General features: G+C 40.6%; 3 protein-coding genes, 1 long non-coding RNA gene and 1 other non-coding gene across 13 annotated transcripts in view; 3 read left to right on the top strand and 2 right to left on the bottom strand.

Annotated features, from left to right (window-relative positions):
- The window catches only part of Nedd4 (NEDD4 E3 ubiquitin protein ligase), a 96,111-nt gene extending 19,751 nt beyond the window's left edge, over positions 1-76,360 (bottom strand). The window contains exons 1-15 of one of the 3 annotated variants that reach the window (XM_085689356.2): positions 76,228-76,360; positions 68,858-69,023; positions 67,863-67,936; positions 61,676-61,754; positions 61,541-61,579; positions 50,672-50,725; positions 22,002-22,052; positions 20,691-20,752; positions 18,693-18,795; positions 12,151-12,317; positions 9,629-9,746; positions 9,372-9,536; positions 6,190-6,255; positions 3,695-3,814; positions 1,896-2,096 (exon numbers count right to left, since the gene is read on the bottom strand). In XM_085689356.2, coding sequence (XP_085545482.1) covers positions 1,896-2,096; positions 3,695-3,814; positions 6,190-6,255; positions 9,372-9,536; positions 9,629-9,746; positions 12,151-12,317; positions 18,693-18,795; positions 20,691-20,752; positions 22,002-22,052; positions 50,672-50,725; positions 61,541-61,579; positions 61,676-61,754; positions 67,863-67,936; positions 68,858-69,023; positions 76,228-76,271 — 1,509 coding nt within the window. In that variant the 5' untranslated portion in view covers positions 76,272-76,360. The remainder of the gene's footprint in view (positions 1-1,895; positions 2,097-3,694; positions 3,815-6,189; positions 6,256-9,371; positions 9,537-9,628; positions 9,747-12,150; positions 12,318-18,692; positions 18,796-20,690; positions 20,753-22,001; positions 22,053-50,671; positions 50,726-61,540; positions 61,580-61,675; positions 61,755-67,862; positions 67,937-68,857; positions 69,024-76,227) is intronic. The other 2 variants (XM_085689353.2, XM_085689352.2) reach the window with 2 other exon arrangements.
- Positions 76,361-76,460: 100 nt separating this feature from the next.
- On the top strand, positions 76,461-85,994 carry LOC125393355 (uncharacterized). 4 transcript variants are annotated; one of them, XR_015737674.1, is made up of 5 exons: positions 76,461-76,556; positions 77,970-78,094; positions 78,816-78,942; positions 84,237-84,313; positions 85,422-85,994. It is a non-coding gene; the product is annotated as an uncharacterized LOC125393355 (long non-coding RNA). The 4 variants fall into 4 exon arrangements; XR_015737675.1 differs by lacking the exon at positions 76,461-76,556 and adding an exon at positions 76,914-77,384; XR_015737677.1 differs by lacking the exon at positions 77,970-78,094.
- Positions 85,995-118,477: 32,483 nt separating this feature from the next.
- On the bottom strand, positions 118,478-224,713 carry Rfx7 (regulatory factor X7). 4 transcript variants are annotated; one of them, XM_087905367.1, is made up of 10 exons: positions 210,754-210,954; positions 210,446-210,611; positions 165,414-165,447; positions 150,954-151,036; positions 149,471-149,593; positions 137,787-137,903; positions 131,063-131,147; positions 130,052-130,259; positions 125,926-126,221; positions 118,478-124,668 (listed from the first exon to the last, which is right to left on the bottom strand). In XM_087905367.1, exons 2-10 carry the CDS (start codon positions 210,604-210,606, stop codon positions 121,399-121,401), a joined length of 4,377 nt encoding a protein of 1,458 aa, XP_087761493.1. In that variant the 5' UTR covers positions 210,607-210,611; positions 210,754-210,954; the 3' UTR covers positions 118,478-121,398. The 4 variants fall into 4 exon arrangements, with proteins under 4 accessions (XP_087761493.1, XP_087761492.1, XP_048279689.2 ...); XM_087905366.1 differs by having other exon boundaries at positions 210,446-210,608; XM_048423732.3 differs by lacking the exons at positions 210,446-210,611; positions 210,754-210,954 and adding an exon at positions 224,646-224,713.
- On the top strand, positions 175,317-175,423 carry LOC125393794 (U6 spliceosomal RNA). Its single transcript, XR_007229952.1, has one exon. It is a non-coding gene; the product is annotated as a U6 spliceosomal RNA (small nuclear RNA).
- A 19,720-nt stretch (positions 224,714-244,433) lies between the features above and the next one.
- On the top strand, positions 244,434-286,934 carry Tex9 (testis expressed 9). Its single transcript, XM_048423734.3, has 12 exons — positions 244,434-244,544; positions 244,648-244,727; positions 248,494-248,557; positions 250,125-250,204; positions 259,322-259,370; positions 260,914-260,996; positions 262,675-262,853; positions 265,416-265,498; positions 266,812-266,985; positions 272,747-272,881; positions 285,843-285,977; positions 286,727-286,934. Exons 1-12 carry the CDS (start codon positions 244,518-244,520, stop codon positions 286,802-286,804), a joined length of 1,167 nt encoding a protein of 388 aa, XP_048279691.1. The 5' UTR covers positions 244,434-244,517; the 3' UTR covers positions 286,805-286,934.
- Positions 286,935-288,358: the final 1,424 nt, after the last annotated feature.

Below are 288,358 nucleotides of genomic sequence, written 5' to 3'. Positions count from 1 at the left end.
ACAGCAGCATGGCCTGTTGTAATTCTAGCCTTGGATGGAGGAGTCGGGATCCCCATGGCAAGCTTGCTGGGCAGACCAGTGGCACAGACGAGCTGTGGGCTTGAGTGAGAGAGCCTGCCTCACCTAATTATAGAAGAACAACGAAGGACGATTTCTGGCATCAGCCTCAGGCCTCCACATGCACATGCAAACACACACATGCAGACACACACATACAGACACACACACACACATTCTTTCTCACACACACATGCACACAGGCAGCAAGTACATGTGTGGACGCAAACACACACACACACAAAAAATGCACGCACACACACATATACGTGAAAATGGAAAAATAATGAAGTATTATGTTATATGTTTTTGGCTTTTTGAGACAGAACTCAAACAGCCCAGACCGGCACTGGAGTTTCCCGAGTGCTAGGATTACAGGCACGTGCCACCTCACCCACTTAGCCTTAACTCCTCTTCCTCCTAGCAGAGAACGCGGTGAGGTCGTCCTATTGAGAGGTAGATAGGTCACTTCCCAGCGGATCAGCACTGATGTCTTGCACTGAGACCACTTCACCCCAACCGAGAACCCACCATTCAGTCTGTTGAAACCTGAACTCCATCAAGTTTTTCTCATATAGAAACCGGTGTAACTGAACCACATCTGGCTGGTGAGAGGGTTCAGTGGGCCTGACTACTGTGTTCAATACTCTACAAGTCACCCTCTGACCTCCACACACATACATGTACACATACAGGATAGAGAAATGTATGGGTGTAATCAAACAAAGGAATGAATAAGTAAATAGGACCATATGTTGTCTTATTTGTTTGGGTACTGGTTGTTTTTTTTTTTTTTTGAAAGATCAGAGGGTAGCCTAAAAAAAAGTAACTAAGATCAACTCACATCTTAAAGAAGAGAACAAAATTCAATTTACTAGGATTAACTAATTAATATATCAATGTTATTATATTAATCAAGCTCTTTTAAATTCATTTAAGCTTTGTTGACCTTTTGAAATATTTACTAAGTCTCAAGTATTATGTTTGGAGAATTTTGTGTTAGTGATGAGCTAAATACCAAACAATTTTAAGGCTTAAACTAAACTGAGCAGGGCTCCGAATTAAAAGCACTGGCTGTTCCTTCAGAGGACCACGGTTTGGCTCCCAGTACCCATGTGGTGGCCCACAACCATCTGTAACTCTGATTCCAAGGAATCTGACACTCTTTTCTGGCTTCCATGGGAACACAAGCATATATGTAGGCAGTCATACATAAAATAATGTAACTAAATTCTAACACCAACGACAACAACAAATATCTGTCCTTCATAGAGTCTTTCTGAAAATATTAATAAATGAGATAGAAACTTGAAAGTGCTTTGAAAATAGAAAATATAAAGGTAAAAAACTATTACTAAAAAAATTTTTCTAAGCCTTTATGACTAGTGAGCCAGAAACTAGAAACAGAAAATTAATATGAACACCTTCATAAAATCTAATATAATCTCAAAAAGAAGCATAAGTGTACTTGAGCACAAATAATATTATTAAGGCTGCCCGGAGCTGTGGGTATGGCTCAGTTGGAGAGCACTCACCTATGTACACAAAGCCCTGGCTTCTATTCCCAGCAGAATGGAATTCCCAAAGAGACTCATGTGTGGGACTTCGAGGTGGAGGCAGGAAGATCAGGAATGCAAGTTCAGGGTCAGTAACACAGCAAGTTCAACTTCTAGGGCAGCCTTGACTACATAAGGCCCTACCTCAAACAAAAATACAAACCCAACCAAGACTTTTACACGTAACTCATGGACTATTAGGAAAGCAGACTACACTAACACAAGTGATAGATGCAGAAGCAACTCTTACTATAAATGTAATCTGAGGCACGCGGAAGTTACCCAGGTGGTGGTTTTGGTGTTGTGGTCAATAAAGAAAGGCCTCCCATTTGGTGCATGCCAGACTTCCCAACCTTTAGGAAGGAATCCTTGCCCAGTGTCAGACGGTGAACTCGCCTGCTGAGCTGGGTCACTGGGGGGGAGCTGTGGCAGAAAGCCTGCGGAACTCTGGCTCCATGGCAGCTGACTGGTCTCCACTGTGGCCTGCCACATTAATTAAGTCATACTGTAAAACTATAGAGAACTCACAAATAAAGAATATAATTAAAATAGCTAGTTTAACCTGTGAAGAGAAGGCACACTTGCAAACCAGTCCTAAACATATGAGACTAACTCTTAAAGACATTTCTATTATGCGGAGGGTGTGTGTGTATGAGTGCAGAGAGGCTAGAGGTGTCGGATTCCCTCGCTGGAGTTACCGACGGTGGCGAGGTCCTGATGCGGGTGCTGGAAGTGAACTTGAGTCCTCTGAAGAGCAGCAAGTGCTCTGAAATCACCAAGCCATCTCTCCAGGCCCAAATCACCGACATTTTAATTTTTTCCCCTGAATTTTAAATAAACTTTTCTAGAAAACTGTTTCTTATAATAATTTAGCCAACTAATTTATAATAATTTTCTCAGCTAATTAACACACAGTAAAATGACTGCCCCAGGAGCTACAGCTGCTAGCCTGTGCAGCAGAGCCGCAGGAGGGCACAGAGCAGACAGTGAGCATCGCCCGCGAAGACTCGCAGTGGGAACACCCCAGCACAGAAGCGGCCCTTCTGCGTGGGCAAAGCTGCTTGCTGCCAAGCCTGAGGACCTGAGTTTGATTTCTGAGAACCCACATGGCAGAAGGAGATGGTCAAGTCCTTTAAGTAGTTCTCTCTCTCTCTCTCTCTCTCTCTCTCTCTCTCTCTCTCTCTCTCTCTCACACACACACACACACACACACACCCTGTGGTGTCCACCTTCCATAAAAAAGAAAAAAATTCAGTGAAAGAAACGGTAATAAGATAGAATAAACGTATTATCAGTCTGCTACATGGAAGAGGTCACAATTATAAACTTTTTTAAAAAGTTTATTTTTTTTTATGTGTGTTTTGCTTGCATTAATGGCTATGCACCAAGTGCAGGTAGTGTCCATGGAGGTGGGAAAAAGGCATCAAGTCCCTAGAACTAGAGTTACGGATGGTTGTGAGCCACCATGTAGGTGCTGGGTACTGAACCTGTGCTCTGAACCACTGAGTCAATTCCCCAGTCCATAATTACAAATTTCACAGACACCCATCAGCAAGAGCACCCATTAACAAACTGTCTGAACGAGGGCTCAGGGAGACGGCTCCGTGGATAAGGTGTTTGCCATGGCTGTGAAGACAGAGTTCAGATCCACAGCACACAAAGGTGGCCAGCTTATGGTCCCTGAGATGTCTGAGAGATGGAGGCCAGATCCCAGAAAAAACTCCAAATTCAGCAAAAGAGCCTGACTCAGTAAATAAAATGGAGCAACTGAGGAGCAGACATGGTGTCCTTTATGCTTCCACACACACGTGCACTCTCAAACAAATTCACACACACACGCACGCACGCACACACATGCACGCACACACATGCGCACGCGCCAAAATGAAACAGCACAGTCAATGAAAGTAATAATCATCCAATGTAGATCATGATTTTGTTCTCCTAGCCCTGATTAGATTTGCTTCATGTAATAACACACACTGGAGTCCACAGGAGACGGCAGAACAAACAGCAAACACCACGTGTGCAGCCCAGCTCACCCGGAAGCTGTAGGAAGACAAGCTATCAGTGCAGAGTACCTGCATGGTGGGCTTGGCCCACGTGGTTGTTCTAGAATTGTGGTCTACATAGTATGACCGTCCTCTTTCATCTTGTTTTTCTTCCCAACCTGGCGGCAATCCAGATGAAGTAGGCAAAAGCTAACGCATAACAGAAAAACTCCATGTTAACCGGGGAGAGCTCCTGACGGAAGCTCGGGGCCTTTCTTCACAGCCAGTGCTCTAAAATGACCCATAATTTATTTTGAACTAAAACCACTCATCACAACAGAAAATGGGCAGATGATACATTGTAAATTTAGAACAAAGAACTTCATTTTAAGTCATCTTTTAAAATATATACAGAGCAGTAATTCATTTGGAAAGAAAGAAAACAGACAATGAGCATGATAAGACATGTCAGCACCAGAAGCCGTATACTTAGGGACACACGCATGCGTGCACACACACACACACACACTGAGGAGATTATTGCTAACACTGGTCACTCTGCAGATGGTAAAGTGAGACTTTGGAAATGACTCCTAGGTCACTGCTTCTAAGAGAAGCAGCTGATGTCTGAACTGAATCACACTACCCCAGAAACCACATTTAAGTACAGAGGCAGGGATCTCAATGAGTCTGAGGCCAGTCCAACCTACCAAGTGAGTTCCAGGCAAGCCAGGGGCTCCACAACGAGACCTCGTCTCTGCTTACATATGCTCTGGCATAATCAGATAAGAGAGGACGTGGATCCCAAAACAGGATAACAGGCTAGTCCCCTGTGCCCTCTATCATTTGGTGTCATGTACCAGGCTTCAAAGTGGTGGGCCCTTATCCTCAGCATAGGATGGAAGGACTCTATCATAAAGATATGTCTCTGCCTAAGGCGTCTTTTGATTGGTTTAAAAAGGAGCTAAATAGGGCTGGAGAGTTGGCTCAGTGGTTAAGAGCACTGACTGCTCTTCCAGAGGTTCTGAGTTCAATTCCCAGCAACCACATGGTGGCTCACAGCCATCTGTAATGAGATCTGGTGCCCTCTTCTGGTCAGCAAGGAGACAGACAGAATACTGTATACATAATAAATAAATAAATCTTAAAAGAAAAACTATGTGGGAGGGGCTAGGAGGCCCTTTCAATTTAAAAAAATAAAAAGAGTTAAATAGCCAATAGCTAGGCAGGAGAGAAGAGGTGGAACTTCTGGGGAGAGAGAGGAACTTAGGAAGTATCCAAGCACGCGGGAGATGCCAGTGAGGCATGGAATAAGTTGGATATACAGAATGGGAGAAAGGTAAAAGCCATGTGGCAGAACACAAATTAAGAGAAACAGGTTACATAGATTAACAGAAATGGGTTATATTTATGTTATAAAAGATAGCTGGGAACAAACCCAAGGTAAAGGCCAAGCTTTCATAATTAATACTAAATCTTCATGTCATCTGTGTGCTGGTGGTCCCAAAAGTAGTCTGATACAGGAATCCTTTTCAGCAGGGAGCCATCTTTTAAAGATAGACGAGCCAGTTCCCACAGCAACTCTGGAGTTGATGATGCTGGAGCCTCAGCATCCCCAGGATGTCAGCCTCCCACGAAGGCAAAAGCCCTTTTCTCCTAACTGATACACAGACTCAGCATCTCCACGCTGTCATCCCGTGAACGCACTAACCTTGTTTCTCAGAACTGACACATAGACTGCCATTCGAAGGCGGGATGGTGGTGGGAACGTGAGGTCCTCCCAGGGGGAGAAATGGAATGCGCACACAGATGAGAGAGGAAGAGAATCAGGGTTCTGAGAATAGCCAGGCGTTTGGAAGAGGGCAGACAGGTGCCAACGCAGCAGGTGGCAGGCAAGGGGAAGGGAGGGCTGAAAAGGCAGGCGCCTCAGAGTTTAATTCTATCTGAAAAGACAGGTGAGGCTGGGATACAGCTCACTGGTCGGGTGCTGCTCTACAAACACTCTGTGCCTGGAGTTTTAGCACGTGGGAGATGGAGGCGGAGACACATGAGATCCTGTCACAAACAAAACAAAAGTGACTGCACAAGGCAGTGAGAACTTGGCACAGTGAGAGGGGAGCCAGGAAGAAGACAGAGTGAGAGCGCACTGTTCATCAATATGGGTCTCTGCTGAGTGTGGACTGAGACCAGAGGGAAAGGAGGCGCCAGGAGATGAACCTCTAACCTCGCCACTGGTACACACACTGGACTGAGGGATGAGGTTCCTGATGGGACAACACACAGGGCAGGTCTGGCTGTTGGGTACCAGGTTGGGACACAGCTGTGCTGTGGATCACATGTGCGGTAGCAGTGGCCCAGCACCTCCCAGCAGCACAGAAGCCAAATTCCCCCCACCATCATCAGCAGGGGCCTGCTTTCCATGAGAGAAACAGTTCTCTCAGGTTGGACTTCTCAGGTTGTACCCTGCGTCTCCTCAGTCCCCTGCTGGGCAGTCACTCACACTCAGGGTTGTGATATGCAACAATTAAAAAACAACTGAGCTTTCTATCTTTTGTTCTTGGCTAAGGGGAGAGGAGAAAACTCACCACAGGAAGCGCAGGCTGTTCCTCAAAGATACAGGCTTGCGAGCTGCCTCTCCGGTTGGAATGGTTCTTGAGGGGAGGAAACAGTAAGGCTTTTAGGTCTCCCCTTAGGGTGCAGACAAGGAGCAGGGTGAGGGTGATGCTGGGGAGGGTGTGGCTGCTCAGAAACAAGGGAAGACCCATGGGGATGCCTCCTCTCTCCTCCCTCCACCCCCAAAAGGGCCAGTACTGTGTGCACTTTCTCTGATCCCTGGCTGTCCACACATGGGCTTGGATTCTCCCTGCGTACACCCGTGCTAACTCATCCTTCATCCTAGTCGGTTTTTCTAACTAGTGCTCAATACATTCACCTTTCCTGATGGTTAGAGTGTGGCTCTTGTTCTACCTAAAACAAATTCTCACCATTTGCCACCTTAATTACTCCAGCAGTGACAAGGGCTTCCTACTGCAGCCAGAGGGCTAGATGGAGTCCCCTGGTTCTCTGGCTGAAGCCTTCAACAGAACTTCAGCTACCACTCTGATGTACAGCACCAAACATAGTGCTTCCGCCCTGGGCCCGCCTCTTCCTCAGCTCCAGTCACTTCCGGCCTCACAGCCCACCACGAGGCATTCCACTTCAATGACTTATTTCCTGGAAATCCTATATTCTCTCTTCCCTTTTCTCTTGATATACAAGCTCCTACCACTAACTGAAATATCTTGTTTTTGTTATGAAATGACATCAAAACTTATAAACACACATACACAAAATCAGAATATCCCAAATTGTATTGTTTATGGTAACAATGATGGTTAAACAATCTAAGTTCATCACAACAGGAAAACGGTGGATACTTTCAGGACAACTTGTACGTTAAGTCATGCCAAAATCTGAAGATTGGCTTTGGTGACTTGAAAAGTACATTGGTATTCATGGAAACAATCCGCATGGTTCTTGCTGGCGAGACGATAACATGGGACAAATTAGCAAGTGAAAAAAAGTTACCAAAAGGAATATATAAGACGATCACAAAGGGACAAGGATGTGGCTCAGAGTAAGACACATGCATTGTATGCATAAGACTGAGTCTGACTTTTACACCCCAAGCAACCAACACATCAACACAAAAGAGAAACACAAATAAAACATTTAGTTACGTCCAGAGGACCAGATTTTGGAATTCAGCACCCATCTGGCGGTTCACAACGATCTGTAATTACAGTTTCAAGGGATCTGATGCTCTCTTCTGGCCTCCATGGGTATCACACTCATGTGCAAAAACTCATATACTGACACATACAGACGTATACACATATACATTATTAAAAATAAAACTTCTATAAAAATCTTAAAAGTATATATGTGTATATATTTATGTTTATGAATATTTTAAAAATGTTTAGGACACTATATCCTGAGCCAGTAATAGTCACTGAGGAAACATAATTTATTGTTCTGTAGGCCTCAGTATTGTCTCAGGTTTAAACACAAGATGAGAATACTCTTAACTGGTAACACCTATACATGGTCTAAGCATGTATAGGTTCTGAGCAACATACTCAGGGACTCCTATTTGCATGGCAAACACTTCACTGACTCATCTCCCCATACCTAGTCTGTAAATCTGATGAATCCTTGACTAGTTAATTAATTAAATGAACAGGAAACAGAACAGGCTGCTGGAAGAAAGGGAAGGAGGAGGCAGGTGAACTGATTGATATTCATATATGTAGGTACATTTAACTGTAGAGTGAAGCGTCTAGAAAAAGGTGCTGGAAGTCTGCAAACATTGTCCACTGAGGTCCAAACTGAAGCCAGTCCCTCTAACCACTCGACTCTGAGATGTGGTGTGAACGTGGCTATGGACAAGTAGGAATGGCTGCATTCCAATGACACCTTATTTATGGCAACAGGCAGCTGCAGATTTGGCGCGCAGGGCGCAGCGATGACCCCTGCACTAGAACGGAAGTCTTGTGAAAGCAAGGGGTTCTGTCTGCTTTATTACAGAGACTCCCAGTGAGTGATTAGTTATGGCGCCTTGCTTTTGGTCAGCCCACAGGAAACAGTCACTTACTGAATAAAGCAGAGAGTGACTAGAGCAGCCACGGAGAGTAAACTCTGCCTTCTATTGAACCTGCCTCATGGTACAGATTAGAAAAAGCCAGGCAGAGTTTCTCACAAGGGTGGTGTATACTGGGATGCTTTGCTCTTGAACCTTGCTGCAAACAGCAAGAGAAACCATCACCTCTCTTTTAACATGGCTCTTATTGACAAATGTACTGCAACAGCTGTGATGTAATGGGAAAACCTCATAGAGGGGATGGAGAGATGGCTCAGGGGCTAAAAGCTCTTTTTGCTCTTCCAAAGGACCTAAGCTCAGTTCCCAGCACCCGTATGGTATTTCTCAACTGTATCTAACTCCAGTTCTTGGGGATCTGTTACTTCTGGTTTCTGAGGATGCCAGGAACATACGTGGTACACATGCATGCAGTCAAAACACTCATACACATAAAAATAAATTAAATAACAAACAAAACAAAATTCCTCATATAATCAAGAAAGACAAGTAGCCTCTCTCACCCAGGAACCAACCTGGCATACATAGGTAGGGTCATGGCAAACTCAAGGTGCCTTCTAATTTGTATCTAAACCAGGCAAAATAAAGTAACACCAGCTAAGCTACAACATGACAAGCAGCTGCCACATCCTGGCAGTAAAGTAACTAACTGCTCTTCCCCGCTACTCACTGAGTTAGTGTCACGCCAGATGAGACCTGACATACCCAGCCACACAGATCTCTCCACTTCCTGACAGCATCCAGACTGAAGTACTGTCTCACACCCTCCTTAACAATTACCCAACAAGGAGCCCAAATCCACTGTCCTCCTGACACCCTTTCATCGACCATGTGTGTTTTCTCTTGCTGAAATGTGCAAGAAACTCGGCTTCTGGCTCCCACGTTTCTGGTGGGTTTGCCAGGATAGTAAGGGACCCTGTGACTACAGCAAACACTTGGGTTATCCATACCCTGCTCCATACTGTTAGTGGGATGTTAAATTAAAAAAAAAAACAAAAAACAAAAAAAACCCAGCCACATGATAAAGACCCAACATGTCGTCATTTCATGTGACTTAAGACAAAGGTTTACATAAAGCATATTTATGATCTGAAATCACAAAGTATGACAAAATCTAAGACATCTTACTGAGCTGGTGACTGGCTGGCCGGTGGCCGGATTTCCATACACAGCAAGTCTGGTATCTAACTCTTCTGCGAGGTGAGCCTGCGAATCGACATGACCCGACGAAGGTGACTGGAAGGCCTGAACGCTATACACAGCGTTTTCATCATCTCGTATAATTTCCCAATTCTAAAAAGAACAGAATCCACGTGAGCCACATGTACACACTCATCCACTGCTTTAAGATGTGCAGGAAACAGGAAGAAAAGAAGGGTTCATACCTCGGGGGACTCCCGGTTCTCAGCACTATCCACCTCCTCTGATATCTGCCGCCTGGTGGTGAATGCTCGCTGTGCCTGCAGCTGAATATTACCGTTCTCAGCATCTGAAAGGTCATCCCTAGGGAGAAGTATAAGAAGGTATCACTCCTATCTCATCACAGTTAGAATCATAATCAAAGAGTCTGTGGTTAGTAAATACTTCGATTGAATTTACTGGCTTTGGTCAAAAGCTATTTCAATATGCTGACCATATTGTTAGGAACTGGGCAGGGGGAGAGAAAGTACCCTGGAAGCGGACAGTCTCCTGCGAATGTGTAACTACCAGCTGTGTCACTGTGCCAAGGGTGGTGTCCTAGTAAGCTTCCTGTTGCTGTGACCAAAGGTAACTCAGGGAGGAAAGGGGGAAAGCCTTTCTCAAAAAACCAAAATAAGTAAATAAATAAAATTAGTATATTATTATTGTTATTGGGTTTTTTTTTTTTGAGACACCTGGCTGTCCTGGAACTCACTGTGGGCTCAAATTCAGAGATCCACCTGTGTCTGCCTCTCAAGTGCTGCGACTAAAGGCCTGTGCCGCTATGCCCGACTCCTAAATACAATCACTTTTTAGTTGATACATAAAAAACGCATATCCTGGGGCTGGAGAGACAATTCAGTGGTTAAGAGCACTGGCTTCTCTTTCAGAGGGTCTAGGTTCAGTCCCCAGCACCCAGAGTGCTCATAGCTGTCTGTAATGCCAGGCGCAGGAAATCTCGTAGTCTCATGCACAGACGCACATGTAGGCAAAACAGTCACATGCACAAAGTAAGATAAAAATTACGAAGAAAACGACACTGGGCAGTTTGGGGTACTGTGTGATTCAGGGGTGCACACAGTGCATGACCGCGTAATGGGCAGAGCAGAGCAGAGTGCTGGGCGTGTCACCAATTCATTCTGGGTGGCCTGAACATGGGGAAGCTTCAATATTCAATACAGTAATATCAACCACAGCCACCTTACTGGTCCACAGAGCACAGTCACTGTGTCTAACTGTCCCTCTGCCCACAGTCATTGCCTCCCCAACCTGCTCAGCCCCTAGAAGATATTTCTTACTCTGCTGTGGCTGGTAAAGACGTAACTGGGAATGTTTAAGACATTTTTTCCCCACCTAAATATTGCCACCTGATTTTGATACTAGCCACAGTGAAAGACAATTCTGCTTGGCAGGTCTGTCTGTCAAAGATAAGAGGGTGGTTTTGCAGAATCTCCTACTTAGTAGTCGGAATGAGATCGCGCAGATCCTGATGCCTCTATGCCGGACAGTGTGACCACTGGTCTACTTTGGAGGGACTTGAGACTAGACAGGACCAAAGTTCTCAGGAAATATCAGATGTACAGTATCAGGAACTTAATGGACTGGTAAGAGAAACTATAAGTGTGTGTCAAACATCCAAAGACCGAAAACAGCTAGGGGAAGCCACATGAAAAGAAAGAAGGACATTCGATATTGAAAAGTCTAGAAATATATGCACAGTTTTTGTTGGTTTGCTCATTTGTTTTGGTGCTGGGGATTGAACCTAGGACCCTGAGCTTACTAGTCAAGCACTTTATTAGTGAGCTAAACCTTTAACCCCAAATGAAATCTTTGCACGATTTTATACCAAAAAAAAAAAAAAAAAAAGAAAAAAAAAAGGTCATTAAGGAGATATGAACTCGCACATATCAGGGGTCATTCCATCCTTGTTCTCTGCATGACCAAATCAGAGTAGGGTCTTTAACATAGGATCCTTATTAGTGGTTTCTCTAGGACTTAAACATAATTTATAATTTATATTTTAAAAATGAAGTACTGGGGTTATAGTTCAGTGGTAGAAAGCTTGCTTAGCACGAACGAGGTACTTGCTCAATCTCTAGCAGCACAAAAACATTGCAGAGAATACAAACCGTATATTTTAATAGCCCACCCAAAAATTTCTATGATATGTGCATAAACTTGCTGCACAGACATACATGCAGGCAAAACACTCATACACATAAAATACCTAAGCCTAGGCTGGTCTCAACCTTGCTATAGTTAAGAATTTCTAATCCTCCTGCCTCCACCCCTCAAGTGCTGAGGGTACAGGTGTGCACTACCATACTCCATTTTCTGTGGAGCTGGGGATGGAACACAGGCCTCCTGGATGGCAGGCAAGTGTTCTATCAACTGAGCCACAGCTGAACCCTCAAGTAACCTTTGTGTGTGTCTACAGGCGAGAGCCTGGCATGGTAGATGCGCGGCGGTCAGAAGACAGCTTTTGGAATTTGGTTCCCTCTTTCCACTATGTGGGACCTGGGGGTCAAGTGTGGGCTGTCAGGCTTACTTGCCCTCAGATAATTTTAAATAGTATCATTTTTTTTTTTAAAAAAATAAAAAATCTCAGCCAAGCTAGCAGTTTGTCAGTTATCTTACAGCTTAGGGATCCCTGTGCCAATATGAACCTGCTCGAGACATGGCATCAACACGCAAAGTAGCGACAAAATATATGCAGATGGGCACATACTCAGGGCTTGGTCTCTTCCACTGTGTTCTTCTAGAGTCATGGTTTACATAGTAGGTCCTTCCAAGGATATCCTGCCTCTCTTCCCACCCCGGAGGGAGGGGAGAAGGTTCTGGTGGACGCTGCAAGTGGCTAGCAGCATCTGGTTGGTCCAAAACAACCCAGCCAGGCTGAAAACAGAACGGAAGCAATTAAGTTACACTTGACATTTTTTTTAAAGCTTTATAAATTATAAGTAAAGAAAAAAAAGAAGAATTTCTAATTCCAGAAATTATGCATAAACAGAAGTAGTACACACTCAACCCTCTGCCAGAATGTGAGTATTTTGTAACCAAGGCTTTCCTGCAAAATGATAAGCATTTCAATTTTGAGGAAGCTTTAAAACTTTTCAAAAGGCTTAAAATACAAAACAGAAATAAAAAGAACAAAACAACAACTCCCTATCCTGCAAAAAATGAACCAACAACAAAAAACAAACCCCAAACCCTTTAAATCACTGAACAAGGATGGTGACGTTGGAAAGTACTGAGGAAATGAGAAACAACTGAAACCAGCTTGACCCTGGCTGCTCTCTAAGGTGCAAGCAACTGAACAAGGCAGAGAAGGGGCCTTGCTGGCCGTCATTCTCCCACAGAGAAGGGGCCTTGCTCATGGTGGAAATCAGCAAACACCACAGACATGAAAAGAGCTGTCAACTGAGGTCAGATCCTGAGAGGCCCAACAGAGACGAGACAGTCGCTGAGAAACACTCACCACACAGGGGTGTGTGCTGACAGACACAGCGCTCTGATACTCATGTCTGCATTTTCTATTTCTCCCCTGGGCCCAGTACAGACGTTGTGGTCAGGTTGTAAAATAGTCAAATAAGGGATTTTAAAAAAGAAATGCACAGAGACTTGGTTCTTTAAGACTAAAAAGAGACAAAATGCATATATCCCTAGGGTAATTAAAGTAAGGAATTAAGGGAAAAAGACATTAAATATTAATGACAAACTTTGTAATAAAAACCTGATAACAGAGCCTAGAGAGATTGCTCAGTGATTAGGAACACACTGTTCTTGAAGAGGGCCTGAATTTGTTTCCCAGAATCCCCAGCAGGTGGTTAACAACCGTCTATAACTCCAGTTCTAATACCTTGGGGCTCCATATGCATGTGTACACAAGTACTTACGACGACACACTGACACACACACCTAATGATAAAAATAAAATTGCAAAATTTCTCTTGCTAGCTGGTGGTGGTGCACACCTTTAATCCCAGCATTCAAGAGGCAGAGGCAGGTGGATCTCTGTGAGTTTGAGGCCAGCCTGGTCTACAAGAGCTAGTTCCAGGATAGGTTCCAAAGCTACAGAGAAACCCTGTCTCAAAAAAAATCAAATAAAAACAAAACAAAATCAAAACCAACCAACCAAACAAAAAACTTAATCCTCAACAGGAGCTGAGGCATATAGCTCAGTTAGCAAAACATGTGTCTATCACACATGAGGCCCTGGATTCCATCCCTAACACCACATATATCAGGTATGATGGAACATCTCCCCTGGCCAAATTTTTCAAAATTCTGATAAAAAATTATTATATGTTTTAGCTTTTTAAAAATAGTGAGAGTCAATTCTCAAGTTCAAACAGAAATACATATAAGACATAACCAGTACCAGTCTAAGGAAGGAGAGAGGCGTGGAGACGAGCCTGTAAGAGAAAACATTCTAGGCTGCGTCCGCTAGTGCCGAGAGAGGAGGTACAGACAGCTCAGAGCAACAGACTGGGAAACCCAGAAAGAACAAAGTTCAGAGGAATTCAGCACATAACAAACACATTTTCAATCGCTGGGGAAATAGGAAGGTTATTTAGATAATGGGTACCTGTTGGGGAAAAAAAATTAATTTGGATCCCTATCTTCTGCCAGGATACACTACAGACCGAGTAATATTCAAATGCTAAAAAAGTAAACCCAAAGGGTAGCTGAACAAAACTGGAGAAATTTAAAGCAATATATTCCAGGAACAGAAAATATGATAGCACAAAAAGAGAGCACAAAAGAGAAGAATTATACATTTGACTGAAAAACCATAAACATAACAATAAACATATATGTGCCCATGCCCTGCTAAACCAAAACAAAGCAAGAGACACTGGAAAAGTCTTTGGTACTATGACAGATAAAAAAGACCCTGGGGGCAGTGCATGTGCAGGCAGATGCAGGCTGGGAAGGGGACATGGCACCGGTGGAAGACTGCACTGGAAGAAAGGGGGTCAAGAAAAGATGTGGGGGGTCGGGGCTGAGGGTGGGGAGGGGGAAGGAGACAGGATTACTTGGTGGAGGACTTTCCCTGGAAAGCTAAAGCAAGTCCCTTCTAGCTTACTCCTCTCTGTTTTTCTTTTTACTTCTATGGAAGCTAATGTCTCATTTTTTCCCTGTTGCTCAAATTCCATTCTCTTCTTTTCCTCTCTCACTTCATCTTCATTTTTCCTGTTTCCTTTCTGTATATGAGCATAACACTGAGACTTATAAGGAAAATCTTGGGGCTGGAGAGATGGCTCAGAGGTTAAGAGCACATGATGGCTTACAACCACCTATAATGCGATCTGGTGCCCTCTTCTGACCTGCAGGAATATATACAAGCAGACCATAATAAAAATAAGTAAATATTCTTTTTTTAAAAAAAAGAAAAGAAAGAAAATCTCATCTTGTATACACACAGTCAAACTGCATCTCCCGAGCCTTGGTCTCAGAAGCGGTGATCTGAACTTCTGTTACGTTCTTCTGGTAGACAGATCAACTTGAGATTTCCCTTTTCAATTATTCACTCATTTACTTATTTTTATGCGTTTGGGCATTCTGCCTGTATATATGCCTGTGCATAAAATGTACGGAGCGCCACGAACACCAGAAAAGGGCATTGCGTCTCCAGGACCTGTAGTTACAGGTGGTTGAGTCACCCAGTGGGTGCTGGGAATTAAACCTGAGTACTCTTGAAAAGGAGTCAGTGTTCTTAAGCATGGGGCCAACTCTCTAGTCCTGAGAAAGCTTTAATGAATGTGATCAATGACTACTTTGATCTCGGATTAATAAAATTTATCAATAAAAAAAATTACTAGGGGGATATAAGAAAAAAAGACACTAAGGAGGACTATAGGAAAAAAGGAGGTGGTGGGGAGGGAGAGAGCTGAAGTAAGGCGATGGGGGAAGAGGTGGGTCTTGGAGGAAGACAGACAGTGACTCTGATCAAGACACATTATGTGCAGGCAGGTCTATGTCCCAGTGAAAGCAGCCTTCTGTGACTAAGGCACACCAACAAGAAAGGGTATTTTAAAAGGGATCAACCCCCTCCTTCGCCATACACCACTGAAAGTGACTATCAGAAGCTGGAGAGATGGCTCACTGGTTAAGACAGCTTGTTGTTCTTTGATTTCCAGCACCCATATTGGGTGACTCAAAGTGTCCCTCAGTCCAGTTCCAGGAGATCTGGTGCCCTCTGGCCTGCACAGGCACCTGCACGTACACAGTGCACGTAACTCAAGCAGGGACATACAACATACATATACACACGAATAAAAATCTTTGAAAAAAGATTATAAAACTATTAGAGGTAGGAAATAGTACCATTTTTTTCCCTTTATTTCATGAGTGTGTGTGTGTGTGTGTGTGTATGGGTAGGCACTTGCATTCCATGCATGCGGAGATCAGAAGACGCGGTTTTGGAATTGGTTCTCTCCTTCTACCTTGCTGTACAGGGTCTTTCTTGCTAGTTCTGCCACTGAGGTGCACACACTGGCTGGCTGGCCCTGGGGCTTCCAGGCAAGTCTCCGTTTTTCCCATCTTGCTGTAGAAACACTATCACGTGTATTCTGAGGATGGAGCTTCAATTCGGGTCGCTAAGCTTCACAGTCAGCATCTTCTACCCACTGAGTCATCTCTCTGGCCCCAGAATATTTCCTTGAAAATGTTTATTTCTCTCTTAAAGATCTGCTTTAGTGTTGTCCACATAAATTCAATAAGAATAATAAAAAAAAAGTAACTTAATTTAGGGCTTTAAAAAATGAAATGGTTTCAAATTTGATAAAGTACAATTGTACCCCAAATACTACTGGGAAAGATAATGTTTTCAGTCTTTGGGTAGAATTCCTAAGAAACATGGATTATCTATTTTTCTCATAAAATAATTTTCTACAAGCTAAGGAATCCTAATTACTAGTCTGAAAGCCAATATGCAAATACCTACAATTTAATGCAGTCAGAGGGGCCAGAAAGCAAGTACAGAGTGCTGAGACAAACATTTTATCCTAATCTTGTAAAACCCGTACAGCTAGCTCTCCCTAAGGCGCAAAGAGCACAAAGGAAATGCATTACATAACTGCTCCTCAGAGCCACTCTGGTCAGAAACGCAAGTTGCCCAGAAAGCATCTTCCTTCAGCATTGCAATTGTTTTCTTCAAATGCAGAATTTTAAATATTTAGTCACAAACTAGATGTCAAAGAAGCAGGCAAGACTTCTCTGGTCTTTGGCTGCCCAGAAGATAAACAAGCACATTTGTGTGTCTGAATTCCTTGGCCTTTCCGTAAACAAACGACACGCTCCCATCTCCTGAAATTACAAGGTGGACTCTGAAGGAATTCAAACACTGCGATGGGAGGCCACAGCATGAAGCAAAGCCACTCTGCACCACAGAAGTGAACCATGAATGAGCTGCCTGTGATCCGTGTGCAGGTTCCTCAGGAATGAGACGCTGCAAAATGTTTCAAGTCTCTAGGAAAGTCTTTTCTTTCTTCACAGCAGACACCCTTCTTTTCAAACAGAATTATACCATGCAAGGTACCCTCTGCACTACTATGCCACATACAGACTTTGATACCCCACCCCCAAATCTCTTGAAAGCTTAAAATCTGGGCCAGTGAGGTGACTGCAGAGGTAAAGAATCTAGCTGTCAAGTTCATGTCTAAATTCAGCCGCCAAGACCTTCACAGGGGAAGGAGAGAGAACGGACTCCGGTCAGCTGTCCTGACTTCTACTAGTATACCATGGAACGCGAACACACACACACACACACACACACACACACACACACACACGTGCGCGCACATGCACGTGCAAGGGAGAAAGGGAGGGAATGAATGAACAGGGACTCAAAAAATGGCTCAGCAGTTAAGTGCACTGGCTACTCTTCCAGAGAACCTGGGTTCAATTCCCAGCACCCACATGGCAGCTCACAGTTACCTGTAGCTCCAGTCCCAAGGGATCTAAAATACCTCTGACCTCATGAGCACCAGGCATACACATATAGCATGTGTACATTCATGCAAGCCAAACAATCACACATAATAAACACAACAAACAAAATATTAAAAAAGTGTACATCTAAAAAATTATTATAAGCAAAAAAGAGACAAACAGATCAGAAGCAAGGTTAATCAAACAGGTGGATGCATATTTAAGAGAGGATATGTAAGAAACTTCAGCTACCAACTTAGGGGTCACCTTTATTTTGTGACTTGAAAAAACAGCTTTTTTTCTATTTTCAGACATCCCCCCACAAAACAAAATTTCATTATTGCATTTGGTATTTATTATACCAAAAGCTTTGCTAATTCACTCCCTGCTCCAGAACGTTCTTCATCAAGGCATACAGGCACATGAGCTGGAGTCCAGGCCTCAGGCAGGTCCTGGTTTCATAGCTCTTACGGCGTTCAGAGCAGACTCTCAGCCAAACAAAGACACGACACAACAAAGAACCTTCTAGAACAGTTGGGCAACACACACACACACACACACACACACACACACACACTACGTGTGGCTGAATAGATGGTGCTCCCTTCAGATGAACTCTGCCTCCAAGGAGACCCCAGGAAGGCGGTACTTTGTCTTTTCAAACCTAGGGAAGAAATCCTATGGCTGAGGCAGTGCAGCCCTGCTTCCCCACAGGAGAGCTTCCCCACAGAAGAGCAATGTAACATATCCAGTGGTCAGTGCCTCAGGTCACAGGACACAGCTCATTTCTGGGGCTCAGTGGTCAAAGCCCACTTTACTCCAATACTCTCTTCCTCCACACACCCAAGGGTGTGAGCTCTACCCAGGCTTGGGCTTCTGTTATTGCTGCCATCCATGAAAGTCATGAGCTTATACTTATTTCAAATAAACACAAGAAAAGCAACAAGAATTACACATCCCAAGAGTTTCTTTTATGACAATTCAATAATAACATATTATAGCAATTTTAATATAGTAATATGTCTACATATTTAGCTTTACAAATACTAAATTATTTTCTTATTCTTAAGGAGACTAGGATATGGTTTTGAAAAACTAAAAACAGTTAATGATATAATTATAATGAACACTTGCACTGGTAACTATTGCATTTCCTATTTTCTAACCTTTAAGGCCAACAACAGCCACTCTACAGAAACATCTCCAGCGGGAAAACTGTTTAAGGAACATTTGATCAAATCAACATCCCGGTGATTCTTACTGCATGTGTTAGTTTCTCTGAACAACATTATTTTTCTACTTGGCAGCGTACGCAAACATCTCTGGGGCTCTCACCTCTAGTTCCTCAGCCTGATCTGCATTTTCATCGTCTGAGCCGTTGGATTTAGGTAAATAAGTCATTTTCAGTCTCAGATACCCTTTAACTCTTGATTTGTGGCTGTGGAAAAGAAATAATTATTCATGAAACTTGAATACCAAGAAGAAAGTATTTGGGGATCTACTAGTGGGGGCTCACGGTCAAGTTTCTGTGAAGAGGATATTCATCAAAGAGAGAAAGGAAAGGGGTGGGGTGGGAAGGAGGGGAAGAGGAAACAAGAAGAAAGGGAGGCCACCACACTACAGGTAAGGGGCTCGGGATGGTTAGGGGTAGGATTGAGACAATGCAGGCCCTTCAGTTGGGCTCCACGCTGCGGAGGGTTAGGGGGAAGATGACATGATCCATGATCAGAGACAGAGTGGAAGCCCAGGAGGCTTTGCAGCACAGTCAATGCAGACAGGAGACAGAATTTTTTGTTGTTGTTGTTTTGTTTTCTAAGAAGAAGGTAGTATACAAAGTTTCTAGCAGTTGAAAGGCCAGCTATCAGGGCAAGCAAACAAGGAGGAAAATATCTCCTTAGCTATTCCCGGTATGCATACATTGCAATCAGTCCAAAATTAAAGGAAGAAAAGAAATTGAACCCCAAGACTTCTACAGGAATTACATACAGGACTGTTCTCAAAGAGAATAAACAGTAACACAACCATAAAGCTAGGGCTCCTTTATTTTGCTTTAATATTTGTATTATAAATAGTAAGTTTAAGCAGTCATTTTAAATGAAAAAAAATTTCAAGTGCCCATAACACAATGCTCAAATGCATTTCTTATTTTGAAACAAAAATAAAGCAAATGCTATGGTTTTCCCAGATGTCCTCGATCTGCTATTTGGACTCATGATGGTAAATCACACATTCTAAATCGATTTTATTTGAGCTATGTGGCACAAAAGACCAAAAAGAATTTCATTTACAACATAAAATTTAAATTTTGGAAGACCAGAGGGACAGCTCAGTGGTTAAGAGCACTTTCTGTTCTTGTAGAAAAACCAGGCTCAGTTCCCAGCACCCGCACGGCAGCTCACAGCTGGCTGTGACTCTAGTCTCGGGATCTGACGCCCTCTTCTGGCCTGCCTGTGCATTGTATGGATGTGGGGCATACACACATTCAGGCAAAACACCCCTAAACATAAAATAAAAAAATAAATCTTTTAAAAATATTACACTTGACCAGTTGGGGGTGGTGGTGTACCCCTTTAATCCCAGCACTTGGGAGGCAGAGGTGGGTGGATCTTTGTGAGTTTGAGGCCAGCCTGGTCTACAGAGTGAGTTCCAGGACAGACTCCAAAAAAACCCTGTCTTGAAAACCAACAACAAAAAGATTAAATTTTTTGCTAAAAAAATAAACAAAGGAACCATGTAACCATGTAATCCAGTTCAGAAAAATGAAATTGTAATTATGTTATTTGGATTTTAAAATCTAAGCTCTCTTCATGCTATTTTCTCTCAATATATGAGTCTTTTAAAATAATTTTAATCACAATGTAGTTAGATTTTCCCTTAATTTGCTTTTGTGCATATTAAGCTAGACGTCTGTTTTACAGGAACTGCAGTTATCCGTGATAAGATGGATTTTCTTTCCTACTTTCTGTATCTATTTTAGAATTTTATTTGCCATGTGAACCAAGTACTTTACATTTTTTAAAGACTTACTTTCTTTTTTGTTTAGATGCACATATCTGTGTATGTGTGTATTTTGTATGTATGTGTGTGTGTATGTGTGACCATGAACACCAGAGGAGGGATTCAGATCCCGAGACTCAGTTCAATTCCCAGCAGCCACATGGACGCTCACAATAGTCTGTAATTCCAGCCCCAAGGGATACAACACCCTGTTCTGCCCTCAAGCACTGCACATATGTAGTACACATTCAGGTAGACACGCATATACAAAAAATAAAAATAAATAAAATCTCAAAAATATTATGCTTAATATGCTGTAATTATATATTTACTGACCTTCTTGGATGAAGAACAAAATCCTTAAATGTATATGGTCTCTCCATTCTTGGGTTCTCTGTCTAAAATGAGAAAAGGCAGTCAGGTACTTTTCAAGAATATTTATGAACCATAATGAAAGACTAACTGAAGAATGAGAAAAGGCAGTTTGAACTTGTTAGGAGGGTTAGCTGGTAACCACATGGTTTTGCTTCCTGCACAAGAACTGCAGCAACACCAGAACTAAGTGGGGACCCAGCAGAGCAGGTGGATGTGGGGTCAGGGCAGTGTGGGCGGAGCCCTGGCATCAGAGAAACATGTGATATGGAGAATGCCGGCCCGGAAAGTCAGAGTAGGTCAAATGTAGTCATGAACGCTTATGAGCACTAAACATTGCACGGAGCTACGAGTCTCCCTTCTCTTACTTTAAGGTTTATCAGTCCTTTGTTTTTTATTACGTCTCTGCTTCTTTGCATTCACTCTCTATGCCTTGAAACTTTATCTACTTATTTATAGGAAAGTTCTCATTATGAAGTCAAGCTGGCCTCAGAGTTGTCGTCCTCCTGCCTTAGCCTCTCAAATGTCACAATTACAAGAATGGGCTACCACACACACTGTGAAACTATTTCTCTTCTTTGGTTCTGTCCCCTCTACCTTCTGACTGACTTTTGATCCACCCATGCTGAGGTTTTCCATCTGGCTCTTTATTTTGCTTATTTGGACGGTGAGAACAGAACCCTGCCTGTTTCTTTCCCTATACAATTTACTTGTGCACTGCTACCAACTGCCTCTTTAAATGTTCATTCCTCCAAGTTTAAACATGCACCATCCATGTGCAGGATCCATCAGAAGCCAGATGAGGGCACTGGATCCTGTGGACCTGTGGTTTCTGGTTGTGCCAGAGGTGTGCTAGGAACTGAACTCAGGTCCTCTGTAATAGTCCTCTTAACTACTCAGCCACTTCTCCAGCGCCCCAGAGATGTTTGATTCTAAAAGGTTTCCTAAGCCCTTCCTCTGGCTGTACTTCCAACTCGGCTCTTAAGGTTCCACGTTTGCACTGTGGCGCAGTCTCTTGCTTCCCTTCCATGAGCCTAGGCTCCTGTTGCTCCATTTAGTAAGGTAATTCCAATCCCCCCCAGCCCTGTTTCCATCTTGCTAACCAATCCCAGCAGTTCTGTTTCTTGTTGGAGCTCAATTAAGGAAATCTTATAGACAAGTAAACAGAAAATTGAGATGAATTTCTGGAAGGAGCTCAGATATTTAGACTCATGTTGGCCATTATAATTAAAAATCATAAACACAAAACCCAAAATTATGAATACCTATACTAACCGGTAAGGGATAGAGTGGGACATCCACTTGACCTAGGAAATCATCTCTTGTCTGTAAAAGGAAGGAGAAACAGCATTACAGATACATTCAATTTCATTACTATGCTTTGAAGAGAAACTCATCATCCCCCCTAAACAAAAGAAAGATGTTGTTTAATCCACTGCAGCATTGAGAGAAAGTCAATGAAAAAATTCACGTAATGTGGCACAGAGTCTGGTGATGATGGGGCAGCAGCAACAAGGCAGCCCTCTGCAGAGAAGAACTGCGTTCTTAGACAAAGCACAACACACGCAAATGCAGAACAGAATGGCAGCGGCAGCAGAGGGGCCACAGTCACACAGCTACACAGACCACGTGGAAGTGTTTGGTCCTAAAACGCACATCTGCAATGTTCTGGCATGAGGGCTGGGAAACCCAAGTGTAGAGCTAGCAATGTTACTGCAAAGTGAGTGAGGATGTCTCAGAAAGTCTCAGAAAGACAATGACTCTCAAAATCTCTACAGAAAGTCGACCTGACCCTCACTGATCCCTGGACAGCTGCAGTTAAAGGACTGAGCAATGCTAGAGCGAGAGTGAGCGCACTTCAAAGAGAGAGAGCACAATGCACTCTCTCCATTAAGTATCATAAGCAGTGAAATTTACCAGGCATGAAACAAAGGGGAGGAATAAGGCAGGGAATCATTTGAAAAACTAAAAGAAGGCAAAGTTTCTCCATGTTTGGGAAAACAGAAGCGTAAGTTTCAATAAACTCAGCAAACCTACACCTGATAAATATGAAGACGGGATGAAAATGCACATCTCTATTAAATGTCGGAGATATGGGGAAAATCTTGAAAGTTGTTAAAATAAAGCAAACAAAAAACACTGTACACAGGGAACAAAAACACACATGGCGGTGCTGAAGAGGTGCTTGCTACTTCTCCAGAGGACCCAAGTTTGGTTCCCAGCTCCTATACTGGGTGGCTTACAATTGCCTATAATTCTAGTTCCACGATATCTGATGCCTTCTTCTGGTCTGCAAGGCCACCTGCACTTACAGTATATACTTTCCTACACACACACACACACACACACACACACACACACACAATTTAAAAAAATTATTTCATTTTATTTTTAAACATATGACTGTTTAACTAGCATGTATGTAGTGTACTATGTGTATGCAGTGCCTGGGGAGACCGAAAGAGGGTGTCTACCCTCTTGGAACTGGAGTTGCAGACAGTTGTTAGTTGCCATGAGGGCAATGGGAACCAAATCTGAATCCTCAGGAGGAGCAGACAGTGCTCTTAACCATTTGAACCATCTCTCCAGCCCCCATATACGTAACTTAAAAAATATAAAATATAGAGAAATATGATGGCAGGCTACCCACTAAAAATACTGGAAATCAAGGAGACAAAAGAATGCTGCCAATCAAGGGTTCAAAGTACTTAGAATTTTTATCTAGAGAAAAATATCCCTCAAAACTAAAAGGAAGACAAAAAGGCTTGTGGCAGATAAAGGGAGAGAAGCTTGCCCTCAGCAGGCTGGCAGGGTAAGCGGAAGGCAGCACTCACATGGTGAAAGACCCTGGAGAGACATCGGGTGCAAAGAGAGGAAGGAAGGACATCGGAAACACTAGCTGTGGAGCTGGGTGCTGGCTGAGTGGGTCAAAGCATTTGCTCTGTAAGTTCAAATCCCAGAACTAACACAAAAAATGGAGCGATAAGCTGGGAGGTGGTGGAGGCAGAGGTGAGGCCAGTGTCATTCCAGGACAGTCAAGGCTCTTACACAGTGAAGCCACGTCTTGGAGAGGAGGAGGGGGAGAGAAGGGGAGGGGAGGGGAGGGGAGGGAAGGGGAGGGGAGGGCACAGGAGGGGAGGAGAGGAGAGAGGAGAGGAGAGGAGAGGGCAGGAGAGGAGAGGAGAGGAGAGGGGAGGGGAGGGGAGGGGAGGGGAGGGGAGGGGAGGGGAGGGGAGGAGAGGGGAGAGAGGAGAGGATAGAAGAGAAAAAAGAAAAGAGAGATGACCCAGCAGTTAAGAGAACCTGAGGCTTGATTCCCAGCACCTACAATATATCTGAAACTCGAGTTCCAGATGATCCTATGCTTCTTCTGACCTCCTTGGGCACCAGATAAACATGTGGGGGCACAGAAATATGTGCAAACAAAACACTCTTACATATAAGCTAAATATTAAAAAAAAAAAGAGTGCTGCTTTTACAGAGGCCCCGAATCAGGCTCCCAGCACCCAGTGGGTCCACTAACAGTCACTGGGAAGCCCAGTTCTGGGGAATCTGACACTCCCCACCCCTGCCCCTACATATGAATGATTGAGAACTATAAAAATAATTTTTAAAAAAGCTTTGACATACAACCCACACAGTTTATCCACTTGGAGTGTGCTGGGCGTGCACTTGTATGAGTGAGGGCATGTGGAGGTGGGGGCTTGTGTCTCTATACTTTACTCTATACCTTGTATTTTGAGATAGGGTTTCTCACTGAACCTGGGGCTGACTCGGCTAGGCAAGCCGGGCAACTCGCTCTGGGGCTCTTCCTGTCTCTGACCCCTCAGTGCAGAGATGACAGGTGCATGCGGACACACCCAGCTTTTTATGTGGGTTCCAGGTTTCCAGCTCAGGCCCTCCTGCTAGTCCGCCAGGCAGGCACTTTACTGACTGAGCCATCTCCACAGCCCATGATCCTCCTTCTTTAAAACCAATAATCTGGACTGAGTTCCGTTTGTGTGCGCGTGCGTGCGTGCGTATGTACTCAAGTTTCTCCAGAGCTGTCTGCCTCCTTTTTCGGTCAGCCTTTCATTGGTAGGTCTGGAGATCCCTGGCTCACACAACTCCCCTGTGCTAGGACTCTAAGCCTGTGCTACCAGACCCAGTTTTTCACTGGAGTTCTGAGGACCAAACTCAGAACTCCATGCTTTCATAGCAAGTGCTCTCACGACTGAGCCATTTGCCCAGCCTGAATTGAGGTCTTAAGTTTTTAAAACTATTATTGTACGTATGTATATGTATGTATACGACTGGAATGGAGTGAGCACATGCGGGTACATGCACACCACCGCACAGAGCGTGGAGAACAACTCTGTGGAGCGGGTTCTAGAGACTGAACCGGGGTTTCCCAGCTCAGGCCGCAAGCGTCTTTAACCCGAGCCATCTCTCTGGACTCTGAACAGTTTCTGAACTTCTATATAAAATAAAATAGTTGCAAAGAACTGGACTCCCAATACCAGAAGAATGAACAATTTCCCAAAACTAACGATCTGTTTGGTGGTCTGAGAAGGAGGATATGAACCAGAGGCCTCCCCTGGAAAGTCCAGGCACATGGCTGCTATAAATACAGGGCAATCCGAGGTGTTTTTTCCACTTACAAAGGAAAAATAACTGTCTTAAACTCGTTCCTATGAGGGCCAATGCATCTGTGATCTTCATTACCGCGTCCCTGGCCAAGCAATTGTTCCACACCCTGCGTATCAAGTATGTCTCTGTGGCAGTCATTTCCGACATCTGAGGGGCAAGCAGCTTGCTTCAGGAGCAAGCCCACACTCGGACAAATGTATGTTATTTGGGAAGACCTGAAAATATGAGCAAGAATCTAGGATGCAGGTGACCCTGAAGAGTGTCATTGGTAGTGGGCACAGTCTGGTCACCAAATAACACTCAAAGATGATTCCAATTTCATGTTCCCAAAAATACTTTTTAGGACATCAAAAGGGGAGAAATCCAAATTCATTTTTAAAAACAAATTTCTATTATAATTGAAAATGCGTTTTTCTCTTTCTGTGTAACTGTGGTATATGTGTACATAATTTATGTATGTCTGTGGCATTTTGCTATATGTATAAAACACTCTCCACCTTATTTCTTTGAGAAGGTTTCTTGCTGGACCTAGGCTAACTGTGGTAAAATGAACAAAAGGTGAATGCTCTTGTTTCAAGAGTATCCAGTATAATTTTTTAAAAAAGTCAGAATTTAAAAGTTGTTAAGTTGAAGTGTCACAGTTTTGAGGAAAATTTCACTTGAAGAAATTGTAGGCAGGATTAAGGGTATCATGCCTGGTTTAAATAGTTTTTAAAAACTGAAAGGGCGTGACATTGAATAAAATCTTGCCATCTGTATCAAGGTAGCCCCTCCTTTTTAAAACTAGCTACGTTGTCCCAAATGAGGCATTTTTCATTATGGACAGAAGGTACCAACAAGGAACCAGTGATCTGAGATTGTAAAGTCCAATCAGCAATTACGACAGCAAGTGAGACCAGGCAGACAGGTGGTACTGGGTCTCCCTGACGTCTTAGGTGCTTTCTGCCTAAGCCCTACTTGCCCAGTCCAGTATGTTCAGTAGGGCTGGATCATTGAGCCTCACACGGCCTGCTCCGTTCTGGACATGAACGAGAACCTAAGATGACCAGAGTAGCTTACCAAGCCTGGCCATGCTCCCCACACTGCCTGACAATGGGTTATGCTTTGGGATCGTTTTCTGGTTTTCCCACTTCAGGGTCTGAACTGGGTTGCATCTTTATAAAGAGTGGTCCATGTGTTTCCTAGGCATAACCATCTGTTTCTGCCCTGCCTTCTAGTGACCAGGAGTCACACTTCTACACTTAACACATAGAATCCACCGTACAGAATCTGCGTATTGTTGGTAAAGCTGGACAGATTAGAAGGTTATACGTGAAATTATACATAAAGTTGATATATAATACACTGAATATCAAGTATGCTGAAATTATAACCCTGACTTCCTATTGATAAGACCTCTAACCAAAAAGTACAACATGAATAGGTAAAATCTACAGCTCAAGAGGTCTTACACTGAGACAAAACATTTAACAGTTAAATGTCATCTAAGAAAACTTAAATCATATTTTTCAAAAAGGTTGAAAAAATTATTTAGACCTGAGAGATAGCTTAGTTGGTAGAGTGTTTGCTGTGTAAGAATGAAACTCTGACTTTGGATCCCCGGAGCCGACATAACTCACAACTGCCTGTAACTCAAGATCCAGGGTTGTGGTGCCTTCTTCCAGTCTCTGTAGGCACTGAACACACACGGTACACAGACATGCAAGCCAAGCACCCATACATATAAAAAAAAATAAATAAATCTTAAAAGGAAAAGAGCTGGATGTGAACCCATAATCTTAGTGTTAGAAACTTAGAGAAAGGAGGGTCGCTGAAGGTCACTGGCCATTCAGTCTAGCCCGACAGGTGAGCCCCAGGTCCAGTGGGGGCAACAGAAGACACTCGACATCGCCCCGTGGCCTCCAAAAGCATCTGCACCCTACAAACAGGAGCTCACTCGTGAACACTGTACATACAAAAAGTAAAATAAAGAAACAATCTGTAAGCCTCTCTGCACTGCACATGGTATGAACTCATTGTGTAACTGTGAAGCTAACTACACTTTCAACCACAGTTTACAGGGAAACAAATTTGAAATCTATAAACCACTGAGCTACAGTTCGCACTAGCAGTCTACACAATGCTGGGAATTTAAGAGCTTGCTATGTGGCCTGCTTCAGCCTTCTGGGAGCTGAGGTTTCAGGCACAAGTGACCATGTCCAGCCAATCTACAGTTTCATGAAGGAATTCTCTTCAACTCAACCTTCCTTGGTTTGCTAACACATTCGATGTTTAATATTTAATACTACATGTCAGCAAACTAAGAATGAATACACACACAGAGACACACACAACTAAGCAACCATACATTTAAAATAATAAATCTTAAAAAAAAAACAAGATGCATTTTTTGAAAGTGCAGGTTGTCCTATCAAAGTATTCTAAAACAAATACATTAAAAAGCACAATTTGTTTGTTTGGATTTGGTAAGGTTTTCCCAAACCACCAACAAATAGAAGAAAGATATTGGGGAGCTGTAAGCAAAATTAATAAAATTAAGAAAGGAAGACATGAGACGGGACAGAAATGACTGGAGATGCTAACAGTGTCTGAGACCGAGAGGCAGCCGCTCACTGCACTGTCCCTTCTGCTTTTTTGTGTATGTCTGAAAATTACCAAAACAAAAGGTTTTACATAATGGTGGAAAATGATTTTTAATGACACAGGCAGCTTTTATGAGGCATTAAGGGGCATGAGGATGAAATTAATAACTGGTGTTATAGGAGGTGAATCACGCTGGGTGGATTACAAGGCCAATAAGGTAATTGGAGGGCTGGGAAGGTGGCTCGGTGGCTGGAACGGTTGCCTGCAAATGTGAGCCCATAGTTCCAATCTCCAGATACCAAATACCAGGTTGGTGTAGCCACCCACCTGGAGTTCCAGCCTTGAGAAAGAGGCAGAGGCCTCCTCCAACACTTCCCCTACCCAAAATGGCTTGTAAAGCTAGCCATATCAGCAAACTCCAGGCTTGACTGAGGAACCCCCATCTCCAAGAGTAGAGTGGGGAACCACTGAGGATGACCCCCCAACACCAACCTCAGGCCCCCACAAGCATGTGCACAGGTATGTACCCACAGATGATCCCTGATACCAACCTCAGGCCCCCACAAGCATGTGCACAGGTATGTACCCACAGATGATCCCTGACACCAACCTCAGGTCCCCACAAGCATGTGCACAGGTATGTACCCACAGATGATCCCTGATACCAACCTCAGGCCCCCACAAGCATGTGCACAGGTATGTACCCACAGATGATCCCTGACACCAACCTCAGGTCCCCACAAGCAGGTGCACATGCGTGTACCCACAGATGATTTCTAACACCAACCTCAGGCTCCCACAAGCATGTACACATGTGTGTAATCACAGATGATTCCTGACACCGACCTCAGGCCCCCACAAGCATGTGCAAGTATGTGCATCCACAGAAAAAGTAATCAGAGAAAACAAAAAAAATTCCACACCTTTGACCACAAGTTGGGGAAAGAGAGACGGGTAAAAGGGAAACCCATTCTCCAGGAATGCCAGGTAATACTCTCAAGCCTTAGCTGTCACTCAACAATGGCAGCACAAATGGACGCTACTCGGCCGGGAACATCATCCATCAGGCTGTAGTCACCCTGATGGAATTTTCCCTCCAGACACTTGTTTTTTCCTTCTGGTGTGATTTTTACCAAAATAACCTTTTCTAAGCAGCTTTCCCCAGTTGAGTTTTCCTACTGCAGGGTGAAAGTCCTGTCACAGTCTGTGGTAGAGCAAGGGCACGCTAGAACACACGGCGCTGAGCTTCAGTCCTTCATTTCCCATGCAGAAGCATCTGGCCGGTTTTTATGGCATATGAAATCTATTCACTGATTAACTCTCTGTGGAAGCACACACTAAGCTTTCCTTCAAGTTAAAAGTCCTAGTTAAGGCTTTTTTAGACATAACAATGAGCATCCCACACCAGATTCCACCAGGAGGCCATTGTGGTATCTTCTCCACCTAGCCCTATGCTTAAACATATTTTGGAGGATGCACATGTATGCACAAGCGTGTGGTGCATGGTGCATGTGTGCAACTCTGTAGAGACCATAGGACAGCCGTCAGTGTCATTCCTCGGGCACTACCCATCTTCGGTTTTTCTTTTCTCTTCAGACAGTATCTCTCACGGCAGTCGGGACCACCATTCGACTAGGGTAGCTGACCTGTCTGTCTCTGCTTCCCATCCATCATGTGCCACCATGGCCAGCATATTACATGGGTGCTGGGAGTCGAACTCGGGTCCTCATGCCTGCTCAACAAGTATTTTACTGACTGAGCCATGTTGCTCCTCTTAAACGCATACCCCTTCCCCCTGAGACAGGGTTTCTCTGTGTAGTCCTGGCTGTCCTGGAACTCTCTGCAGACCAGGCTGGCTTGGAACGCAGAGACCTACCTGCCTCTGCCTCCCAAGTGCTAGAATTAAAGGTGTGTGCCACCACTGCCCGGCTCTAATGCATTTTGGATAGGATGGTTCTATGTCTGTGAGAGACAGGAATGCGTGCTTAGAGTTAGTGTATTGTCAAGAATGTGCACACTTAAGTACCAAAACTCTAATCTCAAAAAACCCAAAACCCAACCCCCTCCCCCCCCAAAATCAAATCAAATCAAAACAAAACAAAAAAACCCAAAAAGAATGTAAAAGGTCACTGCATGTGTTAAGGAAATAACATTCTATATTATGACATATGTTTGAATTAGTTGCTTCAGGAGCAGACATGCTTCCAGAATGTAACTAGGTATATCAGACAATAAATGTGAAGACCAGGCAATCTTATTTATTGCAAATTAATCCCACCAACACCTCGAGAATCAGATTAAGCAAATATCACTTTTAAGATTCTGTTTACCCTGAGTTAATAGTTATAAAATCTCTCAGAAAGAAAGCACCTCTCTGTGTCTATCACTGTGTGTATAACACGGGATAAGAATACGAGGTGTCTTCTCTGAAGAAAGAAAGTGACCAGAGTGACAAGAGGCAGATCTGCACAGATTACTTCCTGAAGAAGCGCCCCCCTCCCCCAATTTGAAAAACACATTACAGAACCTACAAGCAACTTCACACTGATTCTCTTTCAAAAAATAAGTAACAGCCGGTCCTGGTGGCACAAGTTTTTCATCCAGCACTCAAGAGCCATAGGCAGGCAGAGCTCTGTTAGTTCGAGTCCAGCCCGGTCTACACATAGTGTGTTCCAGAACAGCCAGGGCTAAAGAAAGCAACCCTGTCTCAAACAAGCAACAAACACATAAACAAACAACAACGGCACGTGGAGAACAGTGCCCAATAAAGAACTAACTGCAATGACAGTAAAGAAACAATGTAGCACCCCAAACAAAACCAAACAAAGATTCTTGAATTGAAAGATTCTCAGGGATAGAAGCGACTGTACAAACAGTAAGTCAAGTATCAGAAAATAAGAAAGACAAACATGGTGCCTCACACCTGTACGCCCAGCCTTGAGAGGCAGAGGCAAGAGCAGCTAGCCTTGTGTACATAGTGAATTCTAAGCCAGCCTGGGCTAGAGAGTGAGGCTCTGTTTCTGAAAGTAGCTCTGCTGGTACGCTGTCTGACTAGTGAGCAGGGAGCCTAAGTTTGACCAGCAGCACAGCAGAAACAGGTGTGCTGGTGCACATCTGGTTAAAACCAACACTCAAGAGGTGGAGGCAGCAGAATCCAGCTCAAGGTCATTCCTGACTACACAAGTCGTCCAGGCCAGCTTTGAGTATGAGGCCCTGTCTCAAAAGCAAACAAGAAAGAAACACCAACCCCCTCTGAAACTTTAATAATTAAAAATAATAATAATAATGAAACCATAAAAATTTTGGAATTAAAAGGAAAACTTGGGAAATTTTCCGGAAAATAGAATAACAAATAAATAAATATTTTTTTAAAAAAAGAGAGGAAAGTCAATTACATGATCAATCTAAAAAGTGCCAATTTCAGTCAGAAGAAATTCTAGAAACACAACAGATGGAAAATTCTTAAAGAAGTAACATTTAATTTTTCAATTAAGCATGTTGTAATGTGATAAATTAAAGTCTATGGACCATCACACGGTCAGCTGTTTGAATTAGGCATTTGGAGTTTATTCTATATTATACCATTTACCCCTTTCTGGTGGTTTTCTGTAAATTTTGTTGTCCTCTCAACTCCCAATTAAAAGCTCTTCAAACCCTAGAATCATTTTTGCTACTTACGCCAGGCTCATTTTCTGTTTCTGTAAATATCTTAGTTAAATTCATTTGCCATGGACTCGAGTGTCCACTAAGCTCCATGACCCTGTAAGAGGGCTGAGCCTTGGTCATGAGGAAAGGGTCATTCTTAGCTAAAACAGTCACTCGAAACTCCAGTCACAATTAGGAGGATCCCAACTTCAGGCTCAGGAGGAACTCATGTTATTACAATGCTAAGTGTAAGCTAGCACAGTGGTCTTTGGCAATGCCCTTTAAAGTCTTTCTCCATTCAATTTTCCTTGCAGAGAACTTGATCTGTGCCTCCACCTCAGACATGGAGCTCTAGGGTACCAGTTAGTGGAGTGTGTAGGCTATGAATCACAGTCTACTGCGGAAACTAATCCTTGAGTCAGGATCACAATATTCCACTGGCACTCACCCCGGGGACGAGATACTCATTTAGGAGGACCGTTCAGTCATCACAAATAGCCTAGTTTGGTTATCTGTCCCTGCCAGGCTGTCAGGTCACCCTCAGTCAGCAAGCTCCTCTCTACCTCATCCCAAAGGAGCCCCGACTTTATTCATTAAAGTCAATTGCGAACTACCTGTTGTGAGCTGCCCTGATGTTGGTGCTGGACACCAAATGTATTCTCTGCAAGGGCAATGAGCACTCTTAACCCATGAGCCACCTCTCCAAGCCATGGACAAAGTTACTTAAGCTGCACAAATTAAGAGCAATTGTAATTTTTTTTTAAATGTCGATTTATACTTGAAAAGTAATATACGGCTTCCGGAAGCACTATGAAAGTATGATGTGGGACAATGGTCTGTATTCTGTTAATTATACTTTAAATAAATGCTGATTGGCCAGTAGCCAGGCAGGAAGTATAAGGCAGGACAACTAGGCGGGAAGTAGAGGCAGGGAGACAAGAACAGGAGAATTCTGGGAAGAGGATTCTGCTTTCTGCAGTCCTGACCCAGCCACAGAGCAAGCAAGATGTAACTGCCTCACGGAAAAAGGTAACAAGCCACATGGCTAACATAGACAAGAATAATGGGCTAATCTAAGTTATAAGAGTTAATAAGCCTGAGCTAATGGGCCAGTTTATAGTTAATATAGTTAACACCTCTGTGTGATTTCTTTGGGACTTAACAACTGTGGGAACTGGGCAGAACAGAAAACTTAGTCAACAAAGGTATAGAAAAATGACTTTCAAACTTTCTCCTTTAAAGTAGCAAAAGAAGGCACAGAGTATAATGTCTCAATTAATTACACTGTGCAGGTGAAGAGTCAAACAGTCTCAATAGTATAACTGGAATGCCAGAAGGAAGTATGTTCCAAGGATTCGAGAGTGGGTTGAAGCAGCCAGAAGAAGTAAGGACAACAGAACACGACAGCTGTGTACTTCTCAGTCCTTAAGGTGAGAGGTGGTTCAGTGGACACCAGGCATGGACATGGTGCACTTATATACACACAGGCAAATCACTCATACATACAAAATAAAAACAAATATATTAAAAATAAAATAACACAAATGTTTCTGAATGGCAGATTTTGGTTAATGACCAATTATTTCCATGAACAAAAGATGTGTATATAATACTGTTCAACACCATTTGGTAAGAACTCACATCACCATCTAGGAATGTATAAAGTTTGAATGCCATTACTTCCATTAAGATAGACAGCATACTAAACACAAAGGCAGCCTCTCTGTTGTGTTCACTGTTCATGGCTGAACTCAGGGTCTAAACATCTAGAAATAAACTGGGTGTCAATTATTTTACACATAGTATCAGAAAACTAATCTAAACCATGTCTTATTTCCCATGGGAAATAATAAAATTCACAAAGTTACAAAGGTTCCATTTCTTTTCAAATTCCAGCTCTGGATTCACCATTGACTCCTATGTCTTAACAGATTTGAATAGTAATAATCCATTCTTTAAATCTATTTTCTCTCTTCTGTGAAACTGTTTTGTGTTTGATAATGAATTCCAGCCTCCCACATCCTAAAATCTGTTATGTAGACAGTACTATGTGTTGACAGAAACAGTAGATTCACTCCATCCTGGTGCACCAAAGCAGAACTTAAGCGCTAAGGGATATCTTTTAGTTTTGTTTTTTTGAGATGGGATCTCCCTCTATAGCCCTAGCTGTCCTGGATTGATCCACCAGCTTCTGACTCAAGTGTGATGATTAAAAAGTATATCTCATCTATTCTTCGGTAAAGAGGCATTTAGGTTGTTCAGAACCTGGAAACAACCTAAATGCTCCTCGGCTGAAGAATGGATAAGGAAAATGTGGTACATTTACACAATGGAGTACTACACAGCGGGGGAGGGGGATATAATGACATCTTGAAATCTGTGGGTAAATGGATGGGTTTAGAAAACATCATATTGAGTGATGTAACCCAGACCTAGAAAGACAAATACAATACGTACTCACTCGTAAGTAGCTTTTAGACATAAAGCAAAGAAAACCAGTCTACAATCCACAAATCCCAGAGACCCTCGACAACAAAGAGCTCCCTAAGAGAGACATACATGGAAAGTAGAAAAAGACAAGATCTCCGGAGTAAATTGAGAGCATGGGATCATGGGAGAGGGTAGAAGGGGAGGGGAGAAAAATATATAGTTCAATAAAAACAACAAAAATAAAACTCATCTCTATTTTTTTTTTAAAAAAAGGTATGTCTCATCACACCTGGCCTTGAGGAACATCTTTTTCATACTAAGAGATGTGCGAGGTACCATCTGCCAAGCCTGGCTCCTCCCAGTTCTTCCCACCTCACCCCTACTCTAAGCCTCTCCAGACCAGGGGCCGGGCTTCCCTTCCCTCAGCTTCCGATTCCCTATGACTTACACATTCTGAGTTTGGCTCTTTGAGGCCCAGTTCAGTCTGGACCTTCCATCTGCCTGTGGCTGCACTCTCCTCATGTTTACAACACGGCCCTTCTCCTCAATATAGGTAGGGCCATGTCCTCATTTTCACTTCCCACTAATATTCTTTGCTTGGCAAGATTTTTTTTTTCTAGAAAGCACCATGGCTCATGGCTTTGCAGTATCTTTAAGTCCCAAAAAGGCCTGATCTTTCTTCCTCCCACCAACATCCAACACCCTACGTAGAAATGCCGTGGATTCACTTGGTCAAGGTGTTCTCTGTAGCTGGTGAGCTGAGCTACAGGGGTCAATACCACACAGGCACCTTTCTTTTCACATTCAGACCTGTTGCTGGGGTTATGTCTCAGCGAGTTTTTACATCTTAGCAACAGTGAGACTGCTGTCAACAACCACCTCTGCACTGACAGAACCCCCTCCCCAACCAGATCTGCTCCTCTGCCGTTCTGGACATTTTTCTTTGATCTCTAAGCCCCATCATCTTCTGACTCCAGTCTTCCAGGCTCCCACAAGGGCCGACGCCAGAGCCTGAAGTAGACACCAGCAATGCTTCGGATACTCTGGGGATATGCTAACAGACACCTGCTTCCCCTTCCGCTAATCACCTTTCCAACTTCAGCACGTGGTCTGGCCACGCCCAGCAACTCTGCCAAGCCTCTGTTTGGCCATGCTCCCAGGTCTGGCCTCTCCAGATCTAATCTTGTCTTGTCACCCCTCCTGATCCAGAAGGGTTTACAACAGCTAGCTCAAGCAGGCTACCTATCTTACAAGAAACTGACGCAGCTGTCTATTCCCCAGTTTTTAGGAATCAGCCTTAAAAACCTTGGCTCACTTTCTACATGGAGGCTCTACTTTGTTCTATTTTCCACAAATATTGTATTATATTTATCTATGTGCATGACTGTGCACACGTGTGTGTGCCACAGTCTGTATGTGGAGGTCAGAGGACACTTGTGGGAGTTGGTTCTCTTCTATCATGTGGGTTCCAGGGATTAACTTCAGGTTATCAGGCTTAGCAACAAGTGACTTTACCTACTGAGCCATCTGGTCAGGCAAGAGACTGAGAACGGCGGGACAATGCTGTCGGCCCACGCTCTGTGGAAGGCCCACACCCAGGAGCATATGGGCAGCATAAATTGCCATCAGTGGGTTATTAAAAAATAAAAAAGACACAAAGTTATGAGGGGGAGGGGTAAGGCTAGGTCCGTGAGGATTTAGAGGAAGCAGCAAGGGATGAATATGATCAAAGTATATTGTATGAACACATGAAATTTTCAAAATAGCAATAAAATACTATATTCTTAAAGATTAATTGTGGCTATGCGCAGCAGCCCTGAGCTCCCACCTGAAGTTTTCTGTTCCCTCACACAACATTGCTACAGCATCAGTCTGGATTTTACCAGCCATACTCTCTTATCTAATTCCAAGGTGAAAGAACAGAGAGCCCTCCTATTCCTGGAAGAGAGCGCGCACTTTCTTTGTAGAGATGGCGCTGTCTTATTTAATTTTAAAATCACCCCAAACTGAGTCTTCCACGTAACGAACAGTGAACCATACCCTGCCAACAGTATATCACCCTCAGCCTACAGCATTTAGTCAGCTCCTACGCTTGCTCTTCTTAGTTCTTTTACTATTTCAACCTGGGCTTCAACCCTGGGGTTTTCCTCGCTGACTCTTGCTCCTAACTACTCCTTGGAATGGACAATTGATTTCTCTGTTTGAAATGTGTTCCATCTTCTGACCCTTCCCTTGATTCTATGTCACCAACTTCTCCTGGCCTGTCTACTGGCTCACCGAGTCTCCCCTTTACCTTCTTCCACCCTCTCCTCAAGATCCCATCTTGTCTCACGTGATGCACGGCCTAGCTGAGCTGATCCTTACCTGAGGCTCTCTGAGCATGCTCCTACCTATTAGTCTAGATTGCCGGCTCCTCTCCAGGATCAGCTCCTGTTACTCCAGGAGTCCTTCCTACCTGACAGCAGGACTGTCTGTCTCTGTGTACCGGCAACACTTCCTCTCAGGTCCAGTCTGGTCCCCCACCTCCTGAACTCCCTATCACGTGACAGTTCACACCAGTGTTTACCCAAACACACAAGGTAAGAAAAGTTAAGATTCACTTAAAGTCCATGGTGCCACAAATAATAATCTTTTAAAAACACAAGAGTGAACACTTTTGAATAAAGATGCCTATTGATGGGGCTGGAGAGATGGCTCAGTAGTCAAGAACACAAACTGAGTTGGGTTCCCAGCACCCACATCAGGTGGCTCTCATTCACCTCTAACTCTAACTCCAGGGGATTTGAGATCACTGGTCTCTCAGGACACCGGTACCCACATACACATATCCACACAGACACACACATACACACTTACTTAAAATTATTTAAATAAAACAAAGATGTCTACTGACAATGCTCTGTTAACAGGATACAAAGAACTCTCAACTCCTACACCAACCCAAGCATCACCTCCTTCATGCCCTCTGTGCCTCCCATTTAAGTCCCACTGAGCAACATGCACATCTCTGGTCTTCATGCACCGAGGCTTCTGCCTAAAGCACCATTTCTTACTAGAAGGCATTTCTGCCCTGAAGAACCTGTGACAATGCATGAGACATTTTCAGCTGGTACTCTGACATCTAGTGTGTGATAGGCCCACTACAGTACACAAGACAGCCTCACCCCCGACAAGAAACAGTACTGAGATGAGAATCCCTGCCCTGGAATATCGGTCTGGACTTTCCTGGTAAACTTCACTCACTTGCCAAGACCCAGCTCTTGTGTTACCCACCTCCTCTGTGCAGACTCCTAACAGGTGCCTTCAATGCCATGCTTCTTTGTCACACAACCCTCATCTATCTCAGCATGTTACACATTCATTAGTGACACAGTTCCATTTTACTGTTTGTCTGTTACTATAATGTTGCTGTCCCCTTAAACAAAGATCATACTTTATTCACCTTTTATTGTCAGTGCCCACTATTTAAATGTGTAACAAATGAATGTGAAATGGTGTATCTGCAGAGAATACATAGTATCTCCAAGCAAATACTCCAGGCCCAAATACCTCTGAAGTCATTATTATAACTCTTCAGTTTTAAGAAACATTCTTTTGACCAAATTCCTATGTTGCATCATAGTTCCAGCATTGATTATTTATTCATATACCCCACCCCCCACCAGAGTTTCTCTGTAGCTTTGGAGCCTGTCCTGGAAACTAGCTCTTGTAGACTGGGCTGGCCTTGAACTCACAGAGATCTGCCTGCCTCCACCTCCTGAGTGCTGGGATTAAAGGTGTGCGCCACCAACTCCAGGCTACGTCATTTTATAGGAAAGATTAAGTGTTTTTTTAAGCTAAACTTAATGTCCATGAAATTATGTAAAATATAAAATACTGCAAAAAATAATGGATGGTAAAATATACAAATCTTTAAAACTTGATCTTAAGAGTAACTGTTAAAGAAATTACTGAATTGTATCATCTTGAGATTAATAATGATGAAAATTAAGACATAAATTTAAGATCTACTCCTTTAGGCTTAAGCGATATATTTATCTAGGGTACTTAAGTACTAGACAACAAGCAGAAAACTTTTTTTTTTTAAAAAAAAGGAAAACAATAAAGTTTCTAACAGAAACATGAACACAGACGGACAACGGAAGGCACATCCAAGCCAGGATTGAGTTCGAGGTTCACTAAACAGCGGAGCCTTTGGGCATCCTAACAACACAACAACAGAGATTCAGAACATAACACACAGTGAAAGGTAACTAAAAACAAGCAAACTAACTCCAGATTTTAGAATCACAATTAAGTTCAGAACTGTACTTTAGCTCCTCAATCTATTTCTTGACTGAGCTGACAGACTACTATACTCATCAGTGAAACACCAAACCTCTCTTGGTGGGTCATGGGCCATCATTATTGCCTTTACCTACCTAAGATTGCATTTCAGATGCTTTCAGAAAACACAAGAGACATCATGATGAGGTTTCAAGAGCCCATCGCTAGTCTTAGCTAGAAGGACAAAGGATAGCCTGTGTCTTAGACACAGGTTACACGTCTTCTCTGGGCATTAAACATTAGTCATTTACGAGATGGAATTCTAAGAGACCTATAAACTCGACACTAGGCTGCTGGAAACTGGTAGCTGAACACACGAGAAGAGAAACTGGAGGCCTCTCTACCTCAGCCACCAGGGTCTCTGACCAAAGCAGTTATTTGATTTCACTGCTGCTCAGGACAGAGAGCTGACATTACCAAGAGCGACTCCAGTATCAACTTGTTAAATGTGAATGCAGACTCAGCATCTCTGAACATGAACCCAGACTAAGTGGAGACATGAGAAATATTTTGGGAGCTGTTTATTTATAAGCGAGTTACAATAAACCACTATAATTAGATTAATATATCATTATTGATAAACACAGTATTACTTCCATGTTTAGAAAAATTAGTATAAGCCCTCAATTTGTCATTTATCAGTGAGATCAAATTAGACACAGTAGACAATAAGTATAACTGTTATATTGCTTTTAGGATTTTTATGAGGAAATTGTTCAATGCATATTGAAGAACAATTTAAAGTTCTCAGACACATGATACTTTCTGGACTCTCACAACCAACAGAGTTTGGCAAAGCTACGCATAAGGTTGTCACAAAGCAGTATTTGTTAGTTTGCTAGACAGTTTAAAGGTCCATGAAAACATACACTCTTAGCAATGCCGACAGCACTTAGTTTACATTTCAATGGCTATATTTAAAGTGCCCCTTTGGAAAGTGTCCTTATTAAACGGTAACGTTTCCATAATGACAACTGTCTTAGGGTTAGTTCTATAATTTTTTTCCAGGTTCATGACTTCTTCAGGTTGCTTTTAAATAAGTTTGTAACACTGATTGAGTCAACAAATTATTAATGTTGCTTCAAGCCTCCAGTTCTCCTCCTCTTTTTGGTGTGGTGGTGGTGGGGAATTAAACTGATTATAATGCCCTAAAAACTGCTTTAGAAGAATCTGTAACACAGATCAGAATTTGGAATCTAACCTCTCTTTATCACAATAAAATAGCTGCAGAGATTAACCTTGGGAACAATGATTGTACTTAACAGATTTCCAAAGAGAAAAACCAATTACCTAATTCTCTACCTCCATTTGTCTAGTAGTTATCTGAATTTCCCCCCTAACATTTAATACAGATACTTGGTATTAGGAAAACAGATAAGGTGTTGTCCCCCATCTTCAAAATAAAAAAATAATAAAAAAGAATAAAAAAAACCTCTATGTGCTGCCTGTCAATCTAGAGCTAATGTAGTCAGAAAAAATAATTAAATTTCCTGGAATTTAGCAAGACCTTCCAAATACAGAAATTTTAAAGGCAACTTTAGTTCAAAACACTTTAAATGCTTTGGAAAGGTCAAGTTACATAGAGAGCCAACCTGGCTCCGATCTGTTAAATTACTAATAAAATAAAGCAACACTGTCAAAACAACAAACTAGTGTAGTAAATAGGAAATTATAGGAATGACCTAGTAAGTTTAAACCAATTCAAACTCATAAAACTTAGGAATCAATAGTGTTGAAAAAGTGAGTTACATTTGGGAGGCGGCACTAACCGGGAACTCGGAAAAAAAAAAAAAACCAGGGTGGAACAACGTTCCTGTGGTTAGGGTATATATAAACGCAAAACCCATTTATTTTTCCTCTTCTTAAAACATGCAGTATAACAGACTTTTTATCATCGATCTTACAAATACATGTATTTTAAAGGCATTTATTTCTTCTGCGTTCATGTATAAGGAGGCAGTCACATTTTTTGTGTTTGGGGCTTACATTTTTTTGAAGGAACTCTATCATGGCTTTATTTCACAATGATTATGGAGGAGAGAGAAGGAAATGGCCATTTCTTAAGGTGGGAAGAGCACATGGGGCCGTGCATGAAAAAAAAAAAAAACACACCAGAATCGAGTGTTATAAGACCAGTTCTAGAAGAATTTTATGATTTAAATCACCAAGGAAAGGTTATTTTTTCAATAGTTTATCCACTGGTTTAAAAAAAAAAAAGTGGAAAACGACAGAGAGTTCTTCAGATTTACAAATAGAAAGTTAACACTTTCCACGCTAAGGGCCAGAAGGTAAGAAACAGATACCGTTATTACCAGTTATAACCAACAGTTTCAGTAATTCACTCGAACGAAATCAGTGTTTAGCAAGACCAAAAGACTTACCTTGCCAGACAGCTCATTTGTCAAGTGTCTCTCTCTCCACAAACTATCAACTTTACCGTCATTCCCAGACGCAAACTTTATGAGTAACTGAGATGGTCCCCCCTTGGAACAATTGTGCTTCAGGCTGGACAGACAGGAAATATTCGGGTATGTCCCCCCCAGTGAAACACTTCTTTGTAAAGCAGCATGGCTTTTGCTTATCTGTGAATTTGGTCTTTCCAACTCTCCACGGATATTTCTATGGTAATCCATGTCTGGTGTGGCTGGTGAGCAAGGGGATGCCCTCTGTGTGAGTGTGGCATGGTCCGAATCAGGCTGGGGCTGGAGCTCTGACCTCTCAGATATGCAACCACCACGTGAGTTTTCACAGCCTGACACGGTTGGTTTTTGTTGGGTCCAGTGCACCGACACACAGGAAAAGCCCTCGGGCAGCTTCTCACACACAGTCTGTTTGGGCCTATTGTTTGAAATGACAATTTTATTTTGCAGTGAGCTCTTGATGTGGAGCGGCCGTACATCTCTGGCTTCTCCAGGAGTACAGACCATTTTAGATAATCGAACCCCATTGACAGCTGTCGACAGGAAGCCTTTGGTGCCAGTGCCATCTTCATGGTGTGCAGTTTCAGTAGGAGATACCACCAGCTGGTGTGAGGTCTGGTAGGCACCCCTGCTTGTCGGGGATGCTGGCGGGGTGTTTGAAGGACTCCTGGGGAAAATGACCAAGGACGTGCAGCGTTTCAGTGGGACTTTCGGATTCCTGCTCACCGGCAGTTTCATAATCTCTGCTCCATGATCCAGGTCCTCCTGGGTGCAGGGCAGCCCACCGGGACTTCTGCACAGAACTTCACGGGGAGTAGAGCTGACGGGCACACCGCTGTTGGAGGTGCTGTCGGAAGGTAAATTTCCACTAAAAAAGGTCTCATAACCGCTACTGTCGCTGACAACACTGCTGGTGTAGGAGCCTCCACTTGTGATGCTTGCACACGACCCATAGTCACTGCCACTGCTGCTGTAAGACCCACTGTCGCTGGCTGAGAAGTTACTGATGCTGCTGCTGCACACAGCAGATGCACCTAAGAGGCTGCCATCACTGACACTGGGCAGTTCACAGTCAACCCCGGTGCTGCTGCAAATACCATCCTTCAAACCACAGGTAAAGGAAGCGTCATCCCTGTCAGCCACGGCAGTGGTGGATGGAAGATCCCCTCCATACCTGGGCTGCAACGAGATCTGCAGGCAGCTGCTTTTCTTGCCACCACTTTCAGAGGATCTTTGCTCTATCCACGGAGCCAGTGGTGTCTGTCTGGGGGTCAGCCTCATTTGAACGACGCTGGCCACTGAGATTCGGGGCGGTCTCTTGCCATGTGTGCGACCGTGGCTTTCCAGGTCATCTCCGGAGGGCTCCGACAGAGGGTAAGTCTTGCTTCTCCTGGCTGCGAAGTGCAATCGTAAACTCTGTGCCATTTGTTCTCATTTCCAAGCATGTTCAGGGCTGAGAGTCAAAACAAAGATCTCTGTCTGTAGACGGGTTAGCAGCAGCTGTGCTGCACCCAGAGGAAAAACCATCGGTAAGTGAGAAAAGCTGGTCAGGAGGCGTCTTGAACCTTAGGACGTGAGATACCAGATTTCATAGAAAAGGACGACCCATGCCGGAGACTGACATTTCCCAAGCGTCTAGAATCGCCCGTAGTCAGAACGCCTTCACTGACAAAGCACTTGATTTCCAGCGACCTTTAAGCTGAGCTCAGCTGCAGCCCTGACTCAAACACAGCCAACCTTGTTTCAATTATACCTTCGCCAATTTGCATGAATGAGTAACGCAAGAACAACAAGCTTCTTGCATTTCAAGTTGAAACCGTGTTTTTCACCCCAGCCCTACAAAACGAACATTTAACTCCAGAAATCTCAGTGCCTGTACTTTCCCCAGCGATCCTGACCACTAATATTTTCACCCAAAGGTATAGGATTACAGGAAGTGGGTAGGAATAAAGCCTGTGTGATTGAGTATCAAATTGAAGATTGAATTTCCAAATAGTAGCCATACTGAGGGATTTAGTCAGGTTAGTTAATGCTGGGAATATGGACTGTAATTTTTTTTAAAGAGTAAGTGCAAACAGTTAAATACATTTGGAAATATGAAAACTTTGGGGGGAGGAACCTTAGCATTAAATTAAACAGATAAATATTTTAGGAAAACACAATTATGAAAGTGAAAGTTGACAGGCTAAACTACAAAATGAGCCTCGTAACACTGCCGTAAACACTGAACAACCTCCTCAAGGGGAAATTTTAAAAAAAGGCCAAAGAGAAGCTGTCACCAACCATTTTGTCCTGTAATTTTTAAGGCTTTTTGCAGCCAAGTAGTACAGTCTTTAAATGATGCCGTTTATATTTTGACTATTAAAATCCTGCCAAGAAAGGGCCTAGGCAAACATTCCATTAAAAATATATGCAGATTAGACAGAAAAGCTATACCCCAATATAGTTTGAACACATTGGATATTTTATTCCACTGTGTGCAATTCATTCACTTAAAGAGAGAGTGTTGTGGTAAGTAAAGAAGTCTAAAGAGGATTTAACACATCAAATAAACATATCTCAATGCCAATTCTGTTCTGAAGGAGTTCTCTGCTGGCCCCTACCGGTGCTTTGAAACAAGTCATGCAGCTGTTAGATACCTATAAAGAAATACAAACCACGCCACATATTTCATTACATAAACAAAGCGGGCACTTGTTTACATTTCTGCCTGCTAGCACTGCCTCTGAGGTAGAATTACAAGGGCTGATAAAACTCCCACAGCAGTGAACAGTAGATGGCCTGTCCTCCAGAGGTTGTGATTCTGTGTATATATAAATATATATTTCTGATTTGTGTTTACATAACCTTTACTGTATTTTCAGCTTACTCGGCAATAAAAGCTGAATATTTTAATCTCTCTCCCAAATGTCAGAGACCAAGGTTGGTATTCTATTTGAAAGAAACAAATTTTATTTTTAAATAATACTCTAGGGTATATTTAATCCCCTTACCTGAATTTTATAGCAAGAACTCCAGCAATAAATATATACTGGCTCATTCATAGGAAAAGTAAAAAGAAAATGGTTCAGTTGTTTACACCACATGGTACTACACCCAAGTTGTATTTTTCTAAGTAAGTTTTTTTCCTAAGTAAAAGCAAATATGTAAAACATATACTCATACTTTGTTTGAAAAAGAAAACTGCTTAAGTTAGATCTGTTTTTAATCCAAATTTTCTAAGAGTATTTTTAACCAGTTAAGACATAACAAACTAGAATTTGTTAAATTTTATTTGACTGTAATAACACATCACATTTTAGAAGGTGCATAATAGTTTAATAATACGATAATTATGCTCTAGTTTAACACAAGCCATTACGCCTTTACAGACTTCAGTAAATATTCCTTTATTATTACTCTTTCTGTAACAAAGGAAAAGTCCTATCCTTGCTTCTTCCTTCTAACTTTCTTTATGGATTAAATTAGGAGTTTGCCATCTTAAATGGGTCACTTGTAATTGGATAATCAGTAAGATCGAAGTACACAGGCCTCGGGACAGTCATCGAGAAAAAAAGTCTGATTATTAATATAAAACAATTCCAGATGTTTTCTCCTTGACAAACAGCTTAGCAATAAGATCTTGAGCTTCCAGACTGTGAGGACCATAAACAGGCTCCCCCTGCCCCTTCTGATCCTATTGAGCATAAAACAGGCCCCAAGTTACTCCAGCTGGGGGGTGGGGGTGATGGGTAGATACTGTCACGGTAGCTACCTTGAGTATCCAATTTTTTTTTCTTTTAGTTTGGTGGGTTTTTATTTGTTTATGTTGATCCAAGCCTCAGTTGGCAGAGTGCTTGTCTAACATACGTGAAGCCCTAGATGTGATTCCTAGTTCCCTATAAACCTGGTATGGTAGCAAACAAAGTAATCCCAGCATTCAGAAAGTGGAGACAGAAGGATGAGAAATTCAAGATCATCCTCCAGTACATGGTTGGTTTGAGGACAACCTGGGCTATACGAGATGTTGTCTCAACAACAACAAAAAGACAACCCAGTTGCAACTTCTAAAGTACTATTTAAAAGACCTACAGGCAGATGAGAAGCAGTGAATGAATGACACGTGACAAGTTCAGAGAGAAGTTAGCCAAAGAAGAGTCGGGGAGACAATCATGTGTTGAAATCCCAAAATGCTGAATAGCCTGCATCGTGAGCTCAGGTCTAAAGCAGAGGGAGCCACACAGCACAGTTAGCAGGGCCAGTGTCAACTCTGACCTCAAGCCAGGGAACAGGATGTGCTGGCAGCCTCATCTGGGAGGACACTGAGCTTGTCCTGTCGAAATTCAGAGTCTGGAAAGAAATGGACGGTGCCTGAGGACTGGAGCTTGGATCCTCACTTGGAGCTGTTTGGTCACTGACTGGTGGGCAGTGCTGTTTGGTCACTGATTATTTCCACACAGAATAAAGTTATCATGTACGCTGTGTGGACGGGCACTAGCGAGGTGATGCTAACTGTAGATGAACCTTGAGAACTGGGATCTACTGTGGCAAGTAGCTGTACCTATCAATTTGACCACATTTTGACACTTGGCTGTTTGGTTAAATTCCAATCTACACATTGCTGAAGATGTGAAGTTGAAGACCAGTAGTCTTTTAGTAAAGCAGATGGCCTTCCAGTGTGAGCGAGCCTTATCCGTCAGCTGAAGGCCGCAACAGAGAAGACAGGTTTCTCAAAGAGGCAATTTTGTTTGTTTGTTTTTAATCTTTTTTTATTTTTTTGTTTTTGTTTATGAAGACAGGGTTTCTCTGTGTAGCCTTGTCTGTCCTGGAATTCACTCTCTAGACCAGGCCGACCTCGAACTCACAGAGATCCACCAGCCTCTGCCTTCCGAGTGCTGAATTAAAGGCTTGTGCCAGCACTAGCTGGTTTGTTTGGGTTTTTAAAGACTTATTTTAAATATTTTAAATTCTACATGTGTGTGGGCGTGCTTGTGCATATGCATGCAAATGTAGTATCCTCAGAGGCCTAAGAGACCCCTGGAGCTGGAGGTACAGGCAGTTGTGTGTTGCCTGACATGGGTGCTAAGAGCTGAACTCAGATCCCCTGCATCTGCTCCTAATCATTAAGTCATTTCTCCAGGCTCCAAAAGGATCTACTTCTGCCTCCAATAGAAAAATTCTACCTACATTCAGCTTCCCTAAGATCTGTCAGTTTGTACAAGCCTGTAAACCAGTCCCTCAAATTCTCCCCCTCTCTCAGACCTCAGTGAGAATAACCACTAAGGTGCGCAGGTGTGCTTCTAAGACTGTTGTTGACACACAGGTTCCTGCGCACTGTCTTATTTTTGTTTCTTTAGTTGTCTTCAGGTACATCATCCTGAAGGCATATTGCCCCTCCAGGTATCACTAAGAACACGAACTGTCACGACCACCATCACCTCAAGCCTTAAAGCCAGCTATCTATCTATCTATCTATCTATCTATCTATCTATCTATCTATCTATCTATCTATCTATCTATCTATCTATCATCTATCTATCTGAAGGAATGTAGCCCTGTTTTTTTCTCAAAAGCAAGTATCATGTATGATTTAGGAAAGATTTTCCAGACGACTGGAAATTATTTCTACTTAAGATTACACTTGTGCTCTCCACCCTACTTTTCCAAAGAGATCTGCTGAGCCAGTCAGTTTCAAGGACTGACGTTTACAGTGGTGAAGGTCTGTTGCCGGATGCCCAGCCTGGTGGCTATGGCTCCCACGGTACTGTAGGTGATGTCTGAGCTTCAGTTGTGTGCTGAGGAGTGGGTGATGCTCAGCACAACACACTAGTTTTTTTTTTTTTCTGGCCCTGAGAGATGCTCACATTCACTTCTCGAGAAATATCTATTTTCAGCACACATGAGGATCGACACCACAGATACACAACACAAAAGCAAGGCATCATGCTAAATGTTAAGTGACATTTTAAATCTGTACCATCATGAAGAAATTTCTGAGGCTGGAGATGTGACTTAGCTGGTGGATTCCTTGTGTAACATGCAAGAAGCCCAGAATTTGATCTGCAACTCCACAAATGCCACCTATAATCCCAGCGCTGGGAAGGTGGAGACAGGAGGAGCAGAAGTTTAAGATCATCCTCAGATACCAAAGGAGTTTGAAGTCAGCCTGGGATAGATACACGAAACCCTGCCTCAGTAAGTAAGTTAAATTAAACTGCAACAGCTGGGACTATTAATACATGTCTTTAATCCCAACACTTGTTGGGGAGGCAGAGACAGGCAGATGTTTGTGAGTTCGAGGCTAGTCTGATTTACATAATGAGTTCCAGGATACTGAGAGGTACATAGTGAGATCTTGTCTAGGGGGAAAAAGAGATTTTTTTGAGTATTTTTAGAGCCATTATCTTATGTGAGACAGGCAGGGCAAATACTGACTTCTACATTTTTATTTTAAATGATTCTGAAATTTTGGTTTTTTTGAAGGCAGGATCTCCTATGGGCCCAAGCTCATTCCATGGTTCCCTATGTAGCTGAGGATAATCTTGAAATTTATATCCTCCTGCCTATGCTTCCCAAAAGTTGGGATGACGGGCATGCACTTCCATATCCTGTTTCTGGATCTTAATTTTCCAAAGGGAACACTTTCTGATTTGTCTGGGGTTACCACTAATGTCTCAATCAGAGTCAAGACTAATGGTACTCCAGAGTTCTTGGAGTGGGATCCATTACATCCTTATTAATACATGGCTTTGGTTTCACCTTAATTTTTTTAAAAGATTTATTTATTATATATACAGTATATTTATTGTGTATATTATGTATGTATTATGTATATAGCGTTCAGCCCACAAGAGGGCACCAGAACTCATTACAGATGGTTGTTAGCCACCATATGGCTGCTGGGAATTGAACTCAGGACCTCTGGAAGAACAGCCTGTGTTCTTAACCTCTGAGCCATCTCTCCAGCCCCTTACCTTAAATTTCTTAATTATTTGGAGCTGGCTGGGGAGATAATGCAGCATTTAAGACTGTACACTGCTTTTGCAGAGAACCAGGGTTCAGTTCCCAGCATCAACGCTGGGCAGCTCACAACTGACTGTAACTCCTGCCTCAGGGGGATCTAATGCCCTCTTCTGCCCTCTGAGGACACTGCACACAGCTGTACAAACACACATAATTAAAAGAATAAAAACATTTTTCAAATTAAGTGCCACATTTATCACCTAGAAGTGCTTAATCACTAATATTAAAGGTGTTTTCTCCTCCCAGCTCTGCACGGCACACAGTACAGCACCACACAGAAAGTGTTTGACAAACAGTGATGTTGGGAGTGAAGAAACAGTCACACCCCATGACAGTCCCTGGAAGGAAGGACTAGACAACCAGGCAAATGGGAAAGCGGGATCTGTCCTTCCTTATGGATGACATCCAAATAACTTAAATAATGTAGTACATACCCAAGGATCAGGCAGAGAGTCACTTCAGCATGAACCAGCAGGGAAAGGAACAGTGATGTCAAAGTAACCAGAAATTCAGCTCCCAAATCCCCAACCTAGAGACTCACTCAGATCTGAGCACAAGAAGACACCAAGGACGCCTATCAATCAGTAACAAGGAAAGCGATTCGAAACAAGATTCAATTATAATTTCTTGAAAAGAAAAAAAATGTTACGCCATATAATAGCTTATTTTTTAAAAAGCAGTTTCACTTAAAAATTATTTATTTGTATACGTGTGTCTACGTGCGTTAATGATACATGTATGTGCAGATACACACAGAAGAGTGGGTGTCCTCTATCATCCTCCACTTATTCCTGTAAGGAGAGTCTCCTCCCTAGTCCAGGTCTCATGGCTTCGCTGGCAGACTTGAAGTCAGCCATCAGCAGCAATCCTCCTGTCTCCACTCCCCTCTGAGTAGGGTACTGGCCTCCGCACGGCATCTGCAGGACCCTGGTCTGCTATCCTGGTACTGAGATCCACACTCTGGCTCTCACGACTACAGCCGGCTTTTTAAACACTATTCCATTTCTCACGTCCTTTGTTAGTTAAAAAAAAGTGAGTCAGATTATTTAATTCCTCTTTTGGTGTTTATATAATAACCAAAACAGACTGACTACTTGACCCTACTTTTATGTGTGTTAAGGTTCACATCTGAAGTGTGTCGAAAGTTCATGTGCAAAAGATGGATCTTCTGCACCAGTGCTGTGAGCCGGGATGTGACCGGAGCATGCGCACCAGTGCTGTGAGCCGGGATGTGACCGGAGCATCACAAGAGCACTGATCTCATCAATGGATTCATTTACACATTCACAGTTGGGTTTGGAGGTAGGGACTCCATTAGGAAAGTGACCCTGCCCCCATCCCTCATCTCACCCCCAAGAAAGCGAGCCATTCTGTTCTAGCAGACATTTCTCCCATGATGCTCCCTCTCATCCCAGGCCCCCAAGCAGTCCTAAGGGCCCATGGACTAAAACCCCTAAAAGCATGAGCCGAATAAGCCTGTGCTCCTTTCGGTAGATTTTCTCAGATATTTTGTCAATGAGCTGGAAAGCTAACTAACACAATCCACATGTTCAGACCTTACAGGTATAAAATATAAATGTAAGTCACCCGGGGGAAGGTCTGAAAAGGCGTCCTAAAGAGGGAAAAGCAGGAAAGTTACAGAGCTTCCAGATGTTTTCTCGGGAAGGCAGGAGGCAGAGTGATCATTTTACAAAACTGAAACCAGGCTAAGCACGGAGATTCAGGCCTATAATCCAGCACTTAGAAGGCACAAATAGGAGAGTCATTGCAAATTCATGGCTAGCCTAATCTACAGAGTGAGTTCCAGGACAGCCAGGGACACTTAGGGAGACTCTGTCTCAAAAACAAAAGAACAAGGGCAGTAAGGTCTGGCTCTGCTTTGGCTTTGGGAATGGAGCCCATCCTCTCAGTGTGCACAGGCTTGCAGAAAAGTGGGATGAGAGAGGGATAGAGTCTCCTCTGCATGCTGTGATTACCATTAATGAATAAAGAAACTGCTCTGGACCTATAGCAGGGCAGAGTTTAGCCAGGCGGGGAAAACTAAACTGGACGCTGGGAGGAAGAAGGGCGGAGTCAGGGTGAAGATATGTAGTCCCCATGGACACAGAAGCCAATAAGCCAGACACCTGGTGATACACAGATTACTAGAAATGAGTTAAATTAAGATGTAAGAGTTAGCTAATAAGAAGTTAGAGCTAATCGTATAAATAATATAGTTTCTGTGTGGTTACTTCAGGACTGAGCTGCTGAGCAGCCGGGAACCAACAAGTGGCCTTCTTACAACAGGTAAACTCCAGAAAAATTACCATCGGAGCTGCATTTTAGTCCCAGTGCCTGTATAAAAGGATGGGTGCAGTGGTGCACACTTGTAAATCTAGCACTGGAAGATAGGAGGTGGAACTGGGCAAGTTTCAGGACACTCAGAAGTATAGCTAGCCTTGTCTACCTAGCAAAGCTCCAAGCCTATAGGACCCTGTCTCATAATAAAAAAGTTGTGTGGCTCCTAAGGACTGACAGCGGAGGTTGTTCTATGACCTCCACTGAAACTGGAGGGGACACACACTCACTCACACACAGGGGGGTGGGGGGAACAGGGCACTGTAACACTGTGCACGTATATACAACTGCGGAGAGTGTAGGAAACAGCAGACGTGGCATGGAAAACAGAAGAGGGGCTTCCCCTCCTCCGTCTTCTGCCACACAGGCTGTGAGAGAAACTTTACAGTCTAGACAGCCAAGAGAGCAGCTTAGGAACAGAGTGGAATGGAAGGATCAACTCCAGGAAAGAGGAAAGAAAAACACTGCATCTCCATAAGCAGCCCTTCCACCTCTCGGTTCCCAGGCTCCTGAACCCTCCTCTCCCACCACTCTCCTGCATCCTTCACACTCATGCAGCATGACTCGACTTACCAACCGATTTTCATCAAACACTTCGAAAAGAAGCCGGTGCTGCTGTGGAAGGACCTAAGTGAAAGAAACAGTCTTTCTTTAGCACCACGGATATCGAGCCACAGAAGCCAAGAAACATCTTCAAAATGTGGCAGCTTGGTAACCCAGTTATGCAGTTAAATTACACAGATAGGCCGGACTCACGTCACCCATGGTCTCCTGAGTTCAAACACTTTTGTTGTTGCAACAATATGTAGAATTTTTCAAAGCTAATGTCTTCCATTTTTGCTGAAATATTCCAATAGTTAAAATCTACTTAATATCAAACATAAACAAAACTATTTTTTTTAATAAACCAGAGGTGATGTTATATAAAAATACATTTAGGCAGGGCATGATGGTGCATACCTTTAACCCCAACACTCTGGAGCAGAGGCACACAAATCTTTGTGAGTTCTTGGCTGGCCTGGTATACAAGATAAGTCCCAGGCCAACCGGGGCTACACAGTGAGACTCTGTCTCAAAAAGCAAACAAAAAATGTATTTAAAGGAGTTCAGTGGATACAGTACTCGCTATGCAAGCATGACGTCCTGGACACTATACTTACACAGACTAGGATCCCTTTATAGGACACGATGACACTCACAGTGGGATGAATCTTCCTGAATCAATCAATCATCAAGACAATCTCCCACAAACATGCCCACAAGCCAGCCCAATCTAGATAATCTCTCATTGAGACCCCTTCCCAAGTGACTTTAGATTGTATGGGGGTGGGTGCTTAGAGACAGAGTTTCTCTGTGAATCCTTGGCTATTCTAGAACTCACTCCATAGGCCAGTCTGGCCTCAAACTCAGTGGTCCTCCTGATTCTGCCCCCAAGTGCTGGGATGAAAGAAAGGTGTGTGTCACCACTGTGTGGCAGACTTTACGTTGTATTAAGTTGGCAAAAATAACCATCACATCAGTCAAAGAACAAAGTATTAAAAATGAAGGGGGCCCCTTCTACAAATAAGAGCGTGTTTCATGTAATATCCTTACCTCTGGATGGTCACACAGCTACACATACACAAACACACACACACACACACACACACACACGACTTGAGCTCTCTTTGTATCTGATTTCAGAAAGGTAGTCAGCTCACAAAATATAAACAGCAACCAAAACCATAAAATGTAATCTCTGAATGTATATGCATTTTATATACAAAAGCAATGTGAAGTTTTTCATTTTATAACTGCTAAGTATGATGAGGTCATCAGAAATCATAGCTGTTAGGGGCTGGAAAGTGCTTCAGTGGTTGAGAGCACTCGATGCTCTGCCAGGACTCCAGTTCAGTTTCCGGCAACACGTGGCAACTTACAACTGCCGTAACTCCAGTTCCATGGATACAGCACCCTCTTCTGGCCTTGCAGGCTACTGCGTGGTATACACAAACGTACACAGGCTCACCCACATCCACGTAAGTAAAATAATAAAAGTAGAAATAAATCATAGATGCTTCCCAAAGGGAAGGAAGTAGATGAGGTAACAAAAGAAAACTAGAAGCAGCATCCTTAGAGATGTGTAGGACACTTACAAGCATAAAACAAATGCAAACCAGTACACTAGAGAATGAGAGTTTCCAGAGAGCAAGGGCTGTTGGACTCAAATAGAAATGTTTTAAGGTGAACTTGTGGTGGTCTCCCAAAATACAGAAGAAAATGAAAAGCTGAAGAAGAAAAATAATAATAAAGAAGAGGAGTTGGGGGGCTGGTGAGATGGCTCAGTGGTTAAGAGCACTGACTGCTCCTCCAGAGGACCTGGGTTCAATTCCCAGCACCCACATGGCAGCTCGCAGCTGTCTGTAAATCCAGTTCAAGAGAATCTGACATCATTATACCAACGTGCATGAAATAAAGTTAAATAAAGTTTTTTTTAAAAAAAAAAAAAGAAGAAGAAGAGGAGTTGGGGATTTAGCTTGAGCAAGGCCCTGGGTTTTGTCCTAAACTGGGGCTATGGGGCGGGGGAGAATAACAAAAGCCTGGCCATGGTGGTGCAAACCTTTAATCACAACACTCGGGAAGAAGAAGGCAGATCTCTGAGTTTGAAGCCAGCTTGGTCTACAGAGCAAGTTCCGGGACAGTCAAGGCTATAGAGAGAAACTCTGTCTTAAAAAAAAAAAAAAAAAGGAAAGAAAAAGAGAAAAGAGAAAAAGGAAGAGAAAGAAAGACTTTCTGAATAGAATAGATTCTAATCAAAGAATTAAGTCTTACTAATCTAAAACAAGGACTAGGCAAAATATAATATGTGCACCTGTGCTGTATGCACGTGTGCATATGTGTATGCAAATGTGCTTACCTATTCCATGTCTGTGGAGGTCAGAAGTGGATGTCAGGTACCTTCTTCAACCACTTATTTTTTGAGAAAGGATCTCTCGCCGAATCTGCAACTCCCCATTTTAGTCAGGCTGATCAGCTATCAGGCTGTTTATGCCCCTAGCACTGGGGTTCCAGGGATATGTCATTGTACGTGGCAATAATTATATTTATAAATGGTCTTATTGTGTCTATTTACATGTTTGAACTGTGGCTCTGCTATGTTGGACCGACTAATCTCAATATCCTAGGTTCATGTGATCTTGCTGCCTCAGCTCCTGAATAGTTGATTGCAGCCCAAGCTGGCCTTGAACTTCTGATCCTCTGATCCTCCTGGCTCCACCTTATACCTCATCCTCTACCTGACACCATCAAACCAGGTTTACCTTACATTGTACATGTATATATAAGTAACTACACTAGAGCCTTGACTTTCTCTCCCAGCCCCAAGCACCTACATTTTTATACCCTGGACTTCTAGGAAAAGTTTTCTGGGTTACAGAAAGAACTCAGTCAGTAAAATGCTTGGATGCATGCATGAGGACCTAGACTCACTCCCTAGAAGCCATGCCAAAGAGCCAGTCTGGTAAGGTGTGCTTCCAATTCCAGCACAGGGCAAAGGAAACAGGCAGATCCCTGGGACTCAGTGACCAGCCAACCTAGCCTAACTGTACACTGTAAGCCAGGGACAGATCCTTTCCCAATGAAAAAGGGATGCCTAAGAAACAATACCCGAGATTGTCCTTTGGTCTCTAGACACATGTTGTGCACATGTACTAACACACAAAGTGGTGGGGGAAAGCAAAATCTGTTGACCCACCAAGGGACATTAGCTTCAGGAATCTCTTAAATTCTCTCCTACCAACCTAGGTGGTACTGGTATCTATAAGAGATATGAGAAGTCACATTTAAGTGACATTTTCTGATTTTGTGGATTCATGAAGATGTCAGACTAAAGACTTGAAATCATTTGGGACAGATTGGCAACTAGAACTGGACATAAACTCAGTGGTACAGTGCTTGCCTAGCATTTTCAAAACTGAAGATTCAATCCCCAGCAACACACACCTCCACCAGAACGACCATCAGTCCACTGTGGGCAGTACCATTCCCTAGGCTGGGTACCTGAACTAAAGAAAGCAGTACAAAGTCAGATGAGAAGAGACAGCACGGCTACTTCATTTCTCTCAGCTCCTGAACATGGATTTTATGTGAACAGCTATTCGAGGTGGAAGCCAAATTACTCCCCCCACCCAAGCTACTTTTGGTCAGGGTGGTTGATCGCAGCAATGGAAATGAAACTAGAACACTAACAATACTCAGTTCTATTCTGTCATCGTCCACATCTGGTTTTGGTAACACAGCACTGCTGGCCCCGTGTATGCTGAAACTGTGGGATGTTCCTTCCTCTTCAATTTTTCACCAGACACTGGTTGAATGTGTGACAGAAGTTAACAGTGGAACTACTGGGATCGAACTCTTCGCTGAATGCTTTTAACTTAAAGCTCAATTTCTTTAAGAGATACAGGACTATCTGGACAACTAATTTCTCTCTAAGTTTTGATAGTTTGTATCTTAAAGTAACTGGCCCACTTCACCTAAATTAACAAATGTATGGGTGGAGAACCGCCAGCTGGCATCCCATGTCATCTATGTTTACACTGGTGAAGAAATAAGGACATTTCCGTACAAGCAATTCACAATCATCAAGACAGTGTTACAGAAGATGCTTCAAGGAACACCTTACATAAGAGGTGGAAAGAGAGTCACTCATAAGAGCATAGGAAAAGCTGGGAGGGGGTGGTACATGCCTATAATCCCAGCACTTGGGAGTCTGAGGCAGCGAGATCTCTGTAAATTTGAGGCCAGCTTGGTATACAGAGCTAGTTCCAGGTAGCTAGGGCTATTAGACAGAGAAACCCTGTCTCAAGAGCACAGGAAAGAATATTGTCAAGAGAGAACTAGATGAACAAAGGAGAGCTAGGAAGGAATCCATCATGTCCAACATGGTAACTAGGGAGATCCTGATACGAACAGGAAAAGAAAAGAACAAACAGCAATCCAACCAACCACAAAAACAACCTTAAAATTACAGGACTCAGTTACAGGTCACTCTATTACGACCTTAAATATAACTGGCTTCAATTCAACAATAATGAGACACAGACTGGCTTAGTGGTTTTAAAAACTAGATCTAGGGCTGGAAAGATGGCTCAAAGGTTAAGAGCATTGACTGGTCTTCCAGAGGGCCTGAGTTCAATTCCCAGTGACCACATGGTGACTCACAACCAACTATAATAAAATCTGATGCCCTCTTCTGGCGTGCAGGCAAACATGCAAACAGAACACTCAACACTATACATAATAAATAAATAAATCTTCAAAAAAAAAAACCAAACATAATAAATAAATAAATCTTAAAAAAAAACAACCTAAATCTAATGGTCTGTTTCTTAAACAAACAAACAAACGCCCACGTCCTTCATGAAACCAAGGATGGGGCACAGTCTACTGAGTGAGATGAAACAGTCCGGAAGCTGACAGTTCTTCCAGTGTCTGACAAGGTAAACTTTGCACCAAAATTAGTCAGCATTTTTCAAAGATGACTACATATTAAAAAAGGGAATAATTCATCAAGGAGATGTAATACTTGTAAATATATTTACAGCAAAGACCGAAGTTCTCGATTCTACAAAACAAACACAAAGGACATAAACTGTCAGACAGTAATAGTGGGCGATTTGGTCACTATTGAACCCTCACCTCTGGAAACATTGTCCAAACTAAAAATCAACACAGATAGCTCAGAGTTAAACTCTACCACTGATCAAATTGACTTAGCTGATATCTACCGGATATTCTGTCCAAAAGATACAGGATACACATTTTTTCTCAGCAGCCCATGGAATCATATCTAAAATAAAGCACATTCTAGGCCATGAATCCAGACTTACCAAATACAAAAGAATCAATATAACCTCTTGCATCTTATCAGCCATAGTGCAATTAAACTAGAAATCAGCAGCAAAAACACACAGAGCGATTACACAAACACTCGGAGAGACTCTAGAATAACCACTGTATCACTGAAGAAATCAGAAAGCATCTGGAGTCAAGTGAAAATGAAAGTACACTTTATTAGAACCTTTGGGGTGCAACTAGGGCAAGTCTAAGAGGAAAGTTTACAGGTAGGAGTGCTTACATTAAAGAGTGGGGTCTCATTTGGCTCAGTGGCTAAGAGCACTTGCTGCTCTTTCAGGACCCAAGCTCAGTTCCTAGCACCCACATCAGGTGGCTCACATGTGGTTGTAACTCCAGCTCCAGGGAATCCTCTGGCCCATTCAATTTCCCATAGATACCTACTCATAATTTAAAATAATAAAAATAAATCTTTTCTTGAAACTCATAAAGAGCCTGCTGAGATGGGCAGCGCAGCAGACAGAAGGGTAGGTCTGACAATCTGGCTTTGATCTCAGGTGGCAGGAGAGCACTAACTCCCGAGTTGTCCTCTGACTGTCACAGCACACCTACAGTGTGGAAGGCACATGCTCATGCTCTCACACGCGCACACACACACACACACACACAAATAAGTAAATAAACATTTTTTAAATCAGAAAGATCTGAAACAAACTCATAATTCAACAAAAATTTGGTACAAAATGGATAAATTTCTAGGCATATCTGATCTGCTATTATTAAATCATAAAGATTTAATAATACTCAAAGTCATGTAATCAAGAGTGAAGGGCGATAAACAGTCACCCACAAAGACAGTCCAGAACAAGACAGACCCACTGATGGATTCAGACAAACCTTTAAGGAAAGTCAACATCAGTGTTTCTCAGTCTGTTCTATAAAGTAGGCAGGGAGGGAACACCACCAAACTCATTCTACAAGGGCCAGTGCTATCCCAACACCAAATCCAGAAAAGGATGAAACAAAGGAAGTTATAGATCAATTCTGCAATGAATATAGACAGATAGGCAGACACACACAGCACACATACACCTCTAAAATTTCTATAAACCAAATTCAAGAATACGACAAAAAGGTGCACCATGGCCAGGCTGATTTCATTCTAGGGATACATGCTTAGTTCAAAATGTGCAAATCAATGTGCTTCATCAGAACATACACGCAGACCTAAGGGTAGAAATCATATACAATCAATGAACATACACAGGGCTAATGGCAGAAATCATGTGATCATTTCAACCAATGCAGAAAGGCCTCTGGCAAGGTTCCCTGAAGAAATGGCTAGGAGAAAGAAGATACCCTAACATAATAAAGGCTGTCACAACAAAACTACAGCCAACATTACGCTAAACTGATAGCATAGTCTCTAAAATCCTGAGTGAGACACAGGTGCCCACTTTCTACTCTTAACTCTGTTTAGAGCTAGAAGTCTCAGCTCCATCAGTAAGAGGAAGAAAGAAAAGGTGAACGGTGAAGAAGTCAAACTGTGGCTCCTTGCAGGTTGACTGTCCATTATCTAAAAGGCCCTGAAAAGTTCATCAGAAAATTCTTAAAGCTGGTTAACACTTCATCAAAGCAGCAGCTACAAAAATCAACATGCAAAAACCAGTAGATTTGCTAGATGCCAGCAGAAAATGTTTTTTTTAAAAAAAAAATGAATAAAAAGAAAAAAAAACCCCTGTGGAGCTAGAGAGAGCTGGCTCAGCAGTTAAGAGCATGTGTTGCTCTTGCAGAACCTGGGTCCAGTTCCCAGTACCTCCATGGTAGATCAAAATGAGTTTCAGAGGATTCCAGTGCCTTCTTTTGACCTGGGGCACCAGGCACACATGTCCTTTACATGCATACATGCAAGGAAAACACTCAAACACATAAATTGAAATAAATAGATCTAACCAAAACAATTTAAATACCCATGAGGTAAAAGTCCTCTACAATGAAAAGTTCAAGACACTGAAGACACTAGAAAATGGAAAAAAAATTGCCATGTTCAAAGACCAGAGACGTAATGTTGTGAAAAATGGCTGTTACTAAAAGCAATCTTCAAAAATCAATCCCAGCCCCATCAAATGAAATTCTTCACAGAACTAGAAAAAAAAAATCCACGTGGAAATAAAAAGACTTCAAACAGCTAAATCAATCCTACACCGAAGGAATAATGTTACATAAGAGATCATCATGGTGCTGGCACCTAAGCAGGTATGCAGGCAAGGGAATGGATCAGACGACTACACCCACACAAAGAGCCACCCAATGTCTGACTAGACGGTTGAAAACATCCTCTGGAGAGAGCAGTTGCGTTAATCCTGGGTGGACTCTCAAAGCAGAACAATGAAACCAGGCCCTTATCTCCTGTCTCGTGCAAAAATCAATTCAAAAATCCATTACAGACCTAACACAAAGTGCAAAAACTGCCCAGGGAATATACTTCAAGGTACAGGCATAGGCCAGGATCTTCTGGTGCTGATAAAGATGCTAAGTATGTAAGAAATAATCAAAACTTTTGACAAATGGGATTCTATGATGTTAAAAAGCTTCTGCACAGGAAAGAACACCATTGCCAGAGTGAAGAGATCTGTAGAGTGGGTAAAATGTGTGTCAGCCACATGTCAGATGACACTGAAAACTCACACATGGAGCCCCAGAAAATTAAACTCCAAAAGAATCAACTCGTCCAGCCAGAAAGTAGGAAGAGATCTTAAGGGGAGTGGGACACAGAAAAGGCACTAGAAACCCTGCATTCAGAAAGCAGAAAGGGAAAAGGGAGAGTAACTGGGAAAAGGAAGGGTACCAGCTGGGCAGGGGCAGGGAGTGCCAAGGAAGGCCGTGGAGGATAAAAGAAAACACGGAACGATGACACATGTTTGAACACACCACTATGGAATGATTTATTTTGTATGCTAACCTAAAAAATTAATTTAAAAAAAGATTGTCCTATATTCTGAAGTCATCAAGGATATTTTTATAGTCAATTTTCACATTTTCTTGTGGTTAAAAAGCAAGAATAACAAATAATCTCAAGACAAGTAGAGATGAAGACGAAAAGAAGAATTTTAGTTTTTAGTTCATTCCTTTCTGTAACATCTTTATGTTAGTGCTTTCATGGAAGTAAATGAATCAAAAATAAAAAAATTGCTTTTAATCTACACAGAGAAGCGCTGTATCTAAAAACCAAAATACACAAATTAATAAAACTACAAAAAAGACAAATCAGCATTCATCAAAACCATGACTGCCATTATGACGCCAATGAGAAGTGAATACTACAGAAGGGCGGAGTAAGGCATGGTGACACACACCTCTAATCCCAGCACTCAGGAGCCTGAGTGACATCCTCTCTCAAAAAAAGAGAGAGAGAAGCAATGTACAAAGGAAATTTTTGTACATTGGAAAATGCACAAACTTCTGAGCAAAATACAGTAAGGAAAGTAATAATAAATTTTAAATAAGTAACTGAGCCACTTGGGAGGACTCTGAACATTCCTGAGCCATACACATGCCAAGGAAACCATCCAAGGCAGCCTCTGGCTGAAAGAGTAAAACCAAGTTAGTTTCACTTTTCTCCAAATGGCTCTAACCAAGTCTGTGCCATTTCTTCAAGAATCCAAAGTCTAAGACCAGTTTTAAATGCTGGTCCTGCAATGCTGAGTGGGGGAGGAGAGCTGTCTCTCACCATGGACACCAGAAGCACTCTGCTGGTGCTGGACCTTCAGAGAGGCTCCTGCGTCCATCCTCAGCAAGTGCTTCCCTTCGGTCTCCCTGCATGAGAACTGAAGAAACCGCATAAACCTTGGCCTGTCCAATGCAGACAGGAGGCTTCTTGTCCCTGACTGAAACCGTGTGTCCCACAGCTGCAGCCACACACATTTTTTTCCTCGTTTCAATAAAACAAAACAAATATTTACCCAGAAGAGCATTGCACCAAGGGGAGGAGATCAGAGGAGCCTGGCAGAGGAGTCATGGTGACCTTGGGTGTGAGCTAGGTCAGACAGGTGAAGAGCACATTGGAGAAGCAGAGATAAAATGGGAAAATGTTTTTTTAAGAACACTGGTCAGGCGGTGGTGGCACACGGCTTTAATCCCAGCATTTGGGAGGCAGAGTTTAAGGCCAGCCTGGTCTACAGAGTGAGTTCCAGGAGAGCCTGGGGTGTTATACAGAGAAACCGTCTTGAAAAGCCATTTAAAAAACAAATAAACAAAAGAACATAGGCCACATGTGAGTTCACAGGCAATGGGGAAACTGAGGCAGGAAAATTATTTTAATTAAAATACAAGCAGGAAGGATTCCGCCAAGAGATTACAAGAATGCACCTCCAACCTGCATGGAATGGTAAGGACTTGAGAAACAGGTCCCTCAGAGTCTCCTGAGAGCTAGGGTAAAGGGGCTGCAATCTGAGGTGGAGCGAGAAGGCTGGCAGGTCACGAAAGGGCGTGCAAGAGCAGCGTCTACCGAGCCACAGTCCCCACAGCAGTCTCCACGCCCACGGCTCTGTGAAGTGGAGGAAGAGCACTGAATCTGCTTCACTTGAGTTGATGAGGACGAGGCGGTCCCAGCCTCACGATCATCTCTCACCACTATCACCTCACAATTATTTCTCACAGTAAGATTAGCAGTCGTACCTCTTCAGAGGGTTCCTAATTTTAACTCTCTTTTAAAAGATATGTTCAGTTTTACTTTAGGTGTATAAGTACATGTGTGCCTGGCACACTCAGAGCTGAGAACAGAGCACTGGATCCCCTGGAACTGGAGTGACAGCTGGCTCTGAGCCACCACACGGGTGCTGGGAATTGAACAGCACCCTTCTGCAAAACCAACAAGTGCTCTTGACCTCTGAGACATCTCTCCAACCCCTAATTTTAACTCTCCTTAAAATTTTTGCTGGGGCTAGGCAGTGGTGGTGCACGCCTTTAATCCCAGCACTTGGGAGGCAGAGGCAGAACTCACAGAACTCTCTGTGAGTTCGAGGCCAGCCTGGTCTACAAGAGCTAGTGACAGGACAGGCTCTAAAAGCTACACTGAGAAACCCTGTCTCAAAAAAAACAAAAGAAAAAAAAATATTTTTGCTGGGTATCTGGGCATGGCCGCACAAACCTTTAACCCCAGCACTCAGAGAGCAGAGGTAGATAGAACTCTGTGAGTTCAAAGCCAGTCTGGTCAGATAGCTAGTCCCAGGCCAGCCACAGTTCACAGGGAGACCTTGTTTCAGAAAAAAAAAACCTTAAAATTTTCTTTTAAAAATTTTGGGCCCAGTGAAATGTCTTGGCAGGTTAAAAAAAATTTTATGCAAGCATTGGAGCTTGAGTTTGGGGACCCACAAAAAGGGGGAAGGACAGAGCCAAGTTCAGGATTGTTTTCTGACCTCCACGTGTGTACTACGTCAAGTGCATGTCCTCACTCACACGTACATTACACGCACACATGAATAATAAACAAAATTCAAAACTCTAGGCAAATTCCAAGACGTATTTTAGAATATTGTAAACAAGTATTTAATATAACCTATGGAGAAAAAAATATTTTTTCTTTTATAATAAAATAAAATGCATACTTACTCTGAACAGTATTTCTTCGTTCCATTTTGGATTCAAAGACTAAAAGACAATAAACATAGTATAATTTATTCTTTAATAATTTGTCATATAAAAACAAAGTTTATTAAAAACTTTCGGAAGCTGGCTAAATCTAACCTTTTTGATAGTTTTCGTCTGAACGCTGGTGAGGACTCCACTCATCGGGTCGTACAATGTCACTCTCACGTACGGGTCACTGTTAAAAACAAAGGCGTTAGCAGTAGCTCGGTCCAACTGTCCACATGATCAGATTTCCAGAGCTTTCCTTGTTAACAGTTGCTACTATTTTATTATTTCTATTACTTCGTATCCTTAAAATTCAGGGATCTGTACACAGGCTAAGTATTTGCAGAAACTTACATTTTGTTAAAAAGCTTATGTACCAAGTCAGTAAAACAGGCAAGGATTTAGAATGCAGATCTCTTACCCACGGTTCTGGTGTTCTACAAACTTTTTAGATATTTTAAAAATGTCTTTGATCCTTACTGTCCCTTTTGAACGCAGGTGGCTAATTGAGGGGTTGTAAAACTAGCTTTTCAAGACCACAACTGTTTCCAAACCATCTCACAGCATAAACCTTGTTTCATAGGAAAGGCCTGCACACACGTGGTACACATCAACTCACACAAAACATGCACAAATACACATAACTGAAAATGAATAAATCTTAAAATTTTAAGTCTTCAAACTAAGTTAAATCTTTAATTACATTAAAATAAGATGAACTGCAGTTAAAAATGATTACACCTTTCCAAGCACGGTGGGGCACACGTGTGTGTGTGTGTGTGTGTGATGTATGTAGGTTCCCTGGAGCTAGAGTTACAAAGCTCCCTGACAAGGTAGTGGGAACCAAACTCAGGTTCTCTGCAAGAAAAGCAAGTGCTCTTTACTGCTGAGCCATCTCTCCAGTCCGGGAACCCTACTAAAGGAAGACATGGAAGAGGACATCTTGTGACACATGGGCTTTGAAGAGCAAAGACCGAATGAGGACATCTTAGTCAAGCCACAGTCAAATCTCCCTTTCTCTCTGAGTATCACAGAGCTAGTGCTGACCCTTCCCACTACTTACTCTCCACCACTCCCCTTGTTTCCTCATAAACCTTCTCATTTTGATTTACAAAGCCCACTCCCAACACTGACACTAATTAGAACCCACCTCCTTCTGGTCCTGTGTGGGGCGGATTCACTTGTTCAGCGCCCTCCACCTCAGAAGCCCAAATCAGGGCACTTCACCAACTCCTTTATCCTCCGGTTTTCCCTTTGATCTAGTTTTTTGAGGTTTATCAATGCATTTTGACACTCCTCCGTTGCTGACTCCCCCTCCATCCTCTAGCAAAGTGGAACATGTTTTTTCTTCCTTTCTCAGCTAAACTTTACAAGAGAATGTTTGGTAATAACACTTAGACAGCAATTACTCCACATCAAACACTGTTCAAAACAGCTTTTGTGGATCACGGTCAGCTATTATTCTTTTCTCCAAGTTGTACAGGGGGATACTGGGGCTGAGCTACAGCACCTGCTCCACAGAAAACAGGTCTCAACCAACACAGTGACCCCCCTTCCTCCCTTCATGTCCATGGCTCTCTAGAACCACGAGGTCTAGTTCTGTCTCTGTCCTCAGATCTATTCTGAAAATGCTTTGAAACACTCATCTCTCAGTTCTTACACCATTCTAAATTCCTTTTTTCTTCTTCTCTTCCTGATGTGTTATTCGTAGCCCTGATGGCCTTAACCTCTCTGTGTAAGTGAGAAGGACCCTGACTCTCCTGCCTCATCTCAAGTGCTGGGATTACAGGCGTACAGCACCTCATCCAGTTCACTTGGTGCTGGATGGGACCAAACCCAGGACTTGGTGCATTCCAGGCAAGCTGACCTATGTCCTCAGCCCCTCTCTGTCTTTTCTATCATCTGCTAGTTTCATGGTGATATTCCCTGGCCTCCTGTTTTCTACATTTCCCTTCTAATTTTATCTATAGCTTTTACAACTAACTATATAATGTCAAATAAAAACTATAAAAATTGCTGGGCATGGTGACACTCACCTTTAATCCCAGCACTTAGGCACATCTCTGTGAGTTCAAGGCCAGCCTGATCTACATAGGAGCTCTAGGTCAGCCAGGGCTACACAGTGAGACCATATCAAAAGAGAAAAAGAAATCTAACTCTAACCTACCACACAAAGATTGTCATTTAGATATTTTATACTGTCTGTCCCATTCAGTGATTCTGCTCATTTTTAATTCAATATTTTATTTTATTACTATTGAGTTATATGACATAAAAGATAGTTAAAATTAAAGGTCTTGTCAGATGTGTGACTGCGTCTTGACTGGTATGAACATTTCCTCTGAGCTATCTCTTAGGTCTTTATGTATACAATTCATTGGTGATAGTCTGGGGTCAGCGAGAGGGCTCAGGGGGTAAAGGCCCTTGCCAAGAATGAAAACTTGAGCTCAATTCCCCCAGAATCCACATGGTGAAAGAGAGAACTGATTCATATGAACTGTCCTCTGGCCTTCATCTACATGCCATGGCATGGCATGTGCATATTTACACATACACAGAATAAATACAACAAGGCAGTCTTCTATTTCCTTCTTTTTCCTCAGTGTGGCTGATTTACATATTTACTTCCTGGGGACCACACAACGCAGTTAGTCAATAAATGAGCTCCCACTGAACCCACACTCAGTATGGAATGTGCAGACACGTCACAGCGACCATGGCTCAGGGACAGAACAACACCATGATACTCACGGCGGCTTGCTCTAAACTCCATCAGTTAGAACTCCGTGATAGAAATTAACGTGGGCTATATGTGCCCTGAACCCCAAAGTCCTCAGCCTGCAATGCCCTCACCTATATACACTAACACATACCTATACTCCGAGGGCCTCCCCTGTCCACTTCATTCTTCCCTCTGAGATCTATTAAGCTATAAACTGTTTCTGTGATTTTGGTTTTGAATGTATCTGGTTTAACAACTTTGACAGGCATGAGTGTTGTTATCGATTACTATAAAACTTTCTATCTTCCCTTTTATTCTGTCCAATTTTGAGCACTACATCTCCAACTTCTATTGACAGGCATATACCTATTTCCAACTATTACAGATTTCTGATGTTTTTATTATTATTGGCAAATATTTGGAAACAGTTTCATGTTGAACCCTTATTTCATCAGATTTCAATGTATTCACTTTAATTTTTATCCCAGTTTTGAATCCATTTTTCCCAACTTAGGTGTGTCACTGTATTTTAAGTATATCTTTCTTTAAAGAGTTGCTTCATTGTTTCTATGTACAGGCATGCAGTGCCTGCAGAAGCCAGAGAGGGCAGTGGATCTCCTGGAGCTGGAGTTATAGACAGTAGAGTCAGCTGATAGAAGTGCTGGAAACCAAACTCCAGTCTTCTAGAACTTTTAACCCTGAGCCGTCTCTTCAGCCCCTTAAGTTTTGCCAACACACCCTCTACTTCATGGCAGGCCCCTTCTGCACTTCCTGCCCCCATACATCCCTCACTACCAGGGATTCAATACAGACCACGCCAGCCCTGGATTTTTGAAGTTGTTACTATACAGCACAGGCTGGCCTAGAACTCACAATCCTACTGAAGGCTGGAATTACAGGAATGGGACACCATGTCTAAAGAATCTTACTTCCTAATTTATTGTAATAACCTCTACTTTGTGTTTCTTTCCGCTACTGTTTCTGGATACAAGTCAGCAACTCCTTATGTTTTCCTTTCCTTGTCCTGCCTCCTTTATTTAAAAAAATAATAATTTGTTTTGTACTGGCTTTTTAATTTTTTCAAGAACTTTATTTTTAAATTTTTGCTTTTACAGACAGGCACAGTAGAGCACACCTTTAACACCAACACTCAGGAAGCAGAGGCAGGGAGATCTCTGAGTTTGAGGACAGCCTGGTCTACAGAGCAAGTTCCAGGACATCCACGACTACAAAGAGAGACCCTGTCTTGAAACAAACAGACAAACAAATAAAGACCCAGAAACAAAATTTCTGCTTTTGCAAAACCTTTAATTCTTTGCATTACTGTGGATGATTTATTTATGTCTTCTACTACATACCCTTAATGACTCCCTTTACCTATGCATTCTATTACACCATTCTTCCATACAGGTTCACAGCAGACACACGGACAAGGTACAGCCCAGTCCTATAAGCTGTAACTGCCATGGGCATTCCTTTTATCTATAGTACAAATCCGTAAGACAAGGTTGTAAACCATGATTCCAATGAGCCCACTATATGGTCTTACAAGGAACCCAGGTTTGATTCCAGCACAAACACGGCAGCTCAAAACCATCTGTAACTGCAGTTACAGGAGATTCAACACCCTTGCTGACCTCTGCGGACATCAGGCACATACACATACATACACAAAGACAAAACACCCACACATATAAATCAAAATCTTAATTAAAAAAAAGTGTGGTTCTAAATATTTATTGTTTCTGATGCTCTTTTCCTTTCTGAGGATTTGAGTTTCCCTCTGGCATCAATTCTCTCCCACCAGGAGCAAGTTGCTTTAACATTTCTTCCTTAGAAAGACTTAAGTTATGCGGATGCATGTGGGTGCTGTGCCTGTGGAGGCCAGATGAGGGCGTCAGATCTCCTGGAGTTGGTCACAGGCAGTACACCGGAAACGGTCTTCTGTAGGATCAGTACAGGCTCCTAATTGCTGAGCCATCTCTCCAGCCCGATATTTTCGATAATAAAAAATTATATGTATCACTGATTTCACTTATTCTCTTTGTTTGTTTGTTTGTTTTTCCAGACAGTGTTTCACTGAGTATCCCTGGCTGTCCTGGAACTCACTCTGTAGACTAGAACTCAGAGACCCACCTGCCTCTGCCTCCCAAGAGCTGGGTTTAAGGCATGCACCGCCACTGCCTGGCTTGAACACTTACTCTTCAAAAATGTTTTATTTCATTATTTAGCTCTCCATCCTTTCTGCATCTTAGTTATGACAGATTGTTCCTTCATATCTATCATCTTCTAATTGCCACGAGACTCCTCTTGATGTAGGTTCAGTTCATCTTTGCTCTGCTTTGCTTTGCTCTGCTACCACAACCACCCAAGCATTTTAATTTCAAATACTGTACTTTAGCTGCAGAATTTTCCTTTTATTTTATTATTTATTTATTTTGGCCTCTACTTCATTCATGAGACTTGTAATGTTTTGACTAACAATGAGCATACAATTAACATACATTCTTTCTTTTCCTTTTTTTTTTTTTTTTTTCTTTTTTTCCCCTGAGACAGTGTCTCTCTATGTAGCCCTGGCTGTCCTGGAACTCATTCTGTAGACCAGGCAGGTTTCAAAATCAGAGATCTGCCGGCCTCTGCCTCCCGAGTACTGGGAACAAAGGCGTGCGCCAACACCTCCTGCTCACATATTCTTTATCGACTCAGTGTGTTCCACTTCCCTGGCTCTTTACAGAGCAGGTGATTCCATGCTGTACCATGGACACTGTAAGCTGAGCTACAGAGACTCTGGGTTCTGTGATTTTCCTCTGTTTATCTATCTTATTTGGACAAGGGTCACAAACTCTGTTGGGCAATGACTCTCTGCTCAGATCTTTTGACATCAGCTGAGAGTCCAGCTTCTTTTCTTGCAGAATCCTCACCACTGCCACTCTTACTTCAGATTCATTCCTGCCGTTTCTCCACCACAGGCCCCACCGCGCCAGATTTTCCGGCCTGAAGACAACCACTGCTCCAGTTTGTGATTCCATGCAGCTTCAGAGTTACTCTCCCCCTCCCCGCCAGACAGGGTTTCTCTGTGTAAATCTGGCTGTCCTGGAACTCCCTCTGCAGATCAGGCTGGCCTCGAACTCACAGAGCTCCACCTGCCTCTGCCTCCCAGGTGCTGGGACTGAAGGCACGCACCACCACCGCCCGGCTCAGACTAATTTCCGCAATGGGAAGGACTCTCCACTTCTTTTCTGCAGGTATGGATCTCTACTAGTATTGCCCTGCTCTGTTGAGCCTACGCTCAGAGAACCACTTTTTATATTGTATCCAGAGATGATGGTTGTTATCGGCTAAAGGATTTGGAGAAACAGAATCTTATAAATTTCTGGGAGTAGAACTCAATAATAAATTCATATTTATCTCTGTTTTTAATTTGACAAATTCAGAAATTCAGATACAAAAAATATAATCTTCACTGTGCATCAATATTTGCTAATATTATCATTCCAATTTTTATTTAATCAAAGTTCAAGAAAAAAAAATAAGAAATGCCAAATTTTAAAATCTCAACTCATATACTATACTTACCTGGCTCCCAAGATGTCCTTCTTGGCCAGGCCTATGCCAGCAATAACCTTCACTCTCACAACTCGCGTGTTATCCTAAAATACACAATGTTCTGTTTTAGTTTTAGATAATTGTAAGTTATCAAATACAAAAATACTAAAATTATAGAAATCTTTTAAAATAATATGATTAAAACTACATAAAAGAAAATAAAAACAGAAATTGCTATTTTTAGCTATAGTTGATCACATACAAAAGAGCTAGTTATTACAATCATTAAGAATTTGACATTTTTAAAAGAAAATCTAATGACAAACTGTAAATAATGAAGTTACCACTGTTGCTGTGTTCATAACATAAAATCAAAAGCTCACAGTCATTTATAATAACTACCAAGAAAAGGTAATTATTCTTAAAGTCTCATCAAATATGTATAAATAATAGCATAGTTAATACAGTATACTATGTCAAATACCAGTTACTTTGAATATCATAGTGGAATGAGATCTTATAGGATAATGTCTTCATCTTAAGAAGGACGTATCATCTGAGGGAAGCTAGGGGGAGGAGTCAGTGGGGAAAATGTGATCCAAATATAATACAAATATACGGCTGGGTGTGGTGGTATACCACTTTAATCCCTGGGAGGGAGCAATAGGCAGATCTCTTTGAAATTTGAGACCAGCTTGGTCTAGATAGTGAGTCTCAGGCTAGGCAGGATTATACAGTGAGATCATATCCCCAAAATTATAAATAAGGGAAGAAAGAAAAAGAAAACTATGGGGTTGGAGAAATGACTGAGCAGTTAAGCTCAGAAGTGAAGAGCATTAACTGCTCTTCCAGAGGACCTGAATTCAATTCTCAGCACCTACATGGTGGCTCACAACCATCTATAACTTCAATTCCAGAATCTGAAGTCTTCTTCTGGTCTCTAAGGACACTAGGAACACACACGGTATACAGACATACATACACACAAAACACCCATACACATAAATAAAAATTTAAAAACATACATTGTGGGGCTGGAGATACGGCTCGTCGGATAAGAGCAAGTGATCCTCTTCCAGAGAACCTGGATTCAACTCCCAGCACCCACATGGTGGCTCACAACCGTCTGTAGCTTCACTTCCAGGGGATCCGACACCGTCTTCTGTCTTATCCAGGCAAAACTCCCATACCCATAAAAATAAAAAAAGAGATTGCATGAAATTATCAATCAATTAATAAAAATGTTATACTTTCTAAAGAGATACATATCAAAATATTTCGGAAGAAACAACACAAATTCTTTAACTTACTCTCAAATGGCTTAGCAAATAAAAAGTTGGGTGTGAGTCTGTCTGTCCATGTGTAAATAAAAAGGAATGAACACAATGTTATCATGCTGTGGCCTGAGTTCATGGCTATAGAAGCATGTGTCACACCCCTCATAACTCATTCTGTAGGTTAGAAATAGTTCAAATCTAAAGAGGGTAGATATGGATTCATTTTGGCTACTGGGGGGAAAATACCCCAACCAAAAGCAACTTAGGGAATTTACTTGGCTTACAAATTCCTCAGTCCACTGTGGAGGGGAAATCAAGGCAGAGTTCAAGCAGCTACTCAACATGTCACATCCACAGTCAAGATCAGAGACTGGGTAAACACAGCCTTGCAGCCCTGAGCCACCTTTCCCACTGTCACACTGTCGGGGACCCCTGCCTAAGGAATCTGCAGGACAGTTTGTATAAGAAATATTTCCATAAACGGCGCACAGCCTGGTAACGCTGTGTCCATTCTCTTTTATTTATACACGCACAGACATATTCACGTCTAACTTTTTATTTTATGTATGCTGGCTAGTTTTATGTCTACTTGACACAAGATAGAGTCATCTGAGAGAGGGAACCTCAATAGAGAAAATGCCTCCTTAAGATCAGGCTGTAGGGCCAGGCAGTAATGGCAGCTGGGTGGGGCAGTGGTGACGCACACCTTTAATCCCAGCACTTGGGAGGCAGAGGCAAGTGAATCTCTGTGAGTTCGAGGCCAGCCTGGTCTACAGAGTGAGTTAGTTACAGGACAGCCAGAGCTGTAACACAGAAACCCTGTCTTGGGGAGGGAGGGGTAGTCAGGCTGTAGAGAAACCTTTAAGACATTTTCTTAATTAGTGATTGATGTGGGAGGGTCCAGCCCATTGAGCGTGGGGCCAACCCACGGCTGCTATAAGAAGCTGGTCCTGGGTCTGTAAGAAGGCAGGCTGAGGAAGCCATGAAGAACAAAGGCATTAAGTGGCCTCTACAGATCAGCTCCTCCAGGTCCCTACCCTGTTTATGTTCCTGCCCTGGGTCCTTCACTGATGGACTGGGATGTGGAACTGTAAGCCACATAAACACTTTTCTTCCCCAACTTGCTTTTGGTCATGGTGTCTCTTTACAGCAATAAGACAGTAACTAAGACACTAAGCTGTTTGAGAGTAAGTTACTGGAGATGTGAGCCACCAACAATGGACTGGGTCTTCTTACAATAACTAACAGTCAAGACAACCCCCACAGACCTGCCCACAGGCCAACCTGATCTAGATCATTCCCCATGAACAGCCTTCCCCCTTATTAGTACATGGCTTTAACACCAGCACTCAAGGGATAGAAGCAGGCAGATCTGTTTGAGGCAAGCCGGGGATACCCAGTAAAATCTAGCCCCCCACCCCACCCCAAGAGTATTTAAATTGTACAAGAAACAGAAATAAAAATAATAAAAATGCACAAACTTCAATAAGGTTAAACATACTGTTGAAGGACACAAGGGATATAACAGAGATATTTCCTCTGCTTGTGGGTACAAGTATTTAATAATCTAGAAATCCAACACAATTTCAATCCCCAACACTTTGAATTTTTTGTGGTCTTAACAAATGATTTGAGCGAAAACAAGAAGTTAAAGATGGCACCTCTTCACCATCTCACACAACATGCATAAGAAACAAAATTCTCTGGTCAATGGTGGCACGTTCTTTTAATCCCAGCAGAGACAGAAACAGGAGAATCTCTGAGTTCTGAGTTCAAAGTAGCCTGGTCTACAGAGTGTGTGCCAAGACAGTCAGGACTGTTATACTGAGAAACCCTGTCTTGAAAAGAAAAAGAAAAGAAAAAAAGAGAGAGAGGGAGAGGGTGGGGGAAAGGAAAAGAGGGAGGGAAGGAGAGAAGAAGGGAGATGAGGAAGGAGAGAGGGAGGGAGGGAGGCAGGGAGGGAGGAAAGAAGGAAAAGAAAAAACAAAATTCGCTGGTCAGTGATGGCACACCTTTGATCCCAGCACTCAGGAGGCAGAGGCAGGAGGATCTCTGAGTTCGAAGTGAGCATGATCTACAGAGTGAGTTTCAAGACAGCCAGGGCTACACAGAGAAACCCTGTCTCAAAAAACCAAAAAAGAAAATTAAACAAAAATTCAGTTAAGACTAAAGTGAAAAAGAAAACGTTAGAAGTTCACAACAGTTGGCAAAATGGCTCCATGGTACTGCTGCCAAGCCTCCTGACTTGAGTTCATATCCTGGGTGGGACCCACACTATGGGAGAAGAGAACTGACTCCCATAAATTGTCTTCGACCTTCCATGCGTGCACTATGACACTCAAGCACTCATGACACACGCGCTCACACACACACACACACACACACACACGTTAAGTTTAATTTTTAAAATTTCAGAAAAAAAATCACAAGAGTTTTATCATATTTCTATGAAGTTGAGTGGGAAAGAAGCAGGGCTGGAGACACAGCTACACTGGTGGAGTGGTGCATGCGGACACGTGGAGTGCAGCCTGACACATCCTGAGCTTTAATCACCCTGCCTCCAACTCCCAGACTACAGGTGTGCACCAACACCCCCATAAACCAGGCAGGCACATGACCAATAAACCAATAAACCTGTATCTCCAGTCTTAGACACTGGCATTCTTTTGCTATGGTTTACTTTCATTATTTTTAATTATATGTGTGTATGTCTGTATGTGGGTCCCTGTGAGGGCCAAAAGAGGGTAGTTCCTCTGGAGCTCAAGTTACAGGCAATTGTGAGCTGCCCTATGAGAGTGCTGGGAACTGAACCCACGTCTTCTACAAGAGCAGTAAGGATCTTACTGCTAAGCCTTCTCCCCAGCCCTCAATATTGAAATTCTTTTGTAGGAAAATTCAATACTCACATATGGATGCCTGTCAGCAGAAAAAGCCAAGAAACAAAGTAGTGACCTTTTTGACTCTATCCCCATATCTACAGTAAGTACATATAAAAAGCCTACTGCTGTGGAATAATTCTTTTGTACACTGTAAAGATTTGTCATTCAAATTTAATAAAAAGCTGATTGGCCAATAGGATTTTTGGGGTAGAGGGAATGCTGGGAGGAAGAAGGGTGGAGTCAGAGGAGTCACCAGCAATCACAGAGAGAAGATGGACATGTCATACTGAAAAAAGGTAACAAGCCATATGGCAAAGCATAGATAAGAAATATGGGTTAATTAAAAATGTAAGAGTTAGCTAGAAATAAGCCTGAGCTATTGGCCGAGCATTTTTAATTAATATTAAGCCTCTGAGTGGTTATTTGGGAGCTGCTCAGGTACAGAAACTTCCACCTACAACCTACTTCTCACAAACACTAATGAGGAAACAGTTACCAACTTCATAAGACCTGGCAGTGCCCCTTTGGAAGAAGGCTGGAAGGACATCAGGTAACAATCCCCAGGACCTCTTCCTTTCCTACCAAAGACTGGTGAGAACTGCCTGGCACCTTTAATCCCAGCATTCTCATGGGAAGCAGAGACAGGCAGATCTCTAAGTTCAAGGCCAGCCTGGTCTACAAAGAGTTCCAGGTTACATAGTGAGACCCTGTTCAAAAATGAAAAGGGTGATGAGAATTGTTTTCCACTGCTGTTAATCCTGAGTGACCATCGTAGCAAGCTGTGCAAATTACATTACACTTCTTCATGTAGGCTAATGCTCTAATGGTAAAATGTCTGCAAATAGGACCTCTTTCCACAGGATATACATAGAAGACCTAAAACTCATCATAAAGTAGAAGAGGAATTAGATCCAACTTCAACATGCTTTAATAACATTGGCCAGTGAGTCAGTGCCTAATCCCTGTGGAAGATTAAACTACAATTCTCTACATTCCATGCCATTTCTATTCATTTTTCTCCTTGTTTCAAATTTGTTCAAACCTATTTCTTTTTTTTTTAAGATTTATTTATTTATTATGCATACAATGTCCTGATTGCATGTGTATGCATGCAGGCCAGAAGAGGGTATCAGGTTTCATCACAGATAGTTGTGAGCCACCCATGTGGTTGCTGGGAATTGAACTCAGGACCTCTGGAAGAGCCATCTGGAGACAGCTCCTAGAATAGCTCGGGTCGGTCTTACAGTCAGGTGATTGGCTCTCAGCTTCCCAAGTGCTACAGTTATAGACGTGAGCTATGATGACCCACTAGATGACCTTAGACCTCCCCCCCTCCCCCCGACAAGGTCTCTCTATGAAGCCCAGGCTGTCCTGGGCCTTGCTATGTAGACCATACTGGCCTCAAAATTCACAGAATTCCTCGTGCCTCTATCTCCCTGGTACTGGGATTAAAAGCACGGGCTACCACATCTAGTATATGCAGTATATCCATGGCTTCAGGCACATGAAGCAAACACTCCACCAATTAAGCCACACCCTCAGCCCAACCACTTTTAATCAACAGCAGAGGGCTGCCTACCCCCCAGACTTGCCTATGAGTTCAAAAGGTAACATAGCTACCATGTTTCCATCTTTAAATAAAGGGGAGGGGGTATGGTATGTGTTCCAAGCCCCCATTTAGTTTTGTGATAAACCAGAAAACCAAAACCAAATGGCATCAACGAGCTGCCAATTACAACCAGAAAGCAAGTACTTCTTCTGTCTTTTCCACCAGACAGTAAACTCCTTGGAGGTTGGCAGTCTTTTATTCCCTCAGACTCCCTGGTGCTTGGCACAATGCACACAGAACACTTAATGAACGTCTGCTGAGTAAATATTAATAACCCAATTACCACCGCAAAGGAGGATGCTCACCACCATGTCTGTCTCTATCCTGCTCCCTCACTCTCTTCCTTAATGTGCACAAAGCAGACACAAAAAGATGGAAGGAAATCTGAGTCATGAGATGCACATCTAGACCTTCATCGTGGGGCTATCAGAGTCCTTACTAACAAAGTGGAGTTCTTAGCCCCAGTTGCTGCTAAGCAACTACTATGGCTGCCGCACAGACCATGAGTTCAGCTGGGCAGATGAAAGCGATAATTAGGAATCCAGATCCTGGGCCAAGAGGGAGAAAAGAGATGGCGAAGATAACTTAAGCAATATTTAGTCTGTGAGCAGCTGGCTTTGCTGGAAGGAGGTGAGAAGAGCAATCTGGGAGAGCCAGCCCTCAGGAAGCAACAGAAAGCCCAAGGATAGGGTGGGATGCCAGCTTGAGGTCCTCCACACTGGATGATTAGGCAGCAATGGATGATCTTCTAACTCCTTCGACACAACAATAATGGGGACTAGTCAGACTGTCACACCTAGCTAGAGCAGGCTGAGCACTGAGTTAGTAGAGTCATCCGCCTGCCCGCCACCACTGTCTCAGCATCACCTGAGAATTCAACTCTCTTCTAAAGGTTTACTTATTTGAGTGCATCAGTGTCTTGCCTACATGTATTCAAATGCATCTTGTCCATGCCTGACTTCCACAGAGGTCAGAAGAGCATCATTTCAGATGGCTGGAAACCACCATGTGGCTGCTGGGAACCAAACCTAGGTCCTCTGCAAGAGTAGCAACTGCTCCTAACGGCTGAGCCACCTCTACAGCCTTTCCTGCAACATTCTGAAGTATACAGACATTCAACCCACCATGCATTTAACAGTCCAGGAGGACTAACTGCTCCCAACTATGACTCAATACCCACTATTTTGCCTTTGTCTGCCTCTCTCCCCCACTGCTCTTCTGGGTCTCTGGTAATCACCAATCTACTCTCAACTTTTTAAATAAAGAACTATTCTTGTGTGTGTGTGTGTGTGTGTGTGTGTGTGTGTCCGCGCTCTTGCACAGGTGCCACAGAGACTGGAAGAAGGTATCAGATCTCCCGGGGCTGGAATTACTGAGTAGCCCCATGAAAGTGCTGAGTACTGAACTCTGGTCCTTTGTAAGCGCTCTTAACCACTGAGCCATGTCTCCAGCCCCTCTACTCACAATTCTATGACAGAAACTTTTTAGATTTCACGTGAGTAAAATCTTAAAGTACCCATCTCTCTAAGATGGCTTATTTCACTTAATATGGCTTCCATTCCACCCATGTTTTTTTTTTTAAAAAAAAAAATACAATCATCGTCTAAGAAATCAAATTCTAACTGCAGCACAAAAAAAAGGTTCTCAAAATACCCTGCAATAATTATTAGACATTAATAAAGTGTTCTCTGTTTATAAACAAAAAGCTTTCGGAGAAGTGGGGGGAATTGGAGGGCGCCGACTATTACAATAGTGTTTGGAGGTACCTGAGAAAGAAACAGAAATTGGGGGTTGGGGATTTCCAGCTAATTGGGTCCAATCTTGATAAAAAGCTACATGTGATCGCTAGATTAAGTAACAGGAATTCGCAGATTTGATTCGCATACACCACACACACACACGCACACACACGCACACATACGCACGCACGCACGATCTGAAAGGGTCACTGTTAAACACTACGAAGCCTTTAATGCCCCACCCATTCGAGACAACCGCCAGCTCCATCGAAGCACTCCTCAAGAGGGCCTCACTTTTAGTAAGCGCGAGGCAAAGTCGCGATTAAGTTGTTCGACTGTTAACAGACTGCTTTGCCTGCTTCAAATCCTGGGGCTGCAGTTTTCGAAGCCAACAGCTGTGCGTGGGGGGGGTTCTTTCAAGTATTTCTACTTCTTTTGCCTTCATTTTTTGAAAAAACCCTAACAAAGGCCTTGAAACAAAGTGTGAACTCCCCACATCTGACACTTGCCGCGGAGTCGAAGGAATCCCACCTCCCCGCGTTCCCACCCGGGCCTCTGGGAAGCCATGGTAGGAAAGTCGCTAAGTTCTGTCGGCTCTCGCTGCGGCAGGAGCGGGATGCTGGGCCCCGGGATGTCGCCCCACCCAAGCCATCGCCCTCCCCGAGAGGCTGCGCGCGCCCAGGCCGCAGCCAGGGCCCCCGGAGGCCGCCAGGGAGGGCGATGGCCCTGATCAGCGGGGACCTGCTCCCCGCAGCCGCCTCGTGCGCGCCTCTCCCAACCTCTCCCTCCCCGCGTGTCCCGCTCCAGAGCGCGCGGTCGAGCCCGGGCCCGGATCACCGGCCTCCCCCGCCTCGATGGGGCCCCCCGAGCGGCCCGCAGTCGCCCCGCACCTCGTCCTCCGGGAGCCCCGGCGCCTCCGCCTCTTCGGCTGCCATGTCCGAGCTCACGCTGGACGCACTGCCCCGCCCAGGCTGCAGCGGCGGGAGAGAAGGGGAGGAGGCGGCCTTGCGGCTGAGGCCCACCCCGGGAACGCGCGGGGGTGCAGGGGCGCGCGGCGGGAAGGGGCGGGGCGCGCTCCGCGGCTGCGCGCGTGGCTGGGCTCGGGCGCGGGGGGCTGGGTTGGAGCAGGCGTGGCGGGACTCCAGACACAAGGAGCTCGGCTGGCGCGCGCGGGCGTGCGCGTGGCAGGGCTGCGGCGGGGGCGCGCGCGGGCTGGAATGGTTAGTGGCTGAAACCCGCAGCCCCCGCCTCTGCAGGCGGGGGGGCTGGTAGGAGGCCGGGGATGGGGGGGACTGGGGACTTCGCTCTTCCGCAGAGAAACTACCTTGCGGTTTTGCTCAACAACAGGTCTCCCTGGGAGCCCGCTGCGACTCGGGCCTGTGTTTAGAGCCTGGAGATTAAGCGCCTTTAGTCCCATCCTAAATCCACATCTGGAAGCGTGCTCTTGCGGATCAAAAGCCACTTTAGGACCCGGGAGAGAATGCGCAGGCCTAAATGTGGGGGTGGGGGTGGGGGTGGGGCGGGGGAAGTCTGCTTCAAGTCCAGCCGCCAGGCTTAGTTAGCCATCCAAACGTGCTTAGCTGAGCCTCAGCACCGCTGAAAGGCCCTGAAGAAAGAAAGGGTGGGGGTGGGAAAGGAGCCGCTATGTTTTGAGACTGGCCTTGGTGTGTCTTCCAGGCGAGCCTCCAACTCAGTTTCCTTCTGACTCACCCTCTTGATCCTAGATTACAGGCCCAAATGATATCTTGTATTTCTATAGTTGCAAAACGTTGCGGAAATATAGACTCTCAAATCTGATTTCAGGGACCGCGAGATAGCTCAGGAGGTAAAAGTCCTTCGTCACCAAGCTTGACAACAGGGAGCCCGAGGCCCCACACCCGCATGGAGGAAGGAGAGAACTGATTCCAGCCAGCAAGTTGTTTTCTAACCAACACGCGTACCCACAAAATAAATAAAATAAATGCTGTTTTGCAGGTCCTCCTTCAGTTTTCCCAAAGAGAATTAAACTAATCCTGAATTACTAGTCGCCTTTTAAAATGTTGACAGGGGTGAGCAATTGATTGTTTATATAATATTTCATTGAACTTTGACAGAATCCATTTCATTCATATTAGCTCTCAGAATTCTGTTAATATCACTTGTGTATGGACAGATGTGACAGGTAACTATGGGCGCAGTATTCCTGAATACTCAAATTGTTGGCTTGCTTAAATCTAAACGCTATCATGGGGCTAGCAATGTACATTCCTGGGAGAATGATGCCGAACGTGTGCAGGCCTACGGTGGAGCCCCAAATAAGTAAACAAATAGGCACTTGTAGAATCAATTCCTTCCCTTTGTCAACTCACCAATCTGTGTCCTTAGGTGTTAGGAAGAAAATAAGCAATAAATAACAAATAAATAAGAATAAAATAATCATAGTGGCCCATGAACTCAAGAGGAAGAGGTTGGAGGATCTCTAGTTGGAGGCCAACTTGGTCTACATAGTGAGTTCCAGAACACCCAGAGCTACATCGCGTGACCTGTCTCAAAAGAAGGAGGGAGATCTAAATATATTCTATATGTCTGTTATTTTGAGAGTAATAATTCCTCCTAATATCTCATTGTCTTGTTTTGTTTTTTAAATTAAGCAGGGTCTCACTGTGTAACACTGGCCTGGAATTCAGTACGCAGACTGAGAACCCCCTCAAACTCATAGAGATCCGCCTGCCACTGCTCCGAGTGCTGGCATTAAAGACATGCACCATCATGTGTACATGTACGTGGCATTGTGTACATTTTTATATTTAATGTTAAGCACGTCATGCATGTTATTTCAAACAAGATCAGAAATAATTCCATTACTGGTGTTAATATTTAATGATGGAAGAACCGACAGCTTGAAATTGGCAATAGGATCATTGAGAAATCCACATGAGATTAGGAGCGGCGGCATTTGATAAAGATAATTCCAAATCCCACTTTTTGAATCATGGTTCTTTTCTTTCCATCCAATGAAAACCACAAGGAAGTTAACCTGGCAGGTGCTTCCATATGGTGAACAGCAGTGATGACTGTCGCCCCAGAAAACAGGCAGGGTCCCTGTGAAGCTGGCTCCTGAAAGAGAGAAGCTCTTACCTGGTGGTCCAATAACTAACCTCAAGTTGAGGAAGCTTTCTACACTGGAGAACCCTTTTTCTTTATGTATTCTTCCTCAGCTCTATGGGCTCTTCATGGAAGTGGTGGAAGGGTGTCTATGTTCATGCTTGGGTGCTACAGCGAGAATGTGGATGTCAGGAGTTGGTTCCCTCCTGCCATCTATGTAGGTTCTAGGGATTGAATCTGGGCCTCCAGAGTCTTCATAATAGTCCCTTTTACAAATCCATATACTCTGAAGAATCCTAATGTATGTGGTAATTGGTTATGGTAATTGTTAATAGAATGATGTAGATACTCTAGACTCGGGTTTTTAACACAAATCATTCTTTTTATTCTCTTAGAAGTGCATGAAATCAGAACTTGAAAAGTCCCAGCACACCGCCTTTCTAGGAAGCAAACTGCAGCCCACTGCAACCTGAGGGGTAGAACCTCAACTCATCTGATTGGAAATGAAGAATCTCCACTTAGGTATGTCCCATGTAATCATTCCTGTCTGTTGTGGCAGGGATGGATTCCCAGCTTCACACTGTCACCTGCAGCAGCTTGAGGTCTTTTCAGAGACCTGGCCTCAGGCAAAACCAGATCCTCGGCCAGACCACAGAAATAGTTTCAGGATTAACCTGTATGAAGCAGAATTGGCGTTTATTAAAAATAGAGAGAAGAGAGAGTAAAACGTTCTCGTGAGCATGCGTGTGGGCTTCCCAAGGAAAGGACTGCCTAAGTGTCTGAGCTGTAGACTCAAGTTACATCTCCCAGGGTCAGTAAGAATTTTTTTCCCTCTCTTTTTGTTAAGTGAGGTTCTAGGGTGGTTCCAGAGGTGCCCTGGATGGGATTCCAGTCAGGTGAGATAAAATCAGGAGGCACTAGGGTTGCACAAGGAGTCAGGTCACGTCCTTCCACTGTCTGTCACTGGGGTTTCTGGTGAGAATCAGAACAAACAGCAGGGAGGTATGGGAAGGCCTCAAACAAGTGTTAGTTGTGTTGGATTCCTTTGTGTGTGTGTGTGTGTGTGTGTGTGTGTGTGTGCGTGCGTGTGTGTGCGTGCGTGCACACGCGCGCAGTATGAGTACTGGTGTACATGGTGTTTGGAGACCATATCTTCACCTTCAATGTGCAATCCAACAGCTTGTTCTTCTCCTATGCCCACCCCACTTCTTATCTTATTTTTTATTCTCACTGACCTGGAACTTGCTGGGTAGGTTAAGGCTGATCAGCCAGCAACCACCAGAATTCATCTGACTTCTTCCCAGTGCTCAGGATTATCAGCATATGCTGCCACACCCAACTTTTTTACATGGTTTATGCAAATCAGATTGAGGTCCTCATGCTTGCAAAGGAAGCACTTTAGCCACTGAGTCCATGCTCTTGAACTAGAATTCTCCATTCTTGGCTGGTAAGTGGCTTCACTATTCCTGTGTCCATAATCTTCTGTACTTCTGTCCTGTCTCGGTTCTCACATAATGCAGACACCTAGCTGAAGTCAACTAAGTCGTTTCTTTTGCCATGGATTGATTGATTGAGCAGATGTGTGAGTGTGCACAGGCGTGTAGCTGTAGCAATCAGAGGACACGTGTGCACAGGTGTGTAGCAGTAGTGGTCAGAGGACAAGTGTGCACAGGCAAGTAGCAGTAGCGATCAGAGGACACGTGTGCACAGGCGTGTAGTGGTAGCAGTCAGAGGACAACTCACAGCGTCAGTTCTCTCCTTCCACAGTGTGGGCCCAGGGATCAAATTTGGAACGTCAGGCTAGGTAGCAAGAGCTTCCTGTGGAACCATCTTACCAGCCTTCTTTCCTTTTTTTTTTTTTTTTTTTCTGAGACAGGGTTTCTCTGCGTAGCCCTGACTGGCCTGGAACTAGCTGTGTAGACCAGGTTTGCCCTCAACTAATTTCTTTACTTCCCTATTCAGTTTATAAAAGCTCACTGTCTACGCTGGAGTTCTCTGAACCTTTTCCGATTCGTCACCTGACTTGTGAACCATACTTTGCTCAAATGAACCTCGAAATGTTAACGTGCCTGTGTCCATCTTTTGAAGGTTCAAATCTCAGCACAGGCAGCTTGGGTATGGCCATGGAGGGGAGAGCCTGACATTTTACTCTATTGTATTGCATAGCCGTTGTTGGCTTCCACATCATCCTTTAGCTGGCGTACCATCTCTAAGGGCTGCTGGTTCACGGGCTGTCAGCCTTCCCCTCCACCTTTGGGACTGTGGAAGCTCCTCCTGACTTCCCTGGAGACAGAATAGTGAGCACCACACTCACCTGTGGGCAGCTACAGTGTAAAGCTCACACAGGAAGTGAGAGACCTCCTCTCTCCTGTGTCTCCGACAGCTATCAGGGAGCACAGTTGTCCCACACTGACACTCACCAGTGAGAGCATGAGCGGGGAAGAGGGCCCTCCTCAGGAGCATCCATCTATCCAGCTTCTTTCTCATGGGGTGAAACACTGGGTCTTCCATTGTCCCCACCCAGATCTGCCTCCTGATGGGATTATCTTTGAATCTTAGTTCTCAAAATCCAGGCTATTAAATAAAAAAATAAAAATAAATAAATAAATAAAAGGAAGAAAGAAGAAGAAGAGGAGGAAGAGGAGGAGGAAGAAGAACTTTCTCCTGAACTTACTTTTCTTTACCAGGAACTTCAAAGGTTCTTATTGAAACTGACAAAGGGAGCCACCTTTCTCTTCTCTGCCCAGAGGGCAGTAATTCAGGAAGCCCTGCTGCTGCCTGGTGGGAGTGAAAAGGTGGCAGGATGTTCCCAGAATACTAAATCATTGTCCAAAAACTTTTACCATGCTTGATGGCGCTTGCCTTCAATCCCAGCCCTGGAAGGCAGAGACAGGCAGATCTCTGTGTGTTCAAGACCAGCCTGGTCTACATAGTGAGTTCCAGGACAGCCTGGGCTACGTAGAGAGACTCTGTCTCAAAAGATTAAAAATAAATAAAATAAATAAACAAATAAATAAGTAAATGAAATTTCACAGCAGGACTGAGGAGATGGCTTGCTGCTGAAGCACCGGGACCTGAGTTCATACATACACTCTGCCTAACACAAGTTAGGGATTGTATCTAGTGCTGGAGAGGTGGAGATGGCAGATCCCTGGGCTTTTTCGCAGGCTACCACAGTCTGTCTACTCGGGCAAATGAGAGACCTTGTCTCAGAAAACAAGATTGATCACTCCTGAGGAACAACACCTGGGGCTGTCTTCTGGCCTCCATACATGCACCTATATACACAAATGCACTTGCACGCGTGCACGTGCACACACACACACACACACACACACACACACATTTTCGCATTAATATCTTGCCTCCCCATTTTTTAATTTCTTAAGCGTCAGGGCTGTTTCATACATAGATCTGATAGCTAGCTAGCTCTATCAGAATCCCACGAAGAACCCTCAAACCCAGTGCATCTGAAAACTCCATGAGCCTTCTCCCTCTCTCTGGAGAGGGTGTTCTTTTCGTTTGTTTGTTTTGTTTTTGTTTTTCAAGACAGGGTTTCTCTATGTAACAGCCCTAGCTGTCCTGGGACAAGCTCATATAGACCAGGCTGGCCTTGAATTCACAGAGATTTACCTGCCTCTGCCTCCCAAATGCTGGGATTAAAGGCATGTGCTTTTAACCGACTGGAGATGGTGTTCTTACCTATTACATTCCCAAGAATACAGTGAGTATCCTTCAATTCATGTTCCCTGCCCTCCCTCCCTTAAGCCCTCCACCAGTTTACTGTAAAATAGAAACTGAATCAGAGCATCTCTCTCTAGCTCTATCCCTCTCCTTCTACCTCCATCTTGCTGAGTTCCATAGCTGATGTCAGTTTGTTACTGGTTCTTTTGTTTTTATTTTTTTAAGTATCTGTATGTGTGTGCCCGTGCCCATGTACATGCATACCTGTATACCTGTGCTCGTAGAGGCCAGAAGAGGCCATCAGATCCCCTACAGCTTGAGTTACAGGCTGTTTTAGACACCTGTATGACTTGTAGAAACTAAACGTGAGTACTCAGCAAGAGGAGCAAGGACTCTTAGCCCCGGAGCCATCACCCCAGACTGCCAATGCTTTGTTTGTTTGTTGTTTGTTGAAATAGGGCTTCTCTGTGTGGCCCTGGCTGTCCTGAAACTCACCCTGTAGACCAGGCTGACCTCAAATTTACAGATATCCAATTGCCTCTTCCTCCCAAATGTTGGGATTAAGGGCGTGCACCACCATTGCCTGGCTTTTGCTCTCATCAGCTAACACAAAAGTAACAATGTCTCAGTTTTCTGAGACACTGGATCTCCTTGCACTGACTTCCAAGGTCAAGGGCCAGCGGTACATATTTGCTCTCCAAGTTGCAGATGTGGTGTAAGCCTGTAAGCTAAAATTCATGCCGCGAGTGTGTTTGCAGTAATAGGTAAACCCTGCAAACCATGGCAATGTCCCCGCAGAATATCAGTAACTAAACGATTATCAGCATGTTTTGGTGCAAGCTCCAGTAGAGGACTGGGAAAGATAAAGCAGGGCAGAGAGCCACCCTGGTGCGAAGGTTCTGTGATATGGAGCTTGTATTCTTCAGCAGAGCTGGGTTTTTCAATTAGGTCTACAGCGTATCTCGGAACCGACCTTTCCAGGGAGAACGTTTGCTGGTTACGTTCCCTCTCTGCTGGACTAGGGTGTGAACTCCCTAACATTTCCAGTTTTGCTTGTGTGTAGAACGGCTGAGCAGGCAACTGCAGGCATCTTGAATAGCAGAGGCAAAGAGGCCCAAAGGTAAAGAGGAAGAGCTGGGCTGGGCAGTGCAAGTGAGTGGCTTTCAGATTCATCCTCCACATAGCGGATGTCCTCAACAAGGGCCGCAGGAAGATTACTGAGAGGACACAGCAGAGTGACAGAGGAATCTGATACATCCAGTTCTGCCCCGACTTAGTCCAGCTGATCACATAGCCTGTGTCCTAATGGACTCAATAGGCTACGGTTCAGGGGATGAGCTGCCGTATCCTCCATATAAACTGGTCTCAGGGCAACACTGATACGCCTCATCTCCCTTCTATTTCACCCATTCCGAGCGTCCCCACCCTTGGCCAGCATTCAGCAGATCTGGGCTGCTGCCTATTGGTGACTCAGGTTTTCATCCCCAGGGGGTATGAATCATTAATTGTGCTTGCTGCCATCGTGTTCATTTACAGTTAGCACTGGACATGCAGGTACTGAGATATGCCCGCAGAGCACATCCTTCCCCCACCCCCTCCACTCCCACCCCCCAAACACACACCTCCACTGTTGGTCTTCTTTAATGGCCCAGCCATTACTCATCACTGTAGCCAGCACCAGCTCTTTATCTATATACAAATGCCTGCAATAAATGTAAAGGGAAAAGCCGCACTTTGTTTCACAGTGTTGATGGTTCCGTCCAGGACTGGATGGCACTATGGTTGGGGCCTGTGTTACAGAAGCACATGCGGTGGGAAAGCATGGTGGAGCTAATCTGCTCAACTCATGGTCAGAAAGGGAAAAGAGAGAAAGGGGTGGGTGCCCCACAGTCCCCCCCAGGAGCTCATCCCTAGAGCTCTATAGACCCCCCACTAGACCCTACCTCCCCAAAGCTCCTCCACATCCCAGTAATCATATGCTGGGGACAAAGCCTACAATGGCACAAGCCTGAGGTAGAGACCCAGCCTGACCACATAGTCCTGTGGGAGATGCTTAAGACCCAAAGTACAGTATAACACTGGCAACATGGTAATGTTTGTGTTTCCCTGAGATAAGGTCTCATGTTTCCCAGACTGGCCCACAGCTCCCTGTATGGCTGAAGACAGCTTTGCATCCCCCTGTCTCCACCACTGAGGGCTAAGATTACAGGTATGTACCATTACACCCAGTTTATACTGAGGAATGGAACCCAAGGCTTCATGCATGTCAGACAAGCTTCCTACCAATTGAGCTATGTCCCTTTGATCCAGTAATTCTTTGTGTGCTAACACACAATATGGGAAAACGTTTGGGTAAATGATCATAGCTTTTTTAAAAAAAATTATTTATTTATTTATTTATTATGTATACAATATTCTTCCTGTGTGTATGCCTGCAGACCAGACCTCATGACAGATGGTTGTGAGCCACCATGTGGTTGCTGGGAATTGAACTCAGGACCTTTGGAAGAGCAAGCAATGCTCTTACCTACTAAGCCATCTCTCCAGCCCATGATCATAGCTTTAGCACAACAGAACCCTCATGCATCTCCCGGAAGACACACCTTCTCTATTCCACACCAGGAGCCAAGATTTCTAACCCAGCAGTATCTGACAGTGTGAGAACAGGAAACCCAGTCTATGGGGGAGTCTATCACTAACTTATCATGCCAAGTCTCCCAAGTCTCTGCTCCTCCAGAATCCACCATTTTCTTAATCTTTTTGGGGGATGGGGGTTCAAGATAGGGTCTCTCTGTGTAGCCCAAGCTGTCCTGTAACTCGCTCTGTCGACCAGGCTGGCCTTTAACTCAGAGATTTGCCTACCTCTGCCTCCCAGAGTGCTGGGATTAAAGTTGTATGTGACTACCACCTGGCATTTTTTTTAATCTTTGAAAAAGTGTATTTGCTTATTATGGGGAGTACACACTTGCCATGGCACACCTGTGAGGACCAGAGGCTAACTTAGCCAGTTCTTCCCTGTTTGATGTAAATCAAGAGCTTTTTATCAGATGAACCATCTCAATGGCCAGAATTCTATCATTTTTAATAAATATGACTTCATGAAAATATTCACTATTGCTTTCTTGCCCTACAGAGGACAGTCAAGGAGCTGCTCTGAATGCTGTCTTCCTGCCCGCCCCCCTCCCGCCATGCTTTTCCTATTGCCTTTGTGAAGTATCATCTGTCTCTCTTTAGGGAATATAATTGGGGGGGGGGTTAGTTCTCTGTCCCATGTGACAAATCAATTCTAATACCCCAGTCCTGTTTTTTTTCTTTAGTGACTATTGGTACAATTCGGATACCTCTGTCTCATTTGGTTTATGCCGTGCTTCTGCCCAAAGAACTTCTCAGCAGAGTGTTAAAACTGGATCCAGGCCTTGCCTGATGTTCCTTCCCCATCACTACCAAAAACAAAGACCAGAGCTAAGCATCCTTACCAGGATATTAAACCAACTCAGAGAGAATTGCCGCTCACTCATTGCATTTCCTGATTTAACATTGCTGGTTAATTTGACAATTTGACACAAACTTAGAGGTATCTGAGAAGATGGATCTAAACCAAGAAAATGCCTTCATAAAACTGGCCAGTAGGCAAGGCTGTGGGACATTTTCTTGATTAATGACTGATGTGGGAGAGCCTAAGTCAATGCGGGCAATACCAGCCTGATCCGGAGTGGTGTAAGAAAGCATCCTGCACAAGCCACCGAGGGCAAGCCAGTAAACACTCCTCCATGACTTGTGATTCCGCTCCTGCCTCAGGATTTCTGCCCTGCTTGATTCCTGCCCTACTTTCCTCGGAGAAGCAGTGGGACCTCAGAGCTGTGAGCTAAAATAAACCCTTTCTTCCCTAAGTTACTTCTGGTCATGTTGTTTATCACAGAAATAGACTCCTTAACAAGCAGGCTGGGCCCAGACCCTTGAGATCTCTATATGACCACGTAACATAAATTTGGTTTCTGTTGGAGTGATTCTGGGGTGCTTACAGTATCCCTCCCAAAACCAGAACTAAATTTGTGAGACCAGGCTGGTCTTAAACTCACAGACATCTGCCTGTCTCTGCCCCAGAGTACTGGGATTAACGGCTGTGTCAGCATGCACAGCAGCTTTCATTCTTAAGAACAAAAATTTAGGGTTGGCAAGATGGCTCAGCAGGTAAAGTTGCTCACTGCACAAGCCTGGAGACCAAAATTCATTCCTGGAACCCACATAAAGGTTGAAGGAGAGAACCAACTCCGCAGTTCACTTTGACCTCCACACACTCCTTAATATGGATTCCTGCAACACACATAGCAATAATACAAATTTTCTAAAATTATCTGTACAAGGATGTGAATATGACTCAGTGATAGAGCATCAGCCTAACATGCATGAAGCCCTGGGTTCAATCCCCAGCACTGCATGAAGTGCACATGGTAGTGCACACCTGTAGATGGAGTTTCTCTGTGTCCTGGAAGCTACTCCCAAATAAACACTCAGAGACTTATTATTAAATATAAATTTTGGTCAATAGCTTAGGCTTGTCTCTAATCAGCTCTTAACACCTTAGATTCACATATTTCTATTAATCTATGTGCTGCCCTGAGGCTCATTTACTTCATCAATGAACTTCCCATGTTACTTCTTCTAAAGTTGGCTCAAGACAACTCAGACTCCACCCTTTTTCTTCCCAGCATCCTCTCTGCTCCCCAAATCCTGCCTAGCTATTGGCCAATCTGCTTTTTATTAACAATGAGAGCAACACATTTGCACAATGTACAGAAAGATTATTCCATAACATTTCTCCCTTTTTTGTCTAATTAAAAAAGAAGGTTTTAACTTTAACATAGTAAAACTATGTACAACAAAAACAGTTATCAAGTAAGAATTACAGTTATAATACCCAGTCCATTTGTATTTGGCAAAATTAGAGAAAATACTTTATTATCTATCTTATCTTTCTAAGTCTAAAGTTTTATGCCTAATTTACTTTTTATCATACTAAGGAAAACTATAAGCTTAATTATTTAGTCTTTAACTCCATTAAAAACCCCAGAAGGGTGAAATGTTACCTAATGACAGGGATATCTGACTGCCTGGACAGTCATCCATAGTTACTTTGCAGCTTTGGGGCATCCAACTTTAGCCTGCAGGTCTAGTATCTTTGACAGACATTTTGTTTTACCTTCTCTTGCCAAAGTCTGGCCATTGCTTTTAGTTTTTGTGTATGTGCGTGTCCTGCTGATCCAGTTTGGACAGCAATTTAGGTAAGGGAAGTTTCTTGCCCAAATGACTAGTTTTTGCCATAAAAAAGCAAATTCCATACAGAGGTTCTTGGATGCCCATCATCTTCTTTTGAAGTAAACTGGTACTGTTAGGAGCAGATGTGTCTCACTGCCATGAAAAAAACCTTAGATTATTAAACATATTAAATGCCATATTCTGTAGGTCTTTCAAGTGTTTGAAGATCAGCTATCTAAACGTATCTGTATATGACCTTGAAAACATATACCTAACATGACTATAGCATTGATTATTATAGATGACTTACTGCTAACCTGTATTTTTAATTTTACATTACATTTTAAAATGAGTTTCATAAGCACAATACCCCAGAGTAGAAACATACATATAGTATAGCAAAAATAACTTTAAATTTATATCAATAAATCAAAATCCATACCGATGTAAAATATTTTGAGATTAATAGTTGTTATTGGATTAAAATAGATTTAATAATCTACACTTTTTCTTATCGTTCCTATATCATATCCCCCTTTTTCCTTTGGAAAGAGATCTTTGAATTTAACTCTTTTGCTTAGCTTTTTTTCTAACTTTGACCAATAACAACTTATATCCAACCCCCCTAAATAACGTCAAACATTTGCAGTCCATTGAGTAACTCAAACCCACCCAAACCCTATCTCTTGGGAATGTGGGCTTTGTTCTCTAGACTACTTCCTGCAGTCTTTGGGGGAAACTTGAGAAAATCAGGATAATTGTTAGGTCTTGGCTGGAGTAGTTTGTGAGGCTGGACCTCCTCAGCCAGCAGCCTTGAAACTGTTCTGGATACAGAAGTCTGTGGAGAGAGTAGCAGAGGCATTCTGAGAGGCTGGATTACCTGGGCCATCCATTTTCATTGGTGGCTGGTCTTCTTGTTCTGAAAATACATAACTTTTTAAAAAGTAACATATATTTCTGTACTAATTCAAATATAGAATGTGTGTTGTACACAGGCTAGCCAGATGATATTTTTTGTTTTATGTTTGAGCAGGTAAAATATATGTTACATGGTTTGTAGTTTTTCTAGGTTTATTTCTTTATGTATGTAGCCAGGATTTTTCAGAATTTTCTTCCCTGATCAAACCTGATTCATATCAACCTGAAATGAAATCCACAGCCTTTCCTGTGAAAATAAAAGCATAACTTTCCCCCAAAGTAACATATCTTTTGACTTCCACTTTGGAGTCAAGACACATAAAGCTTGGTTTAATCCAGCAGTTTCCATAGTCCAGTGTGTCTTAGCAGCTGTCATTCCTTCATCAGCAATCAGAAGGTTCAAGGACAACACAGTAACATACAGAATCCAGACTCCCGTGTATTTTCCATCTTTGCATGGTGTTTTTCCTTTATAGTCCTTTATATTACTTTATTTTTTTCTTTAAAGACTTCATTATTTTTAAACTATTTTTTCTATGACAATCTACACCATTTCTCTTTTCTCTCCCGAGCCTGTGTGTGTGTGTGTGTGCGTGTGTGTGTGTGTATTTGTTGTTGTTGTTATTGTTGTTTTTTGAGACAGTGTTTCTCTGTATAGCTTTGGTGCCTGTCCTGGAACTCGCTCTGTAGACCAGGCTGGCCTCGAACTCACAGAGATCCTCCTGCCTCTGCCTCCTAAGGGCTGGGATTAAAGGCATGTGCCACCACTGCCCAGCTGCCTATGTATATTTTTAAATACACTGTAATCCGTTTAGAGGATTTTCTCAATCTAGATCTGTCTTTACTACATATCTGTAATCTTTTCTGTCTGTATGAGCAAAACTTACACCTGCCATGTGGCTTAGTTCATGGTGTGGTGGTGGGGCATGCTCTGGTGGTGCTTGCACTGGTGATTCAAGTCTGCAGGCAGAGGCTGGGAAACACGTCTCTGTTAAACTGTGGTCAGTATAAGAGGCATGAGACTAGGATGCTGCGTTTGCCTCTGTTTTCGTGTGTTGAGAACCTTTGTTAAGCTTCCTCAGGTCTTACGTGGTTGTAGGTGCCGGACATTTGGACACCATTTGTAGGTAGAGCTTTTCTGCTTCCCAACAGTTATTCCCAAATAATCACTCAGAGCCTTATTATTAAGTATAAATTCTCCACCAATAGCTTAGCCTTGTTTCCAGACAGTTCTTACAGTTTAAATTAACCCATTTCTATCCATCTGTGTGCTGCCCTGGGCTCCTTCACCTCATGTATGAACTTCTTGTGTTCCTTCTTCTGGGGTGACTCCTCAGACTCTGCCCCTCTTCCCAGCATTCTCTCTACCCCCCAAATTCTGCCTAACTATCAGCCAATCAACTTTTTCTTAACAATGAGAGCAACACATTTTCACAGCGTGCAGAAAGATTATTCAACAACACACACCTATAGTCTCAGCACCAGGGAAGCGGAGACGAGAGTCTCAGGAGTTCAGAGTTCAGAGTCATCTTCAGCTCCATAGTAAATGCAAGACCAGCCTAGGATACATGAGACCCTGTCTGAAACATGCTATCCAGTCCTGTGGTGGCGATGTACACCTCTAATTTCAGCACTTGGGAGGCCAAGGCAGGTGGATCGCTGTGAGTCCAAGACTAGCCTGGTCTATGGAGCTAGTTCAGGACAGTCAGGGCTACACAGAGAAACCTTGTCTCAAAAAACCAAAACCAACCAACCAAACAAACAAACAAACAAAAAAACAAACAAAAAAACAAAAAACAAAACAAAACAAAAACAGCAACAACAAACCCCACCATACTATCCAAGCCAAAACATTACCCATACCACTGTCACACCGCCTAATCTACTGTCTTATGAATTTTTTGTATTCCCGGAATTAATCTGGAAATTCTTTGAAAGTGGGAATTTCTGTATCTTGATCAAGTGGATATGTAACCAGTTAACCAGTAACATGAAAACTGAATGGAAGATGACCTTTTTCATCGACGGGGAGAACGTTTGCGACAAACTGACATTGCTCCGTGAGTCTTCATTTTGGCGGGCTCTCTGTTTTCTTACCGCCTATGACTTGGTTCTACAATAGGTAACTCTCACGTATAGCAACCCCCTAAAATTCAGAACTTGCTTTTGTTATTACTCCGTGAGTGTGTGTGTGGGGGGGGGGGGGGTGCGCGCATATGTGTGTGTTTGTGGATGTGTACATTTCACCATGCACATAGATGTCAGAGCTTCTTTCACCATGTGGTTCTGGAAGATCAAACTTGAGTCTTTGGGCTTGGCAGCAATCTGCTTAGCTTGCTGCATCTTTCTAGTCCTGACATTAATAACTGTGTGCCGGGGCTGGAGAGATGGCTCAGAGACTAAGAGCACTGACTGCTCTTCCAGAGGACTTAGGTTCGATTCCCAGCACCCACATGGTGGCTCACATACTTCTGTAACTCTACTTCAGGAGATCTGATGCCCTCTTCTGGTTTCTGTGGGCTAAGTACACAGACAGACATGCACTTAAAAAACAAAAAAACCCCATCAACCTTGTAACCTGTTGGTGGTAACCATCAATGGTGCATGCCTTTAGTCCCAGCACTTGGGAAACAAAGGCAGATGAATCTCCAAGTTTGAGGGCAATCTGGTTTACATAGCAAGTTCCAGGACAGCCAGGGCTACACAGAGAAACCCTGTCTTGAAAACCCAAAATGAAAAAAAAAAAAAAACTTGTGAGCAAATGCTGTCGTTTTCATTGCCAAGCATAAAGTAAAGAACCACAAATTTCAGCTACTAACAAATTCATAAAATGAAAGAGCAGAGAAAGCATATAAATTACTACAAAAGCACATAAACATAAATTACACATGAATATAAATGACATATACTTTTATTACAAAAGCATTATCTTTCTACAATGACTGCAAGCATTTACTTAAAAAAAATTTTTTTTGAGCCTTGACTATCCTGGAACTCACTCTGTAGACCAGGCTGACCTCGAACAGACAGAGATCCACCTGCCTCTGCCTCCCAGGTGCTGGGATTAAATGCCTGAGCCACCATACCTGGCATACTTTTTAACTTTTTCTTTATTTTTATTTTATGTGTGTGAGGGTGTACCAGGATGCATGTTTGTGTACCATGTACATGCAGTGACCAGAGAGGCCAGAAGAGGCATCAGACCCCCTGGAAGTGGAGATACAGATGGGTAGGATCCAAACCTTTGCAAGAGCAGCCAGTGCTCTCAACCACGGAGGCAACTCTCCAGGCCCAGTTGATGAGCTTTTAGTTAAAATGAGCAGCAACTAGAAACAGAGCTGCCTTATGACTCAGCGCTACCACTCCTGGGCACACACCCAAAGGACTCTATATCTTACCCCGGAGACACATGCTCATCCATGTTCATTGCTCCTCTATTCCCAATAGGAGAAAACTGAATCAACCTAGATGCCCATCAACAGATGAATGGATAAGAAAAACATGGTTCACCAAGCATGGTGGTGCACGCCTTTGATCCCAGCACTCAGGAGGCAGATCTCAGTGAGTCTGAAGACAACCTGGCCTACAAAGTGAGTTCCAGGACAGCCAGGACTGTTACACAGAGAAACTCTATCTCTAAAATCACACACACACACACCACACGAAATAAAAAGAAAAAAAATGTGGTAGATGATAGAATATTATTCAGCCGTAAAGAAAAATGAAATAATAAATTTGCAGATACGTAGGTGGAACTGGAAGAATTACGCTAAGTGAGGAAGACAAACGCCACACGTCCTCTCTCTCCTGCAGATCCTACCTTCACGTCTTTTGTCTGTTTAATTTGGAGCATAATTGACATCCAAGAAACCAGAAAGGGGCCATTGGCAGAGGGATATGCTAAAGGAGGGGAAGCAGATTATACAAAAGTACTGGTAGTGAAAAGGCTTAAGTGTGGGGGGGGGTTATGGAGGAAATTGGGATGGGGAGGGCTAACTCAGTGGGTTGTGAAAAAGCCATCCTGAAGCCTGCCATCTCAAACCCAATGAGAAAGATAACTGGTAGTAGGATATATTCGATATGAGAGAAGAAAGAATACTGGAAACTAAAAGGCTAAGTGGGGCTGGGGTCTCGGGGAGAGAAAAGAGGGTGGGCTGACCTACTTGATCTAAAGATGTATGAGAAAAGCCATATGGACGCCCACGAGTTAGGAAATTAATTTTCAAAGAGTTCCAACAGGAGAGCCTCTATGGATGGACAGTGCTGCTCCCAGACAGCATCGGTGGTTAAACAGAAGTCATGGGAAGAAGCATGGGCCACTTGCCCATAATAATGTTGAGTTATTACTCAGGAGCCCCAGAAGCACCCAAACTGCACATACATAGCCTCTGCTCTGGCTGCCCACCATAACTACTTGGTAAGACTCCTTTGCTCAAATACCATTCACTTTGGCTGCAGAACATAGAAAAATCAATCCCAAACTGACCAGGAAGCTTCCTCCTTGCTGGCTAGATTTTACCCTGCCAGAGGGTGCTATGAAGGCTGCTGGGGGGGGGGGGGGAAGCATCAATGGTTTTAGCCAGCAATGGGCCTACATGCCACAATACTGACCTGAGAGGCAAGATGTGTAACAGTGGCATGACCCGACACAGGACAGTAACTAACCGCTTTCTAATTGAGTTTGAAGTCCACAGAAGGAAATTTGATGCCTAGTACTATACTTCTGATCCAAAGCCCAAGACTGGGAAAGTCTTAGGCCCTAGAGTAGAGTCTTCTATTGCTATTTTGCTAACTGGTCACATTGCTAAACTGCCTTGTAAACATTTGTATTTGCACTCACGGGCCTGGGCTGCGCTCAGCCTTAGTCAGAGAAACCTCTTTTTTAATATTTTATTTATTTATTATATATACAGTATTCTGTCTGTCTGTATGCTTGCATGCCAGAAGGGGGCAGAAGATTTCATTATAGATGGTTGTGAGCCACCATGTGGTTGCTGGGAATTGAACTCAGGATCTCTGGAAAGGCGGTCAGTGCTCTTAGACTCTGAGAAACCTCTTTATGCAGCAGACAGTGATAAGGCAGAGATGCGTGACAGGACAAAGTGCAGGGAAGATGTGCAGTGCCCAGCTTGAATGAGACATCTTTGTCAACTCCCTGCCAAGGCTCAGGCACCATCACAGAAGAGGAGGCCGAAAGAATGTGAGATCTGGAAGGCCGGGAGGGACACTGTGAAATGCTGTCTCCTAGATGTGACGTGGCTATTGAACTCATGAACTCAGAGCAGCTGTGGTTACCTGTCCCAGACCTAGGAAAGATCAAGCCAGCCCAAAGTCCTAGTAGATGGAGGAGATGCTCTCCAGCCCCATGCCTTACTGAGGAGCACAGGCATCTGATAGTAGCAGAGGGAGGGAGAATCATTTTTCTTTGAGAGTGTGGCCGCTGGTAGCTCTTCCCTGCTCCAGTGGACGGCCTCACACCATGAGCACATGAGCAGCACTGACTGGACTTGGTGATCTATTAAAAGTAAGGCATAAAGTCAGGAGAGGGTGGTAGGTGTTGCTGAGGGCAACGGGGAAGTTGAAGAGGGGAAATGGGAAGAGTATGTGATCATCTTTCATTGCATACATGGATGAAATTATCAAAGAGTAAAATATAAAAATAAAACGAGCAGCAGTTAGGTCTGGTCTGTGGGCTAGCTCTTGAAATACTAAGAAGTTAGAAACGAAACATTGGCAAGAGGGTGAAATCTGAGGCAGGAGGGTTATTATAACTTTGAGACTATATACAGAGCTCCAGACCAGCCTGAACTATAAAGAACCTGTCTTCATAAAAGAAATGAAGGAAAGAAGGAAGGAAGGAAGGAAGGAAGAAAGGAAGGAAGGAAGAGAAAGGGAAGCAACAATTCGAGAGACAAAATCCCTCATATTGTTCCCTAAAAGGGTAAAAGCTGCTGTGAGTGAGTTCCTTTACCCTGGCCGTTATTTTTATTATTCTCCTTAATATGGTATTACAAGCCCATCTGTTTTACTAATTTAAAATTAAGCATTTAAGATCCTTGCTTTTGCTGCATTATAACATAGAACAAACACATTATAAAATGATTCCTCCTAATGTTCTTGCGTTTCCACATTGTTATTTGAAGTAATTTAAAAGTGTCAATAAAAACAACATTATCTCCAGATAAGGCTTTTGCCATTATTCTATAGGAAATGTCCTACGGGGTGTGCACGTGTGGTTCTCTCTTTCTCGGTGGGGAAAGGTTGAGACAGGGTCTCATTCTGTAGCCCTGGGTAGCCTAGAACTTACTAGGTAGAGCAGGCTGTCTTTGAACTGGTGGTGATCCTCCTGCCTCAGCCTCTTGAGTGCTGGAATGGCAGGTATACACCAGTATCAATGGCTTCTTTCTGTGTATTGTAGCCTTTCGTTAAGGTGAAGAGGACATTTTATTTTATTCTTTTAAATATATTTTTTAAATGAACTTTTCTTATTTTATATACCTATCCCAGTTCCACTCCCTCCTCTCCTCCTGCTCCCCCCACCTTCCCCACCCCAGCCCCCATCCACTCCTCAGAGAGGGTGAGGCTTCCCATGGGAAGTTAACAAAGTCTGGCACATCACTTTGAGGCAGGATCAAGGCCCGTCCCCCTGTATCTAGACTGAGCACAGTATCCCTCCAAAAAGAATGGGCTCCAAAAAGGCAGTTCAAGTACTAGGGATAAATCCAGGTTCCACTGCTAGTGGCCCCACAGACTGTGAAAGCCACACAACTGTTACCCACATATAGAGGATCTAGTTTGGTCCTATGCAGGTTCCCCCACTATCAGTCTGGAGTCAGAGAGCTCCCACTAGCTCAGGTCAGCTGTTTCTGTGGGTATCCCCATGGTCCTGACCCCTTTGTTCATTTATTGCTCCTCCCTCTCTTGGACTGGTCTCCTGAAGCTTGGCCCAGTGCTTAGCTTTGGATCTCTGTATCTGTTTCCATAAGTTGCTGAATGAAGGTTCTAAAATGACAATTAAGGTAGCCATCAGTCTGATTACAGGGGAAGGCCTATGGTTTAGGGTCTTAGCTGGGAATCCTTGTGGATTCCTGGGAATTTCCCTGGTGCCAGGTTTTACACTAGCCCCATAATTACTCCTTCTATCAAGATATCTTTTCCTTGCTCTCCCTCTCTGTCCTTCTCCCATCCCAACCATCCTGTTCCCTCAAGTTCTCCTTCTCCCCCTCCTCCTCTCCCTTTAGCCCTGCCTTCTCCCACCCCACCCCCACACTCCCAATTTTCTCAGGAGATCTTGTTTATTTCTCCTTCCCAGGAATCCTTGTATGCCTCTCTTAGGGTTCTCCTTGTTAGAAGAGGACATTTTAAAGTTACATAACCTTCAAACGTCTAAAAAACATTAGAAAACTGCCTTTGAGTTTTCTTACCAAACATAGATTAAATTCCAGTTTGTTTTTTGAGAGGTGTTTTGTGATCAAACTGCGTTAGGGTTTTACAGGAAATCACAAACTCAGCTGAACACCCTACCTAGATGCTCAGACTTGTCTGACGCTTGGTGGGAGAGACGGGAATAGATAAACACTTCACAAGCCGCTTGTTAAATTTGTTGTACGTGAATTCTTATTCCTCTTGACTCATTTCTGAGACCCAAAATAAGGTTACTTCTAAGTAGAAGCAGTTACTACCTCGTACCTGCCTTGCATGCATGGAGAAATTACAGAATATTAGACGGGAAAGACGCCCCTTGTAGTCTGTGTCTATGTGGTCAGAAGAGGAGCACAGTTGCCTTCAGTCTTCTCTCTGAAAACCATCCTAAAAAATCACACGTTTATTTATTTTGTACGCATGTATGCACATATGTGTGCCTGTGTACGCCACGGTGCATTTGTGAAGGTCACGTCAAGACTTGTGAGAACATGTTCTCTCCTTTCACCACGTGGATCATCAGGCTTGCCAGTAAGCACCTTTACCTGCTGAGCCACCTCACTGACCTTTCTTACCGAAATTTCATTATCAAGGAAAGACCAAAATATATCATTAAGAAGGACAACTCAGGCCAGGCATGAGGACACACGCTGTTAATTCCAGCACTCAGGAAGCAGAGGCAGGCAGATCTCTGAGTTCAAGGCCATAATGAGTTCCGTGGCAACAGAGCTACATCAGGGCCTGTCTCTAAATAAATAGACAGAAAAATAAATAAATGGATGAATAAATAAATAAATAAATAAACAAAAAGAGAGGTGGGGAGGGAGAGGAGGAGGAAAAGTCTGGGGGCTGGAGAATAGCTCGGCTGTTAAGCACACTTGCTGCTCTTCCAAAGGACCTGGACTCAGTTCTCAGCACCCACAGGACTCAAACTGCCTGTAACTCCAGCTCCGAGGGATCCAGTGCCCTCTTGGGCTTCCAGGGACACCGCAGGCACACAGTACACGCACACATTAAATAAATACAGAAGAGGAAGAGAAGGCAGGGCAGAAAGAGAGACAAGCCTGTCAATGCCCACCACACTCTTTCCTTTTCCACTTCGGTTTCGTTACGTATTCCAAAGAAGATTATTTATAAAACCACTCTCTGTTCCATGAGCTAAACAGATCTTTTAGATGGATGCTCTCCAAAGTGCTCGCATTCCTCTGAAAAATAGTCATTCCCTAGCCCCCTAAAAACTGCTTATGCTGGGGATGAAAAGGGGTAAAGAAGATAGAAAATGTAGCCACCCATTCTAAACGAGCACATATATTTTACTTTTTCATTCTCTCTGTCAAAAACATCCATGCCTGTTTATATAGAAATATATATAATTGTTTCATAATTTAAAAGGCTACTACTTTCCCAGTGAATGTGGTTTTGCAGGACTCGGCAGTAGGGACAAGGTCCATTAAACATCTCTGAAATCCAGTCTGCACTCTTGAAGGAAAATAAAGAGGAAAAAGAAAGCTAGAATATTGGCAATAATTTCAAAGCAAAGCCATAGTCCAGCTTGTCTCTAAAGATCCTCTGGGATAGTGTTTGGAGATGTCAGAATTTTACATTTTTAAATGTGTTACTATAATGTGTGCGTGACCGTTCAAGCACACAGCGTGCACGTGAGGCAGGGGACTCACTGGCGGAGGCGGTTCTCTCCTCCTACCTTTATGTGGGTTTCAGGACTGAATTCAACTGAATTCAACCCGTCAGGCTTGCTTGGCAAGTGCTCTCTATCATCTGAGCCATCTCATGGGGCCCCTTAGAGAGGAATTTTTTTTTTGTCTCCTATAATCATTGTGCATATTTCCATCTACTCAACAATGGTACTCATTGTTTGGTGAGAGCAGACGCTGTCTACAAAGAAATCATTTAATGGAAAGAAGGTCTGAGTGGATTTTTGTATTCACACCTGCCAAAGGAATCTCAAATCACAGCACTTTGGATTTGTATGAGTCAAGCCTTTGAAAGAAAAGGAAAAAAAAAGATCTTATTTATAATTCAAAAAAGGCTTGGTTGCAAAGCTTAAATCATATTAGAGGATCGAAGTTTTCGACCTTAGGAAAATTTACCACAGAGTAAGGACAATGAAATGACTCACAGACAGCTCCCCTGCCTTCTTCTCGGGCAGGAAAACCACAGAAACATTTCCTGGGTTGGAAGGGAGAAATCAGGAAGTCAAGGGCGCTGAAGCACCTAAGAGGGACTGTTCCCAAGGCCTCCCTGGTCAAACCTGCGGTGACTGAGAGGGTTGATGGTTCAGCCATCATTTGCCTGCTCTCTACACTCCTAGGGGCAGCTCAGAGGGTTAGGAATGGCATCTAGTGGGTCTTAGATTCAGAGGCTCTGGGTGAGTGGCCCTTGGTCTGTGTGACCCAGATGGATGAGACCTGTGAGTTCCTGGAGCAGCCCGGGGCGGGACAGAGCAGAGGAAATGCACAACAGCGGAGAATGTGGGACAGACACCAGAAATTTTGCAGAAGAAGAACTTGGATTCTGAACAGTTGGAAGAGCTGAATCTTTCCAGAGAAAGTGATAAAGTGCCAGGGAAAGTCAGAGAGTAACCTGGACCACACAGGTGGAGGCTGTGGGGAGACTAGAAGGCTGGGTTCAGAGACAGACAGATGCTACAGCGAGGTTTGAAGGAGCAGCCTTCATCGTTGAAGAGGGCAGCTTGGGAGATTTGGCCATGGAGGAAAGAGGGCCATATGAATCTTGGAGAAATGGGCTTAGTTGCTCATATCCTTTTTCTAGCCAGCTAAGGAGTCTGTCTTTAGCAGAGAGGAGATTCAAGCTGAAGAGTCAGCCTTGAAGGGCTTCTTGTTGCTGTTAGAACAGGAAAGACAGGGGCTGGGCAGATGGTACACAGAGTAAAGTTTGCTGTGCTAGCATGAGGACCTGACTTCGAATCCCCAGCACCCACCTAGAAATCCAAGCGTGAGTAGTGTGAGCCTCTAATTCTATCATGAAAAGGCAGGGACTGGATTTCAGGAGTTAGCTAGCCAACTAGCCAAGCACAATGGCTGAGCTCCAGTCACAGTGAGAGACACTGCCTCAGAATAATACGGTGGAAAGCAGTTGAGGACACCAGTGTCTACCTCTGACCTTTAAATACATGTACAGGTATGTGCGACTACACACACATGCATTTACACACAACTACACAAAGGGAAAGACAGCCAGCCTCTGCTTACTGCTGTTGATGTAAAGGTGAGGGCCATGTTCACCAGGGAGGCCTCTGAAGGAACATTTCATAAATGGAGCAAGAAACAAATGAAGGTCCTGCTACCATAGGTAAGGGTCCAGCATGCACCTGCCTGAGGTCCTCCGAAAGCTGCATGGAGGCTGTCCCCACCAACGGAGGCTTTCTGTTCTGTGGTTGAGCTTCCTAAGGGCTGGTGGCAGCTGGAGCAGGAAAGTGAGCCACCAATGTGGCAATAGGAGAATTTTACCGAATTCTAAGACCTCTTCAGTGAATCTGCAGGGCTTGGGAAAAGAGACATAAAGCATTCCATACAGAGGCCTCCTGGGAAGTGATCTAGATCAAATGTCTTTGTGAGGCTCACGCAATATACTAGGAGAAATGAATTTGTAGTTTGGGATGACACTTGGAAATTTTAAGCCAAGATTTGTTTTTCTTCCCAAAATGATATTGCTGCCTGATGATGTTGACCCATCAGAACGACACGCATCGCCTAAGGAAAAGATTGATCTAAGAACAAAGGAGATTGAAAGGCTGAAAGTGTGTGTGTGTGTGTGTGTGTGTGTGTGTGTGCGCGCGCGCTCACATGTGTGAAGTTCTCTGTGTGTGCTTATTATGTGGACACGTGTATGTTCACTGGGATTTTTATTTCAGATGTTGAACAGGTTGGCTTTAAGTGAACCTCACAAATATCTGGGACTAGACGTGTGCACATTGACACAGCTGTGTGTGTTTAAATTTAGACCTTGCTGGGTGGTGGTGGTGGTGCACATTTTAATCCCAGGACTCAGGAGGCAGAGGCAGGTGAATCTCTGAGTTCAAGAGTTTGAGGCCAGCCTGGTCTACAGAGAGAGTTCCAGGACAGCCAGGGCTATACAGAGAAACCCTGTCTGAAAGAAAGAGAGAAAGAGAGAAAGAAAGAAAGAAAGAAAGAAAGAGAGAGAGAGAGAGAAGAGGGGGGAGGGAAGGAGGAAGAAAAAAGAAAGGAAGGAAGGAAGGAAGGAAGGAAGGAAGGAAGGAAGGAAGAAACAAAGAAAGAGTAGTGCTGGCACACTTGCCCAATGTGTACACATGCATCAGGTTTGAAGTTTATGGTTACAATGACCCCTGTGCAAAGGATACTTCACTTGGGTTTGTATGTCAGTAAAAACAGAGAGTCCCCCAATTCTATTTTAGGGAAAGTTTCACCTTGTCCTTTTTAGGAAACATAGACACCTCTAGTTTAGACATTTTCTCTTAGAAAAGCAGCCAGGACTCCTATTTAGGCCGTTCAGATTTGTCTATCTTCAGGCACTCCTCGGTTGCTCTTTCTCCTTACACCTCAGACTGGGTGCAGGGGGCAGGCAGGGGGCACATGCCATCACCTAGTTCTGCACCGTAGAGAGGAAGGTCTGTTTCACCTTTTGCCCTCTGCCCCTTGCAGGCAGAGGTGTTTTCTCTACTGTGGGCACCATTTGCTGTGAGGCTGCTACGTCCTGCTGTGGGTGCCTCCTGTGCTGGCCTCGGCTTCTTGCTTGGGGTGTGGGTCCTCCTGGACTGAATCCAGTCCCTTGGGTCCCACAGGTCCTCACAGTCCTTGAGAATCCCTCTCAAAGACACCAGACCGGTTGTAACCAGCCTAGCAGGGATGATTGACATTCTAAAGAGACACTGTGTCTTTCATTCTGGCCATCAGACTATTGGAAGAATGGGCCCCAATAAACTGGAATTCCCCCAGGAACCTCATGTTGGGAGAAGAGAAAAATCTAAAGCCTGGGCCAGGCAGAAGGAAGATTTCAGGAAAAAGATTAGCAATTTGTCAGACAGGCAATAACAGGACCAAGCCTGCCCAGGACTGTTTGGCTTGGCTTCTGCTTAAAACTCGGCCTAACTTCAAGACCCCAGCGTAAACTTGAGTGGGTCACTAGATCCCTTTGTCTCTTTTTGCAATGTGGCCACGTTGAATACAAATCTTTTCTCTCTGCTTTCATCATAATTTGGCTGTTTTAACTGGCTTACTGAGGATAGGCGGCAAAGTCTGGTTTGCTGAGGCACAGGCTGGGACCTCAAACCCAGTAACACTGCGGGTCTTATCTAGGATACTCAGGACCCTTAAAAGCCCCAGCCACACTCCTTTCTGCTCACCCAGCCCACTCTAGCCCTGCGGTTCTGTTTGCAACAACTCCACTTTGGTGTGGGGTGTTTCTTCCGAGTCCCCAAACAGAAAGAATGCCTGAGCTGCCTTTCTTCGAAGATTCCCTTTCACCCAACTGGAGAATTCCACGCTGCTGGCCTTCTCTCTAGACTCCTCCTCCCTAACCAGGAAGGGCTTTTATTGCCTTTTTTTGTGTGACAGGAAATTACCATGACCTCATGTCTTATGGTTTATATTAAAAACTATACTTCCCCATGCCTCAGATCTCCAGATATTTGAAAATATTTTGTACGTTTCAAACAGGACAAGTTGGCCCTTCTAATCAGCAAGCACGTTCCCAGCCTGTGCGCTGCAGGCCGTTCCTGCCCTTGCCCTATCCAGCTCTCTGCTCTGGGGCTTGATGTTTGCAAGTCACATGATCCGTAAGCTCTAACCCAGCCCTTGGAGACACCAGCGTGAGCGGGGCTGGGAGAGGTCTGGGTATTCCCTGGAGCTGGAGCGGTACTTGTTGGACCCTGCTGTGGTCCGCCGGGGATCCAGATTCCTCCCAGGATTATCTCCCTGCCTCTCTGATCTTGCCGCTGTGACCAGTTTCTAATGGAACTTCAGCACCCACTCTGCTTTCTCCCAGCCTCCATTTCTCGTGTATCTAATTATCTGTTCACTAATGCCCTCCCCTGTAAGGTTTCTGTTGCTGTTTTGAGACAGAGTCTTCGGTATCCAAGGCTGTTCTCCAACTCATCAAGGAGCTGAGGGGGACTGATCTCCTGGTCTCCTGAGATTACAGGTATGCACCACCGCTGGTTTATACGGTGCTGGTACTGAGGAATGAACTTTGTATGTTCATTTAATGCTTTAAATGTATGTTCATATAATGCTTTGTACATACCGGGCAAACATTCTACGAATTGAGCTACATTCCCCAAAGTGTTTTCTTGGTTAGAATCTAATGGGGAGATCTGGCTTTGAAGATCATTACTTTTGAAATGAGGTTCTAGAGGAAAAGAGTAAATCTTTGCATTCCTGTTGTAAAAATACTAAACTTTTGAAGGCAGTGATGTTTAAAGTAGGGGGAAAGTCACGAGCAAGATGTACAAAAACAAAAAGCACATCAACGTATTTCAAAACTGCTATCAAAGCCCCCAAGGGTACTGTGTTCATCATGTTGCTTCATGAGCAGCCATTTTGCTGGCCTATCTGCTCATGTGCAGTGTTCTTAGCTATTATCATGTGACTTTAGGTCTTGTACACCTACAACAGATCCCAAGTAATCAGTTTTTAACCCATGTCCTAACCAGGACACTTTATATTGGAGCAATATACATTAGATGCTCAAGTAATGCCATCTTTTCTTTTTTCTTTCTTTCTTTTGATTTTTTTGAGACAGGGCTCTGTGTAACAGCCCTGACCATCCTGGAACTCACTTTGTAGACCAGGCTTGCCTCGAACTCACAGAGATCTGCCTGCCTCTGCCTCCCAAGTGCTGGGATTAAAGATGTGAGCCACCACACCCAGCAGTATTTTTTAAGCATCTCCAATTAATAGTATGAATACCTTTTATAATGAGGAAAAGGTAGGGAAAATCAGTTTGGGATTGGATTTTCTCTCACTTTACCATCTTCTATCTGTTTATTTCGACACATCTGAGCCTGCCCTTCACATGTCTCTACTTCATCTCCATTGCAGCCTCCTAGTTCAACCAGTCATTACGTGTTACCCTCTACTAAACCGATCCAATGCCTTCTCGCTTCTCTGACCTCCCAGGCTCTGCACCTTCCTGCAGAGCAGCCACTATAACAGGCCTTCAGACCCTAGCAGGACTGACTCCATGATGGGCAAAGTACCATTCAGGCCATAGAATTCAGCATGTAGACAGCACCACCAGCCAAAACAAAAACAAAGACCTAATCCACCAAAATTCATAGTTCTGGAAAAGTCTCTACATGAACTAAGCTTGCTTGTTGGCTTCTGTAGTTCTGTTCTGGGTAACCGTTATTGCTAACTGAAGTGTGTCAACTCAGGATATGGCCTTTGTGTTTAAAACTCACCCTGAGAAAGGCTCAGGGCTACACTGGGATCCTGAACATCCAGTGTAGTCACGAGCTGGCTGTCTCCTGCCCGAGACCAATGCTGGTTGACTCATGCCGGTAAGTCACAGTCAAGAGGCGATACACATGAATAGAAATGGGTTAATCAAGATGTGAGAGTTAGCCAGTAAGAGGCTAGAGCTAACGGGCCAGGCAGTAATTTAATTAATACAATTTCCGTGTGATTATTTCGGGTATAAGCTAACCGGGCAGCAGCGGGATGCAGCCCGCTGCTCCTCCATACTACAAAATGGCACCTAACGTGGTTAACTAAAGCCACGTAAAACCTGAGAGGACTTGAAAAGGAATTCTAGACACACAGAAAAAAAAATCAACAGAGTTTAACACAGCCTTTTGCTGTTTGCTGGTGGCGTGCTGCAGAGAGAATTTCCTGACTCAGCAGCCATACCAAAAAAAAAAAAAAGCCATGTCATTTTATTTATTTTTTTTTATAACAATAACTGATTTCTCACGTTTGAAACTCAGAAAGTTTTTTTTAATATTTATTTATTATGTATACAATATTCTGTCTGTGTGTGTGCCTGCAAGCCAGAAGAGGGCACCAGACCCCATTACAGATGGTTGTGAGCCACCATGTGGTTGCTGGGAATTGAACTCAGGACCTTTGGAAGAGCAGGCAGTGCTCTTAACCGCTGAGCCATCTCTCCAGCCCCGCCATGTCATTTTAAAACGAGGCTTTCTGGGCCCTGCCGCTGGTGCAAACTCCAGCTATGGAGCATTTGTGGGCTCAGATGTTTGTGTGTCCACTCGGGGTTGGGAGTAAAGTAGCTGAGACCATGCCTGTGGCTCAGCTCTTCCTGCCTGGGTAGGCAGCGGGATCAGGTCTACTAGAAAGTGGTGGTTTTGAAATACCAGTTTCTGGGCTATGCTGCAATCTTTGTCTGTCTCCTGCAGAAGACGGAGCTTTTGAATGGGGTTTTGTGAGTAAAGTGCTATGGCTTGCTTGCTTGATGAAAACTAGACTCACTGTGTGCCTGGGAACTGTGCATGGCTCAGGGTCACCAAATGGCTCGGAGGCAGGAGTGGTTCCTGTCATGCTGAACTGTGCTGACCTCAGGCAGGAACTATCATAATTATCATAATAAGAGCGCAGTAAGGTTTAGACTGGCAGGAAACAGGCGGTACTGTATTACCTCTACATGGCACAAGCTAAAGTTTTTAAGAAGCACTTAGCATTTTAAGAAGTGCTCCTGGATAGTAAAGAATTACAGATTCACAATAGGACAGATTCAGACATAAAAGACCTCTAAATGGGTCACAGTGTTGGATGGGTGTACGTAGGCTTGGGAGAGAGAAGAAAAAGAATATAGAGAATAAAGTTAATGCCTTTAAAAAAAAAGGGTAGGGGGCTGGAGGGATGGCTCAGAGGTTAAGAGCATTGCCTGCTGTTCTAAAGGTCCTGAGTTCAATTTCCAGCAACCACATGGTGGCTCACAACCATCTGTAATGGGGTCTGGTGCCCTCTTCTGGCCTGCAGGCATACAGAGAGAATATTGTATACATAATAAATAAATAAATATTTTTTAAAAAAAAGGTAAAGTCTTTAAAGAGACAGAGTACAGATAGTCATAGATTTAAAAAATAAAGAAAAATAAACCACGTAAAAATAAAAAATTCACAGAGTCTGGATTATTTGTATTATTGTGCTTTCTTTAAAGTTTTTGACTGTGAAGGAGCTAAGTACAGAGAGACATTTCATTATATGGGCTACCAAGCTAAACCAGAATGGATATTATAAAGGTATTATGACTTCAGAATTTGGGTCTAAGGATATGATGCTTTGGAAAAGAGGTTCTTCTTTTGTTTTCACAGAAGATGAGAACCTGTGGATTGCTTCTAGACCAATAATATGGTTTCATGGACCTCGCCCTCCTGAAAGGTTGCCATAAATACCCTCAAAAAATTACTTCACTCAACTGCTGACTGAGATGAATCTAGCAGACAGGTTATACAATGAAAGACCTGAATAACAGTGCCCCCATACAGCAGGAAGCAGTTTGGAGAGAGAAAAAAACTGTGGCCATATTCCCAAATACTATAAATGTTCTTTTACATTTAAAGGGGGATATGATATAGATATGGATAATTTGCATTGGTATGGATTTTGCTTTAGTGATATAAATTTAAGGTCAATTTTGTTATATGTATATGTATTTCTGATTTTGATTGTGTAATTTAAAATGTAATGTATAATTAGGAAATATAGGTTGTTAATGGATAATCATCAATAGTCAAGCTTGTAGTCATGTTAGTTAGATTTTCTAGATATATAGAGATATATTTCAGTTAGATAGGCATTCTTCATATCTTTCAAAGACTACAGAATATGGCATTTAATGTTTTAATAACTTAGAGCTTTTCATGACAATGAGACACATCTGCTCCTGGAAGCACCAATCTACTTCAAGAGGAAGATGGGCATCAAAGAGGCTCCTTATGGAGTTTGATAGCCATTTGGGCAAGAAACTGCTCTTGCCTGAACTGTTGCACAAACTGGACACAGAGAACCCACAGAGAGAGGACTGCTGAACTTGCCTAAAGGTGAGATGATCCTTTGGGGTTCCTGTTTCATAAAAGAATCTGCAAGACATTCTGCAGGATACAAAAGAAAGTGACTGAACTGTCTTTGAAATTTCCTGCTGGGCTGGAGAGATGGCTCAGTGGTTAAGAGCACAGGCTGTTTTCTCAGAGGTCCTAAGTTCAATTCCCAGCAACCACATGGTGCCTCATATCCATCTGAAATGAGATCTGGCACCCTCTTCTGGTGCATGGGCATACATGGAGGCAGAATGCTGTATACATAATAAAAATAAATAAATCTTTTTTTTTTTTTTTTTTTTTTTTTACAAAAAGAAATTTCCTGCGTCATGAAAATGTCTTTGGATACTATGGGCTTGTAGGCTGAAGATGGATGCCACAATGGTACAGAAGAACTTTGGGTGACTGTCCAGGCAGCAAGGTGTTTCTGTCATTTCTAGAGTTTTGGAAGTTGCTTACTTTTTGTTTACTTAGGTAATTTTATATCCTTCTGGAGTCTTTGATGGAGTTGAAGAATGGATAGTCATAGTTATAGTTTTCCATTATTATGATAAAGATATAGTTATAAATATTGTAACTGTAATTCTTTCTTGATAACTGTTTTGTTATATGTAATTTTACTATGTTAAAACAAAAGCCTTTCTTTTTTGTTTAAACAGAAAAAGGAGAAATGGTGTAGGAAGTCCTTCTTTCTATGTGTTGCTTTCATTGGTTGAATAAAGAAAACTGCCTTGGCCTTTTGATAGGGCAGCCCTTAGATAGGCAGAGTATAAAGAACTGAATTCTGGGAGGAAGAAAGCAGGGTCAGAGACTGCTGCCATGGAGCCATCTACCAGATCAGCCATGCTGAATCTTTCCTCATAAGCCATGACCTCATGGTGAACACAGATTATTAGAAATGGATTAAATCAAGATGTGAGAGTTAGCCAATAAAGGCTAGAAATAATGGGCCAGGCAGTGTTTAAATGAATACAATTTGGGTGTTGTTGTTTCGGGGTATAAGTTAGCGAGGCAGTGGGACACAGCTCACTCCTTCTACTACACAGGATATGGCCTTTGTGCTTAAAACTCACTCTGAGAAAGGCTCAGGGCTACATTGGGATCCTGAACATCCAGTGTAGTCACCACTGGCTAACAAAGACTTGCTATTGGCTAAAACCCATGTCTAATTGGTCTTCTCCAGTTGATACCCCATAATACCACCATGCAGCAAGCATAATGCTATGGACTCTCTTCCCGCAAGACATCCACATTCTCGTCACTCCAGTGGGGAGTGTTTGATGCTATGTGGAAAAGGCAGCTCCTAGTCATCCCAAGGATGGAACATGGAAGAGTGGGGCCCGATCATGCACTGGTACCTCACAGAAGCCTTCAGTAGCAGTTCCATTGCTCACTAAATTAATTACCGTCTATGCACCTCCAAATATGTACTATTTGTCAAATCCCACCCCTACCCTGAAAATGTATGCTCATGCTCTCTTTGATGGCTAATCTTGGTCGTCAATTTTACTACATCTAGAGTCAACTAAAACGTAAGTAGCAAAGCACTCCTATTAGGGATTTTCTTGACTGGACCATTTGAGGTGGGAAGACCCACCCTAAATCTGGGTCATACCTTCTGATGGCAGCCTACATAAAAGGATATGGAAAAAAGAAGCTTTGGCTTTTTGCCTACTTGCCTTCACACTGGCTGGCAAGTTCATCTGCCTTGCTGCTGAGGGTTCCCTACTTCTTTGGGATCCCAACCAGACTGAAGAGCAGCTGAGACATCCAGCCTCACAGACTGAACAGTTACCAGGTTCTTGGCCTATTTGTCAGGAGAAAGCCATTGTTGTTCTACTCAGACCACAGATGTAAGTCACTTTAACGAAACTCTAACAATTCCCTTATGCTCATTCTACCAGGTCTGATACTTGACTAATACACTCTCTGCTTCTGTATTTTATGTGACAATCTTCACCTCACCCTACAGAAATACTACTCGACATTCAAAACCAGGTATGATGTCATCCAAAAGTCTGCTAACATTTTGGAATTGTTCTTTTTTCCATTGTATGTCTTGTTTACATTTTGCATTCATAGTACACACTGAAGCTGAGTGTGTCGGCACATATACCTGTCCATCTCAGCTATCCAGGAAGCTAAAGAAGGAGGATTGTTTGAGCCATTCAGTTTCAAATCTGCCTGGATAGTATAGGAAGAAAAGTATCAATGTCTTAAATTTAGAAATAGATTGATGGAAGCCAGGAGTAGTGGCACATGACTTTAATCCGAGTACTCAGGAGGCAGAGGCAAGTGGATTTTATGAGCCTGGTATAGTGAATTCCAGGACAACCAGAGATACATATCAAGACCCTGTCTCAAAAAAAAAAAAACCCAGGAAGAAAAGAAATAAAAAAGAAATAGACTAATATAAATAGAAATATAAAATTTGCAAATTTAGAAGCATAAAATGAGAATTTTAAAACTCCATGCTGTTCTGAGATACAGATTCTTGAGCTCCTGTCTTTCTCTACTAGACTAGAATGTCACTGTCGCGTTGTCTGCATTGTGTAGTTGGTCACGAGCAGCCTCTAGTACTGCACTAGACAGACACAATTCAAGATTTGTCTTGAGCTGATAGAGAAGATAGATTCTCCATCTAGTGGTCAAACTGAAAAACAGCGTGCAGCTCTGTACTTACCTAACACAACTGTGAAGCAAGGCGAATAGCAGCAAGGCCGCAGAAAAAGTAAAGCAGCACCTACCCGACGCCACAGGTCCCTTCAGCCGTGGCCTGTTTTGGAGAACTCAAACAGATACAAATCCTTCTTGATGCATTTTCCACATAAATTTCCTACATGATAAAAGACAACCTTACAATTATTTTCAATGGCTTTTTCTTCCCCATTTCTTTTTCTTCTTTCCCCCGGCCCCTCTAAGAAAAGGACCCAAGTATCTCAGGCTAGACTGTCACTCCACATATAGCTGACAATGACCTTGAACTTCTGATCTTGGTGCTTCTTGCCTCCCAGTTGGTGCAGAGACTGAACCTAGGGCTTTGTCAATGTTAGGCAAGCAGTCTGCCAACTGAATAGCACCCTCAGCCCCTAGGTTTACTTTAAAAAAAATCAAGTGTAGACTAGTTTCTGATCCATGACTAGAGGCATGATCTCAGACTCCTCTAATTCAGCAACTTTTGTGCAATTTGTGAACTAAAGGTTTGTCTACAACATCTGATTTTCCACACTACTCTATGAAGCATTCAAGGGCAAATCTAGGAAATCAAGGCTAACACTATGACACGCACAGACAACACAAAGCAGGCCTGTGAATAGCATGGGGCCTGACCATTGGCCTAAAAAGGGGCCTCACCTAGCAGGGCTTCCGTCCTCTGCTGCTTTCTCTCCTGTTCAGTCCTCACTCTCTAGTCCTGACCCTTACCAGGATTTCAGGTGAAAGCCGCTCTTGCCCGCAATGGCTTCCACTCTGCTCAGAGAGACACAAGGCTGAAGGCCAGAGCTGAGGAAGGCGCAGCACAGCATGACATACTTCGCAGATTCTGTTACCCTGCTTGGTGTTCTTTTTAAATTGGCTTCAAAAGATGTGGGGGTGGGAGGGATGAAAGAAGAAAGGAAAGCAGAAATCAGGATGGGCTGGAGGAGGGAGGAAGGAAGAGAGAGGGGAATTGAAGGAGGGAGAAAATTGAAGGTAGTTTGACATAAAATAAACAATAGTATAATGCTCCTGGGAGAGGGATCTGTTTCCAGTGCTTGGGAATGAAGTCAGGCCTCACATATGCCAGGCAAACACTCAATCACTGAGCTATATTTCCTATCCATAAGGAGACTTAATTTTTTTTGTGAGACAGGGTTTCTCTGTGCAACAGTCCTGGCTGTTCTGGGAGTCACTTTGTAGACCAGGTTGACCTCAAACTTATAGAGATTCATCTGCTTCTGCCTCCTAAGTGCTCAGATTAAAGGTATGTGCCATCACTGCCTGGCAAGGCTAATTTTTATTTATCTATTTTTATGTGCATTGGCATTTTGTGTGTGTATGTCTGTGAGAGAGTGTTGTGGAGTCAGTCTTTTTCATCGGGATCTACGGCTCCCTAGTAACAACATGGAGACTTATAGTATTAAAGCTCAGCCATAGCTTAGACTTCTTACTAACTAGCTCTTACAACTTAACCCATGTCTATTAATTTACCTATTGCTGCATGGCTAGTGGCTTTACCTGTCTTCAGCATATCTTGCTCCCTCTGTGTCTCCTGGCAACCCTGTCCTTCTTACTAGTGCTCTCTCTGCCCTGAAAATCCGCTAGCTATTGGCCATTCACTTTTTTATTAAACCAAACAGAGTGACACATATTTACAGTGGACAAAAAGATTATTCCACAACAGTGTCAAAACCCTTGGAGGTAGAGTTACAGGCAGTTGAGAGCTGCCCTGTGAGTGCTGGGAATTGAACCAGGGTCCTCTGAAAGAGCAGTCAGAACTCTTAACTACTGAGTCATCTCTCCATGATGGAGGAGGGTTATCTGTCTATTGTGTTATTTTCATTGGTCAATAAAGAGACTGCCTTGGCCCTTTAATAGGACAGAAAATTAGGAATTAGGTAGGTGGAGTAAACAGAACAGAATGCTGGGATGAGAGCAATGGGGCAGACGCCATGGAGCCAGCTACCAGGTCAGACATGCTGAATCTTTTCCGGTAAGCCACTACCTCGTGGTGCTACACAGATTATTAGAAATGGGTTAATATCAATATATGAGAGTTAGTCAGTAACTAACTCTCTAGATAATGGGCCAGGCAGTGCTTAAATGAATACAATTTGTATGTTGTTATTTCTGGGACTAAGCTAGCCATGCGGGAGTCTGGTGAGGCGAAAAGCAGGCCTGCCCGCAGCCCCTCACTACATCTCCAGTTCAAGACTAACTTTTCAAGTTATCTCTATTATTTTAATCAATTCTGCCCTATTTAGCACTTACATTACTTTCTCTTTCTTTTTTAGCAAATGGAAGAATTAGGTTTATGGTACCTGGGGATTAGAGTCCATGACAAAGGCATAGCAGCAGGAGCAGCTCAGAGTTCACATTTGGACCCACAAGCAGTGGGGAGAGCATGCTAGGAATGGCAGGAGTCTTTAGAAACCTCTACCCCTGCCCTGTGACACACTTCCTCCAGCATCTTCCAGTAAAGCCACAACTCACAATCCTTCCCAAGCAGTTCCACCAACCGGGGACAAAGCATTCAAATACATGAGCCTATGGGGGCCATTCTCATTCAAACCACCACAGGCCAGTTGGTTTTGTAGCTTGACAAACTAAAGAGCATCTGCTTTGCTGGGTAGAACTTCTGGATGTTAATTCCAGCTGTCAAGTTTTGTTTTTCTACTTTTGAAGTTTTATCTAGAATATCTACCTGTGCCAATACCCTGAAATGTTTTCCTTTATCTCCAGTATGGTTTTGCTGAGGTTTCATTGATTACTTGATGTCTTTGTGCTCTTACATGAATTTCCAGACATTTTCTCGAGTTATACAAAATCATTCTTGATATTGAAGTCACCTACTGTTTCATTGTAACCTAAACTTACTTTTTATGTCCATTAGTATTTTGTTTTTATAACATTAGGTGCTGTTCCAACATTTGGCATATACATTTACATCTCATGATATTCTTCATGTAGATTTGAATATATTTTGCTTATTTCTTCCTATCTATCTTGTAAATCTGATGGTTCACTGTATTAGTAATATTTCTTTCTTATTTCTCATTGGTATATCTCTTTCCTAGTGGGATTTATTCATATTTTTAATGATACTGATTACTAAATTCTTTCTCTTTTGGGAATAGGATTCCCTTAAGGATCTGCTGCACTTCTGGTCTAGTGGTCATGCATTCCCTTAATTTATTCCTAAAATGGAAAGCCTTTACTTCTCCTTCAACTGAAGTACAGCCTTGCTGGGTGGTGCGGGAGAATTATCTGTATTCTGTCAATCATATTTTAATAAAACGCTGATTGGCCAGGCAGGCAGTACAGGCGGGAAAGCCAGACAGGAAGTAGGGGTGGAGCAAAGAGACTGGGAGTATTCTGGAAGCAGAAGCTCTCTCTCAGGCACTCCTGGGCAGACCACCGAAGAGGCAACATGTAAGCTGTCACATTGAGAAAGGTACTGAGCCCGTGTGGCTAACATAGATAAGAATAATGGGTTAAGATAAGTCATAAGAATTAATAAGTAGCCTGACCTAATGGGCCAATCAGTTTATAACCTTATGGAGTCTTGTGTGTGATTTTCTTTGTTGCTTGCCGGCTGTTGGGGTACTGGGAGGGACAGAAACCCCAACAAGCCAGCCCTCATACTACAGCTGAGTATGATAATCTTGGTTGGTAGTTATTATCTTCTGGGACCCAAAATACATCATTTCATGCCCTCTTTGTACATAAGAGTTCTTTCTGAGAAATCTGCTGTTAATCTGATATATTTGCCTTTATTACTTGACATTTCCCTCTTGTAGATTATGCTTTCTTTTTCCTGTATTTTTTAAAACAATTTAACTACAATATGTCATAGTGATGTACTTTTATGTTAATGTGTGTTTGAGGGTCTAAATGCCTCTTTTACCTGGATGGTCATGCCTTGCCAAAAACTTGGGGAGTTTTCTACTGTTATTTTACTGAAAAGGTTTTCTATGCCCCTGATCTTCTTCTCCCTCAAGTATGCCAATGACCTTAAATATTTTAATTTTTAAAGGGTATCCCAAAGCTCCTGCATTTTCTCATCATACTTTTTTTAAAAATCTCTTTTGTTCTTTCTGTCAGACACTAACAACTCAAAAATATCTGTCTTCAGGCTGTTATTTTTTGTAGGAGGTTGTAGGTCCTTGTGCTCACAGATATGCACTAGGGAAACCAGGAATGTTAAACACACAGGGCTGTTTCTTCAAAGAGAGATGTACAACCCGTTTTCTGCCCAGAGGACTGGAAACATGTCGTTAAGTTGGGTAACCTTTGCATTATCTGTATAGCCAGGCCATACCAGCTCCCCCAGACCCTTATCTTGAGGTTGTCTCAACCAATCTACGGTACTATCCTTCCCAAGACCCTTATCACAAGTTTGTTTATCTTGAGCCTGTTTCCTCTGTTAATCTATAGAACCTATCATTGCAGAAGATGTCACTTGTACTTTACAAGTTTCAATGTAATCATGGTTTAAGCTTTGTTGTGCATATGGAACTGAATTATCAGTAGGAAACTTTTTTTCCAAATTGTGGTGTGCTTAAATATGCCTAAAATAATTGAGCTGGTGTCAGGCTCTCAGAATTTAAACCACTGCTGTCTACTGAGTCATGCTGAGCTGGACTTCCTTCTTCTAATCAACACTCTGCTGGCTGTGGTGTCTGCAGAGACCCCCACATTTTTTTCCCTCTGCCCGATATAATTTGTTATTGAGGCTGCCAACTAACTTCCCATCTGACCTTTACAGTCTCTCATTTTCTTTGTGATTCCTGTTCTGTCCTCATTCAGATTCTGTGTGGCCTTTTAAAATTCATTTATCTGTTTTGGTTATGTGGAGAATTGTTCATTCTTAGGCTGGGCATGTTATAGTATATTATGTTGTAGAATATTATTTTAAGATATGTTACATTTGTTTAAGCTATGGAGCATTTGTTTAATGATGTAAAGATGTGTTGCTTTTGTTTGTGTTGCATTTGCTTAACTATGTGAAGCTGTTGATTCTTTGCCTGTCTATAACACCTGATGGTCTAATAAAGAGTTGAATGGCCAATAGTGAGGTAAGGGAAAGGATAGGTGGGGCTGGCAAGCAGAGAGGATAAATAGAAGGAGAAATCTGGAAAGAAAAAAAGAACAAGAGACAAGGAAAGGAAGATGCTAGGGGCCGGCCAGCCAGCCAGCCAGCCAGCCAGCCAGAGTTAAGAGTGAAAGTAAGATATACAGGAGAAAGAAAAGGAAAAAGCCCAGAGACAAAAGGTAGTTGGGATACTTTAAGAAAAGCTGGCAAAAAACAAGCCAAGCTAAGGCTGGGCATTCATAAGAAAGAAGTGTCCATGTGAGTGATTTATTTGGATGCTGGGTGGTGGGCCCCCAAAGAGCCAAGAATAAAAGAGTAAAAAACAACCAACTACAATATTATGGGAAGGCCTCCTTAGTGATGTTCACTTGATAAAGTCTTGTGAGGTATCCATTCTGGGTTTAACTCACAGAGATTCTCTTATTCTTGCCATAATCTCCAAGGCTAAGCATTTTTCTCCACAGAGAGTATCTCTTTATGTAGCCCTGGATGGCCTGGACTATGTAGTCCATGCTTGCCTCACAGAGATTCACTTGCTTCCTTCTCTAAGTGCTAGGAGTAAAGGTGAGTACCACCCACACCCGGCCTAGCACTTACATTCATAAAAAAACAAAACAAAAAATAGTTTGACAAGCTGGGAAATGACAAAGCAACTGAAGTAGGTTTTTACATGGAAGTAGATAACTAAAACTAAATTATTACCTGAGGTGGGGTATAATATTACTATAACTATGACTATATATATATATAATTCCTACTTTTCCTAGTCCTTTTAGAGTAGTGGTTCTTAACTTGTGGGTTGTAACCTGTGGGTTCTCTGAAGAACCTGGGCTCCCTGAGGTGGGTAACTAAATAACGGGTTACTAAGAAGCAGGAGGAAATAGTTTCTTACTTTGAGAGCCCATTCAAAGCCTCAAACTTGGTAGTCTGTACTAAGTTAATGGAAGATTCTGCACAGTGCTCAAGAAATGTTAGTTAATTTTCCTCTCCTAATGTGTTCATCTTCTATCAATAAGACCACCATATCCAGAGGAGAGAGAGGACAGGAGTTTATCTGATTGTTAAAGTCAAACACAGACCTACATTGAATCTTCTTGGAAAAACCAAAGCACTTATAAAAAAAAATTAACAATATATTTTGATAGCACAAATTCACAATTGTGACTGAATGCTGTGGACTCAGTCATCAAATTAAAAACACAAAATACTTTCACTTAATTGTCTTTCAGTTTGAAAATGTTCTTAGACTTACACAGCAAAATGGTGGCTTAATCAAAGATGAGTTTAATGCAAATATTTAGCCTCCTCCCAGAACGACCATATGGCTATTGTCACATCAGTTAAAAATTCTGCTAAAAGCAGTAAGGGTGACCATCTGTTGGGGCTGGCAAAGAAAGTAATATATTTCAAAACACATCCAAATCTCCCCCTGCATGTCTGTAAGCAGGCATCTTGGCTATAGATGATTTGGATTGAATATCTAGTCTGGGAATCTCAGACAATGCCCATTCTATCTACTTAAAATTACAGAGAACAATTTCTTAGTGTAATACTTTTCCCTCCCCACTTCTGAGTCTTAGTTACTTTTCTACTGCTGTGACAAGATACTATGACCAAGGCACTTACAAAAGAAAGCATTTAATTTGGGGTTCACTGTTCCAGAGGGTTAACATCCATGACCATCATGACAACGAGCATGGCAGCAGGTAGCATGGTGCTGGAGTAGTAGTGAGAACTTATGACTGATCCACAAGCACAAGGCAGAGAGAGGGAGGGAGAGAGGGAGGGAGGAGAGGGGGAGAGTTAACTAGGAATGGCAAAGACTGCTGTAGAGTATTAAAGATGTGTTACATTTATTTATGCTGCGGAATATTTAATGATGCAAAAATGTGTCACATTCTTTTATGTCGCATTTATTTAACTTTGTGAAGCTGAGTTACTTTGCCTGTCTAAAACACCTGCTTGTCTAATATAGAGAAGAATGGTCAATGGCAAAGCCCAAGAAAGGAAAGGTGGGAACGGCAGTCAGAGAGAATTAATAGGAGAAATCTGGGAGATGAAGGAGCAAGAAAAGAAAGAGCCAGTCACCCAGTCACACAGTCAGACACAGAATAAGAAGAAAACAAAAGATATACAGAAATAGAGAAAGGTAAAAGCCCAGAGGCAAAAGGTAGACAGGGTAATGTTAAGAAAAGCAGGCAAGAAACACGATAAGTTACGGTCAGGCATTTATAAGTAATAATAAGCCTTCATGTGATTTATTTGAGAGCTAGGTGGTGGGCCCACCAAGAAAGCCTGAATAAAAAACAATGAACTAAAATAGACTTTTAAAACCTCAAAGCTTACTTCCCATGACACACCTCATCCAGCAAGGCCATACATCCTAATCCTTCCAAACAGTTCTAACAACTATGGATCATGCACTAAAATACATGAGCTTATGGGGAACATATTCAAACTGCCCACCTTTCTTTCTCTCCCTCCCTCTCTCTTCCCCTCGCTTTTTCCCCTCTGACTTTGTGAGTTTATGTGCATCACATACATTCAGGAGTTCATAGAATCCTATGCTGGATTCCCTGGAAATGGAGGTGTTTGTGAGCCATCATGTGGGTGCTGGGACCTAAACCAGGTCCTCTGTAAAAGCAGCAACCACTCTTACACACTGAGTCATCTCTCCAGCCTCCTTTGTACCCTTGCTACACGAGTTAATAGGCCTGTTTTATGTATACCAGGGAAGGAGATTTTAAGACACTTCTTGTTGCCAGGCAGTGGTGTGCACACCTTTAATCCCAGCACTTAGGAGGTATAAGCAGGCAGATCTCTGTGGGTTCAAGGCCAGGCTGGTCAGAGTGAGTTCCAGGACAGCCAGGGCTGATAACACACATAAACCCAGTCTCAATAAAACAAGGAACAAAACCTCCAAACAATAACTCCTCCCCACACAAAAAAAGCTTCTAGTTCAGTAAGCATAGGGATCCAACAATATAAGCCCATGCAGGGCAAAATATAAACACCTAAATCTGATATTGTTAAGAGTCTTTTTAATGCCAGGGGCAGAGACTGGCAAAGGCTTTCTCCTCAGATGGCAGTTGATATGATTTTAAAAACAATTTTTTTTTAGACATGGTTTCTCTGTGTAGTCCTGGCTGTCCTGGAACTCACTCTGCAAACCAGGCTGGCCTCAAACTCAGAGATCCGTGATGGGATTAAAGGTATGTGCACCAACGCCCAGCTAGAAAAAAAGTGTATTTTCATTTCTTGAGACAGGGTCTTACACACCCACAGGCACTCCCCCCCCCCCACAAAATATTTAAAACTGATCTTACTCAGCTGTTGTTTTCCTTTTGACCACTAATGGTCCCCTCCCAGAGATGAAATCATTGATATTTTTAGGTTATGAAACTTAGAATCACAGTATTTTTACTTGTGTGTGCACATGTCCATCACAGAGGACAACTTGTGGAAATCATTCTCTTGTCACCACATGGGTCCTGGTGACTGAACGCAAGACTTGGGGGTAGGTACCTTTACCTGCTGAGCCATCTCAATGGCCCTCAAGATGACCACATGCAGAAACCATAAATAATGAACCAATAATCTAACAAACTGACTTTTTAGGTTTTTGCTTGTTCAAGGAAACTGGGAGGATGTGTACAATGAGTGACTGGGAGATTCTGGAAAAGCTTTTTCTCTGATAAAGGCAGTAAGAACTGCCCTTCCTATCCTTGGGATGAAGGAGGACATACTTATGCTAAGGGAACCACAGTGATATGATGTAACACAAACCAAAGCTGGTGATGAAACAACTCAAGAACAGAAGGCAGGACTTGTCCGTGCAAATAAACCATTGAATGAACTCCCTGAACCTTCTGTCTCCAGTTTTATTTCCCAGGGGTGAAGTTTCAATCTATTGGTCAAACTTGTCTCATGCTCCTAGGCTGAGGAAATCTTCCTGCATCTCAGTAGCTGGGACCAGAGGCACATGCTACTACTTTTGACACTAAAATTAAGACAACAGCTAAATTTCCTTAGACTGTCATACTTAAAGCAACACCCAGGAGGCTCATTGCTTTTATCTTGAGAGATTTATGGTTTTCAGGGCTACTTTCATTTTCAGGTACTTTGGAGTTTTGGTTTGTAGGTTCAATCTATGTGGGGGCCTTCCTGGACAGTTCACCCACCTACTTTCTCAATCTTTCTCTTTTGTGACTACCTGTCTAATGTGGGAGTCTTCCTGTATTTTACCCACTTTCCTTTCTCAATTTTCATTCACTTTGTGATTGCTTCCACCTGTCTGAACACATCGAGGTCAGAGGTAATAGTTGGGTTGTCAGATATATCAAGATCTGTATATACAGGTAAGTAGGCTGTTTCATTTAGAACATGTATATGATATGTTATATTTCCAGATATTGATTCTTCCAGATTCTATATCAAAGTAACCAAATTCCACCATGGACCCTGGTTCCATGGCTTTGTAGAAGCTGAAGTTTCTGTTATTTTCTGCCTTTTTGTAGACCTATGACCTGGCTTATAATTTCTGTACATTTTAACACATCTTGGACTTGAAAATCTTCATCTTTGTGTTTAATGTTCCTGAAACACAGCAACCTAGATAGTCCTCAACCTAACACCTGAAACAAACACCATGTGAAAGAACAAAAGAGAAGATGGTCTTCTACAAAACATACACTCTATGCCATATACCAATGGCAATAAATTTCAAGTGAACAACAATTCCAGAGAAGGGAGGGAGGCAGGGAGACGGGGAGAGCACAGCATGAGAACAAGCTGTCAGCTCTTTCGGAGCAGCACAGAAGTGGCACACTATGCCTTGTACCATGTTTTCCACCCCCCTGCTCCCCACCATTTCACCAGTTTGAGGGAAATATAGCATTAGGTACATATTTATAAAATGGCATTGTCTATAAAAATACATCCCATAAATCATCTTAACATCCAGTCAGTATAATATAAAATGTTTTTAATTGTTTTTGAAAACATTTAAAAAACAATTTGAGCACTTTGAATAAAAAAGAGAACTGAAATGCTACTGCGATGTTCAACTACTGTGATCTCAGCAGGTACAACAGACAACAAAGCACCGGGATCCGACTCTGCACTAAATGAGACACACAACAACCTCTGGTGTAGTAAGCACACTGTAGTACAAGACTGTTATCTGAACCTCAGATGCACTGCACAAATACGCTCCTTCTTGCTCAGTTCAAAAGTCAGTGCTTATTGCAATTATATGCAAAAGTATTTACTTCATAAAGTCTTATCATGATAAAACAGTATGCAAAATGTTTTAAACATCAAAACAATGAAAAAAATCCCAAGAAAAGAACATATTCAACAACTAAGCAGAATTAGTAAACATTAAAGAAGCAAAATAACCTGTGAATAACTATGCTCACCTGGTTAACACAGAGCCAGTTTCAATACAGCCAACAGGGGAAAAAAAGTGGTTACAGGATTACCTAGTACTGTACAAGATAAGTCAAGAACACTCATGCACATTTTGTGATCATGTATTAACATGGTGAAGCAAACTAAACTTAATTCTTCCTGCTGGAATATTCTCGTGTAAGAGAATAAGAAATAGAAATATCTCATTGAGATCAGTGCACATTGCTACATAAGACAATTTCATCTGTCACTTTGATGATATTTTGTCTTTTCATAATGAAACACATTTAAAAATTTTAATCTGTGGACTGTACTGGTTGCATTTATCCTAAGAGATGTGCCTACCACAGGTTCAACAAATTTAGTGCAATATATGAACCCCAAAAAGTTTGCTGGACGAATTCAGCCAAATTTAAAGAGTTTGCTGCAATACTGTACATGGGGGGGGGGGGGTAAAAATCCTCCAGTCTCTATACTTTTTATCAAAAAAGATTCCATTATTTTTTTATTATTAGGAAGCTAACAATGTAAACAGGGATTAGAATGGCCTCAAAGTCTCCTTTTCAGAGTATCTCACTGAGAAAGGCTCCCATCATTTGTTAGAAGAAATCACACAGTTTCCTTTGGGTATTACATACTTTGGTGTGCAGTAGTGCTGTATCTCAATGTACAGTGAAGAAATAACTAGTATCAAAAAAAATCTAACAAATCATTAAATCAAATTAACACACACATATGCCAGTAACTACAACACATCCATAGATAAACCTCTGAGCCAACTCTAGCACCATTGATTTATTAGAATATGTTAATACCCTACTTTTCAAATCTGTTGAACAATGGACCCTTATTAAATTAACCCTTCCATCATATTTGTTAAATATTTGGATTGAGGTCTTCTGATTTATTTTTGAATTAAGATAAAGAAAAGCTTGGCTAGGTTCAGGAGAGTATAGTGAATGGTTTCATGTTAGCTTTTAAGAACTTAAGGTTAACTTTAATATCTCTCTGAAAATTACCTTGAAACTCACTTAAATGAAGCTGCCCACTAGTTTTGTTAACATGAAATTCATAAATACTATTCATAAACCAAAACGGGAGCCATAGAGAAACACTTTAAAACAAATCCTGAGTGCTTTGCTTCTTTTGCAACTGTGTCCATCACAATAAATAAGTTAAACAAGTAATAAAACGCTCCTCCTCTTCAAGTACTATTATCACCCCTTTGTTTTATCAGAGAACAAAGATCTGAGGCTTCACACCTCACATGAGGAAATGCTTTTTCGCTGGGCTCTTAATATTATCTTTCCTGCTTGGTGTTTTGCAAAGGATCCATGATCAAATTGCGTCACTACATTCAGAGAAGCAAAGGAACGAGCAAACTGAGGAAAAAAAGCTGATTACTAAAGGATACCATGGCGAAAAGCATTAAAAAGAATTCTTTAGTAGCTTCAGTATGTACACAGAGCTATGGTGAAGAAACTAAGAAAAAGCCTCTATTTCCCTTCTAACACTCCAATCTCAACAAGCAAATAATAAAACACAAGACATTTTTTTAACATGCTTGTATTTCTGCTATTAAATTTCAATGTCTAGTGTATGTCTCTCTCTCTTTTTCTCTCTGTGTATGTGTGTGTGTGTGTGTGTGTGTGTGTGTGTGTGTGTGTAAGAGATGGGGAGGGGAGGGAAGAAAAAGGGAGGGGAGAGATTGGAGTAGGAAGGAGAGGGGGGTTCAAGAGGGACAGGAAGAGAAGGAGAAGCAAAGTGTGTGAGCTAAAGAGCTCCATTTTAAAAGTCACCTTTTAAAACTGGACTAATGCAATGTCACAAATAAATGGCTACTAGTTTTCCTCTTAAAATTTTTAGTGCAGCTTTTACTTTCCTTAAATTAACATTTGCTTTCCATTATTTTCTCCTACATAAGCCCTTCATTGTGGGAGTAAATGGAACAAAGCCCCAGAAAGTCCTAGAGATTTCTCATCCTACAGTAGCTTCATGTTTCAAGCTTAAATATTTATAATAACCTGAATATTATCCCTGTTTTAAGGAAGACTCTCTTGCCTACAGTATACCTTAGCTATGATTTCATACCTAAAAGATAATGCCAACAATAAAACAGCCTATGACTAAAAATGGATGGTTTCTATGTAGATCAACTGATGAATTAAAATAAACTTATACAAAACAAAGACCCAGACTGCTCTTGTAAAAAGCTGGATTCTTTACTAGCAAATTAAATGGGGGAACATTATAAAATTTAAAACCTAATACTTGCTCTACAGCCTACTGTCTTCAGAAACCTGTCCAGAACTGAGGCAAGTCTAACCATTTCCTATTGAAGAAGAAACCACTTCTGCAGCAAACGCTTTTAAAATGTCACAATTAATAGTGTTTCTGCTGCGGGAGGCACTTCCATTAAGACAAATACAATACATATGTCTTTAGATACAGTGTGCTACATATTATAAAACACAATTTATCCCAACATTTCAACAGTAGGATGGTCCTTGCTTTCTATCCATTCAAAACCTGATGAAGTCATAGAGTTCATTGACTCACTGCAAATCTGTTGAAACAGTGGGTCATTCTTTAATTCTTCCAGTGTGGCTTCATCATCCTGTCCCTGCTGACGACCTGGATCAAACAGTAGATTTGGGTCTAAGGTGTTCAAATCATTGATGCTGCCTGAGAGGTCAGAAGACAACCTGATGTCACTAGGGAAATCAGATGCGGTGTTGGTGAGATCAGATGCGACCTGACCTCCCAGGGGCTGGCTGGTTTGCAGGTTGTCTCCACTCAACAGGTCTTTAACAGTGCTATTAAAATCTAATTGCTGTTCTCCAATTTCAGATTGTGCTTGATTATCTTCAGGAGAAAAACTGATCTGATCGGTGCTATTACTTTTGGTGAGGTAAGATGGTGTTTGGAACTCATAAACTGAAGTGCTGGAATCGATCATATTTTGTGAATTGGCACTAGGAAAAACAGGGGAAGTTTCCAAAATCTGAGTGAGATTCATCCGGGCTGTGTAATTGGAGGGCATGTTGTTCATTCCCAAACCTCTCACTGCATCATCATTGTCAGAATCGAGTTTGCTCAACAAAACATTAGTGATTTTTTTACTGTTTGTTTGCTTTTGCAGAGCATTTGGGAAAGCTGTCTGCATCATGACTGTCAAGGGGACTGACTGACTTCTTTGAGCTATGTTGTTGGCACATGCATCTGTGTGAACATTTGTGAAAACATGAACTTCTGGGGTTACTGGACTTCCAAAGGGGGTTACATTAGACCGTGGGATATTAGACACAGGATAGAGGGTGCTTCCGCTAAGATTCCGTTGGCGATGGACAGCAGGGCTCACACTCCGGCACCTGAAGTTGTTGCTGGCAGATGAATTAGTCCCTTTATTATCAAGAGGAGCGGGGACTGCAAACCCTTCTTGCTTGTTGGTGTTTACAGTGGCACCTTGATGCTGCACAGGAGAGACGGGAGTCAAACGACCAAAATGAGTGTCATGGTGTCTGGACTGAGACTGGTATGACTGTCCGGGCACAGCAAAGGCATGGGGTTTCCTGAAACGATCTTCTACTAGCTCCTGATAGCTTGGGAGAATGCCATGGCCAGAAACTGATGAACTACCAACCCCGCTATAACCATTATTCATCCATTCAAGCTTGGTTTTATCAGGGTGCGTGGCCATGGGTCTCTGCATTGGTTTCACAGGACTGCTCGAGACAATGCTGGCATCGTGATAAGCCATACTGGAGCTTATTGGGGTGAATGCAAAAGGATTCCTGCATTCAACAGGGCTTGGAGGGACACTACTACTGCAATTAGAATGAGGAGTACCAATGGGTGTGTGTCGGCTACTTCCTAAAGCACTATCCACAGGTGTTGTCTGGGCAAGCCTGGAGCAAGGGCTCTCCCGTGATAGACTCTGAGACCCGGCAATCATTTCAGATGTCGGAGTTGGCGTTGGCGTTGGGGTTGGTGTAGGAGTGGGTGTGGGTGTAGGAGTGTGAATTGGAGTGCCATTGCTATGGATTGGATGATAGAAGTGGGCGCTGGAAGCATGAGATGACATTGGAGCTCCTGGAGTTACTGACTGACTCTGAAGGGTCATTCCCAAGCAGTTACCATAAGAATGTGAATTATTCATTGACATCTGCTGCTCCATAAGCACCAGCTCTTCCACAATGCTATCTTGTGTAAGTTCATCATCAAAAGGAAAGTAGCTTTCATTTGTCTGGGAAACAGAAGACTCAAACTCTTTCAGTTCGGGCTGCAATGGTAACTGATCTGAAGACTGTGCTTGTATTTGATTCAAAGAAGATTCTGGAATCCGGCTATGTAACTGCTGGCTGTATGTGTCCTGTGGTATCCCTTCTAATTCCCAAACAGATTTCTCTAGATCATGGATATCAGAATGTTCGGGAATTGTCATAACACTAATATCTTGTTGTTCACAGTTGGCAGCTATGAAGTCAGAATCCTTAGTAACTTGCTGCCATTCGTTAGGATTAAAACTGTCATCTGATTTTGCCTCATGGTCCAAGAGAAAGACAGTCCCTTCAAGTTTTACTTTTACATCTGGAGACGATGATGGCGTAGTTTGCTGCTCCGGAACTGATTCACTGGCTACAAGAGTAGGGTTCAAGGGCTGATCCTCTACAATGTGTGAATTGACACTGATTGACACCTTGTTAGGAATCTGAGCACCTGCTGTTGAGCTTTCTGTTTTCCCTGAATGTAGAACCTTTTGGTCCTTCTTAATAGTGCCTGGTTTCTGACCTTCCATGGTAACTGCAGAAAGCTGTTCCACAATTGGTTTCTTTACAGGAGGCACCTGAGACTCTTGCAGTGTAGCAGACAGTCTTTTTCTTGGACTTTTAGTGCATAATTTAGGGTCTTTATTTACTGAGTCACCATTTGATGGTGAGCTGGTGCTGGTGAAAGGTAAGTTCTGAGTAGCAACCGAGAGAGTAACAGTGCTTTGATTATTGCCTGCTGAGATGCCTGGCAGAATTTCATTACAGCGACTTTTACATTTGGTCCTCTGGTCACAGACCTTAGTTGCTTTTACTTCAACGACACCTTCATTGGAAGGTTTTGATACTGCTCCATCTGTATTACTTTTCTGCCCCCAAAGGGCACTAGGTGTTGTTAGGGGAGCTTTAGTCCCCTCAGAGTTCTCTTGGCACTGTAGAGGATGCTCATCTGATGAACCTTCTGGTTCCATTTTGACTTCCACAGCAGAAGTTCCCCCAGTGCTGCTGGCCCTAGACCCAGAAGACTGAAGGGAAACAACAGAACCATTCTTGATCTGAGGAATGCTCCTTGATTCCTCTGTTGTTCCAGTAGCACTGCTGACTGAGGCAGAATGTTTAGGAGGGGCATTATTGTTACTGGGCGTGAGGGATATTGTTGTCATTTTCACCACGTTCAGAGAACTCATGTGTGATGCAGGTACAACGGCAGTTTTGATGGGACTGCTGGTAAAGAGCACAGTTGTAGGAGAGCGGATGGTGAGTGCACTGGTGTTTGCTGGCTTGGGTAAGATCTGAGGATAGCGGTGCCGGGCAGAACGGTCCCCACCAGGACTGGCTGGAACGTTCTGAGGAGTCTTTGGTGTCTGTTTCACAGACTGCATGTGCTGAGTAACCACCTGCACATTGAGGGGAAGAACCTTGCCATCAGGAGAACTCATTGGACTTGGTGAAGTTACTAACTGCCTGGTCCGCTGGACCTGCAAAAACAGAAAACAAAAGTCCATTCTAATAAGTTCAGGATACAACAGAATGTAGTACATCTGTATAATATTAAAGTGTTAACTAAAAAGAAATAAGGTAGTTTTAATATTAGAAAAGAGTTCTTTTGGGTATTTCTGTATATAAATAGGCCCTCAAATATACTAACAAATATAACAATAATGCAATAGTTATGAAATATAGTAATACCTGGGGAAAAACTTGGCTACTTCCCAGTTAACAAGACAAAATACTTCATACTTATGACAAATACTTGCCTAACTAATGGGTTAATGAGGTTACAGGGAGAAGAGATACAATCATGAAGAAAGGTAAACTCTAAAGTATCTACTGGAATCTGTTCTAAGAAGACAACTCACTCTTGGGAGACTTTTAAAAACTAACATGGATAAGGAGGTCCTGGACAAAACTAAGATCTCTCGAAGTCTGCTCCTCAGTGGATAATATGGCCATCAGTTATTGGAAGTGGTTTCTTTTCTTTTTCTTTTTTTTTGGAGACAGGGTTTCTTTGTGTTAAGATGCTAGCCTGGAAATCGCTTTGTAGACCAGATCTCCAACTCACAGAGATCCACCTGCCTCTGCCTCCCAAGTGCTTGGATTAAAGGCATGCACTACCACTGCCTGACAGCATATATTGGAAGTTTTAATGAAATAGCAATGATGAAGATACTTAAAAGAACAAGAAAAACAAGAGAAAGTATCCCCTTAGTAATAATACCAATAATAGTGTAAGTTTATCATTTTACTTTAGCAAGAAACACTTGCATTTGAAGAGCCCCTTCACTATAATGTTAGTTGTATGACAGTGACCTGAACAATATTCTACTCCTCTATCCATCCAGAAGTAGGCTTCATTAAATTATAAAATCATTAACACTATAATTTGATTTACTTTAATATTCAGAACAACTTTAGGCTCCCAAAAGTTTATGGTTATATTTTCTTGAATTAGCCAGAGATAAAAACAACTTTTAAATAAATTTATTCTTACTAAAGTTGAGTGGTTATATGCACACTTCATCCTTTATATATTCACTTCTGTTAGGTTTAGAGTTCGCTTTTCATTAGCAATACACATTTGAAATGAAAGACAAATGACTGAAGGTGAGTCTGATCACAAAACAAGTTTATGATTATAGCTACACATATGATTGCCTTCTTCTCACCTTTCAGTTTTAATAAAATAAATGACTTTCGACTATCTCAGTAAGGCCAAACTGTAGAATTAACATTACCGGAATGGGACTAGGGACAGCTGCCACCACAATACCAATCGGCTGGGGAGAAAGGATCGCAGGGTTTCCATTGGGTAGATTAGCCACTCCGTTGGCTGCAGTGCCTTCTGTTTTTTTTGCTGAGGATTCTCCTGGCAATGGGGATTGTAGTTTCTGTTCTTGCTGCTTTTTTTGAATTTTCCGTTGCAACTGTTGCTTAGCATCAATTGGAGATGGCAAAGTCTTTACTTGAGGTTGAAAAGAATTACTTTCAGCTGTAGGTATAAAAGCAGAAGGCTGGGAAATTCCTTTAAGTCCTGAAAATAAACACAAAAGAAAGCTAAAATAAAGGCTGTCTTTTGTGGAAGGCTAAATGACTCAGTTTCTTTGAGTATGTAGCCATCTACTGGACAAAACAACTAAGCAGGATATTCTAATCCTCACCTTATTTACAAAGCAAAGCAACAGACCTCTGTTTATAAATCTGTCAGCAAGATTTTGACATCCTAAAATATGATTTGACCAGAACAGTTTCAGGTAAGTAAACAATGGCAGACAATTTTAAAGGATTAACTATATCATAAATGTGGGGACACTAACAAAAATGCATGCCATCAGAGCATTTTTACATTGTATTAAAGGCCAGCAAATTTTCCTATCCCTTTCTGTAATTAGGATGAAATTAATAAATTTTTATAAGTTTAATATTCAGCCCACAATAATAACCTAATAAATATTCACTAAAACCACTCCACAGCCTAAAAAAAATTTATGTGGGGAAAACAAGTTTTTAATCTTACCAGAAATTCACAAAAATATGAACCATTATTTTAATTGTTATTATGATTATTCCAGTGTGACCTAGAGAAATTAAGAAGCAGAATTTCTAATGTTAAGGCATTTTGAAGTGTTACTGAGAAAACTTTTAAAAAGAGTATTAAGACAGCAGAAAAAAAAGCAAGATATAAATTTTAAGAAAACTGAGTATGTAATAAAAGTACTTTTACAAAGCTCATTTCATACTTAGGAAGTGGCACTAAGGTAGTAAGGAAGTCCCAGTGTGCTGAGGAGGAGCAGGATAGCCTGCTCTCGCACCTTGCCTTCTGTCCCCAGCCAGGTTCTGCTCTTCATCACTCTAGTTACAGCCACAACTTGGTGCAGGTGGGGGAGGAAGGCTAGAAGAAGAGAAAGACACAGGAATTCTCTTCTGCAAACTCTGGTCGGTAATCCTTCATTTTTGATCCTCTCCTTTTCTTTTAAATAATGTAATTATTGTTTTATTCTCTTTGAACTCAGCCTTACTGCTTTCTCTGGCTCTGTCTCAGCTTTCTTCCCAGCACCTGCACCCAGGAAAGCCTCTGCCAATGGCTCACATCTTCCTGCCTTGTCCTCTTGCCAGCGTCTCTGGACAGGAATTAAGTTCCAAGCAGATGACTCACAAAAAGGACATTTGTAACAACTTGTCCTTAAGACAAACACTATATTTATATATAAAAAAGTTTACCTTCAAAGGGTGAAAATATTTACCATAAATACTCTTTTAAAAATTTTCTAAGAGTTAAGAACAAAATTTCAAGAGATTTAAAGTTTTCAGTAAATACAATTGGCAAAAAGTTTAGTGTCCTTAAAAAATTTTTTAAAATATGGAAATTACCTGTTTGCTGTGTACGTTTTACTACATTTTAAAGATTTATTTATTATTTTATGTGTATGAATGTTCTGCCTTCTTGTATGTGTGCTATGTGCATGCCTGGTTCCTGAAAAGGTCAGAAGAGGGCTTCAGATCCCCTGGGACAGGAGCTACAGATGGCTGTGAGCTGCATCATGGTCCTGGGAACAGAACCTAGGTCATCTGCAAGAGCAACATGTGCTCTTAACTGCTGAGCCACTTCTCCGCTTTACACTCAAAAATTCCTTCATTCTCTTTTGGTCAGTCTTGCAAATAATGGAAAACAGATGGAGCTGCTTCCTCCAGTTCTGAAGGCTCCACACTCTTCAAAGTCTTAGTTTTCCAGAAGGTAAGAATGCAGTATGAAATAACTCAGGGTACCTGGGCTTTACAGACAGGTAAGCAGTATTTAAATCCTAGCTTCATTACTTATCTGGCCAAGGATAAGAGATTTCACTTCCCAGAGTCTGTTTCCTAGAATGAAACAATCTATCTCACAGGCCTATTAAAGTAATTAAGGGAGGTAACATATATGTGAGCTACCTAGCTACAAACATTGGACATATTAAGCACCACCAAGCTTCTGCCTAATTTTTGAGTGCAAAGTCAGGTTTGTTCACATACAGTTTATACTCATGAAGTTATGAAAAGTTGTGACTAGCTACTGTGAGTGTGGGAGGTTGTTTTGCTGATACCGGTTCTCAACTGGTGATAAAGTGAGTAGGAGACATTATATATAGACACACACCACAAACAGTAATTCTCTTCAGGATAAATGTACTGCAGATTTTAAAATATTTAGATTCAACTTAAAAGAATTAGCTTGGAAAAAAAGTTTTGTTCTCTGTTCACAGAAATAATTTTCTAAAGTAATGTAATTTATTTACTCTACAGTGTCAGGTATAACTGAAATAAAGCATAAAATTTTCCATCAGAATTGAAACTTTAACACAGCTATTAATTTAGGAATGCATTAGATATTTCAATAATAATATTAACTGCTAATGTTGTCAGTTCTAAAAATTTCTCTTTGAATTAAAATTCTCACTTAAACTGCCATTTAAAAACTTTTTCTCAGGTTGGAGTGATGGCTCAGCAGTTAAGAGAACTGGCTGCTCTTCCAAAGGATTTCAGTTCAATTCCCAGCACCCACACAGTAGCTCACACCTGTTTGTTAACTCCAGATCCAGAAAATCTAACACCCTCACACAGAAATACATGAGGGCAAAACACCAAAAACACATAAAATAAAAATAAATTAAAATTTTTTTTTCTTTTGCAGCCACAAGTAGTGAACACCTTGGAGACAGAGGTAGGAGGATTTCTATGAGTTCAAGGTCAGCCTGCTTTACATTACAAGTCCCATAACAGCCTGGACTCAATGTAGTAGAGACCCTGTCTAAAAACAAATAAACAACAAAAAACAAAACTCTTGCTATTTTATAGTACCACTTCACAAAGTTTATTATTTATGAAACCAGGTAACCAGCCATAATGCTCAAGACTGTTTTATTTACAAGCTTAATTTCTAGGATAGGAACCTAGCACATAATTTTAAAATTTAATCTTACTTTACTTTTAACATCTAACTAGATACATAGAATATTCTTTATATTTAAAAACAGTCATTTTTTATTATTTTTAAAAAAAAGTCTTAGCTGGGCGGTGGTGGCACACGCCTTTAATCCCAGCACTCGGGAGGCAGAGGCAGGTGGATCTTTGTGAGTTCAAGACCAGCCTGGTCTTCAAGAGCTAGTTCCAGGACAGGCTCCAAAGCTACAGAGAAACCCGGTCTCAAAAACCAAAAAACCAAAAACCAAAAACCAAACCAAAACAAAACAAAAAAGCTGGGCAGTGGTGGCACACACCTTTAATCTCAGCACTACTGGGGAGGCAGAAATAGAAGTGAGTTTGAGGTCAGCCTGGTCTACAAAGAAAGTTCCAGGACAGCCAGAACTGTTACACAGAGAAATCCTGTCTCAAAACCCTCACCCCAAAACAAAACAAAACATAACACACACACACACACACACACACACAAAAAAAAAAAAAATCCCCTGAAATGTAGGGAAATTCAAATAGTTTACTGTAGCAGAACACCATACAACAGATAGGGTTAAGATCTACAATTTAACAATATAGTTTTTATTTTGTTGGCTTAATAAAACATCTGCATTTAGTGTGAACTGGAGTAAGAATAAACTCATACAGATACTAAAATGATGACACTCTTTGGTCAAATTCTTCATTAATGAATTCTTTAAATTTTATTCATTTATTCATGAGTGCACTTGTGCCATGGAGTGCCTGTGGAGATCCTAGGACAACTTGTAGGAGGAGATTCAGTTCTCTCTCCAACATGCAGGTTCTGGTCAGAGGGCTTGGCAGCAGTGCCCTTACCTACTGTGCCATCTTACTGGCCCCAACCTCTCCTCTTGCTACTAGCTCTAAATATAGCAATGTGGTCAGCTTCCATACCTGCTGGTGCTGCTGCCATCACAGTCAGAGCTGCCATTGACTTGGTGCCTATATAATGACTCTTAACAAGGAAGTGGGCTAATTCCAAGACTGTGTCAAATGGCTGGCTTAATACTTTCTGGGCCCACTCACAGACAAGACGGCAAGCAGAAGAGATAACTTCCTCATCAATATTTTGAAGCTGCCCAGATGGTTCAACTCCTTCCAACTATAGAAAGGAAAGAGGAAAAGTTAACTTTACAATAATAATAATAATAATAATAATATGATATAATTTCAGAGAAATTAAGTTGAAGTACATTGAAGATATGTATTCTTATTGGAAGATACAGCATACATCTCTTGGGTCAAAACAGTATGAGGGAGCTGCTGGGAGACAGGTAACAGCTTTGCATATAAAGAACAATCAAGTGTAGGGTGAATATAGCACTTTAAATGGCAGCTAGAGCCTAGTGTAGTGGTACGCAACTTTAATCACAGCACTTGAGAGGCAGAGGCAAGTGGATCTTTGTGAGTTCATAGCCACTGTAGTTCACATAGTGAGTTCAAGGGCAGACAGGACTATATAGAGAGTCTCTGTCTCAAAACAACAAAAATAAAAACTTTAACAAAGAAATCCAAACAAACAAACAAAAATGGCAGCTAGACTCAAAAAAATGTTTTTGATAGTTCTAAAGCTTTATCTACTATTAAAAAAGACATTGATTAGTAGCCCTAGAGAGGTCATACTATAGCTAACTTATAAATTTTTCTTCCTACGCAAACAGGCATCATCAATATATATTATGGACATATCTACAAATTAGTAATTATAGATCTTTATTATTCTGAATTTCAGTTTATGTAGGTAAGTTTTGCTAGCATCTTTTGGCTATTGTGGGTGATTTTTCTCTCCCTCTCATTTGTAGAAAGAACAGTTCTCAGTTCCTGATTTTAACCAGAATATTGTACAGAAAGCATTCAACTAAAGATATATTTCTCTTTATTAAGAAGAAACGGTAGAATTCTTACCCCATCTCCAGTTTTATGAAAGTCGAGGTTGGGCAGTGTTGGCATATGAACAAAAGCTTTTTTCCTTAGTCCACTGTAGCAATATGTGATAAACAGTTAAGGTTGAAACCATTTTAAATTAAATGGACTGTCTATATAAATAGCATTTGAGAAGGAACTGTACATGAAATGACAATACAATCACCAGGACATAACATCTGCTTTCTGAATTCATCACTAAAAACACAATTTACTAGTAGAAACTTAGAATGCTTTCTTGCATTCAAAACTAAGTGTTTCATGTAGAATGTTCAGTATTACTGTCTTAAATGAATCTAATCTATTAAAACATTATGAATAAACATTCCCATTATGCTGTGCCAGCCACCAGTAACAAGCAGGTCTGAGGGAAGGAACCAACAGATGGAAACTTGGCAAAGGGATGGGAAACTTGAGTACAGGGCACAGGGACAAAAACAACTCTTAAGTGTATCACAAGGGCTTTAACCTTTACATTTCTTTTTCCACTGAAACATAAAGGATTATCACCCGAAACATGCCAAAGACACATCAAGACATTTTCTGTCTGTATTCAGGAAACAAGGGTAGAGTGGTTCAAATGCACCTGTCACTCCTTTAGAACAGCAGCCTTCTTCCTTGTCCCTTTCTCTAATTGCTACAGTAGCTAATTTAAGGCCTTAAAAATACCAAGAGCTAAGCAAGGAAGAAATGAATGCATTTCTAATAAAAGATGGTCTATTTTACACTCTGCTAGGAGCAGAAAGACCTTTAATAAATTCTTATTTTTCACCCCTTTACTTCTGTTTGCTTATACATATTTCTCTGTCACAAGAAGGGTCATTCTTATGCCCTGCTTTAATGGCTGCCAGAAAAATAGTGAATATTTGTGATATTTTGTTTGAGCTTTAACAAATTAAGCTTGCCTGAAGATCAGAGTGCGGAGCTAGCCACACTAGTTAGTCATAGAGGTCAGGCAGTTAGCACATACACCTTTAATCTTAGCACTCAGAAGACAGAGACAGACAGTTCTGTGAGTTCAAGGCCACTATGGGTTACACAAGATTAAATAAGTCTAAATGAGAAACATACTCAATTCAGTCTTAGGATTTCATAGAGGTAAGAACTAATGTCTGGCTGCTCTGCTTCTCTGATCTTTCAGTTTTCACCTCCTAATATCTGACTCTGTGTTTTTATTATTAAGACCAATTAGAAACTACATTGCAACTACATCTGGAGTCCAACTTTAGGGCACAAATTCATGAAAAGCCACTTACTTGCCTGTGGCTTTGCAGCCACTGGCATACACTGGAGTTGCACTGGGGGCTCTTGCCTGAGTCCCCACCTTGCCAGCAAGGTTCTTCTCTCTTTTTTCCTAAGTGTCTGAGTGAGTTTGGGATTTTTCTGTTACAGTCTCTCTGTAGTAAACTCCACAGGTGTTTGGGCTCCAAATGCTGCAGGAGTTAGCCGCTTTCACATGTTTCTCTGTACAGACAGCTGGCTCAATGGCTTCTTTTCTCCTGGAGAATTGTGGACTTTCTCTGGACCTCCTTCTCCAGTTCTGCCAAACTAAGTAGCTGCCGTGAAACCCACTCAGGCTTCTACTGTTCTATGCATCAGCACTCAGTCTCACATCTTCATCGTCATTGTTGGCAGATTTGGTGAGAAAATTGGGAAATCTCAAAGAGAAATTAGTTTAAAAAGAGTTTTTTCCTACATTAAAAAATGGGAAACACTATTAGGATAGAGTTAGGTCTCTGTATGATTACACAATGCATGATTTAAAATTGGAACGATTAAATCAAGTAAATAGATAATCAAGTTAACTGTGACTGACATGTTAATTACCCTTTTGATAACCTGTTGTCAGTTTGATAATTCTTGGTTTATCTCTAAAAAAGTTGGCTGATATGAGTTCCAAGATATAGGCCTTAGAAAAATTTATTAAAAAAGATTATAGAGATATTCAGATCCAGACAGAGGAGTTTAAAGGAAAAATTTCAGCTATAAGGTTAGAGAAGAACAGTCCAAGGTTTCCAAACAACCAACCTTAATATATCCAGTCACCTTACAGGAACTGACAAATGACTGATATCCTCAAGGCTATTTAAGTCCTCATCGGAATCCTGTAGAAATGTTAGATTTAAGGAGATTCAAGGAAGGAATAGCTTCATGTGGCATACATACACCTTTTGTGAAACAGATATTAAACTTGTGGTCAATTTTTAATGGAATTATTGGTCAGCACTGGAGAGACTTGGTTACAGCAGTCTTGGAGCTTGGTCCTCAATTACGATGAAGGACCTGGTAGAAAGATAAGGATAAGGCCACTGAACAATGAAGCAGGACTAGGGGTATGGAAATCTCCCAAGACCAACTTTGTGGAGAGGAAGATTATGCTAATGTAGAAAGGCAATATCTCTATTTGACAACCACACTTTGGCTTTATGCTATACAGCAACTTTGAATGCTTGGGACAGAATTGAAAACGTAGGAAAGGAAATTGAGTTATTTACTAAATTGTACAAGGATCAAAAGAAGATTTCACTGATTTCTTATAAAGATTGACTTCAGCAGTAAATAGAAGGATACCAAATTCAGAAGCTAGACAAATAATAATCAAATTTCTGGCTTTTAAAAATGCTAATTCATAATGCAAAAGGGTAAATTACACATTTAAAGGCAAGATCAACACCCACAGAGAAATGGATCTGAGATAAAAATCAATATTGAATATCATAATCATGATGATGTTTGGATAGGAGAGGTGATTTCCAGAGGTTTGAAGAAAAATCAAAATGTCAAGTATTTCAATTGCAGTAAACAAGATCACCTAAAAAGGAATTATAAACAGGACATTTCTAGAAGCAATGCTTTTTCTAAGCAAAATCCAAACTAAACGTTCTTCCCTTCTTGATTATGCAGAAGGTGTGGCAATAGCAGGCACTGGACTAATGAATATAGATCAACAAGGGAGAGTCAGGGTAACCCTTTGCCATTGGGAAAACATTTTGAAGAGCCTCTCACAGGCCCCCATGCCAAATCCGGGTCAGTCATTTCCTGTCATCATGAAGGAAACTCCTTCCCAGAACAATTAAAGAACCTAATGCCTATTATAAAGAAATCATACTGCTCTGGATTATAGAGCAGCTTTAGAAAATTTAACAAAAATCTCAAGGGAAACCATAAATCAAAGTTAGTAAGATTAGATTAGGAACCTCCCCAAAGTTAAGGTTGGGGCAGGGTTTCATTTTTGTCATTCCAGGAAAATAAAAGCAATCATCTTGAAGAATTTAAAGATCTATGGACAAATAAGCATCCAAGGAAAAAGAGTGAACTATCAGGAAAAAAATTATCAAGAAAAAGAATAATCTGACCTAATATGAACTCTGAAGCTTCCAAAAAGATGGTGGGGTTCCACAATGACTACTCAACCAGAACTATAATACCACTAAGCTGACAAACATCTAAAGATCGGCTTTGGACTATAAATTGTTCAGGACAATTTTAAGGTGACTAGCTGAGATGATTCAGGCTTACAGACTACTCTAGTCAGGACTTGAGACAAGCCCTGCACTTTCCTATTACACAGAGATGATACAGCTACCTCTCCTTGTACTTGACAATTAACTCAAACTTTTCTTTTCAGAATCCCCATTACCCTCAGAGAGCAGAAAGTAATTTTAAAAACATGATGCTCACATTCTCAAGAGGTAGGGTGGGTGGTTTTTGTTGTTCAATGAATTATGGATACTTGTCATCATTTCGGGGGGTTGGTTACAAGTTGTTATTGATAATGGTCAGGAAAAAAAGCTAAACAAAGGAGATTCTATTCAGGGTTCTTGTTTTGAAAAGAAAAAAGTGAATATAGATATGATAGCTTATAAGGGTAGATTATTGAATCTACTTTGAAAAGAGAAAGAGGGTATTTAGAAATAGAATAAAAACTTAGATTATGGAATCTGCTTTTAAACCAAAAAAGGAACTATTAGTTTTAAATATTTTACATTGATACAAATTTTTCTATACTGATATGAATTTAAGACTATTTGTGGTAGAACATAATATACATATATTTCTAATCTTATTCAAGGTATTGGGCCTATACAGCTCATTTAACAATGTCACACAAATTTTTAGTATTTGAAAGTTATTATTACCAACTATTTAGGATAACAAGGAAATGCAGGTTAGTAATTAGTCACCTATTTCAATCGAACTTGTAGACACATTAGGTATGTTTTCAATGTCAAACATATATTTTAGACAGACATGTCACCTTTAAGCACTTCAGAGATCTGCAGAATAAGGCATTTAAGATGCTTTAATAACATCGGCTCTTTTTTGTTGTTGTTGTTTAATGACAATGAGACATGTTTGCTCCTGACAGCACCAATCTACTTCTGAGAAGACAATGTACATAAAAGAAACTCCACATGGAGTTTACTTTCTCTGTGGCAAAAGTAAACCACTGGGCAAAAATGTACTCTTGCCTCAACTGTTGACAGTACGCTGTCAAAACTGGATAAGGAGGACACAAAAGAAAGTGACTGTCAAACCTTGCTAAGACAAGGCAAGACAGTCCTTTAAAAATGATGCTTCATAGAAAAGTCTGTCAGATATTCTAGGCCCAAAGATAAATGCCTCAATGTTGCAGAATAATCTTAGGTGACTGTCCACACAGTGATCTGTTTTTGTCATTTCTCACATTTTTTTGGAAGTTACTTGCTCACACTTCTGACTCAAATAATATTATTTCCTTCTTGGGTATCTGAGTTGAAGACTTTAAAGTTATAGTTTTTCTTGTTACCATATTCAGAAAAGAAATTTACTAAAGATACCTCTTTAAAGATAATGTGTATTTTAATGTGTATTTTAAAGATAATGTGTACAAGGCTGAAAGACATTAAAAGATAGTTTTGGTAATGCAACTTAGAATAGAAAATAAATTAGGCACAAGACTTTGGACTCATCAAGATTGGATAGATAATGGAGCATTTTCTCCGAAATTATCAAATGCAAATAGACTAGACATTGTTGATGTACTTATTGCCTGTATATATTGCACATAGTTATTGTATTTATTGTATAGTTTTTCTTATATTAGTTATAACCTTCACTTTTTATTTTAGACAAAAAAGGGAAAATGTGGACATATTTTGTTTGTGCTTTAACAAATAAAACTTGCCTGAAGATCAGAGTGTGGAGCTAGTCACACTAGTTAGTCATAGAGGCCAGGCAGTGGTGGCTCAAACCTTTAATCCTAGCACTAGGGAGGTTGAGATTGGAAGTGATATGGCTGGGCAGAGAGAGGAGTATAAGCGGGGAGAAGACAGGAGCTGAGAATTCAGTCTGAGGTTTCAAAGAGATGGCGTTCAGTTTGATTACCTGTAGAGACAGGATACCCAATTCAATTTAAGGATTTTATAGAGGTAAGAACTAGTGGCTGGCTGCTCTGATTCTCTGATCTTTCAGCTTTCACCCAATAATACCTGACTCCAGGATTTTTTTAAAAAAATATTTATTTATTTATTTATTTATTATGTATACAATATTCTGTTTGTGTGTATGCCTGTAGGCCAGAAGAGGGCACCAGACCCCATTACAGATGGTTGTGAGCCACCATGTGGTTGCTGGGAATTGAACTCAGGATCTTTGGAAGAGCAGGTAATGCTCTTAACCTCTGAGCCATCTCTCCAGCCCCTTGACTCCAGGTTTTTAATTATTAAGACCAATTAGAAATCATACTACAAATACTGATCTTTTATTACAAGAACATTTTTGAGTGTATTATTAACATTATTTTTTTTTAAATCAGGAAGATTACCATGTTTCTTAGAGAAGAGAAAAAAGATAAACTAACATCTTCCCCCACTTTTATTGATATAATTTAGTTATTAAATACATCATTTCTTAATTTTTATTGTTAAAGCAAAGGTGATCAGATAAAAAGTGATAAAGGGCTGGAAAGATATCTCAGTGCTTTAAAGCACTTGCAGCTCTTATAGAGAACTTAGATTTGGTTTCCAGAACCCACACATTGAGGCTTACAGCTACCTGTAACTCCAGTTCCAGAGAAAACAACATCTTCTCCTGATCACATACATGTACACACATATACATACAAAAATTTGAATAAAAATAGATAAAAATATAAAATAAAATATAAAATCTATCAGAATCTTAATAAACTCACAAACCATTTTGATGTGTGATTTCCATCTGTATACTGTGAATATGTTTTATTACCATTGGTTAATAAAGAAGCTCCTTTGGCCTACAGCAGTACAGAATATAGCCAGAAAGGAAATCTGAACAGAGATATATAGTAGGCGGAGTAGGAGATGCCATGTAGTTGCCTAAGGAGGACACTGGAATCTTACCAGTAGGTCACAGCCTCGTGGTGAGACAGATTAATAGAAATGACTTAATTTATGATGTAAGAGCTAGCTAGAAATACGCCTAAGTTATTGGCCAAACAGTGTTGTGATTAATGTAGTTTCTGTGTGATTATTCGGGTCTGGGCTGGAGCAGTCTCCGTTTACACCATTTGCTATTTCTCATGTAGTTTGGTAACAGCTGGGGAAATAACATTTGCAGTAATTCTTCTAAGGATTCTGAGCTGTTTATTTGTTGATTTACATTTATTTCTAAATGTAGTTGCCAACTGAGTTACAACAGTAGATGAGCCAAATGAGATTATTGATAGTATTCTGATAAAGGATATTTAGATTTGCCTCTAGTGCCCAAACGGCGTGCCTTCATGTTTGGAAAGACGTTTTTCATGATTTTTCCGAAGTCAGCAGCACTTAATGGATGGTAGCCAAGATTGTCACAATAGCTCCTGCAAAAGAAGGACAGACCAAATAAAAAGCGACAGATTTCAGCATCACAGTATGGTGTTACTTCATTGCACCCTTGTAAAGTGAAGCAATGGACCTTCTAGTAATTCATGACAATTTATGAACACTTATTCTTGGGAGTTGCACATTAAATTCAGCTTGAATTTGCTGGACTCACTCTAAAAGTCTACAGCATTGTTTTCAACACTATCGGGGAAATGTGTACAGAGACACTATGTTGGTAAAAAGTTCCCAGTTCTGAGCAAACTCAGGGTCTTAAATGAGTACATGTAAGTTCATCTAGCAGGGCTATAATTTCTACACACATAGCAGGTTCACATACAGAGATAAATTTCGTCTCGAACACTTGTCAGTCAAGCTGATGGGACAAAAGGGCATACTATGTGACACATCAAAGCCTCCAATGCAACCAGGACAGAAGAAGAAGTGATGAGAGGCAGGAGAGAAGGAGAAACAGGGAACAGGGATTTTTCAGTTCCTGGTATGGGTTTTGTTCTGTTTTGGCTTAGTTTTTTTGTTTCTTTGTTTTTTTTTTTTTTTTTGGTTTTGCATTTCTTTGCTTACCTTGCTTTATTTTCTTTCGTGGGGTGGGGGTGCAGGAGGGATGGAGGGAGATATGGAGGGACTGGGAGGTAAACAGAATTGGGGTGTATGACGTGAAACCCCCAAAGATTCAATAAAGAAGTTTAAAAAATTGGAAGTACCAATTAACTTTTAATATGACTGAAAAAGTCACTCAAAAACATAGAATTAGAAAAAAAAATTAAAAAAAAAACAAACATAGAATTAGGAGGGGCTGGAGAGATGACTCAGATATTCTGAGTTCAATTCCCGGCAACCACAACTCCCAACCATCTGTAATGAGATCTGGTGCCCTCTTCTGGCCTTCAGGGACACATGCAGGCAGAATACTGTATACATACTAAATAAATATACCTTTTAAAAAAAAATACATGGAATTCAGAGTTTAGTACTTTTTCATGTCATTTACAATTTAATTACATATTGTAAAAGTAAATATTATTTAATGCTATAAAAATATTCTAAAGCACAGTGAAGATGGGTGCAAATAGTTAGAGAATAACTGACCAGACCTTACACCATTAGTTCTTTATAAAAAGCAGTATTTCATTTTTCTCAAACCCTTGAGGTGGATGATTTTATTAGAAAATTTATAGACAAGAATTTATTAATTTTTTTCTAACATTTATACAGAATAATTTATTAAGATGATTATTTTTCTAATTAAGTATTACAATTTTTTGTTTTTTCAAGACAGGGTTTCTCTGTGTATCTCTCTCTGGCTGTCCTGGAACTCACTCTGTAGACCAGGCTAGCTTCGAACTCACAGAGATCCTCCTGCCTCTGCCTCCCTGAGTGCTGGGAGTAAAGGTGTGCGCCACCACCGCCTGGCTAAGTATTATCATTTTTAAACCAAGTCCATATTGTTATCTTAGTAGTCTTACCACTCACGTATTACAGATGACAACCAATTCAAAAAGAGGGAAGGTATACAGCATAGTGGCACATGCCTTTAAATCCAGCACTTAGGAGGCAGGGGATGGAGGTGGATCTCTAAGCCAGCAGGGTCTACATAGAGAGCTCCAGGTAACTAAGGCTACATAGTTAAGATTCTTTCTGGGGAAAAAAATGTAGAGAAGTCCAAGAGATATGTTTGGATAATGTTCCCTTTACAGTGTCAATCAAATAATACATCTGAGGTAATACGGAAGATAAATTTGATAAGGATTATTGAAATGCCAACAGTTATTTAATTTAATTATTTTTTTGTTTTTGTTTTTTGAGTCAGACTTTCTCTTTAGCTTTGAAACCTGTCCTGGAACTAGCTCTTGTAGACCAGGCTGGCCTCAAACTCAGAGATCTGCCTGCCTTTGCCTCCCGAATGCTGGAATTAAAAGCATGCACCATTACTGCCTGGCTTGGAATGCCAACATTTTTAGGGTATAATACATTAAAATTGTAGAGAAAACTGAGAAACTGTCCGATATTTACTTATATATAATTTGCTCTTTTTTTCATATTGCTCCCTATTCTGGGGTACAGCAATTACACACAGTTAAGGCATGGCTATGGACACTGGCTCTGGAGTTTGTCACAGACACCAAAGAATGCCAGAATGCATAGTATAGTGAAGGTGATCACAGCTGTCTCCAAATCAATTGGTTCCCAGGCTTGTGTTATAGTGTCTTTTAGGTTTGGTGTTGATGAGGTTAGAACTATTAGTTTCATTAAGCAGAGCTCAAATTAAGATCAAACAATTACACTTGAAATTCAAAAGATTTATTTGAGGCAACTATGCAATGATCAGTATGCTTGGAAGACTGCTCTGTTGGAAGTTAACAAAAGTAATTTAAAGCAGAATTAAATTACTGTGTTTATAAATAATTACCATGTTTGACCACCTAGAAGGCTATCTATATCTAACTTGATCTAGAGCTTAGCCAGTCCTTCTCCTTGAGGAGATGGAATGAGGAGAAGTGGTTAAAAGTAAATATAAGTAAGTATTTTGCTTTGTGGGTTGCCTAAGACTGCAAGCAAACTATAATTGCAATAAACTGTAAACTAACTGGAAAGAGTAAGGAGAAGCTGGGGAATAAGATGGGTGGATGTGTTGCTGTGAAAAATTTGAATGGTCCTAAGTCTCAAGAAGATCACATGCATTTGGAGGGTTCTGTGCATGCTCAAGAGACTTGAAAAAGCTGAGGTTCCCATACTGAGCTAAAGAGAAAGTCTCCCTAAATCAGAAAGTGAGGGCTAAAAACAATTGCATGCCTGATTGTTGATGCTGAACCCCAGTGCACACTCATGGAGACCCCTAGTGAATAAAGACTGGGAGATTTATTGGTTGTAGGTCCTTAGTGAAATCTTTATCTTATTAGCTAACTATTAAGCGAGGTAGCCTTCAGGAGGCAGATATTCAGTATAGTTCAAAACAGTCACTTAAAAAATCATCATTTCTTAGCTGGACGGTGGTGGCACACACCTTTAATCCCAGAACTTGGGAGGTAGAGACAGGTGGATCTCTTGAGTTCGAGGCCAGCATGATCTTAAGAGCGAATTCCAAGTGGCCAGAACTACACAGAGAAACCCTGTTTAAAAAAACCAGCAGAGGGAAAAAAACAAACAAAACAAAACAAACAAGCAAACAAAACATCATTCCCCCAGCAGCCAACAAATACTAACAACTATAAGAAGCAACAGACACAAGACTTGGATAGGAACCAAATCTAATTCCCAGAGTACCATATTACATGTCTAAGTTGCAACAAAGAATTATGAGCTATATAAAGAATCAAAACTTTGCCTTAAAAAAATTGTAGTCATTAGACGCTATACCTGAGGAAGTCTAGATAGCTGATGGACTTGGTATACAAAGTGTATAAACCAGCTACTTAAAATATACTTGGAGTTAAGGGAAACCAAATTTCAACAAACAGAAAATATTAGTAGAAAGACAGAAGGTAATATATTAATAAAAGCTATAGTTCTAGAAAATATGCAACAAAATTTTGCTATGATGAAAATAAGTATTAAAACTTTAGAGTTTAAGATAGTAATAACTGGTGAGAAAAACTCAACAGAGTCTCAAGAGCAGATCAGAGAAGTCCAAGAAATTAGCATTATGAAGTTAAGTTGTAAAAAAGGGAGAGAAGAAAAAAAGACTATTTAAAAAACAGCATCAGGGCTGGAGAGATGGCTCGGTGATTAGGAGCACTGACTGCTCTCCCAGAGGACCTGGGTTGAATTCCCAGCACTCCCATGGCTGTCTGCAATTCCAGTCCCTGAAGACCGAACACTCAAAGCAAAACACCAATACCCATAAAAACAACAGCTACAATACCACCCCCCCCTCAACAGCAGCTGGGCATGGTAGTGCACAAGAGGCAGAAGGATCTTTGTGAGTTCAAGGTCAACCTGGTTTACAAACTGAGTTCAAAGACAGCCAGGACTATTACACAGAGAAACCCTGTCTTGAATAACCAAAAATAGCTAAAGATCACCCAAGTTAAAGAAAAATTAATTTACATATCTCAGAAGTACAATAAGCAAGCACTAAAAGCTTGGAGAAACATGTATTATGGACACCTAAAGGCCAAAGTCAAAGGTAGTATTTTGAAGGAAGCAAGAAGAGGCTCATTATGTGGCTTGAATGCTCATTTCAATACGGCGTACAGATATTTCTCATGAGAAAACATGACACTAGAAGGCAGTGAGATGACATATACACAGTGCTAAAAGAAACTGTCACCTAAGAAGTCTATTTGCAACAAAACAAACCATCCTTTAAAAGTTAAGAATAAATTAAGACATTCCCAGAGAGGTACAAAATTCAAATTCAATACTAGTAAGATTTGCCATACAGGAAATGCTAAAGGCAGTCATTCAGGCTTAAATAGGCATGAGATAGCAGCTCTGAAAAACGTTCACATGAAAAAATAAAGAATACCAGTAAAGACAACTAAATATAAGTACAAATAAATATATCTTCCATGTGTGACTTTTGATATTCTCCTATGTGAACAGATAGGCAACTGCATATAATACCAGTTATAAATCTGTGTTGATGGGCACGTTATAAAAAAATTTAAGGGAAACAGAGATACATGTACAAATATATTTTTGTATTGTTGACTTTTTGGAGTAATAATCTGAATTAGAGTCTAAAATAAATTAAAATGCTAGTTGATATATCTAGGGCAACTATTAGAAAACCTGAAATGGACTGGAGAGATGGCTCAGAGGTTAAGAGCACTGCTTGCTTTTCCAGAGGTCCTCAGTTCAATTCCTAGTGACCACATGGTGGCTCACAACCATCTATGATAAGATCTGGTGCCCCCTTCTGGAGTGCAGGAATACATGCAGGCAGAACACTGTATACATAATAAATAAATCTTCAAAACAAACAAACAAGCAAGTCCCAAAATGTAGAAAGTGAAAAAAAATTACTATAAAATAACTCTTTAATGGAAAAATAGCAATAGAAGAACAGAGGAACAAAATGAGCTATATAGCACACAGAAAATGAGCAGCAAATGTAATTTCTACCTCATCAGAAATCACACTAAATGCAAAGATTGTAACATTCTAATTAAGTTTAGTTCAACATGTTTACTATAAAACATGGTCAAATCAAGTTATCTATAGATCCAAGGACACAGCAGTTCAAAAGTAAAAACAAAACAAAATGAACAACCAGAAAGAGAACATGCTGAGAGCCTGAAAGAGAATAGGAACATCTATGCTAATATCTAAAACAAGAGAAATTCACAAATACATGGAAACTAACCAAAAATATTTTAAAATAATCAACGGGCTAATGAAGAAATAACAAGAGAAATTATAAAATACTTAAGGTAAATAAAAACTAAAACATAACATACTGAAACGTGTGATGTAGTCACAGCAGTGCTCAGAATATATATCCACACATGACCACATTAGAAAAGCACAAATTTAACCCAATCTTCTACATTAAGAAGTTAAGGGGGTGAGGGGAGAGAGAGGGAGAGAGAAGGAGAGAGAGAGAGAGAGAGAGAGAGAGAACTAAAAGCAAGCAAAACGAAGAAAAAATATGAGGATTGGAGTGGGAAGGAAAGAAACATGGAACAGGAAAATATTAGAGGGAAAAAAAAGTGAACCAAAAGTTGATTTTTTGAAAAGATAACAGAGTTGATAAACTTACCAAGGGCATGGGGGAGAAGAGCTAAAAATGTATACCCAAATTACATAAAACAAGGAATGAAAGAAAAACACTCAAATATGTAAAATAAGGGATGAAAGAACAGTCCTACTGGCCTTAATGACATAAAAATTATTATGAGAGAAAACTATGATGTCAACTAAATTAAGCTATGTGAAATGATCAAAATCCTAGAAACACACAACTACCAAAATGAACTCTGAAAGATAATCAGATCTGTAACAAGAGACTGAATTAGTCATTTAAAAGCACCTACAAGGGGCTGGAGAGATTGCTCAGAGGTTAAGAGCATTGCCTGCTCTTCCAAAGGTCCTGAGTTCAATTCCCAGCAACCACATGGCTCACAACTGTAGGTACACAGGTCTTTTTCCCTTTTGTTCTTGGCGATATGCAGGGTTGTTTGACCTCTGGCTCTCTGGCCTCTCTGCTCTGCACTGGCCTGAGGGTATAGCTTAGAAAGAACTTGGCTCTCTTTTGTTATGGTAATTCCACCTGTGAACAAGGTTCCAGCTGCGGGCCCTACACGCCTGCCTCTGCAGCTGATTCTGCCTGAGGTGCCGGGCACCTGTCATCTTCTTCCACTGCTCCTGATGGGAGGGGGCCGTGCCCTTTTGTCCCCTTTGCCCACTAATATAAATACCCGACTTGAGTTTAATAAAGTGGTCATTTGCTCTTTGGTGAATGAGCAGGTCTCTTTGCGTCTGTGTGTTTAAACCCTTAGGACAGTCGTCCATTCTCGTGGACTCGAGTCAGGAAAGCGCGCGCCTGAATCGGGCCTGGGTATCCACAGAAAAGCGGAGGCTAACACACAACCATCTGTAATGGGGTCTGATGCCCTCTTCTGGCCTGCAGGCATACACACAGACACAATATTGTATACATAATAAATAAATATTAAAAAAGCACCTACAAAGAAAATCCCAGTTTCAGGTGGCTTCAATGATACTTCAAAAACTCTCACACTGGGGCTTGAGAGATGGCTTAGCTGTTAAGAGCACTTGTTCTTGCAGACAGCCCAGGTTTGATTCTCAGCACAAACATGGTGGCTAACAATCATCTGTAACTCCAGTTCCAGGGGCTACAACATATTCTTCTGGTCTCCATGGCACCATGCAGCCATATGGCATGCAGAAATACATGCAAGCAAAACACCCATATACATAAAATAAAAAAAAAATAATAATAAAAATGTTGGGTATAGTGATGCACACCTTTAATCCTAGCACTCTGGAGGCAGAGGCAGGCAGCTCTCTGAGTTAAAGTCCAGGCTAGTCTACATGGTGAGTTCCATGACAGCCAGAACTATATAGTAATTTCCTGTCTCAAAGCATAAACAAAAAATAAAAAAAACTCTCAAGTTTAGCTTATACTGCCATCATTACCCAGATACCAAAATCAGACAAAAGGACCATAAAAAACCCTGCAAATTAGTATCTCCTGTGAATAAAGATACAAAAATCTTTAGCATAATACTAATACACTAAATTTAACTATATACATAATGAATTATACAAAATGATCAAATGTGATTAATCCCAGAAATGCAAGATGAATAAAAAATAGTAATATATAATTTTGATTCCACAAAGAAAAAAAATCCAAAATGGTTATCTTACCTCAGATCCCAATAAAACAACAAACAAAGAAACAGAAATCTAACAGACTGCAAGCAAGCTAATAAAAGAATGAAAATCCTTCAAACCAAAGAAGCTCTATTGAGGAAAACCCATAATCAACATCATATTTGATGGCAGAAGAATTCCACCAAAGAGCAGGGCCCTGACAAAGCCTAACATCTCTCCATCATAAATAATCTAAAGAAACGAGGACTAGAAGGAATATATTTCAACAAAATAAAAGCTGTTATGACAAACCTAGAACAAAATTACTAAATGAGGAAAACTAAGCATTTCCCCTAACATCTGGAATAAGACAATGGTGTCTCTTACCCCCTAGATAGACTAAAAACAGTGCTTTAAGTCTTAGCTAAAGCATAAATCAAGAAACAAAAGGGATGCAAATAGCAAAGGAATACATCAAATTATCCCTATTTGCAGGTGTTATGATTGTGCTGTAAGGGACCCTAATGAAGGATTCTACTAGGAAACTCTTAGACCTGATAAACATCTTTAGCAGAGCAGGAGAATACAAAAATTCAATATATAGCTTTCTATATACCAGTAACAAACTTGTCAAGAAAGTACCAGTTAAAAGAAAAACTCCATCCACAATAGATATGTGTACATATGCACACACACATACACACACACACACACACACACACACACACACACACACCAAGAAAAGGGAAGATCTCTAAAATGAAAATTTTTTTAAGAGATTGAAGAAAGAAACTGAAGAAGTTACAAAGAGATGGAAAAACTCCCATGTTAATAAAGTGGAAAAATTAATATTGTGATAGTGAAAGCAACTGAGTTATTGAAAGCTATCTACAGGATTCACTTGTAATGCTAATCAAAATTTCCTATTGACATTTAAATGACATTCTTCATAGAGCCAGAAAAAAATCAAAATTCATATGGAACCACAAAAGGTCTCCAATAGTTAAGGCAATCCTTAGTACAAAAAGCCCCACTGAACATACTACAGAAACAACAGCAACATGACAGCAGCACAAAAACAAGACACGCAGACCAACACAACAGAACAGAGGATACAGAAATAAACCCACATAGACACACTTAACATACATTAGGAAAAAGGTCAAAAAAAATCAATTTCCAAACATAGAAGAATGAAATGAACCTTTATCTTTCACCTAGTATAAAACTCAGCTCAAAATTAAAGACATCATGTAAGACCTGAAACTCTGACAATACTAGAGGAAAACATAATAAGGCATGAAGCACAAATTCTAATTGGTCTTGGTAATAAAACTTGGAGTCAGCTATTAGGGGTAAAAGCTGAAGGATGAGAGAAGCAGAGCTGTCAGCCACTACAGAGTTCTTACCTCTCTACCAAAGCTCAGACCAAAGGGGTGATCCTGATTCTACGAATTCTCAGACTGCATGGCTCAGACTGAATCCCCAGACTGCTGCATTCATTCTCAGACTACATCAGAGATCCTGTCTCCTCCCGCTTTATATTCCTTTTGCTGCCCACTCTTTTCTCCACCTCCCTAGTGCTGGGATTAAAGGTATGAGCTGCCACCACCACCTGTCTTTGCTTCTCTTTGAGGCTGGATTAATCTAGTGTAACCCAGGGTGGCCTTGAATTCACAGAGATCCATCTGTCTCTGGAGGCATGGAATTAAAAGCCTGTGCCATCATTGCCCAGTTTTAAAACAACTCTTGATTGAAGGTAAGACTTTCTAGCTGCAGATATCATACACTTTGGTCATAGGAATTGGAGAAATTAAGCTGGTAATAATCTGGCAGCCTCCTTCCTGATGGCTAGCTCTTATGGTGTTGAAAGGCATTATGTAAGATGCTGGAATAGGAGCTGGAGAGATGGCTCAGAGGTTAAGGTCATTGATTGCTCTTCCAGAGGTCCTAAGTTCAATTTCCAGCAACCACATGGTGGCTCACAACCATTTACAGTGGGATCTGGCATGCAAGCATACGTGCAGGCAGAATACTGTATAATAATAAATCCTACAAACTATAATTACAACAGGCCCATTATTAGTGGCACTAATATCTTGAAGGTAACCAAGATATTAACCTCTATCTGATTATACTTATGGCCAATTCAATAGGAATTAATATTTGCTACAGTAAACTTTGTTAAGAACCTGTGGCTGGAGGTCACAGATTCTAAAAGAAACCTACTACCATTTTTCCAAACTGATACAGAACCCAACTGACTCAGCCCTCATCAAGGAAGCATCTTTTGTAGCAAACAGAGCTTGTTTTTTTAAAATGAATATTTATTTATTATATATACAGTGTTCTGTCTGCATGTTTGCCAACACACCAGAAGAGGACATCAGATCTCATTATAGATGGTTATAAGCTACCATTTGGTTGCTGGGAATTAAACTCAGGACCTCTAGAAGAGCAGTTACTGCTCTTAACCTCTGAGCCATCTCTCCAGCCCCAAACAGAGAATTATAACTGGTCAAAATGTAGAGAAAATGACTATGAAATACCCATTTCCAAATAGGTCATTTTTCTTTTTTCTTTTTTTCAAAAATGTTTATTTATTTATTACGTATACAGTATTCTGTCTACATGTATGCCTGCAGGCCAGCAGAGGGCACCAGACCTCATTACAGATGGTTGTGAGCCACCATGTGGTTGCTGGGAATTGAACTTAGGACCTTTGGAAGAGCAGGAAATGCTCTAACCACTGAGCCATCTCTCCAGCCCCTAGGTCATTTTTCTAATCCCCACACTCGGGAGGCAGAGGCAGGTGGATCTCTGTGAGTTCGAGGCCAGCCTGGTCTAAAGAGTGAGTTCCAGAATTGTGAGGACTGTTTCACAGAGAAACTGTCTTGGAAAAAAATGTAAAAACAAACAAACAAAAAATCATTTGTTAATTTTTCTTTTAGGAAACTAACAAGACATCTTTGGATTATTTCTCAAATTTTCCTACTTCAGACAAGTTTATAATTTTAGAGCTAAAAGAAACTACATGTGTCTTCAATTTTTTTTTTCATTTTATAGAAGTGCCAAACGATAAAAAGAATACTTAAACACTTGCCCAGGTCATAGAAATTGACAACATCTATTTTCTTAACCTTCAACTCATGGTTTCTTCAACATACCATATGAGTATTCTTTTATTGAATTCAGATGTATTTCTTAAAAGTTTCGGAATGTTCTCTTTATTTTAATTACCTTACTATTTGCACTGGATCTATGCTTACCATAAATATATATCTTTTCTCCTCCTTCCTTTCTTGCTGTAGCCCAGGCTGCCTTTATACTTACAATGCTCCTGGATCAGTCCGGGGTCACAGACACATATGACCACCACACCTAACTATTACACGTACACACATCCTGGGGGAGTGTCAGTCCTCAGACAGGCAGAGTTCGGCATACAGCAAATCCTCAATAGACAATTTCAGATAGCAAGAATGACAACTTTCAGCTTCAACTTTTCTTACGAGTAAACACTAAAATTCTTGGTTCAAATTTGTTCTCTTTCTCATTTCAAGTATGCATTCTGCTTTTTCTATACCCCACTATGTTCACTTTCATGAGCTGCTCAGGAGTATGAGTTAAGCTACAAAGTTTTCTTTTTAGACACCAACAATCTTCTCAATAATTATAGCTTCTCTGTGTAACTTTAAACTAATTAACAATAGCATTTATTTGACAGTTTTCTTACAAATTCTATACAACAAATTAATTCTTGCTAGTTTAATGTATCAATAACCACAAAATTTTGGCTTTATTGATTCTACCAGAATAAATTCTTTCAGATAAATTATAAACACACTAAGCAAGACTGAATTTCTCACTTACTAGTCATGTTCTGTCTTAGAAGCCCTCTAATGAAAACACTTTTATTTCCTACATTTAAAGAAATTATTTGCATATCAGTTATTTGTGTGTGTGCATTTTTTTGTGTGTCCCTGATCTCTTTGAACAAATAATTCACAACATTCTTTGTTTGGCAGGGAAATTAAATAGTTTTAAATTAATGAAAGGTGACTATCATCTTACCCTCAGAACCCTAGACAAACCCTTCATTTAATAATCTTGCTCTATATTCATTCTACCACAAAAACTTAGAGCTGGAAGAAAACTTGGAACTTTCTAAAGGTAGTTCCCAACTAACAGCTAGATAGTAAGGAATGACAAAAATCAACCACGGTACCACATAGTACTCATCTGCTTTAATACAATCACTTACTTGTATTCGTCATAGACTTCTTGCTTGGGAAGTGAAGTCTCAGGATGCTCCTCTAAGGTATTCCGAATCCAGGAAAAGGCATGCATCTGCTGTGCCCGACTAGATGACATGGCATTCTGATCACTAATCATAAAATATAGACAAATTTTAGCTGAACTAGATAGCAATTCCATTAATAATTTTTAAAAGCAAGGCCTAAATGTTATGTTAAAAACATATTAATTAATCAAATTGAGCTCAGGACATATGGTGAATATTCAGGAATCTATATACAAACTGCTCATTTGTGATTGTGAGCCAGTTTTTACAATCAGTGTCAGACTGCAATTACGAACCTATCCCATTCCTGGTTTGAATTCTAAAGAATGATAGGTGGTGGGGATATTACAACATTAGGTGAATTATTTCCTAACTTACTTGCCCATTCATTTGCCCATACTTACTAAATCATTAAATGTTTAAAACAAGTATTATGATAAATTCTTTATATTCCGTTTGGTTTGCATACTCAAAGAATATGCCACGTAGAAGTACCTACCATGAAATCATACTAAACACCCCATCTCTAAAATTCACGGGAGAGCTCTCAAGAGGATCAATCTCCCTCTACAACCCTTCTCACAACTAGGCTCTTGCATAGACTACCATGTCTACCCCAAAGCATGAATTTATTATTTGGTAGTACTTTTATAAACTGAGCTCATGAAATTGGCATTACTAACAATACATGGCAAGCTATTCTGACTGACATTCATCTCAGCATCCTAGAAGAGTCATTTGATTCCAAAAAACTGAGCACATTTTAGGTCAGAAAATTATTTACATAGTTCTTATATTTGGGATGAGGCAGGACAGGTAAAAGTATGAAAATTTTTATTGCGTTTCTTTTTAAGAGTAATTTTAAATGAGTAGAATATTGGAAATAACATATGAGGAGAATGAATCCTCAGGAATACTAAAAGGTAATGAAACACTTAAGAATAGAATCTGAAGAACAGTTTTTCTCCACTTAAGTATTTTTAATGATGAAACTAAAGCAATACCTCAAGCACTTAAAGTCAGGTATATCTACCATGAATTATGCTTAACAGTGTACTTCCTTTCCCCTCCTCTTATATTCCATGATGTGCTTACTTATCACTACATTTAAAACAACCCCACAACTTATTCATCAAGAATACTTATTTGGTTATTCTTCGGTTTTCTGTTCTTCTTTTCACAGTTTTGTATAAATATTCCCACTGATCTATACAACAAAATCCAACTTACATTTCATAGTATTTAGCCAGCTCCACAAATGAATTAGTAAAAATTGCAGGTAAATACTTAACCAAATATTATGAAAGACCCAAATGGTCTATTCTTTCACCAGTCAGTGTTCTGAAAAGCTCAGGACTACTAAAACAACAGTCAATCATAATGCACACAGCTTAGCACCATCCTCCAAACACAGTAGCTGTGACAAAGACAAGGACAGAGCTACCTTTTCTCTGCACTGCTGAGACCAGAAGGCAGCTGAAGGTAGAGGTAGAGTTTCTCTAGGTCTGTAAACTTCTCAACTTCTTGCTGAAAACAAAGGGTAAAAAGAAAGACCATTAAAGCATTTCCTCCCAAATAAAGTTATTAATATTTTCCCAAAAGCTACTCATGTTTTTCTAATTTTCAAATACTTAAAACATGACTATTACTAAAGGAAGTTTCAAAAACTGAAATAAAATCAACAAACCCTTCTGAACTGTGCAGGTGACATTATAGCTTGAATTTCAACAGTGGCCTCTATTTGGGTTACACTTATGTTATAACTCTTTTTCAATGAAGATATCCATGGTAACTTATTTCAAGCAAAACTAAAGTAGTGGTAAGTGAACTGAGTAGTGCTATTTCTGATGACAGAATATTTGGGGGGGGGGGTTGTGAAGGTGGAGAAGGTCTTTTCAAGACAGGATCATTCTATTATGCAGCTCTGGCTGCTTGGAAGTCTTGACATAGATCAGGCTGGCCTTGAACTCAAAGAGATCCAACTGCCTCAGCTTCCTGAAAGCTGGTATTACCAGTACCATCATGCTTAGCTCAGAATTTATTCTTTTTGTTTGTTTGTTTGTTTGTCGAGACAGGGTTTCTCTAATAGTCTTAGTTGTCCTGAAACTAGCTCTTGTAGACCATGCTAGCTTCGAACTCATAGAGATCACGTGCCTCTGCCTCCTGATTGCTGAAATTAAAGGCATGTGCCACCATTGCCTGGCTCAGAATTTATTCTTAATAAACACAGTTTAAACACAGATTCAACTTTGAAGGGAAAATAACCCCACAACCCCGAGCAGTCAATTAATTTTATGTGTGTTATTTGCAATTGTACACATGCATGTATGTATGCACAGAGGCCAGAAGAGGATGTTGAATGTCTTCTTATATTGCACTGTTTTATTTTCTTAAGAAATGTCTCTCACTAAACCTGAAGTTGGCTGTTTACTGGCTAGACTGGTGATTGGTAAGCGTTAGTGATACTCCCATCTCTCCCCACCTCCCTCAGCAACACTGGGAGTATAGGTGCAAGTCCATGCCCTGGCTTCTTATGTGGGTGCTGAAGACCCAAATACACTGTTCTTATTATCAAAATTTACCCAAAATTTTAATCTTAGACAATTCACAAAGTGATTTAATCTATTATTTGCATAAAGGTCCTAAATGTACATTTCAAAACTCCCATCACCAAATGGCTTTTGTTGTATCTCTTAAAGAAAAACTAAGCAAAAAATTAGGCATTCTTTCTTCAATTTTTCATTGATGATTACCTTTTTTTCTTAGTTCCTACAATGTGCAGTTTTGGAGCTTGTTTACTTTTATTCTTCACAGTGTATTCCAGATTAATTCTACAGTTGGGCATTAACATTTTGCCCCAAGGTATTTCAGTCTTTTTATTTTCACTGCCACAGTAGTCTAGATCTTTTAGCTCATTCTTTACCAACAAAAGAGAGTTCATTTACTTAGTACATGTTTTGGGTTTGCTATAGTTCACAAATTATGCAAGAGAATCATATAGCTATACCATGTATTGTATATTGTACAAATACTTGAACGCAGTACAATAAAAAGCAACACCACAACATTTTTGCCCTTAAGAACTTAAGACAATACTTACCTAACTAAATTGCTTCCCTGACTCCAATCTCTCCCCTCTTTAATGCATTAATTTGGCTCCTTACAGACCTTTAATAAATACCATCATTCTCATTGAACCTCCAAAGTATCTATCATATTGAACCTAGGGAGGTTACATTGTAATAATAAAACAAATAATATTATAGACAAAGTCTGAGACCTGTAACTAAAATCATGATCTCTGAACATTAAGAACAGAAGTATCTCATACTGATTATGAAACTTGGGGTTCTACGTGGTTTTTAAGACTTCAAAGTAGAGGAGACATTGCAAATGTATTTCAAAGGAGCCTTACAAGATGTCAAAAAATAATTTTGGAAGAAAATTAAACTGTTTTTTCTTATTTCAAGTGACAAAACTTGTAAATGTTATCTATGTTATTTCTTTATTTGCAACTGGTGTTTAACACACAAGAGAAAAACTACAGAATATCACTAAAATCTGGTAGTATCAAAATCTTTAAAGAAAATGGGAACAAAATAACCCAAGTGCATAACAATAGCATTTTAGTCCAGTTTGAGTTCAGCCCAGTTTTCTGGTTTTATTTATTTCAGGTGTCACTTACTGCCAAATGTTGACTTCCGAAACAAAGCTAGTTAAATTTATGTAAAGACTCTAAACCTACTAAGTTATCAAGGTAAGAGTATCATGTGGCAAGCACATTAAACATCAGATTATTTAATACACTTTGTGAAAATTTAAATGTAAAGAATAAGCTTTTTCTATTCTATTTTGAGAAGCACTGGTTGTTACAAAACACATATGGCTGAATTTATGAAGTATAGAATAATGGTGGTCTATTTTCATAGCAGTGAAATATATACACTTAAGAAGTGTGTGTGTGTGTGTGTGTGTGTGTGTGTGTGTGTGTATGTGTTTCTAAGGCAGGGTCTCACGTCGTAGCCCTGGCTAGTCCTGAATGCAGAAATCTGTTCACTTCTGTGTAACACAAATTCTAATTATTCTTTTTTTAAATATTTTTTAAATATTTATTTATTTATTTATTTATTATGTATACAATATTCTTTCTGTGTATATGCCTGCAGGCCAGAAGAGGGCACCAGATCTCCTTACAGATGGTTGTGAGCCACCATGTGGTTGCTGGGAATTGAACTCAGGACCTTTGGAAGAGCAGGCAATGCTCTTAACCTCTGAGCCATCTCTCCAGCCCCCCTAATTATTCTTAATTAAAAACCTGGAGTCAAATATCACGGAGTGAAAGCTGAGAAATTAGAGAAGCAGTACAACCAGCCATCAGAGAGACCTTTTACCTGTACTGCATCCTCAGATCAAATGGGTAATCCTATCCTCAAACTGCCTGCTTCAGACTGCACTGAGCTCCTTTCTCCTCCTGCCTTATATTTCTCTCTCGGCCCAACCATATCACTCCTGTCTCCATCTCCATAGCGCTGGGATCACCTTTGTGTGAGCTTTGTTTCTCTTTTAAATAGATTCAAACTCTTATAGCCCAAGGTGACCTTGAAATAACAGGCCTGATGAGGGATAATGCTTCTGTACACTATAAAGATTTGTCACTCATATTAATTTAGTAAAATGCTGACTGGCCAGTAGTCAGGTAGGAAGTATAGGCGGGGCAACCAGACTAGGAGAATTCTGGGAAGAGGAAAGGCAGAGACTGAGTCACCAGTCAGATGCAGAGGAAGCAAGATGAGACCGACTTACTGAGAAAAGGTACCAAGCCACCTGGCTAAACATAGACAAGAATTGTGGGTTAATTTAAGTTGTAAGAGCAAATTAACAATAAGCCTGAGCTAATAGGCCAGTTTATCATAGAAGTCTCTGTGTGTTTCTTTAGGACTAAATGGCTGCAGGACCAGTTGGGACAGAAACTTCCATCTTCAGTGATCCCTCTTGTCTTTGTCTTCTGAGTCCTGGAATTAAAGGTGTGTGTCACCACTCCCTGACCTCTAGCAGTTTAACTCTGATCTTCAGGCAAACTTTATTTGTTAAAACACAAACAAAATATCATTACACCTCTGCCTTATTATAAGTTAGCTGTTCTCAACCATCCTAATGCTGTGACCCTCTAATATAGTTCCTCATGTGTGGTGTCCCCAACTATAAAATTATTTTGTTGCTATTTCATAACTGATATTTTGCTACTGTTAAGAATTGTAATGTAAATACCTGCTATGTAGGATATCTGATATATGACTTTAAAGGGGTCATGACCCACAGGTTGAAAACTGCTGCTCTAAGTGAAAGAAACCATTCACAAGAGGTCTAAGCATATTAACGACCCCCCCACTCCACCCCAGGCTGTGAGATGGGAAGTGTAATGACTGCTTAATGGGCACAATATTGCCTCTCAGATGCGAACAGTTTAGAATTAGATTGTTTTTTGCACTGTACTGTGAATATATGTATAAATGTGAATAATGGTAAAATTTATGTTATATTATCAGAAAAATTTATAGTTTAGGGGTGGCAGAGATGGCTCAGAAGTTAAATGCACTTGCTGTTTTTACAGAGAAACTGGGTTAAATTCCCAGAGCTCACAACATTCTCTTCTTTTTCTTTCTTTTGTTTTCTGAGACAGAGTTTCTCTGTGTGGCCTTTGCTTTCCTGGAACTCACCTTGTAGACCAGACTGACCTTGAACTTAGAGGTCTGCCTGCCTCTGACTCTCCAGGGCTGGGATTAAAGATGTGTATCACCACACATGGATCCAACATTTTCTTTGTGCTGGGTTTTTTGAGTCAGGGTTTCTCTGTAACTTTGGAGCCTCTCTTAGATCTTGCTCTGTAGATCAGGCTGGCCTCAAACTCACAGGGATCTGCATGCACCACCACTACCCAGCCCCACTGTTCTTTCTAACCTCTATGAGCAATAGGCAGACACATCATACACAAATACACATGTAGGCAAAATACTCAAAACATGAAATAAAATAAAAATCTTAAAAACAAAGTATACCATCTATAGTTTATAACAGAGTTGGGCAGATGTGTCTTCACATCTGAAGATCTCATTTTAAAAACAATGACCTACACCAACACCCCTTTATCACAAGACTTAAGTTTTCACTTTTTAAAAGACATTCCTAAAGTTATAAAAATGGTTCAAAGTTTAAGATGAGCCTCAAGTATTACCTAATTTATTGAATAAACTGGTGATAACTGATAGAAGAAAATATGAGAAGAGGAAAAGGTTTCTGCTTTCATCCATTCATATTGGATAGTAGTTTATCTACTTTAAAATTTCAAATGAGCCAAAAGCACATTTACACTTACCATAGTGGGGCATGGGCAAAAAAGCAAAGCAAAACAAAACAAACAAACAACCAAAACCCCCAAAAAAAACAAAACAAAAAATGGCTGTGAAGCAAGAGTTTAAAAATACACAGCTTTCTTGGTCTCTTCCCCTGAACTTTAAACATATTTACAAAATAAAACAAACAACTGAAATCCTTGTTAATAACTCAACTTGAATTAAAGCTTCTAACATTATCCTGTTTGTTCCTCGATTAGGATCCTAGTATTTATTCAGAAACATGCTCAGCTTATAGATAATTAATTTTCATTTATGGATTCATTTAATAATGCTTTCTAGTATCAGATTATACTTTCCCTAGCATCTAACATGAAGCTTTATCTGTTTTGTTCTAATTAATTCTTTTGTGAGGCAGAATCCTAAAAGATAAGATAAAGTCCAATAGGAAACTTTCAATTTTGTTTTTAAAGATCTAAAATTATAAAATACCACACATAAAGTACAGAGAGAACAGGTAGGCATGCATTACTATGCTACATTTGCTTCTAATCTTTTGACATCCCATCAGTGGCAAATACAATAAAAATAGCTGTATACCCACTGTTTAAAACATTAATTTAATGGAGTCAGTCTAAAATGCTGATCGATAGATAAAAAATAAACAAAATGTGATACAACGGCAATTTTATTCAGCCACAAAGAAAATCGTCTCATTTGTAAGAAAATAAATGGAAACAAATAAGCCAGGCTCATAAATACTGAGTATTTTCTTCTTTATGTGCATTTTGGGGGGCATAAAAAAGTGTGACTATTATGGATGTTTAAAAGGAAAAGAAATATAGGGTTGAGGAAGAGAGGAAGCATGGGGGGATCATCATTGAGATGTCACATGCATTTGCGAACAAGTCATAAGAAAAGCTACTGTTTTACACAATCAGTATATGCCAGTAAAAAGGATAATGAAAAAGCATAATGTTCATTATTCTGAGAGTAAATTATCACAAAGATTCACTATTTTAAATACTAATGATATTATTTGTGTCCCTTGTGTCCTTGTGAGTTTTTACATGTGTCTAAAAGTAGAAATATAGTCAACAATCATACAGTTTCAACTTCATTAATTTCTAATTACTTCCTCCAAACTGTTATGCCAATTTATATTCCCAGCAACAATGTTAGGATTTTTCCATATTTTTATTAAAACTTACATTTTACATTTTAAATAATCTTTTTTGTTCGTTTGTTTGGAGACAAGGTTTCTCTGTGTAACAGCCCTTGGAACTAGCTCTTGTAGACTAGGCTGACCTTGAACTCATAGAAATCCGCCTCTGCCTTTCAAGTGCTGGGATTAAAGGTGTACACCACCATCCCGGCTCTTTTAAATAATCTTATGGTGTGAAATGCTTCTATTTCATCCATCATTTTGTAAGTAGTGATGAGTATGGTCACATTAAGCTTTAATAACTCTGAAGCTATTCTGGGACAGGCAGATCTGAAACAGGGGCCAAAGAACCTGGATTTTTAACAAGTGCTACTGTGGCTGCAGCTCAGCGATTATGCCTCTGAGACCAGTGTTCAAAGGACCTTTCATGCTGAGTACACACTGAACACAAGGGCTCTTCATCACAGACATGGTAAATCCCCAGGAGTCACATGTGCTCAGATGATTTTTCTCTTAGTGGTTCTATTCATTTTCTTTTTGGAGACAAATGACACAAGTTTTCTGATGTTCCAGGTAGTCAAATACATCAGTCTCTTCATTCATAATCCCAAGCCACAGCACTCCATTTCACAGAATTAAACAAGACAGAGGGAAATGTATGAGGACTCCATTTTCCATGTTTGTTGTCTTAATCTTTAATTTCCTAACTTCTATAAAAATCAGGGGGAGTTACAGATGCGTATGATTTCCTTTTATAGGGTGCCTACATAAATGATGTAAAGGGAAATTGTTTTTCTATTCCCAGTCCTAGAAACATCAAGCAACCAGGAAAGCAGACACTTTTTATTATATTATATTTGATTACTGCAAGAATTTGGCCTTCTACTTACAAACCTATTGAACTAGGTATGAAGTGAAAATGGTTTAATTTTTCTGCTTTGCTAGAAGTAATATGATCTAAGTACACTTGAAAGACATTGAGTTTCTAAGGGTCAGGGAAGGAAAAATGAACCAAGTTAAATAAGCAAACTTTAGGAAAACTGTAGTGTTATGGTTTGAGAATGGCCCCCATAGATTCATAGACTTCAATACTTGTCCCTAGTTGGTGAAACTATTTGGGAAGGATTAAGAGGTGTGGCCTGGCTAGAGAAAGTATGTCACCACGGGCAGGCTCTGAGGTTTGAAAAGACTCATTTCATTCCCAGCAAGCCTTCCTCTTTCTCTGTCTTATCATTGTGGATCAAAATGTGAGCTTTCACTTTTTTCTTTGCTGTCAGCATGGACTCTATCTAGAAATCAAAACAAAACAAAGCAAAAACCTCCTTTCAATTTACTTCATCCATAATTATGTGTGGAGAAATTATAGCACTAAGAATCCCAAAGTGCTGCAATGTGAATCCTGGCAAATTCATTTTCTAAGATAGGACTATGATGTGATTCTAAGCAGATTATGTTTATAATACTGTGAAAGTTCTACATCTAACAGTATGAGTAGATTTTAATAAGAAAGAAAAAACTTAAAGAGATTATCAAGAACATTCTCTGTATTTAAGAAAAGTTCACATTTAGGAATGTGGTTTCAACTACACTTTGGGTTTTTATGCTAATTTTATTTATTTATCTGCTTAATTCTTAAAAATTGGATTAATAGTAATACATTAAAAGAAAGCTATAGGAAAGAAACAACATGGATTTTTTTGGACTAAATAAAAATATCATAGATAATTAGAACACCTTTACTAAGCTACTCCAAGGCTATCTCACAAAATAAACCTATCTTCCAACTACAAGCATTTTAAAGCCATGGCGTATTTTAATTAGATACTCCAAAACGTAATTTTAGTTTTAGTCAAGTCTGGGTCAGTATGCTGACCTTGGTTAGCATTTAGCATTCACTGTAGAATGCTTCCTCTAGCAGAGGAAGGAAGGAACTTTTCAAATGGTCCATGCGTTATATAAACCTCTTTAATGATGTACTGTAGTACACACATTGGCAGGGGCAGGAAGTACATAATCTCTCTTAGAAGGCCTCATTTTACTATCAGTCTGGTTCTCAGAAAGCATGGATCCTATATTCTAGTGTTTCCAACCACTTTTAGTCCATCCATCACTTTAGCAGTTAAGAACAATAAGATAATTCTCTCTTCCCACTTAAAATAATCATGAAATACACTTGAAAGTTTCAAAATTAAATGAAATCATTCATTCATGCACAATTAAGTATTTAGTACATTCTAGGTATTATTTATATTTTAGTAACATGAAATTGAACAATAAACAAAATTTATGTACATAATGAAGATAAATGCTGTAAGCAAAAAAAAAAAAAAATGTTGGGAAGCATAGTTTAAACCAAAAGCCTTGCCACAAAGCAAAAAGGCAAATGCCTTGCACAATGGCTGACCTACAGCAGAGATTCCTAAAAGATATTATTATTCTTTGTCATATTCAACTTTGTTATATTTTGCTTTCTTTTTTTTTAAAAAAAGGATTTATTTATTATGTATACAACATTCTGCCTCCATGTATACCCGCATGCCAGAAGAGGGCACCAGATCTCATTACAGATGGCTGTGAGCCACCATGTGGTTGCTGGGAATTGAACTCAGGACCTCCGGAAGAGCTGCTAGTGCCCTTAACCACTGAGCCATCTCTTCAGCCCCATATTTTGCTTTCTATTAACTGAGTATTGTAATGGTGCCAGAAACAATGATAGGAGGTAGTACACATTATTACAAGACAAAAATAGAGGCTCCCCCCCACTTTCTGTCCTCATATAGATAATTATTATTTCCCCAACCCTATAAAGAAGAACTTTGCCCACAAAGACTCTAGCACAAACTCCAATGTCAAGCATTGTAATACAAATAGAGCACACTTAAGCAAAATATCTTTGCTGAGGATGTAAAGCATGGTGGGGATTAAAAAGACTTGAGAACTCCTATCACTCTTGAAAGAGAACTCAGGCACAACTGCTGACATGTGGGAAGATGGGTTTAGTGTACTATATTTTCACCAGAAGCCAGAGACCAATTTCCCCCAAGGGAATTCTTTCACATTTGAAATAGAAAAATCAATTCAATATTTTGATACAACAAAGAAAAATAATTAGACATAAATTGAAAGGGATTAAAGTACTATTCATTAATAATATAATTAAGTAGGCATAAAGTGTTAAAGCCTCTACATAAAATTACTGTTTAGAGCACTAGAGAGTTAAAAGCACTGGCTGCTCTTGCAGAGGACTTGGACTTCACAGTACCCACAAGTTGACTTAAAACCCCTGTAACTCTAGCTCCAGGGGAATTCAACATCTTCTGGCCTCTGCAGGCACTGTATACACAAGGTGCCTTTACATATATGCAGACAAAAAACTCATAAACATAAAATAAAAATACAATCACTGCACTTAGTTTATACGTAGTGAGGGTGCATGACAAAAGATCAATATAAAAATAGGCAATAGTCACTGGCTAACAAAAATTTTTAATTACCAACCACAACAGCATCCAAACTTTAGAAAATTTAATATTTAGGAATAGTTTTAAGAAAATTTGTATAGGGAGCAGGAGGAAAGTGGGAGGAGGAGAGGAAGTGGAAATTTTGATTCCTATTATTTATAAAGTAAAAAATTATCAGAAAAAAAGAAAAATTGTATGAAATCTATGAGAACACTATAAAAGTGTATTGAGAGAAATTATGGAATTTTTCCATAATTCAATTCCAATTAAAGTATCAATGGAACAATTTTTCTAAAATAGAAATTGACAAAGTAATTCTAAAACTTGTATGGAAATGGCAAAAAGAATTGGAGTTGTTTGTAGGTCTGTAATTCAGACTTCATACAAAGTGATAGCAGACAAGACAATGAGGTGATGTCATTGATGTGGAGGGGAACACAGTCTAGAAAAAGACCTGTATATTATGATTTTTGATCAGCTATACAATTCTCAATAAATGATTCTGGAACAGTTAGACACCCATGCAAGTGGTTAAATATCAACCAAAGCCAAAAAGCAAATTCAACATCAAAATGATTCAAAGATCAAAAAGAAAAGGCCAAGCTATACAAATTTTAGAAGGAAATATGTTAAAATTTCCAAGGGAAGGTTAAATATTAGAAAAAGTAAGGTTAAGATGTTGGAAAGGCTGGGCAGTTGTGGCGTATGCCTTTAATCCCAGCACTTGAGAAGCAGAGACAAAGGTCTGCATTCAGCCTTGTCTACAGCAAAACCCTGTCTCAAAACAAACAAACGAATGAACAAATACTCCCCCGACTCGCAAAACCAAACAAGACAAAAATCAACCAACCAAACGATGTTGGCAAATGCTTTCTTTAAAACATTTGCAGAATGACACAAAATGGTCAAAAAGAGCAGCTGTGTGCATCTGGAAGCTGCCTCAGGGAAAATAATAAATGAAGAGGTACTTAAGTTACTAGAAACATCTGAATTTCAGTAAACAACTACTAGGTCCCTGTTATTCTTGCTTGAGACTGCTACCATGACCCCATCTCACCTGGTCTGAATAGTAATGCTACAAAACCTGTGTCTAAATGAAGAGGAAGTAGAAGATGTACTTTTAGGAAGGTTAACTCCAGGATCAAGTAACTGAAAACACCCCTTGGACAGCCCTAGACAGCTCCTTAGTTGCGCAAACCCTCTCTAACAATAGAAAAAAAATCTGACTATGGTTAGAAAACAAAACCCAGTAAGAGACTACTCCAAAGATACACATATGCACTAAGAAAACAAGATTTCCCAAGGTGACCTTTGGGATACCACAAACCACTTAAAAGCTCAAGCATATGGACTGCATCTCAAGCAGACGGCTATAAAGATTATAGACTAGATCATGTGTAGTAAATATAATGTTACATAAGCAGAGATGCTAATCATCCATGCCAGTCAAAGAAGGATCTAATCCCTTCAGGGAACCCCTTCATTTTCTCTTTGTAACTAAAAGCCACTTTAAGCACAGGAGCTTTTGAACCATGTGCTTTCTGGATCCTACTGCCTTGTGGAGTGTACTTGGCTTTCATTGTCACTCGATCAATGGCCTTCAATACTGCTTTTGTGTTTTGCTCAATTCTTCGAGATACAAAGAACTGAACATTGCATCATGAAAGATCCCAAGATCTGTCATCTTGAACTCACAATCCTCCTGCTTCAGCTCCTGAGTTCCTAGATTTAGAAATTAAAAAAAAAATTACTTGTTTTTATTTTATTTGCACTGATATTTTGCTTGCATGCACTGTCATGTGAGGGTGTCAGATCTTGGAGTTACAGAGAGTTGTGAGCTGACATGTGCGTGTTGGGACTTGAACCCAGATCCTCTGCAAGAGTAGTCAGTGCTCTTACCACTGAACCACTTCTCAAGCCCTGGTATAAATAAATTTAATAGAGAAACCAAAGTAGAGAGAAAGACAATCAGAGTAAAACGAACAGTCTTCAAGACCAGAATAACACCAGTGATTTCAACTTTGTGTAATTGAAATTTTAAAAGAGGGGTGAAAATACAAGGAACAGAAAAGTATTTGAAGAGGTAATGCCTGAAAATTCCCAAATTTAACTAATCTATTAAAGTAGATTCAACCTTAAATAGGATGATACAAACTGATAAAGAGCTACATACATAATAGTCAACAGCTGAGAACCAGCATTTATAGGCAAGGTAACAAGAAAGAGAATGTATACAAAGAAATTCTGATAACAAGAGAAGAATAACTCATTGCATTCAGAAAAATAATAATGGACGAAGTGCTAACTTCCTATAAGAAACAATAAAGACCAGAAGGCAACAACAACAACAAAAATCATACTTATAGCCACGAAAGTGATAAGCTATAATTCTATATCCAGCAAAATTATCTTTTAAAACTGAAATCAAAAAGATGTTACAACAAAGGACATATGTATCAATATTCCATATGGAAACCTATTATTCTGTAATTGCAAAAATAAATATTATTTAAAAATAGTTAACATTTTCCATCACTTGAACAAAGTTCTCTAATGCTCTACTGGATTAATGAATAGTCTAACTAGCTTTTCTACTTCCATCCTATTTCACACACACACACACACACACACACACACACACACACACACACAATTTTTTGTGGGGGTTGTTATTTTGAGATAGGGCCTTGCAGTGTAGCCTGGCTGCCCTGGAATTCTTAATGTGGACCAGGCTGACTTTGAACTCTCAGAATTCTTCCTGTCTTTGCCTCCTGAGTGCTGGGATTAAAGGTATGTGCCACCATGCATGACTAAGCAAAGTCTTTTTGAAAAGTCTGAGCACTCTGTTCTACTAAGTTTTTTACTTGGCTTACAATGAGCTTAGGATGCATGCGTCCTTCCTGTCATAGCTAAGTATACCATACATAAACTACTCCTTCCTACTCTAATTCTGTTACCATTATCATTTCCCTTCCTTCCATGAGTTTTAACTCACTGAAATCCTTATTATTTTTCAAATATTAAAAACTCATTCTTAATTTGTAATGTGTGTTCTCTTTGTCTACTATGTGTTGCTGGAAGGTCATTACATGACTTTGATTTTTTTTGTTTTTGTTTATTGGGTGTATGCACATGTATGTCACAGCATGTTTATAGAGGTCAGAGGATAAATTTGTGGAGCTCTTTCTCTTTTTATTTGGGTTCTGGAGATGGAACTCAGTTGGTAGGCCATGCAAATGCTTCTTTATCCACTGAGCCACCTTGCCAGACCAGGTCTGATCAGCTATTATGACCCAAAGAGGACTTTCCTGACCACCTACTTAAGTTTACTCTAGTCACCGTCATTTGCCTTAATGTGCCCTTTTCAAATTTTAGGATGGCACTTACCAATATCTGATATTTCAAGCTCATTTGTTTGTTTAATACAAAATCTTTTCTTCTTATTTAGTATTTAATTGATGTTACTCATCTTCTTATTTTGTCCATGATGAAAAAACATGGAAAATCTTCCAAAGTATGTATGCCTTATGGCATACATATAATAATCTAAGATTATCTGTTATTTTTAAAAAGGAAGCAAGAACCTATTTCAGAGAATTATTGTAAGATAATGACAAGAAGCAGAGGGGTAAAAGAGGAAAGGAAGCCAGTGAAGGAAAACAGGAAGTGAAAAATACAGGTAAAAACATGCTTACAAAGCCATCCTTCAGCCATTAAATTAGAAATGTACAGAATGTATAGAATTTCCCCCTATGAACAACTGTTATTCATTCGTCTATGCTAACAGTAACAGAAAACACTAGAAAGCTATCATATACCTATCGAAACACCAGATACTTCAAACCAACCAAACAAACCCCACAGAATGTGGATAGAAAAAGGACAACTCATAATTTAACAGTGCAAAGCTGTAGGAAGCTCATGAGCATAGGGAGTGGCCTAGGCTCCCATGAAAGCTGGTAGTATTGTCATCCCAGCAGGTGCTTGTGTATGAGCATCTGTGTATGAATGTGTGTGTGTGTGTGTGTGTGTGTGTGTGTGTGTGTGAGAGAGAGAGAGAGAGAGAGAGAGAGAGAGAGAGAGGCGTGTGTGTGTGTGTGTGTGTGTGAATGTGTGTCCCACTAACTATTCTAGGCTGGTTTTCAAACTTGTAGTCACTTTGACTTCACCTCTATGACTGCTGGGATTACATGAAAAGATGGCCTGGTTTTCCCCCATACATTTAAAAGACCTAAGGAGGGCTGGAGAGATGGCTCAGCAGTCATGAGCTCTTGAAATATCCATGTCAGGAGGCTCACAAGCTCCTCCAACTTCAGCGCTAGAGAACCCAACAGCTTCTTCTGGTCTGCAGGTAACTGCACACATGTACAGACACTCATACACATATATTAATAAAAATAAAACCTCTTCAAGACCCAAGGAACTATTTAAAACTATTTAAAGACCCAATTTAAAGCTATTATTGTAGCTTAAAAATCTTAAAAAACTTAAAAACCTAAAGATAAAAACCCCAAAACTCACCAAGTAAAGGTTTTTAATAAGTACTTATAATTATAACCTAAATTTACATTATCTTTATAGCTGAATTCCAAAACATTAGTCACCAAAATAATGACAAAAGTTATCTAATAAATTAATCCAAACATTAAAAAATGTTTTCTTTAAATAATTAATTACATAGTAACAAGAATTTTAAAAATGACTCATTTAAATTAAATGTTTAAGTAATCTTAAGATCAATAAGATCCAAAACCACAATTGCTCCCAACTGTGATTTTTAGGATTGATGAGATACATACAAGAAAATAGATAGTTGATAATGAACATACACAGAAGGTTGTAAATGTAAAATTTTATTCACACAACTTAGTGGTATTTGGAATCAATTATTAATTTAAGTACGGCAGGATGTTAGGTATTACACTTACCAAAATGCAGTCCACTTTAGATTGTACAGTTTTGCTAAAAGAAAAAGAAGGTTAGAGTTAATAAAGAATAAAGCATTATTAAATAAAAGAACTACTCTTAAACAGATACAATAATTATATATACTAAGGAAAAACTGAAGCACCTTATTAAGTATTCTATTTTGTTATAATACCCATTAAAGTATAAATTAAAGCAAATTATGCAAAAACATTTAGATTCTTTACACAGTCTTAAAAGATACCATAAACTAAATTACCTTTCACAAAAAGTCTAAGAGCCACTTAGATACAAGAAAACCTACTTATAGAGCAGAGGAGATGATTCAATGGTTCTGAGACTTTTATTTTTTGTTTTTTCAATACAGGGTATCTCTGTGTGTGGCCTTGGCTGTCCTGAGACTTACTCTGTAGACCAAACCTGTCTCTGCCTCCCTAATGCTGGGATTAAAGGTGTGCACCAACACCTCCTAGCTTGGTTATGAGCATTTGCTACTCTTGCAGAGGACCCAGTTTTTGTTCCTAGCACTCACATAAAGGTTCATAACTACCTGTAAATCCAGATCTGAGCATGCATGTGGTATACATACATACATGCATACTCAGATATAGTCAAACACTCACACAACACAAATTAAAAAAATCTTTTTAAAAATCCAGTTATTTGATATATGACATGATATGATGGCAAAAACATCAAGGTATGATGGAATTAAATTTAGTTGTAAAGTTCAGAATGGCTGAAAGAAGAGTAACAAGTACTTCTAGGTAGGTAGGATTGAAATTCTCTTTGAATAACCCTACAAAAGATTTTTTGTTTGTTTTGTTTCTTGACACAGGGTTTCTCTGTACAGTTCTGGCAGTGCTGGAACTCGCTCTACAGACCAGGCTAAAAAACCAAGCTTGCTTCAAACTCAGAGATGCACCTTCCTCTGCCTCCCAAGTGCTAGGATTAAAGATGTGTGCCACCACTGTGCAGCTACTTACGTCACACACACACACACACACACACACACACACACTTAAACTTATCATTACAGTGGATAAAAGTAGGTATACTTTTTAACTGACATTTTTCTTCAGCAATGCTGTGTGTGTGTGTTCTTCAGTTACTTACTGAACATGAGATTTTTCCTTTTAAATTGTTCCCATTCTTTGCCTTTTTTAACGTGGACCTGGCTATTATATGTTTGTGTGTGTACATGTATATATGTGTTTGCTCATGTAGAGACCAGAGAACCACCTCAGTTGTCACACTACCTCCTTTGAGACAGTGTCTTGTTGCCTTGGTGCTTAACAGTTAGAATCAGACTAGTCTGACTGGCCCCAAGATTCCTCCTCTTTCCCAGTGCTGGGATTATAGACACACACCACTGAATCCAGCATTTTAAAGTGATTTCTGGGGCCTTAACTCAGGTTTTCATGTTTGAGAGACAAATACTTTATCGACTGAGCTAAATCTCTGGCTCAGGTCAGACTAATGATACTAAATTACAGAAAGTCTTATATATCTTAGATACCAATTCCTCACATACAGCTGACTTTGCTAATTAATAGCACCTGTGTCTGGTCAAAATTAAAATTTTTAATCCAATGTATTAACTCACTCTCTCTCTCTTTGAGACAGGGTCTCTCTATTCTCTATGTAGCTTTGGAGCCTGTTCTGGAACTCGTTCTATATACCAGTCTGGCCTCGAACTCAAAGAGATCTGCTTGCATCTGCCTCCTGAGGGCTGGGATTAAAAACATATGTGTCATAACGGCAGACTGCCTGGCTAACCTCTTTATGATGTGTTTTGTCTTGAGAACTACTATCTATGGTTAGAGAGATGGCTTAGTAGTTAAGAAATGCTTATTGTTATTCCAGAGAGCTGAGTTTGGTTTCCAGCACCCATACTGAGCAGTTTACGATAGCTATTAACTTCAATTCCAAGGAATCTGACACCCTCTTCTGGCCTATGTGGGAACGCACAAAAATATGGCATACTCATATTCCTCCCTCCCTTCCTCTCTCTCAAGCGCGCGCGCGCGCGCGCACACACACACACACACACACACACTTATAAAAAGTAAATCTTAAAAGAAGAAATAAAAAAAGGCATGCTTTTAATCCCAGCACTCAGGAGGCAGAGGAAGAAGGATCTCTGTGAGTTCGATGTCAGCCTGGTCTACAGAGTGAGTTCCAGAAAAGGCTCCAAAGCTACACAAAAAACCCTGACTCAAAAATGACAACCCCCACAAAGAAGAAAGAGACCCTATACAGCTAAGGATATACATTCTATTTTGAAATTTCTGACATCTTTTAAAATCTCAATCTCTACTTGGAATATTTGTGTATGGCATGTGTAATACATACTTTTTTTCTCCCAATATGATTGTCCCCTAATCTGTTATATCAAGTTTTCATGTAATCTTCAATTTGTTCTTGGATTTTATCTTCTGTTTTTACTAATCTTATTGTTTAACCCTGAGTAGTACACTTTCAGTACATTATATCTAGTTATTATTGACTCTCCTTGTCCATTTTCAAAATGACCAATGATTTATGTACATTCACTTTTCCAGATGAATTTTACAATATTTTTGTATATGTATTTAATTAATAAAGTAACTGATACAGGGTCTCCTTATGTAAACTTAAACCTTGTCTGGCCCAGAACTTATTATGTATACTATGTATACTAGGCTGGCCTCAAACTCGAAGATCTGTCTGTTTCTGCTAACCAGTGCTGGGAGGTGTACATTACTATGCCAGGTCCATTTATTCACTTTTTTTTTCTTCTTCAAATTCCATGTAAGAATTACATCAAATGATACTGACAGAGACTGAACTGCAGTTGGAGGAGCAGATTAATTCCATAACAACTCATAAATGACATACTGATAATATTTTTATTACATATTCTAGCTGACTTTTGATAGGGGCAAATTATTGGTTTTCTAGGCTGACCTCTATTCCCCACTAGTCTTCCAGTACTCTTACTAGTTTTAATGGAATATAGATTCTTTTGCAGATAAACATTTCATGAATAATTAATAATATTTTGATAATTTTCAGTATTTATATTTCTTTCCTAATTATTCTAGTTAAAATCTCCAATACAATGATGAAGAATGATAGTGACAGCAGATATCTATTTCATTTCCATATTAAAGAGCTTTCTTCTAAATTTTTTGAAATTATGAATAATGCTGGTTTAGGAAGTAACCAACCACTTTTTAAAATTAGATTTAAGGCCCACTCCATGAGATAAAACCCACGTAAAACACCACTAAAGGGGTCAAGAACATGAGACTAGATAGGTATGAGCCTAGGGAAAAACCTAATACTGTGAATCTGCTAAAGGAACTTAAGCAATAAAATGCTCTTAACGGCATGCTGCTATACCCATGAATTAGTGCCTTGTTCAGCCTGTATCAGACAGAGTAGCTTCTTCTTACAGTGGATAAGAATTAACATAGAGACCCATAATTAGACAATGCACAGAGAGTGAGAGAGACTTTGGAGCACTCAGTCCTAAATGGGATGTCTTCATTAAATCCCTCCCCTAGGGCTCGGGGATCTGTGCAAAAGAAGAGGCAGAACAATGATAAGAGCCAGAGGTGATGGATGACTCCAAGGTGATGGATGATTCCAAATATAATAGGACTGATGCACACATGATTCAGAGACTGTGGCAGCACACACGGCCTGTGCAGAGAGGTTCAAGTCAGATGGAATCCCAGCACTGAGAGGAAGGAGTGGACATGGGCTATTACCTCTAACCAAAAAGTTATCTGCAACTGATAGACAACAGCAATGGGAAAAATTAGTTTTTGCCAATGGAGTGTCACTGGGTATATTAACTACACTCCACTGCAGGCCCTGGTGTTCAGAAGTAGTTGGTCAACACAAAACAGTCTTAATGGTATTTTTGTAAACTTGTTTTGTTTTGACTTTTTTTTTCCTTCATCTTACTGGTCTTTTGCTTGTTTCTTTTGATGGGGCAGGCCACAGTGATACAGGCCTTTAATTCTAGAACTGGGGAGATGGAGGCTGAAGAATCAGGAGTGGAAAGTTAGCTTTGGCTGCATATCATTTTAGGCTACAAAGCCTCATTTTTTCTTTTTTTAAAAGGTGATTTGGGAGGCTGGAGAAATGGTTAAATAGTTAAGAGTGCTTGCTGTGCACTAACATAAAAGTCTAGGTATGATCCTGCACAAGCACGAGGACCTATGGAAAAAGTAGGTGTGGTGGTGTGCTTGTAATCCTGATTCTGAAAAGGGGAGACTGGTAGATCTCGGGACTCTATTCTGCCCAGTCAGCCTTGTCTAATCAATGAGTCCAAGGCTGGTGAGAGATCTTGTCTCAAAAACAACCAACCAGCTAATCCTCCAGGCTGACCTCTAGCTTCTGAATGTGCAAGAGTACCTGCATACATGATCATCCTAGAGTTCAGAGAAAGAGCAGCTCATGGTAACCAAATCTTGAATGATCCAGGTATCAAAAATAGTAGATAACATCTTTAAAGTTAAGAATTATTGCCAGGCGGTGGAGGCACACACCTTTAATCCCAATTCTTGGGAGGCAGAAGCAGGTGGATCTCTGGGAGTTCAAGGCCAGACTAGTCCACAGAGCTAGTTCTAGGACAGTTAGGGCTGTTATACAGAGAAGTTCTGTTTCAAACAAACAAACAAACAAACAAAAACACACACAAAAAGAATTGCAAACAAACTCAAGTATGTAAAGAATAGTCATGCACAGAAGGATGAAAACACAAATAATAAAAAGCATTCTATGAAAGCTGCCAGAGAAAAGCAATACTACATACCACAAAAAAGAGGTGGGAATGAGGACTGTCTTCAACACGGTCAACAAATTTGTAAAGAAATCAAGGATATTTAGAGAACTAAAAGAATCCTTTAATATATATTGACTTTAAAGGATTAACATCATAAACTGAACACATCTGTATAGAAATCAACACACCTCATACTACAGAATAATTAAAGCTAGATAAAAATTAAAAATAGCCAGTCAGTGGTGGTGTATGCCTTTAATACTAGCACTTGGGAGGGAGAGGTTGGTGAATCTCTGAGTTCGAGGCCAGCCTGGTCTAGAGAGAGAGTACCATGACAGCCAACTGTTACACAGAGAAACCCTGTCTCAAACAAAAAAACAAATCTAAAAATGAAAGCTGAAACTATAATATATTTTGAAAAAAACTATAGGAAATGACTACAATTTCAAAGACAGAAAACCTTTCATGGGATGTAGGAGTACTAACTATCGAAAGAGAAATGAATTATAAGCCAGCTGACATCTTTAATGTCAGCACTCAAAAGGTGAAGGCAGGAAGATTAGAAATTCAAGATCATTTTCCAGCTATGTAGTGAGTTCAGGACCAGTCTAGGCTATATGGGGCTTTGGATGCCATAAAAATGAAAAGCAAGCTCTATGTGTTGAAAGCATCAATCAAGAGAAAATGTGCGAGGCCGGACAGTGGTCGTGCACAACTCTAATCCCAGTACTTGGGAGACAGAGACAGGTGGATTTCACTAAATTTGAGGTCAGTCGGGTCTACAAAGTGAGCCCCAGGACAATCAGGACTGTTACACAGAGAAACCCTGTCTTGATAAATGTGTGTGTGTGTGTGTGTGTGTGTATGTGTGTGCGTGCACGCATGTGGGGGGGGGGGGAAGACGGGAGAGAGAGAGATAAAGAGAGGAGGAGGAAAAGGAGGGAGGAAAGGAGGGAGGGAGGGAGTGGGAGACAGTGAAAGAGAGAGAGAGAGAGACTATGTGTAGGCTAGACAGATAGATGGCTCAGAGGTTAAGAGCACTGCCTGCTCTTTTGGAGGTCCAGAGTTCAATTTTCCCAGCAACCACATAATAACTCACATTCATCTGTAATGGGATCTGGTGCCCTCTTCTGGCAGGCCTGTATGCAGACAGGACACTGCATACATAATAAATAAATCTTAAAAAAAAGAAAAAAAGAAAGAAAGAAAAAAGAGGAGCCAGGTGGTGGTGTAAACCTTTAATCCCAACACTAGGGAAGCAGAGCCAGATGGATCTCTGAGTTGGAGGCCAGCCTGGTCTACAGAGCTAATGCCAGGAAAGACTCCAAAGCTACACAGAGAAACCTTGTCTGAAAAAAAAAACCCACAAAAAAAGGGGGAAAAAAAGAGAATATGTACAGTACCGATCTGACAAAAGATGTCCAAAATATATAAAGAACTCCTGTAGCTCAAAAGTAAAAACAGTTAACCCAATTAATAAATATATAAACAACAGGAATAGAAATTTCATATCAAATTATATACAGATGTTCAATAAATACATGAAAAGATGGTCCCATAATTAGGCATTCAGAAAAGAAGGGAGATATAATGATTATTAACAGCATACCATCAGAATATAAAAAATTAAAAACACTAAGGGCTGGCAAGATGGTTAAGTGGGTAAGGAGGACACTTGTTGAGTAATCTGATGACCCATATTTGATCCTGGAATCTACAAGGTGGAAGGAGAAAACCTACTTCACAAAGTTGTCTTCTGATCTGTCCACCATACATGCTTGGGCACATACCCATACATACACATGCAAACATACATCTCACACGGAGAGTAAATGAATGTAACGAAAACCAAAAACAAGGTAAAAACTGAAAAACCAGTATTTTGGTAGGATGTGGAACATTCAACATTCATACATTTCTAGTTGGAATGTAAACACCGAAACCACTTCAGTGGAACTGAAGAGATGGTTAAGATCACTGGCTACTTTTCCAGAAAACCTGGGTTCAATTCCCAGCACCCATATGGTGGCTCACAATTATTTGTAACTCCAGTTCCAGGGGATCCAATCCAATGGCCTCCTGGACTACATACTGAACAATCTGTGTGTGTGTGTGTGTGTGTGTGTGTGTGTGTGTGTGTGTGTTTGCATGCACGTGCCTTTAGTCTCAATCTGAGAATTTCACTCATTTCTTTCAATGCAAACAGAATTTCAAGTCAATAATGATAGTTCAAAGTATCAATAGATAACTACGAACATTAAATGCATCATGATAATACTTATTCTGTACGTTTATTCACACATATTCGTATATGTCACACTTCTTAAAGTAAAAATAAATCTTCAACTAATCTTATCTTGCAAAACCATGACAAGTATAACAACTGTGCTGGCTAGTTTTATACTATACTCATCTAAGAGGAGAGAATCGAGGGAAAAACTCTATTGGGAAAATGCTTCTATAAGATCGGACTTTATGAAAGTCTGAAGCACATTTTATTAATTAGTGATTGATGGGGAAAGGTGCAGTCCACTGTGAGTGATGGCACTTTGGGCTGGTGGTCCTGGGTTCTATAAGAAAGCCAGGCGGTGTACACCTTTAATCCCACCACTTGGGAGGCAGAGGCAGGCTGATCTCTGAGTTCAAAGCCAACATAGTAAGTATCTGGACAGCCAGAGCTACATAGAGAAACCCTACTTCAAAAAACCAAAAACCCAAAAGCCGTGTAAGTTTTGGGGGCAAGTCAATAAGCACACTCCCCCATGGCCTCTGCATCAGCTCCTGCCTCTAGGTTCGTGCCCTGTTTGTGAGTTCCTGTCCCGACTTTCTTTGATGACGAACAGTAGAAGCTTAAGTCAAATAACTGCCCACTCCCCCAAACTGCTTTTGGCCATGGTGTTTCATTCCAACAATAGTAACCCTACCTAGGACAACAACAATAACATAGGAAAGAAAAGAAATAAACCTTTTTTTTTTTAAACAAAAAAATCGGATTCTTCAGCTACTTAAGAATGTAACATTAGAATCCAGCTGTTGCTCAGGCTACAATAGCTGCCCATCTCCTGAGAGATAATGACAGGCTTCTGAGAGACCATGAATCTCTAGCTAACAGACTTCTAAGTACCATGATCTTTCACTTGGGGAAGTGAGTTTACATTAAAGATGGCCACACATCCTACTTCTAATCCCTTCCCTGACTTCTGCATGAGAATCAGAGAGCCTGGCTGCAGGCTTGTGCTGTAAAATCACCCCATCCTCAGGATGGTGGAAGAGACTCCCACTTAAGCCAGAGAGGCCCTAATTTCCTCTCTTAAGAGCTCTTGTCATGCTGTTGTCTATCTGTCCATGGCACTAATAACTCTTTTAATAAACTCCATACAAAAAAAATCTGTTTCAGTGTCCCTCTAGAACACCAGTTGGAGATCTTTCACTAGCTATATGTATTTTACTTACACGAACCATTTATTTCCTTCTAAGACAACATTATCCTATAGAGTTTTTTCATAAAGATTAAACAAGATGACATATAAGTTATATTACAAATATGTAATAGAGGCATATTAAACGTCATTTGATACCACTTAATGTAATAAAAAGTACATTGAGATTGAATACAACTTTAAAATTTCATTGAATGTTAGATAAAACAAATTTTAACTGAATAAAAGAAAACACTACATAAAACTAAATCTAGTCTAATCTTTTTATTTTCAGTTACTGAAAGAGACTTAACACAATAGAATGGGGCTGGAGAGACAGCTATGATGACCTGAGTTCAGTCCTGGCAAACAACAGCAAAAGGAAAAAAATGGATTCTGGAGATTTGTCCTCTGACATGCATGCTATGACATGTGTGTATACTTATACACATATCATAAATAATACAATAAATTCATCTAAAAGTAAAAATGACAATAAAAGAAAAAAGAATAACAAAAAAAACAAGAAGAAAAAAAGCAAAAATGACTTATGCAAGGTCACATTTATTTTCATTTGCTACTGTTACATCTGATAATCATACCTCTATTGGGATTTTATTTTTTTTTCTTTTTTCTTTTTTTTTTTAATCTGAACAAGACATGTTATCTATTGGGATTTTAATCAAGAACATTTTGTGTCCTAATCTCACAATTCTGGAACTTCCTTTTCCATAAACCCATTATGTATTCCAATGAGTGAGCTGGCAGAAGGGTCTGGCTATACCCCAAGACACTGACACTTTGCTGAGTTTCAAAGCTCTTTAGTGTTGATCCTGCAGAGTTAATTCCAGGTTCCAAGCATAGGAAAATTTACTATGTGCACAGAATATGTTAATATTCACAATAAAAATCATGGAATAAACTGTAAGGTAAAAATGTAAAAACAGCTTTTTTTCTTAAAAGATGAGACTCTGAGATTTCAACATCTTTTCTAAATGTTTCTAAATCTTTTCAACAATTCCTAAAAGGCTTCTTGTACTTTTCATTACTGCTTAAATGTTATAAATGTATGTAACAACTGAAAACAAACTAAAACTTGGGGTGGGAATGTTAATAAGTAACCCAGAAGCGAAAGAACTATTTCCCCTCCACAGTGAGGAAAACAGTCACAAAGTCACACAGATTAGTATCTTATGTTGCAGTATAAGAAATCGGGATCAGAAATAAGGTGTATCTCTGAACTGAAACAAACAAGCATGGATACTAAGACAAATTATACCTTCAGCATGACGAACAAGTGAAGTGCTATGTGTAAGTCTTTGTAGCTGAAGAGCACAAAACACTATCATTTATTAGATATTTGAGACTATAAGAGAAGGAAACAAGACTGGGAATGCTGTAGAAGACGGAAGTTAAAGTGAGTTTTCTCTATGGTGGCACAATCAGGCAACAACACCTGATGTCCTGCTGATTATAGACTATACTCACATGTCATGTAAAGCAATACAAGTATACTTCTGAACAGTGTAGTCAAAAAGACCTTTAAAGATACTTATGGGAGAAGACTCTTTACTAGAACTTATTAGGGTGGTTGAGTGTTTAAGTGTCTGAATATCCTGTCCAAAAAACAAAGTCATCAATTTCAACATCCATCTGTCATCCACTTTAAATTCAAGAGCCACAGTACTTTTAAGAAAATCATTATGGTGCTCGCTTCGGCAGCACATATATTAAAACTGGAACAATACAGAGAAGATTAGCATGGCCCCGGTGCAAGGATGACATGCAAATTCATGAAGCATAAAAATTTAAAAAAAGAAAAACAAAACAAAAAAGGGAAAATCATTATAATAGTTAAAGTGAGAATTCCCTCCTACAAAGAAGGAAAGCCTGACTTAAAAAAATGTTCCAATTTAGGTGGGCGCTGGTGGTGCGCCTTTAATTTCAGCACTTGGGAGACAAAGGCAGGTGGATCTATGTGAGTTCAAGGCCAGCCTGGGCTACAGAGTAAGTTCCAGGATAGGCTCCAAAGCTACACAAAGAAACTGTTTCAATTCATAAAGTAGAATGCTATCTATGGAGATCAAAGAACTAGTCTCATTGTTCAAACCATGATTTGGAAAAGACTGACAATCTGAGTTTAACTGGCAGCACTACAAAATCAGAATAGTTACCAATAGAAATTTAATTGCTCCTTGGGATACTTCAGAGAGAATTGTGGGATAATGATCATTTATTCATAGACCAAAGTTACATCCCTGGCCAGGAGAGGGAGAGAGGGAGAGAGGGAGAGAGGGAGAGAGAGAGAGAGGGAGAGAGGGAGAGAGAATGAGACTATGAGAATTTTCCCCAGGGTAAAAACCCAAGAGAAAGAGAGAAGAGAGAAGAAAGAAGATTGAAGAGGAGAGAGAGAGAGAGAAAGTTTTCCCCAAGGTAAAAAGCCCTCAGAACAAAAGATAATGACCCATCTACAGAGCTATACTATCCATATCATACCTATATTCAAATAAAATGTTTATAGAATACAGGACAAATTAAAAATTTGCCTCAAATAATCACGTTACTTTCTGAAAACCAGATAAAACCAGATAAAAGAACTTTATGAGATCAATAATAAATGAAGATCAAAACCTCACCTGACTCTAAAGCTACCACACTTGAACCTGGGCAATCTTAAGAACACTGTGAGTATCATAGTAAATGCATAAAAGCTAATCAAAACAAATAAGTAAACAAAAACATATAAAACATTTCCTGGAAGAGCACTGAAATGCCTATTAGAGGAGTCAACAGACAGACAGACAGTCAGTATGTTAAAAAATACTTCTAAATGATGCTCTCTGATCTTCGGAAATCCTAACACTAGATGTGTGGTAGTATAAATAAACATGGCTCCCATGGGCCTATAGGGACTGGCACTAGTAGGAGGTGTGGCTTTGTTGGAGGAAAAGTGTTACTGGGGGCGGATTTTGAGGTCTCAGATGCTCAAGCCACACCCAGTGTTGTATTCTCTTCTTGCTGCCTACAGATCCAGATGTAGACTCTCAGTTCTTTCTCAAGCACCATGTATGACTGCATGACACCATGCTTCTCACCATGAGGATAACTGACTCTGAACTGTAAGTCAGCCCCAATTAAATGTTTTCCATTTTAAGAGTTGTGGTCATGGTTTTCTCTTCACAATAGAAACCCTAAGACAAAATAATTTTTAAATATGATCAAAGGACAGAGAACATACAAAAAAGTTATAAGCAGATGGACACTATAGGATGCCTATTTGTTTCGGATACTAATCTTTTTTTAATAATTTATTTTTATTTTATGTGCACTGGCATTTTGCTTACATGTATATCAGTGTGAGAGTGTCAGATCTTTGAGCTACAGACAGTTGGAAGCTGTCATGTGGGTGCTGGGAATTGAACCATAGTTCTCTGGAAGAGCAGTCAGTGCCCTTAACCACTGAGCCATCTCTCCAGCCCCCCACCCCCCATATACTAATCTTAAAGATGTATTTCAATTCTCTTCTCTGGACTGTGATCTATCATATTACTCATTATTGTCATAAAATTGATCATCAAAATTAAATATAAACACCCAGATATTTTCACTTAAGGAAGCTAGCTACCAAATTTTATAAACTAACACCAATTCTACACATTTCCTTCAGAAAACAGAAGACGGGGAAAACTTTCAAGTTCACTTATAAAGCTAGTATTACCACTATACTTCTGACAGGTGACAGAAATACCAACAGAACAGGACAGAAAACAAGTGTGTCTTAGGGTTGATATTGCTGTGGAGAGACATCATGACCATAGCGACTCTAATTAGAGAACATTTAATTGGATTGGCTCAGTGACAGTTCAGAGGCTCAGTCCATTACCATCATGGTGAGACATGATGGTGTGCAGGTAGACATGGTGCTGAGAGCCCTACATCTTGTAGGCAACAGGATGTGGTTTGGGACACCAGGTGTGGCTTGAGCATATATAAGACCTCAAAGTCCACCTCACAGTGACATACTTCCGCCTACAAGACTACACCTACTCAAAAAAGGCCATACCTCCTAATAGCGCCACTCACTTTGGGGGCTATTTTCTTTCAAACCACCACAAAAAGGAAATAAACCCATTCAACTAGGCTCAAGTGATTTCTGACAAAGGTACATATGCAACTAAATAGAGGAAAGAGAGCTTTGTTAACAAATGATATTGTGGGGACTAGAGAGATGACTCAGTAGTTAAAAGCACTGACTTCCAGAGGAACTGGGTTCAATTTTCAGTACCAGTACCCAAACAAGGCAGCTCAGAACTGTCTGTAACTCTAGTTCCAGGAGATCTAACACTTTCACACACAGACATACATATAGGCATGTAGTGATATTTAACTTCTACTTTAACAAACAAAGCTTGCCTGAAGATCAGAAAGTAAAATAGCCCCACTGGTCAGCCTTACAGATAAAGCAGTGGTAACACACACCTTTAATCCCAGTAGCCACACTAGTTTGCCACAGAAACTGGGCAGTAGCGGTGCATGCCTCTAATCTCAATCCTAGAGAGGAATATAAAACAGGAGGAGACAAGTCTCACACACAGTCTCATTCTGAGATTCCTGGAGGCAGGATCGCTATTTCAGACTGAGGTAAGAGTCAGTGCCTGGCTGTTTTGCTTTTCTGACCTTCAAGTTGAACCATAGTATCTGCCTCTGGGTTTTTATTAATCAAGCAACACAGCAAAACACCAATGCACATAAAATGAAAATAAATAAGTTACCTTTAAAACAAATGATATAGTGGCAACTGGACATCTGCACATTATACAGAGAACCTCATACTCTTACGAAGGCTATTACTAAAATACAAACCAAAACCCAGAATACGCACAAGGTTGAAGAGGTGTAGAAGATGGAACCTGTACAAAGCTGGTGGGGAAAATAAAATAGTGCAACAATACAGGGAGCAATCTAGGAAGCCTCAAAATATAAAACAAATGACCACATACAATCCCACTGCTAGAATACATTTTTAAAGTAGTGGCACTATTAGGAGGTTATGACTTTGTTCAAATAGGTGTGGCCTTGTTGGAGGAAGTGTGTCACTGTGGAGGTAGGCTTAAAGGTCTCATATATGCTCAAGTCACAGCCAGTGAGACAGACCATTTCCTGCGGCCTGCATATCAAGATGTGTAACTCTCAGCTCCTCCAGCACCAAGTCTGCCTGTATGCTGCCATGTTCCATCATGATGGACTGAACCCCGAAACTGTAAGCCACTACACTAAATGTTTTCCCTTATAATAGTTGCCATAGTCATGGTGTCTTAGAAACCCTAAGTAAGACATACCGCCATTGCAATTGACACAAGGACTCAAACAGATACTTATATACCTATATGCAGAGAATATTACTCATAAGAGAAACAGTAAAAGCAACCTTAATATCTACCAATGGATAAATAAATGAACACAAAATGATATATTTACAGAGTATTATTTAGCCTTAAAAAGCAAGAAATTCTGATACATGCTACAAACACATGAGCCTGACAGAAAGCTGAATTTGAAACACATCACTTACCAAAGACCAAAAACTTCATAATTCCACTTTCTACTTGAGTCCCTAAGTGTAGTCAAACTCAGGAAAAGTAACTGTGGGCACTGATGGCAGTGGGACAAGAGTATTTTTTGTTTTGAGATAGGGTCTTACTTTGTAACCCTGGTTGGTGTGGAACTAACTGTGTAGGCTAAGCTGGTCTTGAGCTTACATAGGCCTATGACACAACGCCCAGTTTTAACTATGTATTTTTTGTTTGTTTTTTGTTTTGTTTTGTTTGTTTTTCAAGACAGGGTTTATTCGTGTAGCTTTGGAGCCTGTCCAGGAACTTGCTCTGTAGATCAAGCTGGCTTTGAACTCATGCCCTTAATCTCAGCACTCAGGAGGCAGAGGTAGGTGAATCTCTGGGTTCAAGGCCAGCCTGGTCTACAAAAGGAGTTCCAGGAAACCAGGGCTACACTGAGAAAGCCTATCTTGAGAATCCAAAAATAAATGAATAAACAAACAAATAAATAGATATGAATGTTAAAGATAATGACTAGAAGTCTTTCAAAGATTAGAATTCAGGTCCACAGAAAGGGAGATCCTCACGTTTAACAGATTCAACACATTAGTTTATTCAATATAATCATATATTCAGTTATGCATATGTTTATACAAACATTTCTTATGCCTGTTTCTATATAAATAAGTTGAATAATAAAACAAGGGACTACAAGAAAGAATTCATATGACTTTGCTATTTAAGGCACTCATCAGCATCTGCCCCCACAGCAGTTTTTTTTAAAATTAGGATCAGGTTAGTTATGCATATGCACTGAAGACTTGGGAGCAAATATTAAGAAAATGTTTAGAAAGTAAGTATACACAATTAGCTAACAAAGGAGGTAAAAAATAGAACCACAGGACAATGCTTGATTAAGATCAAAAGGGAAGCACTAGAATAGCAGATAAGAACAAGGGAAATGGAGAGTGAGAAATATGCTCAATATTATTCCACATGATCAATAAATGCTGTAAATATTGGTGGTCCAAACGGACTAGTTTTAAAAATTTTAGCAGAGTAAACAAAAATAAACAATACAACAACAAACAAGATACAAGCACTATCAAAAAAATCCAAAAACTTTCCTTTATTTCCAATTTTCTTTCCTGAGCTCTCAGTTATCTGCAATCAACTCAGACTGAGAATGTTAAATGAAAATTTTCAGAAGTAATTTGTGAGTTCTGTATTTTAGTAAGAGTCCTAATCATTAATTATTTGCAGTTTAGAAATGAAACTTAATCATAGGTATGTATGTCTAGGATAAAGCAGTGAGTAACATGGTTTGGGACTCAAAAGTTCAGTCATCTGGTGGATCATTCATAACATATTTTCCAGTAACAATGTGGGACAGAGAAGAGTTGGAAGCAGGCAAAGCTATCAAGAGAGAGAGTAGCATTACATAATGATAAAAGGGCTGAATTTTCCAAAAAGACTTTTTGCCCTATAAGGCACATGAGTCAAACAATACAGTTAAACTCTGTAATAAAAAACTAACAAGGAGAAAAAAAAACAAAACAAAACACTATTACAGCTGGAGATGTCAACATCCCTCTATCAGAAACTGGCAGAACCAGTTGGAACAAAATCAGGACACACTTGACCCTAATACTATCAATCACCTATAATAGATATCTGCAGAGTATTTAAGCCAACAACTGTCAAGGCACACAAAGAACATTCACCAAGACTACATTCTGGGTTATGAGAGAATGCCTTAACAAATTTTCTCTCATTTTACAATGGCATAAACTAGGAATAAAAAGATAGCTGGAAAACTCGAAATATGTAGAGTTAAAACAAAAGGCTTGTAAACAACATATAAATTAAAAAAAGAGAGATCTTGGGGGCTGGAGATATGGCTCACTGGTTGCTCTTCCAGAGGTCCTGAGTTCAGTTCCCAGCAACCACATATATAAGAGGATCTGATGCCCTTTTCTGGCATGCAAGTATACATGTAGAACACTCACTCATACATAAAATATAAATATTTTTTAAAAAGAGATCTTGAGAGAAATCTTTTAAATTTATTTTTGAGAAATATTTTATGTATACAAGTGTTTTGATTGCATATATGTATATTCACCATGCCTGATGCCCACAGAGATCAGAAGAAGGCATTGGATCCTCTGAGACTGAAGTTACTAGAGAGCTGAGCTGTCACATGGGTGATGGGAATTGAACCCAGGTCCTCTGTAAGAGCAACAAATGTTATTAATTGCTGATACAGCTCTACAACTCCCAGAGAAATCTTAAAATACTTTGAGTTAAATAAAAACATAATCAGTCAAAACCTGTGGGAAGCAATAAAAGCAGTGCTTAAAAAGAAAGAAATTATTTCAGAGTATATGTATTAGAAAAGAAAATGCAAAATCAATAACCTAAGCTTTCACCTTATGAAAGCAGGAAAATGAGATGCTATGGTGTGAATGTAAACTGCCTTGGACAGGCTCATTCATTTGTTTGAATACTTGATCCCCACCCAGCTAGTGGTGCTGTTCTGGGAGGCGGTAGAACCCTGTGGGGCAGGGGGTATGGTTGGCAGAGAAAGGCTCCTGGAGGAAAGCCCTTGAGGATCCCCATCCCATTTTGCTTTTAATACTTCTACTTCTACTAAGGGGGACAGAGTCATTCTTGCCACCACACTTTCTTTGTCATGAACTGAGACTTCTTAAAACGATGAACCTAAATGATTTGTTCCTTAAGTTAAGGTGCTCCAAAAAGACAGATATCAGAAGGCTCAGGGAAAAACATCATGCCACAAATGCTGGTTCACCTGTAATTCTAGCCAAATAAACAAGAGCCTGGGCATCAGCGGAGTAAGCTGCCTAGCTACAGCAAGACTGGTCACATAGATGAAGTCTGAATTTGACTTTGACCTTGTCTCAATAAATACGATAGAAGGGTGATCAAGAATGACGCAGGACGTCAACCTCAGGTTTCCACACATGTGCACACATTGATGGGAGTATCCACACAGAGAAGTCTGAACATATACATACCTACACACATAAAACAGAAAAAGAAAAGAAGAGAGATCTTACCACAGCAATGAGAAAAGTAACACAAAATAGTTTAAAAAATAACTAATATCAGAAATGAAAAAGTGGACATTATGACCATTGAAAAGTCAATAAAGAAAATCTCTGCACAGCTCTATGCCATCAAATCTGATAACTTATGTTGGGAGCTGTGAACCCCCCAGATCCTGAATTTCTGGAAAATAACTCATAATGCTTGCAGCTGCTCTGAGCATGAGACCCTCAGGAGTTCCTGATGGCAGGGGAGTGGTTTCAGGTGGGTTTGGCTGGGGCGTGGCTATCAGTTAAAAATCTCTATATAAGGGGCTCTGGTACACAATTGGGGGGGGGGATTCTTGTTTCAAGGATGACCTATGTCTCTATCTGTGAGTCTTCGTGTGTTTTCAATCTCCAGCCCCTTGCCCGGTTCACAAACTGTATGGTAGCGCATAGAGCGCAGACGGGTGTGGTGTGCTACAAACCTATATAAAATTCCTTGGTCAACAAAGTCTATTACAATTGGGAAACCGTCTGAACAGGCCTGGATCCACTAAAGAATTGAAATAAATAATTAATAGCCTTTCAAAGCAGAAAGCAAAAGATTTAGGTGCATTCATTAGTAAATTGAACTAGTATGTTCACTGATCTTCAACAAAAGAATAAGCAATTTAATGAAAAAGTGTATAAACGGTTATGGAATAACTGGACAGCCACAAGCAGAAAGAGGTAAGTAGACATAAGCATTGCACCCTGAACAAAAACTACTTCAAAATGGATTGCAGAAGTCAATACAAATGAAAAGTACTTTAAAGATGCTGGCAAAGGAGAACATCTTTAGGAGCTTGTGTGCTCGTGCGGGCTTATATATACTGAATGTGGTGTGACCAAAGGCAAAATCTACGAAAGTAAGACTGTTGAGCTGGACTTTATTTAAATGAAAACTTCTGTTCTGTGAACAGAATTTCATTCTCTGTCAAGAGAATGAAAAGAAAAACAAAAGCTAGGTGACAAAATCTGTAGAAGATGCATCAGATAAAACAGTTATTAGAGAGGCGGGTATATGTCTCGGAGTTCCAGGAGAGCTAGAAATGCATTGTAAGAGCAGGTCTTAAATTTTTTATTTTTTCAAAAGCTATAGGCTTACCAACTCAATACTAAGAATACAAGAACCACGAGACAGTGGTGGTGCATGCCTTTAATCACAGCACTTGGGGAGGGGCAGGGGGCGTGTGTGCGTGTGTGTGTGTGTGTGTGTGTGTGTGTGTGTGTACAAGCAGATCTCTGTGAGTTTGAGGCCAGCCTGGTCTACAAAGAGATTTCCAAGACAGGCTCCAAAGCTACAGAGAGACCCTGTCTCAAAGAACCAAACAAACAAAAAATTAAAATTTTTAAAAAAAGGAAAGAAAAGAAAGAACTACATACAAATGTCAGCAAAGAAAACATATAGAAAGTAAACAAACAGGGCAAAGATGCCCCACATATACATGTCATTAGAGAAATGCAAACTGAAACACAGTAAAATATTACTATGCATTAAAATGTCCACAATCCAGAAGGCAGGAACACCAAATCTGAAGCCACACACAACAAGATTTTACTGCTAGTGAGAACATAAGCTGGGAGAGCCTCTTCAAAGAAAAGTTTCTTACAAAATGAAGCATATTCTTAACATATGTTCCAGTAATTGTACTTGGCATTTATCCAAAAGTGAAAACATGTGTTTACACAAAACCCTACACACATGTGTTTATAGCAGACTGATTCATAATAGCCCCAAATTAAAAACAATAAAAATGTCATTCTGCTGGTGAATGAATAAACAAACAATGGGAAAATAATCCATCAATGAAGTATTATTCAGCACTAAAAAGAAATGAGCTAGATAAGCCACAAAAATACATGGAAGAATATTACTAAATGCACATTAGTAAGTGAAGTAAGTCAATGTGAAGAGAGCACATATTATATGACCATACCCAACAATAATCTGGAGAGGTAACCTTATGAAAACAGTCAAAAGATCAGTGGTTGTCAAAGTTTGGGAAGAACTAGTGATATACAGGCAGGGCACAGGAGATGTTTAGGGCAGTGAGATTATTCTTCATGATGTAATCATGGGTACACGACCTTATGTACTATATACAGTATTCAGAGTGAGGCCCATGTGAATATACACTGTGGGAGATAATAGGTAGAAGTAGCTTCAAAAAATTTAATAAATCTATTAGTGATATAGGATGTTGATAATAGAGGCAGCTATATATGTTGGGCAAGAGTGGTAGAAAGAGGAAAAAAAGTCCTTTTTTTTTTTTGTGCATTGAGCTTTCTATATAGATTAGCCCATAGCAAATTTTGTTATTTATGGCTGAGCAGTTTGGCGTTCTTGTGTTATTTTTTTTTTAAAAAAAAACAGGTACCTTTCTTTTTTTTTTTCTTAAGATTTATTTATTTTTATTTTATGTGCATTGGTGTTTGGCTTGCATGTATATCTGAAGGTGCCAGATCCCTTGAAATTGAAATTACAGATAGTTGTAAGCTGCCATGTAGAGGCTGGGAATTGAACCCAGGTCCCCTAGAAGAGCAGTCAGTGCTCTTAACCGCTGAGCCACCTCTCCAGCCCCTCTTGTGGGATTTTTAAAACTGGGACTGGGGGCAGTTGTTGACTCTTGCTTACTTATGGGACCCTTTTCCTCCTACTGGGTTGCCTCGTCCAGTCTTGATTTGATAGCATGTGCCTGGTCTTACAGGAGCTGTGTTTGGGTGATGTCCCTGGGAGGCTTTACTCTTTTCTGAGGGAAGACTGGGTCAGAGGAGGGAGGGGGAAACTATGGTCAGGAGAAGAGAGAAGAAAAATCTGAGAGAAGAATAAATACTGAACATTACTGTTTCTGTCTGATGAAGACTTCAGAGAGCTGAACACTTGAGGGTGTTACGCTGTTTAAAGTGTGAATTTCCTTCAAAGTGTATTTTGTATGGCATGAAGTTAATTTATTAGCAGCTCAACTTGACATCTTTGAATGTTAGCTTCACACTTTGTTAGAATCCTTACAGAACAGTTATACTTGTAGAGTAAACCTAGCTCTACGTTATAGAATTTATAGTCTCAATTAATGCCAACAGTGTTCAGCTAGGTCTATTAGATCTAGCTTGTTGAAAATTTATTTCTCAGTACCATGTGATCTCTTCAAACTACAGGTCCCAACAGCTGTTTTCTGGAACTGGTTCTGTATATGTGACACTCAGTACTCAGGCAGTTAGGGACACCTTTAAAACAGTGTCTCAGACTTTTCAAGCTGTCTCCTTCTCTCCAGCATCTGAACATATAGAATCCGATGTTTTAGCAGCCGTGCTAAATAAGGCTTGTGCCATGTTGTAGACCTCTGTATAAGAACGGTCTGGTTAGCTGAACTACAGTATGGATTGTCAAGGAAAACATATCTGTTAGACTTCCCTTCTCTATGTTTTATTATTTAACAATAAATATAACTAATATGTAATGTAGTTTTTATTCAGCTTTACAATTGATTCTAGAGAGGGTAAGTTCAATACCCATTACTCCATTAATGTAGGACCTGAAAGTGAATATGTACCAAAATTTTAGGTATTTTGTAACATGGCGTTTTATATATTTCATTGAGAAATAATAAAAAAGAATAATAAAAATTGAGAAATAAAAAATATAAAAGATAAAGCAAGAACACTTTCCATAATGAGTATCTGCTAACGTTGATATATTTTCTTCTATTTATATGCAAATATTTGGTTACATTAATGTATATTATTAGGACAGGCTAGGCAGTGGTGGCTCATGTCTTTAAGCCCGGCACTTAGGAGGCAGAGGCAGGTGGTTCTCTGTAACTTCAAGGTTAGCCTGATCTACAGAGCAAATTCCAGGACAGGTTCTAAAGATACACAAAGAAATTGTCTTGGAAAAAAAGAAAAGATATTAGGACAGAATTAATTTTATAAATTTTTACCCATTTAACATTACATGATGAATATATTCTCAAGTTATCACATATTATTTAACAATAGGATCCTTTTATTATTATACAGTAAAACCTTGATAGTAATTTTAAAATCAGCATTCTTTCTTTGTCAGACATTGATGCTCTATCACTATATATTAATGCTTTGTTCTCAAAAACCACATAGTTCACTCCATAATTTAGGTCTTTATTTAACTATTCCTTTGATGAAGTCTTCTTGACCAAGCAATCTGTTTACAACTGTGGTCCCATTCCTGACATACACAATCTCTATTCTCCTACTTTACTTTTCCTCAGAGAATTTACCACCATACTTGAGTATGTACTGTTTATTGTTTATATTGATTAAATTGATTTTTTTCTAATAATGAAATGATCTTAATACAAAAGTATATATCCAAATATTTGTGTATAAACAGCAGAAAATACACCAAAGTTAGTAGATACTCATTATAGAAAATATTCTTGGTATATTTTTTAAAAACCTGTCTCCTTCCACCAAGACAGAAGGTTTGGGCTGAAAAGATGAATCAGTGGTTAAGAGCACATATTCCTCTTCCCGAGGACCTGAGATAAGTTCCCAGCACCCACATTAGGTAGCTTACACCTGCTTATAATCCCAGCTCCAGGGTGATCTCACATCTCTGACCTCTGTGTGCACTTGCATTCATGTGCACAAACATCCCATACACATAACTAAAATAATAAAAATAAATCTTATTTTTTTTTAAAAAAAGACACAAGGTTTGTGAAATCAGGTACCTTCAAGAATCTTGTTTATTGCTTTAGTCTCACTGTGTAAAGAATACCTCCACTATCAGATACTTAGCTAGTACTTGTTGAATGACTTTAATGTTGAGGAAGGGAGTGGGGTGTGGTGTCGCATGTCTTTAATTCCAGCACTCAGTGAGGCAGAGGCAGGCAGATCTCTTTGAGTTTGAGGCCAGTCTGGCCTACAGATTGAGTTCCAAAATAGCCAAAGATACACAGAGAAACCCTGTCTCGAAAAACAACAACAACAAAAAACAAAAACAAAATTAAAGAAGGATGTACTATATAACATAATTCTGACTAAACAAATGAACAAAAGTGTATACAAATTAAAGAAATAAAAATGTGTTACCATGAAAGAAAATTCTTTAGCGTTTTTAATTTTTTAATTAATATGCTTTTTATTACGGGAAAATAAATTTCTTTTACAAAAAGATGATACATTAAGATTATCAAACAAGAAATATATAAAAGTAAAAATGGACTAAAACATCCTTCTTTAACTGTGACAAATCATCATTAAATCATAAATATTTGCTAACATAATACAGCGGAGACATGAAGATAAATAATGTACAGTTGTTACCTATTGTTTCAGCATCAACCAGGTAAGACATACATCATTTACAAATACAATACATGAAAGCTGTGACAGATGCTATACTGCATGTGTGAGGTCACACAGGCTGAAGAACACTGGGAAGCATGTGGTCAAACTGAGTGGCCTCTGGTTACAGTCCAGACAGAAAAGGAAGCTACTCAGCTTAAGTCAAGTAAAAAAAAAAATGAAAGAATAGAGGACAGAGTTTTAGGAAAACTTACACCAAGTTACTCCATAACCACCCAGCCAGAGTTTCCTTCAGAAGTAAGGTGATCCTATCAGTGTGTGGTCACACTCTCATCAGAAGTAAGGTAATCATACCACACTGTGGGTCACACATGAAGATGTGTGTAAAGCGAACTATGCTACGCTTGGTGGAAAACTGTCAGAGAAAGGGGGATAGAGAGGATACGCTGGAAAATCAAGTCAAGAAATTTCTCAGTATTTGATTCTGTAAGCAGTTTTAAAATAAACATTTTGAAGGTAAATCACTAATTTTAGAATGGGTAAAAAATACATTTGAAAAAAAGAGTATTTTGAAAAATCACTGACATCAACTCTCCAAACATTACCAAAAACTACACACTGTGCATGTATGTTTAGTTTTGTGTGTGAAATTGGAAACTACATTGCATTTTTACCCTGTTAATATCCTATCTATAGAATGTATTCATAAACTGGAATAGAGTAAACATTTTAACAGCTGTATAACTTTCCAAATTTTATTCTTTCCTGTTTTTTAATTAGAGTTAGGTTTAAGTGCAAAAATATGAGCTGATTTTTCATTTTAAGTAGTAAAATCTAGGGTTTTGGTTTTTTTTGAGGTATCTTCTACCACTTTTAACAGAGAGAATTTTTAATTCCATCCATTAATTTGTATTCTGCTTTAGATTTTTGTTAATCTATTCTGATTTGTTTTCATTTAAGTATCTAAGCATCTGGAATTCTCCTGATTACTATTGCTATGTCAAGGCTCTGAATTCTCTTTCTCTGGCAAATAGTCAAACAATTTCAATCACCCTTTTGCTGATCATGTCTTTTAACATTTATAATTTAAATACAATTTAATTATGATTCTAAATGAAAGAAAAGGAATGTAAACACCAGCATAAAACAAGATTTTATCATTAAATGTTTTTGAATTTAACAGCTTTATATTTGGAACTTAAATAATGGATAACTACAATCTAAAATGAATGTAACAGATAGGTCTAAACTATACCATTTATTTTTAATCTGCTGCAATCACTCTAGTGTCCATTTGTCTTTTTAAGTTCTTGCAAAGATTAAATGCATGCAACCCAACTATAAACTCAAGAAACAAAAACACACAGCACCACTGACATACCCAGATAATCTTCCATGAAACTGGATTATTTCCCCCCACATTTCAGACCTTTATCTTCCTCCACACTGTTCAAGCAGCCTCTATATTGAGCTGCCACATGTTTTACCTTACTTTAAAAATGACTCCAAACTATTAGGAAAATACTACAATTTAGAATGTGTACACACACACACACACACACACACACACACACACACACACACATACATGAATTTTTAGAACAAGATGATGCAGGAGCTCCCTCTGTTCCTTCAGCCAATAGCTGCTGAGATACCAGCCCATTGAGGTGTGGTCTCTCTCTCTTTAAAAAAGCAGCGGCTGCCCTCCACTCCCGCTCTTGCTTCCTGCTCAGCTTCCGGCTACTAGGCTCCTTTCCTGATTGTGCAGAGGACTGTTGTCTGGGATGGTGATCTGTAAGTTGTTCCCCTTTAAATAAATAGTCATTCTATTAATCATAATTCCGAACCAGTGTGGGATTGTTTGTGACTTACGCCTTCAACAAGATATGACATATTTATATCAAAAAAGTTTGAAAAGGTACAAGAATTCATACCTTTACTCCCACCATTCAAGCTCCATGAGTTCAAGGCCAGCCTAGTCTACAGATCAAGTTGACAAACCAGGTATATACAATAAAATCTCATCTCCAAGGAAGAAAGAATGAATGAATCCCAAATATCCCTTTATCTTAGTTCCTCTGAATCTTCCGCAGTTTAGGGCTGGGTAGTTTTATGTGTGGGGATCACAGCAAGCAAGCAATGCATCTAGTACAACCCTCTCCTTTTATAGACCTGCCTGCTGATTTATACCTTCTCTTCAGCACATTATTCAATGATTTTACATAATAAGTATGCCAGTCTCCTTACATCTTTAGTATTCCAGTTAAACTTCGAAACAATCTAATTTCTAAAAATAAACAAACAACAAAAAGAGTTATCTACTTATCAGATTCCAAATGTAAGACAAGCAAATATAATGCACTCCACTGAACTCAGACCATTTCTGCCCCTTGGACTCCTTCCATGCAGCCTCTGCACTCAATACCTGTGGGTTCCACATGTGAAATACACATGCATGTATTCAACAAACATAAATAATCACATTGTTTCTTTTCTGTCACCATTTCCTATCTTAACATAGGTTAACTAGTATTCACACTGTGTTAGAAATTAGACAGTCAACTAAAGATGACTTAGCACATAGGCTGAATGCAAATACTGTGCCATGTAAGAACTGAGCACCTTTCAGTGCCTTGGACTCAATCTCCCAGATAGAAGGAACACTGTTTTAGCATTCCTAGAAATGCTTCCTTCATGTATCACAGTCCCTTTAACTACTATATGATTAATAGTCTAATAAAACCCAGAAATAACAACATTCTTTATATGTAGATGGCATGTTAATGTGTGTTCTTTGAATTTTACTGGAATTAAAATAAATAGGTGACAATTTGTCACGCACGTACCTTATGCCAGATTCTATAGTAAGTGCTTTACATGAAACATCTCACTTAATTTGTACTACAACCCTATAAGGTGTACAATGAAAAAGAAAACAGCTTCAAAAGGTTAGGTTACTTGGGTGGGAAAATCTAGAGATCAGTTCTAGAATATATTATAAGGCTTGCTGCCTCTTTGTAATTCTCAGTTTTTAATTTTAAAGTTGTTTAAAATAAAAGTTTTTATTCTTAAAAAATTTTTCTACTCATCATAATGAGAAAATTAATTTAGAGAAATGTAATTATCTTACTAGGTCAAAACACACTGAAGATAAAAATCTGGCAGCTGACATAATATCCATGAATATGAACACATAAAGACAGAACTGTTTAGAAATGATGTGCCCCACAAAAGAACCACAGAGTGTAGATTAGTGACAGTGAAATTCAAGGTAGTATTTTGACATTTTTTTTCTGAGAATAGTAAAAACAATAAGCTTTGTGGCCTATCTAAAGCAGTAGAAGACTGACCTAAGAGAATAAAGACTTTAAAGAAAAAGAACAGAGTCAAGTGAACTTCAAGCCAAGTGAGCCTACAAATCTATGTACTATAATTAAGCCACATCAAGGTGTTATATAAAAGTGCTACCTGAGATGAATCTACTATCTTTGATACTCTAGAATTATAAATAGATAACCTTTTACTTTGTTATACAACTCAAGCAACACAATACACTTTTCAACACTTAAAAAAAAAAATCAACGTATGGGCAAGCGAAATGGTTCAGTGAGTAAAGCTCTTGCTACCAAGGTGAATTCTGTCCCTGAAACCCATATTATGGAAGAAAAGAAACAACTCGTGAAAGTTGTCTTCTGGACTGCACATGTGTGCCACTGCATGGTTACATGTGCATTCATGCATAAATACACACACAAATACAATAAATGTCATAAACTTTTTAATCAAAGTTCTAAAATCAGACAGGGATAATGACTCAATGATTCTGTAACCACATTAAAAATCATTTCATTGTCTACTCAAAAGTAAATCTAATGGTATATAAATTTTATCAATACAGCTATTGTATAAAAAACAAACAGGTCACTGAAGTGTTCAACAATCACTTGAAAAAAAATGAAATGAAGTGGTTCATACATAAAACTAGGTTTAAAAATGGCAAATTGTCCTTGAACTGTTTTCATAATTTTATTAACTTGTAGTGATATTTTGCTTGAGATCTAACAAATAAAGCTTGCCTGAAGATCAGAGTGCAGAGCTAAGCCACTAGTTAGCCATAGTACCAAGCAGTGGTGGCACACACTTTTAATCATAGCCCTCAGGAGACCGAGGCAGATATCTCTGTGAGTTCAAGGCCATCCTGGACTAAGTGAGACTGAATATCTCTAAAAGAAAAACAGAGTTCACACAAAGGTGATCTCAGCACTAGGGAGGTGGAGACAGGAGTGATATGGCTGGGTGGAGAAGAATATAAGGTAGAAGAAGACAGGAGCTCAGATGCAGTCTGAGTTGCAGTCTGAGTATTCACAGAGACAGGGTCACCTCTTCAGTCTGAGCATTGGGAGAGGTATGAACTCTCTGGTGGCTGACTGCTCTGCTTCTCTAATCTTTCAGCTTTTATCCCAACATCTGACTCCAGGTTTTCATTATTAAAACCAATTAGAGTTTGTGCTACAATTACTTGCAACTTGTATAATGAAGGTTTTCAGATTCAGCGACAACACATGTATGAAGTATGTTACAACCAGCTGGTTACTAAATAATATAATATGGTCTGTAAATGATATTCTTACGGACAACATATGGAAAGATCTTATTTTAAAACCAAGCCTAACAATCTTTTTAAAATTTTTATTTTTATTTTATATGTGTGGACGTTTTGCCTGCATTTCTGGTGCCCACGAGGTCAGAAAAGGACTTCAGATCCCCTGGAACTGTAGTTACAGATGGTTGTGAACCATCATGTGGGTGCTAGGAACCAAAACTGGGTCTTCTTTGAGAGTAGCCGTGCTCTAACCACTAAGCAATCTCCCCAGTTCAACAATCTGTCTTTTAATTGCTCTGTTTAAAATATTAACAAAGTTACCAGCAAATCTGGACTATTCAGTGCCATATTTCTAATTCTTTACCACGTTGTCTTTGACTTTTTTTTTTTTTTGGTCTATTTCTATCCTATCTATTGTTGTGATGTTGGGGTGAAAAATCAGGTCTTTATAAACTACTTAACCACTGAGCTACACCTCCAGCACTCTTTTCTCGTTGTATTTGCATACTGTATGAGGCCCTGAGACTTTCTTGTGTGTGCACATGCCTGTATGTGAAAGAGCTTATGGGAGTCAGGGACAACTTCAGGTGGTGGAGGTTTTCAGGAAGTGCCAAGCTTCCCCCCCTTCAAATATGTCTCAGTATTTGTTTGCTTGTACGTATGCCTGTGTAGCACATGTGTGCCTAGTGCACACAAGGCCAGAAGAAGGTATTGGATACCCTGCAACTGGAGTTACAGTGGAAGCTGCCTATGGGTCCTGAGAACCAAACCCAGGTCCTCTAGAAGAACAGTACTGCTAATTCCTCAAGTCACTTTTTCAGTCTGAAACCGTGTTGTTTTTTTTAAAGACAGAGCTTCTCAAAGGCCTGGGACTTGCCAAATAGGTGAGGCAAATCCAGGGATGTGAATTTATGTACCTCTTCAGTGATAGATATAAACTTGCACCACTGCACCTGGTCACCCCTATCTCCCCTTCCTTTCCATGAGTTCTGGGGATTGAACACAGACCTCAGGTGTGTATAGCAAGTACTTTTCTCAACTGAGCTATCTACCTAACCTCACTCCATTTTCTATATTCTTTTGGTGTATTAGTAAGCTTTCCATTATCATAACAAAATACCTGGGGTAATCAGCTTAATAGGAGAAAAGGTTTATTCTGAGAGAGAGACTCAAACACTCCTGAGGTTCCAATACCAACTTCAATGGCAAGCCTCCAGTGATCTAACATCTTCCAAGTAGGCTACAGTTTTTAAATGTTCCATTACCTTTCAACTGTACCACTAGCTGCAGACAAAAAAACCCATGATTTTTTAAAAAGATATTTCTGAGTCAAAGTATAGTGGGTATCAACTACATTTCCTTCTATTTGGTCTCTTTTAGTAGTATAGCCCTATAATTTGCAACATTATTAAACTAATTCAAGTCCACTTTCATTATATTCTCACATAAGATATCATTCCCAACTCTTCTGTCCCGTCTACTGAAACACTGTTGTTATTTACTTTATTTATTCATGAGCTAAATATGGGCTTATCCAAGAACTATTCATAAATGTATTGATGTGGCTATTATTTTGAGCAAACTCTTAAGAGCCACTTAAGAAAATAAGTTTTTTATTCCTTATTGTTCTCTGCTCTTCCTTTATACAAACCTGAGTTTCTGACCTATATCATTATTATTCTATTGTACACTTCACATTCCTTGCAAATCAAGCATACCAGTGATAAGTTCTCTTAATATTTCTTGTTCCTTTTTATTATACTTATTTATTTTACATATATGTGGCATCCTGTACCGTAACGCGACACATGTGCTGATCAGAGGACAACTTTTGGAGTCAGTTCTCTCCTTCCACCATGTGTATCCCAGGGTCTGAGCCCTGAGGTTTGCTTGGTGGCATATGCTTATACCTTAAGCCATTTTACTGACCTTCTCCATCTTTTTGAAGGACAATTCTGGTAAGCACTGAATTCTGTGCTGGTGTTCTTTTGTTTCTGTTTGTGTGTTTGTTAGGAGTCAAGGTTTCTCTATGTAACAGCTCTGGCTGTTTTGGAACTCTCTTTGTAGACCAGGCTGGACTCAATCTCAGAAATTCACCTGCCTCTGCCTTCCAAATGCTGGGATTAAAGGTGTGTGCCACCACCGCCTAGTGTTTTTGATTTTGACACTAAATATTCTACTTCACTTTTCTTCCCTGCATGGTTTTTGAAGAAAAGTCTGACATAGATTTATTTGGGGGGTTTTCTCCTTTGAATTCTTTCAAGATTTTCTGACTGTGCTCATTTGTAGTTGGAATAAAATATGGCAAGGCGTAATGTTTTTAGCATTTATTCTGTTTGGTTTTCTCTGGGCTTCCAGGATCTGTATTTTGGTACTTAGTCATTAACTTTGGAAAATTTTCAAGATATTATCATGTCAAATATTTTTATTTGATTTTTTTTTCCTTTTCTTAAAAACGGGTTTTCTCTGTCTAACAGTTCTGGCTGTCCTGGAACTCTCTGTAGACCAGACTGGCCTTGGACTCGTAGAGATCCACCTTACCTAGGCCTCCTGAGCCTACTCGATAACTGCAATTTCTTTTATATTCTTTTTTTTTTCTTTATATGTCAGTGTTAGAAATGTCTTGGGATAGCTTCATATTCCATGATTCTTGCCTCAGTCATGTTCACTCTATTAATAATATTATTAACAATAGTATTTAGTAGTTTTTCATGGTACTGACACTGAACCCAGGGTCTGAGGCATGTTAGTCACTTAAGTGTACTGCCACTGAACTAGCTATATCCCTTGGACTAGCTATATCCCTAACTCTAAGGGTTATTTATTTCTACCTTTTCCTTTGGATTTTCTATTCCTATGCTTACCTACCAGTTCTTGCATGTTGCCCAGAATAATACTCACAGTTAAAAAACTATTCTAATCTTTACCCAAACTGATCTTGAATAATGATTTCTATGCTTAGTTTGCTTCTTCAGACTTTGCTTATTTTGTTTTTTACCTTTTAGCATGTCTTGTAACCTGCTGAAGACCAAGCAACAATATACAACAGAAGCAGAGGGTCTCTGTAATGTTTTCCATTATTTGGCAGGAATTAGACTGCGTTTACCATTTGTTACTCCACGGTGTGATAGGCTAATATTTGGTTATTATTGTCCTTTTTGCCTCCTGTTTATTTTAGGCTTCCTCTGAGATTCCTTAAATGGGGTGTAAAGATGAGAGTTCTTTCAAATATGATCTTCTGTAATTATACAAGAGCCCCACTAATAGGGTGGTAAAGTGTAAAGGAGGGGGGATTGTATACTCCTATCAGTAGGCCTTAGTCTTTCAGAGTTTAAGCTGAATATTTCTCTCTTGTATCAAAGACTAGACAAGAGTATTTTCCTCCCTTCAGGTCATTTAGGCTTTGGTATAAATGCAGCTGACTGCCAGGGAGTGGTGGTATACACCTTTAATCCCAGCAGTTGGGAGACAGGGGTAGATAGAGCTCTGTTGAGGTCAGCCTGGCCTCTAAAGGGAGGTCCAGAACAGCCGTGACTGTTACACAGAGAAACCCTGTCTTCAAAAACTGAACCAAACCAAACCAAACCAAAACATCCAGTTGATGAGGCTGTGGTAAAACAGTTTCCTTTGAGGGCAGGCCTTGTTAAAGAGAACAGACATCTGTGAACATATTTTAGAATAGGTACTTTCCCCTTCCTCCTGCAGGAAGCACATAGGGACTTTTCTTTTATCTTCACTGTTAGAACCAGCCAAAGCTCTTGGATGTGTAACACAGGATTGTGTGGCTCCCAGTCTCCCAAACTAGACCATTTTTAGAGTATGTCTGTCTTTGAATTGCTGATTTGACCTGAACATACATAGTACAAACAAAGATAAAGTAGTAGAATTATGTTCAAATATCATGAAAATTAAAATAAAGGAATTATTAAGCCCACCTCTGGTATTTAGGAATGACTAAGAATACAACTTTGATATACTTTGGATTAACATTTTTTTCTGTAGATAAAACTTCTAATATAATGATTCTCATATTTGTAAGCTTGAGACACTGAATCATTTGGAGGACTAATTTTACAAAGACTGCTACTTACCCCACCAAGTTTCCATTCACATAAATCTAGGGTCACACCTCAAAATTTTTCAGCAAGTTCTCAAGTAGTGTAATAAACCCATAATTTGAGAACTTCTGCTCTAATAAACCAAGTAAAATAGAACAATTATAGCTAAAAAGATTTTTTTTGCTTTTTAAAATAAATTTTAAATGTTTTATTTTAATTGTATAAGTAGTTTTGCCTCCATCTATGTATATATGTGCATAATACAAATGCCTGGTGACAGCAAAGGAAGGCGGCACCAGGTCAGCTAGAACCGGAACCAGGCATGGCTGTGAGCCACCACGTGGGTGCTGGGAATGGAACCTGCTCCTCTGCAAGGAACACAGGTTCTCTTACCTGCTGAGCTATTTCTCCAACTCGTAAAAAGTCTTTTAAAAGAGCAGTTAAAAAAAAAAAAAGACAAATAAGGTTTGAGAGCATATGCGGCCAATTTTATGAATTAAACACTTTATTACCTCAGCATTCTTTTCCTATTTTCATCATTCACTTCTCACTTTGCAGATAAATCTACCTCCTTCCTCATCAGCCACCACTCAGATTTCCTATGCCATCTCCAGACTTTAAGAACCACGAAATGTCCCCTACAGGTTTCTTGTGTCTGAACACTTGGTCATGAGCTGTGGTGCTGTCTATGGAGGTGACTGAAGTTGTAAGAGGTAGGTGGAGAAAAAGGAAGGTTGCTGGGAGAGCAGGTGATGGGTATACTCTGGTCCAACTTTGGCTGAACTTCTCTTCTTTCTGATTTATTCAAAGAAGAAGCAGCCCTGCCATTAGAATCCGGCAGTTTCAGCCACCATGCCTTCCCCACCATGATGGACTGCACTGTCTCCCATAAGTTGCTGTCAGGTATTTGTTACAGAGATGAGACAAACAGCTAGAGCAGCATGACTCAATAAGTTGCCTCAGTTTAATGTCTTGTAGTCTAAGTAGACCAAACCCTATGATAGAACCAAATCTTCCAATTCAGTGTTAACATAACTTCAAAATTCCAAGTTTATCTCTTGGGAAGTAGGCTGGGACACTGAATAATCATTCCATAACTACATTCTGTTGTATGAAAGATCTCTCAACTTGATTTAGTCATTTATTCAGTAATTTAATAAGACATTTAACAAGGTTTTTCTTTTCTTTTTCTTTTTGAGACAAGGTCTCACTGTGAGCCCTGGCTGTCCCAGAACAAACTATGTAGACCACGCTAGCCACAAACTCATAGAGATCCACTTGCCTCTGCCTCCCAATCTCTGGGATTAAAAGTGTGTGCCACCATGCCCAGCTTTAACAAAATTTGTGTTTCTGTGTACACATATGCCATGTATATGTGGGTGCCCATGGAAACCAAAAGAGGAAGTCATATCCTTTGGAACTATAGCTACAGTTGTAAACACTCAATGTAAGTACTGGGAACTGACTTTGGGTCCTCTACAAGGGTAACATGTGTTAACTGCTGATCCACTTCTTCAGTCCTATTTACTCTGTAATTTTAAAGAAGGGGTCAACTGTTTTCACTTAGGGAATACAGTAACTTATAATCCAGACACAGTGAAGAAATGGCACTCATAGAACTAAAAGCCTTAAACAGTTTCACTAATACAATGTATTTCACTAATACTTCAGTTTCACTAATAATGTAAAGGAACCAGATGCTATAAGTCCTTTATCATGTAAAATGCAACATCAGTTTAATAACCTGTTTGGAAGGAAATGACCACATTAAACATACCATATGCACAGTCATTAATACACGGGGGAAAACTAAGTGTCTATGAGAATACAATATACAAAAGGAAGTCAGTAGTATTTACCACTAGGTAAAAACTTATAAAGGTGGCTGGCCATGGTGGCACACACCTTTAATCCCAGCACTCAGAAGGAAGAGGCAGACAGATCTCTGTCTGAGCTTGAGGCCAACCTGGTCTACAGAAATCTATAAAAATCAAATAAAATAAAAAAGGTACAAAAGATGCTGTGACCAGATTCAAATAATTACAGCATAGGAAGCAGGAAAAAAATTAAGTGATTAAGTATTTTAATTATTTGCAACTCACTATGCAATATGAAGTCAAGAAAAGGCTAATATGTAGTAGAGTAGCAAAACTATCTCATAGTATCTCAAAAATGATTTGGGCTGCAACTTCCGTAAGTGTTAAGCTGTGAATGGTAGGATTTGGAGATAGAAGTGGAGATTCTAGAAAGACATCCATCATGAAAAATCTGGGACAAAAGTAGGACCACAACACACAAGGCTAATAGTAATGCACTTGTTGGACTGAAGCAGATGTTAAATACTAAAGAACATCAAAATAGGGTTGAACCAACTGTATGGCAGTTACACTGCTTGCAGACCTTGTAAGCTGAAAATCTTTCTACAGGATGGTGAACAAGAAATTACTTCAGAATTTTAGAAAGGAACCATATAAAAACTAACATTTGTAAAGACTTATTTAGATAGCAGTACATGGTGTAGTTTAGTGAGGAACAACTGCTAAGAGCAATATATTACTTTTTCACCACTAATGACAAAACGACACAACTAAGTGAAGAAAGGTTTATTTTGGCTCATGGTTTCAGAAGCTTTAGTATAGCAGGGTGGAGAAAAGATGGCAGAATGAATACAGGCTGTATCAAAGAAGCAGGAAAGCCAGGCCCATTCCCTAGCAACCCACATCCTTAAGGTTCAACAATGTACCAAAACAGTGCCATCAGTTGTGGACCTAGTATTTATATTTGTAAGCCTATGAAGGACACTTCACACTGAAATTCCAATATTCTGCTTCTGTTCCCTCTGTCCACCCAATCTCAGCTATTTCATAATGGAAAATGCATTTATTACAACTTCAAGAGTTCCTAATAGTCTTTTCGCCGTTCAAAAGTCCATGGTCTCTTTTGTGACTATATACAGCCACTTAGTTTTGAGCTTCCTCAAATTCAAATCACATGCTACATGCTTCAAATATACAATGCCAATGAATAAACAATCTACTGCAAAGGAAACAATGGGGAATAACAAGGAATGATAAATAGATGCAAAATGGAAATTCAATAGGGCAAAGAGCAAAACTTGGAGCTAAATGTCTGTTATCAGGGGAATGTGGTGACTCCTATAGTCCTGATTAATATTTGCAACACAAACGCTGTAACACATGTGGCTGTCTCTTGGATGCCTGCAGCTTTCTTCAGTGGATGTCCTATGTTCCTGGTATTAACAACATTCTGATCTCTGCTGCAAATCTGGCTTCATCTCCAAAGCTTCAAACATAACTCCACAACTCCTGACCTCACTAGACTTTCTCTGGAATCTTGGTAAAAACCTCTTTTACTTCAAAACTAGTCCTTGTATTCTGCATGTCTATGAAACAATACTACATGGACAACTCCAAGTTCTGTTGTCAGCTTAGGAGGTGGCCAGGCCTCCATTTACCACAGCTCAGCAGCTTCTAATGCCTGAAAGATTGTATCAGGAAAAATGCTTCTGCCATCTTTGTTTTCAACAGTATACTCTGGAAGCTGTAACTTCTTAGGCACTATTTATTTATTTAAATTATATGTTTAAGTATGGTTATATACACAAGGGCAGGTGTCCATTGTCCATGAAGTTCAGAAGAGGAAGTTAGATCCCATGGACTTGAGTTACAGGCCATTGTGAATCTTTTGTCGATGCTAGGAACTGAACTCCAGCCAGGCCAGTCTTCTGCAAGAGGAGTATGTTAACTGCTGAGCCATCTCTCTAGGCCTCCCAATATTCCACTCTTTTTAAAGTAAAAGTTTTTCAATTGTGTTTTCAGTTTTATTACATCCCTGAGTATTTCCTGAGTAAGATCTCATCATCAAGGTACTTTTCCTATTACGCAGTGCAAAGTGCTCGGTTTCTCTAATGGTGCTCGTCTTTTTAAACAGTAAACGGTCACTGCCATTTACACGTGTCTATCTCTAAATATATTTCCTTTCCTTGAAAACTTTACATTTTCATATCCTTCTGTTTCTCTTTCTGCTTTTATTCATTATAAATCTGGGGAAGTGCAATGAACAAAAACCATGTCACAGTCTGACACTAATATTGTCTGGAAATTTCTTCCACAAAATAGATTAATCCATTACTTCTGAATTCAGTCTCATTCAAATTTTTAGGACATGGACAAAATACAATTAGGTTTGGGTTTTTTTTTTTTTCAAAATGTTACACAGATGGCCTCTAGCCTAATTCCCAGTAAGTGTCCTTGTTCCCCCTTGAAACTTCATAAGCATAATTTTTACTGTCTTGATTTGTATAGACATTGTGGCCTTCCCAGTTCCAAACAGAACAGCACATTAAACACAGCCTCATAGTTCTCTACAGTTTTTCTAGTTCACAGCTCTAAAGTTCTTCCACATTTCTCCTGCAAACCAATTTTGAAGAACTATAAACCAAATGGTCAGATTCATGACAGTGATGATCCTGCTCTCAGTATCAATTTTCTGAATTACTTTTCTCATGCTATGACAAAACAATTCAGGGAGTAAGGTTATTTTGGTTTAGGGTTCAGAAGTTTTAATTACATCATGGTAGAGTTCATGATAGTAGGAATGTTTGTATGGGACTCCTCATATCTCAGCTGCAGACAGGAAACAGAACAGGACTGAAGCAAGGGCCTCTGGAGTCAGGCCCTACTTCCTACAAGTTCCACAACCTCTTAAACAGAACCACTACTTGTGAACTTGACATCCAAATGCATAAACCCAAGAGAGATATTTTGGACTCCAATAATGACAAACACAAACTACTATTATCCTTAATAGTATAGATATAGAGTGTTAAAACACTGAACTATGGTTTTGGAAGTGGAAATAGGAAAACAGAAAGAAGTTTAAGTTATACTACAAATTAGTCAATGAGTTAAGTAACAAATATTGAACAGAGTCGTGGTCAGGAAAAAAATCAAATGTGTAACCAATATTGCTAGACTGATTAAAGAAAAAGATAGAGTAGTATTTACTATCAAAAGAAGTAGAACAGAAAACAAGGACAAATTGAGGCCGTAAGATACCAAGATACAGAAAAAAGACTGTTGTTAAAAGTTTAGGGCTGGAGAAATGACTCAGTGATTAAGAGCACTTGTTGCTCTAGAGAACCCAGATTCTGTTCCAGGACTACTTGGTGGCTCACAATTATCTGTAATTCTAGTCCCAGAGGATCCAACATCCTCTTCTCACCTACATGGGCACCAGACATGCATGTACACGGCTTACTTTCATACATGCAGGGAAAACATTCATACACATAAATAAATTTAATGTAAAATAAAATGCTAAGCTTAAAGTAACAACCTGTACTTGAGTTCTGTTGATTGGTGCTCATCCATACCCATCCTTTTCTTCCCTGTTACTGCATTTTTCTTCTACCTATGTAAATCAAAACTTAGGTAACAGGGTTATAATTGGTTGGTACTACCATTTATATGTGGGAACTATACTCCTTAGTAAGTTTTCCGAATACATTTTCTCCCAAACTATCTTCCTCTACTTACCTACATTATTGGTAAGATTCACTGTCATCTACAGCTCTAAACCTAATTCATGACAGAGAGAATAAAGAAGTCACAGTAAGGATCTGTTAAGCAGTATGTTTAAATCTATAGTCTATCTTGTGATGTTTTAATAAGCCTACAACCCTGAGCTTTGCGAATAAAAATACCTCATGTTCTCATTGAATCCTTTCCTTATCTACTACTTATTATACCATTACTGCATTAAACAAAATCTTATTTTCATACGTAAAATCCAAGTGGGTAATGTTGTAAAGACTGGGATAGTCCCCTATTTTTAACTTTCCTATGCTTTACATACGAAAGGATGACAATATGTACTGAATCTGCCTTTCCATCATTACTTGCTTTCATGAATTTAGAATTAATCTTTGACTTTCTTATTTGCTAGAAACTTTTAGATGCAGTAGTTGATTAAATGCTGCTTGCCAATAGTTTTTGCTTCGGAAAAAGGAGATCATATACTTAATAATATGACTGTGAAAATTTCTGTCATGATGTTTATATACATTTGCCTTTAATAGCACTAATGACCACGATCAAATCAGGGAAATGATTTACATTAACTGAATCATTTGTTGAAATTCATTTTTCAGGTTCCCATAAACATAAATATTACTTCAAGTAAGATATCAGAGAAGCTTTATGCAATTACATTTCTAAATTTCATATCTCTATAGTAAAAATATAAGTTATTGGCTTCTCTATATACAAGTAACATTTTACTGTATACTATATTTACTCAAGATTTTTGCAGTGATGGTCTAGCTTCATACATACTTAGTCCCTTAATTTTTGAACTTCACATATTAGAAAATGAGAAAGTTTCATTCAGTTAAACTGCACTTTAAATGTCACTAAAATGGACTTATTTCAGGTAGTAAAGCAAGTCTAAATTATCAAGAAATATTAAATAACACAACTTTTAAGAGGCTCATAAGTCAGTGGTTTATGAGTTACAGTGTGCATCAGTAGGGGAAAAAGTATAACAGAAAGCAAAGAAAAAATGGTCACTTAGTACAATAATCCTCTATTCTCATTTTGTACCTCTTTGGCCATATGAAAAAGACAGTCAAAGAAAAACAGGAGGAAAATCAGAACCCAAGTGATCTTCATGCTCAAGTTTTGAGTGTGTCTATTGAGGGGGGTGGTATGGATATGTTCATGTGTAGTGTGTATAGGAGCATGCAGGTGTGCAAGGACATAGACGTGCTCATTTGGAGGCCAGAACTTGACATTGGATATCTTCCTGAATCACTCACTACCTTTATTTGAGACAGGGTCTCTTGGTGAACCTGGAGCTCACCAATTTAGATAAGGGTGGTCAGCTAGTGTGCTTCAAGTATCAGCCTATCTCTGCATCCCCATGAGAAGTGTTATAGACACATGCAGCTGCACCATTTTCACCATGAACACTGGGAATTCAAACTAAGGTTCTCATGCTTGTGTGGCAGGCACTTTACTGACTGAGCTATCTCCCTAGCCCCATGCTCACCTTTACACCTTAAAATCATAAAGGTCAATAAAGCACAAGAGCCCTAGTGATGACCACAGCCTCCAAGAAAACCAATCATTATGATGCACTATCAATACTAGAGTTCAAATTCTAAGAAAGTCGATTTCAGATATGAAAAAGGAGACAAAAATAAGGTATCTATACCATCACTTTCTCTATCCATGTTTTTGATAGGCATCACTAATCAGACCTAGAATGCAAATTCAAATCAATTTATTAATCCTGTGTTCAAATGAGTATAAAAGTATTGTACATTACCCGATCCCTTGCTACTGAAACCTAAGACAACAAATAAATTCAAACAATTTTTTTCCTACATAAAATTATTTTGGAAAAGATGGGAAATCACACCCTACTGACTCTTTAACTTCCTGAAGTTCATGGCATAACAGATTGCAGTTTTTCACTATACAGCCTCTCATCCTCCCAATTCTGTACCCCAAATGGAGATTCAAGCAGCAAGGAATACCATTTTGTTTATTATCAGATACAAGGAAATATAAAACCTCACCTCCCTCTATATAAAATCTACAATAATAGATGCTTGACAGAAATACTGTAAAAATTAATCAAACCTATACTGTTTCTATTTCCTCTTTTAAATAGAATATATGTAGTTCATAAAATAAAGAAAAATGTTTATTTATAATCTCAAAAAGATTCAATTAAATCATGTTTAAGGGTTTTTATTTATGTGGATTAAAGTTGAATGCTAACTATATTAGTCTCACAGTTAGCAATCAGGAGTGTGCTGACATTTATTTCACTGTCCTGTCCAGAAGAGGAAGAGTCTTTTCCTATTGAACAACACTGCTCATCTTTAACCTGACCTCTTAGAATTCCTCCAGGAACCAAATGCCAACACAAAGAGAATAACAGAATGGAGGCAATGGATAAGAGTGTGTGATTTGGTTAGGTTTGTGCAGTAACCATCTTATTGCCTTGTTCTTAAAAAAGACACTATCACAACTCATTAAAATGTCTATTGTGAAGCTCAACCCTACACCAAATTATTCTAAAAACAATATATATCCGTTTTGTTTACAGTAGCAATTTTTGAAAATGGTGTTCACTACTGCCTTAAAATACTTGCTTGGAGGTTAAACAACTTTATTTTAAAACAAAGAAAAAAAGAAGGAAGGAAGGAAGGAAAGAAAGAAAGAAAGAAGCCCACAGTCCCTTACTGCTATCTCTCAAACAGCAGCTCACAGCCTCCTCAACAACTGGGATTATTGTACAGTTTAGCATATTTGTAATAAACCAGCTCTTAGAATACTTTAAATGTTATAATTTTCAATAAATATTTGCAGACTTAATCTCATGCAATGAAACACTTGCACATGGCAATGATAAGGGAACAACACCTTCAAATAGTCCTCCTGGGCTAACACCCAAGGAGACACTAGCAAACCCTAATAACCTGTTGACTAAAAATGTTCTGTTGACTGCCTATGATAATTATATTAGTCTTTCACTGTGCTTATGCTATGTTTTATTACTGCTGTCAATATTAATTTAGTAGCAGACTCATAATTTAAAAGCTGAAAGAACCTGCAAGGTCATTCAGTATAACTTTCATTTTATAAATGAGGAAATGAAGGCATACTTTTTTCAGGATCCATATTTGACATGTGTCATTTCTCTCCCTGGTCAGTCCCCAACTGAACATAAGAAGTTTCACTGCACATTTTCCTTCCTAGGTTAACAGCAGAGCAAATGAACATTCCTCAAATACCAGTGTTTATTTAGCATAGCACTTTGTATATATCAGATATTCAGTTGAGTACTGCTCTTTCTTAAGTGTTCCGACTTTAGTAAATGACAATGTTTAATGTTTTCAAAATTTTAGGTAAAAGCAAGTTGATGTAATTTTTATTCAAAGCACACCTTTCATGCATGACAATATTTCTGTTCTTCCTACCAGATCATTTTTCCCCTAAATCTCTAAAACCAGTAAAGAGACAGTAGTCAAATCAGTCTGGACATACCATCATTCAAGAAATCTTCCAGGGGGAAAGAGCTAATTGGTCAATTATTTAAACACATACATATCATTAGTTAAACTAAATAGGACCAGAAATATGACAGGTTTGAAATTGCTTAACTTGCCTTTTTGGATAACAGGGAAGACAATTTCTTTCTGGAATCAGAGCCACTTAGTGCTGGGACACAAACATCAGAGCTGGCCTCAATACAGACAAACAAAAGCAAGCCAAGTCTTTTCTGTGCTGATTACAGAAGACTAGCTGACTTCAGGGCAAGGAACATTTAACCAACTAAACTAAAATACATGCAAGACAAAAAAGATCCTGGGCTTAAAATAAACTAAAGATATGAGCTACTTAATAGCACATGTTTCCCACTAAAGCTGGATGAATAACAATTATTTCTTACAGCGCTAATAAACTGCATGTCTCAAGGACAAAACTACTACTGAGATCTGTGCCAGAGGACAGAAAACAGGACTAATAAGGTATTGCTGTGTAAATGTTATAGACTATCATATACGCTACTCATTGTATTAAAACTGAAATAAGATTAATCATTTAATATTGAGATGCTTATTGCCATAACAATAAGAAACCAAAGCAAAATTAATTGGGTATAAATGATAATCTAGAAAACACTCAAAATAATTCTTTGACTACAATTTAGGTCTAAAATGCACCAGAACTGAATAAAAAATACTGATACATCTTTCTGTTTAAAGACTTGTAAGGCTTAACTGAAAAAAAAATACTATTAGAATCTCAGGTTTTTTAGTACAGCATTAAAATATTTTCTACAATAAAATGTTAGGACTTCTTTTGATATTTTTTTTAGGTGGAAGTTGATTATCTAGGTTACACCTAATAGCAAATACGAGTCACTCCAACCCCATGTACATTTCTTCCTTCATTCCCTTTGATGCAATGCCAAGTATCTGGGGATAACCCATAGCCTTCCTTATACAAGTTAGGTAAGTGCTCTACCCCTGAGCTACATCCTCGGCCCATGATCTATTCTTTTTTGTTTTGTTTTGAGACAGGGTCTCTCTTTGTAGCTCTGGACTCACAGTATTCTCCAGTTTCAACCTCCTGAGTGCTAGGATTAAAGGTGTGCACCACATCCAGTCTATGATCTATTCTTAAAGCTAACCAACTAAACAGAAGAGATCTCAAATACTGTTATAATGGTTTCTAAGTAAAACATCTTGGGAAAAAAAAAAAGAGGAGCCAGGTGGTGCACACCTTTAATCCCAGCACTAGGGAGGTAGAGATAGGCGGATATCTGTGAGTTTGAGGCTAGCCTGGTCTACAACAGCTAGTTCCAGGACAGGCTCCAAAGTTACAGAGAAACCGTGTCTCGAAAAAAACAATAAAAACCAAAAACAACAAAAAAAGAGGAAGCCTCGTTTGGTAGTGCATGCCTTGAATCCCAGCACTAGGTAGGCAGAGGCAGGATGATCTATATAGCAATCTCTAGGACAGCCAAGACTACATAGAGAGACCCTGTCCCAAATAATAAGGGTAGGTAGCAAAATTTTTGTTGTTTAAATTAAATAGAAATTTTCATATTTTTTCCCAAGGGAGAAGTCACTGAGAAGGGAAAACATAAGTAACCAAAGGGAAGAGCAATATAAATTAAAGAAGTTCATACTTAGTTGGCTATAACTTTGTCTTAACTTGTCAGTATGAGTCTTCCTGTAGAAAAAAAAAAAAGATTAAGGTACCAGGTATCATGACACAAGGGGCTGAGGCAGTAGGATCATGAATGCCAAGCCAGCCAGGGTCATAGATCAAAACCCTATTCAAAAAACCAAAAAGTAAAACTATGTGTGTCTACTATTCTAATACTGTCTTCCTTTCTCCCTCATTTGAGAAAAAGATTATTTTCAAATTATATTATTTATAAAATATAAATAACATTCTTATAGCCTAATCAGAATTAAAAGACCTCCACAAATAAAAATCATTTTATGTGAGGCATATAAGTAATTTGGACCCTTTGTCTATGGAATGGGAAGAAATAAAGAAACAGACAATAGTCAGGATTGTTAACCTAGACAAATAAAAATCATTTTAGGTGAGGCATATAAGTAATTTGGAATGTTTGTCTATGGAATGGGAAGAAATAAAGAAACTACAGACAACAGTCAGGTTTGTTAACCTAGACTTAATTTGAAGATACTCACAAATATATTAATACAAATATAACACTATCAAGTTAGAAGTAAATGTTCTAGAATTACTTTAAAAGTCCACGCTATTTCTAACTCTTGAGAAATCGTTTTAATCTCATTAAATACTACATCTCAATGTTGAATAATTATTCCTCTTTAGAGACATATTTAATGCTTGAAATACAATGGAATACTTTTATCAAGTAGCATTTAATAAATGGAATAAATTAATTGTGAGCCAAGATAATAAATAACTCATTGTCCTGTTAAAGGCCTACATCATATACTATATTTATATTTGTAGAGTAGGAGGGCAAGTACAGACTTGTTTGTAACCTGCAAGCCCATAGTTTAGAAACTACAATCAACCCAAATGCAAAACCCAGTTGATAATTCTTAAATGCCACATTTCTTTTGAATCTCATTTTTACTGTTAATAACAGTACTGAATGATGACACAGAAACTGACAATCTCTCAGAACATTACCGGATGATTTTAAATAATGGTGGAAAAAGTATTGCCTAAAAAATAATGAAACAACATACATATAGAATTATAGTTATATCTATTGAAAACAGTTTTAATTTATTTTAAAAATATTATTTTTTTAGATAGTAGCAATGAGTTAGGCGTGAAAGTATATGCCCTTAAACCAGAACTTGGAAGGCAGAAAAGGACTTCTACATTAAAGGCCAGCCAGGGTTACATAGTAAGCACTACATTAAAAAAAAAAAAATAAGTAACAATGAAACTTTCACTTTTTAACATCTGTATTTTATATAGTTCTTTGATGAATAATACGAATCCATTCTTGTGAAGGAGTTACAAGTCTTTATTAAATATGATTACTAATACTTATTATCCACCATGGTGGTTTATTATCCTCAAGTTTTCGATATAAAGAAATAAGGAATAAATAATTTTTACAAATATAATTACTAAAATTGGAAATGAAATGCAACTATGTCATTACAAAATGAAGATATAGAACAGTACATTTTGATAGTAAGATATGTTGCTTATTAATTTTTCAGTGCCAAATCAAAAATTTGAAGAGTACTCCCTGTACTTGAGAAGTTTTTTCATGTGAAAGCCAGCATACCTCAGTTGTAAAAGATGTGCAAATATCATTACCAATGAGTGAATTAAATTACAATCTAGCAAAAATAAACAAACAAAAGGCACTCTGCGGTCACCATTATTCCAAGACTCTTCAGTGCCTATCAACTCACTCTTTCTGTGGAACTCTAAAGTAAAATTCTTCTCCCTTACTGTTTTCATAATAAAACAACCTTACTAATTTAACCTTTAAAGTTTACCTTTCCTAAAAGATTTGAGCCCTTTAACTGAAATGTCCCCCTTTTGAGGCTAAAAAAACAAGGGTGTTTTACTTCAATTCAGTTGTGATCTTAGGGACCCTAAGTTACATTATCAAGTGATAAAACACCTGGCTTTATAGACCCCCCAAAGTCAGAAATTAATCATACCTTTATTTAAATTATAGCTTTGAAAGCACGGTCAAAGTATCTCTACTGAGGTCTCCCCCACCCTGCCATAAACACACATGCACACATGTGCACACACGCACTTTACACATCTGACCTATCCGTGGCACCACATAACTATTGTCAGTCTTAAAAAATTCTTTTTCAAATAATTTTCATATTAAAATAAAAAATGAAAGTAAGCCACTCAGCTGTCAACTACTGTGTAGTAGGAAACTAGCAGAGTCTGCACTGACCTACTTCATATTAGCATCATGACATGGAAGCAGGCCAAGAAAATAATGAAAATTACTATACAACAGCTCTTAATTTTGTATTTAAAATTGGTTACTGTCTTCATATGTTCAACTGCTTTACATACAATGCTAGCTGCTTTATGACACCTTTGTCTTTAAATTGCAAGTTTTGTTATTTTAATAGTTATATTCAATGATGAACCTGCCAGATACATGCTTAAAAATCAAGGCTGTTTTTTTCACATCATACTTAATTCTATTTTAAAACTTCTACTAAAAGCAATCTTAGGCCAAATTCCAAATATTGCTTTCCATTTTAAAAACAGTACCACGCTTTTAAAAAAAGGTCAGTTTATAAAGAATCCTACAAAATATTAATGCAAGTTCACATTCAAACAACATTTGCAATGATTCTAATAGAAGACGAACATATCTCTGTGTATTTATTAATACTGCTATCAGTCTTTAAGAGTTCAGTTAACAGAAATACAGCAAACTCCCACAAGAAACACAGAACCAGGAAAGGATGCTCCATCTAGTTTCTTTTTAATAATTACACAAAATGGCAAGATCGTTTACATTAAAAAAATTCACTTTACTGTGTAAATTAACACGTTAAAATAAAAACACTTTATGCTAAAGCAGCATTTCCTTTACAGTCAATGCAAATAAATAAATAAATAAATAAATTCCCCAGAAGGGAAATTCAGAGCGAGGATAAAGGAGGCAACCCCATCCAGAAACAGCGGCTATCCCAACTGAATGGAAAAGGCACGTTAGGTTTTATGCTGCATATTAATGTCGTTGCGTACAAATGTCTCGTTCGGTCAAAATTCACAATCCACTCCTTCCTCCTTCTATGACTACAAAAGCAGCCAACACATTGCCCATTCCAAGTTCCCAGTTCATGCCACGCTCGTGCAATGACTTAATCTTGACCCATATTTCCCTTACTGTACGTGGAAAATGCACAAATAACTTGTTTATCTGCTTACAATTGAGGAGGAGAGGGAAGTATGGTGTGTGTGTGTGTGTGTGTCTAAGGAGACAGGGGTGGGTGCAACCTTCTCCCCCCCCACCCCCCGCCAGAGGTGCCACAGCCATGCACCCGAGCCGGCAGTGGAAACCCACCTTCAATGAATGCATCAGCCTGCGCTCTGGATGCCGCCGCCCCCCACCCCCTTTGCAGCAGAAAGGTGCCTAGGCTGTTTCTACCCCAGCGATGGAGGATCCTCTTACCAGATGGAGTTCTTGATCTTGTGTTGCAGAGCGCTGGCCTCGGTCCCTGGCAGCCCGGGCACAAGGGCTGGCAGAGCCACCCCGGGGTTGGGGGCGCTGAGGGGAAACTGCTGATGGGCATCGGGCTGCTGTGGTGGCGGCTGTTGTTGTTCCTCTGCCATCGCTGCTGGAGGGGAGGGAGGGAGGGAAGATGGGGGCGCGGGGAAGGGTGAGGGAAGAGACGCGGAGGGGAGGACGACGAGGGGAGGAGGAGGGGGAGGGGAGGAAGAGGAGGAGGAGGAAGGAAGCTGGATAAGCTAGGCCTATACCCCAGGGCTCGAGTGAGTCGCTTTCGCCGGCCGCCTGAGGGACATCCCCGGGGAGACCGAGCGGTTCCTCAAGGCTCCTCTCCCCGTTTTCCTTGCGGTTCTCGTCACGGTTCCACTCCCGGTTCTCCTCCACGGCCCCGCGCGTCACCGCGGCAGAGGCATGGCGGCGCCCCTCAGCCCCCCGTCAGCGGCCGGGGCTGGGGGGCGTCTGAAAAACGAGGTCCGTGGCCAGGCGCCCCCTCCGCCCCCAAATCCAACCCGACGGGTCTCTCCGGGGCCTGCCTCCCGGGCCGCCCTCCCTCCGGGGGCCTGGCGCCTCCGAGCTCCCCCGCGCCGCTCGCTCGCTCCCGGCCCCGCCGCCGCGGCCGCCGCTGTCCTGCCAGCCCCGAGCAGCCCAGCGCGCGCAGCCGCACTGCGGCCCGGCGCAGACGGCACAACACCTACCGCGCGGCCGGGGGGCGTGGACGCGCGTGTGCGGGCGCGGCGCGGGGGCCGCAGGGGGGCGCGGAGCGCGCGGGGCGGAGCGGCCGCGGGCCGCGGGCCCAGGAAGCCGCGGCGGGGGCCCTGAGGGAGCGGCCGGGCGGCTGCGGCGGACGGGAGGACGGCGTGGGGCGGGGGAGGGGGGAGCGGGCTCGCGTGACGGCGGCGGCGGGCGGGGTGGAGGTGGCGGGGAGAGGTGAACCCGTGCGACCGCGCGGCGTGGAAGGGAGAATGTATTGCTTCCTAGCGTGTAAGGTGAAACGAATCCACACGACCCCCGCCCCCACGAGCGCGCGCGCACACGCGTGTGTGCGCCCCCCTAGTCAGTCAGGGTGACTTCCTCCCTCAATCAGCGGACAGCGCTGAAGCAGGTGAGAGCTTGGCGGCGACGTCTCAGAAGCCCCCCCATACCCTCCCCGCCCCCCGAAGAAAAGCGAGCGCCGCGAGGTGAATCGGTCTGGTAGGAAAATGGCAAGTGAGGAGCTGGTTGAAGTGCTCCTTGGTCGGGCATTCAAAGCCCTCCAAATCTGGCCCCACTTTAGCTGTCCAATCACAGCCGCCTCCATCCCCCCTGCAAGAACTCCCAGCTCCAATCAGGGAAGTCTCCATGCCATCCCCGGCGCAGCAGATTCATTCTTCCTTGGTGCCTTTGCCCATGCTGTTCCCCACCCCCTTGCCAGGGCTGCCCTCCCTACTTTCTATTCCCAATCAGCCCAGGCTTTGAGACACCGCTCAAGTTGCGGCTTGTCAGGGTCCCTGGCAGCCAAGGCCCCTCCTGTTTCTCAAAGAAACACATGTAATACAACATGGAGGCACAAGCCCCAGCCAAGAACTCTTCCTCTGCGGCCAGCTACACCCACCCCCGCCAGAGACTGCCCACATGCTCGCCCTCTTCTCATTCATGCTCAGAGAGCTGTGCTGGCTGGGAGTGAGACTACCCCCTACAAGTCAGTCCTCCTAGAGGAGTAGAAAGATGGGCTTTTCTAGGTGGGGCTGGTCTGGAAGGCTGAGAGCCTGGGTGTAGAAGACAACAGCCAAAGCCTCTGGCACCAGATGGAACAGCTGCGCAGCTCTCACTGACCTTTTTCTGGGCCTGTGGCTGTCATGAGCCTCCCAGCTCTTAACTTTTCTGACAGGGTTTCTATCAGACTTCTACCTGTCTGATTTTTCTGGCCACTTTCCTGGGTGGACTTTGAGCTGGGAGGCTGTGCCACCTTTCAGACTTCTAGTGGGTGGGGAATCTGATTTGGCTTGGGTTGCGTGGTCTTTTGAGTGCTCTGTTCCTTGCCTTGGCCTGAAACGCTCTTGCTTTTGTCCATGTGGCCTCAGGCCTGGTTCACAGACTCCCGGCCCAGACTCACCCTGAATGTGTGTGCACCTGGCTGGGTGGAGGGAAGGACACTTGTGTGCAAAATACAGTTTCTTCGTGAGAATACATTCCAAGTACCCGATGCACGGATTATATCGTACGAATGAGCCCCCTTTTCACAACCTAAGGACACAACAGCTTTAGGCTAAGTGCAGGCGGCTATTGGAATTTATTCTGCACATATGCCAGTGTTTCCTATGCATACTGCATTTTTCTGGCACTGATAGATACAGTTCACAGTGGCTTAACTGAAGAATAGCTAATGGTAGCTAATGCTTGTTGAACATTTACTGCGCCATACTAGTACCTTGTATACACGATTAGAGTTATGTTTCCCCAAAACTATGTAATACTAGCAGTCTCTGTATTTTACAGATGAAACAAAAGCTTAGAAATGTTAGATGGCATTTTAATATAAGAGCCAGGGTTTAAATTGTGAATGTTAGTTTTAGACCTCGCAAGCCGTTGTTGAACCTAGGATTGTAATAGAAAATCTTGAATGCATATTTATAAATTCTGTGTTCAAGGGGATATAAAAAGACAGTGAGAAGCCAGGCGGTGGTGGCTCTCACCATTAATCCCAGCACTCGGGAGGCAGGTGGATCTCAGTGAATCAAGGCCAGCCTGGTCTACAGAGTGAGTTCCAGGACAGTCACCAGGGCTGTTACAGAGAAACCCTGTCTCGAAAAAAACAAAACAAAAAAAGACAATGGAAAAAGTGGCCAACCCTTTTTTAAAATATGTATCTTTTTGACGAGAGAATAATGGCTTCACATTGCCACAACCAGAGGGGGAGATTCATCAAAGAAAGGTAACTGATACCTGCTAAAGACCTTAAGAAAAGGGAAGTCGAGAACCAAGATGTCTTTAAAAATAACTTCACTACCGGGTGTCACACAGGCTGGCTTCCCGAGTGCAACTTCTGAGTTTTTAATAGGTTCCATAAAGAGCTTCGGATTTCACAGCCACCACTAGAGGGCCCTCCACAGTTACAGCCCCGATTTGCCCTCTAGCGGCGATTCCGAACAGAGGGTGTTTACGCAGATTTGGGACCTTCTGGACTGGCAGCAAGATCATTGAAGCAGACTTATAGAACCATTAGGTTCAACCAGCCCTGAGAGATTTGTGACTAGTAACAGACTGAAGAGATCCTATAGCCAGAATGAGACTCTTTCCAGGAAAAGAAAGATCATTAATCACCCTTGACATTTCAGAGGTAAGTCTGGGCTTTGTTATAATTTTCATAGGAAACTGAATTTAAAAACTATGCTTTTAAGAAACCTGAGAAGAAAAAAAAAGTGAAGTCACCTAAAAGCCAAACACAGATTCCTTCAGTAAAGGCTAGACTTAGAAATGTGATTCATTTTCTTAGTTTCAGTTCATTCCCATAGGAGGTAACATAAAACATTTTAGTAAGTATGGATTTTTAAGACAGCATTGATTGCTGGGCAGTGGTGGCCCACACCTTTAATCCCCCAGCTCTTGGGAGGCAGAGGCAGGTGGATCTCTGAGTTTGAAGTTAGTATGGCCTACAGAGGGAGTTCCAGGACAGCCAAAACTACACAGAGAAACCCCATCTCAAAAAACATCAAAACAAAACAAAAAAACAGCATTGATTTTGAGCACAGTCCAATCTCAGAGAGTATAAGTGTATTTCCCTTTGAGGGTGTGTATGACACTGGAAAAAACAATCAGAGGAATACCCGTGTAATGGGGAAGAAAAGCTGTGGTCTTGGAGTCAGATCTAGGGATTCAAATGCTGTTTCACCACTGTGAACATGGAAATAACCATACACTCCATAGGGCTGTTGTAAGAAGCAGCATGGAGATGGATATGTAACCACTGAAGTGTTGTAGCAAGAGAGCTGGCAAAGTGGGTTGTGAACACCCCAGGAGTAGACTAACTTATGCTAGTAGTCTGGGACATAATTCCTGGCGTGTAGGTGTTTAGTAGATATCATTTAAATTCAGTAATTAACTTTAACTTTTTTATACTGTTATGTATATAAACCTCATCTCCCTTATGAAACAGAGTGTGACATATATTTACACTATACTTACCTATAGTCATCTGGAGAAGAGGGAACTTCAATTGAAAAAAATACCTCTGTAAGATCAGGCTATAGGCAAGTCTGTAAGGCATCTTATTATTTAGTGATTAATGGGGGACAGCACAGCCCATTGGAGGTGGTGCCACCTCTAGACTGGCAGTTCTTTAAGGCAGGTTGAGCAAGCCATGAGGAACAAACCAGTAAGCAGCAGCCCTCAGTTGCCTCTGCATCAGCTTCTGCTTCCATGTTTCTGCCCCAACTTCCTTCAGTGGTGGACTACGGTGTGGAAGTGTAAACCATATAAACCCTTTCCTTCCCAACTTTCTTTTCTTTTTATGGTTTGTTTTTCAAGACAGAATTTCTGGCTGCCTGGAACTGGCTTTGTAGACCAGGCTGGCCTTGTATTCACTGGGATCTACCTCTGCCTCCCAAGTGCTGGGATTAAAGGTATACACCACCACCAAGCCTCAACTTGCTTTTGGCCATGGTGTTTGATCACAGCAACATCAAGCCTGACTAAGACACAGGGGAAGATAGATTTCAGGTAAAGGACACAGCATAAACAGTGATGGGCATCCGTGTGATGAAAGAAAAATGCAAAGTCCTGAGTCATCTGTGGCCTGATCCTTAAGGAAATATAATCGACGGAAAAGGTAGTGGGGAGTCTCTGGATGTGCCTTTGATCTACACCCAAAGTTTTAGGTGACTTGACTATATGCTTTTTGTTTCAGATTTCTTAAAGGTATAACTTTTAATTCTAGTCTATCCGTCTACCTTACAAGACAGTGTTCTGTTATTAATTATGATTGTTCTGTCGAAAGATGATGGGGCCTAAAGTTGGTTTAATCACTGATAATATTAAGTGCCATAAACAATGGTGGCTTAACATAGAAATGATAAATTCTACCCCATTCTCTGTTTTGTCTCACCTGAAACATATAAATATCTTCTTTCCCCTGGTTGTAACATCCTCTGTCTTCTTCCATCTCAAGCCTTTCCTTCTAGGAGCTTAAATGTAAGAAGCCCCCTATGTCATTTAAAAGACCCAGGAAAGAAGGCCTCCTGTCCCCTTCACCCCTTCCTTGCTCAATTTCTGATATTTTTTATTTCAGAAACTAATGAGTAGGTCTTTGGACTTAATTGTCTTTCAAAATTCAAGTTGTCCTTGGAGGGAGTGCTATGTCAAGTTCCATGGCTATAGTATGATGTACAGTCTCGCCTTTAACTGTGTTAAGAGAGGGGGAGAAGTGGAGAAGGAGAGAAAGAGGAAGCGATTACAAAAGAGACAAGTTGCAACGTTTAAAACTAAGTGAACATTGGCAAATTTGGACAGATGTTCTAAATGCCTTCTATACTAAGAGGCCCAATGTGGAGATGTGAGTTCGGTTAGAGCACATGTCTTCCATCCTGAGACTAAAATAATGGCCTATGAAGGCCAGGTAGCTGAGTAAGGTTTTTCGTGCTGTCTGGCTAGGAGAGCCTACCCATGCAAGCCCTTCTTTTAAGTTCCCTTTGCTTATCTCTAAGGACTGTGGCTAAAGTTCATATAATACACTTAGCTGTTCAAGTGGAAGGTATAAAAATGAATGCCAAATACTGCTTGGATTTCATTTAGGAAAAATTTCCTCTATTTGGTAGTAGATACATGTTTATGTTGACCTGAATTCTCTTATACTAAGGATGGTTCAAGTTAATATCAACTGTTTGAATTTCAAAGAAAGTGTTTATTTTTACTTGGGTCCCAAAAGGTCCGAAGTAGAAATCTAATACTTCAGAAATTCAGGCCAGCTGTAGCTCTGAACAGAAGCATGTGACCTAAAAGTATATTTACCTAACTTTAAAAGTGACAGTGAATAGACCTTCAGAGCCAATCCTGTGTACAGTGAGGAAGTCAGTGCAGGGGTTGGATGAACTGGAGGGCGCCTAACCAGAAGTCCACACATTATTTCAGTTCAAGGTAAAATAAAGTAAAGTACACACAGTATACAAATTATTATTTTGGGAACCTTGAAAAAATTTAAATACAAGTGTCAAAAAAGATACTGTTCTTATTTTCAAGAGGTTCAAAAATGTAATTGGAGCACTAAACATACAGATTTTTCTTAAAACAAGACAAAATACAAGCCTCTTGAACTTGCTCTGAAGAGCCTGTTCTTTCTTTCTTGGGTCTATCTTTTCAGATTCACCGTACAATTGGGAGTCTACTGGAACACAGCTCATAGTGAGACTACACACACATATATTATAATCTTATATTTCAAAATAGTTTGACAAGAGCTTTGCCCAAAAAAAAGTTGAAAATGAACTAGCAAATCGATCCCTTTCTTATAGAATATGGCCATGACAATGAGAAAAGGCTAGGCAGTTGTCAGGAAAACTGGTTGCTGAAAGACACAAGAGAAGGCCTCCTTCAAAATCATTAGACATCAGTTACCAGTGGGGGCAGAGAATAAGCAGGAGCTTACAGAAGATAAGATAGTTGTTTAGTGAGCATAGAAATTTGATAGGATTTAAGTAAATTTCAGGTGGAGCACTAAAGTAAGAAGGGCATGAATGAGGAAAAACGGGTCAATAGCCTGGCACTGGGAGACCCAAAATAACACAAGTGACCTCATACACTCTGAAAGAGAGCCAGGGGAAAAAAAAAGTTCACTAAGATGCTATGGTGATCAATTTTCATTTTCAATTCGATTAGATGAAAAAAAAACACCTGGGCATTATTATGGCCATTTTTAAGGTGTACTATATGTGTGTGTTTCAGGGAAGACTCACTCTGAATATCGGTGACTCCATCCCATTGGCTGGGTTCCAAGACTGAGCAAAGTGGGTGAGTACCAGCATTTGTCTATCTCCACTTGCTGGTCCATTTAGATGCAGGCTCACACCCCTACTGCTTCAGTCTGAAGCAATTCCTGCCACTATACCTGCACCATGTATTTTGCCAGTGTGTTTTCCCAGCCATGATGGGCTATACCATGTGTCTAAACAAATCTCTTACCCTAGAAAAGGTCTCATATATCCTAAGCTGGCCACCATATCAATGAATGTCTGATCCTTCTGCTTCTGTATAGTGCTAGGAATTGAACCCTGGGCTTCATACATGCTAGTGAAACTTTCTACTAACTAAGTTACGTCTCATACCTCTCAAGCCCTAGTACATACGTCCTTCCTTCTTTCCTTCCTTCCTTCCTTCCTTCCTTCCTTCCTTCCTTTCTTTTTGTTTTTTGTTTTGTTTTGTTTTGTTTTGTTTTGTTTTTGCTGCTGTTGTTGTTTTTTTCTGTTTTTTTGAGACAGGGTTTCTCTTTATAACAGTCCTGACTGTCCTGGAACTAGCTCTTGTAGACCAGGCTGGCCTCAAACTCATAGAGATCCACCTGCCTCTTCCTCCCAAGTACTGGTATTAAAGAAGTGCGCCACCACCGCTGAGCAATTAAGTTGCTTCTTGTCAAGTAGTTGATGATAGCCCTGAGAAAAGTGACTAATCCAGTTACCAGTGAAGTTCTAGCAACTTCTTTGTGGTGATATTTTGTTTGTGATCTAACAAATAAGGCTTACCTGAAGATCAGGGTGCAGAGCTAAGCCATTAGTTATCCATAGAGGCCAGGCAGTGGTGGCACACACCTTTAATCCTAGCACTCAGATGGACCTCTGTGAGTTCAAGGCTGCCCTGGGCTGCACAGTATTGATCCAGTCTAAAAGAGAATCAGAGCTAGGTAGTAGTGGATCATTCCTTTAATCCCAGCACTAGGGAGGTGGAGACAGGAAGGGATAGGACTGGATGGAGAGGGGGATGTAAGGTAGGAGATGACAGGAGCTCAGGATTCAGTCTGAGGGCTTATAGAGACAGGATACCCCATTCGATCTGAGGATTCTGTAGAGGTAAGAACTAATGGCTGGCTTCTTTGCTTCTCTGATCTTTCAGCTTTGACCCCCTAATATCTAACTCCGGGTGTTTGTTATTAACACCAATTAGAATTCATGCAACACTTGTTTGTCTTCTCAGACCTCAGGAACAGTTTTGATATGACTCTTCCTTCAATAGAGTTGTCTACATACAAAGCTATTCCTGATCATCTGAGGGACTCACTCATTGGTTCCTTATCCTCTCCCCACCCCACCTACTCTTCCACTTCTTTTCTGTGTCTTCTATGGTACCTTACACAGCCTGTGTCAGACACTGCCCCATTATAGGCTTATTTCTTGGTTCCTGTTTCTGCCCTTCCTATGTCCGTGACTCTATATAGTGAATCATGTGGGCAGGAAGTGTGTTTTCATTTTCTGTATCTACAGCATAAAAGGTAGTTGATACTAGAGTAGCTAGACAGTCTGTGTTTGTTGAACTGAGTTAGTAAATTAGAAAAGGTCTAGGTTAAAAAACAAAAGCTTGAATAAAAGAAAAGGGAATGGGCCAGCAAGAAAGCTTGATAACGTATCTGTGTAATACTAGGAAGTCGAGGGCTTAATTTGTAGTTAACAGTTCATCTCTCTGTGACACCGTACAACTTTTCTCAGCAGTTGATTTTATCTGTTAAGACTGACATTTGGTGCTGAGACTGGAGCCTAGTGCTAAAGGCATTCAGGCCAGCCCATTGTTCTCAAAGAAAATGGTCAGTTGCGTCCAATTTCTCATGTGGAACTCTTGGATGGGCTAGGCTTGCAGCTTACTCTCAAGGGGGTTGTATGGGTGTGATAGGCTAACATTCCACTTGACCTCAGCCCTACTCTTCCCCTCTTTGGACTTATTCTCCCCCTGGTAGACGTGGTGATTATAAAAACTCCCCCACACAATTGCATTATGGATTCAATGAAGTTACTCTCTCAATGCTTTATGTGTAGTAAGAGATAAATGCTTGTGGTTTTTCCTTCTTTTCCCCTTCTGGGAGGGAGAGAAGGGAAGTGAAGAGTAGGATAGTGGTAGAAGACGAGACAAAGAGAGGAGGATTGAAAAGCAGAGTGGACCCAGGTATGGTAGTATATCATTTTATCCTAGAACTCAGAAGACACTAAAACAGGATGATGGATTTGTGGCCAACCTGAGCTACAGAGTGAGTTCAAATCTAGCCTGAGCCTACATAAAGAAACTGAAAAGAAAAAAAAATTAGCCAAGAAACAAAAGTGATAGCAGCCTGATTATTGTGTCACTGCTTAAAATCTGATGAAGTACGGATACTTACCAGAAACCACACTGTTCCTAAGTAGCTAGAGAGTCCATGGTCAGAGCATAGAAGGACATTCAAACACTGCCAACAGATAGCAAGATAGACCAACACTAGATGGCAAGGGGTAGACTTGCCTACACCAAGGAGAGAACATAGAGATTCAATAGTTACCATCTGTTATTGTTTAACTCTGACAGGTCCCCTACAGCTCATGTTTTTATCATGTATTTATTTATTTATTTGGTATTGTAGGAGAAGGGATTGTGTGTGCTACATCATCTGTGTGGAGGTCAAGGGGCAACTTTGTGGAGTGCATTCTCTTCTTATACCTTTACATGGATTCTGAGAATTAAACTTAGGTCATCAGGCTTATGTGGCAAGTGTTTTACATCCTAAACCATTTTGCCAGCCCCAGGTTTATGCTTGAATGCTTGTTTCTCGGGTGATGGCACCATTTAGGAGATGGGCCTGTAGCTACTCTTTCTCTGTTCCACCTGCCATCTCCCAAATAACCACAAAGAGACTTATGATTAATTATGAAAGCTCATCCAATAGCTTAATCTTGTTTATAACTAGCTCTTATTACTTAAATTAACCCATTTTCATTAATCTGTATGCTGCCACATAGCTTTGCTACTTCATCTCCATAGTTCTCAAACTGCTTGCTCTGTGTCTCGTGGCGTCTCTGCCCTTCTTCCCAGCATCCTCTGTGCCTGGATAGCCTACCTAGCTATTGGTCATTCAGCTTTTTATTAAACTAATCAAATATCTCACAGCATAGGCCTACCTAGTGGAAGTGGACCTCTAGTGGGCCTTTGGAGGGTATAATATAGCCCTGCTTCTGGCCTCAGACTTGTCATGTGAACAGCTATTACGTGCTCCATGGTCTAAGACATTCCGCTACATCTTCCCTGCTATCATAAACTATAACACTTTAAATCTGTGAACCAAGATAAATTGTCTTCCCATAAGTGTGTCTCCCCACCACCTTTGCCCTTTTACCCAGGATTGAATGTAGGACCTCACGCATGCAGGTCAAGTGTTTCATCATTGAACTATATCCCCCAGCAGTTCTTAAGTTCTTTCTACCAGGTATTTAGGTCACAGTAATACAGAAGTGACTAATACCCAGACTCAGAGAATTCTGAGTCTACAGAGAAGTGCAACAGCAGTCTCTCCAAATAACAACCCCAGTCCCAAAGAGAGAAGAGTCGTTAATTTATCATCATTATTAATTACTATTATTATTTGTATGTAGTGTGTATCTGTGTGTGTGTGTGTATGTGTGTGAGAGAGAGAGAGAGAGAGAGAGAGGGGGGGGGTTTCTCTGTGTAGCCCTATGTGTCCTGGAACTTGCTCTGTAGACCAGGCTGGTCTTGAACTCACAGTTATCTGCGTGCTTCTGCTTCCTAAGTGCTGGATTAAAGGAGTATGCCACCACCACCCAGCAAGAAGGTATTTATAATCAGTTGGAAAACTTCAAGGACTACTCATAGGAATTCCAAAACAGTATTTCTGCTGAGGTTCCTAAAGAAGACAGACCAACTATTCATGTTAAGGTCTTTAAAAGTTCACAAAATATAGGGTGTAAGGGCCTATTCTTTCTAGCTTTTCTAGGAAGGGTTTGCCTAATCAGTGTTACAAGGGTTACAATCTGTTAAAGTTATCTCCCAGTGGACTCTAAACAGGCTTCTTAGGAGGCAAGGATTGATATGGCAGGGATGGGAGTGGAATTCTAATAGGAAAGCTTAGCTCAATTTTTCTGTCTGAAAATGTTAAATATGTCAGTGATTGCTCATCAGTGTTAGAGAAGGGAAGTGGCTAGAAGTTACAGTTCTGCAGCCAGTGTCTCCCGTCCCCGTGAAAGGATATTTTTAAAAAGGCCATTGAAGAGATTACCCAATTTGTCTGAAAGGCAAACAACTCCAGACTAAATACCCTCTACTGATGTTGATGAAAGTCATCTTGTTGCTTTTAGTATTCTCAGAAACATCATGGGGGTGGGCTTAAATTTTCTTTCTGCATGCAGTTTCTTTAAAAAATATTTGAAAATAAAAATGTCAAAATCAGGGTGCCACTTGTAAATGATGTTCCATAGTTTTCTGAAAGAGTTTAATTGAAGATCCTGTGTAGGAAGGGAGGTTAAATCAAGATTTAAGGGAGGAGGAAATTTATCTCTACACACAGTTAGGGAATTAGAGAAAAGACTCAGAGAAGGGAGTGTGGGACAGCTAATAGGTAACAGATCTGGGAAGAAAAAGTGTCAGCGATGGTGCAGATGTTTTTAGGAGTTGGTGTCAAGGCTTGGAAAAACAAACCAGAACATTTGTACTGTACATATTGGCTCCAGACTATGGAGAATGTAGAAGAAATGTGGACTTAGTGAGTCTCAGGTCCTTTCCTAGCAAGCTACGTGATCAAGATACTACCGGTTTCTTCCCTTCTTGTACTTGTGATGTCTCGTTAAAGTGCACTTGCTGACCCTGGAAGGCAAGGAACAGAGCAGTAGCAAGAGACTCCAGGAGAGGAGGTTCCTCTGCAAGAAAACTTTCTGTCTCACGCCATCCCTTCCCCTGTGATCACTCGTCTACCTGTGTCAAGCAGAAGCAGAGAGCTAGAGGGAATCTTTTCTACAGAGTAGAAGAACACAGTACAGGAACCCTGGAGGCTTGTCCCTTCCCCTGTGAGCACTCGTCTACCTGTGTCAAGCAGAAGCAGAGAGCTAGAGGGAATCTTTTCTACAGAGTAGAAGAACACAGTACAGGAACCCTGGAGGCTTGTGGAAGCTCCAAGCTCAACAAATAGAAGATGCAGCACACACAGAGTTGACAAATGAAAGAAAGGGGTAAGAAATTATTTTAGAAGTTTATAATTTTAAGAAAAGCATAAGTATGTAAGTAAACCATGTATTACACACAAAATAGCTATTCATTTAGGATATGTTATTCAGAATTAGTACAGTGATTTTTGGAGCTTAAAACCACTATGTTTTCCCTTCTTATAGTGAGATAGGGCCTCCGATGTAGCCAAGCTGGCCTTGAGCTCTCAACCGTCTTTCCTCATCCTCCTGAGAGCTAGTATTATAGGCATGTACCATCATGCCTGTAAAAGTGTGATTTTTGCCTAGTATGGTGGTCTTAGCACTCAGAATGCAGAGGCAGGCAGACCTCTGTGAGTTCAAGGCCAACCTGGTCTATATAGTAAGTTCTAGGGCAGCCAGGGCTACATAGACTCTGTCTCAAAAAAAAAAACCTAAAACAAAACAGTGATTTTTGTTCATTTTATTTGTATATCTCTATGAGAGTATGCCATATGTGTGGGTGCTCACAGAGATCAGATGAGGACATTGGATTCCTTGCAGCAAAAGTTCCAGAAAGTTTTGAGTTGCCAGATATGAGTGCTGGGAACCAAACTTGACTCTTCTGGAAGAATAACTAGTATTCTTAAATGCTGAGTTTTTTCAGCTCCTTAAATGTTCTTTTTGAAACAAAAATCTTAATAGATATGTACCAACAATAGAATCTTTTGAAACAATGACTATATTATAAACTTCAACAAAGTAAGAGTCCAAGAAATATTGAAGATAAAGTTCAAGTGTCAATGGGATAGGAGAAAAAAGTAATTAATTCATAGTTGTCTAACTACAATGTGATTAAAATTAAAATCTAGATTAGATTTTCCCATATCTGCTTCAGTAAAAGGCCAAACAGTAATTATTTCAGCTTTATGATCTATATGGTCTTTTGTCACAACTTAGATCTTTTTGCTGTAGTGTGAAAAAGCAGTTGTAGATAAATTAGTACCTGAATGGTGTATCAGTGTTCTAGTAAAACTTTATTTACAAAGGGAAGTTACAGACCAACTCCTATTCTAGATGATTGAACATAAGAGTGTTAGGATAAAGCCTTGTTGAACAGATAGAAGTTCTGAACGTAAGATAAAAATACACACAATTAAGAGGCAGAGGAAAGTCAATCAATTTGTCATTCAGTGACAATGGATGAAATTTCTTAAATAAATGGAAATAATTTAAAATTTGGCTAAAAATGACAACATATCTAACTATGTTAGTTAGAATATGTTATAAATAGGCTATGAAGGGGCTGGAAAGGTGGCTCCATGATTTAAGAGCACTTTCAGATGCCTAGGGTTCAGCTTTAGCAACTATGTGACAGCTAACAGCTTTCTGGAACTCCAGTTCCAGGGGATCCAACACTCTCTTCTGAACTCTGTGGACACCAGCATGAACAAAATGTACAGACACACATGCAGGCAAATTACTCATACACATAGAATAAAATACATAATTTAAAAAGAAGTCTTTGAAGCTACTTTAGCTCCGTCATAGTTGGTTTTTTTCCCTTGTAATGGATAAGTGCTTAAACATGTAAGTGGTAGAGAAAGTGTAAAAGAAAAACCCCATGGCTTCAGAATGGTCATTCTAACTATAGAAGTTTAATGAAATGGATAGAGTTTAGGATTGGGCAAATGTTCACTTGAGTGGCTATTTAGCTGTGTGATATTTTTATCTGTGAATTCATAACAATAAAGTGATTTAAAATAAAACATCATGCAAAGAAATATCATATGGTTACTACCAGAAGAAAAGAAATAAGGTAACAGTGTGTTAGACTAAACAAGCAAATTGAATGTATAAAGAATTTGACATTCATATTGATGAAAATAAATTCCATGAGAAGTTTTACTAACAGTGAATCTTTATAAATCACACACTAAATCATCAAAATCATGTTTATCACAGAATGCATACAGTAAAAATTTACAGAAATGTAAGAACAGAAAACATCAGAACTTTGAAAAACTAACACATACCTCAGAAACTGACAGATCAGGTAGGAGAACTGTTGAAGTAGACTGAGTTTGAACAGCACAACAAAGCAGCTTGCTTGAGTAAAGGACTTTGGCCGCAATAAACAGTGAGTTTCCAGTGTCTTCAAACACATATGAAACATTAACCAGCTTGCTAAAGCCCAAGGAATAAGTTAATAAAGTCCCAGATAAGAAATCATTTAAATCGGGAAGTGACGATGTACTCTTTTAATCCCAGCACATGGGAGGCAGAGGCAAGCAGATCTCTATGAGTTCGAGGTCAGCCTGGTCTACAAAATGAGTTCCAGGACAGCCAAACAAGGCTACACAAAGAGACTCTTCTTGAAAAACCAAACCAAACAAACAAACAAATAAACATTTAGATTACAGTCTTTGATTACACTGCTCCTTGGAAGCACATCTTTTCTGTCCTTAGTCAGCTGTTGCTCTCAAATGTTGCCCTTCTGTTGTTCTCCTTCTAACTATGAGATAATGAACTGACTCAGGAATCTGGAGCAGGAAGGATGAACTTGCTCCCTTGGGAGTCTTTTAGAAGGGTGTTGGTAACATTATAATTCTAGAAATACGGTCCTTGGATTGCCTACCACTTCATGTTCATCTTGATCACGTAGGTCAGCCTTCCTGCTGACTAGTCATGAGAATCCATGTACTTTTGTTTATATTGGTTTTCTCTTTGTGAAACATCTTTTCTCTTTTGCTAACTGTTGTTATTTTGTTTGCCCTTATATTGATTTGTAGGCACTTTTAGATGAGAGCTTATTTATTGGATATATTCACAACATACAAGATATGTTATATATACTCATATAGCAAATATCTTTTACTAGATTGTGTTCTTATTTTGATGCTGTCTGTTAAAAGATTTATTTTTATTACTTTTGATTATGTATTGCTGTCTGTATATTCATATGAGTATGTGTACTCAAGTGCAGGTCCCCACAGAGGTAAGGGGTGTGGGATCCCCTACAGCTGGATTTACAAATGGTTGTGAGCCACTTGATATGGGTGCTGGAAACCATACTCTTTAATGCTAACTTTTGACAAATATATTGTGTGTGTGTGTGTGTGTGTGTGTGTGCCTGTAAGAGGCCAGCAGTTAACCTCAGCTGTCATTTCTCAGGTACTATCTATCTTATATTTATTATTTTTAAATGATTTTACTTGTTTGTTTATGTGCAAGCATGATGGTCAGAGGATGGCTTTTAAGTGTTTGTTCTCTGTTTCCACCACATGAGTCCTAGGGATCAAATTCAGGTTGCTAGGCTTGGTGTCAAGTTCCTTTACCCACAACATCATCTCATTGACTCTATCTTTTTTGTTTCGTTTTTGGTTTTGAGACAGGGTTTCTCATTGATCTGGAACTCAGTAGGCCAGACTGGCTGGCCAGTAAGCCTTAGAGAGTCACATGTCTCTGTCTTCCCTGTGCTGGGGCTACAAGTAAATACCATCTTGCCTTTTGTATGGCTTCTAGGGATCTAGTACAGGTCATCTGCCTTGGCAGCAAGTGCCTCTTATCATCTAGCCATTTACCAGTTGGCAGCAAGTGCCTCTTATCATCTAGCCATTTACCAGTCATGGAGATGTTTCTTGAATACCTTTGCAGGGCAGGTTTGGTGGCAATGCTTTTTCTTCAGTTGTTTCTGGCTAAAAGTCCTTATTTCTTCTTCTCTTTAGAAAAGCAGCTTCATGAGATACAAAATTCTACTTTGACAAAGCTTTCCTTCCAGCACCCTGCAGCTTTCTTTCCACTGTTTATAGCTCACATAATTGCTGATGAGTTGTCTAATTTTGATCTGCATTCTCTCTTCATAAAATTTCTTCTTATATTTGGCTGCTTTTATCTTTTATTTTAGTGGTTTGGATATGATGCTTCCAGGTGACTTTATTTTTGTTACTCTTATTTATCCTGCCTAGGATTCTCTGACGGCTCTTGTTGATGCCTTTTCATTGCTGTAACAAGTACCTGAGATACTCAGCTGTGAAAGGAAAAGGCTTATTAGCTCATAGTTTTGGAGGCTTTAAGTTATGTTTGGCTGACCCCATTGCTTTTGGTTAGTTATGTATATAGCACATCATGGTGGAGTCAGTGGTGGAAGAAAGCTGCACTCCTCATGGCTGGAACACCAAAGAAGAGAAAAAGAGACTGAAGAGAGTGGGAGTTGAGATACTGTTTGAAGAGACTGACAATTGGGATACTGTTCTCCCCCCACCCCAAGACAGGGTTTCTTTGTGTAACAGTCCTAGTTGTCCTGGAACTAGCTCTGTAGACCAGGCTGGCCTTGAACTCACAGAGATCTATCTGCCTCTGCCTCCTGAGTGCTGGGACTAAAGGCATGTGCCACCACCACCCAGCTCCTATTCTAACTCTTCATGATATACCCCAGTGAGAAAAGACTATGTAGGTAGGTTCCACCTTACCTTCACCGGCCTGCTTCCCTATGGTATCAGCAGCGGGAAAGTCTTTAACATGTTGTCAGCCTTTGGGGACAGATCACAGCAGATAGCCATTGCAGATTCATAGTCCCCTCCTCACCTCTCTGCTCCCAGCCATTTTCATCCTTGGACTCTGGAACTTGAACTACTGGCCTCAGGTTTTCAAACCTAAAATCTCAAAAACCCAAAGACTATTGGAATAGTAGGGCTGAATTCCACCAATCAAAATGAATCACTTCTGATCTCTTACCACAGAGCTGCCACCCTGTCAGTCCCTCTCCACCCATCCATCTGCCCTCACTGAATGACAGGAACTGAAAAAAGAGAGCAACTCCCAGTAACCACTCCCACAGACTGTTCCCACGCACTGTGCTTCATAAACCCCTTTTGCTACACTGATCAGACTTGCGTGAATTCGTTCACTGTTTCTAATTCCAGGTCACAACATTAACATCTCTACAACTAACTGTGGGCCAGAAAGTTTTGCTGCCAGTCTGAGCTTTTATTCGGTTTGGTGCTTGTCAACATGGGATGACAAGTTGACAGTTGAGACTCCTCCCCAGTGAGCCAGTCTTTGTGGTAGTCTTTCCCATCAGTGGCTCTAACCTACAAAGGAACCAGCATAGAGCTTCTTCCCAAGGCTGGTTTCTTTTGCTGGCTCATCCTTTATTGGCTACCCTCGTATATTCTCCAGGTCTTCCATGGCACATAATCATGTGCTGGGTTTTAATTTGTTTGACGTTGCCTTACATAGTGTATATTTCCTGAGCTGTTTTCACTTGCCACAGGAATCACGACATTTTGACTTTGCTTTTTCCTTCTCCATGTATCTCTATGACACCTAGCTAGTGAGTCCACAGTCTCTTAAGCCTTTTTCTACAGATGTTAATTCTACATTTTAAGATAAAAAAATTATACATCTCCAATCTTCTGTTCTAGTCTCTTCGATGAAGCACTGTGGAGTCAGTCCTTCACAGGCTGCCCTGGCTCTTCAGGACCACTAGCTGAGCTATGCTTGTTACTTTCTCCTTGTTGGGTTCTCCTTTCTCCACCCTGGTTGTTCTCTGACCGTCATAGGAATCCTCCCTGAAGTACTTACCTAAATTTTTGTAAAGCAGAGGTGCAGACTCTTAAAGCAGTTGAGAGTGGTAGCTCTCAAGGGAGGGTTTGGTTACTCCAGCAGACTCCTGTGTTTTTAGCTCAGTCTCAGAATTCAAGATTCCCATTGATATCAACCCAAATATTCCAGATGTTGCAGTCCAATTCAGTACACACAGAGACTCAACTATAGTAGATTACAGCTTTCTTGTTGGGAATTTGGACAGTTTTTGGAGAGACACAAATACAATAGCATACATATAACATACAAATTTACCATTTTTAAGTAATGAGCTATTCTACAGTAATCAATAGCATTGAGTATATTCACAACAGTATGTAGGCATCACACTATCTACTTCCACAATTTTCAAATTACCTTGGAAATCAACTCCATGCCCACTGAGGAGTTTCTTCTTAGCATCTCTTTTCCTCATTTGATTACTACAAATCTGCCGATTATTTTTGTGCATTTGCTTATCATAGACATTTCAAATAAATAATATCATATAAAATTTGGCTTTTTGTGCCTGTTGTGTTTCACTTAGCACAATGTCTTTAAGGTTCATCCATGTTGTACCATGTTATCAATCTGTATTCCAGTCCTTTTTATGGCTGAGTAATATTCGATTGTATGGATCTACCACATTTTATTTATTTACACGTCAGTTGATGGACAGCTCAGTTGTTCCCATCTTTTGGCTGTTGTGAACAGTATTGCTGGGAACATGAGTATACAAGCTTTTGTTTGAACATCTGTTTTCAGTTCTGGGTGTGTGTCTAGGAGGAGAATTGCTGAGTCATCTATGGTTATTTCCTGTGTTTAGATTTTGAAGAACTGACAAAAACATCAGGTGTTTTGAGATGGGTTGGCCCTCTATCTATTATTTCCTTTTTATTTTTTTTTGCCGTCATGCTTGGATAACTTTAAAATTTCTTCACTGCCACTAAGTTTTGCTCTTTCATTGCCTTTCCAAAACCTTCTAAAATAAAGCCTACGTTAGTTTTCTTGGTGAGACTCTATCCCCGTCTTTCTTTTAACTTCATCATGATGTGTCATCTCCCAATTTAGCTATAATCCTTGTTTCCATTCCAGATTTCACTCTTACACATCTTTTTCCAAGCCCTCCAGATAAACAAGTTCACTCATAATTACCTGAGGATATCGTCTTTCCAGTTCTTCTGGTTCTCCTGAGATGTTTCTTAATTCAGTCCTTAATCATGAGATGGATAGATTAAAAAGTATCCATGACTTAATTACTTAACATAAAGCCATTTTCTCTCCAGTTTAACCTTTGAATGTGAGTATTTTGATCTAGTTAGAATTTTATAGTACTCAATTATAGATTGTCATAAAAATTCTAGAAAAGAAAAAAATTTCAGAACATTTTTAAATTTTTGTATATGTATGGGTATTTTGTGAGTTTGGTTTTTTTTTTTTTTGTCTGTTTTTTTCTTTTTTGAGACAAGGTTTCTCTGTAGCTTTGGAGCCTGTCCTGGAACTAGCTGTTGTAGACCAGGCTGGCCTTGAACTCACCGAGATTTGGCAGCCTCTGCCTCCCAGGAGTGCTGGGATTAAAGGCACCACCAGGCTGTATGGGTGTTTTACCTCCATGATATAAGTGAACCTTAAGTGTGCAGTACCTAAAGATACCAGAAGAGGTCATCAGATCCCCAGGTGCTGGAGTTAACAGTTGTCAACTACCATGCAGGTGCTGAAGATTGAACATGGGTCCTCGGAAAGGGCAGCTGTTCTCTTAACCAGAGTCATATCTCTTCAACCCCAGATCATACAGTTTTAAAGAGGACAACAACGTTTCTTGGGGATGGAAATAATTTTATGTACGAGTATAAAGGAGATAATCCTGTCAAGGTAATGGGTAGTTAAAGAGGTGTGATATGTCACCTTTTGTGTGTGCTCCCATAAAAAGAAAATGACTTCTGAAAAATACAAGTTATCGCCGAAAAACTTTTTTGTCTCTAAAGAGCAAAGATACTGTGTAAGACTAGAACTTCTGAAGAGACCATAAGCTCTCTTGTCCTCTAAATTTATTGATGGTAATGTCAGCCAGTCATTTATTTTAAACATATCAAAATGAGTTACAGTAAAGAGAAAAACTGTCGCCAAAAGAACACAGTTCAGCACATGCAAATGATTCTTAGAAATATTAAGTTGATTAAAGCCATGCAGTCACTAAATAAATAAAATAAAATAAATTTACAAAAACCTAAGAGGGTCTTTATGCTACTCGAATAGATTAATAAATTACATTGTGGCAAGTTGGCTACCTGTACTACCTTCTGTTTTTTCTTTATTTGTATTTTTAATTGACAAGCACACACATATTAAGTTTTTAGGACAGAGACTGTGTGGTCCTGGCTGACCTGGAATTTGCAATGTTGACTAAATTGGCCTGAAATGTGCATAAATGTTGGGATTAAAGGCATGTACCATCACACCATATGAACAAGCAAAATTTTTGTGGATATATGTTTTGACAAACATGGACAGATAGCATAATCAAGCTAATTAACAATGCTTTGCCTCATACATTTATTTATTTGTAGAGAACACTCTTAAAATCTATTCTTGTAGCATTTTTTTTTCCTTTTTAAAGATTTATTTATTTATTTATACAGTATCCTGCCTGCAGGTCAGAAGAGAGCACCAGATCTCATTATAGATGGTTGTGAGCCACCATGTTGTTGCTGGGAATTGAACTCAGGACCTCTGGAAAAGCAGTCAGTGCTCTTACCTGCTGAGCCATCTCTCCAGCCCCTCTTGTAGCAATTTAAAAGAATGTAGAATACCGTTATTAACTGTAGTCAACATGACATGCAGTAGATTTCTAGAATTTTCTTCATATATAACCAAATTTTTTTATATCCTTTAGTACCATCTTCCTAATCCCCAAAATATTTCACCGTAGAGAAAGATCTTTTCTTGATGTGACTGCTGTGGGTATGGATGAGATTTTATCCATAGTGCTCAAGGCACTATGAGATTTTATCTCATAGTGCCTTGAGCAGGTCTGTGAGTTCCCAGAATTTTTGATTTATTGACATGAGATCTCATATGCTATTTTCTTAGAACTAAAGACTCACTTCAGAGGAGATATGGCAATTTTCATAGGACTATATGGCCCTACTACACATCCACCACCAAAAGGCTGTCAACCCAAGTATGAAGTGGCACAATTGCTGGGAGCCTTACCTAGAGGCTTATAGATGACTCCCAGGAGAGAAAGCAGGACTGTTTTTTTTTTTTTGGCATGTTGTATACATCTTCAGGTCATGATTAGTGGGTGGTGGTGAGTCCCTTTTAACTAGAATACTAGGGTTGGTAATGAAAGATTGGAATAGCAGTGTGCCCACAGCATAATTCTGTGTGTTACTTGCCTTATGCAGTGGCAGAATACCCCAAATGAGTAGTTTGAAGAAAGTCCTCCAGTTTTGTAGGTTTTAGATTCTGTGAGTTGAAACGCCTATATTTCCAGAGAATGAGTTATTTTTACATAAGAAGGTAGATATCTTCTAAATTTAAGACTATAGCTGCTTTTTGTTCGCTTTGGACACTCTCTCCCTCTATAACAGCTCTTAGATATAAAGAACAACGAACTAATGAGTTATTAGTTCATTGAATCATCATTCACACTGTCAGGAATCGTTGACCTTGATCATCATGAAGAGGTAGGATATTGATATATACAGGGGCATGAAGAAATGGGATTGATATTTAGGGAAACTACTGGGACATTACTTACTATTCCTATGCTCAGTTTTAACAGTATGTAGACAAAAATGGCAATCACAGCCTAGAAAATTCAAGCCTATGTTCTATTTCAGTAAGGTGTAGCTTAAGAACTCAGAAAACTGATGGGGACTGAGAGGATGGCTCAGTTGGTGAAGTGTTTGCCTTCCAAGCAAGAGGACCTGAGTTTGATTCCCAGAATCCTAGCTTTGTTTTGTTTGTTTAAAAGCATGTCATTATAGTCCCAGGACCAGTGAGTCAGAAACAGGAGGGTCCCTGGGGCTCTATGGTCAGACAGTATAGTCAAATAATAAAAAACTGGAGACAGATATTGGGGTTCAAGCTGAAGATCAGAAAAGCAAAGCAGCCAACCACTAGAGAGACCTTTTACCTCTACCAAATCTTCAGATCTAAAGGGCAAGATCCTGTCTCCACGAATCCTCAGACTCCACACTCCAGTGAGTTCCTGTCCCTTCCCCTTTATATTCATTCCTCTCTCTGCCCAGTCATATCGCTCCTGTCTCCATTTTCCTAGTGCTGGGAGTAAAGGTGTGAGCCACCACTCCCTGTCCTCTCATGATTTAGCTTTGCATTCTGATCTTCAGGCAAGCTTTATTTATTAAAATACAAATAAAATATCACTACAAGCCAATCTGCCCTATTCGGTAAGTTCCAAGTTAAGAGAGATTCTGTTTTAAAGAAGATGAATTTTATTCCCAAGGATGGCACCTGAGATGTCCTCTGGCTGTCATAGGCAGGCACACATATATGCACATGAACCAACGTGAACATGCACACAGACTATATATATATTTCATATATATAAAATATATATGAACTTTGGAGAAATATATTCCAACCTGGACAGTAAAGATGCAGACACAGAGAAACTGAGACAGGCTGAGAAGGTGGCTTAGGGGATAAAGTGCTTGCTTTGTAAGTGTGAGGACTTAACCTCAAATCCCCAAAACCCATGTGTATTAGTCAGGGCTCTCTAAGGAACAGAATTGATTACATGAATATACATATCTATATATTAAAAAGGGACTTATTAGAATGGCTTACAGGCTGTGGTTCAAGTAGTCCATCAATGACTGTCCCCTGATAGAAAGGCCAAGGATCCAGTAGTCATTCAGTCCAGGTCTTCTCAGCAGTCCCATTCTGGCGCTGGAGTCCCAGAGAGGTCCTAGAGTAGTGATTCTCAACTTTTCTAATGCTGTAACCCTTTAATACAGTTCCTCATGTTGTGGCGACCCCCAACCATAGAGCTATTTTTGTTGCTACTCCATAACTGTAATTTTGCTACTGTTATGAATTGAAATGGTAAATATCTGATAATATAGGCTATCTGATAGGTGACCCCTATGAAAGTGTGGGGTCTCTATCTTAGAGAGTTCCAGTTTCCAGTCCACCTTGGAATCCTGAAGAAGCAGGGACTAACGCCAGTGAAGGAATGACTCCGGGTCGGTGAATTTGCCGGTGAGAGTGGAGGTAAACAGAATGCACAAGCTTTCTTCATTCTTCCATGGCCTCTTATATGGGTTGTTGTCAGAAGGTGTGATTTGGTATGTGTTTTCTGACCTCAAATGATCCAGACTTAAGATGGGTCTCCCACTTCAAATAATCCGACGAGGAAAACCCCTCACAGATGTGGCAATTACTAGGGTTTTAGCTAACGCCAGTTGTAGTCAAATTGACAACTAAGATTAGCCCTCGCTTCACATAAAGTAGATTTTGAATAGCCAAGTGACTATGAACAGTTTGCTACTTTTAAGGGTGGTTTCCTTATGTGTAAAATAGAAGTGTGTTTTTTACTACCTTCTAGAGTTGTGAGAGTATTATACATGATCTATGAAAAATGCTTACCTCAAATGAAGTGCTTAGTAAAACTATCTATTCTAATAGCTTTTATAATTAGATTTAAAAATTTAGCTCATGAAGTATCCTAAAGGGGCACCACTCTGGCATTCTATCTGAATGTGCTAAGATAGAGAGACTGTTCCATTTTGGGCACTCCATTCTTCCTATGCCATGGATAACTTTTTGAGGACCAAGCTGTTTGCTGGCATTCACTTTTCTCGGTCCTGCTTATGTAAAGGCACTCTCTATGTGACTTTCAACTTTTCTGTTTCTGTCTTTCTCCATAAGTTGGAAGTATTTTATCAGTGGAAACCAAACCTATTGAGAGGTGAGATTAATTTTTCTGATCTAAGAGTAAGTTTTGTGTGCCTGGGGAGGTGGTTAGGTTAATTGTCAACTTAACAGAATCTAGAATCACTAGGGAGATGGCCCTCTGGGCAGGACAGTGTAGAATTATCTTAATGACATTAATTGATGTTCCAAGATGTTCCAACATCATGACTGTTGGCAGGAGCAGGCAGAGGCCCCCGGGCCATATAAGAATGAGAAAGCAAGCTGAGCACTATGACGTACTCATGGCTCTGTTTCCAGCTGTGACCAGCTGCCTCAAGCTTCTGCTTGCTTGACTTTCCTGACTGTGATGGACTGTCCCTTGACTTATAAGCCAAAAGAAACCCTTTCTTCCTTGAGCTGCTTTTTTTGGGGGAAGGCAACTAAGATACTTGGCTTTTCACATGTCTTCTTAGAAATCCCTCTGTATTATCCCCGGCCTTGCTTATGGGATTTCTACACCAGTTCATTGCTCAGAAGTAAAGTTCCGTATTGGGAACAGTGAATCAAAGACAGGTAGAAGAGTTTGCTAACAGCCTGCCCTTGAGGGGCTGAATCTAGTGCTCCACAAACTCCAACTTTAGTTTGGCTTCTGCTTCTGAAATCCCAAGTCGCTGGCCTTTCTTGATCTCCCTTTTTTGTCTACCCAGGCCCACTGGAAGAAATTCAGTGCCAGTCTTAATTGGTAAATTTGCCATATGAACTTTGGCTTGCTACCCAATGACACAATCCTGTAACTAGGTCAGTTCCTCCTCCTGACCCACCTGGGACTCAGCTCCCAGTAGAGCTCAGGACAAAGCTCCTACGGGCTTCAGTTCCATAAATGGCCTTCTATTTAATGCCCTGAAGAACTTCTGCTCTGTGCTGCATTACATGTGTGCTTTTAAAATCTCCTAATCACCTGATTTTATGACAGACAGTAATTTGTTACTGAGCTTCAGGTTCCATTTTTGTTTTAGCGCCCTAGGAAAATTGCTCAAGTTGCTTTAATTAGTATCAATTTGGTTGTCAAATTTTCAAGATGAAGCCATTGTGTTTCAGCATTATTTAAGCTAAGGCATTAAAATTAGCTGATGATTTTTTTCAAGAATCACTAATTATGACCCAATTTTAAATGTAACACTTAAAAAGAATTATTAATAATAAGTCTATATCCTATCTCTTTGGGCTACAATATCTTGTAGTTATATAAAAAGTTAATTGCTAGCCAAAATTTGTATCCCCTTTCACTGTGTAAAATATGTCAGCGCAATTGTCTGTATTAGAAGAGGCAGAATGTGAGTAATTGCAAAGTAATTTATATTTATCTTTGGAGTGCATTTGCCCTTAAATTTGAATATGTCTGAGTCTAATGTCTAGGGAATTCATATCAAAATAATGAAGCTGTTATAAAGAGTTCAAATCAGAAGATTGCCTCCCTCCTTTGTTGCTTTTCTAGGTTGAGAAAGAAAGCTAAATTGAACTCCATTTGTCTTCAGTAGATTTGTGTGTTAAGTTACTGGTCTGAGAGGAATTCAATAGCAGAGTAAAAAGCTGTTAAAATAGTAATTTTTAGATATTGATTGGATTATCTGGTAAAGGTAAAGAAAGAGAATAAAAAGAAGAAATTAGGAAACAAAGAAATTGTACTAGAAAAAAATATTTAGAAAAAAAAATCAGAATTCTGTAGCAAGAACAGGGAGGCAAAACTGCCCAAGAATTAAGCTGGGTTGGAATTTATCAACCAAGTTCTGCATACTATGGTCCATATGTTGTAATTTAGAAAAAGCGGCCTGCTAGAGAAAGATGCCATACAACAGAGGGTTTTTTTAATTGGGGGAAAGTGAATGGGAAAAGAGGGAAGGGGAGAGGGGAGACTGGCCTCTTGGAACAGAAGTGGCAGAAGAGGCGAGAAGGGGGAAGGAGACAGACAGACAGATAGACAGAGAAAGAGAGAGAAATGGGAGGTGCACAGGGCACTTTTAAAGGGGAACATAATGAAGGTGCACAGAAGGCACTCTTAGTAGCTGCAGCTGAGGAAGTGTACCCCAAGGTCAGGCCAGTATAGATGCCTGAGTGCCGACACCATAGAGATAGAAGTAAAGATGAAGATGGAGATGAAGAGACAGTAATAAACTACTGAAATAAAAACTAGTATCTTTGAAAATTAGCTCATATCCAAGGAAAGAGATATCTTGATAGAGGGAGCCATTATGGAGTTAGGGAGAAATCTGGTGCCAGGGAAACCCTCAGAAATCCATAAGGATGACTCCAGCTAAGACTCCTAGCCTTAGTGGAGAGGGTGCCTGAACTGGCCTTATAATAAGATAGATGATCATCCTAATTATCATCATAGAACCTTCATCCAGTAACTGATGGAAGCAGATGCAGAGATCCACAGATAAGTACTGGGACGAGTTCCTAGAGTCCAATCAAAGAGAGAGAGAGAGAGGAGGGATTATGCGAGCAAAGAGGTCAAACTCATGGTGGGAAATCCTCAGAAACAACTGACCCGAGTTGTGGGAGCTCACTGACTGAACTAACAGCTGGGGAGCCTGCATAGGACCAAACTAGGCCCTCTGAATGTAGGTGACAGTTCTGTGGTTTGGGCAGTCTGTGGGGCCACTGACAATGGGATCAGGTTTTATCTCCAGTGCATGAACTGACCTTTTGGAACCCATTCCATATGGAAGAATACCTTTCTCAACCCTGATACAGGGGGCAGGGGCTTGGTCCTGCCTCAACTTGATATGCCAGGCTTTGTTGACTCCCCCATGGGAGGCCTTACCCTTTTTTGAGAAGTGGATGGGAGTTGGATGGGGGGAAGAAGGGGAGAGAAAAAGGAGGGGAAGGAGGAGGAACTGTGGTTGGTATGTAAAATGAAAAAAAAAACCCTTTTCAATAAAAAGTTTTAAAAAAAGAAAATTAGCTCATATCTTGTGGACAGGTATCTATTGATGTAATAAACATACATCATGTTTTGGAGCTGGAGAGATGGTTCAGCAGTTAAGAGAACTAACAGCTCTTTCAGAATACCTGGGTTTGATTTCTGGCACCCATATGGTGGCCATAACAACAAATGATTTTTCTAATTGCAAGTGCCTTACATTCTACCTGTGTAATTTAGTTTTTCACAAAACTTGAAAATGAAAGACAGTATTCATTAATGCCTTGTTTACTTTCTCTAACTTGAATGTACATGCCCTGAGACTAGCTACTGTGCCATATCTTCATATCTAGAAAAATGTTTGCTGCATATTAGGCTATTTTTTAAATGAATAGAGTACATTGAGACAAATGTATGCATATCTCTAGGTCTCCTTTGATGTCCTAAATACCAAACACATAATTGTTTAATCATTTCAGCCATTTTAAGCCCTTACCAACTTGCTTCCTTCATGTTGATTGTGTGAGCTATATGAAATAATTATGGATAATTGTGGTTTATTTTATTTGTATTGTGTCTCTACAAAAAAATATTTGAGATGGCACCAAAATTATTACAGTGGCTGAGCCACTCTGTCTTCTGTCTGCTTGCTTTCTTCTCTACTTTTTCCTCCTCTCCTTTTTCTAGAAACATTTCTTGATAAAAGTTTCATGGTGTGGAGCTAGAAAGATGTTAGGCACTTAAGAGCACTAGCTGCTCTTTGAAAGCACCCAGACTGTTCCTAGCATCCACATCAGGAAGCTCCAACTATAACCCCAGCATCCACATCAGGAAGCTCCAACTATAACCCTAGTTCCAGGTGACCCAGTGCCGTCTTCTGGCTTCTGTAGGCATTGTATATACATACATCTGGTGCATATACACACATGCAGGCAAAACATGCAAATACATAAAATAAAAATACATTTTAAATAGTTTCTATGATTAAGGAAAACACTCTCTAGGTAGAATCAGGTAGTTTTTCACATTGAGTTCACGAGGGTGTTTCCAAAGGCATCTGGCAAGTAAGTCAGCAAATGGAAGGTTAAAATCCACTTTGAGTTGTGGTGGCACTGTACAGTAGTCTGGCAGTAGGGATTTTAAAAAAAGCAGTAAAACCGGGCAGTGGTGGCTCATGCCTTAATCCCGTACTCGGGAGGCAGAAGCCAGTGGATCTCTATGAGTTTAAAGCCAGCCTGGTTTAAGAACGAGTTCCAAGACAAACTCCAACGCTACATAGGGAAACCCTGTCCAAAAAAAAAAAAAGCAAAGAAAAGGAAAAAACAAAGCAGGAGTTAGCTGGCCAGTGAATGAGTAGGAGTTTGATTCCTTCTGAGTGAAACTCAGTCTAGACTTGGTTGTTGGCGTTATTAGTAGACCAGCTTCATCACTATGAACTTGAACTCATATCAATATCTCACGTGTTTCAATGGTTTCTCTCTCTGAGCCTTCTAGCTTCTTGGCCTGAACTGGCTCTCTGGCTTCTCTAGCTCTCTAGCCTATAAATGGCCACCATGGAATCATCCAGAGTCTGACTGAGTAAGCCAGTCTCATCTCTTTCTTCCTCCCCCTCTCCCTCCCTTTTCCCCACCACCCATCTCTGTCTCCTTATCCACCTTTCTATTATATCTGTTTCTCTAGAAAGCGCTAAGGGGCTGAGTAGATAGTTCAGTGGTTAAAACAGGTACCAGATGATTGAAGACCAAAGTTCAGATTCTCAGAACTCATGTAAATGCGGGGTGGGTGTGGTAGCCTATTTATTTGGGGTGGCTTGCTTATAGTTTCAGAGATTCAGTCCATTATCATGACAGAGAGCATGGCACATGCAGGTAGATATGGTGCTGGAGTAGTAGCTGAGAGTCCTACATCTTGCAGTTCACAGGAATTCCACTGTCACACTGGGCAAGCCTTAGGAAGAAGAGACAGGATGCCCAGGGCAAGTTGACTAGCAAGATTAGCTATATTAGCACACTCTGAGTTTGGCTGGGAGTGAATAAGGTGAAAGATGATGGTTCCTGATAGCCTTGGAACTCTACACATGTGTACCTATGTGCACAGACACCCACAAGTATGCCTACATACATGAAAACATAAAAGCACATGCATACCACATGTACATGCAAAAAATTGGGGAAAATGGGGAAGAATTGGAAAAGAGAGAACCCTGATGTGGTATGAAATTGGTCCCCATAATCTCATAGGGAGTGGCACTATTAGGAGATATAGCTTTGCTAGAGTGGGTATGGTCTTGTTTGAAGAAGTGTGTCATTGTGGGAGTGGGCTTTGAGGTTTCCTGTGCTTAGGATACCACTCCGTGTGACAGTCAACTTCCCATTGCCTACAAAATGTAGAACTCTCAACTGCTATCCTGTACCATGTCTTCCTGCATGCTGCCATGCTCTCTGTCATGATAATAGACTGAAACTGTAAGTGAGCCACCCCAATTAAATGTTTTCTTTATAAGAATTGATGTGATCATGGTGTCTCTTCTCAGCAAGAAAAACCCTAACTAAGACAGAAGTTGGTACCAGGAGTGGGGTATTGTGATAGGCCTGAGCATGTTTTTATTTGAAGGAATATGGACCTTGGGACTGTGGATTAGAAAATCGGTTGAACACTTTAAGTGCTGCTTAATGGGCCATCCTAGTAGGATCATGGAAGACAGTGGCATTGAATGTGATTTGATGAACTATGGGGGCTTACTCAAGAAGTTCAGAGGAGAAGAATTTTAGTATGTTGCCTAGAGATCATTTTGTGATATTTTGGTGAAGGAAAGAAGTGGCTGCTTTTTGCCCTTGTCTAAAAAGTTTGTCTAGGGTTAAAGTAAAGAGTTTGGATTATTTCCACTGGCAAAAGAAATCTCAAAACAGCCTAGTATAGACTCTGTTGTGTGGTTATTAGTGATAACTCTAATGAAGATTTATAATGAAAAGGGCAAGCTGAGCAAAGTAAATTACAAAATATAAAAATTTGGGGAGAAAAGGAGAACCAGGAAGTGGAAGAGAGCTAAATCTTATGTTCAAGGAGATAGATGGATTTAAAAAATGGAATAAAGGGAGTGGTGACCCCAGGGTAAGCTCCCACCCAGCTAAGTTCCCAACTTGTGAAAAGAAACCAAAGAAAAGCTTAGAACTGGATGTGGTGGTGCACACCTTTTATCTCAGCACTGGGAAGGCAGAGGCTGGTGGATCTCTGAGTCTGAGGCCAGCCTCGTCTACAGAGTAAGTTTCAGGGCAGCCAAGCTTAGGCAGTGAAAGTCAGAAAGATGATGAAGATGTAACTGAACAAGGGGACCATGTTCCAAGCCCTGCAAGTAGTAGAACTTGACTGCTTTGAACTTGTGGTTCTGACTTTAGAGTTAAGGAAAGAAGAAACAGGTTATACAATTTGCCTCTGTACCTAAGGAAAACCAATGTGTCAGGGATTTCCCCGAATGCAGCCTAGAGAGGCCACTTTGTGAAGCTGTGGATTGCCTTGGAGATGTTAGAGATGTTAGAGCTGTGGGAAGCTGCTAACAGGGAGTGGAACCAGGCCAAGAGAAAAGTGTGTTCTATTCAACAAAGCTGAATGGAGCTGGAGACCTGAAGTGTGTTTTGACATCAGACACGGACATGCAAAGTTTGGAGTTTGCCCAGCTGGTGGTTTTCTATTATGCTTTTGTCCAGTATTTCCTTGCTATGCCCCTTCCCTTGTTTTTGAATGGTAATGTATCTCCTGTGTCATCATTATGTTGGAAGTATGTGATCTTCCTTTTGATTTTTACAGGTGACTACAGTTAAGATAGTTATACAAATCTCAAAAGAGCCTTGGAACTTTGGACTGTAAAACATTGTTGAGACTGTGATAGACTGTGGGGACTTTTGAAGTTGAACTGAATGCATTTTGCATTATGATATTGTTACAAGCTTATGCGGACCAAGGAGTTGAATGTAGTAGTTTGAATGTATCTGGACCCAATAATCTGATCGAATGGCACTGTTAGGAGGTGTGACTTTGTTGAAGTGGGTATGGCCCTGTTGGAGGAAGTGTGTCACTGTGGGCTGGACTTTGAGGTTTCCTATGCTCAGGATATTGTTTAGGGTGACAGTCAACTTCCCATTGCCTGCAAGATGTAGGACTCTCAGCTACTACCCCAGCACCACATCTACCTGCACACTGCCATGTTCTCAGTTATGACAGTAATGGATTGAACCTGTGAAATTGTAAGCATGCTCCCTCAATTAAATGTTTTCTTTTTAAGAGTTGTTGTAGTCATGGTGTGTCTTCACAGAAACAAAAATCCTATTAAGATACCTGGTTAACATACCTGGCTTGAAAGTGTTTGGAAGGTCATGCACATCAACCATCTATTTAGAGAAACTCAGCTGGGGTAAGGTGTCTCCAGCAGAAGAGAGGGGTGTGATGAGATCAGGTCAAGGAAAATCAATCAGTGAGAGACACCATTAGAAACCAGAAGGAGGCAAAAAAGATTCCTCCCCCATTACAGGCTTAGAAAGGAATATGGCCCTGCCGTTACCAGGATTTTTGAATGTTCTACTCCTAGGACTACAAGATATTTGTGTTGTATTCAGCCACCAATTAGTAGTACTTGTTAAGTATCCCAGAATTTCTATTCTTTTAAAGTATGTTTTCTGGCTCAGAATGTTTCTATTTCAGTGAATCTCCAGCTTCGCAAAGAGGGGATATTTTGCTGGTTTCAGATGGAGTTTTTGTAAATGTTGATTAGCTTAAGCTGTTTGCTAGTGATGATTAGGATAGCTATGCCCTTACTGGTGTTCTGTCATGTGACCTGTCCGTTACTGAAAGAGGCATGTTGAAGTTGCTGTCTGCAGTACTGGTGTGACTGTTTCTCCTGGAAGTTTGCAGTCATGCTAACTGCACCTTGACACTTCTGTGTTAGGCAAATGCATGCTAAGGATTAGTATATCTCCTTGACGAATTGAGTTTTTTCATCTCTTTACAATATTCCTCTTTGTTCTTAATAATTATTCGGAAATCATCTTGGTTTGAAATTAATTTGATACTACAGCTTAATTTTGGTTGATGTTAGCATGGTCTGTCTTTCTCTAGCCTCTGACCTTTAAAATAATTTATTTAAAAAATGTCTTAACGTCTTTGTTTATTTCACATATTTACCACTCACCCCACATAAAGTGAACTATTCACTGACTTTTCATATATTTAGGGGGATGTGCCACCAACACAAAGTGTGTGTGTGTGTGTGTGTGTGTGTGTGTGTGTGTGTGTGTGTGTGTATGCCTTTTTCAAGGCATGGTTTCTCTATGTAGTTTTGGAGCCTGTCCTGGAACTTACTTTGTAGACCAGGCTGGCCTTGAACTCACAGAGACCTAGCTGCCTCTGCCGCCCAAGTGCCCTGGCCACTATAATATATTTAAGCTTTTTTTTTTTATTCTACAAAACCCTTCAACCCATTTGTCATCTGCCAGCCCTAGGCAGCCACTAATCTACTTTCACTCTCTATGGATTTGGCTGTTCTGGCCACTTTATAGTCATATTGTTACATTGGGATGAAGCCACACATTTGTGATCTTTTGTAAATGGAATTACATGATATGGTGTGATTTTTTAAAAAATAGTTTCTTTCACTTAGCTTAATGTCAAGGTTCCTCTATATTGTAACAGGAATCAGATATTTTGTTCATTTTGTTATAATATTCCATTATACAAATAGATGTTTTTCATTTATCTGTTCATCAATTTATGATAATTTGGGTATTTTTCCCTTTTTGGCTATCAAATAGTGTTTCTATACACTTCTGTATATAATTTTGGAGTAGTTTTTATTATTATTTCTTATTATTATTATTTGGTATACGCATATTGCACTAGCTATCTTTGTAGCTAGTTGCTGTGAGAAAATACCATGACCAAAACAGCTTTTGGAAGAAAGAGTTTACTTTGACTAATGGGTCCAGAAAGAGAAGCTTTGATGGCAGGGGGCATGACAGCCAGAGCAGGAAGCTGAGAGATCACATCTTGAACTGCAAACATGAAGTCCAGACAAGGGACTGGAAGTATGGTGAGGCTAGGAACTCTCAAAGCCTACCCCCAATAACACACTTCCTCAAGTAAGGGCACACTTCATGAAGGTTCCTAACATCCCCCAAACAGCTTCCACTAGGGACCAGGCATTCAAATAGTGAGCCTATGGCAGTGGCGGGGGGTGGGGGTGGGGGGAGCGGGGTGTGTGTTTCATCATAACCAGCACATATAGGTGTACGTTGCTAGATTGTGGGATAACTGCATAAAAGGGAATTGGCAGACTGCTTGGGTTACCCAGCTACTGTATAATCTTTACACCACCATTATCAGTATAAGGCTCAAATATCTCCATATATTCCCTCATTTGTTCCTGTCTCCTTTTTATTACAGTGGCCCTAGTGGGCATGAGAGGGCGTCTCATTGTAGTTTTGGTTTCCCTTTACCTGAAGACCAACACTACCGAGTATCTTTTTTATATATTTTAGTTATTTGTTTGGCTAAACACCTATAAAAAGCCCTTTGTGTTTTTTTTTCCTTTTTGCATTCCTATAGTTCTTTACATGGGCATATGTCAGATAAAATTTCTAAATGTTCTACTGTGGTTTGGGTTTTTGTTTTATGGTATTTTCTTTTGGTGATGTCTAGTTTATTTTTCTTTTGTTGCTTATCTTTCTGGGGGCATAGCAAAAACTCTGTTAATTCAGTCTTGACAACTCAGACACATGGTGGTTATATACAGTTTTTCATTTAGCTATGATTTTGAATTCCTTTTTCTATCTAGTGTGAAATACTGGCCGGAGTTATTCTTTTGCGTGTGGACAGGCAGTTGCCTTCCATTATTGCCGAACACTTTTCTGTCCTTGAATGACCTTGGCATCCTTAGACCAGGTGACTATAAATGGAAAGGCTTATTTCTGGGTTTTCAGTTTTATTCCCCAAACAATCGGAATTGCTGACTTGTGTTTCAGGCAGGATCCTATGCATGAGCTCATTTACTTCTCTATTACGCATTGATATTAACATTATTCTTAGTCCCGCCTTGCAGAGGAAGTAGTTTAGATCATGGATGGTATGTCTGGACACAAACTTGCGCTGATACTGACAGCCTGAGCTCTCAGCCGTGGCATGAATAATCTTAGCAACCAGAACTGTAGAAATGTACTGAAAAAATCCATTATAACAAAAACTACCGTGACTCGGATTGCCCTACTGGGCTGGAGAAACACCTCCGATAGAGGCTTATGCGTGCTTGCTGTCTCTGCGTGGTGAGGTCTGAAACCTCACCTCAAGGCCGAGGACAGGTTATACCGCGAGTCTAGGTGGGTACCCTGGAGCCTGCTGGTCAAAGCCCACGCAGGCGCTGTTCTAGGTGAAGACAGAAAGGACCTTGCCTTCTGGCGGGAGGCTGCCCGAGACCCGAGAACTCTCGCGCGAAGATATGTTGTTACCACGGTAACCGCATCGGTTTAGAAAGATGGCGGGGCGAAGTGTGGGAGTGCCGGTGAGTTCAGCCCCAGGCTCCTGACTGGTGGCTGGGCTGCGGGCGGGCAGGCGGGACCGACCCCAGACTCCCTTGAATTTGAGCTCTGCAATTCTGTCTGCAGAGATGCGGTGCTGCAGGTACTCAGTCGCGCGGGCAACTTGCAGCTGGACAGGACCTCCTCGCCCGGGAGCAAGAGTACAAGTGAGCGTCCCTCATGCCCTAGGGAGGTTACTGGGGTACCTTTTCTGTAGAGTGTCTGTATCTGGGGGCCTCCTCCCACTCCCCATCCGCTTTTAGCCGTAGCTATTTCGCCGTAGCTATCTGAGAAGATACTTGTAAGGGCAAAAATGTACAAAAACTGTGTTGGGCATCAGAAGGGTTCACTTGGAAGTGCCTTGGAACACACAAATCGCCACCAAGAGTGGAGTTCCCAGAGTAGATTTCTTCCTTCCTTCCTTCCTTCCTTCCTTCCTTCCTTCCTTCCTTCCTTCCTTCCCTCCCTCCCTCCCTCCCTCCCTCCCTCCCCCCCTTCTTTTTTTCCCTACACAGGGTTTCTCTGTGTAACAGCCCAAGCTGTCCTATAACTCGCTTTGTAGACCAGGCTGGCCTCGAACTCACAAAGATCCACCTGCCTCTGTCATTCCATCCCATCTCGTGTCCGTCTCTCCTTTCTCCCCCGACCAGTGCTTGTATTAAAGGCGTGTGCCACTAGTGCCCGGCCCAGAGTAGAAGATTTTGAGAATTCTCAGATTACTAGAGTTAACTTTGTGCAAATTTCTTAGAGGCTTGTTTTCTAAATCAATTAAGTCCTGGCTACAGTGGAAGGAGAAAGAATGATTTCCCTTCGTTGCCTTGTTCTTTGGCAGTTATCTCTGCCCCCACCCTCACCCCACCCCCTTCCTCAGGTTGCATGCAGCAGCCCGAGGAACCCTTTTCATTTTCAGTTTGTCTTTTTCGTTGCACTGCTTAAAATTGCATTTTGCTGTTGTTGCACATGCAATGCTTTGACAGCTCTGGCTTCTTTTATTTAGCTTTCTGCCTCTCGCTCACATATACAGGTTGCACTTCTCCAGTCACAAGGGACATGGGTCTTTCTTTCCAACCCTGTCTGTTCTTGAGGGAAATCATACCTGCCTTTAGACTGTAAAGCCCAGAGGGGACTTTGACCATGCTAAACAGATCCCTAGTTGTTTCATGTTTTTTTCCCAATTAGCATATTCTGTTCGTATAAACTCACTTGATAGCTTACATTTTTTTAAAACAAAACAAAACAAAACAAAACAAAAAGATCTGAAACAGGGTTATCTCTACATAACCCTGGATGTCCTGGAGCTCACTATGTAGACCAGGCCCTGAACTCACAGAGATCCTTCTGCCTCTGCCTCCAGAGTGCTGGGATTAAAGACATGCACCACCATAGTTTATTTTCTTATATTCTGCCTCCTCTACTGAACTCTAAACTCCACCAGGGTACCAGGGTAGAGATGATGTCTGCATTATTTGCCATTTGAATGTACCCTTATTAAATAAAGTATATTTTTAACATCTTTTTTGTTTCTTTGTTTTGTTTTTCGAGACCAGATTTCTTTGTTGTAGCCCTGGCTGTCCTGTAACTAGCTCTGTAGACCAGGCTGGCCCTGAACTGACAGAGATAACCACCACCCAGCAACAGCTGTTAAAATCTAAAGCTCTTAAACTCATTTGTTACTAGTGCAACAACAAAATGCATATCTTCAGCACTGCTCAACACATGCTGTAGAGCCTCATGGATTTCTGGATGAGACCATCTGCTAGCTGTGGTAGTTTTTTTCTGGTTTTGTTTTCTCTGCATCCCCCTTTCCCAGTCTATGACGACACAAGGTGGAGCACAAAAGCGAACATGAGCCGCCACAGCGCAGCCGTGATTTTGAGGAGCTCACTTTTAATAATTCATTATCTCTGAGGTTTGCTCCAGGGTTTGGGTAGGTTCCTTTTAAATCAGGCTTTATAAATTTGCCCTGATTTCACTAAATATAACTTTAAAAATATGTATCAAAATATTTTCTCCACAATGTAACTCAGGTCTGATGTATGTGGCAGAGGAGTTTATGGCAGACAGGTCATTTTGGAGGATCAAGAAACAGAGAGTTCCGGCAGAAAGTGGTGCTGGACCGTAAGCCTCAAAGACCCCCTCCCAGTGGCCTGCCTCTATAAACTACACTCCCCAAAGCAGCCCCACTAGCTGGGGAAGTGTGGCAAACAGTTCATTTTCAGACCATAACTATCTCTGTTCTTGCTCTTTCCTCCTCTTTCAAATTAGAATTCTGATTAAAAATTTTTATTGTTCTTATAGTGTAAATCTCTCCTTTCCATTTTTGTGCCTTCCTGTTCTCTTATGTGATTTGTTATTCTTTCAAAGTCGTCTTCAGCGGGGTTTGTTTTTAGAGTCCTTATATTCTAGATGAGCAAATATCCCTGTAACTTGGCTTTGAATTTCCCTCTATCAGCTTAGCTTACCTGCTACACTATGAAAGATGGCGTAGTGTCTCTGAACCATTCTGGATGAGATGAATGTGGACCCTTCCTCCATGTATTTGGATTACAAGGTGGTCTCTCCACCTCAGCACTGGTCTCTTACCAGAGGCCGTGAGAGGGGTTTTTGCAGCCTGTGTTTGGTAGTTCATGACTCACGTGTGCATCCACTTCTAGCTGCGAGGCTCTTTTGGTTTCTTTTTCTCTTTGTGGCTCTCACTCAGAATTTCGAGTCATTCTTAGTACTAGGGCATTTCTCCTGAGTTCGAGTTTACTGATTATTTCTGTAGTCATATTTTATTTCTCATTTTAATGGATTTAGAGGAGAAAACTAGGCTTAATACTCCTGGTTGACCTGCATTAATTTGAAGTTTCAATTTAAGTAGTCCTGATTTTTTTTAAGAAAAATTTGTTACTTTAAATATAATAATATATTTCTTAGATTTCTCTTAACCAAGTAATCTTAAAATAATGAAAGTTTTTCTTAAAGGTAAGGCCATTTTAAGAAAGTATGTGGTGCTGTCTGTCCTTACCCTCCTCCACCCAGTCCTCATTAGGGTAGGGAAGTAGGTGTTCATGTTATTTCTGAATCATGTACCAAAGTGGGGGAAATCCCTCAGTAAGCCTCCTTGACAACTCTTTGATAGAACTTCAGAAAAGCCAGTATGGTTTGGAAATGGGAGAGAAAGATGTGTATCGTGGTGTGAATCTTTACAAGGGAAACAGACAGGACTAGAGTTTAGTGCACTAGGCTAACTGCTCCCTCGGCTGTTGTGAAGCCAGCTAAGATGCTGACCATGTGGAGGTAACTGTATTTCTTTCCTGCTTCTGGGAGCATACAGACTTCTGTGTGTATGCTGCAGGTGATGATTGGAAGGAAATACTAAAAGTAAAAAGATTGAATGATGATAGTGAACTTCTTCCTTTTAAAACATTTCCCTTAAAATCATTCTTATTTAATTGGATCAAGAAATAGTCATGCTTTTTGCTAATGGAGACCAAATAAATCCCATATTTCTGGTGGTATTGGTACCGAGTGCATGACTGAGTTGTGAGCTGGCTCCCCACAGACTAACACCCAGCCCAGGCAGGCCTCCCTGACCCTGGCCACTCTAGTCAGCAGGAGACAGGACCCACCTGTCTAAGGATGCACGGTTGGAACTTGTGTTCTCCATAAGTAGGATAATCCTGGAGCTCTTTGCTCTTGCCTAGTTTACTGTTAGATGACTTACTTCATGGAAGATATGAGTAAGGAGCCATGGAAAACCAGGGCAGTGCTTACCTTCCTACTAGAGGTAGGAAGAGGCAGGGAGTTCTAATAGCTCTGTTCATTTTCAACTAAAAATGTTGTGTGTGCTTTGGCAAACATTGATTATAATGTAATTGCCAAAATTTAATTACTTTTATTTTGTTAGAATTTTGTTATTATTTGTCAAGTTTTATTTTCTGCTTTTAGGCGTTTAAATGCAGAATTGGAGGCAAAAACTGCTGATCTGGTTAGACAAGCTGATGAAGCAATAGTAAGTAGATGTACAATTTTTCCATGTAAGTGCTAATTTTTTAACTTTAAATTTAATTCATAACATGAGTATAAAAATACCCAAAGCATTAAATAAATAAATAAACATATCCAAAGCATCAATGATCAACTTAGTGAGTGACAAGCTAAACTTGAATGTGTGTGCATAGGTGTAGTTCTAATGTGTGTGATAAAAGTTGTTTCTGTTTAGGTGCTCCAATCATGTAATCAATAAGAACATCAATGTCAGTCATTTTTTGAGATTTTCTATGTAGTAAGTTAGCACCGAAAATTTAGTAGAGTTGAAAGTAACAGTGCCTAAATAATGCAATACTAAGCTGTTTTCTACATATAACTGAGCTTCTTAGGGCTAGATTACATACCCGGGAAAAATGTAAGGTCATCTCACCAGCCCATGTATCTAAATATCAGCCTCCGTTCTGGTATCAGATTGGGCATCCGTTCTTCAAGCATTGCTCCCTCAGCACCAGTGTTCCCAATGCTAGCATACAGCCTTCCCAGAGGAGTCAGGAAACTGCCTCAGACTTCACAGCTCTTGTCCTGACCTCACTCATTCTTTCTTTAATCCCATTGCTCCCCAAAATGGAGCTGATGGAGGCAGGAAAGAAATTCTAATAATATCATATTATTTTTCATGATTTGTTTTTATTTTGTGTGTGTGTGTATGTCTGTGTCTGTGTCTATGTCTGTGTGTACATGAGACTCACAGAGACCAGAGATGTCAGATCCCCTGGATCTGGAGTTACAGGTTATTGACTGTGATCTTCCTGACATGGGTGCTGGCAACCAAACATGGGTTCTCTGCGAGAGTAGTAGGTGCCATTAATTCTTCACTGAGACATTTCTTCACTTAATATTTTATTTTGATGCTTCATATAAATCCATAATTATTTATCAGTTGAGAATTAAGAAATGTAGCATCTATAACATTTCACTTAATATCTAATAGTTGCAGAACTTCTAGTTGTGTTTATAATTAAGTATTTTACTGGAAATATTTAATTTCATTTTACAGTTTTGCCAGTATCTGAAAAGAAGGAAAATCTTTGTTCAGAAGGACAGCATGTCATGGTAGAATGAGAGGTGCATTTTGTATGTGCTTAAGGAGTTCCCTAAAGAGAACCTTTATTTCCACACCAGGAAGAACAGAATAAAAACTGAGGGGGTTTTGAAGGGGGAAGACACCTTTCTTCCCCCAGAAGCGAGTGGAATGTACTTTTGCCATCTTCAATTTGCATTTCCCCTTCTCTTCTTTAATGGCTCCTCACTGAAGCCTTTACTATCGCTGCTTCACATAGACTGCGGGGCCGGGTGTGTGTGAAGATTAAGGGGACCTTAACACTCTCATATTTTTATCTTTGAAGTAATTTTCTTATACATGAGCAAAAGAGAAGCAAAAGCATAGTCAGTATTTATTTGTTACTGTGTAGCTTTTCTGATGTTGTGGCGACCCGGGACAGCTCTGAAATGATGAGCTTTTAGAGAGGTGTTAAACTGGACGTCATGGGTGATGTCTTGAATATTCACAACTTATCCTGTCTAACCAGAGAGATCAGCAAGAAGTACGAGCTAGGCTTTTTTCAACAAAAATTACCTCATGCAAAGAGGAAGATGGTTCCAGTACAAGGTATGTGACTTCAGTTCTCAAACATGGTTTCTGTTCAGTAATCCTTGTAAAACGTCAATGTATAAAGATTTTTTTGAAAATGTTAAAGTATAATTCAGGGAAGAGTATAATATGTAAAATTATAATTGGGGCTTTCCTAGTCAGACACAAGGCAAGGTTTTACCTGTTTTATCTCATGTAATTCTCCAGGTATTATTTGAAAATAGACAGTATTGTCTTCATTTAAAAACTGTAGCTTAGGAAAGGTTAGTGCTGGGCAAAGGTCAAACAGAGTAGTTTCCCTGGGGTTCACCCCACAGCCATGTGAAAGATTTCTAAAGTCTTTTTTATACACTCTACTGCCTGTCTTTTAGAGCTGTGTGAAGGCTGGGTGGTGAGAAATTAATACAGATACATTTTTAGACTTCTTGTACATTTTTGGCAAATCAAGAAATTAGGCAACCATAAAATATTAGTAATACATTTAACAAAAGTATGGGTTCTATGTGAGTAAAATTGTTTTACTGAAGCAGAGGCAGTGATGGCCCCAAACAGCCCATTCTATGGCTTTGTCTTCTGAGAACTCAACAGCTGTTTCAAGCATTACAAAACAAAATTCTAGCCACACCTGTAGGTGGAGGCTGCTTGTTCGTCCTGGCCACTTATCCCTGAAATAATCACACAGAAACTGTATTAATTAAATCACTGCTTGGCCCATTAGCTCTAGCTTCTTATAGCTCTAGCTTCTTAGTGGCTAACTCATATATATTAATTTAACCCATTTCTATTAATCTGTGTATTGCCACGTGGCTGTGGCTTACCAGCTAAAGTTCCAGTGTCCATCTCAGGCAGGGCTACATGGCTTCTCTGACTCTGTCTCCTGTCTCCCAGCATTACATTTAGTTTTCCCTGCCTACCTAAGTTCTGCCCTATCAACAGGCCAAGACAGTTTCTTTATTAACCAATGGTATTCACAGCATACAGAGGGAAATTCCACATCATCTCCCCTTTTCTGTTTAAGTTAAAAGGTTTTAACTTTAACATAATAAAATTACATGTAACAAAACAGGTATCAAGCAAGAATTACAGTTGCAATATTTATATCTACTTTATCTCTTATATCTGAGGAAAACTATAATTACAACTATAAATTTTTCAACTCCATCAAAGACTCCAGAAGGATATAATATTACCTAAGTAAACAGGTACATTGTAAAACTTCCAAAACTCTAGAATTGACAGAGACATCTTGCTACCTGGACAGTCATTCAAAGTTCTTTTGTATTGTTAGGGCATCCATCTTCAGCCTACAGGCCTATAGCATCCACAGACTTTTCCATGAAGCAGGAAATTTCAAAGATAGTTCCACCTATATTGGAAGTTTGTCAGTCACTTTCTTCTGATTCCTGCAGAATGTCTAGCAGACTCTATTCTTTCATGAAGCAGGAACCCTGAAGGATTGTCTCATTTCTAGGCAAGTTCAACAGTCATTTCTCTGTGGGTCCTGCATGTCAAGTTAATCAAGAAGTCCAGGCAAGAGCAGTTTCTTGCCCAAATGGCTAACCAACTCCGTAAGGAGCCTCTTTGATGCCCATCTTCCTCTCAAAGTAGATTGGTGCTGCCAGGAGAAGATGTGTCTCACTGTCATGAAAAGTCCTAAGTTCTTAAAACATTTTAAATGCCATATTATGAAGGTCTCTGAAAGATTTGAAGAATAATCTATCTAGAAATATATCTGAAATATATCTAGATAGAAAATCTAACTAACATGAATACAAGCTTGACTATTATAGATGACTCTCTATTTACCTATATTTCTCAATTATACATTACATTTTATTTTTTTTCAAAGTTTATTAAATTATAAAAGTTTCCATTTCTGCCCCTCCTCCCAACACCCTCCCACTCCCCCCACTTCCTCTTCTCCTCCCTCTCCATCCCTAAGAGCAGTCAGGGTTTCCTGCCCTGTGGGAAGTTCAAGTTCCTTCCCCCTCCCTCCAGGTCCAGGAAGGTGAGTATCCAAACAGACTGGATCCCAAAAATCCAGTATATGCAGAGGAAACAAGTCCCAGTGTCATTGTCAATGGCTTTTCAGAAAGACTCCAGGCCAGCCACATTCAGAGAATCCGGCCACATTCAGAGAATCTGGTTGGATCACGTGCTTGTTCAGTCCCAGTCCAACTGGCCTTGGTGAACTCTCATTAGATCAGTCCCCTTGTATCAGTGGGTGATCGCACCCCTCGCGGTCCTGATTTCCTTTTTCATGTTCTTCCTCCTTCTGCTCCTCATTTGGACCTTGGGGGGCTCAGTCCGGTGCTCCAATGTGGGTCTCCATCTGTATCGCCGTCCATCGTCAGATGAAGGTTCCCTCTGGTCTTGCCTTCTTTGCTCACGTTCTCTTTCCTTCTGCTTCTCGTTTGGACCTAGGGAGTTAAGTCCAGTGTTCCAATGTGGGTCTCTGTCTCTATCTCCATCCATCGCCAGATGAAGGTTCTGGCACTCTTGTCTATTTCCAGTCTCCAACCCAGGATAGCCAAAACAATCTTATATAATAAAGGAACTTCTGGAGGTATAACCATCCCTGACTTCAAACTCTATTACACAGCTACAGTATTGAAAATAACTTGGTACTGGCATAAGAACAGAGAAGTCGACCTATGGAATCGAATAGAAGAACCAGATATTAACCCACAAACCTATGAACACTTGATTTTCGACAAGGGGGCTAAAGGTATTCAATGGAAGAAGGAAAGCATCTTTAACAAATGGTGCTGGCATAACTGGATGTCAGCCTGTAGAAGAATGAAAGTAGATCCATATCTATCACCATGCACAAAAATCAAGTCCAAATGGATTAAAGACCTCAACATTAATCTGACCACTTTGAACCTGATAGAAGAGAAAGTGGGAAGTAGTCTACAAGACATGGACACAGGAGACCACTTCCTAAGCAGAACCCCAGTAGCACAGACAATCAGAGAATCAATGAATAAATGGGACCTCCTGAAACTGAGAAACTTCTGTAAAGCAAAGGACACCGTCAGTAAGATAAAAAGGCTACCTTCTGACTGGGAGAAGATCTTCACCAACCCCTCATCAGATAAAGGCCTGATCTCCAAAATATACATTACATTTTAAATGAACTACACAATCACAATACCTTAATCAAGAGAATAAATATAACAAGATTGACCTTAAATTTGCATCAATAAACCAAGATCCATACTGATGAAAATCTTTATAGTATATCCCCTTTTAAATATAAAGAAACATTTATAGACAATATTGGGAATATGGGTATAGTTCTGTCCAAACTTCTTCCTGCTGTTTATTGGGTGGAGTAATTTTTTAGGTGTGTTCAAGACAACCTTTCAGGGGATCTTGGTCCATCAAACCATATCAGTCTGGAAGCAATCCACAGGTTCTCATCCTCTGTGGAAAGAAAAGAAGAACCTCTTTTCCAAAGCAACATATCCTTAGTTCCATATTTTGAAATCAAGACGCCTTTAAAATATACATGCTGGTTTAGCTTAGCAGTCCATACAATGAAATGCCTCTCTGTACTTAGCTCCTTCACAGTCAAAAAATTCAAAGAAAACACAATAGTATACACAATCCAGACTCTCTGTGAATTTTCCATTGTTACATGGCTTATTGTTCTTTCTCTATTACTTTTTAATATTTATTTCATTATCTTTATTCCTTTAATCTATGACTATCTGTACTTTGTCTCTTTAAAGACTTTACCTCTTTTTTGAAACCATTTGCTTCTTTTTATGACTATCTATATTCTTCTTTTTCTCTCTAGCCTATGTATATTTATCCAGCACTGTAACTCATTTAGAGATCTTTTATGACTGAATCTGTCCTATTGTGTATCTGAAATACTTTACTGTCTTGAAGAGCTTTTAAAATGGTAAGCAGCTTGGTTGCAGCAGCTCTGGATGCTGGCTCCACCTCTCTCTACTTTCAAAGTGGTGGGGGTACCATTACTGCCAGCTCTGGGGTCACCAGGTAGGTACTGTGCTCAGCACTTTAACTCTGAGAATGAGCATGCAGCACATAAATCCTTTTTTTCTGAGTAAGAGCTAAATATGCCATGCAGAGCATTGTGCAGCCTGGAAAAATCTCTGTGTATGGCAGCAGGAATCTGCCATGTCCTCCTGCCTGTGCAGTCCTTGCAGTCCTGATCCTACTGCCTGCCCAGGCAGGGGAGTGGGATGCTGAGCTACTGGCATGGTCTCAGCTACTTTCCCAAGTGGGTATACAAGCCCCCAGGCCCACAAACCCCATTCAAGTGCTCCATAGCCAGATCTCTAGAAAGAGTCAGAGTTCGCGCCAGCAGCACAGCACAGAAAGCCAGCATTTCAAAACTGCTGCTTTTTTTTTCTTGCTACCGCTGAATCAGGAAAACCTCTTAAAGGAGCCACAGTGTGCCACCAGCAAGCAAAGCCCATTCGGGAAAATAAATGCAACTAAACTTTGTTTTTTTAGTGTCTAGAATTCCTTTTCAAGCCCTCTCAGGTTTTATGTGGATTTAGTCCACCTAAATCCACCACGCTGGTATGCCAGTTTGTTGGTGGAGGCTGCTTGTTCGTCCCAGCTGCTTAGCGCCGAAATAATCACACAGAAACTGTATTAGTTGAATCACTGCTTGGCCCATTAGCTCTAGCTTCTTATTGGCTAACTCATACTTATTAATTTAACCCATCTCCATTAATCTAGTATTGTCACATGGCAGTGGTTTACCAGCAAAATTTCAGCATGTCTCTGGCAGAGTCTCCATGGCTTCTCTCTGACTCCAATAGGGTGATCACATCTCCCTCTGGTGGAGGTTATCTGGCATCTCTGTGACTCTGTCTCCTTTCTCCCAGCATTCTGTTTAGTTTTCCCTACCTACCTAAGTTCTGCCCTATCAACAGGTCAACAACATAGCATACAGAGGGAAATCCCACATCATACCCACAGTTTCTGTTCAGTGGGATTCTCTTCTTGTTTCCAATGAGCACCACACTCCACAACCAAGTCTACAGTTCTTTATGAAGCTTGTTCTTCAACATCCAGAGGGTGCCAGGCACTCTTCTCTCAAGCAGCTAACACTTTTCTGTTAACAGCTCTTGCAGAGGACCCTGGTTCCCACCTCAGCCCCCACATGGCTTGTCTCACAACACCTGCAACTCCAGCTTCAAAAAAAGTCATGCCTCTAGCCTTCAGGGGCAGTAACACTCACATACCCGTACCCACCCCCACACATACACAATTAAAAATAATAAATATCAAAATAAAGATCTTTTTCAAAACATCTGCTAGCTGCCTATCACTGTGAGGTATACATTACTAACTGTTGGTACACTTCCATCACACTGCAACACACTGCAACACAGCTATTGTGACCGGGATCCTCTGTATAGTGAAGAACATGCTTTCTACAGTGAAGAAAGAACTCTGGATGCAGTGGTGTGTGGTACTCTCTGGAACCAAGGAAGAGAGAATCTGGATGTGACTGGAATTACACTGTGTAACTCTCAAAACAACTGAATTCTCAAAAGAAGCTTAAAGGCATGGGCTGTTAGAGGACTGTCACTACCTGTTACTTTGAGTTTTTCTTTCTAGTAAATCAATAAAAGTATATTTTGTTTCATTATTTGCTATGTGCATATGTTCATATAATGGTAAATCACTTATCTGCATCATATGTGATTCTATCTGATGGTTGATTAAAAAAAGGATACTTAATAGCTACCCAAATTCCAAAGGTTGGATTACAGATAAGATTGGGCCTGGCTTTTATCCATTAAATGAAAGAATTGAGATGCGGTACTGGCAGCTAATCCTTAGTTCCTAATGAAGTAAGCCGAAGACTGATTTTAAAAGTGTAAAAATGAACCTGCTGATTTTCTTTTACTGAGTTTTTCTCATGTCCAAAGTGGTGATGAGACCTCTGTTTAACTGGTACAAGTGGATTTTTTAACACTTACTTTTTTTGTTTGTGTCTCTGTGTGCCCACATCTCTGTGTGCACACATGCATACAGTGTGGAAGTCAGATGACAATCGGTGGCACTTGGTGCTCTCCCTCCACTGTGTGAGCCCCAGGGATTGAACTCCAGGCATCAGGCTTAACAGCATGTGCCTTTACCTTGTAAGATATCTTGTCAAACCTGGAATATTTTCTTTTTCTTTTTCTTTTCAAGACAGTGTTTCTCTGTGTAGCCCTGACTGTCCTGGAACTCACTCAGTAGACCAGGCTGGCCTTGAACATAGAGATCCACCTGCCTCTGCCTACCAACTGCTGGAATTAAAGGTCTGTGCCACCACCACCCGGCTTCTGGAATATTTTCTTAATGTAGCTGTTTCAACAGGTGGCTTTTATCATATGAAACATGACATTTGATTTATTGGGATTCTTAAAGATGAGAGATAAGTCTATAAAGAGACCATCCATTTCTTGTTGGAACAGTAGTAATGTTTTTAAGACTCAAGCAGTGTATTCAATGATAGCTCTTCAGATCTGTGGTTACTCTGTCAGAAAGACAGTAAGGAAACTAGAACTTAGTTTCCTTTAGTATAACATCCAAATCCTCTAGTGTGCTGAAAGCGAGTTTACTGCCCAGATCATCTCAGTCACACTTCAGACAAACCATTCATGAAGTTTAACATGAGTCAGAACGTTGTGCTGCAGTGTTTCTTGCGTGGGAGTGCACCAGGAGAAGTGGCGTGCACACCTCATGGTGATGGGCAGCTGGCAGACATTTTTTAAAAGTTCTTCATTTTGATGTGTATTATTTTTGATTATGTGTGTGAGTGTGGGTATCTATGCATGTCACTGCCTGTGGAGGACAGAGGCATCAGGTCCCCTGCTAGGGCTGCAGGGTGTTAAGAGCTTTCCAGCTTGGGTGCTAAGAACTGAACTCTGGTCTAGTGCTCTAAGCTGCTGAACCTTCTCTCCAGCCCCTGGTAGATACTTTTAGCTGTATACATGCATGTGGGAGAGGTGGGTGGTGGGTGGAAGGAAATGAAAAGTTCAGGGAACATGCTAAGGGCTAATGAAATGGCAGGCTTTAGCTTGAAATAAGGACAGTTCAAGATACTTACGTTGAATCTTGGAAACATTTTTTTTAATATTTATTTATTTATTATGTATACAATATTCTGTCTGTGTGTATGCCTGCAGGCCACAAGAGGGCACCAGACCCCATTACAGATGGTTGTGAGCCACCATGTGGTTGCTGGGAATTGAACTCAGGACCTTTGGAAGAGCAGGCAATGCTCTTAACCTCTGAGCCATCTCTCCAGCCCCCTTGGAAACATTTTTATATCATGTGTGAAAAGGTTATTTTCCATAAATTAAGATATTTTCAAAGTTACTTTTCTTTCACGGAGATTTTTCTAGTAGATAGGATCTAAATATGCCTTCAAGTTAAATAGCAAAAAACCTGCAGATGGCCAGGCAAAAAGGTGACATCTGACAGAAAGTCATTTTGTTTTGTGTCCTCTACAGTGAGCAGTCATTCCTCGGGAATATGTTGGCATTCTCTCTATAGTAGCAATAGACAATAACACAGTATCATCCATGATACTAATATAGATGCTTCAGATAGTGAATCAGTGGCAGGAACTTTCTATGGAAAGGGGCAGATAGCAAATGTTTTAGAATTTGTGGGCTTAGATAGTCCCCATCACAACCACTCAATTCTGCTGTTGTAGAGAGTGGGCATGAGTAGATCCAGCCTGTTGATGAGCCAGTGTATGCATACACCTACAGATATGCCTCGTTTTAAAGTACAGTCATACTTTGTAAACTTAAGATACAAGGTTCAGGAAATAAGATGGATTTTAATTTATCCATTCACTCATTCAATGTCTATTTACTTTTGTCACTTTAAAAAATTTATGTGTGAATTGCTATGTCAGATTCATAGCATTACACAATAGGAAAGGCAGGTTGGACCCAACTTTCATGAGTTCATACTTTTACAAGACAGATCCTGACCAAGTGTTCAAGTACATTAGAATGGTGATGTTGAACATGCTTACAAGTGAAAGTGATGCAAGGGTTATTTGTTTTGTTATTATTTAGCGTGTGTGTATGTGTGTGTATGCTCATGTGCGTCACCATGCATATATGGAGGTTAGAGGACAACCTGTTGGAATTAGTCTTCTACTATGTGGGTCCTATGGGCTCAAACTCAAATGGTCAGGCTTTGTGCATTTACATGCTGAGCCATCTTACAAGCTCTGATTCCTTTAAGAAATGCATAGATCACGCAGGCCAACATCCTGGGTCTTGGGTTGGCTCATCTAACATCTTACCTACCCATGACCTTCTGGAGTGCATGAGGTCCTATATGATGATAGCTACAGAATCTCCATGACTCAAGGCAACAGCAGGATATCTGAGAGGAGTTTCAGTGAGGGTCCAGTGATGATGGTGTGCCAGAGGCTTTGAACCAGACCAATGACTCATTGCAATGAACACTTGCGGGAAGGGCTGATTGGGCAGGAGGGTCTACTGTGTGAAACATTGCAGTTTCCAGTGCCACTAGGAGGAATAAAAAGGTGTTGAAGAGGTAAGAAAGATGGAGGAGTGAGGTGGGTTTTGTTTTGTTTTTAATTAATTTTGGGGGTGTCTTTTGGTGGTGGGATGCTGCAGGCGTGACAGGCAGATGTGGAGAGACAGGGAAGTGAACAGGATTGGGTGCATGATGTGAAATTTCTAAAGAATCAATAAAGAATTTGATAGTTCTCTGTGTAGCCAGTCATCATCAATCATCAGTATGATTTATACTAATAAAAATTTGTACTACATTTTCCTAAAAAAAATACTGCTATACCTTCTCTGTAGTGAAATATTTAAACCTAAGCATTTTTTAATGGCCTTCATTCAAAGTAAATTAATGTCTAGGAACTAGAATCAAAGTGAAATATAATTCTTTGTGCATATAAACTTATTAAATATATACATTATGTCTAGATATAACTTATGTGGAAATCAACTTTATAATTCATGTATCAAGTTAATGTATGACTAATTGGAATTAGAACAATATTTCCTCTTTAGAATATAATTACTGTTGACTTTCATGGTGTCTCAGCTTAATAGCATCTATTTTAATGTAGTGATTACTTTTGCTTTGTAGAGATCTGTTGTCATCTGAAGGGATGGCTCATCCATGGTCAGAAACCAAGGTATGAAATCAAACTTTTGGGACTTTAATTAATAAAAAAAATTATTTGTGCCACAGCGTGCATATGAAAGTCAGAGGACAACTTGTGGGGGGTCAGTTCTCCCATCCACCATATAGACTCTGGGAATTGAACTCCCCATACTTGGCAGCAAGCATTTTTATCTTATTAGCCATCTGCCTGGCCCCTAGGATTGTTTTTTGTTTTAAAAAAAAATTAGGGAAAGAGTATGACTCTATAGATAGAATGTAAAACTCAGATGTGATATGCTCATTCAGCATTGTTTATAAAAGATCTTGAATAACTTCTGCCCTCTAATCCCACTGAATATTTGGAGGATAGTGAACAAAGTTCTGAAGGAATGACTCTATAGAATTAGGCTCCTCACTTCTCTGTGAACCAATATCCCGTAAAGTGAGATAAGTCCTGTGGTAGTCTGAAAGAAAATGGCCCCAACGGCAGTGGCACTGTTAGGAAGTGTGTCACTGTGGGGTGGGCTCTGAGGTCTCTTACTCAAGCTTCTCTCGCTGTAGCTCTCATTTGACTTCCTGTTGCCCATAAGATGTAGCACTCTCAGCTCCAGCACCACATCTGCCTGTGTGCTGCCATCTCCACCATGCTGATGATGAACTGACTCTGAAACTAAACGAGCCATCCCAGTTAAATGCTTTCTTTATAAGGATGCAGTGGTCACGGTGTCTCTTCAGCAACAGAAACCCTAACAGGTCCTCATCTAAAAAGCATAGGATGGAGATCATTCTTTTGCAAACTGGGCACCCTGAGATCTCTAAGTTTCCATCCACAAAGCTCCTCTAATCAAGGGAACTGCAAACCTCAAGGCCAGGAAAGGGCTGCTTGGCACATGGCTGGCTAATGAGGAAAACTGAATTCTGTGAATCAGAACATCCTGATTTAAACATTCACTAGCTGACTGAATAAACATTCATCTTTGGGATTCATGTTCTATATTCCTGATTCCCTTAGTCCAGGTGATTTTTAGGTGTTTTCTGCACAGTTCTGGGATTCCTGAAAATGCAATTGAATTAATTATTTAAAAATGCCAATTCTTATTTGTAGCAAAATAACAGTTCCATATGTTACAAAATTGTTGGGATTGGAGAAATGGCTCAGTGTTTAAGAGCTCTGGCTGCTTGTCTAGAATAGCCAAGTGTAATTCCCAGCGTCTGTAACTCCAGTCTCAAGGTATTTGATGCCCTTCTCTAGCCTCCAGGGTACCAGGTATGCATGTGGTGCACAGACATGCATGTAGGCAAAATACTCATACACATAAAAACCAAAAAACAAAATTAAACCAAGCAAAATTTCTGTTGTTAGAAATGATTAGACTCAGTGGTTAAGAGCACTGGCTGCTCTTCCAGAGGACCTGGGTTCAATTCCCAGCACTCACATGGCAGCTCACAACTGTCTGTAACTCCAGTTCCAGGGGATCTCACACAGAAACAACAATGCACAGGGAAAAAATGTTGTAAAAAGAAGAAATGATTAAATTCTTAATTAATTGGTAGTTTCAATTTTTTTTCTCTAGCCAAAGACCAAAAACACTGGTCCTGTAAACAAGGTTCAAAACAGACTCCACTCTGCAGAAAAAGAAAGAAAAACAAATTCAAGGTAAATATAGTTTGCAAACATGACTCTCCTTAGTTTTACAGTCCACAGTATCAGCATTCTTAGTTATAAACTTTCTGTTTCTCTTGATTTTTTTTTTTAAAAAAATCTCCAGTATAAAGCCACTGTATCCCATGTATCCCATCATACTCGGTAATTTAAAACAATTGCACTCAGAACTGTTTACAGCAGTTAATAAACATTTTGTGTTCTCTAAAACAAAATCACTACCTTTCCATAAATTTTACTGTTGTTTTTAATGAGACATTATTGGAACTGGGGCTGAAATCTGGGTTTTATTTTGTCTAAATATTAAAAAAAATATGCATGTATGTGTTTGTGTGACTCTATGCTACCTGTGTGCATGTGCCCTTCCAGACCAGAAAAGGGGGTCCGAGTCCTCAGAACTGGAGTCACGGAGTTACAGGTGGTTGTGAGCTGCCATGTAGATGCTGGGAACCAAACTTAGGTCCTCTGCAAGAACAAGTGCTCTTAAATATTAATCTTTCTAGCCCCTGGGGCCTGGGTTAGGTTCTTGTAAATAGATCAAATTGTTTTCTACCTTTCGACTGCTCGACAGAATGCCATACATTATTGTGTTTGTGAGATTGGAGTGGTTTGATAAGATATAAATTAGGTTATGTCATAGTTATTATTTACATTCTGCTCGGGCTTATGAATTTTTGTTTTGTTTTGTTTTTTTTTGAGACAGAGTTTCTCTGCATAACAGTCCTGGCTGTGCTGGAAATTGCTTTGTAGGTCAGGCTGACCTTGAACTCGCTGAGATCCACCTGCCTCTGCCTTCCGAGTGCTGGAATTAAAGGAATGCGCCACTATCCGGTGAATTTTTTTTTTTATTAAAAGGAAAAGACTTTGGTTGTAATAGCCAGTAAGTTATTTAATCTTTATGTCTATGACCTACACAAGCTGGTAATTATATTCTATTAATGGGTAAATCTTTTCTAACTATTGTGTATTTTAATTGCTTAAAAGGGAAAAAAATAGAATTGAAGGGATAGAAGATAAAATTAATAAAAAGAGCCTGAAGAGACCATCAGCTAAATTGCATGTATCACTACAGAATTTCCTGGTCCAGGCTTCACAGTCACTGTTTAAATAAAAGGTGGTTATTACAAGAATTCAGAAGCATTTGCCTTCGTGTTAAAAGTAAGCCGAGCTTTCCGAATCACAGTATTGGTGACATTCAATGTGTTTGCCCTGATTCAGGCCACTGTGCCTTTGGAAGTGAGTTTTATTCCCTAATTCTTCCTCAACGTTAATGTTAAAAAGTTAAACCTGGTATTTTGGTCAATTTTGATTCTTGTTTCCCTACATGGAAAATAAATGTTGAGTTTGATGGCATTGAGGACCTGGTAATTCTTTCTTAAGAGATGAATTCTTCCCAGTTTTCAGTGTCAGGACATTCATTACCTTGGGCAGTTCTCCAGCAGCAGGCAGAATGAAAACTGTAGCCCGGATCTGACCGGTAGTCCTGGACTTCTTCTCGTAAAGACTGATGGCTACTGAGACTCTAGAGCAAAGTCCTTAAACGTTCCATTGTAGATTTCATCTTAAGTTCAGTTTTATAGCAGGTTTATCTGCTTTGTTTTTGGGCAAATCTCCATCCCCTCCCCCACCATCCCGTTTCTGCTCACGTGTGTGTGCATGTTTTGCTTCTTAGTGTTAAGCTGAAATACCCCAGTGTGCAGACTGCCAATGATGTGGCCATCCCAGACGATTTCTCAGACTTCTCCCTTGCCAAGACAATTAGCAGAATTGAAGGGCAACTGGAAGAGGACAGCTCGCCAGGGCACACCGATGATGACATTCTTTGTGGGGTCAGTAAGGACATTGGGACAGGTAGGTTTTCTTTTAGCATTACAGATACTCAGAGATTTGGGAGAGCTATTTCTTTAAATTTTTATTATGAATATTGATTTGTGTCTAGATAATAATCTAGAGAGATGTAGTGAATGGAAGGAAGATTCTAGGTAAATTTAAATTGGCCAAATACTTGTTGACCAAGGGTGGTGGTTTGAGTTCACTGAACTTGCCTCTACTTTCTTTCTTTTTCTTTCTTTCTTTTTTCCTTTCTTTTCTTTTTTCTTTTTCTTTTTCTTTTCCTCTTTCTTTTCTTTTTCTTTTTCTTTTTTTTTTTTCAGACAGGGTATCTCTGTAGCTTTGGAGCCTGTCCTGGAACTTACTCTGTAGATCAGGCTGGCCTCAAACTCAGAGATCTGACTGTCTCTACCTCCTGAGCACTGGAATTAAAGGCATGTGCCACCACTGCCCGGCTTTTGCCTCTACTTTCATCTCTGTTTGATATTTTATATTATAAAAAGTCATGACTATAGTATTGCTTTGAGTTTATTTCAACTGAAATTAAAATGTCCCATAGTTTATCACTGAATAAAGTTTGAGTTCCTTTTATTTATTTTTATTATATTCTGTTTCTTATATGTTAAATCAATACATTGAAAAGGGTAAATGAATTGATAAAGCAACAGATAAGTAATGAAATGAGTTTTTATGAATATAATTTTTCCTGGTTAACTTATACTCTGCATGTAACTAGAAAAAAAACTGTTTTAATCATCTAAAAGAATTGTATTTGTTAGCAGCAATGTCTCTAAAATTACTGAAATTATGAGGAGCCACCTGTGCTGTTGGAACAAAAAACCAGAACAATTGGAATGTGTGAGCATAGTTACTGTGAGCTGTCATTTGGCTGTATAATGAATTTGGGTGTGCAGTGTAGTCAGCTGTGACTCCAGTCTGGCTACCTAACTCCTCTGTGATAGCAGTTTCTCCATTTGAGAATCAGAGTTGGTTAAATGATGTCTTGAACACAATGTATGCATCACAAGAGGCTGACAGTGTGTACTTTTCACATACACAGTTTATTGTTCACACATTAAAAGTGGGGAGGGGCAGAAAACTCACAGCAAATGAATCTTAACTACCTAGCTCTAAGTGATGCTGCTGGTGTCTGGAGATGGGATTCACTCAGACAGTGGCAGTAGTAGCATGAAATAGGTTTCAGGTCTTATAGCCCAGTGCACAACAAACCACCGTGACTGCATCCACTGGTGGAGGAAGATCAGGGAGTGGGTGCTAGCTCTGAGGCAGATGATTCTTCAAAGCTCTGTTGCTTGAGCTCAGTAGAGACCAGAGTCCAGAAAGGCATGCTTCAGTTGTGCTTAGCCATTCAGACAGGGTGCCAGTCAGTCAGCGATCACCAATGTCACGGAAATAGTCCCTTATTGCTAGCACTGTAGTCTATGTGCAGTGGGGTACATTGGAGACCAGCCACTGTTGAGCTGCCTGGTCCTTCTGTGACTTGTCTTCTCCTTGCAGACATTTTAACCCCTGCTTCTGATTGCTGTGAATCGCCTGCTCCCAGGGCTTTGCTACTTACACTCAGGTGCTTGCTTCTGCCATCAGCATGCTCTGATTGTCACGATGATTAGTAGGAGTGCCTCCATCTTATTTTCTTCTTTTTAGTTCTGAGTGTTCCCTACAGATGATCATAAAGTTTATCTCTGAAATTCTGCTTCTCTGAAGAATCCTAACAGGTTGTGTATAATGATGATTGAGCTACACCCTAGTCAGCCACAGAGGAAAGCAATTCATTTATGCATTTGTAGCATTTATTGACCTAATCAACCCTCTGGGATCATTAGAGGGAAGGACAGTAAGTGAATCAGGAAGTTGGTTGTCAGCTACCTTCCAGGACATGCTGGGCAGATGCTTGTTCCTGGACTCAGTCACCCACTGCCCTGTTACAGGCCAGAGATGCAGAAATTCAGGAGCAGCTGCAGACTTTACCATGAACAGTGCTCCTTCCTGCGGCCACTCACTGTCTCCATATCTTCCCTCCTCAGCTGCTTGCCTGGGCGTCTTGTCCCAGGGAGAATATTCCTGTACTCCAGATGCTTACTTGCTGGGTTGTGGGTGGGATAGAATGATCTGGAGTCAGTTTGGAAGCACAGATCATAAGATCTGAAGCTTTATTTTTTGCTAGAGAGGGTCTGCTTGTTCCTGTCAAATTCTTGGGCATTTATTAGCTTGAGACCACTATAAATTCTAGTAGATATCTTTTGGATCACTGTGGTAGGTGTGAGTGCAGTCTATAAACGTATACAAGCAGCAGTTTTTAGGTGTGGTTCTTAGGAAGAAGGGTTTTTGTCCTTGTTCCTCTGTCTTTACTGACTCTCCATGGTCTGTGTGAGACCTGTCGCTGTTCTTTTCTGTTGTCTGACCTGGGAAATGTTTAATGTTTATAGTGTTTCTACCACGGTCTCCTGTTAGATTGTCTACTGTGACTATATTTTACTCATAATGTATGATCTGTCGCCCAGTTGATAATATCTTAGACTTGGGGGGAAAAAAAAGCAGTCATGTAACAATTTGACTCCACAGAGGCTCAGATCAGATTTCTAAAGGCCAAACTCCATGTGATGCAGGAGGAACTGGACAGCGTTGTGTGTGAATGCAATAAGAAGGTAAGCAGGAATGGCCTTTCGCGTGCTCTACCGAAGACAGAGGGACAGTTTTAATTATGCTTTTAGATTTCAATCCACAGTTAAATAATCAGATTTAAAAATTAAATATAAATACCAAACTTTATTCTGAAATGATGAATTACCACAAAGCTTAAGAATGTATCAAAATTGTTAACATTAGACTTTACTATTTTGTTTTGCTTTTTAAATCTGCTTTATTAACTACACAATATATAATGAGATTCTTTCCATACATTAGATAAATTCTGCTAACAAGAAAAAAATTTAAGACTGAATCAAAAACACAAGTTTCAATTAGAAGCTGGCATTAAGTGGAGACCCATGAGGAATAAGTAACATCAAAAATTTTACAACAGTACATCACAAACATTAAGTTTTGGAAGCAGGGGTACCCGTATTATCTTCAGAGAAAACCAGGATTCAGGGCATAAAGCAAACTCATCATGATGGTCATGGTGAGGGGGGCTAGTGCTAACTTCCCGCAGACATGGCTCAGCTGCCTTTCCCTCAACTTCTCCATGAGCTGTCTCACATCCTCCCCAAGCCTTTCCCTGTTCTCCTCTCTCATCCTTACCTGGGGCTCCAACCCTATGCTTCAGGTCCCATCTATAGTGCACAATGGGCTGCCTAACAGGGAACCACCTGCCACTTCCTCAAGGCAGAGTATTCTCCTGCTTCAAAACACAGGACCAAGCTGGGCGGTGATGGCACATGCCTTTAATCCCCGCACTCGGGAGGCAGAGGCAGGTGGATCTCTGTGAGTTCAAGGCCAGCCTGGTCTACAAGAGCTAGTTCCAGGGCAGGACCACAGGCTGCTCCCTTTTCTTAGCATCTTGCGGCATTTCTTCCTTTTCCGCCTTTTCCTGATGATAATTTTCCATGTTGAGTTTTTTTTTTCTCCTTGTCCCTCTTTGGATTCCATTTCCCCTGGGCCTTTCCCCTGCCACATAGACCTTCTCTCATTTGTCGCTGCCAGACGCCGCCGCCGCAACTCAGCTAGCAGACCTGCTCCACTAGCCCAGGGACCCATGCCAGCCCTCAGTTCCGCAGGGAGGCATGGAGCTGGTGGCCAGACGGGAGTCAGAATTTACTATTTTAGACTTGCCAGATAATAAGCTATTCAGTATAAAATATCTGATCTCCATTTCTGACAGTGAGTATCAGCAGGCTTTACTCTCAGGAATTGGTGTAAATGACCCATCAAAGGCCATCTGAGGCCATCTGTTTTCAGTTATATGTTTTGGTGTCAGATCTTGTGTATTTTTTACATAATTGATAATGTCTTATTGTAGGAGGATGAAATTCAGGATTTAAAGTCCAAGGTGAAAAACTTTGAAGAAGACTGTGTGAGACAGCAGCGAACAATTACTTCACAGCAGTCTCAAATAGAAAAGTATAAGAATCTTTTTGAAGAAGCAAACAACAGATGTGACGGACTTCAGCAGCAGCTCTCATCGATAGAGAGGGTGAGTCCCCCTGTCCCCCGACTCAGCGCTGAGGACACACTGAAGCTGTTAGACCCACACTCTTGTTAATAATTATGAAAACATCCCCCTAAAATAGAATATTTGACAACTCTTTGAGGTACATATACAGTAATCACCTAGTAAAGTATGCAGTTCAGTGGCTTTTAGTATGTTCATAAATTCATTCTCAAATGTAGAGCATATTCACAGCCTCCAAAAGATAACTCTTACCCCTCAGCCTCCACATCCCACATCTCATCCATGCCCTGGGTTACTACTTCTCTATTTTCTGTCTCAGTAAATCTACCTGTTCTGGAAATTTCCTTTTACATAGACTCAAATAATATACAGTCTTTGTGACTGACTTCTCTTATTAAAGAATTTTGCTTTTTTTTTTTTACTGTTCATCCATGTTACAACACTAATTGTTCAGCTCTTCTTTAATTGTCAAATATATTCTTTATATGTGACATATACATGAATATAACACATTTTTAAATCTATTGTTTATTTATATATTTGTTGCTGGGGTTGAAGCCGGAGCCTTCCCCGGGGACAGCTGTCTGCTGTTTCCTCGCGCTGCTGCATCACTCTGTCCCCGCAAGCAGCGTGAGGGCCCAGGCTCTCCGCACCTCACCTGCCCTCTTAGTTAGCATCCCACTGGTGTGAACAGTCTCCAGTTCACCAGTAACTAACGATGTACTCATTTCCCACTTATGTACCTTCTTTGGAGGAATGTTGTCCTTTGACTTACACACACACACATGCAAATGAGTGTTGTGACTGTGTGTGCCCCCTCATATAAACATTCCCTTTTCACACATGCCGTAAAGAAATTTAATAAAAGTTATCTTTACTGACTGGGTGTGATGACCTCTGTCTTTAATCCCAGCACTTGGTATTCAGAGGCAGGTGGGTCTCTGAGTTCAAGGCCCGTCTATTCTATATAGCAAATTTCTGGACAGCCAGTGTGACATAGAGAGACCCTGTCTCAAAAAACAAAACAGCAACAAAAAAAACCAACCAAACAAAAAAAACCCCAACTTTATTTAGGAATGTCTTAAGGACAATAAAATGTATTTGTGAGTTAATTTGTCAACGTGGAGGGCACAGGTTATGGAGTCCTGCCCTGCTGCCGCCCTGTCAGTGGCAGTTTGCTTAGCCACTCTTGCTGAGTTCCCTTCTGTAGTGTGTGCCGCTGGCACGTACACAGAAAAGACGTTCCTTTGTTCCCACACAGAGGACTAAGCTAGTAATGTTGGCTTCTGACAAGCTAATCCGCTGGGTGCATGGATGTGACATTAACCACCAGTTCAGCTAACGTAAAGGAGATTTCTGTCCCCTGCCAGTTTCCTTTACACCCTTCCCACACCATCCAGGCAGATGCTGAGCCGCAGTCTTCTTCTGCACTCTGGGGTTTTGGTTTCAGGTTCTTTTTAATATTCTAAAATTTTATATAGATGTAATCATTAAAGTACACTTTTTAAGTCTGGTCACTTTTATTCAGCTGTTTTATTGTTTTTGTTTTTACATGTTCCATGTTTTTGTTTATTGCTCTATATTTATTCACAAATACACCACATTTTAAAATTAGTAATTACAAATGATGTCACTGTGTTTCCATTTTTTGTAGACACATGTCTTTGTGAGTGCATATCTGTTCTCATGACGTTGGATAAATACCTATGAACAGAATCTCTGGATTTTATGAGAAAGTCTATGTTAAAACTTTTTAAGAAACTTCTAGGTGTGGTGGTACCTGTAATTAATCCCATTACTCAGAAGGTAAAGTCAGGAGGATTAACAGAGGTTTGAAGCCAGCATGTGTCCTGCAGGGCTTATTAGCCACCCAGGGCTAATGAATTTGTCTGGGGGGGAAGAAAAATGAAAGAAGAAACAGCCAAATTAAACAACAACAACAAAAAAATAAACATGTAAGGAAACTGTTAACCTGTGTTATAAAATGCTTGCCACACCTGGAATTCCTGCCAGTGTTCCGACCGTGTCCCCAGCACGTGGTCCTGCCGACATCACTGCCTTAGCTCTTAGAGAGGGAGCGGTGCCTTTGCAGTGTCTGTGGGTGCTAATCTTGTCGTGTGCCACGTGTGTGCTTCTCTGTGGTCCGTCTGCACATGTGACAAGACCAGGCTTGAGGGCTTTTCCTGCTTCCACTGTAATCCCCTCACGTATTGCATAATCTCTTGTCATTTGACTTTGCTTCTTTTTGTTTGTTTGTTTGTTTGTTTTTTACCATGTGTTTCCAAAAGCAGAAGTTTTACATTTTTGGTAAATTTTATATATTATTATTTTCTTGGAATTTCTGGTTTTTCATTCTGCCCAGAAACTTTTGCCTGCTCCAAAGCCATGAGAATCTTTCTTCTAAGCATTTCATGTAGTTTATATATATCAGCATCATATGAATCATATACATGTGATCTATTTAAATTAATTTTATGTGTAGTATGAAATAAATGTCTTTTTTCATGAAGGTAATAACATGGGAAATACTGATTTTCCTCATTTTATTATCATGTCATTGACTGTGGGGCCCAGTTCAAGACTTTTACAACAAAACTGAAGACTTGAGATTTTTTGTAAAGTTTTGTCTGGCAATGTATTTGTTTGTTGCTGGTTTGCTTGTCTTTTGGTAGCAGCAATTTTTATCTGTTTGCAGGATGCAATGTGTCTTCTCTGTGTGCTGTAAAAGTTACTAGGATGTAGTGTTCGGCTTGATGGTCCAACCTTTTATTCCAGCTTGGATAACCCACTTGGGAGACAGAGGCAGATAGATCTCCATAAGTTTGAGGCTAGCCTGGTCTACATAGTGAGACTCTGTCTCAAAAAAAAAAAAGTTACCAGTGTATGATTGAAAACAAATGTTTTCAAAGCTTTAAACTTGGTTTCCCTTTCTGTAGTGGATTCACTCACCTGGAGAAACTCTGCTCTTCTTTCTCATTGCTGTCCTCTTTATGCTTTCAAGAAGGAGGCGATGTTTTCAGTTTTCTGAGAAGGAAGTTACAAAGTCACCAGCAAAAGAGAAGGCCAAAGGTTTATCACATTCCTCTTATCGTGGCTGGTGTGAAGCAGTAAGCACTGTGGGTTTTAAAAGTAAGCTTTTTTTTTTTTTGTCTTTTCCATGTGAACAGCGAGAGAGTGAGGAGCCCCACCACAGCCGCCTCCCACAAGGCTGTGCGGAAGGCTGTGGCAGCAGATGGCAGCCAGGCGCAGCTTGGTTTGTTTAGAGACCTACATAAGGAGCAGCATGTGTTTTGTTTTGTTTTTCCCTTTAATTACTCAAAGCCACAGAGATGGGTTTCAAAGATTATGTGATACAGCCAAGGAAGAAATATTTAAAAAGACAAACGTTGCATTGAAGTGAGCTCCGGCTCTACAGTGATTGTTACGTTTACCAAGGGCTCTTTGGAGGCTCTGGGCCAGCCAGACCGTTGTGTGTTGTGTGGGGTACAGTACAGGTATTCAATACATTTTTAATTATTAATAAATTTAATTATAAATATATGTATGCCTGCTTACCTGTATGTCCAAGATCAGAAAAGGGCATCAGTTTCCTAAAACTAGAGTTACTGGCAGTTGTGAGTCCCAATACAGGGGTTGGGAACCAAACTTGGTTCCTCTGCAAGAGCAGCAAATTCTGTAAGCACTGATACATCTTTCCAGCCTTTATAAAGATATTATTAGTGACTTTTACATGCAACTACAATGCTGGAAATGAAAACAGCTGATAACTTTAAAAGTTTGCATTTCAGTGGGAGAAACAAGCAAGTGAATGGTTTTGGTACCTGCCGCAAATGGTGTGCTAGCCTGTATCAGGCTGCTCTAGCAGTCCTGAAGAAAAGGCACCAAATCCAATCCATGTCTGCTGGAAGGACTAGGGACAATACCAGGAAGGAGCTCGAGCCCTACTGAGCACCCAGGTGGAGCCTGGTGCTAATTAGGTAACTGGGGACTGGAGGCAGAGAACTCCAAGTCCAGGGAGAGATACAAGCAGTGCTGTTGAAGCCCCTGATGGAACAAGTGTGGCAGGGGAGGGGCCTGATTACTACAGAGTTCACAGTTCATGAGATGGATTGTTGTTAGCTGTCCCTTTTCAGCAACAGACTACCGTAGACTATTGGCACAAATACAAGGCCCTCATACTTTGCAAGATATGCTGTTTCTGCTCAAGTTGGATAATCCCTAATGGGGTTAATATGCAACCCTCCATTTATCTTTCGCTTCTTCAAGCGGTAGACTTTGTCAGTTCTCCGCAAGAGCAATATTCATGGGCAAGTGGTATCTTACCAGGACTTTTGGGAGGTTTCCAGAAGACCTTGAGTGAGCTAGGCTTAGAGGCATGTGTTGAGTGGTCTTGTGTTTGTGTTCTGACAGATAAAGCTTTCGTGGAGATCAGAGAGCAGAGCTAGCCACTAGTTAACCATAGAAGCCGGGCAGTGGTGGCACACACCTTTAATCCCAGCTCTTGGGATGTGGAGACAGGAAGGGATAAGGTGGGATGGAGACAGGATCTGAGCGCCTTTTGGACTAAGGAATGAGAGGGGAAGGAAGCAGCTGGCGGCTGCTCCTGGTTCTCTGATCTTCCGGGTTCCCCCAATAGTTGATAATTAATAAAGAATAGTAATTCTTTACTAAGAATTACTATTCTTTATTAAGAATAAGATTAATTAGATTAATGCTTCAGGCATATGTATAAACTCAGCACTCAGGAAGCAGACACAGAAGAGTCTAGAGTTTCAGCCCTGCCTGGGCTACACATACAGCAAGATCCTATCTCCTAACAGTTCAGTTTTAAAATATTTACTCCTAAAATAAGTATGGACAATAATTATACAGTGTTTTGAATCAACATGAGGCAGAAAATATTAAACAAAAGAACAACATTTGTTGTTGTTGGAGAGATGGCTTAGTGATTAAGAGCACTGGCTGTCCTTCCAGAGGACCCAGGTTTAATTCCCAGTACCCACATAGTAGCTCACAACCATCTGTAACTCCAGCTCCAGGAGATCTGAGGCCTTCTTCTGGGCTCCAAAAGCACCAGCCACACAGGTGGTGCAGACATAATTGAAGAGACCTAACTTGACATCAGTGCAACCATGAAAGGCTGCAGACTAGCTACACTGGGGCTAAGTCTTACTCTTAAAATATCCAGGAAAAGCTACAAACTGTACCATGTGGGGACCAATCAGAATCGAGACAAACTAGTATTAGATGCTCCAGAACATTAGAAATAGCTTACCTAACTTGTATATACGTTACCAATTTCCTTCCAGCAACGCCAGCTGCCCCACTCCTGCCCAAGCAGGAGTTCAGCCCCCAACTGAATCTGGAATTCACCTACCCCTCCCCCCAATTCTTTATTCCTTAAAAACCTGAGCTCAACTGAGCTAAAGGTTCTCCCAATCCAACCGCTGTGTCAGAATGCATGGAGAGCCCACGCTTGAGCTTGCAGTAAAGGCTCTTTGCTTTGCATATGAGCCGGGCATAATAATAATACATGCAGACAATGCCCCCTCCCCCGCTGAGAACTAGAGGATAAAATTAAAAATTACAAAAAGCATTTGCAACTACATTTTAGGTATCTTTCTAGTGCCAATTTTGGGTGACACTCTCCTGAGAACTGTGCCTCTTGATGCTTGGCCTGCAGCCCCGTATGAGTGAAAGCAGGAAGCATGGAAATGAAACAATGCAAAATATAAAAGGGAACTGATGGTATTTCAATACTCTGTATTTTTTAACTACACAGGAATTAGAAAATAAAAGAAGATTACAAAAGCAGGCTGCTACAAGTCAAAGTGCCACAGAAGTTCGCCTGAATCGAGCTCTTGAAGAAGCGGAGAAGTATAAAGTGGAACTGAGCAAACTAAGGCAAAGTAACAAGGTGCACAAACCCGGGTAGCCCCAGTAGGGCTCACCCTTGGGAATCCCTCCCTCTGCAAGCAGTGAAACCAGGTTTTTTGCTTCTTGTGGTGGTGGGTGGGGCAGAACACGTAGACCAAGGTGCTCCTGTGAAGGTCAGAGGACAGCTTCACGGAGTTTGTCACCTCCTTCTCCCTCTTGTGTGCAGTTGGGGGGGGGTCTAAATTAGGTGATGAAGCTTACATGTTAAGCCTTTACTCACTGAGCTGTCTCACCAGCCCAGAAAATAACCTCACTGGCCCCTGTGAAATTTAAATTTCTTGTGTGCTGGGCAGTGGTAGCTGACATCTCTAACCCTAGCACTCCAGGAGGCAGAAGCAGGTGGATCTCTTGAGTTTGAGGTCAGCCCGGTCTACAGTACAAGTTCCAGGATCCAGGGCAGCTAGGGCTGTTACACAGAAACCTTGTCTTGAAAAACCAAAAAAAAATTTTTTTTCTTGTGTCGTGATGAATGTTCTCTTTTCAGAAAAAAAATTAATAATAGGTACATTTTCCACTAGTTAGGATTTTCCACTAATTCGGATTCTGTTTTGGCTGTTAAAATTGGGTGACTGCATACTCCTTTGGAGGACTCATTCATTTCTTCACATAATCTTTAGAGGACTGTGTTATATGTCAGATTCTTCCTGAACCCTGTGGATAAGCCATGAAAAGTAAGCACCTTTTGTATGCCGCCTTCTCTGAACCTCAGGCTTCTACTCTGCAGAGGGAGGGGATTTATTACAGGGCCACAGGTCTGAGCCTTGAGCTCTTTGGGCTTTGTTAAGTACAGACCACTGGATCCCACCCTTGGAGGCCTGAAAATAACAGCGTCACTATGAGTGGTAGCACCATTAGAGATATGTAAAGGCCACTCTCACACCGCCAGTGTCAGCCAGTCCCTTGAGTGTCTGCTGAGTGAGTGGAGATGGATACTGATGTCAGAACCTTTCAGAGTCTGTACAATTAGTTCTGCATCAACCTGATGGAATTGCTTCCTTATGACATTTAATACCTTAACAATGACTTAGGAACCACCTTATTTCATAACTGATGGTAGATTCTGAATTGTCTCAGTAACACTGGCTGGAAACACACCTTGACTAACTAGTCTTCTGAAATAATTAGCAGAAGCCAACACATGACACCTTAACTACAACATTTTAATGATTCCACCTGAGGCACCTGCTGCAGCATGTCCGGCTGTTCCATGTCTAACACCGACGATGATGTAACTGAAATACGTCATCGTCACATCCCAGCACTCAGCATGCTGCTGCGACCTGAGAAAGCAAAGGGCAGAGAAAGCAAAGCTGTATCCGGATTTGCCCTTTGGTTGTTGATCTGATCTCTGACTAGCGGCACACATTAGAAAAATAGGAAGGAAAACTATTTTCTTTTCAGTAAGTGGCTTCCTTTCTGTCCAGCAGTGTTAGAAATTCAAGTAATGAAGACTTGGTAGCCATACCTTTAACCCGAACACTCGAAAGGCAGAGGCAGGCAAATCTCTGTGAGTTGAAGGCCAGCCTGATCTACAGAGTGAGTTTCAGGACAGCCAGGCTACACAGAGAAATCCTGTCTCAAAAAACAAGCAAACAAACAAACACAAGGAGACTTGGTATGTGAACTTCCATAGCCACTAGGAATACAAAGACTTGGGTGTGTACAAAGTTGACTCAAATTATTTCAAAGTTTCAAAAGCTGTTTTAGTGAGAATGCATCTCAAAAAACCAGAAAAAAGAAAGTTATATATTTATGACTCATATTTTTGAATTTTTACTTATTTGTGTATTTTTAGGGCTTGTCTCTGGGCATGCTTAGGCTCCACAGTTGTGGTGTTTTCTTTTAGCATCTAACCTTTTTGGCGAGGAGGGATTTTCCCATTTCATCTTTTGTGTCTTCTTACTCCTCTTAGACATATGATTAGGTAAGTTAAAACTTTCCGGTCTGTATGTTTGAAACGTGACAAGAAAAGAGTAAGGTTTACATAAAATAGAACAAGATTCCCTCATAGTCATCAGAAACTTAAAGATCTGTTTTTAAAATAATGACAAACTATTCTCCCCAGAGACTCGGAAACAATGGCTTTAAAGTAAAAATAACCTTTTGAACTGAAGTCAGTCACCCTAGCCAGATATAAGGGTGCAGGAATCTTAGTGTAAGGCTGTGGTGTGTGTGTGTGTGTGTGTGTGTGTGTGTGTGTGTGTGTGTGTACGTGCGTGCACACATGTGTACACACACATTTGTGTTTATGTGTGTTGAAGGCCAGAGGTTGACATTGGGTGTCTCCCCAATCACTCTACCTTACTCCTTGTGGCGAGGTCTCTCTGAACTGAGAACTGGCCCGTTTCCTTAGGTGACCCAGAAAGCTGGCTCCCAGAATGCACATGGGCAGCACTATTTCCATGGGGGCGAGGGATCCAACTCTGGCCTCACACTTAACTAGTGACCCATTATCTGCATCCTCTCTTCTCTCTCCTACTCTCTCCGGGATCTTACTGTTCCTCACGTCTTACACTGTGTCCTCCAAGCCTGCAGAGTTGTCACTTCTGGAACCTGCTGAGGGAAGAGTGGTGAACTGGACATCTACTTAGAAACAGGGCATTTGATGAGATGGTTGTTTGACATAGGAGACCAAAGTCCATGTTACTTCATTTAGAAGTGATCATTTCTGATTCTTTTTAAATTAATTTAGAAATATTGCCAGACCGTGGTGGTGCATGCCTTTAATCCCAGCACTTGGGAGACAGAGGCAGGCGGATCTCTGTAGGCCAGCCTGGTCTACAGAGCAAGTTCCAGTACAGCCAGGACTGTAATAGAGAAACCCTGTCTTGAAAAACCAAAAAAAGAAAAAAAGGAAGTTAAAAAAAATAAAAGAAAGAAAAAAGGGAAAAGAAGAAATATTTATGAGGTTCTGTTAGGTACTGTACCACCCAGAGGTTTATGGGAGGTTGTAGATAGATGGAGTTGCAATCAAATGTAGTCCTTGAATTCATATACTGAAGTTGACTGAGAGCATAAGGAAGTGCTTAGGTCACAGGCAAACTGGTCATGCACTTGCACTAATCCATGGGGCAGAAGCTGTGGAGGGTACATGGTGTTCTGAGCAGGCAGCCAGACCATGACATTTGTTTTCTAAATGTAGTCTAAGCTAAAATTGGAATAATCTGTAGCAGTTAGGTGCCAAGGAAAAGATTATCAACAGAAGGAATAGTGTGTAGAAATGGCTGTGTGGCAAGAAAGAGGAGGAAGGCATCATAGACGTGTAGGTAGGAGCAGAAAGCAAGCCTCAAACATTGGGGAGTAGCTGAAGTCATTCACCTGGCTCATTAGGCCATGCAGCAGTCTGGAGCTCATTCACAGAGTGGTGCAGATCAGCTGTGGTTTCCCTGTCTATCCAGTAGGGAACTTGTTGCAGGGGGCCCAAAATGGAGGTCGACAGGCTGGTTCTCTAGAGCATAGGCAGAGTGTCAGACAGTGTAGGTTGGACTGACTGGTGGCAGCAAAAATAGAAATGAATTGAGTATCAAAAATTGTATTTACGAGAGAAAACCACAAAGACTGGGCATGGGTTTTGAAAGGGGGAAACCTTAGGTGGTATTTTTTTTTAAAGTTTTATATTAAGTGCATGTGTGTATATCTGGGGGTGGGGGGGTGGGGATATGTGCACATGAGTTCAGGTGACTGAGGAGGCCAGAACAGAAAGTTTGGATCCCTGGAGCTGGAGTTAACTACAGCTGTTGTGAGCTCCCTGATGTGGGTGCTGGGAACTGAACTTGGATTCTTAGCTATGGAATCACCCATTGGCTCCAGGACTTTTTTTACTTAAGGTTTTTTCCCTTAAACTAGGTACTGCCATTACTAAAATAAGAAAGACTTGAGTAGGTTTAGGGAAGGACAGTTGTAGTCCATGCCAGTAGGCAAATAATGAAGGTGAGGCAGGAGGACTGCAAATTTGAGGGTTCAGGAAGAAACTATGAATTATTTTAAGATATTGTAATACTGAAGTTATTCTGAGGAACCCGAGAGGGGATATCAGGATGTAAGTGTCTGCACAGAGCAATGAGTGAGAGGGAGAGAAGCAAGGGTGTGGCAGAGCAACCACCGCTGGGAGTGCCGAGACTGTGCGGAGTGCACAGCAGAGCTCACCTCAGAAATGTTTCTGCAGGGTGGTGAGGCTGCGCTCGCTCTGTGTGGGATTCAAATGGGGTGAGATGAGGAAGCGGAGCGTAGACATGGAGGGAAATACAAAGTTGACCTAATTTTTAAAATAAGGTCATATAAATATGGTGAAGTGGAGACTGATTATGTATAGTTTGAGTCTTGGCTCCCAGGCATTCCCATGACCACAGCTCAGTTCCCTACAGAACATTCTCTCTGCTCAGAAAGATCCTTGTGTCCTGCCGAGGCCCTTCCCAGAGGTGCAACTGCACTGCCGTCCTCTCCTAAGTTAAACACAAGTGGACTCTGCGTGGGCTCTTGGGACTGGATGCTTGCACTGTGCAGGAGTCGGAACTGACCTGTGCTGGGGTTTTCCCTCCACCCATCTTACCAGTGAGTTATCAGTACTCTTGTCAAAGAATCAGCTTTTGTTTTTACTTCAGTCTGCTCTCTGTGTCCCTGACTTATCCCTTTCACTTCTGCTTTCTTGTTTGGGTTTTAATTTGCTCTTTTGTCTCTAGCTGAAGTTGAACCTTAGATTGCTGATTTTAAACTTTGTTTTCTAAAGCATTAAGAGCTACACCTGTCTTAAAGTAATACTCTACATTTGTCTGACAATTTTTGGCCTGCTTCTCTGTTTGTTTGTTTGCTGTTTTTTTTTTTTTTTGAGCAGGGTTTCTCTATGTAACAGCCCTGGCTGCCTGATTGTCCTGGAACTCTCTTTATAGACCAGACTGACCTTGAATCATTCATATATATATTATACTACAAAGACATAACTATTATATAATAAACCTGTACATGTTTGGTGTAAAATGTGGTTGAATTTGGCAATTACAGCTTGGAATAGAGACATGAGTCACTGTATTCAGGCAATGTGTTCTTAGTAGCACACACAGTGATGCTTTACGATGACATTCTCATGGATATATATTTTCACATGTGTCATAGCTTACTTATAGTCACCTTTCTATTGCCCTCTCCATTCTTCCCCTCAAGCGACTTCCCCTTTGCTTTAATGTCATGTAGATGCTTATATAAATCTAGACTCTTCATGAGAGAAAACAAGCATTATTATCTGATCTGGCATAATTCACTTACTACAGTGACTTCCAGTTGCATCCATTTTCCTGCAAATAACATGATCTCATTCCTCCATACTATATCCCACATTTGCTTTACCACTTTATCTGTTGATGGGTCTCTATGGAGGTTCCCTAACCTGGCTATTGTGAACCATTCCGCATTAACATGGATGTGCAAGTATCTCTGTGGCATGTTGACTTAGATTCCTTCACATGTATACCCAGGGTGGCACATCTGGATCACATGGTGATTCTATTTTTATTGTTTAGAAACTGTCACACTACCGTCCCAGTTTACATCCCCGCAGCCAGTGAATCAGGCCTTCTCTTTCCCACATCCTCACCAGCACTTCTCTTGATGACTGTTCTGACTGGGGTGAGATGGAGCTCACTGTAGTTTTCATTTGCATTTCTCCAGTTGGCTAAAGATGATGAATACTTTTTCTTATATTTATTGCATTTGTATTTTTCTTGAGACTTGTCTATTCAGTTAATTTGCCCAATTAATTGTATGATATGAGGTTTTAGTTCTTTATAGATCCTAGATATGAATCCCCTTTCAGAATCAGATGTCCAGATCTGTGGGGAAAATTAAAGTTACTTACTTATGTATGTTTGCCTGAATCTATGTATATATACCGTGTATGTACAGTTGCCCACGGAGGCCAGGAAAGGGTGTCAGGTCCCCTGGGCCTGGAGTTACAGGTGGTTATGAGCCGACGTACGGGAGCTGGGAACTGAACCTAGGCCCTCTGCAAGAGCAGCAAACTAAGAGTTTGCTCTCTTAAGTTTAAGAGCAGTTCTTAAACTAAGCCATCTCTCCAGCTTCATTTCCTGTAGTTATTTAAAAAGTATTTCTTTAAATGATATTCAATCTGGTCTTTTTATTTCCTTCATTCTCTGAATTGGGTTCAATTTCTTTTCTTTCAATTTTTTTCTTTTGCTAATTTTCCTGCTTGGACAATTCTCCTTCTGTCTTCTCCTTGACCCCATGCACTGTTTAGAAGTTTGCCAGTCTATTTCCACACATTAGGCCTCCCCCAGATCACTTTCTTAAGGGTTTCAAGTTAATCCCATCATGGATAGGACATACATGATATGTTTGGGTCTTTATAGGTTGGTGCAGGCTTGTTTTATGATCCCGAATATGGTTTAAGAAGGCAGATGTTCCTGTGCCTTCTGCCTTTGTTGGATGGAGTCGTCCTGAAGCGTCAGCCATACCAAGCTAGTTGACGGTTGTCATGTGTCTACACTGTCACATACTTTCTGTATCTCAGTGAGAAAGGAGGCGTATAAATGAAACTGGATCTGTCGTTTCCTCTTGAGCTTGATCCACATCTGCATCCTGTTTGTCAAAGCTGTTGCTAGACAGAACATTCAGTATTGTTGTGTCTTCTTGATGAATCGGCCACTTCCAAAATGACTGTTTTTATTCCTGGCTGGAGCCTGTGCCTTGGTATTAAAGTGGCTTGAGCCCTACTCGGTTACCACTGCCATGACTTCTGTCCGTTTCCTACATTACTGTAGGAAGACAGTAAGACATTCCTGCTTTCTGTCTTGTAGACAACATAGCTGAGTTAGATTTTTTTCTATCCAGCCTAGCAATCTCTTATTAATTGGAAGTGTTTATATGACATTTAATATTATTCCTAATATGGACGACTTATCTGATATCAACACTGTATTCCTTTTACTGGCTTGTTTGCACTTCAGTATTTACTACACATCTTTAACTATACTCAGGTGACACAGAATTTCATAGATAACCTACGAACCTCTTAAGCAGTTATCTTACCCTCTTTGCTATTGCATTGATTTTTATGGCAAAACACACATAAAATTTACTTTCCTAAACATTTTTTAAGTATAAAACAATTATTATGGTTTTGGAATCAGTCTTTACACTTTTTATCATGGAAAAAAAGGAAACTCAGTAGCCCTATTCCCCAGGCCCTGGCAACACCATCCTGTTTCTAACTGTGAAGCTGGCTTTGTAGGTGCCTCCCTCCTAGGAGTAGAATCACATATTTATCTTTTTGATAGGATTATTTAGTTTAGTTTAATACAGTGTTCTCAGGGTTGTTCCATCTTTTCAAATTTGATTCCTTTAGAAGGCTCAATAACACCCTGTCATATATATTTATTTATTTTTGAGATAAGGTTTCTCTGTAGCTTTGGAGCCTGTCCTGAAACTAGCTCTTGTAGACCAGGCTGGCCTCGAACTCGCAGAGATCCGCCTGCCTCTGCCTCCCGAGCGCTGGGATTAAAGGTGTGCACCACCACTGCCGGCTACAGCCTGTCATATTTACATGCCACTTTTTGTTTGTTCATCTCTTCATGGGTGCTGAGGTTGTGAACTGTTAATTAGATTCAGGAGTGCCAGCCACTAGGAAGAGAGATGCCTAGATCTGAGTGGGGTCTTGCTTTTGTTTGGGGTATATATTCTGAAGTGGAACTGCAGGCTCAGAGGCAAGTGCTCTTCAGTTTTGGTTTCCATAGCAATTTTACATATCTACTTGTGATATAGAAATGGCCAAGTGTTCCCATACCGTCAACATTTGTTATTTTGATTTTTATTGATACCAGTCATCCTATTGGGTTTGATTGTTTTGCATCTCTAATTATAAGTAATTGTTCAGCATCTCGTATTTAGTAACCATTTGTTTGTCCTCTTCTCTAGAGAAACATCCAGTCAAACCCTTTGTTAATTTTTACATTTTATTGTGTATTCTGGACGTTAGGCCTTATGCAGATGTATGACTTGCAAATATTTTCCCCCATTCAGCAGACTGCCTTTCATCATTTGTTGTGTCCTGTGTGTCCTGTGTTTGACACAGTCCAGTTTACTTCTCCTTTGTTGCCTGTGCCTCTGTGCCAAAATCCAGTGTCATTAAGTTTTTAGTTTCAGTCTTTTTGCTCAAGTCTTTATTCCGTTTTACACACACACACACACACACACACACACACACACACACACAGACACACACACACACACATGATTCTGGAGCACTTGCTGTTTTTGCAGAGGCTCCAGATCTTACAGCCAGCTGTGACTCCAGTTCCAGGGGATCTGACACCTTCTTCTGTATGAGGTGCACAGGCTACATGCAGGTAAAACATTCATATACATAAATAAAACTTTAAAAAAATACAAGTAAATGTCATGAACCTCAGAAAGAAACCCTCACATACATGAGCAAATGATTTTTTTTAAACATAGTTGTTAAACAATCAGAAAAGAACAGTCTCTTGAAAAATGGTGCTAGGAAACTCTGCAACCTACCCCCGTGCATGCGTGTGTATGTTAGTGTGTGTGTACACATACATGCACATCAATGGTACACTGTTCTAATTATTCTTAAAATATATGATTTGATGTCAGGAAGCATTATTTTTGTATGTATTCATTCACTCATTCATTTTGATTCTTTCATAAGTGGAATTGTTTTCTTAGGTTTTTTCCCTGAGCTGTTCACTTTAGTATGTAGAAGCAATCCTTTTTTTCTGTTGCTTTTGTAGCTTGCAGCTTTAGTGAATCCATTTCTTGGTTATCATGATTTTCTTATAACTGTCATCTACGAGGAACCTTCTTCCTCTCCCGTGTGGATGTCAGTTGTTGTGTCTGTCCCAGCTGCAGGGCTGCAGCTCCAGTGCTGTGTGCAACACAAGTGACAAAAGCGAGCGCCTCGTCTGGTTCCCAGGTAACAGCGAGGCTTCCGTCCACTGTTGTGAGCTGCGGGCTTTTCACACTTGGACTTTCGTATCTGGGGTAGTTTTCTTATATTTAATACTTTTTCTCATGAAAAAAATATTGACTCTTGTCAAATACTTTTTCAGAATCATCAGAGATAATCATGTGTTTTTCCTTTATTCTGTGAATACGGAATATTAGCATATTAACATTGAATTTTATGTCAAATCATCCTGTTCTGGCAGTAGATTTCACTTGGCCATCTATAATACCCTTAATGTACTGCTGAGTTTGTTTTGCATCAGATTCCATCAGTGATATGGATCTGAGGTTTTCTTCTAATGCCTTCAGTCTGACTGTGGTTTATGAATAATGTTTTCCTGAGAATGGCTTTAGACGTCGTTGTTTGGATATAGCTTGATGTTGTTCTTCAGTGGCTTTAGTATTATTACTAGAAGATGGGTCCCAATCTGGGTGGTGTTAGGAGGTGGTATGGAACATTTAAGAGGTGTGACCTAGGAGGTCCTTAGGTCATTTTGGGAATATACCTTCAGAAAGGACTGAGACCATAGTTTTTATCTGGTTTTCTCTTGAACACATTCCTGCCTCTGCTGTCCTGTATGCCATGAGACCTTCATCAGAGCCAAGCTATTGCTAGATCCATGTTCTCAAATCTGCAGAAATGTGAGCCTAATAAACCACTTTGGGGGCAGGAGAGATGACTCAGCAGTTTAGAGCACTTGCCCTTGCACAGGACCCAGGTTTGTTTTCCAACATCCATATGATGGCTCACAACTATCCAGAGCTCCAGTTCCAGGGGATATGACGCCCTCTTCTGGCCTCCACATGCACCAGGCATATATGTGGTTCACATGCACACACACAGGCATTTGAATATTTTATTTAAAAATAAAAGTTTAAAAATTTTATACGATTGTTATTATTTCTTTCTTCTCTTTCCTCCCTCCAAGTCCTCTTATATACCCCTTCTTGTTCTTTCAAATTCATGGCCTCTTTTCATTAATTGTTGTTGCATATATATATATTTATATATGCATATATACATATCTATTCCTAAACCTGCTCGGTCTGTATAATGTTACTTGTAGATATGGTTTCAGTATCAGACTGGCTATTTGACATTGGATAACTAATTGGTCTAAAAAGTATTTTAAACTAAAAGCAGAACAACTTGTCTCTATAAAATTATGCATCCTCAAGGATTTTGTTGCCGTTAACAAAATATTAATGCAGAGTATTCTGTCTTTTTAACTTCTAGACATTTGTGAGGGACCGGCGTCAGTTATTTATAGATATGTTAGAACTCACCACTGAAGCCGTCTGGTTCTCTGTTCTTTGGTGGAAGTTTGATTGGTGATCCAAACTCCAAAATCTCTGAAATTTTTATTTATTAAGTTTTGATGAATTGAGATTACAGGGATTAATTTCATCAAGGTTATACAATGTTATATTCATACAATCCTTTTTATTTCTCTAAAGTCAGCTGCAGTGGCCCCTCTGGTTTCTGGTTTTACTCACGTCAGTTTTACAGTTTTGTTTTTTTTTTTCTTTTTTCTTTTTGCCAGTGTTCCTAAAGGTTTGTTGATAATCACAGGAGCAAACTTTGTAAATATGTTTGTCTGTTCTATTGATTCACTTACATGTGCTCTCAAATTTATCATTTCCATTTCTGCCAGCTCCAGCTTGTTTCTTTCCCCACTATGAAAAGTTAGGTTGATTTGAGATCATTCTTCAATCTTCAGGCTGTGACCATCCTGCGTATGAATGTCACAGTATGTTGGTGCTTGAAGAGATTTTCTAATACTCTTTGAAAATTGAGTAGTTTGAATTTATTACATTTTGGTTCTTTTTTAAAAAATTATTTATGTATTTTGTGTGTGGGTGCACTTGCATGCCAGAAGAGGGCATCAGATCCCATTATAGATGGTTGTGAGTCACCATTAGTTGCCAGGAACTGAACTCAGTACCTTGAGAAGAGCAGCCAGTGCTTTTAACCACTGAACCATCTCTTTAGTCCCTATATTTTGGTTCTTGAATGTCCCTGAAAGCTTATGTTGAAGGCTTGTTTAGTCCTGTGTCTGTACTACTGGGAGGTGGTAAAACCTTTCGGAGATGGTCCCAGGCAGAAGGTCATTGGGGTGTACTTGTGGCTGGAATACTGGGAACTGAGCCCTTTCCTCTCTTTGCTTTCCTGCTTCTTTGAAGTCCAGTGTTGTCCTCTGCTGTGTGCTTTCACCGTGACATAACCAAAGTCATCTGGGCCAACAAATGTGGAAAGTGCTGAAGCTGAGCAGAGCAAGCCCCCCTCAAGTTGGGGGCATTTTGTTCCACGGCCAGGAAGCTGACTCCGTTTGTACTTAGTTCATACAGATTTAATTTCTAGCTTCAGCCACTGTTACAGAAGACACTTTATGATTTCAGTCTTCTTGAACTTAAGATTTTTATGGTCTACCATGATTTGTTCTGGAAAATGACCTGGTTGCATTTGAGAAAACTATATTTATTCCTCTATTGTTGGGAGGTGTATCTCAGTTCCAATTCATCTGTCCCCCATTTTCTTATTGATCTGTTTAGTGACTAACATGACTTAAATTAAGATTCTGAAGTTTCTGCTTTTTTAAAAATCTGTTCATGTTTGCTTCTTAGGTTTAGGCATGCTTATATTTGATGCACCTGTCACAACTTAGAGAACGGACCCTTTTGTCAATATGTTATGTTCTTGCCTCTTCCTAATTCTGACTGAGGAATGGTTCTACAGACATGAGATAAAAATAGGCTAATTTCTTTTGGCTACTATTTCAGTGGATTATCTTCCTCCATCCATGGTACATGTCTTTAGAGCTAGTCAGTTACCTGCAGGCAGAATATAGTCAGGTGCTGTTCTATTTTATTCCATCTTTTCCAACTTGTGCATTTCTAGTTGTCCAGCCCCTATAGTTAATTACAGATAAGGACAGGCTTTTTACCGACATTTTGCTGTTTACTCAATGTTTTGGTCTCGTATCATTTACCTAGTTTTTCTGTTTGCCTCTCATTTGTTTTATAGCGATTTTGTCATTGGTAATGTTTTATGATCTAGCTGTAAAGTTAAAGGAATCTATTTTAAGCAGTAAATTAACCTCATCATTTGCAAACTACACTCTTACAGTTCTGCTTCCCCTTTGATGTCTCCCTTCACTCAGATGTACAGTAGACTCGTCCGCCTGTGGTACTGTGGATTGTACCCATGGAGTTTCTACCTGCTTGAGTGTGGCTTCTGCTGCCTTCTTGGTTTCTAGAATTCACAGTGACTGCTTCAGTGCTGGAATGTTGGCCTGGAGCTTCCTCACTGGCCGTATTGATAACATCACTATTAGACTTTCTCTTTACAGCTGTTTCTACTCACCATACTGTTTTCTAGTATCCCTTGTTTTCTCCCTTTAAACAAATGTGTATGTAGAGTCCTAGCTCCTTCTGGCGTTGTACTCCTTACTGCAAGTACAGATCTCCTGGACCTAGTGACTTCTGCTGGCCTGTTTTACTGAGATTATGGGTTTGCTGCCCTTGCCATTGCTGTAGATGGGTTCTCTGCTCAGCTCTTTAGAATAAGTCTTTCACAGGCTCCTGGAACTCTCACCCTGGATGTGATACTTGTCCGCCAGTGGTTTAAGGAAAATGTATGTGCAGACTTTGAGGCTCTTTCTTGGATTTCCCATCTGAAGTCTGTAGTATCTTGTCAGTCCTGATCTCTGTCTTCAGCCCCATAGGACTCCACTGGAAAGTCCTGTCGAAAGCTAGTTTAATATGTAGCTCTTACCTCAGAGGGTCATACCATATTCAGATTCGGCTCCTAAAAATTCTCATGTATTTTTAAGGTTTGCAAGTTTGGATTCCTTAGAATTCAAAGTCACTTTTTAAAAGACATTTTGAAAAAAAAATTTAAGAAGGTAGCTGTGGTTATTTAATAAAAAACAATCTTATATTTCAACTAAAATTTTCTTTTGTAGGATATTGCAAATGAGGACCACCAAAAAATTGAAGTGTTAAAATCAGAAAACAAGAAGTTAGAAAGACAAAAAGGAGAATTATTGATAGGGTTCAAGAAACAATTGAAATTAATTGATATTTTGAAAAGGCAGAAGGTAAGTCTAACAGCAGAAGCTATGTGGATATGCTGCAGACCATTCTGCTATAAAGCTTAGGGTTGCTTTGTTTGGAATATTGCACATAAAACTGTACCTAAAGATGCATTATATACATGTAAAGTCACATGTGTGTAATACACTGTATGCACATAAAGTCACATGTGTGTAATACACTATATATAAAATCACATATGTGTAATATACTGAGCTTCGCTGGTTTTAAAGAAATGTATATCTTAATATTATATATATATGGTCCTTCCCAACTTCATAAAGTATCATACAGGAGAATGATTCATTTTAGTGGATTATTTTCCTTTTCAAACTTTGAGCAGTAATTCCAAAGCACACTGTACCGTTCTTGAAATGTGACAAAAGATAATTCACACTTTATTTCAAAGATCAGGTAAAATAATAGTGAATTATTCTTTTAACAGTAATTTGGTCTTGAGTGTAATGCCCATTTAAAATGTTACAACTTGGCATCAGATGTGGTGGTACATGCCTTTAATCCCAGCAAAGGCAGGTGGATCTCTGAGTTTGAGGCCAGCCTGGTTTACAGAGTTCCAGGACAGCCAGAGCTGTTACACAGAGAAACCCTGTCTCAAAAAACCAAACCAACCAAACAAACAAAAACTTGCATAATAAGAGTATGTATTCCAACAATGGGGCTTGTTTATTGATAGCATAAGTTTCCTGTTGTGTGGCTTTCTCTGAATCAGACATTGATTTTTTTTTTTAAACAGATGCACATTGAAGCTGCCAAGATGCTGTCTTTCAGTGAGGAAGAGTTTATGAAGGCTCTCGAGTGGGGTAGTTCATGAGTGAGCGACTTCAACGTGATGCTTGTTTGTGATCATTTATCCAACATCGAATTGTAATGCTTCTTTGCTGTTCATAAGCGATGAAATGTGTGTGAAATAAACAGTGCAGGGATCAGCCTGCTGAAATAAACCGTGTTTGGGAGGACATTCTAGGCAAAGCCAGACTACACTACTGGCCTTACTTCCTTTTTCTTTGATAGTTGTAACATAAAGAAGCAAGACTTTGACTTTTAATTCTTTTTTTATAACCCACTAGACGCGGCATAGGACAGAAGAAGATGGCAGGCCAAGACCCCAGAGATACTCCACCTCAGCTAGATGGTTGCCTGTTACCTGAGGCTACTGCATTCAAACAGCAGTGATGTCTCGCAGTGACCCGTGTTCAGTAATTCAGAGACAGTGTGAAAAGAGGGCTGGGTAACACCTAGGTTAAAAGTGAGAGCTCCTGGTTACAGCAAAAGAAAACTTTGTTGAAGACAGCCGGACAGTTTACCCTTCCTCTAGCACAGCACAGAGATACACAGAAAGACAGTTAGGGAAAAGAAACTTCATTGGTCTCCAGCACTGGGCCCATGACAGTAAAACTTAGCAGATTCTTGGCCCTAGACCAGTAAATATGCCTGCCCTGGTGCTAAAATAGAACCTATGGTTCCTGCAAGATAGACCAAAGTTCCAACCCATATCCCGTCTGGCCGACTGCAGCAGCCTTGCGTTGTGTATGAATTTAGGACCCTCCATAGCTGGCCTCAGCTGTGTACCCTGCGAGCTGCCAACCCCATCCCGGGTGCTGTAGCAGCATAGATGGCCGTGGTGTAATCCACACTGAACTAGCATGCTGACCTTGGGCTTGAGGCACCCTGTAGTGCTGCAGGGGCTGCAGTGAAGTGAGATCGAGACAAGAGCATTTGGACACTCTAGGCCAAAGCCAGACTGCAAAGCCTGAAGGAAGGGCCTGCTTTCCCAGTGCATGGGTGGTGATGTCAGCCCATGAGGATTAAAGTGGGGGGAAGACATCACCAAATAAACTAAGATGCCAGAGACTGACCCCAAGATGATGGACATACACAAACTGTCTGATGATTCAAATGAGCTACTTTAAAAGAGATTTGACTTTTTATTTAAAAATGAAAATTCGGTGAACAAAATGAAAATGCAGTAAAGCAAATGTTAGCAGAAGGATCTGTCACCCTGGAGATGGGGAATACAGTCAGGAGAGGAAGGAGGAGTCCAGCTCACAAGTAAACACAGGAGAAGCTGGCACATAAAGGGGTAGGAGAAAAAGGGTGAGCGATGAAAGAAACAACACTTTCTCAATTTGAGCATAAAATGTTCAGGACAGGAAGATCAGAGGCCTCAAATGATTTAATCCAAGACCAACCCATGGCATAGTATCAGCCTGTTAAAGACAGACAACACATCCTAAAAGGATCCCATTTAAAGGAGTTGGACACCAGGCAGCTCATGTCTCTCAGAAACCTAGAAGGCAGTAAGAGGATGCAGTGATAAATTCAAAGCTCTGAATGACAAAACCACAACACCTGCCAAGAATAGTGA

This window comes from Myodes glareolus, chromosome 4 (assembly GCF_982192425.1).
Source record: "Myodes glareolus chromosome 4, mMyoGla1.1, whole genome shotgun sequence".
Classification (NCBI taxonomy): domain Eukaryota; kingdom Metazoa; phylum Chordata; class Mammalia; order Rodentia; family Cricetidae; genus Myodes; species Myodes glareolus.
This window is presented reverse-complemented; position numbering and strand designations above follow the sequence as displayed.

What these genes read in the sequence shown, in the direction of transcription:
- Rfx7 (XM_087905367.1), bottom strand. Translation starts at nt 210,606, where the DNA reads ATGGCAGAGGAACAACAACAGCCGCCACCACAGCAGCCCGATGCCCAT. An exon ending in AAGATCAAGAACTCCATCTG is followed by an intron (nt 165,448 to 210,445) that starts GTAAGAGGATCC and finishes TTTTTCTTTTAG; the next exon opens with CAAAACTGTACAATCTAAAG. An exon ending in CTAAAGTGGACTGCATTTTG is followed by an intron (nt 151,037 to 165,413) that starts GTAAGTGTAATA and finishes CTTTGTTTTCAG; the next exon opens with CAAGAAGTTGAGAAGTTTAC.
- Tex9 (XM_048423734.3), top strand. Translation starts at nt 244,518, where the DNA reads ATGGCGGGGCGAAGTGTGGGAGTGCCG. An exon ending in ATCCATGGTCAGAAACCAAG is followed by an intron (nt 259,371 to 260,913) that starts GTATGAAATCAA and finishes TTTTTTCTCTAG; the next exon opens with CCAAAGACCAAAAACACTGG. An exon ending in CAGTAAGGACATTGGGACAG is followed by an intron (nt 262,854 to 265,415) that starts GTAGGTTTTCTT and finishes TTGACTCCACAG; the next exon opens with AGGCTCAGATCAGATTTCTA.